Source organism: Camelus ferus, chromosome 18 (genome assembly GCF_009834535.1).
Source record: "Camelus ferus isolate YT-003-E chromosome 18, BCGSAC_Cfer_1.0, whole genome shotgun sequence".
NCBI lineage: Eukaryota > Metazoa > Chordata > Mammalia > Artiodactyla > Camelidae > Camelus > Camelus ferus.
In genome coordinates this window covers 15,874,477-16,160,726 of record NC_045713.1, presented here as the reverse complement: position 1 = coordinate 16,160,726, position 286,250 = coordinate 15,874,477, and the positions used below count along the sequence as shown (strand labels likewise).

The following is a 286,250-nucleotide window of genomic DNA, read 5'->3' as shown; positions in this document are numbered from 1 at the left end:
CTACCCCTGAGCTACACCCTGCCCCCTCAATTAACTTTATAATGAAACTGAGAACAAATATTTGGTTAAATGTGTATTAGGAAGGGCAGTATAGGTGATCAAAAAAGCTCAGTACTCTGTAAGGGGTGGTGGATAGACTTATTACCTAATTTCAGTCATGCTGTCTGAATATTGCAAGTATAATAAGAAAAAGACAAGAATCTTACCAATAGGAGTTCATTCCCGTGGACCAAACAGTATGAATCTTCTCCTGTTGGTACACCTTTGTCCTCTGAACAGAGGAACCATGCCTTGGAACTGATTTATTGGATTATCAGTGTTAAAAAGTTCTCATATTTTTCGGATTTGTATTTATAGTCTTGAGAGGAAGAGTGATGCTCTAATTGTTTGCCTTTTCTTTGGCATTTTTAGCACATGCATCTTAATCCATTCAGGCCACTATAAGGGAATACCAGAGTCTGAAAGCTTATGAACAATGTTTATTTCTCACAGTTCTGGAGGCTGGGAAGTCCAAGACCAAGACACTGGCAGATTTGCTGTCTAGTAAGAGGCTTTTTCCTGGTTCTTAGATAGCCGTTATGTGTCTGAGTCCTCACACAGCTGAAAGGGCAAAGGAGCTTTCTAGGGTCTCTTTTATAAGGGCACTAATACCATTTATGGGCTCTCCCCTCATGACCTAATCACTTCCCAAAGACCCACCTCCAAATACCATCACATTGGGGTTAGGTTCCAAATACACATTTTGGGAGGATACAAACCTTCAGTCTATAGCAATATGTAAATTGATTTTAATCAAAGCACATTTCTTCTCTGATATGTGGCTATCACATTTTTCTGAAGACAGGTAGTAAAAACATTCAGAGGAATTTAGGTCTAGGACAAAAGGGGAGTGGAGAGGAGAAACAGTCTCAAAGAAGAAAGGAAGTTCTGGTTGTTGGTGAAGACTCAGACAGAAACCAGAGTCCTTCATTCATATTAATTTATAGAGTTAACATTTATGAGACATTTATTTAGCCTCACAATGTGCCAGGCATGAGTCTTGATGAGGAGACAGAGATGAAGGGCTTGGTCCTGCCCTCAGAGAGCTCAGAACTTGGTGTGGTGAGAAGTTGAATGAAATGTGACAAGTGATTAAACAGAAGTCACGTCAGAGCATCACAGATACAGAGAAGCAGCATCTAATGTGACGCTGGGGATGGACTGCATGGCGGGGTGGGAGGCAAAAAGAGCCATCCAAGAGAAGATGTTGGTACTTGACCGGTGTTTTTAAAAATTATAGTTTTGAAGCAGGAGGGTATATCTCTGTGGTAGAGTGCATGCTTAGCATGCAGGAGGTCCTGGATTCAATCCCCAGTACCCCTCTGTTAAAAATAAATAAATAAATAAACCTAATTACCCCCCCCAAAAGATTAAATGTTAAAAAAAATTGTTTTATGAAATGTTTCAAACATTGAAAAGTACAGAAAATACTGACACCCATATGACTGTTAGCCAGATTGAACAGATGGTAATATGGGTATCATATATTTTCTATACTGTTCAATGTTTAAAATGTTTCATAAAACAGGAGTTGGATCCTGCAGCCTGGCAAACTCTTTTGCAATTAGATGCTGTAAATGTTTTGGGGGCGACAGCTGATGCATAAGCTCTAAATCTCAGTAAATCTTTTGGATTTGTAATCTGGCCACCACTCTAGTCCCCGGTAGGACAGGTATTTGCGGTCTTATTTTCTACATTAGGATCCAGAGGCACAGAGGGAATAAGTTCATAGGAATAAATGCTGTAAGAACATAATGATTTTAGTCAGTTACAATGCTGTGTCAGTTTCTGGTGTACGGCATCATGTTTCACACATACGTACACATACTTGTATTCCTTTTCAGATTCTTTTCCATTTTAGGTTACTGCAAGATATTGACTATGCTCCCTTGTGCTTATACAGTAGGCCTGTGCTGTTTACTTATTTTATATATAATTTTTACTTTCTTAATGTGGCTACTAGAAAATTTTAAATTACGCAGGAGACCCACTTTATATTTCTATTGGGAAGTACTGGCTGAGAAAAAATAAGTCTATTTCCAGAACTAGAAAGAAAAAGATAACTGAATAAAATTATGGTTCTCTTAGGAGGAAGTCTTTTTTTGTTGTTGAAATTTTATATATATGTAGAAATTTGAAAATTTATATATATAAAGTAGATATTTAGCAGAGAGGATGGATGAAGGACAAACAATGTGGGGCTATACATTCAGAAAACTATTTATGTAAAATGTGCTGTGCTAAGTGTTTCGGGAGAAAGAAATTGCTGACCGAGTAGGGAGATAAGATATGTAGGCATGTGAGTGGTGCAGATAATAGAGGCCTTAGCATTTCGGACTTTGGAGAGTTTCTGTCTGCTGTGACAGTGGAATGCCAGTTTGATCTGGGCCTTGAAGGTAGATGGAGATTCAAAAACAGGGGAGTCGTCTGGGGAGACTTGCCTTGGGGGCATTCTAGGTGGAGGGAAAGCGCAGAGAAAACGCTGAGGCAGGAAAGGACCAACAGGAATTTCAGCTCAGCCGAAGCTGAGGGTTAGAGAGAGAGACTGGGTCACACTGCTGAAGGCCTCGCCCTGTCCGGGTGAATCCTCGTCAGCAGCTCTATTCTAGGATGGCTGACGGGAACATTTGTCCAAGAGGTATGGCAGTAGCAGAACACATCTTTGCTAAGGCATCTTTAGCGAAGGAGCTTAACTAAGCCAATTCACAAGTTTCCTACTGCTGTCAAAGGTCGGGTCAGCAGACCTCAGGTGCTTGGGTGCGTGGACACGGGCAGTAGACTGCCTGGGTTTTAATCCCATCTGTGCAATTTATTAGAGGTGAGATTTTGCACAATTTACTTAACCTGTCTTTGTCTCAGTTTCCCTATGTATAAAATGGGAATGATAACAATAAACAGTATGTGCTGTGAGTTTGTTTAAAAAACAACTGGCGGGGAGGGTGTAGCTCAGTGATAGAGCGCATGCTTAGCATGCAGGAGGTCCTGGGTTCAATACCCAATCTTACCATCAAAAATAAATAAATAAACCTAATTACTTACTCCTCTCAAAAAGTTTAAATAATTCAAAAGACAATTGGTTGGCTATTGCTGACTACACATAGGTAGGTAACTAGGATGCTACTGCTAGAAAATAAATATTACTTTCAAAATTTGTATATATGTAAATAATAATTATATGTATATAAAGATATTGCATTGAGACCCCTCTGGGAAGAAATACCATTGTCAGGTTAGTCTGACACAATGAGGCTAGTTCCACATCCCCTCCTACACTTGCCAACCCTGCTTCACTTGCCAACCCTGCTTTGCTGATGTCCACAGAAATTCTTGCAGCGTTTACAAATAAATCTCCAAGTATTTAACAAAAGCAGTGCAAACGATACTAACTAGGTCTAAGAGCTGTTAATGAAATGGGATATTTTTTGAAAATGCAGCACCGAATTGGGCTTTCTTTTCTTTTCAAACTGCACCTCCACCTGCTCCCTTCCCTCTTTCCTTTTCACTGGAGCGTTAGGAGTAAAGAGCGTTTTCTGAATTTAGGTAAATTGCTCAAATCCCCCAAGGTGACCCTAGTATTTCGGTTGTCTGGGTGACTCATTAACAGTATTCCTTTCCCTCTCAAAGGTCAGTTGTCTCACCCGCAGGGACAGCAGAGACACCCGCATGTACCTGTGAATCGGGGATTGGGGGTCCCGGTGTACGAGGATTAGGTGTTCTGGGAGGCTGGGAGGGAGATCTGGGGGAGCAGCGTATGAGTTGGGGTGGCACCCTGGGTTTTGGGGCCGGGCAGGAAGCTGTCCGGGGCGGGCTCAGGGTGCGGGCTAGCTGGGGTGGGACGCGGGGGCGACGCCTCCCTCCCTGGGGCACGACCCCTCCAGAACCTCGCCAGGTCCCGGGGAGGGGACGGAGGAGCCGGGACGCAGCAAGCAGGAGCCGCGCGGACAGCGGAGCGGCCCGGAAGTGGGGGTGGGGTGCGGGGGTGGGGTGCGGGGGTGGGGCGGTACTGTGGGCCTTCTCCCCGACCCCGAAGCCATGCGGACGAGGTGAACCCGGGTGGGAACAAATTCCACTGATTACTGAATCTTGGCTTCAGCCGCCGGGTTCCTCAAGAGTCTGCACCCGGGACAAGAGGGGCAAGTTCGTACTGCGAGGTCTGGGCCCTGGTGGCTTTTCAGGATGGTTTTCCGTGAGTGAAGAAACACTGACAGGGTCCTGCCACCCCTGGGGCGAGGCGGGGGGTCGTTCTGGGCTCCCTGGGGCCTGTGGCCGTGGTGACCCGGGCCTCAGGGAATGAGGTTCCCCGGCTCCTGTGGGTTTTACAAAACATCATCATTATATAGTAATCGTAAAAGCTACTTGTGCATCTCAGCCTAAAAAACAAGAAAAGAGGGTTAAGAAATAGTCACTTTATAATTAAAAAAAATTTTTAGCTTCCCTGGTGCCCAGAGCGGCGGGCGGGTGTAGACCTTCCATTGTCCCGGCGGCCGGGTGGCTCCTTCTAAATTCTCCTTTGTGTTTCCTCTCCCGGAGCGCGCGGAGACGCTTGCTCTAATAGTCATCTTCTTTCCTCAGACAAAAGAAATCTCGCCTGTTTTGAGTTCTGACTCACGAGTCAGCTCAAACATGAGTCAGACTCCGGTTTCCTGAGAGCTGGAATTATCCGCTCCGCCCACCCTGATGGGAAGGGCCCGCCGTGCCTGATTCGCCACCAAGCGGCTCAAATCTGCAGAATTTCTTTGCTCTTCAGGGCGAACGAGGCGCGGCTGTGAGTGGGTTTTAGCTGAGAGAGACTGCAGAGTGTTCCACGCTCCTTGAGAGGAGTGTGAGTGTGGATGTATGTACGTGCACGTGTGTGTAATCGCTTTAATAACCAGGTCTTTAAAAATATAAAATCCAAAGGGCGCGCGGCGGGGTGGGGGTGTGGGTGGGAAGGGACAGACTGAGATTTCAAAATTTGTAGATACTGACAGGCATATGCAGAATAGATGAACAAGATTATACTGTATAGCACAGGGAAATATATACAAGATCTTGTGGTAGCTCACAGCGAAAATAAATGTGACAATGAATATATGTATGTTCATGTAGAACTGAAAAATTGTGCTCTACACTGGAATTTGACACATTGTAAAATGACTATAACTCAATAAAAAATGTTAAAAAATAAAAATTAAAAATATATAAAATCCTTTGGTGAGAAGAAGACATATAAATGGCCAATAGGCACACGTGAAAATGCTCAGTATCACCAATTATCAGAGAAATGCAAAGCAAAACTACAATGAGGTATCACCTCACACCAGTCAGAATGGCCACCATTCAAAAGTCCACAAAAGATAAACGCTGGAGAGGCTGTGGAGAAAAGGGAACCCTCCTACACTGCTGGTGGGAATGCAGGTTGGTGCAGCCACTGTGGGAAATAGTATGGAGATTTCTCAAAAGACTAAAAACAGAGTTACCGTATGACCCAGCAATCACACTTCTGGGCATATATCAGGCGGGAACTCTAATTGGAAAAGATACATGCACCCCAGTGTTCATAGCAGTACTGTTTACAGCAGTCAAGACATGGAAACAGCCTAAATGCCCATCGACAGATGATTGGAAAAAGAAGTTGTAATCTATATATATGATGGAACACTACTCAGACATTAAAAAAAAAAAAAAAAAGCTATTTGAAGCAATATAGATGGCCCTGGAGATTGTCTTACCAAGTGAAGTAAGCCAGAAAGAGAAAGACAAATACCATATGCCATCACTCATATGTGGAATCTTAAAAAAAAAACACACATAAATGAACATATCTACAAAACAGAAACAGACTGACAGACATAGAAGACAAACTTATGGTTACTGGGGGGGGGGGTAGGCGGGTGGGAAGGGATAAATTGGGAGTTCAAGATTTGCAGATACAAACTACTATATATAAAATAGATAAACAACAAGTTTCTACTGTAGGTACAGGGAACTATATTCAATACCTTATAGTAACCTATAATGAAAAGAATATGAAAAGGAATATATGTATGTGTATGTATGACTGAAATATTATACTGTACACCAGAAACTAATAACAACATTGTAAACTGACTACATTTCAATTAAAAATAAACTCCTTTGGTGGGAATGATGGACATTATCCTGGGATAAGGCGATGAAGAAAGTAGCAGAACTGAACTCGGTGTCTGCTTTTTGGCAGATAAATGTGGGTCATTCCACATGGCCTGTGGGTTGATACGAACATCAACAAGGCCACTTTGGAGGCCACAGAAGCCACTTTGTGCCCAGACTGGGGTGTGAAGTTGAAGGTGGTGACCCTGGGGCCCGGGGCGGGGGTAGGGGGAGGAGGGCAGGGGGGGAGGCGGCACTTAGCTGAGAGCTCCAGTGCCAGAGACAGCCCCCTACCCCGCCCCGGTTTGGTGTTGGAAAGACAGGGGACCAGCCAGTTCTGGGGCAGACGCTGAGTTTTTGTATTTTTTTAAATGTGTTTTTTCTTGATTTAAAAAAATAATGTTTTATTTTTGAGAATTTAAAATAAGTAAAAACACCCAAAGGAGAAAAAATTACCTATTATCCCACTATCTTGAAATAGTCACTGTCAACATTTTGGTGTATGTGTTCAGGGTTTTTTTCTATACTTATTTTATTTAATTAAAATTTTTTTGTGGTTTTATTTTGGGGGTAATTAGGTTTATTTTATTTATTTGTTTATTTATTTTAATGGAGCTACTGGGGATTGAATCCAGGACCTCTTGCATGCTAAGCATGCGCTCTACCACTGAGCTACACCCACCCCCCCATGCATATTTTGTTTAAGCAAAAGTGGAATCTCTGTATTCAAGAGAATTGAACACTGATGCCCACACAAAAAACACCTGCACATGAATGTTCATAGCACCATTATTCCTAACTGCCAAAAAGTGGAAACAGTTCACATATGTCCATCAGCTGATGAGTGGATGAGCAAAAAGCAGTCTATCGTTTAATGGAATATTATTTGGGAATTAAAAGAATGAAGTACCAGTACATGCTGCAACATGGATAAACTTTGAAAAGCTTATGCTACTAAAGAAGCCAGACACACAGACAGCATATTATTTGATTCCATTTATGTGAATTGTCCAGAATAGGCACATCTACAGATAAGGGAAGTAAGTTACTGGTGGACTGTGGCTGGGGGTGACGGAGAGTGACTACAATGTCCACGGGGTTTCTTTTTGGGATGATGAAATGTTCTGGAGTTAAATATGTGATAGCTGCACAACCCTGTGAATATACCAAAAATGACTGAATTGCAAGATGGATTTTTGGTTATGTGAATTATATCTGTGTCAATAAAGATGTCATTAAAAAAACCAAACAAATGTAATCATAGTATACCTAGTCATATATTATGAACACTTCCTAATAGCCTAATCACTACTCTTCAGTAACATTTTTATTTTTTATTTGTGTGTGTGTTGGGGGGAGGTAATTTGATTGATTGATTGATTGATTTTTATTAATTTTTTAATGGCAGTACTGGGGATTGAACCCAGGACCTCCTGCATGCTAAGCAGTTGCTCTACCACTGAGCTATACCCACCCCCCATTTTTATTTTAAAATATCAAAGTGATGCACATTCATTGCAAGAAAAAATTAAATAATGCAGAAGAGTGAAAATTAGAAAGTGAAGTATTCCTCCCCTGGCCCAGCTTCAACACCTTGGGAGTACCTGCTTAAAAACTACTCTTCTGGTAATGTTTTATAATAAAGTTCCAAGCTTTCACGACAAATTTCAAAATAAAACAAAAGCAAAAGTGGAAAAAAAAAAAAAAACTACTCTTCTGGTCACAGAATCTCATGTTCAGTGCAAACCCACTGCCTTGTTTTAGTTTTAACTTCCCCTCCCCCGCAGCTGTTTTCGTTCTCCTCCCCTGCGTTGCCCCTCACTGTTTCGTGTTCCTTACATATGCAGGTATCCCTGGAAAAGGTCACGTTCTGTATGGGCTTTTAATTTTCAGAAGTGGTATTGTGCTACAAGTCTTCTTTTGACTCAGTGCTTTCTGAGGTTTCTGCATCTTCCAGGGTGATAAATAAATAAATTTATTTATTTAATTATTTTATTAATTTTGTTTGTGGGTTTTTTTGTTGGTTGTTTGTTTAGTGAGAGGTGATTAGGTTTATTTAAGTTAATTAGTTATTTTAATGGAAGTCTCGGGAATTGAAGCCAGGACCTCGTGCATACTAAATGTGCCCTCTACCACTGTGCTGTGTACTCCCCGCCTTCCCTGGGTAATGTTATTCTGTAGTAAAATCCACCACATTTAACTTACATATTTCCCTGTTAACGGACCCCTGACTCACCTCCAGCTCCCTCACAATAAACAGTGTAGTCTACGTGCTCCCTTAAGACTTGAGGACAAATACCCAAGAGTGGGGCAGTACACCAGGGTCAAAGGATGTGCTCTTATTTAATTTAGATGCAACCATTTGGCTTTCTGAGATGGATACTCCAGTTAATATTCCCATCTTCTGGTTTGGACAAGAACTTTCATCTTCCCACATTCTTTGCCAACACTTGGTAGCATGAAACTTTCTAATTTTTATTAACTTGATGGGGCGAAAGTACTATCTCATTTTAGTTTCTGTTTGCATTTCTTTTTGTTTCCGGAATTACTAGGGACTTTGATCATCTCTTTGTCTTCTGTTGGATGAACTGCCTATTCCTTGTTTGCTCATTTACCTATTGGGTTTTCTGACTTTTCCTTGTTGATCTGCAGGAACTCTTTGAATATTCTAGATATTAACCTCTTATACTGGCAAGATGTTCCAATCTCTTCTAGTCAGTCACTCATTAAATTTGTTTGGTATGTTTTATTGAACAGAAGTACTTAATTAAAAAAAATTTTTTTATTTAAGTGTAGTTGATTTACAATGTTAGTTTCAGGTGTACAGCAGAGTGATTCAGTTGTACATATATATATATATATATATTTTTTTCTTTTCAGATTCTTTTCCACTATATGTTATTATAAGAAATTGAATATAGTTCCCTATGCTGTATGGTAGGTCCCCATTGTTTATGTTATATATAGTAACGTGTGTCTGTTAATCCCCAATCCCTAATTTATCTCTCCCCACCGTTTCCCCTTTGGTAACCATAGTTTGTTTTCTATGTCCGTAACAGAAGTACTTAATTTAATTCAGTGTGGTGAAATCCATTTAATTTCCCCCCTACTCCTAGGCACTATTCACTTTCTAATTTTACATTACAATTATTAACAGATCTTTTCCCACGTATGTATCAACAGACACACAATTTGTTGAACAAAAACAGGATAAAACAATGTATATTGTTAGGTAACTCTTTTCTCGTCCTCCAGCAAAGTATTTTTAGGCTAGATTACTGTAGGTAGACTTGCTGGTTCAATGAATATATTTAATTTTGATTTACTGCCAAATTACTCTCCAAAAATGTTGTGATGATTTGTATTCTCATCAACAGTGTTCAAACAGGATTTGTCATTGTAGTTGTTATGGAAATTCACCCCCTGATTGTGGGCTGACAGTGTTTCCAGTGGTGGTGCTTCTGCTGGTCCTTCAAGTCCTCAGTCTCTGATAGTGACTCCACCGTGAGGGCAGCAGGGGGTGGTGGTCCAGGTACCACCTGCCACGGTTTTCATGCAGGAGCCACAGATTCTCGGAGCCTGCCTGTTCATCCCGGTTTTGCACAGAATCAGGTGGCCTTGGCGTACAGGCTGATTTCAGTTTTCTTCACCACCTTCCCTCGGGAGGCACCACGTGATATGGTCCCATATGGGGTCCAAGCCCAGAAAGGAACCAACCATGACTTTTTTGGTTTTTTGTTAGTGGAGGGACTGAGGGTTGAACCAAGGACCTCATGTGTGCTAAGCATGTGCTCTACCCCTGAGCTATACCCTCCCCCACAAACATGATTTTTTAACGGAGACAGCCTAGTTAGGGCTAAAGATATTCTGCTCTGATGTCAGGGAGACTTGGTTTGAATCGTGTCTCTGTCTCTTGGCTGTGTGACTTTCTCAGTTTCCTCATCTGTGAAACGGTACCTCTGAGGGGTAGGGCTGTGGGCAGAATGAAATGTGCATTAAGTGCCCTCATCCACTCCCTGGCACTGACCCTCCTCTCTGGAAAGTGTATAGACATTGTTATTTAGAACATTATGACACTGATGCCACTGCATCTGGTTCTGACCATGTCTTCACTGTTTCCTCCTCTGCTTTAGTTCTTGTCAGCTGACAGTCCCAGGGAGACCTGCCTCCATCCATTGCCCCTTCTTCCTCTTCTTTCCAGCCTCCCCAGACCTGCCGCGAAGGATAGGGACTCGCAAGACCAGATACTGTGCGTCCCCCTCCAGCCTAAACCCCGTGGGGGAAACCAGCCTGTTGGGTTAAAAAGCGAGGGCAGAAAGGAGGACCAGGGTGTGAGGAGGCACCCCCGCACCCCCTTGGCAGTGACTGTCGCCTCTGTTCCTGCATCAGCAAAGACGAGGGAGGAGGACCAGTGATGGTTAGAGCCTGCCTGCCACCTCTGAGGGGAGCCTGTCAGAGGTCAGCCATGAGGACCACGTCGGAGGGGAGGCAACCAGAATCCAGGGAAGCCTCCAGGACAGATTTTCCCCTGAGTTGTGAACTTTCACTTCCCAGTGGGAACTGAAGTTCTCCCCCGCTTCCCATCCCATGATTTTAAACAAGATTCATGGGTTAAGAATGGAACATCAACGGCTCTCCAAGAGAAAGCTCAGTTTTCAGGGACAGCACAGAGTGAGAGGGTTGGTCTCCTGCCCCACACCGCAGTGTCCTGAGTGGCTGACAGTTTCAAACTGGCACATTAGTAGAAATAATGAGTTAATTTTTTTTCACAGAAGCAACTGAATAGTACTGGCACGTTTAGGTGCATAGAGAGCATGAAAAAGATCCACAGTCCTACAGAATAACCACAGGCTCACTAAGTATTCCCTAACATCACACATGGAGCTAAGATAGCCGTACGACAAATTCCCAACTCAAGGTAATAGTCTGAACTGTGGGCTATTTGGGTGAAGTTGGCCCTGGGAGGTCAAAGTTGCTGGTGGGGTCCCTGCGTGGGCCAAGGACCTCTCCACTAACAAAGCGTGTATCTGACCCCAGCTTTACACAGGGCTTGCTCCCTGCATATTCAGGGCTATTTGTGAGTGTTACGTGAGTTAATCTATGTGACGGTGGCATACCTGTGCCATGATCTAAGCACGCCCCTCTGAAGTTGATGAAAATAAGAAGAGAACCCTGCAAACACACTGGCATAAACTTCTGCTACTAGTGGCAGAACAACTCAAACACGACGGGCATCCGAAGGGCCTTTGGTGTGAAAAAAAAAGAGGTGCTTTATAATAGATATGGTATGGGTAATTTATACAATATACACCCTTGAATTTCCTCTGACAGCATCCCAATACTTCACACAAAAGTTTTTTTTCTTTTTTTATTGAAGTATAGTCAGTTTACAATGTGTCAGTTTCTGGTGTACAGCATCATGTTTCAGTCATACGTGTACATACATATATTCCTTTTCACATTCTTTTTCATTATAGGTTACTACAAGATATTGAATATAGTTCCCTGTGCTGCACGGTAGAAACTTGTTGTTTATCTATTTTATATATAGTAGTTAGTATCTGCAAATCTCGAACTCCCAGTTTATCCCTTCCCAACCCTTTTCTCACCCTGGTAACTGTAAGTTTGTTTTCTACGTCAAACCAAACAGTTCTGGAGCATTAAAAAGACCGGAGTGTATATCCTATCCTGATGACTTTCAATCCCAACCAAGCTTCCGCGGGCAGCTCAGGTTTCAGCCTGGGGAGTGAGTGTGAAGTTGTGAAATGCTCAAAACCAGGGGCTGTTCTGTGGCCAGACGGGTCAGTGTACACATTTGATCCCGAGAGGAAGTGACTGTCGGAAATGCTAGCAGATCTCAGCTTTTCTGCCTAAAAGAGCAGTTCAGGAAAAGACTTACTGCGGTACTTAGGACGGAAGGGGGATCGGCCAGCCGTCAGGGCAGGAAGGCTGTGGGGGCGGGGGTGGAACGGGACGCTGAAACGCGCTTCCAGCTCAGCTGGGCGATAATGGCTTCTCACTCGCAGGCTCAGGACTGCCAGTGACGTGGAAGCTGTAAGTTTCCTCCTCCTCCGGCATCAAGATAAAGTGAAAGTAAACAGGCGCTTGGAAAATTACTAGTGTTCTTCCTCCTCTAGGAAGGTGGAGAAGGGTGGCAGAAAAGCGGGTGACATTTCCTTTGTTTTCAGCACAGCCTGGATCACGGCCTCATAGCAGAGATCCTGGAAGGTGGTGCCTGCGTTACCCTCTTAAAGCACAAACTTTTGTAACTGGCTTTTCTGCTCGTGGTTGCTCTGAAAGGCAGAAGCCTCTGAAAAAGCTCTGTGCACCACCACCATTTACATTTCTGTGAGAAAGAGAATCTATTCTTTACCTAAATTAGACATTCACGCGTGTCTGAGAGGAAGAGGAGCCGGGCCTTTCCTCCAGTGCTCTACCTGCTCTCAAAGTAAATGCCCCATCAGCACAAGGGATTTTTAGGACAAAGGAATTATTCTGTATGATACTATAGTGGTGGCTACATGTCATTATGCATTTGTCCAAACCCAAAGAATGTACATTAAGAGTAAAACCAAATGTAAACTATGGAATTTGGTTGATAATAATGTGCCCATGTTGATTCATCGATTGTACCAAATATGCCACACTGATGAGGGATGTGGAGGGTAGGGGAGTACATATGTGTGAATGGGGAGGGCTATGTGGGAACTCTGTATTTTCTACTCAGTTCTCCTATAAACCTAAAACTGCTCTTAAAAAAAAAAGTCTATTAAAAAAAAGTAAATGCTCCATCAATAGCTTTATGTTGGGGGAATTTTATTTTGAACAATGATAAACTGCCCTCGGAGAGATTAGATTATTTCCTTCACTGTAGGGCCTATGTTCAGACACCTCTATTTCTGATATTTTTGAATATGAAACAAAGGGTGGAGTAAGGAGAAGATGATTATGGTTAATACAGACTGCTGACTTCAGTGTTTGTCCTGGTTTCTTTTGTAACTCTGGCTCTCAAGGTCACTTGGCAGCTCAGTTCCCTGGACTTGATTGTTGGGTGGATAATGACGTCTTAAACAGAGAGTTGCAAAGCCTGGATCCTGTGAAGGAAAAGTTTGTTTGTTTCTTTAAACGGAGGTACTGGGGATTGAACCCAGGACCTCACGTATGCTAAGCATGCTCTGTACTACTGAGCTATATACCCTCTCCCCAAGCAAAAGATTTGATAAATCAGAATGTAAGCCCCATGAGAAAAGGGGTTTGCTTTTTCCCCTGCTGTATCCCAGGTGCAGAGAACCAAGCCTGGCCCGTGATGAACGCTGGGTAAATATTTTTTGCCTAACTTCGAGAAGTCCTTTGCTAATATTGAACTAGGCTATTCTCAAACACTTTCAAAACCATTTACCAATAACTGCCGCTTATAACTTACTTTGAGGTTAGCATGTCATTCTTTTTTTTAATTTTTGTTTTTTGGTGGGGGTGGTAACTAGGTTTGTTTATTTATTTATTTTTAGAGGAGGTACTGGGGAGTGAACCCAGGACCTCGCGCAAGCTAAGCATGTGCTCTGCCACTGAGCTATACCCTCCCCTCCATTATTTACTTCTTTTTTGAGAAGAAATACCCTATTGAAAAAAACAATATAGGAGATAATGCAAATTATAGCTCATTTAACAAAGAGTTGTTTACTAAATATCTATTAAGCAACTAAAATGTTGAGACATTGCATGTATTGTTATGAGGGGGACCATGCCGAGATTAATCAAACAGGATGCCTGTGGTGAATCTGATGGGGAGACAGAAGCAGACACCAGTCCTGTATATCCTACAGAGAGGGCCGGGTAGGAGCCAGGGGCTCAGGGAGCCTGCCTGAGCCCTTCGGGTGGTGGTGGTGGTGGGGCCTCCAGGAGGGGAAGGATCACGCCAGACACACGTCCGTATCCTTACTGCCCAGCAAAGAGTAGATGTTCATATTTGTTGAATGATTGAATAATCTCTTCCTCATAACTGAGCCCGAGTTCTCCAGCTTCAAACAGAGAAAAACCTCACAATTAATAAATCACACAGTGTTTCTGTGGATCAGAGGAAGAGCCCATGTCCAGGGCAGGGAGAGTGGAAGAGATCAAGGGTCTTGGACAAGATGGGGACAAAACACAACCTCGGGGGACCAAGGGATGGAGTTAGCAAAGGTAGGCTGGGGGAGGGGAAGCGGGGAGGGGCTGGAAATGGGGAGCAGGGCTGGGGGGAATCGGAGGGGCAAGTACCCGGATATAGCTGCACCAGGGTGTGGGAGATGAGGCTGGAGCAGGTGGGGCCCAGGCGGGGAGGGCCGGCTGCTGAGTAGTGGGTTTCCCAGGGGGCTCACGGTGGACACATCCCGAGTAGGGAGATGGGATGTACTGGGACCAGGAACCCAGCACAGTAGAGAGTCGGATAGAAGAGGGCCAGACTGAAGGCAGTGAGAACACTTAACTGTTCTGTTCCAGGTGGAAACAAAAGCCCTGAAGGTGGAATTTAGGGGATGGGCAGAAGGAAAATTTTTTTTTTTAATTTCCAGAGGCTTTAAAAAACTGGAGTGGAAAAGACAGGTAATTAATCATACACAGGGTTGAGGGTGGGTGGGAGCCCAGGGAGGAGGAAGAATAAAATAGACTCCCAGTCAGAGCCTAGGTGGGGGATGGGGGGGTAGTGGAATGAAACTCTTAGCAGGAGGTGGCAAGAACCACTGGTTTTACCGCGGGTGGATTTAAACAGGGCTCAGGTGCGGTGAAGACACCTTGCTGGGGATGTCCAGGGGGCAGTGGGAAACCTGGTGGTGATTACACAGAAGCTTAAGGAAAAGATTTTGGGATTTCTTTGGGGGGGTAATTAGGTTTATTTATTTACTTATTTAACAGAGGTACTGGGGATTGAACCCAGGACCTCGTGCGTGCTAAGCGCACACTATACCGAGCTACACCCTCCCCCACACCCCATTTTGTTTTTTTAGTTTTTCTTAGGCTGGGTTACGCTGCCACATTTGGTAAGGTGAATGAATTCTCCTTCCCACCCCTGCTTGCCTGTTTTCTCTCCAGAGGGAACACTGTTTCCCGGCTTCTCAGGTGCCATTCTAGAGATATTCTGTATACATGCGCGTTTTTATGCCCCCCGAAGAATTGTGTATTTTTGTTCATGAAAGGCTATAGAAGGCTCGTGCGTATTTGCGACTTAAGAGAGATAACAGGAAGAGAGAAAGCGCTTCGGGAAGCAAACTGAAGAGGACTTTCTGAAGCGGGGTGCAGAGGAGGTGGAGAGAGGATAACCGGAGATGCAGGTGTGTGCTGTTAGCAGGAAGCGGGAGAGGTTTCTGATGCCGCATCACTCACACGGCCCACGTCTCCCAGCCGGGAGTGGCGGAGGCGCGCGTAGGTTGGCGGTTTGGGGAGGATGGCAGGAACGGTGTGAAACAGCCACCCTGGACACGAGAAGACATCACAGAAATGTCAGATCCAAAAATCGATCCAAAAAGGTTTATTGTGATGATTTATAAAAGAAATATCACCATAGCAACGTAAAGCTATTTACAGATTTAAAAATAAATTTATAGAAATGTATACACATCATGTTACATTAAATAGCTTTAGTTAACCTGTTACAGGTAGTGTTGAACAAACAATGAAACATAAATCAAGTTCTAAATCACATAAATGCCCACAAAAGTGTGCTCAAAACCACTGGAATACGGACGGTCCAGGAAAAAAAACCGGACAAAAAGATGATTACACCACTGGTTACAGGCGACGTGGAAGTCAACATCACTTTAATCCTGAACAACAATCAGACACTTACATGTAAGACAGAAGAAACTGTGTTTTGTTTTTTTTTTTAAACTTATTCTGGTGTAGCTCGTAGAACACAGGACTTGAGAACGTAGCCTCTGATCTACGTGACAGCCAGTCTGATCAAGGGCGACGTTATTTCTGGCTAACTGGGTATCACCCTGTCTCTACAGGTTACACGCCAGGCGACAACCAGTGTGCTGGGAAGGGGAAGCGTGAGGGCGCGCGGAGGCTGTGGCTGTGGACCGAGCTGCTCCCGGCCGGCCCGGGGCCTCGTCCACCCTGACAGCCCCCGGGGGAGAACACCATCCAAAGCCGTGGCGTCAGCCCCGGCCCTGGACGCGGCCCTGCGGCCCCGGAGGGCGTGCCGCTCTCTGCGCAGTCGCCGGGCCGAGCGAACCCGTGGCTGGCAGCTCTGTGGAGATGCTCAAATGACAGGGGTCGCTGACGACCAGTAATTTTTGTGAGGAATGTGAACAAAAGTGGGTGTTTGCCAAGACCTGAGAATTATTATCTAGTTTCATTAAGCAAAGGAATAGAGGGTCCATTTCAGCTCATCCCTTTAAGTATAGTCCTTAAAAATAAACAGGACTGCCTGACTTCAGGTGGCCTGACCCGCAGCCAGGTATGTGACCCTAAAGTGCAAGTTCCAGCCAACATGTTATTAATAATTAAAAATTGCTAATTTTACTAATCTGACAACTAGTGACATTTCATGATTACAGCCTTAAAAATTTAATACAGTACAATTTTTTCTTTGTATATAGATTGCTTACACATTAAAATATCAAAGGCACTTTTAGGTTACATGATGAACAAAAATACATGAAAGGAGACAGGATTATTTATTGGTTCCTTCGGTTTTGTGTCCACGGTGATCACTGACAGCCCAGGTCTGTACTTCACCTTTGGCAAACAGTGTGAAGAAAATGGCACCAAATACATTAATAGCAGCAGCGATGCAGAAAACTGTTTGCCATTCTCTGATAGTGTTCTGCAGAGAAGCAAGGAAAAAAAAAAAAAAAACGCCAATGAAAAACGATTTAGCTTGTAATCTGCTTTATAAGAAAGGTGGTGTCACAAGACTGTTACACAAGGGCAGCATTCTTCATAAAGGCCTCATGCTGAAAACAACCCGAATGTCCCGCAGCCATGAGACTGCGGCATATCTGTTCAGTGGAATACTACACAGCAGTTAAGAAGGAGCTACGCCAACACAGACAGAGCTCACAGACAACATGTGAAGCCAAAGAAGCCAGACACGAATGAGAACACACCAGACAGTTGATATAAAGCCCTTTTCAGACAAAACTAATCTACAGTGTTAGAGATCAGGGCAGTGGTTGTTCCTGGTTGAGGGTGAGTGAGAAAGGAAGGGGCACCTGGGGGCTTTACAAGGGACATAACATTGTTTTTCAACTAGGAGCTGGTTACATGGATGTATTAACTTAGTGAAAATTTGCCCACTATGTACTCAGAATTTGTGCATTTAAAAAATGTGTGATTGGTGGAATCTAGAAAAATAAAGACACAAATGAATTTATTTACAAAACAGAGACAGACTCATGGACACAGAGAACAAATTTATGGTTATCCAGGAGGAAACAGGGTGGAAGGGATAAATTGGGAGCTCAGGATTTGCAGATACTAACTACTATATATAAAATAGATAAGCAACAAGGTCCTACTGTATAGCATGGTGAACTATATTCAATATCTTGTAATAACCTATACTGAAAAGGAATATGGAAACAAATACATGTATGAATATGCATGAATGAAACACTATGCTGTACACCAGGAATTGATGCAACATTATAAACTGAATATATTTCAATTTAAAAAAAGAAAAAAAAATGCATGTCTGGGTGGCAGGTGTATAGCTCAGTGGTAGAGTCTGTGCTTAGCATGCAGGAGATCCTGAATTCAATCCTCAGTACCTCCACTGAAAACTAAAAAAATAACTAAACCTAATTACCTACACTCCCTCAAAAAATTAAACAGTTGCTTAGTAAACATTAAAAAAAAGGAAAGAAAAACATTTTTTTAAATGCATGTTATACTTCAATAAAAGTTTACTAAAAATAAAGCACTGGCATGTCCTTGAACTGTGTTACCAGGAAAGTATTAGTATTGTGCCCGTATATCATCCCCCAGGTTCTTGGAGTGGGAGGGGTCAGGGGCAGATCAAGGAAGGATGAGTTAAGAAGGACTCTGAAGTTCAAGCCTGGGGCCTGGCCAGAAAGACCGGCAGGGCTCCTGAATGGCACACAGCACAGGTGCGGCTGGGACTGGCAGCAGGAGACCCACCAGACACGGCGTGCGATCCACTGGCATAAAAGTTATCAGGCAGTATCGAAAGCTCTGGGTCACGTGACTAACATTAACAACCTTAAAAAAATTAAAAAAAATTTTTTTTTCTTTTTGGGAGGTAATTAGGTTGGTTGATTGATTGATTGACTGAATGCAGGTACTGGGGATTGAACCCAGGACCCTGTTTATGCTAAGCAGGCCCTCTACCACCTGAGCTATATACCCTTCCCACCCACATTTTTTTTTTTAATTAAAAAAATTTTTTTTTACTGTTTCAGCATAATCAGAGTGCTAGACTTGCAGTGCTTAACAAAAGGAAAAAAACCCAGCAGTAGAACTGGTAATAAGGAAGAAAAAAAAGATAGGCACCTGGAAGCTGGCGTGCGGTCATTTATTTAGGAAAAAGGAAAAACGTGGATGAGAAAGGCGCACTCTGTGGTTAATTATACTTAGCTGAGATGAAGGTATTTTGGTGAAAAAAAAAAAATCTTAGAAATCCATCTTAAACTTTAGGGGCATTTAGATACGTCAACAATGTGTCCCCATCCGGCAGGAGGAATCCGTGGGGAATTACATCATGCACCAGACAGACAGGATCTCAAACAAGGCTGCCCTGTGTGAGGCACAGGGCGAATAAGACCTCGGTGTTATTTGGAGGCAACGGGTGACTTAAAATCAATCAGTTGTACCAGAGATGGCACAGAGCTCCTGGTTTGCATTTTAACAGAAATTCCACCAGTTTTTAGAGAACGCTGTTTTGTTGGTAACAGAGTTGAACCTCAGACACACTTTGCTTTTTATTTCACTCTCTCATTCCACAAAGTTTCTGAGGCCGTGCAGTGAACTTTGTCAATAGTTAACAATTGTAAAGGCAAGCGTGTTTTTGCTTTAAAAAACAAGCGGCCTTTTAATTATTATTATTTTTTAAAACTTTAGTGGGGAGAGTATAACTCAAGTGGCAGAGCATATGCTTAGCACACACAAGGTCCTGGGTTCAGTCCCCAGTTCCTCCTCTAAAAATAAATAAAATAAGTAAACCTAACTACCCTCCCCTAAAAAATAATAAAAATAAAATAAATTTAAAACCTTAAAACTTTGTATTTTCCCCTTTTTCTTGAATTTTTTTGTTTTTAATGGAGGCACTGGGGATTGAACCTAGGACCGTGTGCATGCTAAGCACACGCTCCACCACTGAGCTGTACCCCACCCCCTCCAGTAATGGCCTTTTTAATAACGTATCTGGAATCCAATTGCTCGCACTGGACAAACGTTCAGGGCTTCAGTTCAGGAGTCCGCCCCTTCCCAGAAGTGCAGTCCCCCATGACAGCATGCTGACTTGGCTTCGGGTCACAAAGCTCCACGAGGACAAGGCTAACATTCGTGACGTGACCGCACCTGGGCCGCAGGGTTTTAGAAGAAAGCTTTCCCTGCCCCCTTGCATGAGGCGAGAGCAAGTCCTAATGCGGGGGTCCTGATTCAGCTGAGCGAGGAATCAGGCATGGGGGGCGCCACCAGCAGCGAGCTCACGCCCCTCGGAAGTCAGTGTATTTGGTAACAAGGAAGTTCGTAAGCCTGCCCTGCCGTGCTGAGGATTAGACAGTGCTAGTTTCATCACAGAACAAACAAAACAGAGAGAAAATCAAGTCTCTTTTGGAAGTTTGACAATGCATTTCACCAGTCTTTCAGATCTTCTTACACAGGAGAAAGCTGGCGCTGCGAAGGGCCTTTGAGGCCACTGAACTTCATTTCTTTTTCTTGCTATTTTTTTTGTGTGTGGGGGGTAATTAAGTTTGTTAATTTATTTACTTATTTTAATGGAGGCACTGGGGATTGAACCCAGGACCTTGTGCGTGCTAGGCATGAGCTCTACCACAGAGCTATACATACCCTCCCTCCTAGAACTCGATTTCTTACATAATAACTCAGTCTCTGCTTGGAGACCTGGCCCCAGCTGCCTCCCAAGGTCAGGCGACCAGCCCCGGGTCCCGCGTCTCTGGGGCCTCTTCCCAGCACTGGCCCTTCCCGCACCCCCAGCTCAGTCCTCCCGGCCCCTGCCACGCAAACCGGCTGTTCCCTCCTCTGTGCCCACAGCACACTGCACACTTTTTTCCTGCAGCTTTTTGTCACACTACACTTTTTACTACCTGTAATCTCTAAACGGCGAGTTTCTCAAAGGTAGGACCCTGTCATTTCACCCCCGAATCCTCAGAACCTGTCAGGTTGATAAGCACTGGAGAAATACCAGTTGAATGCATGTTGGACTATTTCAGGGCTCACTAACTCGTCAGGCAGCCCATTCCACACACTGACAGCTCTAAGCAGAAAACTCGCTGGCTGTCTCCTTGAAACTTCTCTGCATCTGTCTTTGTGGAGCTGCTGAGAAAAAGTCATCATCTTTCAACTACATGAAGACACCCAAATGTCTCCCCAAGTCTTCTCCTGGAAACATTCTCCATTACTCCAACTGGTCCTATTTTTGTTGTCGTTGTTTGTTTGTTTTGTATTTTTGGTGGGGAGGCAGAGTTATTTATTCATTCATTCATTTAAATGGAGGTGCTGGGGATTGAACCCAGGACCTCATGCATGCTAATAAGCAAGCGCTCTACCACTGAGCTATACCCTCCCCACCACTGACTGGTCCTATTCACTCACACATGATTTCCTGGTACCTTCCTGGAACTGCTTCTTGAATAATTCTATATCACCAACTTATATTCCCAATTGGTATTCATTCAAACCAAAGATACAAGTTATTTATTTGGTACAATATTACAACGTTTAAGAACTTGTGTGGTTTCAGCTACAAGGTCTTGTTGTTCTGTCTACAATCCAAAGGGGTGGGAAGGCATAGCTCAGTGGCAGACTGCCTGCTTAGCATGCATGAGGTCCTCGGTTCCATCCCCAGTACTTCCACTAAGAAATAAATAAAATAAACCTAATTACTTCTCCCCTAAAAAAACACAACAAACAGACAAATAAAAGACAAAATAAAATCCATAGAATGTTCCTTGAAAATATACTTTCCTACCCTGTAAGGTATGGAGATTTTTGGTGCTATAAAGAATTGCATAAGAATAAACATTCAGAATTTTACTCTTAATGGAAAAATTTTACCCTCAACTTTGACACAGCTGAGCAGCCTCAAAGGAACTGGTTTTTCAGTTAATAGGCAAACCGTCCACTTACCTCAGGGGTCAGACTTCTGGCGATGATGGGCCCGACCATCCCAGGGACGGTGGCAAATGTGTTTGTGATGCCCAGGAGGACACCAGCGTACCTGCAGATACATTTCACAGACGCTTGTTACTGTCACACATTCAAATAGCTCTGTCAGTAGACAGCTACGCTGCTGCCAGGCTGGATTCCTGTGAGATTTTATGTCTAAATGAAGTATTTCACTGAAATGGGACTAAACATTTAGCTGCTGAAAAACCCGCATTTCAGTGGTTCTGCCATCAAGGGAGGGCATAGCTCAAATGGTACAGCGTGTGCTTAACATGCACGAGGTCGTGGGTTCAATCCCCAGTACCTCCTCTGTAAATAAATAGATAAACCTAGTTACCGCCCTCCCCCCAAAAAGAAATGTCTCTTCAATAGCTCTAACACCATAGAGAGGAGCACCGCCCTGGAGGTGACCCCTTTTACAGTGAGATACGATTCTCATGCATGACTGTATCGAGATAGGAAGCCTGATGTGTCTTAAACTTTTTTTAAGTTAAAAAAAGAACTTATTTCTTGATTACAAAATTTATGTCACTGTTAATTTTTTTTAATTACAAAGAAAATAAAATTACTTACAACTCCTCTACACAGATGCTCAACAGTGACATTTTGGTTAAGTATCCTACTTTTTTTCCTGTGTATATTTGTGATAATAATATATTATAGAAATGAGATCATACTGATAACACAATCTCACAACTTACTCATTCAACTTATTACATATCTTTTTGTACCGAAATCCTTGCACACTGTCCCAGAAATAGGTTGGGTTTATAGTGTGTGTGTGTGACAAAAACCCATTTTTAATAAGCTCAGAAAAAAGTTCTGACATTTTAAGGGTAAATCTTGGGGGAGTAGATTTTTTTTTTTTGCATTCTTTTTTATTGAAGTATAGTCAGTTTACAACTGACTATGTAGTTGTGTCAATTTCTGGTGTAGAGCCTAATGTTTCAGTCATATATATGGGATATTCTTATTTATGTGTAGATGCAAGCCTTTAAAGAATGAACTGCCTGTTTTGGGAAATGCAAATTATCTGTTGATTCCTCCAGTGTGGACTGAGGAAGGAAGGCTACCATAGCCAAGATCTTAGATACTACCCTAAAAAGAATGAAATGCCCATCATTTTCTATAAAGAAATCATACTGGACAAAGGAGGCAAGACTATAATGACAGAGAAAAGACAGTCTCGTCAGTAAGTGGTTGGAGGAAAACCGGACAGCCACATGTAAAAAGATGGAATTAGAACATTCTTTAACACCATATACAAAAATAAACTTGGGGGGAGGTACAGCTCAGTGGTAGAGCACGTGCTTAGCATGCACGAGGTCCTGGGTTCAATCTCAGTACCTCCATAAAGTAAATAAATAATAAAGAAAGAAACTTAATTACCCACCCCCAACAACAACAACAACAAAAAACTCAAAATGGATTAAAGATCTAAACGTAAGACTGATACTCTAAAACTCCTAGAAGAAAATATAGGCAGGACACTCTTTAACATAAATCGTAGCAATATTTTTTTGGATCTGTCTCCTAGAGTAATGGAAATAAAAGCAAAAATGAACAAATATTACCTAATTAAACTTAAAAGCTTTTGCACAGCTAAGGATACCACAACAAGACAAAAAGACAACCTACGGAATGGGAAAAAGTACTTGCAAATGATGTGACTGACAAGGGACTAATTTCCAAAACATACACATAGATTTTACAGCTCAATATCAAAAACCAAACAGCCCAATTGAAAAATGGGCAGAAGACCTAAACAGACATTTCCCCAAAGAAGACATACAAATGGCCAATAGGCACATGAAAAAATGCTTAATATCGCTAATTATCAGAGAAATGCAAATCAAAACTACAATGAGGTATCACCTCATGCCAGTCAGAATGGCCATCATTCAAAAGTCCACAAACGATAAATGCTGGAGAGGCTGTGGAGAAAAGGGAACCTTCCTACACTGTTGGTAAGAATGTAAATTGGTGCAGCCACTGTAGAAAATAGTATGGAGGTTCCTTAAAAAACTAAAAGTAGAGTTACCATATGGTTCAGTAACACCACTCCTGGGCAGATATCTGGAAAAGACAAAAACTCTAATTCAAAAAGATACATGCACCCCAGTGTTCATAGGAGCATTATTTACAATAGCCAAGACATGGAAGCAACCTAAATGTCCATCAACAGATGACTGGATAAAGAAGATGTGGTATATTTATACAATGGAATACTACTCAGCCATAAAAAGAGTAAAATAATGCCATTTGCAGCAACATGGATGGACCTAGAGATTATCATATTGAGTGAAGTTAAGTCAGACAGAGAAAGTCAAATATCATATGATATCACTTATATGTGGAATCTTAAAAAATGACACAAATGAACTTATTTACAGAACAGACTCGCATAGAAAACGAACTTATCAAAGGGGAGAGAGGGGAGAGATAAATTAAGAATTTGGGATTAACAAATACATACTACTATATATAAAATAGATAAACAACAAAGACCTATTGTATAGTTATTAGAATAACCTATAATGGAAAAGAATCTAAAAAGAATATAAATATATATGTATGTATAACTGAATCTTACTCTGCTGTACACCAAAAACTAACACTGTAAGTTAACTAAACTTCGATTAAAAATTTTTTTAAAAAAAGAAGTCATATTGGACTGATAATCAGGAGACGTAAAGGTTACTGACCTAGCTTCACCCTCAACCACCTGTGTGGCCTTGGGTAAGTCAGTGATAGTTTATTATTTCCCCTGTCATTCATGGGTTCATGGATGTATACACGGAACATGTCTGGTGGTCCCAGCTAAGCTTCCCCAAACCCCACCAAAAAGGTTTACTGAGTGTAGCCTATATATGGAAATGCACACCAATCCTAAGTGTATAGCTTGATGAATTTTGACAAGGCGAACACAACCATGTCATTAGCACTCAATAAGACACGGAATGTACTGGTATAAACATTTTAAAGGACATTTTACACACGGTGGTGCTGCCTTGCAGACTGTATGAACTGTGATTTGAATTCTCACGATTTTGTCGGGCACCCCCCAGCCCGTCCTCAGACATTTCCAGGGTGGTCTCATGCTGGCCCCAGGAAGACTGCAGACCTCTGCCGAGACGGGCCCTGGCCCTGGCCCTGGCCCCCGCCCAGCCTTGCTCCTCGCTGCTGCACGACACGCTGCCTTGGACCCAGACAGCTGCTGCTCACCTTCACTTGGGACTATCCCCACGGCCCCAAATCCACACTCCTTCCAACCAAATCACCCGCCTGGCGCCGCCTTCCTCCGCCCAGTTCGCCCACATTGAGCTCTGTCTTCCCAGCATTTGTATCGTCCTCAAAGCCAGCATTTCGTGTTTTAAGAGGTAATCGTTCTCTAACTCAAGTTTACTGATTCTGACTCCGGGGTCTCCCTGCAAACTCACGTTTTATTCCCCCTTTTTACTGCCAGGAGCCAGTGAAACATATATTCTCCTTCAACCCACACTGACCAGAGAAGTGGCCAGTGACCCGCAGCTGTCAGGCCCCTTGCGCGGCCTGGGGGGCTCTGGCTGCACTGGCTGCTGGGGCTGGTTCCCCCAGGAGACGGGCACTGGCTCAAAGGATCACATAGTGTGTAACCTTTTGGGTGACTTACTAGGGTCGCTGAATTATTCTAAGTCATTGTATCAACGTGTGGGCATCAGCTGAAGCAGCTGCAGTTTTGTCCCGTAGATGGTCCTATATTCGGGATTTTGTAGACTGTGTCCCTGAGGCCTCATGTGAAAGAGTCCGAATGTCCCCTCCGTTTCCTATACACTGGTGTATCTACTTGCCATCCGAGGGGGCTCGTGAGATTTAGGTTTGATATTTTTATCAAGGAAACTTAAAGGTGGTGATGAAGTTAAAAATTAGGTAGCCAATAGTGGTAGAGCACGTGCTTAGCACGCATGAGGTCCTGGGTTCAGTCCCCAGTACCACCATTTAAAAACAAAAAAGCTTAATTACCTTCCTACCAAAATTTTTTTTAAAAATTAGCTAGCTGAGTTAATTTATTAAGTTATTTTATTAATATTATGATTAATTATAGTATATATCATTTATTGTATCACATTAACACTAATATGATTATATTATATACCATTTATTATATATTTATATTAATTAATATGGCTAATTAATATTATACTATTAATATTATGAGGCATTTATTATTTTTTGTAAAAGTCATCTAGGCATATAGAAAGTCCAATTAGAGTTTTTCATTTTTTTAATGAGATCATCAGTGTTATTATAAAATAAAATTGCAGTCAACATTACAGAAGCTTGATGTTTACCAGCCCATACAGTCTTACCGTGGGATACTGCTATTTCAATCAGGGTTTGGGATACTCGATACCTTGGTTGCAAACGACTGATCTGAAATTCCTCTCCCCACTTCAGACATGGGAAAGTGCCGGCTCCGGACTGAACCGTGTCTTCCCCAAGTCCATACTCCCAGTGTGGCTGCATCCAGAGGGCTTTGAGGAGGCAATTTAGGTTAAATGAGGTCACAAAGGTAGGGCCCAACCCAACAGGATTAGTGGCTCATAAGAAGAGAGATGGCTCACTTGCTCTATCTCTGTGAGCACGTGTGGAGGAGAGGACACATGAGGACACAAGGAGGAGGTGGCCGTCTGCAAACCAGGATGCGAGCACTCATCAGAAACTGACCCTGCTGCCACCCTGAACCTTGGACTTCTAGCTTCCAGAAATGTCAGAAAATCAGCTTCTGTTTTTCAAGCTACTCAGCCACATGGTATTTTGCATGGCAGCCTGAGCTGACTAACAGTGCCAAAATTAAAAAAAAAAACCCAAAAACCTATGGAACTGAATTGTTATCTATAAACATCCCAAATTTTCACGTTGAAAACTCGTGAATACAGGGTACATTAACAACACCATGTGGCCCAGATCCTTCTGGCTTATGCCCTCTAGGGAGTGGATCTTAAATTAACCGAGCTTGGCAGAACCTGTCCTTTTTTTTTTTTAAACCATTAACACCTTGGCAGTGGGAGGAACGGACTGCAACGCTGCCAGGCCTTTTCAGGGATAGATATTAAGTGCAGATGAATGCTGTGAGATTCCACATGTCAGCACTGAGAAGCTCATTCAAGTATTTATATTACGCTTGGCCAGAGAGGGCCATGAAAGATTGATGAGTCCTGGAAAAGAAAGACATTGTACAGACTCAGTCTGGATTCTGTGCTGTGGGAGTCCTAGGACTCTGTGGGACTGATGCGGAAAGTCCATCCAAATCCCATGAATCTGGGCAACAAAACTACCCACAGAAAATATTTAATCTACAGAAGAAAAGGCTTAGAAAATACCAGGTAGACATATATTTATATATTATTAGGAATATTATTGAAAAACTTTACGTCAGGCATGGATTCTAAGTATTTTCTATACATTACCCCACTTCAATAGTAAAATGAACCCCAAAAGGTAGGGATTACTATCTTAATCTATAAGTAAGAAAGAAAAACTATACAATGTTACCCGGTTGGCCTGACAGCAAATCAGTACTTAATATTAGAATGTTATCATCTATAATGCGGCCTTACTGGAAATGCAGTCATCACTGAATTCAACCTGTAGGAAAGAGCGATTTTCCCAAGGTTAATTTTTTATCAGAAGCCCTAGTGGTGACTGCTTGAAGGTCTGTGGTCCTCGGTATTCTGGTTCTAACCAGTAGACTGTTATCCACGGCATGGGCACAGTATGGTCACGAGATATGTAACCCCATGGTGAGCCACGACACAGGGACCTAGAAACAACCAGTATGCTTTGAACCAAGACATTCTAGTTGGAAAATAAAAAAACTGAAAGCTCATCTGAAGGGTTGAATCAAAATACAAGGGAGAGAAACAATTCTGACTTTGAGGAGGTGACCTTACATTTCTACTGCTATGTGATTTTTTAAAAGTTAACATATGTTGTTCACAGCCATAAATGTGGGGCCTCGGTCAGCTGAGAGCAGGTAGGCATGGTACATCACCTGTTCATGACCGCATTCTCCTAATTTCTTTTTTTTTTAATGGAAGTATTGGGGATTGAACCCAGGACCTCGTGCATGCTAAGCACATGCTCTACCACTGAGCTATACGGCCACCCCCACCCATTTGCCTATCTTCTGCAACTACCTGCTATTCCCATTTATATTACTAAACTGTTTAGCTTCACACCGTATCTAGATAAATGTCTGTTTTGACTTACAAAACTCACAGTTGTCAGGGGGAGGACCAGGGTCTTTAAGGCGTAGAGTTCAAGCATCCAGCTGAGGCTGGAAGCCTAGTTCCAGAGTCTCGACTGCAGGCTGCCCAGTCCACGCTTCAGGACGAGAGGTCCCCACACTCCGAGCCAGCAGATGCTTACCCAGATGCCAGCAGGGACCAGGCTTCTTTCATGTCTGTGTATTCAGCGTGTGGTACAGCGTGTTTAACGACCAGACCTGTTAATCGGCATGCTCCGACACGGAGATTCAGTAACTACAAATCCAGGTAGTTGTAGATTCATCCTTCCCCACCCTGTCCAAAAGGACACCATGAGAGACCTTGCTGAAATCCTGATCATAACAAATACACTGTGTGTACGAGGCTGAAAATGATGTTGAGAAATTGAGACTGCTTTGCTCTTTAGGGTCTTTGCGCCCCAATGGCGGCTCCTCAGTGATCAGTACTTTCTCTTCTAAGAGCTCACTGATCATCCCTTTAGTATTTCACTTGGATTGGTTCGTGACCCCGTCACAGTCCCTGACTCACAGTTTTCCAGAAAATAATAATAAAGTTTATTGCATTATGTGCAAATGCACTTGCTTCGTTATGACCTAAGTGTTCTGTGTGTGTGTGTGTGTGAGTGTGTGTATGCTTGCTCTATTTAATCCTCACAACAATTTTATAAGGTAGGTACCAGGGATATTTGTTTTTTTCTTCTCTAGCGTCCACTTCCATCTTCTTTTGACAACAGCTCCCAATTTCTCTTTCATGATAGTTTTCCTTCATTGTCAGCTTAAGAGAGCAGAGTGGGCCAGATGCCAGGGCTCTGAGCAATCTCGAACTCCGTTTCAGCTCCATGAACCGCAGCGGGTGGCTTCCCGCCTTCCTTCTGGCGGGGTGGTGCTGAGCAGATTTTATGCTCCGGATCAGTTTTCACTCCCACGTTGATGTACATCGTTTTAGAATTAAGTCACATTAACTGAGGCAAGCAGAGTACGTATCTGTTCTCAGCAAAGAGCTCTTTCCCCTGAGTTCTCAAAATAACTGTGAGTGCCTCTTTGATGACAAGGGTTTAAGATCTTTAAGTAAGTCGTTGAGGGGCACCCAGGTCTTTCTTCCCAGACCACGGAGCTGGAGGACCAGGGTTCAAGTCTTCCACTTGCCACTTGCTAGCTCTGACTCTGCAAGTCACACAACTCCCGAGTGTCTTTATCTTCCAAATGAGTTCTTTTTTTAATTAAAAAAAATTTAAAGGTCTATTTATTTAATGGAGGTACTGGGGATTGAACCGAGGACCCCGCGCGTGCTAAGGATGCGCTCTACCACTAAGCTATACCTTTCCTCCTCCAAATGAGTTCTTTGTGTTTGTGAATTCACGTCTTGTGTGGATGTTCCCAATGGCTCCTCAGCCTCCACTCCAGGGAGGTTTAGGGGCACTGGCTCCCTCACCTCTAACACTGGGGGTGGGTGCTGATTGTGCTAAAGTCAAATGGTACCCCCTTGGCCAGGGGGGTTGCTACAGGGGTGGATATGTGAGTTGTCAGCCTAGTTCCAAAATGAAGCCCAGGACATATTCCCATGATGGGGAGAGGAAAGACCCTTTTCTTTCTTCCTTGATGTAAATGAAGGAGCAGGTGATCCCCGTCATTACATCAGTCATTTCACTATGGTTTTACCAGCAGACCCGGCCTCAGGATAACACTGGTCTCATGAAGGCAGAGTAGAGAATGGGGAAGAAATGGGGCTTTGGTGATCTCAGTAGACAGCTGGGTGTCACCTCCTGCCTGAAGCCTCCAGCCTCTGCACTCTGCACTAACAGACTATCTGTTTAGCCAGCTTCAATAAGGATTTCTATTCCTTCAGCTAAAAGTGTCCAAGAGAGAAGACAGCATAAGCCTCTTTTATGCCAAAGTCTCAATTCCTGTTAGCTCTTTGACTCAATCTTAAATTGGTTAAAATCTCAAGCCTGTATCAGCATATTTTCAGGCCGACACCTGGGCCGCTGAACGCCACTCAAAGAAGTAACAGCTCTGTAGACCAGCGAGAGTACACAATTGCTCTCTGACATCTGCTGGCTGTCCTGATGCCCGGAATCCCTTCGAGGAGTTCTTCGTGACTGCTTTTTTCTCAGGAGCTATGTCAAACCTTTATCATTCTCAAGTTTTTTACTCTCTGTTTTTTTTCTCCCTTAGTCTCAGTGATGAATCTGACCCCCATGTCACAGGGAAACCAAGGACTGACAGTTAAGATTTTTCAGTCGTTTATCTATAGTCACCTAATGCTTCAAAAGGTAGGAGCTTCAGAAAACAGAGATCTGTCATCTCACAGTTTCTGTAGGCTGGGAAGGTGGGAGTGGTGTGGCTGGGTGGTCCTGCTTCGGGGCCTCTCAGGTTGCTGTCAGGCTGGGGCTGCCATCATCTGAAGGCATGACTGGGGCTGGGCCTTGTCCTGGGTGCTGAGTGTCCACCCCACACGGCAGCTGGTGCCCCCTCCGTGTGACTCATCTGAGGGATGAGAGCAGGGAGGACCCTGTGTTGCCCCCAGTCAGGCACCATCACTTCCGCCACATTCTACTCCTTGGAAACAGGTCACTGGATCCCGCTCGTGCACAAGGGGTGGGGGGCAGGCTCCCCCGTTCGGAGGGAAGGGCGCTGAAGGATCTGTGGTCCTACTTTAAAACCACAATTCTCAGTTCTCATCTCACTTGAAAGCTTTTCACCAGTGGAACCGCCTGACCTCTCGCATCCTCTTCTCAGCTGCAAGCCCGCCCTTCCCTCGGGCCCTGGGTCTCGTCTCATTCCTTCCTGCCTTCTCCCAATCTGTCATTTTTTCCTTCTTTCACTTTTAATCTCTCACCCTTTATTGGCTTCCTCATCTCACATTATTAACACACTTGGGTCTCTTTTTTTTTGATTTAAAAACGTCATTTATTCATAAATATGTCTTTGTCAGGTGTGACTTTCCAGCCTGCCGTGGCCATACTTGCCCATGTCGATCAGGCTCTGCACACTTAGGTCTCTTATCTTAAAAAAAAAAAATCCTCCATCAATATGCATCCACCTTTAGGTTTTTTCCCTTCCCTTTATGGTTAATAGTTTTTTTTTAATTTATTTTTTATTTTTGTTGTTTTTTTTGGAGGGGTAGGAAATCAGACTTATTAATTATTATTATTTTAATGGAGGTCCTGAGGATTGAACCCAAGACCTTGTGCACGCTAAGCACTCGCTCGACCACTGAGCTATGCCCTCCCCCCTCATCCTGCTGTTTCTAACAAGCAGCACTCCTGATGACTCTGGTGTGGGGGGTAAGGGATTGCGCTCTGAAGCCACGGCTGGAAGCCATCTTCACTTCCTCATCTCTCCATTCCCTCCTTGAGCAGCTGCCGCCTGACTGGCCTCTCCATGGGAGCATCTTCCCCGAGCTCTTTGGTGACCTTCTCCATCTGGTGGTCCGACCCAGGCAACACTTTCATTCTTCTCTGACTTGACTTCTCTGGGGCATCTGATGCTGCTGACCGAGCCCTCGCTCCAGGGGTGGCAATCTCCACGCATTTTCCTTAACTGTCTCCGGTTGCTCCTCAGTTCTCTTTGCATCTGTGGTCTTGTCAGTTTGCGGAGTAGTTTTACCCAATTCCAGGGCTGCATCTCCTACTCATACGTTGGCCACCCCTACGTCTGTGTCTCTTGTCCAGATCTCACTCTTGAACTGAAGACTGGATGGCCTCAGCTTCCTAGCGCGTTCTCGACTTTCCAGGTGGCTCCTTTGTGGTCTCCCCTTCTGGTTATTTCATGTCTTTCTAGCCTCCACGTTTGCCAACATCCAGTCTTGGAACCACCGGCCTTGTCATTTTACCCTGTCTCCCCAGGAAACCTCCTCTTCAAAGCCTCTGAAGCTGGATGACTAGTCCCTAATTTTCATTTCCAGTCAAACCGACTTTCCAAGTTCTAGATCCAAATGTCAAACTGCCTACAACTACACTACTTTCTAGATGTTTTCACGAATTTCTAAAATTTGATGTGTGAAATTTTTTATCTTCCCCCTTCTTCCTCCAGACACCCCAATTTCAGTGGTGGCACAACTCTCCGCCAAGCTGCCCAAACAAAATGCGTGCAAATCATTATCCTTGACACCTTCCTCACTCTTTGGGTCTAATCTAGTGTCAGGTCCCATCTACAGTACTTACAAAAATCTCAAATCTGCCTACTTCTTTACATCTCCCGACCCCGCTCCAAACCATCATCGCCTCCTATCTGGGTTACTGCAACAGCCTCCTAATTAGTTCCCTCTATGTGTATCCTTTTTTGGGGGGTGGGGATGGGGAATTAGGTTTATTTATTTTAATTTTTTTTTTAAAGGGAGGCACTGGAGATTGAACCCAGGACCTCGTGCATGCTAAGCACACGCTCTACCACTAAGCTGTACCCTCCCCCCCGACTTGCATTCTTGTCCACACAAGAGTGACCTCAAAATACAGAGAACGTCACTTCCTACTTGCTTTGGGTACAACAGAAAATGCTTACCATAGGCTCCTGCTAGACTGTGTTACTCCCCAGCGCTCTCCCCTCTGCATCGCAGCCACAGACGACCTTCTCTCAGTTACACGAAATTCACTGTTACGGACTGAATGTTTGTGTGCTTCCAAAATTCTCATGTCAAAGCCCTAACCCTCAATGTGACTGTACTGGGAGACAGGGTCTTTAGGAAGTGCAAAGGTTGGAGGAGATCCTAAGGATGGGCCCTGACCCGCCATGGTTGGTGCCCTTATTAAGAGGAGGAAGAAGCACCACAGCCCTGCCTCTCTGCTCACATGCTTGTACGCACACCCAGCGAGGGTTGCACGAACACACAGCAAGAAGACAGCCCTTCTGCAAACCAGGAAGAGAGTCCTTGCCAGAAACCAACCAAGCAGGCACCTTGATCTTGGGCTTCTCGCCTCTAGGGCTGTGAGAAGATACGTTTCTGTCGTGTGAGCCAAGTCTGTGGTATCGTGTCATGGCAGCCCAGGCAGCCCGGGACATGCCCCGATTCCTTCCTCCTCTAGCGTAAATTCTTCCTGGAGTACTACTTCTTTCTTGTGTAATTTCTTCTTACTCATTCTTCAGGCTTTAGCTTAAATATCACTTCCTCAGAGAGACTTTCCCTTGTTCCCTGATCTGCACTGTTGTCCCCTATTATAGTCTCTCCTTTTTTCTTCAAAAAGTTGGGTCTCTTTGTGTGATTCTGTCCTCGAATGCACTGGGGTCAGTGTGAGCCCCGAGGATGGTGAGATGGAACCCCTATTCTCGCTGGGTGGACAGACATGAGTTATAATGTGCTGTATGTAATGTTTCCGAGGGAACATTGGGGGCAGAGGTGATGATGGTTAAAAGTTTAAATTAAAAAAAGAACGTCATGCTTTAATGATCGTGCAAACTGAAACTGTGTTTAAGACTTTAAAGTCATTCCTAAAAAATTTTTTTAAATTGAAAAAAAAATAATAAAGTCATTCCCAGAGTCATCAAATTCAGAGACAGAAAGTAGGGTGGTGGGGGCTGGGGGCTGGGGGCCGGGGGCTGGGGACGGGGAGTGAGTGTTGAAGGGGGACAGAGCTTCAGTTTGGGAAGATGAGAAAGTTCTGGAGCTGAATGGGGGTGATGGCTGCACAACAACGTGAATGTACTTAATGCCACCGACCTGCACACCTACACATGGTTAACGTGGTACATTTCACGTGCTGGGTGCTCCACCACGATGAAAGGAGGTGATTTAGTCAGTCAGAACCAATCTTTATGTCAGTACTCACGAGGGTGCGATGTCCAGGTGGTTGATGCTGAATCCGGAGGAGCAAAAGCCTCCCAGGGTTGTCGATATGGTCAGGAACGCGACGGCCAAGGAATAGTCACAGCCTATAAATCCAGCGGCTACCAGGAATACCGCGGGGCCAATCATCCCTGGAGTTACCAAGTTATTAAAAAAAAAAAAAAAAGAAGCCCCGGCATTAATATCTGCTTGTACTACTTTATTTAATACAGTACAAATCTGAGAGATTTGATATTACTGCCACCTACCGGAGGAACACTGTACTGCCTAGAAGATGCAATTTAAATCACGTTTCATGAAACAAAACTTGCTGGAAAACATGCAGGATTAAAGCAATTATCATAAAAGTAAAAGGAAAATCTCATTATACAATGTTATTAAGTCTATATAGGTGACTGGGACTCAGCTAAAGTTCTACAATGTTGAAGAAAGAGCAAGAGGATGACAGGAAAATACAGTTCTGGAGAGAAGTAAAGGTTGACACAGAATGTGTGATTCAAAATTCACATAATCCAAGAAGAGAAACCAAAGACAGAACTATTGTCGCATAAAGTGAGGAAAACACTCCAGCTGGGTTTTGACACCTGAAGACGATTCGTGTACTTTACTACAGGCAGTGGAGCATAAAATACAACACAGGAAAGGACTCGGTGAGCGCGGGCTGCCGGTTCTCCTCTGTGATGAGGGAAATGTATTTGCATAGACGGCAACAGAGGAACTCGTTTTAACATTTCAATCACGTTTAAATAGCCACACACGGCTTAGTGGCTGCAGTACTGGATAGGGCAGGTCCACAGAAAGCCGAAAAAGAGAAAACCGAATGAAATCCAAAGGGATTTATTTCACTTGCAGACGTGGAAAAATTTCTTTTGCGGGTCAAGGACAGGAAGCAGGGGGCAGAACAGCACATTCTAGGGGACGGTGCTCAGAAGGAGTCTGCAGAATTACACCAAACGGGGCCCTTTCACAATGCGATGACTGAAACACAGCTGCCAGCAACTTAGAGGGTCCCTATTTACTTGAATAACTGTCCTCAATAGTTTTAAAATTTACTTTTCTGAAATCAGAGTCTGAAACACACGACTGTTAAGGCTCCTTGGAGTTCTTTGATTGATAGCTCCCCACTTGATATAACGATGTTAGTATATAATTTTGATTCAAATTTAAAATGTATTCACTTAGAAAAGGGATGGAGACTTCAAAATCTTATTTTCATTGCAAACTTAGAGCTGAAAACAAAGTGATCTATAAAATTCTGGGGAAGACACTCAGCAAAGCAAGCCATTTGTTATAGTTACAAGAGTATGGGAGAGATAATAGGATATTATCAATCTTTTTTTGTTTTTTGGGGTTTTATTTTGGTGGGGGAAGAAATTCAGTTTATTTATTATTGTTATTACATATTTTTAATGGAGATACCAAATATTATGTAAATCTCAATCCTCAAAAATGCATCGTTCGAAAAGAACCAGATGTATGTACAGAAATGCTCTACATGCATTAAAACATACTGTTTCAATATGGGAACCAAAAAATGACTAATATTATCATTTTAATTTTGCCTTGCATTGTAAACACAGTATATCATTGTAAACCAAAGCAAAACCGTATTCCCCTTCACCTACCTATAAGGGTAAAAAGTCTCCGAACACACAGAGTTGAAAAATTCCACTTTGCCCGTAAGTTGTCGGCGGCTTGGCCAGACAGGATCATACATAACCAACAGCCGAAATAAGGGACTGCAGATAAAACCCCATTCTGGAAGGAATAAGATGATTCAAGGTTAACTAAGGAGGGGGGAAACACCAAACAACACACACACACACACACACACACACACACGTTTGAAAGCAAAAGAAATATACAGCAAAATTCTGCTTTTATGTAACTATAGTCAATAAGTCAGGTTTTTAGAAGGATGATGGGATTCAGTTCAACGTGGTCCCAGAGAGCCTGTCTCAGAGGGAACCAGAGCTGTGCTCAAGCGAATCCTGAATGTTACTTTGGGACCTGGGCTGTGGCTTCAGTGAGAGAAGACATCTTCCTATCAGCCTATGGATTCTCCCCATTGAGCAGTTTTCACTGATATATTTACAAAAATTTTTTTATTATAAAATAAAAGCCAGATACTGAAAGCCACACAAGTCAAGTGTAGAACTTTATGAACTATTCTAAGGTGAGCACCATGGAGGTCAGGTGCCCGGGACACTAGCTCATGCTTGAGCAGAGGACCGAGGTGGCCAGGTGACAGGTGGCCAGGTGACAGGGGGAGGTGAGGTGACAGGGAGAGCTCTACTTTTTCTCTTTTCCTGTGAGTTACCACCTAAACAAAATGAAAACGCTAGGAGATAGGAAACAGAATTAATCATGGAAATGTGTTACCGGCTTTGTAGGAAATGATTTGACAGCTTTTTAGGAAATCACAAATTCTATAAAATGAAGAAAATATACACAGAAAAAAGAGAAATGCTTTCTATTCATAGCTTTCCTCCACACAAACCTGAAGTGCCAAGACCAAGCGGCCCAGATCTGATAAAAACAAATGATTTTATAGTCTGAGAGAGATGGTGTGCCTGCTAGAGGTTTACAAATACAAAAAAAGGTAGAAGGACATTTTACCAGTGGTATTCAAATCTGGTAATAATTCGACCTAAGCATCACGGATGGTACAGAGCAGCAAAATTTGTCAATATTTTAAATGTTCTCCTTCTGTGGCTGAAGATTTTTGTTTCCCTCTGGTATTAAGCTGAGTAATGTCCCTTTTAAATTTTATTCCACTTCTAATTCTGCATAGTGAGGTCACATCTATCATAATTTGTGGCAAAATCCTAGACACGAATCAACTGCAGCAGACAGGGAAGCGAATTTTCTGATCTTGGCCTCGTTCCCTGGTCGGGTAAGCACGGTAATCCATCAGAGGTACTGAATTTTTCCACTTAGAGTTCTAATGGTTAAAAACTCTGCCAACAACCTGAAACTACTAAAATCTTCAACATTTATACATCCGTGGGCAGCTTCCACAGTTGTTAAGCATTCTGTTCATGGTTATGGTTCATCGTCTTCATTTATTCAAAAAAGTCATTCAAAAATGTAAATATCCAAAACAGGATAACAGATACCACTGAGCTGTAAGAAATAGGGACAGTAGGGAAATAACTAGGAAAAAAGAAACGTGAACAGTACCTTGTAGCAACCTATAATGAAAAAGAATCTGAAAAGGAATATATGTACGGATATGTATTATGCTGTACACCAGAAACTGACACAACGTTGTAAACTAATAAAAAAGAATGCAAAAAAAAAAAAAGTGAAGGTAACCAATGAAACTAAGCTTATATAAAAAAGCAAGACTGTAACAAAGGATCAAGAGCTCTAAAACTTTTAATTAATGAGATTACAATTTTAAATACAGTGCTTCTCAAAGCAAACTTTATTTTGAACAAAGGTCATTTCTTGAATGTAATATATTGATTTTCAAGAAAAAAAATCCATTAAAAAAGAAGCTGCTATACAAGAAGATTATTTTCAAACTCTATTCACATTTCTTTTAATTTTGATTCAGAAAGAAAATGCCTTTTTGTGTATGAAAATGCAAGATAAAAGATTTTAGTTTAGGGGGGAGGGTATAGCTCAGTGATAGAGTGTTTGCTTAGCATGCATGAGGTCTTGGGTTCAATCCCCAGTATCTCTACTTAATAAATACATACATGAACCTAATTACCTCCTCCCAACTCTGCAAGAAAAGAAAAAAAAAAGCTTCATATTTAACTTTTTAAAAAATTTTTGCATTCTTTTTTATTGAAGTATAGTCCATTTACAATGTTGTGTCAATTTCTGGTGTACAGCATAGTGATTCAGTCATACATATATGTATTCTTTTTCAAATTCTTTTCCATTATAGGTTATTATAAGATATTGAATATAGTTCCCTGTGCTATACAGTAGGAACTTGTTTATCTATTTTATATGTAATAGTATCTGCAAATCTCGAACTCCCAATTTATCCCTTCCCACCCACTTCTCCCCCTTGGTAACCATAAGTTTGTTTTCTATATCTGAGTCTTTCATGTTTGACTTTTTGAGGGAACTGCCAACTATTTTCCACAGTGGCTGCACCATTTTTCGTTCCCAACAGCAATATATGAGAGTTCCATTTCTTCTACATCCTCACCTACACCTGGTTTTTTTTCTTTTTTTCTTTTTTTACGAGGGGGAGGTAATTGGGTTCATTTAGTTATATTTAGAGGAGGTACTGGGTATTGAACCCAGGACCTCGTGCATGCTAAGCATGCACTCTTAACGCTTGAGCTATACCCTCCCTCCCCCTTTTTTTATTCTAACAGATGTGAAGTGGTATCTCATTATGGTTCTGACTCACATTTCCCTGATGAGTAATGATGTTGAGCATCTTTACATGGGCTTTTGATCATTTGAGTATCTTCAGATGTCTATTCAAATCCTTTGCCCATTTAAAATATTGGGTTATTTATCTTTTCATTATTGAGTTGTATAAATTCTTTCTATATTCTGAATACGAGACCCTTATCAAACACAGGATTTGCAAATACTTTCTCCCATTCAGTAGGTTTTCAGTCTTGATAGTGTTTCTTGAGGCACAGAAGTTTTCCATTTCGATGAGGTCCAATCTATTTTTTTCTTTGGTCCCTGGTGCCTTTGGTGTCACATGTAAGAAACTGTTGCCTAGTCCAGGGTCCCAAAGATGTACAGCTTCTAAGAGTTTTTATCATTTTAGCTCTTACATTTAGGTCTTGATTTATCCTTCAGTTTGAAAGCAAAAACACTACCGGTTTTTCTTACAAACTCTGCCGCTTTCTCTTTAAAGCTTTTCTTCCATCTCTTTAAAGACAAAATCCATCAACAGAGATAACAGGAACTGTCTCAGTTGGATGAGTTCAAAAGGAACTGGCAGGTTCAGGAAGGCCCTTCGTACCCAGTTTTACAAGCACAGCTCTGCCAACGCCTGGATCACGCTGCAGAGCAACCTCTGATCAAGCACGTTGCGCCTCCCTCTCGGCCGCCAGCAGAATCCCGCTGCCGTCCCTTTAGGAAGGGACTAGGGTGCCACCTGCATTTATCATCTGAGATCCTGACCAGTGACTGGGGATGGGCAAGACCTTTATGGTTAAAGGTGTTACCAGCCAAGACACCCCGAATCAAGACTTGACACACACTGAGGAAAAGAACGAGCCAGGCCCAAAAGAGCAGATTTAGAGATACTAGAATTTAGTGTATCAGAACAGAACGGAGGTTGCAAAGTAACCGAGTTTCACACAGATAAAAAACAAATTCTGTGTAGTTTTGGTGAGAAGAAGATGCTTAATTTTCCTTACCTCTTGAATATTGAACCTTAGGACCTCCTTCATGTAAGTAGGCAATAATGTCAATAAAGTATAAAAAGTCCAGTTGTAAGAAAAATGTGCAACCACAATAGCCCACAGTGGCAGTGACTTTAGCACGGGGATCCACGGCACTGACTTCTGAGACGAGAGCTGGAAAAAAAAAAGGTGTAATTAAGATAAGCTCCAGCCATGTTGATGCTGTGTTCAAATCTGTACCTTATCAGCTGAAATTCCACCTAGAACACATTACCAACCTTGATGAGTAAATGACAGTTTTAAACAACTCTTTTGAAATATTAAACAGCAAGAGAGAGTCCATGGGGGAGCGTATACTCTAGTGGTAGAGTGCCCGCCTAGCATGCACAAGGTCCTGGGTTCAATCCCCAGCACCTCCACTAAAAAAAAAAATGAAAACTTAATTACCTCCTCCTCCAAAATAAAAAATAAAATAGAGAGTCCATGATTCAGATGAGAAGAAAAAACAGACATGACATCTCAGAGCTATCATGTCAAACAAAATATGCCTTCTGAAGGTCAGAGGACACTGCAGTGTTAATTTCTCCACCTCAAAAAATAGAGAACAGTTTAATAATCAAGTTCAGAGGCTGACATAAGAGGGCAAAGGAAAGAGACGGGAAGTCCTATTAGGATTCATCCTTCACTCTCCAATCTTTATTCAACTACAATGACTTACAGGAACTGTGGAACAGCAGGGTCTTTCTGCCGGCACCCAGAGTGTCTCCAAGGCAGGGTGTCGGCACCCCAGGGGTGTGCAAGAGAATCCACAGTGGTGTGGAAAGGCGGAACAGAGCTTCTGGCTATACTTGCTTTTATTCATTTTTTAAAAAAATTTTTTACTGAAGTGTAGTTGACTTAGAATGTTAGTTTCAGGAGTTACAGCAAAGTGATTCAGTTATACATATACATACAGATAAATATTTTCTTTTCAGATTCTTTTCCATTATATGTTATGACAAGAAATTGGATATACAGTTCCCAGTGCTGTACAGTAGGTTACACTCACTTTAATTTTAAAAAAAGAAATTAAGCTGAATCAGTATTTCACACACAGGTCAGCCCTGGAGTGTGCACAGTCACGAACTGTAGGATCTCCCCGACTCCAGGGGGCTAGTGGCACCTCACCTGCTGGCCTGCCCTCAGTGCAGGGCGACAGCATATTCCACTTCACATCTGCCTGCCAGGATGAATGTATGGGTTTGATTAGCCAGTTGGGTTTTTTTTTTTAATTAAAAAAATGTTTGGGGTGGAGGAGGTAATTAGGCTTGCTTGCTTATTTATTTATTTATTTACTTCTATTCAGATTTTTTAATGGAGGTACTGGGGATTGAACCCAGGACCTCGGGCATGCTCAGCATGCACTCTTACCACCTGAGCTATCCTCTCCCCCTTATCATTACTCATTTTTAAGTGATAAAAGGTTTTTCCCAGTAAAATTCAAAACTTCTATGTACTCTGTTTATTTCATCTTATTCACCTTCCAAAAAGTCTATTTTTATATAAGCTTTAGGATGTACACAGGTACAGTAGTACATGTGGATAACCACAGTAAATCTGCACATATTCGGACGGGCACCCCTCTTCCCTTCCTCCCGCACAGCCCCAGGCCGTGCTGACGCAGGATTAAGGAAAACTGGAGCCCGCCGGTCTGGGCATCAGACCCATGCGTCTCCTACACACTGAGGCTCTGCGGTGTCTTCCTCAAAAGCTGGAGCATCTATGTTTCTCCCTCCAGGGTTCACCGTTATTTCAAAAAGGGGAAGAACCAGCATTCACCTCCTTGTCGCCTTTTTTCCAGGGACTTTTGATCTGACTTGGTAGTGAAGGAGCAGGAGACTAATGAAACGGCTCCCCTGATGCTAAGCTGTCTGCTGATGCATTCTGGTCTAAAACTCTAGCAGCTGTTTTCTTCTTTTCTCTGACAAACCTCCATTTCCTCTTTGCTTGTTCAGCCGCTTTTGTGCTCAACAGCCCCCAACCTTTCCATCACGCTCTCCACTCCCTATACGTTCTTTGCCCAGAACAGCTCATCCTTTAACCCAGAAGCTATGCTCCAGGAAGGTGCTCACCGGCTGACAGCCTCAGAGAATGAACAGACCCTCCGGAGTTTCTCTGTGACACCAGGTGGATTCATCAAGATTAAGAAGAATACAGCACCCCCACCCCCAGAAAATGCCCTGATTGTCGTGACCTTTCTGTTCTGTCCAGTTTTTCTATAAAACCTCAGGACCCCAATGCCAAGATGGAGTCACAGTCTCTAAGGTATTATTAGCCTGTGTGACTCCCCTTTGCCTGGCAAAGCAATAAAGCTGTTCTTTTCTGATTCTCCCAAAACTCTGCCTCTGAGCCTCAATTTGGCCACTGGGGTACAGAGGCTGGTTTTTCGACAACAGTAGCTATGCCCCTAGGTTCTCCACTATCTATCAAAGAGGCAGGGGGTGCGGGGGGAGAGAAGGAGGGGCAACATATATTCTTCTACAGCAGTGGTGGCCTCACTCTACCCTGGACCAAGAGAAACAAAGCCACAGCCATAGTTTGGTGCAGCCACTATAGAACACAGTGTGGAGATTCCTCAAAAAACTAAAAACAGAATTACCATATGACCCAGCCATCCCACTCCCGGGCATATAACCAGAGGGAACTCTAATTCGAAAAGATACATGCAACTCAATGTTCACAGCAGCACTATTTACAATAACCAAGACATGGAAGCAGCCTAAATGTCCATCCACAGATGACTGCATAAGGAAGTTGTGGTATATTTATACAATGGAATACTACTCAGCCATAAAAAAGAATGAAATAATGCCATTTGCAGTAACATAGATGGACCTAGAGATTATCATATTAAGTGAAGTAAGTCAGACAGAGAAAGACAAATACTGAATAACTTATATGTGGAATCAAAAAGAGCTGAACTCAGGCTAAGAGAGTAGAACAGAACGATGGTTGCCAGGGGCTGGAGGGTGGGGAACAAACTCCCAGCTATAAGATGAATAAGTTATAGGGATCTACTGTACAGCACAGTGACTGTACTTAACAATACTCTATTACTTACTTGAATGCTGCTAAGAGAGTAGACAGTAAATGTTCTCACACACACAAAAAATGGTAACTATGTGAGGGGACGGAGGTGCTAAGTAACCCTACTGTGGTCATCATTTTGTAATATGTGAGTGTATCAAATCATCACCATTGTACACCTTAAACTTACACAGTGTAATGTATCAGTTATATCTCAGTAAAGCTGGGGGTGGGTGTTGGAAAGAACAGCCTGACAGTCAGCAGGTTCTCTAGCTATTTATCGAGTATGCGGCCCACGGAGTCAGAGGATTGGAAGGAAGAACATGATATGTACATGTTAGTGTTCACTTGTAAACTGGGCACAAAGCAACAGTTCTCTTTTCTCCTAATGAGGATTGTGAGATCAATTTATAGTATTGCCACATTATAAGTTATATTTTATTTTATTTTTTAAAATGTCAGTTCAACTGTTATTTTATTTTATTTTTTGTGGGGAGGTAATTAAGTTTGCTTGTTTGTTTCTTTGTTTGTTTCTTTCTTTTTTAACAGAGGTACTGGGGATGGAACCCAGGACCTCGTGCATGCTAGGCATGGGCTCAACCACTGAGCGATACCCTCCCCCATAAGTTATATTTTAGGGAGGAAAGTCTTCATTTGTAAAAACATTCACGTTAAAGATGAATTTTCAAATATTACTAGGAGAAACTATCCAATTATCTGGCAGACATTAAAAAAAATCCTTCCAGGTTTTAAGGTAGCACTGTCTAACAGAACCTTCTAACAGATGACGGAAATGTTCTGCATTCCCCAATTAAGCAATATGACTAGTGTGACCAAGGAACTGAATTTTTAATTAAATTAGTTACAATTAAAATTTATGGGCACAAGGGCTAGTGGCTACCATAAAGGACAACAAACGTTTACGGTAAGACCTTAATAAAGAACAAACTAGCTTTTTCTGATGTTCTAGAAACAGAAGTTACCCTCTTGCTATTGTTTCTAAAACATTATGTCTGAGGTGACTTGTCAATCAAGCAATTTCCACCCTCTCTATGAATTCATTATACCTATATGTTGGCAAAACACACTATAAAAGTTCTTATCCGAGCCCTATATTCTTCTAAAATGCACTGCTGATAAACGAAAATACACTGGGAAGGAACTTTTTTAATTGCTCAGATATTCTTTGCCCAGCTAACATTTTGAAAGCAAATTTTCTTTAGATATCTGAACAAGGCAATTTTTGAAGGAACAATGAATGAGGTCTTGAATCTTATATGGAGGATGAATCATTAAATTAGTAATAATAGCTCAACCAGCTTTTTTTTTTTTCATACAAGTTGAAGCAGAAAAGGATAAAACAAAAATTTATTTCTTGTCAATTGTGCAAAATCTTCTAGACTATATGAAGGCTAGTCTTGAATGAAGGTCATTTCAACAAATATTTGAGTTATCTTCCATGTATAAATTCACAAAAAAAGACTCCCTGTCAAATGTAAGCAACAGGAATTTGGATAATGGACAGATATGGGGACACACTAAGCTACCTTTCTACAGAATCTGGATACACTGAAAGATTTCATAATTTCATAAAAATAATGGTAAAAATGAAGTAATGGAAGAAGCAAGCTACTGACCATCAATGTTGAGAAAAATGTGAGAAAACATATTAAATTTTTTCTTAAATTGAAGTATGGTTGACTTGCAATATTATATTAGTTTAGGTGTACAATATAGTAACTCAGTATTTTTACAGATTATGCAAAATTATTATAAAATACTGACTATATTTCCCCTGTGCTCTACACAACCTACATCCTTGTAATTTATTTAGTTTACATCTAGCACTTTGTACCTCTTAATCCCCTTCACCTGTTTTCCCCACCTCCACCCCTTCTCTACTGGTAACTACTAGTTTGTTCTCTGTATCTCTGAATCTGTTTCTATTTTAATAGTGGTTTGTTTGTTTTATTTTTTAGAGTCCACATATAGATACAGTATTTGTCTTTCTCTGACTTATTTCACTAAGCACAATACCCTACAAATCCATCCATGTTGTCACAAATGACAAAATTTCATTCTTTTTTATGGGTGCGTAGTATTCCAGGTACATCAAATTCTTTTTATTTGTTCCTTGGGGGAAAAGGTGGGTGATCTATTTGGTTAACATCACAGAGAACAATGAGATCTCCAAGTAGCTTTCTTTATTATATTCATCAGTGATTTCTCCTAAGCTTTGGCCAGTCTTTGGCAATGACCAAGGGATGCCATATTTCTTAAAGTTCAACAGCATGTAGAGACATTGGTAGCCAAATGTAAAAACTGAAATGTGGGGGGAGGGTATAGCTCAGTGGTAGATCGCATGCCTAGCATGTACAAGATCCTGGGTTCAATCTCCGGTACCTCCGTTAAAAATAAATATATGAACAAATAAATAAACCTAATCCCCCCCCCGCAAAAACCCCCACTTCAATGTGTATAAGTAAATGTTTAATTACTGCCTGGTTTACTATATATGAAAATTAATACTATCAATTATAATAACTTAATGGGCAAGAAAAGTTTTACATGAAGTATTTTTTGTTCCTAAACCAATACAGTGACTCTGAAGCCATTAAAATGCTAAAGAAAAGACTATATACATTTAAATTTTTCCTCATGTTCTTATGGTCTTCTGTTAATCCCCACAAAAAGCAAGCATTTTGTTTCCATGGCTTGAGAATTTACTATATTAAATTAGGACAGACTTTTATTTCTGACTTGCCATTGTGCTCAATTAAGTGAAATACATTTTGCTTCAGTAAGCATAAATTTTTTTCTAAAGATCTACTCTAGAGGAGCAAACGGGTGTACATCATATTATTATATACCAGTAAATGTGCTGTCATTCTTGTTAAATCATGCTCATTTAACATACAGATAAAAATACACTAGTTTTCTAAAAACAAACATTTAATTATTTATTTTATATTTATTTTGTATTTATTATTTATTTATTTTAAAAAAACTTTTGGGGAAGGGGAGATAATTAGGTTTATTTACTTATTATTAGGTTTTGGTTTTTTTTAAATGGATATACTGGGGACTGAACCCAGGACCTCATGCATGCTAAGCACACACTCTACCATTGAGCTATACCCACCCCACTAAAAACTAACATTTAGAATGCAGCTATGATTCCTTTTTAAACAGCACTTTTTATTTTCTACTAATTAAGAAGAAAGACAAGGAAGACTCACTTGATAATCATTACTCTAGAAGGTTTAAAATGACTTAGAAAAGTAATTTTCCATATATTTAATCTAGAAAGTATTAGAATCTCTCAGACAAAACAAACCAATACTTTGTACATTTATTTAATTTGCCTGCTCTACTTTGCCTAAAGTATGCATAACATAAATATCTATTTTAAAATTGGTATCTTAATTCTGAAGAAAAAAAGATTCTGAAATTATTTTTAAAATGTGCCAAAGTCCATACCTGATTTTTCAATGATGAAAGAATGTACTCCTGTTCATAGGGGGAGATTGTCTTGTGAGTTTCTGGTGTATCAGTAACTAACCAGATCCATAAAATAAACCAAATGATTCCAACAATACCTTAAAATAGAAAAGTAACAGTTAAATACAATTCGAATACACCAACAGCAATTTTTACACCTTGGAAAAATAATGTAATTATAAACTCATTGTAATTGGTTTCAGATTAGTTTTCTTTTCTTTTTTTTAGCTTAGTTTTCAAGTTCCTCTCATAATTCAATGAAATAGTTACTATATGTACTATTTTCTAAAAATTTTGAAGAGAACAAGCTTTTTAAAAATTGCAGTAGACTTGACATACATTATATCAGTTTCAGGTATACAACATGATTCTGCATTTATACACACTGCAAAATGCTCACTACAATATGTCAAGTACCACCTGTCAGTGTTCAAAATTACAAAATCTGTTTTTGTAATGAGAACTTTAATGATTTGCTCTCTTGGCAACCTTCAAGTATGCACTACGGTATTATTAACTATAGTCACCTGCTGTACCTTACATTGTTACAGAGAAGAACAAATTTTACTCCATGCTAGATTTGTTCCTTTAGCTCTAACCCTCTGCTCTGTTTCCAGTGCCTAGTCATGCTGGTTCTGCACCTTTGGTAAAACAATGTTGCCTAGAGCCTGAAATAGATGATTCTCATGAAATAGATAGCTCATTCTCAAGGCTCTGACCTTGAAGGGTATAACACTTTTCCATTCATATAGACATAAAAAATTGCACAGCAGAAAATATCATGTGTCTCACTGGAGGTTTATAGAACATCCTGACCTGACCCAAGTGGACAGCTGCAAGAACAAAGGATTCAGACATCAAGAAGTTTTGCAACAATCAACACACCCACCCTCCCCTTTTTAGTATAAGAGCCTTGAATTGATTTGGGGAAGACGGTTCTCCAGGACATTAGTCCCCCATCTTCTCTGTCTGCTTTCTGAATAAAGTCGTTATTCCTTGCCCCAATACCTTGTCTCCCAATTTACTGGCCTGTTGTGTGGCAAGCAGAGTGAGTTTAGACTTGGTAACAACATCCCAGGACTTATTTTATAATTGGAAGTTTGCACCTGAAGAGGTACAACTCTGCCTATCAGGGCCTACCAGACAAATCTTCTTAAAAAAAAAACAAATTTCTACAATCTATTATTTCCACAGGTCTTTGCTTTTGTTTGTTGATTTGTTTTTTGTTTTTTTGACTGCAGACACATTCCCTGCATAAATGTTTATGTGGTAATCTAACTTAATTAAATATGTGTATCATCCTGCTGTTGAGACTGAGAAATAAAAGCCCTGGGACTAAAACAAACACAAAAGATTGAAATTTCCAAGTGAGAGTATCCTACTTTGCTTGAGAAATATCTTCAAAATACACATCTTTATAATAAACATAGTAATCTCTGATAGCAAGCATGGCATTAAGTCCTGGATTCAGCAGCAGCTCCTACTGAACAAACACTCCAATGTTAACATCAGGTCACAACTCAGCTAGATCATTTTATCCACATAAACTTGAAAAATAGGTTATCCGTATGTGTTTGAGAGCTCTGTGGTTTAGGAGATGGTGACTGCAGTGAATTGGAGTACATGTTTTTAACCAATTTTAGAACACAATTACATTTTGGATCTGTTGCATTATGTCGTAGGTTATACATTTCTGAATAAACTTACCAAAAAAGTAGAAGACGTACGTCCAATTCATATAGAAGCAGATTATACCAGAAAGAGGAAGAGAAACTACTGTCCCAAGCTGTGCTCCTGGAACAAGGACAAAGAGTTTGTAAACTCTGGGGAGAAATGAACAAAGATGGGGCGAGTCGACTGCCTGTAGACGATGGTAACAGACAAGGGGGAAAGAAGGAGCAGGTTAAATCCTACAGGAGCTGAATGAGCCACAAATGTCAACGAACACCCCGCTCTCTTAGGGGATCATTTACTGGAAAACCCACAATAAGTAAAACACATACATTGATGTGTAGTCTCATTAGTTACAACTATGTAGCTACTGATGAATTAGAAGGTGTCCATCAATAGAAGATCTATTACAACATGAGCTAGTCAATGCCACATTACCAGCACATGGGTTAGAAAGCCAGGTGTTTGGGAACAGGCTCAAAGAGGGTCTCTAAACATAACGTGGTTGCAGCATTCCCCGATGAAAATAAGAATGAAGCTAATCTGCCCCCAATATATTATAGACAATTGTTTCAGATAAATAAATAATAAAATACGTTTTTTAATATTATCTTTTTTTAAAATTAATGGAGGTACTGGGGATTGAACCCGGGACCTTGTGCATACTAAGCACACACTCTACCACCGAGCTGTACCTCCCCCTCAATAAATAATAAAATGCATTTTAATCACCAAATATAAGACATCTTAGTTAAAGCACAGTGGGAGCTAAAATAATCAGACATTGTTTCTGCTCTCAAGTTTTAGTCTTATATAGGAGATAAATACAAATAAATAGTTATTACATGTTAGAAAGTGTTGGATGTCACAGAGCAATGTTCAAGTTCAAATACAGGGCAGATGACCTCTGACCTCCAGAGGTCAGGAAAAGATGCAGGAGCAGCTGGAGACTTTGCAAAGACAAAACAAGGAGGTAAGAAAGAAAACAGAGGCAGGTGCGATGGGGAGCAAAGTGATGGATGGAGGGAAACAGAAAGTGGGTCTGGGAACTTCAAGTATGTGAAGGAAAGAAACAGAAGATAAAGGCTGGGAAGGCTTGAAGTTATTGAAGATCTGCTCAGTGCCAGGCACTCTGTCCAGCGACCAGGAGGCTGAAACGGAGTGGTCAAGATGGGAAAAGATCCCGACCCCCAGTCTGAGCTTAGACTTTACTCAGTAGGCAAAGGGGAACCACGGGTAACTCCTGCTCTTGAACATCTTGTAAGATTTTTTACGTCCATCTCCACACACCTGCAAGAATCATCTTAAAATGTACATGGGAACATGTCTCTCTCTTGATTGAAAACCTCTGGTGTCTTCCCACCGTATTTTTGGAAAAAAAAGAAAAGACTCTACATCCCTCCCTGTGGCCTGTCAGCCCTGGTCCTTGTCTATTTCTCTAACCCTGAGCCCTTGTGATTTCCTGCCTGAGAGCCCTTGGTCGTGCCATTCTTTTTTTTTTTTTTCAAAGAGCTTAATGTTTTATTTATTTGTTGTATTATTTAATTATTTTATTGGGGGGGTAATTAGGTTTATTCATTTTTAGAGGAGGCACTGGGGATTGAACCCAGGACCTCATGCATGCTAAGCATTTGCTCTACCACTTGAGCTATACCCTCCCCTGGACATTCCATTTTGACTGGCTCTTCTTGCTCTTCGCATGACTGGTTCCTCCTCAGCCTTCAGATTTTAGCTTAAAAAGCCACAACAGAGAGGCCTTTCTCAACCACCGTATTTAAAAGAAGTCAAGTCAAAAAGTTTTCATTCAGTGTGTGAGCTGGTAAAGTTATAATTCATATATAAATGCTTGAGCTCACACCTATAGATTAAAATGATAGTGAGTAAAAGCACAGAACAAGTGTCTGATGGGAGGGGCTGGGAGTCAGGATATGCTCATTAGATGATCAAATCAGAAGTCACCAGAGCACATGCTTAGCATGCACGAGGTCCTGGGTTCAATCCCCAGGGCCTCCTTCAAAACTAAATAAATATATAAACCTAATTACCTCCCCCTCAAAAAAGACCTAAATAAAATCACTCTTCAAAAAAAAGTCACAATTTCAGCACAAAGGTGTTCAATTTTTCAGCTACTGTCCTTTTTCGTTTGTTGTGTTTGTTTTGGTTGTTGTTAAAACATTCTCTATACCAACATCTGAAAGGGCAGCACGTTTTGAAACAAATGATGGCAGATGGGAAACTGACAGTCAGTGAAGCCACACTGCTTTATGTTGTTGAGCCAAAGAGCGAAATTACTGATAAATTGATACCCCTGAAACTTTCTTTTCCCCTCAAAGGAAGTACCTGATGTTGTGTGACTCCAGCGCTGCACCTTTCCCCTGAGGGCTGATGTGTAGAAAACAAATTGTAGCAAAAATCTGTAAAAGAATAGTTATCTCACCTGCGTATGAAATGCTGAGAAGCTTGCTTCTCTCGAGGGGGGGTGCCCAGGATGACCACATGGAGTGCATGGCTGGGAATGTGACACCCTGGGGAGGGGAGAGAAACTTCTGATCACACACAAGCAGTTTTGTTAATGCTTCAAATTCACCTGAGTATTCTGCGGTCAGAGAAAATTCTGCGTTAAGACTCAAACTCGAATCAGGTTTCATGGAGAGAGCTGGTCTCTATGGTGCTGAGTGAAAATACCTCATAATGAAGTTCTTTCCAGACCTGAACACAGACTTGTGGGTTCTGTCACCTGGTTTGAGGACTGCAAGGTACAGGCTACAATAAATCTAAAGAACGTGCTGAATGATGACACAAGGGATCCCTCTCAAGGCTAATTTTGCTACTGTATTAGTGAATGAAATGGGAATGCCGCCAATAACTAACTTTTAAAAACACTCAGCTCATACTGTGGGACATTGGAAGAATATCCCAGCTGACCTTGATCAACAGGAAAAAGTGGCCTGTCCAAAAACCGATGAATTCAATTGGAGTGTTTATGGATTTTTTTATTCTTTTCTGGTGATGATCAGCCTAGTAAATGCCAATTAAGGGAGGGGTAAGATACAGGCAGGGGACGAAGGTAGAAACTACTAGGTATAAAATAAATAGGCTATAAGGACATACTGCACATTATGAGGAATACAGCCAATATTTGATAGTAAGTATAAACGGAGTATAACCTTTGAAAACTGTGGATCACCACGTCGTACACCTGAAATATAATACTGTATGTCAACTACACTTCAATTAAACAACATGTCAGTGGCTGATGTGGAGGGGCCACAGAACAGTGGAGGCAGGGAGGCCCGCAGAGACCGTGGGAGAGCAGGATGCGGGGGTGGAGAGGGAACCTACTCCTTCAATAGCTTCTGGTCGAGTCAAAGCAGCGGAGTCACAGGTCCCCTTGGGGCCACTCACTAGCTGTGCAGCCTCAGAAAGATTAGGTAACCTTCTAGGACTGCAGTTTCTTTATCTGTAAAACAGATACTTCACTGAGGTAAGGAAAAGAGGAACCTGGTAATAGGGATGAGTTTATTTTGTAGTCAAGATGGGTTTATTAGGACATCTCTATTTGATAAGGACACAATAAGAACATTCGGATGAGTGATCAAAGCTTAGACTTAAATAGCACCTGGCAATTTCCAAAGTTTTCTAGTAACTGTCATCACGTCTAAGCTGTGACTGAGGATGGCGCAGGTTTATATATTATGTTTATGCTACTTTCTATATTATGTTTATGCTACATGTTATATATACTGTATTTGTATAACCCTTGTACATATTATATTACAACCTAGATTCAGTGGAGTTATTATTCAAACTCTGATTGTATGACTCCAGTCAGTGTTTTTCCAACAAAGCAGGATACAGTGCTACCTAAAATAACCTTCATGCTATACACCAAACCCAGAGCCACTGTCTTGCTTGAGTTAAAGAAATGTTGAAAGAGAGCAAAATAAAGCTATGCTTTGGTTTCAAGGGTAGAAGTTCAAAGTTAGAAATGAAAAGCGACCCTTACTTAAAGATGGAGATATATATGATGAAATGCAAAGAGAAGCAGAAAGGAAAAGAAAAATAAGGACTAAAATTTTTACAATTAAAAAATTTTAAATGGTGGAGGTTTTAGGAGGAGAAGAAAAAACAGAGATAAAAGTTAATAATAACAATATTAAAAGCAGCAGGAAGGCCAGAAGAATCTTGAACTAAAAGAAGATAGTTACAGGGGGAGGGTACAGCTTAAGTGGTAGACAGTGTGCTTAGCATGCACGAGATCCTGGGTTCAATCCCCGGTACCTTCTCTAAAGAGAAGTAATTAAATAAATAAACCTAATAACCAACCCCCCAAAAAAAAACTAAAAAAAAAAAGTTACATAAAATGATAGATTATTTGTCTCTAAGTTAGAGGACCAGAAAAAAGGACAAATGATAAAGAAAAAGTTCTACGAGCAACAACAAATTTAAAAGTTAGGGGGAGGGTATAGCTCAAGTGGTAGAGTGGACACTTATCATGCATGAAGGCCTGGGTTCAATCCCCAGTACCTCCTCTAAAAATAAATAAATAAACCTCATTACCTCCCCCGACAAAAATATATAAAAGTCTTCTGTACTCCCCCCCAAAAAAAGTTAAACAAGAGAATTTGACAATCTATTGTGGACCACGAGTTTCAGACCTGTCCACTCAGTGACTGAGCTGGGGTAAACGGAGGCAAAAGTTCAAGAGACAGGATGGTCTATCTTCATGGTTTTAACAGTGGTTTATTTTCTTAACTCCTAAAGAAAGAGTGGGTAAGGAGCTATGACGTGTCCCCTCGAAAATGGCTTCTCTAGTCTTCCAGTAAAGCTTCTGATTTCGGGGTGCTTCTGCACGAGACCTCACTGACCACATACAAAATCTACTCAGGTTGTTTTACAGTTGATCATTCTTCTAATTAAAAAAAAACTCCTGGTTACCTTCCAGTGGCATTTTTGGGTTCACACTTATACCAAGGAAGACCTTTAAGAAGACAAGAAACTGATGTAGGGTAAGAAGAAAAACAGATGAGAATAAAAATTACCTCTCCAAGTCCCTCCAGCGCCCTGAGGGCGACGAGGGCTCCAACTCCGAGATCGGCAGCGAGGGGGGTGAACAGGGTGAAGACGGCAGTGCCCAGGATCCCGAATCCCAGCAGCAGCTTCCCCCCGACTCTGCTGGCCATGTATCCTCCGGGAATCTGTGTGATTATGTAGCCATAAAAGAAAGACCCGAGAATCCATCCTTGAGTTTCTGCATCCCACTGGTACCTTTTACCCTATGAAGAGTAGGAGGAAAAATAAACCTTTAAAGACCTTGACCGACTGACTCCTTTCTCTCACTAGCATGTAGTACAGATAAATGTTGTTCTGAACCACTTTCAGACTGAAGAATGCCCAGGCTTTCACGGCAGGTGGGTCGCCGTGATACAGACGTGCAGCTTCTAGAAGCGGATGGGAAATCACTGAAAGTCACAGTTTCAGGAGGGCTTGCTGTTTCATGAAACTAGACTAGGGGGTGAGTTGTTGATGTTTCATAACCTGGGCTTTGGAGCCAGGCCTGGGTTCAGGCTCAGGTCTATTACTTCCTGGATTTATGATCTGGGGAGATTACATGGAAAGGGCCCATAAATAAGGCCTTTGGGTATGGTAGAGCTCAGTGGTGGAGCGTGTGCTTAGCACACACGAGGTCTGGGGCTCAATCCCCAGTACCTCTAGTTAAAAACAAACAAACAAATAAACCTAATTACCTCTCCCACCAAAAAATAACTAAAATAAAAAATAAAGTGTGACACACACTAAGTGTTCACTCAGTGTTGGCTACTCGTGTGCATACATGTAGATAATTAATAGCTCTCCATGTCAGACCAAGCACTTGAACAGGGATATCGAGCGACACAAAAGAGCAAGAATTTAGGGGGAGGGCATAGCTCAGTGGTAGAGTACGGGCTTAGCATGCACGAGGTCCTGGGTTCAATCCAGCACCTCCATTAAAAAAACTGAATAAGTAAATAAACCTAATTACCTCCCCCCCAAATAAAAAACAATTTTTTTAAATGAGAAAGAATTTAAACCAAGCCATGTGAGTGGGAAACGTCCTTTAGTGAGTAGCGACACACATCAGGGTAATAATCTGGTGACTGAGTATGTGACATCTTTTGCACATGCAGCCGTGTAACCTAGACAACATCTAGCCAACGTGTCAGGAACCGCTCAGGATTTCATTTTACTGTCGACACAGGGCAGATGGAGATACGCAGTAGCTGGATCATCAGAAGCGCTTACTGAAAGCAAAGATACAAAGCAAACCCCTAGTTATCTGTGTCTAGGCTAGCAGTCTGGAGATTCTCTGCAGAATTTCAGGGCTGCGTGAAGACTCCAGCAGCTACGGGTTTAGGTGGCGCCAGTGGGTGATGTGTACTCAAATACACAGTCAGCAACACTCTCCAAGTCCCGTGTCAGGGTTTCCGCTAAGTCCTAATTCTGTATGTGTGCTTGTTTGGGCAGAAGCCCTCCTTTCTGTTTGAACGCTCGTGTCTATAAATGGGAGAGGGGACTCACCCTGGCTCCTCTGTGAGCACTGAAGATGGATGAAAATATACTCAAAAGAGGACGCCAGCCCTTCCCCCTCCGTATTGTCTCCCCACGTGATGAGCAAAATAAAGTGCGTAAAACTCAGTTCTGAACAAATGATGAACATGCACGTATCAATTCCCCTATAACAGGAAGCAGGTAGAATTTTGGAAAAGAAATTGACCTGTTCTTACGTTCCTGCAGCTGAGATGATCTAAATTCTCTGCAATAGAAACATTGCAAGTAGTCCAGCTATTAAATAATGGGCCCATGAAAACTATTTAGCAACATCTAAAACAATCCAATTTTCTAGGATGGCAGACAGGTTTTCCCCAAATTCTCTTCTAGGAGAGTACGTTTATGGAGGAAACTGAAAAACTGCTTTTTAAACAGATCAAGGCACAGCAGCAGCTCCTATTATAAGACTGGTAAAACACCAAAGGAAGTGACTCAGAGTTTACTTGAAGAAAGCATTTGTGGGTGGGGAGGGTATAGCTCAGTGGTAAGAGGGTGTGCCTAGCATGCGTGAGGTCCTGGGTTCAATCCCCAGTATCTCCATTAAAAACAGAATTTTTAAAAAATAGATAAACCTAATTACCTCTCCCCAGCTCCCCCCAAATAAGGGTGTTCATGGTCTCTGCAAGATGAATAAATTCCATATTTTTCCTTGGAAGTATTTCAGGATTAAGAGCGTTTGCTTGGAAAAGAGCACTTACCGTTTGGTTGTGAAGAACTTTTATGGGAGCAGAATGCTCTGCACACTCGCTGGAAGTTCTGTTATCTGCTGCCGTTGAGTTTGAATCTACCATGTCCACTAACGCCACACTCAGATTCACCCGCAATGCATAGAGAACGAAGAACCCACAAAAGGCCAAAAACGCAAGGTTGTAACGAGCAGAGCAGCACACTGGAGCTGGAACGAAGATGGTGGGGGGACTCGTGTTACAAGAGTGGCTCCGATATCCTCTAACATCTATACATAAAACTGGCCTCTAGTATATAATATATATACTGCCCACATCACCGAAAGGTCACTTCTTAGGAGCACACAAGTTAATAAATCCTGACTATTGTTTCTGAGAATATGCTCAGATAAAGCATATCTAAAACCATTTATCAAAGAGAATTTGTTCCTGGTATCCGCAGTTTGGATAAATATTTAACACAGGAGAGCCTGAACTCTAAGATGAGTTTCTGGAAACGTGGAGAAGCAACAGTTTTATCGACTTGGCTCAGAAAAATCTCCACACCAAGAGTCAAAACCAAACCCCCAATCTCTGTCAGCTGGCAAGTATGAGAAAAACAGGTAAGAGGGTTTAATGGCATCGTGACTTCTGGAAAGCTCTCTCCAACAGAGCCAAAGAGTGCTTGCGTGCGCAGAGCACCATGTCCATCACTGATCGTGGGTGAGCAGCCACCGTCCCAGCACCAGAGACAACCGCCACGGCTCGGGCGCGAAACGCCTGCTGACCAGCGTCTTACCTTGAACAGTGTCCTCAGAGGCAGGGTCTGAATCAGAAGCCATGATTAGTACCTAAGGCTCTCCTAAGCTACATGGATCTAAGGATCCGGAACTCAATTTGCGGAAACTGTGACAGTTGCAGCGCCTGTGACAGTTGCTGAGTTGATGGTGCTTAAAGGGCCCACAGTGAGCAGGGCAGTGAAGGAATGTACAACAAGGATCAAAAATAAAAAAAATAGAAAAGGGAGGCAGAGTAGGCTGGAGGAGCCAATGAAAGGAGAGCATGTGAGAGGGGGTGTTTGACCTCATTTCTTTTCTAGTCTAATTATAAGTGGATGCACAGATTTTCTCAGTTTTTCTTCTTTCACTGACTTGCAGAACTGGAGAGGGAATGAGAAGCTGACTTAAGCATGAGTGATCCCTTATTGACAATAAGGAAGTGGCTAAGCCAGGGTTGTACACTTTAAGTTTGGTCAACACTTGAGTGTGTGATGAATTTCTGTTGAAAGGTATGAATGTTTATTTCATTTGCTAATGTCAAGTTAAATACATATATTTGAATATATGTGAGCTTTTGTTTGGCAATGACATATTAGCATTGCGTGAGTGCGTGAGTGCGTGTGTGCGTGTGTGTGTGTGTGTGTGTGTGTTTTTCCCCTAGTCCTGGTGTTTGCCTTGACCTAATGTCACACAAGAATACTTTTGTTTTTGCTTTTTTTGGCGGTGGGGGGGCGGGCAGATAATTAGGTTTATTTTCATTTTTTTTTAATGCAGGTACTGGGGATTGAACCCAGGACCTCGAGCATGCTAAACATGCACTAATTTTGTATTTTATTTGTTTCCAGCCTTCTTTAAGAATATATTTTTTTTAAAACACAATTTAAAAAATACTTTAGTTATTCAGTTTGTGGGCTTGTGTCGGGGGTTGTTTGGGGAGGATAATTAGGTTTATTTATTTAGTTATTTTGATGGAGGGACTGGGGATTGAACCCAGGACCTTGTGCATGCTAGGCATGTCCTCTGTCACTGAGCTATACCCTTCCCCCAACTTATTATTTCTTATTGGAGGTACTGGGGATTGAACCCAGGACATGCTAAGTGTGAATGCTAAGTGTGTGCTCTACAACTGAACTATACGTGGTAAGCGTTAAGAATACATTTTTCAGGGTACAAAGGTCTTGGTACTGATTCGGACTGCCTGATGCAGACAGAAGCACTGCTGACTACAGCACAACAGTCTTTCCAAGCACATTCATACACTGTGATCCAACTCACTTTTCTATAAGCACTTACACACTTAACAGCTGTCAATTTTTCCTCTGTGCAAGATTTACACCTATTAACAGAGGACTTTTTCTTTGACGTTCCTGGTTCCCTTTTCAGGGGTATGGCTGGTATCAGAACCAGGGCGCCACTGCCACAGTTAGGTCCAGACCTGTGGGAACCGTGTTTCTAAGCATTCACACTGCCTCTGCTACCTGAATCCAGACACATTTGCTCTGCTGCAAACAAACGGGCAGCCGTCTAGTTAAGGACAGTCTGCAAACTGCAAAGGCGTGGTTTGTTTGTTTTTTAAATTGAAGTACAGTTTACAGTGCTGTGTCAATTTCTGGTGTACAGCATAATGTTTCAATCACATATATACATATATATTTTCATTCTCATATTCTTTTTCATTATAGATTACTACAAGATACTGAATAAAATTCCCTAAGGCATGTTTTCTAGGGGAGCACGTTTTCTTTACCATTGCTCTGGGCTGGACAAGAACATACACACAAGTCTGGATGGAAGACTCATAATCTTTTCAATTTTGGGCAATTAAAATGTGTTTCCCTTGAGTCATTTGGAGCAGGAAAAAAATCCAGATTTAATTACCATCTGCTTTGCCAAGGTACTGTTTTACAAAGTTCATGATCTGCTTCAGCAGAGGAGTGACAAGATGTGATTTATGGTTTAAAGAGCTTCTCTAGTTGCCATGTGGCTATCACAAAGTGGGAGAAGTGTGAACCATGTTGGGGGATGTGGACACAGGGAGACCACTTAAGGGACTAGTGTGACTTTCCAGGTAAGAGATGAAGGTGGCTTAAAATAGAGTGGGGCAGGAGGGCATAGCTCAAGTGGTAGAGTGCATGCCTAGCATGCGTGAGGTCCTGGGTTCAACTCCCAGTGCCTCCTCTAAAAGTACATAAATGAATATATCTAATTACATGCCTCCTCTAAAAGTAAATAAATAAGTGAATAAATCTAATTACCTGTCTCTTCCAAAAAACAAAAAAAAGAAAGAAACATAAAACAAAGCGAAGCATGGGCAATGGAGAGAACTGGATGCACTTGGGATAAATTTACAGGCAGAATTGACAACTTCATTTTCTGTTGCTCTGAGCTGTAATGTTGTTACTCTGTTCTATTCTTATTTGAGTTACCTTAATTTCCTGTATTATCACTTTCTCTCCACGTGATAACTGATTTGGACTCTGATGTACATCATCGTGAGAATCAGATGTGGGGCTAGAAGCTTGGGAAGTCAAAGAAAGGTAAGGAAAATAATTTCAGAGTACTAGTGTTGTTACTTGAAAACCTGAGCTAGAAGTTATGGGTCAGGTAACTGTAACTTATGGGGGCACAATCAATAATCCAAAAACAGTGGGGAGGGTATAGCTCAGTGGTAGAACTCATGCCTAGCATGCAAGAGGTCTTGGGTTCAATCCCCAGTGCCTCCATTAAAAATAAATAAATAAGCCTAATTACTCCCACTCCAAAAAAAGACAATAAAAAGCCAACACAGATGTCACAAATTATATAACTATGGAGTTTTAAGAAATATTTTTAAAATAGCTATTAGCTGTATAAAAATTGTTGATTACAAATCCGTCAGAAAAATTTCATGTCAAGAAAGGGTGGCTGTATACTTCAATTAAAAAAAACCCCAAAACTATACGTCAATTGAAAAAAAAAAAGAAATTGACATATTGCAACTGACTATACTTCAATTTAAAAAAAAGGGTGGCCAAAAAGCAAAATGTGTCCTTGAACTTGGCTCATATTTGAAACTGGTCCAAGAAGAGCATGCTTGTGTGACGAGGAGAGAACAGCCACTGGGCACCCACCACACCGAAATCGAGTTCAAAGCAAAACCAGGCTTGCATAAGGAACAGAGCGCCCATCACAACAAACTCCAGGAATACGGAGTGGGCGTAGCTGAAGGAACACAGGCTAATGATTTAGATCGAAGCTGACCCAGGAATGCATCTCAGTTCTGATTTCCACGGGTGTGTGGCTATGAGGACGCCACCTAATGGCTTTCGTCATCAGGGGTCTCAGCTCCAAAAGGAGGGTCATGTGAGGCTCGGATAAGGTACTGAAGGGCCGTGTTGCAGGCAGTCAGTAAAAGTGAGTTCCTGGGCTGTCCACCCTGGAGAAAGTTACACTGTGAGTTAAGTGCTACAAGATATGTGGCGTGTAACGCGGGACCAAAGAGCCACCTGAATGTGCTGGGTGTGGTGTCGGGGTCAGGGAGGGCCTCTGGGAGAAAGAACAGTGCTCTTCGCCAATAGGCGGGAAGCCACCAGGCAGGTTAGAGGCAGGACGGCGGTGCAACCGGAGTGGCGGCAGGGACAGGTGTGTGGGAATGAGATAGGGGAGCACAGAAGGAGCAGGACACGCCCGAGGACCAGACGTCGCTGGACTGTGGCTCCGCAGTAACTCTGAGTGGGACAGTGGGGGCTGTGCTTAGTAACAGAACACAAGAGCTGACGTCTATTGGGCCCTTACTGTGTACTCAGTATCACCTCAGGTGTTTCCTTGCACAGGTGACAAGGATTAACTGAGCGGGAACGTGTAAAATGCTCAGAACAGTGCTTAGCACATCTTATGTCTTCAATAACTGTGGGCTACTGTTGTTATTGCTGCTTTTCCTGGATATTAGGAATCGAGGTAATTTGTTAGGGAATCGAGTTTATTTCTCTGAGTGAGAAATCAGGATTTAAAAGAAGAAATAAGACGCCGTTGAAAAGAGTAGGGATGTGAAGTTCCCAGAGAAATATACAGGACTGCTGAGGGGGTAGACGCCCACCCCGAACTGGTGGGAGCGACCTGCCCTTGTGCGTGACCTTGAAGCACTACTCACCTGTACTCAGAGGCCAGCTCTGGGACAGCAGAGGGTTGGCGATGAGATGGATGTGGTGACAGAGCAGAGGGCAGGGGAGTTTATAGAGTTTTGGTAAGAAAATAAAGTGTTAGACTGTGATTCTGACCCAAGAAGCAAGTAAAATGGAGAGCGCTAATGGTTTAGGAAAATGTACACTAGAATACAAAATCTCAGTGAGGGTAGGAGCTTTCGCCCCATGTTGCTCACTGCGGTACACTTTCAGTGCCTACAAAATGTCTGGGAGAGTGGACATACAAATATTTGGGGGTTGAGGGACGAAATTAAACTTACAAGCTTTTGCACAGCAAAGCAAACTGTATATAAACTAAACAAAAAGACAACCTATGGAATAGGAGGAAATATTTGCAACTGACAAGAGCTTAATTTCCAGAATATACAAAGAGCTCATACAACTTAATAACAGAGAAACAAACAGCCCAATCCAAAAATGGGCAGAACACCTAAACAAGCAATTCTTCAATGAGGACTACAAGTGGCCAAGAAGCACATGAAAAGATGCTCAGTATCACTAATTATCAGAGAAATGCAAATCAAAACTACAGTAAGGTTATCACCTCACACCAGTCAGAATGGCCATCATTAAAAAGTTCACAAACGATAAATGCTAGAGAGGGTGTGGAGAAAAGGGAACCCTCCTATGCTGTTGGTAGGAATATAATTTGGTGCAGCCACTATGGAAAACAGTATGGAGATTTCTTAAAAACTGAAAATAGACTTACTCTATAATCCAGCAATCCCACTCCTGGGCATATATCCAGAGGGAATTCTAATTCAAAAAGATACATGCACCTCAATGTTCATAGCAGCACTGTTTACAATAGCCAAGACATGGAAACAACCTAAATGTCCACTGACAGATGACTGGGTAAAGAAGTCGTGGTCTATATATACAATGGAATACTATTCAGCCATAAAAAAGAATGAAATAATGCCATTTGCAGCAACATGGATGAAACTGGAAATTGTCATACTAAGTGAAGTAAGCCAGAAAGAGAAAGAAAAATACCATATGATATCACTTATATGTGGAATTAAAATTTAAAAAGGACACAAATGAACTTACTCACAAAACAGAAACAGACTTACAGACATAGAAAACAAACTTACGGTTACCAGGGGGGTAGGTGGGTGGGAAGGGATAAATTGGGAGTTCAAGATTTGCAGATACTAACTACTATATATAAAATAGATAAACAACAAGTTTCTACTGTAGAGAACAAGGAACTATATGCAATATCTTGTAGTAACCTGTAATGAAAAAGAACATGAATAGAAATAAATGTATGTATACGTATGACTGAAACATTATGCTGTACACCAGAAATTGAAACAACATTGTAAACTGACCATACTTCAATTAAAAAAAAAACAGAACAAAACAAATATTTGGGGGGGTTAAAGGCAGAGAGGTGTTTTCTTGATGGAAGTACACAATTCTACCTAGGAAATACTCTTGACAACAGACAAAACAGACAGGTCTTCTCTCTACTTCTGTGTATGTGTTAACTCTTCCATAAAGAAGTGAGGGGTCGGTGGGTGGAAGGTCCAGATGAAACAAGCGCGTGGTCCAAGTGGAGCAGTTACACAGGTGAGGCAGGAGGGGTCCTAGTAGTGGTTAAAGCAGCCACAGGGAGGACAAGGTCCAAAAGGTGACTGAGGAGGGGAGGAAGTCACTAGACAGGCAGGAGTCTGAGAACAGGGGTAGGGTTGTGGGGGGAGACGTGGTGCTGGATGAGAAGTCGCTCAGATAAGGCAGGAGTTAGTGTAGCAGATGTTGGTGTGGCAGGTGGTAAAGCCTGTGATGAAGAAAGCAGAGTGCCGGGAAGCAGGTGGAGGAGGAAAGCCAGGAGGGAAAGTGGTCCAGCCTGATGGCGCTCAGAGCAGGGAGGGCTGACTGTCCAGAAGCATCAATGGGGAGGAAGGAGGAGTCGATCCCACCAACTATGACAAGGCAGAACACCACCGCCCTGAGACAGCAGTGAGGGGCAGTCAGCCTTCGCTCAGGACAGCGAGGTGCCCGGAGTGAGGGAAGGCTGGAGAAAACTGGAGGATGTCCGGCCTTTCTTCACTGGGGAAGCGCCTGGCCATGGAAAGGCATGGGCCTGGCTGAGCAGTGAGGGGCTCAGTCGCAGGTGCAAAGTCCACGGTCAGGGGCATTGAACTGTAAGGGTGGTGACTTTCTCTACAGGAGGGTGGGCAACGGACTAGTGAACCCCCTGGCCAGGGGATGTGCATTTTAAAAAATTTCCTGTATGTATACGTATACCTGAATCACTTTGCTGGAAAACAATACGGCCAAAAAAAAAAGATTTCCTATCCAAAATGGATAAAATACATTTTGCTTTTTTATTTTAAAAGGGTAATATTTACCTGGCCTTGCCCTGCCTTATGAGTAATTAATTCCCAATAAACCTGAACGTATTCCTAGCTCCCAAATTAATCCCCATTTACGAGAGTAACACCAAATTCCATTACAACAGGCTCAGTCACTTGAAAATTAACACTGATGATCACAACACGACCCAAGGTGGTAGCTGTCTACCAGCACTCCAGACCTCACAAATGAGACCATATTTACACATAAATTCTATCTGTGAGTCACAGAGCTGGGTAACTGAACCTTGAATGTAACCATCTCCCTGCCCTCAAAAGAATAGTAGAGGCAAAAAACAAAAAACAGTGAAAGAAAGCATAGGATGGAGTTTCATAAGCTAGAAAGTCACAAGTTCCAATGGCGTGTGACAGGAAGAATGGGCCTTTATTTTGTGATGCCAGGTTCTCTGAGGAAAGCCGGGTCCAAAGTCTCCATCAATGACAAGGAGGAAGACAGGAACACTCACTATGTGCCAAGCCCCAGCCCAAGCACTTTCACAGTAACCCATGAAGCAGGTGCAGTATTCTCCCTGACTCACAGGGTAGGTTAGGCTAGCTAATTGCTAAACCTCATGCAGTGAGTTAGTGGAACTAGGGTTGGCAACTAGGCAGCCCGTCTCCAGATTCATGCTCTGCCTTTAATTTTAATCTAATCTAATTTAATTTTTTTAATGTTCTGCCTTTAAACATGAAAAAATGTCTTAGGAGCCCCAAAGCTGCTTTCTCCTAATGTGAAGGAGCACATTTTTGGTACTTTGAAATTCCATCCACACCTCATTCATACAAAACTAATAAACCTTCCCTGGGTGGGAGGTGTAAGGAGCGAAGAGTTTTTGTTTGTTTTGTTTGTTTTGTTTCTGTTTGGTTTTTATTGGGAGTGAAGAGTTTTTATGTGTGGGAAGGAAGCTTTAATCTTTGCCCAATCCCCTCCCTTCCTCTTCCCTAAATCAGGCAGAAAAATCTATAACTTCCTGTGGTTTATCAGCACTGAGCCACTCTTCCCCCATCACAATGGTGGGCATCTCTTAAATCCACCTGGCAAAGTAAAGCAAATGCTTCAGAGGCTAACCAGTGTCCCATGATTGAGAATTTTGTCACATTCCATCCATCTGAGAGGTATTCATTCTTAACACCACAGAAACTTGGTTGTGGTCTATATATATACAACGGAATACTACTCAGCCATAGAAAAGAATAAAATAATGCCATTTGCAGCAACATGGATGTGGATGGACCTGGAATTAGCTCTCCCATTGGTGGGAATGTAGTTTGGTGCAGCCATTATGGAAAACAGTATGGAGATTCCTCAAAAAAACTAAAAATAGACACCCTATGATCCAGCAATCCCATTCCTGGGCATATATCTGGAGAAAACTCTAATTCAAAAGCTACATGTTCACAGCAGCACTGTTTACAATAGCCAAGACATGGAAACCTAAATGTCCACTGACAGATGACTGGATAAAGAAGTTGTGGTCTATATATATAGCCATAAAAGAGAATAAAATAATGCCATTTGCAGCAACATGGATGGACAGGGAGATTTCTGTACTAAGTGAAGTGAGTCATACAGAGAAAAAAAATACCATATGATATCACTTATATGTGGAATATTTTTTTAAAAAAGCATACAAATGAATTTATTTATAAAACAGAAACAGACTCACAGACATAGAAGACAAACTTACGGTTACCAAAGGGGTTAAGAGTGTGGGAAGGGATAAATTGGGAGTTTGAGATTTACAAATACACGTTACTATATATAAAATAGTTAAACAACAAGTTTCTTCTGTATAGCACAGGGAGCTATATTCAGTCTCTTGTAGTAACCTATAATGAGGAAGAATATGAAAAGGAATATATAGATGTACATGTATGACTGAAACATGATGCTGTGCACCAGAAATTGACACAGTATTGTAACTGACTAGACTTTAATTTAAATAAATGAATGAATGAATGAATGAATGAATGAATAAATGAATAAATAAAAATCAGCTCTCTTATAAGTAGCACTACGCACAATGTAAAGCAACGTCCTCTTATTCCTGATGGAGCGGGGAACTTTCAAATTTGTGAAGAATTCAGCAAAAGTGAAGAAGCATTTTGTAAATGGGAATTTCTCAAATGGAATGCAGACATGGCAGCGCTGTGACCAGGAAGGAGGATGTGGCTAAAATCCAAAAGAATGCTGGCTGGGTCTTAATGTGGCTACAGCAATCTTTGGGAACTTAACCTCTTTGGCTCTAAGTTGTTTACACATAAAATGATGCCCACCGGATGGCAGTTAGTCTCTAAGGCCTTTTAACTGCTGTAAAATTTTATGACTGACATTTTATCAGCTTTTCTCTACTAAAAAACAAAACTATACACACAGGCATGGCTAAGGTACAGCTAATTTCATATGGGTTTGTTTCAGAAACAAACATAAAAGATAAATAAAACATATACAAACACTCGGAAAGAGAAGTTTTAAGGTCTGGTAAAGATTTACTCCTTCAGGAACCAAAACTTGAAAAAACTAATTCTGGATAGAAAGTGTTTTGTTTTGTTTATTTTAACACTCACACTTTCTGAAATGTGCTAAATAAACGTACAGAATTTAAATTAAAAATATAACTAAGGGTCATCTTGTTTATCCTATTAGATGTACATGGTAGATATTATCACTGAGAGCAAATGAGTTAACCCCTGGTGCCTCTTATAAATAAAGCTGTTATAACCCATCTTTTGTCTTTTCCATCTCTTTTCTCAGTGCTCCTCTCTTGTTCCCCTGCCCACAGGACCCTAGACACAGAGCTTAATTTACAATATTGTTGAGGGGAAGGGAGTAGGAAGGGATACATTGGGAGTTGGAGATTTGCAGATTCTAACACTATATATAAAATAGATAAACAAGTTTCCTCTGTATAGCACAGGGAACTATATTCAGTATCTTGTAGTAACCTACAATGAAAAAGAATATGAAAAGGAATATATGTATGTATATGTATGACTGAAACATTACGCTGTACACCAGAAATTGACACAGCATTGTAAACTGTACTTCAATAAAAAAGAGAAAATACTGTTCACTAATGGAATACCCTATAACTATAGGTTCCTCGTCTCTAAAATCTTATCATATTTCAAATAGCAAAAAAAAAAAATGTGTTGCTGCCATCTTTACTTCACTTCTGCTCACCAGTGGGTATACAAAGAGCAAAACTAAGAAGGGAAATGGTTACAATGAAGACAGCCACTTCAAATCACAGGGAATAGAGCTAAGATCTATACACTCAACCCATGAATCAGGCAGGGACTGTTTTAAAAAGGAATGAGTTAATTTTTTTTTTCAGTCTGCTTTACTGAAGTATATTGTACCTGCAATAAAATGCACTTATTTCAAGTGTACAGTTCAGTGAATCTTTACAAATGTATACATCTGTGCACCCTAATCAAGATGCAGAACTTTCTCATCACCCCAAAAAGTAGCCAGTGCCCCTCTGTAGTCAATTCCTTCCTGCCTGTAGCTTCCAGGCAACCACTGATCCGCTTCCTGTTACTACAGGTAAGTTTTACTCGTTCAGGACTTCATTCTGATGGAATCATACAGCAATACGGTGGTTTCTTTTGCTCAGCCTGTATCTGAGATTCACCCATGTTGTTATGTGTACCAGCAGTTTCTTTTTTGTTTATTCGTTTTGTGGGTGGTTTTTGGGGGGTGGGGATTAGGTTTATGTATATATGTATGTATGTATGTATTTTAATGGAGGTACTGGTGGTTGAACCCAAGACTGTCCTGCTTGCTAAGCATGTGCTCTACCACTGAGCTATACCCTCCACCCCCAGCAGTTTCTTTTTATCACTGAGTATGTGTAGATACACTACAATTTGTTTATCCATTCACCTGCTGATGAACTGATGGATAAGTTGTTTCCAGTTCATTTTTTTTACTATTATGAATAAAGCTGCCATAAACATTGTGGTATTATGGTAATATATGTTTACCTATAACGTAAATTGCCAGTTTTCCAAAGAAGTTGTACCATTTCACACTCTCATGAGCAAAATATGAGAGTTCTAGTTACTCCATATGTTTGCCAACATTTGGCATCTTCAGCCTTTTAAATTTTAGCCATTCTAGTAAGTTTGTAATGGCTCACTGCAGTTTTAATCTGCACTTTTCTGACAACTAATGATGTTTAACATTTAAGCTAAAATTTGATTATATTTATATATTTTTCCCTAATTGCAACAGAATATAGTAATCTCTAGTCTTTCTTATGGTACTTGTTTCTGTATTTCTACACTAGGTTACTTTACAGAAGACGGCTATGAACTCTAACACACATGTCACAGGAAAAGGTCAGTTTATGGAACTAAATCTGACTTCCAGATAAAACGTCACCATGGTACAGTGTTTACAGTGAGATCCACAAAAATAAGCTCCCAGCTGCCAGATGGAGCTATAATGTTGCCACCTGTACTGCCACCATCTAGTAATGTTAAAAAACAAATTTAAAAGATAACAACAGGACTATACTGGTTTTGGTCAGGAAAAGTCAAATTTCTAATTCAACTCTGTTTCTCATGTACACATCTTTGAAACTATAGAATGCATGCAAAGTGACTTATTCTTTGGTTTTAATTTCTTTTTAAAAAGTTCCATCACAAAAGGATCAGACAGCAATATTTTAATTTCCCCAAATTCTGGGAAGATGCGTTGTAAGTACCTCCTTTTCTATTTGTTGCAAGACTTTGGGCAAATTACCTTAGACAGCTACAGAGATCCCATCTTGAGGATAACCAAACTATTTCCTAACTTTAATTGTAGACTGCTACGACGTAATCGTAGACAGCTATTCTACGACGGAAAAAAAATGTGTGCAGTACTTTTAATATCTCATTGCACAATTTCAAGGTATTCGCTGGGTTATCCAATAATTTCCCTCCGCATACTCACAAACCTTAACCTCAGACCGCTTCTGTCTCCCTTCCACGCCCAGGGAGCTGGCGACCAGGTCACATGCTGGAGGACGAGCAGCTGTGACAGCAACCGGGCAGCGACAGGGAGGGAAGGACTATGGCTCCGCCCGGCCCTCTACCCTTCAGCCGCAGGTTTCCCCCCCGGTCGGCCCTTCCACAGGGTCTCCCGCTCCATACTACCGAAAACCGCCGGGGGCCCAGGGCTGGCAGCGCCCAGCAGCTCCCCGCCTGGGCCCGCGGGCTGCATCTGCCGGGCCCCGTGGCTGCACCTGCTGGGCCTCGGGGGCTACACCTGCCGGAGTCCCCGGGGCTGCACCTGCCGAGGTCCCGTCCGAGCGTCCACCCGGCCACGCCAGGCCTCACGGTCCCGCCCGCCCCCTGGACCCCAGAGCGGCTTCTTGGCACCCAAGCAGGCGCGGCTGAGGGGACCCTGAGTGGGCTTCCAGTCCTCGAGTCCCTTCGCACCTAAGCAGCTCTGCCCACCCCTACCCTGCGACCGCCACCCGCCCGAAAGCCCCCGTTCGCGCCGCTGCTCACCGGCTTCCGCCCGCGGAGCGCGCTGCAGGAGAGGCGTGCGGTCTGAGCCCTCCTCGCCGTCGGTCGGGGCCAGGTCTGCAACCGGGGACTTCATGGTGTCCCCGAGGAGCCGCGGGACCGACCCACCAAAAAGAGACCTCCGGCCCGACAGCCGAAGCCCCCGGGCCGAGCAGGCCGGGCGGAGCAGGGCCGCTGGCACCGCCCCGCGGCCACGTAGCGTCACGCGGCCCCGCCCAGGGACGGCTGCTCAGACTCCGCCCCGCCGGCTCCGCCCCTGTAGGCCCCGCCCCTCCGACTCCGACTCCGCCCCCGCCGCCATCTTGGGCTCGGGCGTCTCCGCGAAGGGTTAGAGGGGACGGTGGAGGTCAAGGGTCCCGGCTCCCGCGGCGCGTAGAGCGCCTACGTAGCTGGCCCGCTGGTTCGAAGCCTTGCCTGGTCGCCGGTGAACTTGACAACCGTGTTCCCTCCCTTGCGCTCCCTTGTAAAGCTCAGAGGCTGCCCCTCTGGGAGCGGGGGTGACCGGGAACCTTGAGACGCGCGGCGGGGGCTTCCATCGCGTCTAAGTAAGGGGAGGGCGTGGATCGAACTTGGAATGGATGGTGTTCCTAGGCGCTCAGTTACTGTAGTAAATTGCCGTGTGTATTAGCAACCCTGGCCCGGTCTACCCGTGACAGCATCTTGTCCCTAGAGTAGCTTTTTTTTTTTTTAACTTTAGTCTTTTGAGGAGGAAAAACAGCCGATAGGAGCATATTGCTGAGTCCTATGAAACTGCCGGTTTTGTAGGGCAGAGTAACCCAATATCAGCATTTTCATGTGGTTTCCCCCTGTGGAATCGTGTGATGTACGTGTTTCTTCTCCACAGGTCTAGTTTGGGCAGGCTCTCCAGCATTTGCTGACCCTGAGGTGGAGGACGGGGAAGATGGCTCCCTGCCTTGCGGGGTGGGGTGAGCAGATCTCTAAGGATCACAGACTAGATAGGTAGATTTTCTGCGTCGTAAAGGCCTGGAGATGAAATGGTAGGTGCCCCTGTGGGCTCACTGTAACTGGGAGGACTCTCAAGTCATCAGTTCGATCTTGGTGAGGGTCACCTTGTCCAACGGGGAGGGTGGCGGTATCTGAAGGCATCGCTAACCTTCAGACCGGTGAATACTAGGAAGGTTATTGGTTAAAGCTAGAACGAATCAAGCCTTGTTTCTGAGTTACTGAAATTATCATGCAGATTTTAGACTCTTAGAGGAGGATTCTGGCCGTTCAGGAGTCTTGAAGTTTCCACTTAAACTTGAATGCTGGAAATCACCAGGCAGTTCCTTTTAAAGTGCAGATTCAGCTTTTTCAGGTGTGGTGTGACAGTTAATTAAAAAAAATTTTTTAATCACCATATGGTTTTTATTTTTAATTTGTTAATAAGGTAAATTACATTGATTTTTTTAAAATTGAGTATAGTTGATTTACAATATATTAGTTTCAGGTATACAACATAGTGTTTAAAAATTTTTATAGATTATACTCCATTTAAAGTTGTTATAATGTACTGCCTATATTCCCTGTGTTGTACAATATACCTTGTGGCTTATTTTATACATAGTTTGTACCTCTTAACCCCCTGGCCCTCTCTTGCCCCTCCCCCCCCGTTTTATTCTAGTCATTTGTTTTTTTCTTTAGATTCCACGTATAAGTGATTAACGCAGTATTTGTGATAGTTACGTGTCAATTTGGAGGATGTTTTTGGATGAGGTTAACATTTCAATTGGTGAACTCTGGGTAGAGCAGACTGCCCTCTGTAGTGTGGGTAGACCTTGTTCAGTTAATCCAGGGTCTGAATAGAACTGAGATCTACCCTCTGAGCAAGGGAGAGTTCTCTAGCGGACTGCCTTCAGACTTCATTTCCACCATGGGTCTCTCTAGGCTGCCCACCCATACTGCAGATTTGGACTTGTCAGCCTTCATAATTGTATAATTGTATGAATTGCAATTCTTTTTTGGACGAGGGAGGCAATTAGATTTATTTACTTACTTTTTTTTTTTTTAAATGAAGGTACTGGGGATTGAACCCAGGATCTCATGCATGCTAAACATGCCCTCTACCACTGTACTATATCCTCCCCACTGCAGTTCCTTTTAATAATTGTTCTTACACATACACACTTGCCACCTATTGGTTCTGTTTCTCTGTTTCTCTGGTGGACCCTGACTAGTACACCTGGGTTGGGCCTGAGATTCTGTATTGTTAAGAAGCTCAGAGGTAAACACACTGAATAGAAAGGCTAGAGAGGACTTGAACCTGGGAATAAAGATCCCGACCTACTTGAAAGATTTCAAACCACAGGGGGTCCTTTTTAAAAACAAAAACCAGAAAAATAAACAAAACACACTTTTTATTTTAAAAGTTTTAAGTTTACAGAAAAGTTGTAGAGATAGTCCAGAGAATTTTCCCATACCCTTCGCCTTCTTTGACCCATTAAGAACTTAACATTAGTATAGTACATTGGTCACAGCTAATTAGCTAATATTGATAGATTTTTTTTTTTTAATTGACGTATAGTCAGTTTACAATGTTGTGTCAGTTTCTGGTGTACAGCACATTGCTTCAGTCATACATGAATATATATATTCATTTTCACTGGGAGCTACTACAAGATATTGACTATATTTCCCTGTGCTATACAGTATCAACTTGTTTATCTATTTTACATATACCAGTCAGTATCTGCAAATCTTGAACTCCCAAAGATTATCATTAACTGATTAACACCTTTTTGTGGGGGCAGGTAATTAAGTTTAATTATTTATTTATTTTTTAATGGTGGTATTGGGGATTGAACCCAGGACCCTGTGCATTCTATCACTGAGCTGTACTCTCCTGCCCTGAAGTTCATACTTTATATTCAGTTTTCTTCAGTTTTTACCTAACGTCCTAGGATTCCATCCGGGATGTCACATTATGTTTAAGTCATTGTGTCTCCTGGGGCTTCTCTGGCCTGTGGTCATGTTTGTCAGGTTTTTCCTCCTGGAAAGTTGCTCATTTTCCCCCTCCCTTTCCATTCTTTCCATTCTTTTCTCTCTGGAAGGAAGTCATTATGTGCAGACTCTACTTAAGGGTTAGGACCTTATGCTCCATCTCTTTGAGGAGCAGAATTATTTATTTTACAGTTTCATATTTTTATTTATTTTGGGGGGAGGGGAAGGTAATTAAGTTATTTATTTATTTGTTTTGAGTGGAGGTATTGGGGATGGAACCCAGGACGCTGTGTATGCTAGGCATTCACTCTACCACTGAGCTATACCCTCCCCGTGCAGAATTGTTTGTATCTGCATCATTCTTTATATGGGAAATGTGTCTGTTCGCCCCTATTCATTTATTCATTCAATCATTTATTTATATTAGTATGGACTCATGGCTATTTATTTTATACTTTGGGTTATAACCTAACACATTTGTTTTATTGCTCAAATTGTTCCACCTTTGGTTATTGGGAGCTCTTCAGTTGGCTTCTCTTTTTTTCCTCCCCCAAGCCTTTTTTTTATAGGGGAGGCAGGTAATTAGGCTTATTTATTTATTTTAAATGGAGGTACTGGGGATTGAACCCAGGACCTCATGCTTACACATGCTTTAACCACTGAACTATACCCTCCCCCGATTCCTGTGTCCCTTTCATATGCCCCATTGTGTTTTGTTTTGTTTTTTTTTTCGATTTAAGTATAGTCAGTTTACAACGTTGTGTCCATTTCTGGGTACAGCATGATGTTACAGTCATACATGTACACACATATATTCATTTTCATATTCTTTTTCATTATAGGTTACTACAAGAGAGTGAATATAGTTCCCTGCGCTATACAGCAGAAACTTGTTGTTTATCTATTTTATATTTAGTAGTCAGTCTGTTGTGTTTTCCGAGCACTGCCGTACTTCCTGGTGTTGCAAGACGCCCCGGCTTATCCTGTACCATCTCTGCGCCTGCATTTGTCCAAGGTAAATGAAATTAGAAACCAAGATGTGTGCTGGGTGTGCTTCTTGTTGCTATGTTGTCATTGATTCTAGGCCCAGAGGAGGTACTTTTGGGTTTTTTTGTTTGTTTTATAATCTTCCTAAGCAGATTTTTTTTTTAATGAAGATCTTGTTTTTATTTGGGGGAGGGGCGGGAGATAATTAGGTTTGTTTGTTTGTTTGTTTGTTTGTTTATTTAATGGCGGTACTGGGGATGGAACCCAGGACCTCCTGCATGCTAAGCACGTGCTCTACCACTGAGCTATATACCCTTCCCCTTGGGATTTTTTTTTATTTAAGTGTAAGATAACACTTTATTCTTCCTTCTGTCTGGCATTTAATTCCTCATGGCTCACGACCATAAAGTATTGTTGTTGATGTTATTTATGTTTTGGTTGGTAGTTCCTTCCTTTAGCGACTCTAAACCAGTGCTGTTCAGTAGAAATATAAGGCAAGCCACATGTGCAATTTTAAATTTTCTAATAGCCACATTTAACATTTAAAAAACAAAAAAGATGGAATTGATTTTATAGTATACATTATTTAACCCAGTATATCAAAAATTTTACCAATTCAACATCTAATCAATATAAAACTCTTAATGAGATCTGTTACATTCTTTTTCTTTGAAATCTGGTGTGTATTTTACACTTACAGCACATCTTCATTAAGACCAGCCACATTTTTTCATTACATATATATGCTGCATCTTCTTTATCCTTTTGTCTATTTATGTGCACTTAGGATACTTCCATGTCTTGACATTTATTAAGAATGTTGCTGTTAATAGCGGGGGTGTATGTATCTTTTTGAATTGATTCTTATTTTGTGGTTGGCTTTTTTCCTTTGATAACTATATAAGTTTAAAAAGCTAAAGCTCTAAACGTTCTTAGAACAATGAACAATACATATATGTAAATTTTAAAAATGTGCAGTATATTGTGTATATGTATTTACATGCAATATGTTGTATATGTGAGTCAAATTATAACAATTCTACCTAATAAAACTGAAAACTGAAAAAAATATATATATAGTTAAATTAAAGGTGCTACATACATACTATGGAAGGAGGTAGGTCCATTCATATTCACATGAAAGGATATCCATGATAGTTTGATAAGTTTAAAAAAATTAATTCTCCAATTATAGAGCATAGTGCCAATTTTAGAAAATAAATAATGATTTAAACTACAAAAAAAAAAAGTCACATTTTGAGTGTTTAATAACCACATGTGCCTTGGGCTACCATTTTGGACAGCAGAGTGGTAAACCATGTGAGAGGTTGTTTCCACCCCCAATCCTGTCTTTGGATAGGAAAAGAATGTCTCCTGAGCAGAGTATCTACTTCAAAAGACTAGGTGTTTTCTTCCTCTGAAAAATGAAGATTAATAATAGAAACAACTTTTTTTTTAAACAACTCATTGAGTTGTTGTGAGAAGTAAATAAGATAATGCATGTTAGTCGTGGTACATGATGGATAGTAAGTCTCAATATTGGTTCTCTGTTATCGTTTTGTTAAGTTTGTTTCGGAAAATGAGCTTACCCATCTTAGGAAGTCCCTTCTGATTTTCATTCTACTTCTTTTAAAATACAGGTGACGTTCGATCTGGAATCATGTAGTTAGTAGTCGGCTGTGCAGCTGTTTCAGTTCCCTTTTGTGACTGTTGGTGTCCTAGGAACAGGTACTAAGTCTCATTTATCTTTGTGAGCTGAGAATTTCCTGACCTTGGTTCTTTCACCATGCTTGTCATGTTGGCCTTGGTGAGGCTACCAGGTGAGAATTTCAAATAGGCAGGAATATCTAGGGAGTAACAAACTGAATGGAGAGATAAATATTGGAACTACTAAATTGACTAATAATAAAATTGGTAAAGGAATTTTTGGATGAAGAATGTGGCCTCATAAAATCATTCTTTCTTTATCCCAGCTTTTCCTCTAAAATAAATAAGTAAAATCACAAATTATAATGATTATTGAGATATAATACATATTGAGATATTTTATTTGATGTTTTAATTAATTTATTTATTAACTTTTGGCCAAACTTGACAGATAATCATCTGAGAGTTGATTTCTTTGGATTTATTTCAAAATTCTTTGTCATTTTCTGGTTTTGAATCTCTAGGGTTTAGTAACTATTTTCTTTAAATTGTATCACATTATTATATGTGAAGTAACCTTTCACCATTTGGAATTCTCATAGAATTCTGTCAGTTAAATTCCACTGATCTTTTTTTTCCTCAAAGTATCTTTGTAATTTATGCAGAGTATTAGTCAAAATATTTGCTGAGATTTTTGCAAAAGAGAAACACTAAATCTTTAAGTACTACGCAGATCAGCCTAACTAAAGCAATGACCTAATGTAATTATTTGAGGAGGAACATTATAATATTTTTAAAAGATAGGATTGGTAAGAATATTTCCAATAAATCTAAGGTTTCTCTTTAATGTATTTTTCTTGCAATACTTCTTTTCATGCATCACAATTCCTGATTTCAAACTGTATTACAAAGCTATAGTAATGAAAACAGTATGGTACTGGCATAAACATAGAGACGTAGACCAATGGAACAGAATTGGGAGCCCAGAAATAAACCCACACTTATATAAGGTCAACTAATATTTGACAAGGGTGCCAATAATACTCAGTATGGCAATGATAGCCTCTTCAGTAACTGGTGTTGGGAAAACTCGATAACCACATGCCAGAGAATGAAATTGGACTCTATTTTACATTATTGACAAAAATTATCTCAGAATGCATTAAAGACTTAAATGTGAGACCTGAAACTTTAAAATCCTTTAGAAGAAAACTCCTTGACATTGGTCATGGAAGTGATTTTTTGGGATATGACACCAAAGCACAGACAACAAAATAAAAAATAAATAAATGGAGTTACATCAAATTAAAGAGCTTCTGCATAGCCAAAAAAAAAAAAAAAATCAGCAAAATGAAAAGGCAGCCTACAGAATGGGAGAAAATATTTGCAAACCATCTCTCTTATAAGGAATTAATATCCAAAATGTAAGGGACTCATACAGCTCAATAGCACAAAAATAAACAATCTGATTAAAAAATGGATGAAGGACTTGAATAGACCTCTTTTCCAAAGAAGACATATAAATGGGCAAACAGGTGCATGAGAAGAGATGCTCAACATCACTAATCATCAGGGAAATGCAAATCAAAACCAGAATGAGATACCTCCTCACACCTGTTAGAAAGGCTATCATCAAAAAGACAAGTGATAACAAGTGTTGGGGAGGATGTGGAGAAAAGGGAACCCTTGTGCACTGTTGGTGGGAATGCAAATTGTTACAGCCACTATGGAAAACTTTATGGCGTTTCCTCAAAAAATTAGAAATAGAACTACCATACGATCCAGCAACCCCACTTCTGGGCGTATATCTGAAGGGAATGGAACCGGTTCTCAAAGAGATCTGCACCTCCAGGTTCACTGCAGCTCTGTCCACAATAGCCGAGACGTGGAAGCAACCTCAGTGTCTGTCAACAGTTGAGTGGATAAAGAAAATGTGATGGAAAATGATTCAGTATTAAAAAGGAAAGTCTTGTGTCTTGGGACAATATATATGGACCTTGAGGACATTATGCTAAGTGAGATAGGTCAGAGAGAGAAAGACAAATACTGTATGTTCTCACTTATATGCAAAGTCTAAAAAAGCTGAACTCAGAAATAGATTAGAATGATGATTGCCAAGGGCTGGGAGTGGGGTGAGGGGAACAAGAAAGATGTAGTCAGATGGTACAAACTCCCAGTTATAAGATAAATAAGTTCTGGGGATATAGTGTACAGCATGGTGACTATAATTAACAATGTTCTGTTATACATTTGAAAGTTAAGAGAGTCAATCTTAAATGTTATCACTACGCACACAGACATGCAATTATGTGAGGGGATGGAGGTGTTAACTCACCTTATTATGGAATCATTTCACAATATATACATGTGTTAAATCATCACATTGTACACCTTAAACTGACATGTTATATGTCAGTATCTCAATAAATCTGGAAAAAAATTTTCTTCTTTTCTCCGTTAAAGTATCATATACATGTTCCTTATGTTGGTTTTTTTTTTAAGTATTTTTTTAAATTGAAGTATAGTGTTTACAATGCTATGTCACTTTCTGGTGTACAGCATCGTGTTTCAGTCATACATACACATATGTATATTCGTTTGGCATATGCTCTCGAGTGAGCGCCCTCCTACTTTGGAAAACTACTTGTCTAGAGGGTAAAATCCAATTCTTTGGTACAGAACACAAGACCCTTAAAAACTGGCCCCAGTTTCATTGCCGTCCACCACTTCCTGCACCTGCTCTGTGCTTTAGACATTGGACCGCACACTGTGTTTTCCTTGTCTGCTTCTTTTATGCATGGTGAGTTCTTATCTGTCCTTAGACTAAAATGTCACCTTTCTGTAAAGGGCTCTTGGCAACCTCCACATTTTTCGTGAGCTCAAGTATTCTGTACACACCTTTATTACAGCGCACTGTGTTGCAGTTCCCTAAGACGGTTTACCGTGTGTGAGTCATTCCTTGAGAACAGCAGCCTTGGCTTATCTTCCATTCCAGCCCTAAGCAGACGGAACAGCTTATGAAACATTTATAGAGCCTCATGTTTTGTGGGAGGGCCTCTCCTGGTTGCATGGGAGTATAATAGATGGAGAAATATGATTTCTGCCTCCAAGGAGTTTATAAGTAACATGTACCTTTTTGGGGGCAGGTGGGAATTAGGTTTGTTTATTTGTTTGTTTGTTTATTTTTGCTGGAGATACGGGGGATCGATCCCAGGACCTTGTGCATGCTAAGCACACACTCTACCACTGAGTTATACCCTCTCCCCCAGTAACATGTACCCTGAAGGAAATAGTTCTTAACTACTGTCCAAGGGAAGTATAAATATTTCTCTAATGATAATGAAAGAGGTCATATTTCTTTAATTTATGTTTTCTAGAGAGCCAGTGGTATATGATTACTATATTCCAAAGGAAGAGCGACAGTATTTTTAGGAAGGAATTTTAAAAATGTATGATCTGGACATATTTTCGCACATCCTTTTTCCTTCAGGTAGCTGTACTGTCCTCAGACAGTAATCAAAATGTAAACAAAATAAGGTAGGTGATTGTCAAGTTCTGTCATGTCTGTGTGACAGTGTATACTCAACGATCTTCATAGCAGAATTTAAATTTCCTCAGTGCTTCACAACGTAACAATTGGGTAATATTGTAATATACTCACAGACACTGTGGGCATTTTAATAACCATTTTAAAGAGGGAAACTTATTTACAGCAATTAAATGAAGTGATTTGTCCAAGATCAATGAGAGCTGCTATTAGAATTCAGATTTATTGCCGTTTCTAGAATTCAAACCCTAGGATGGTGCTTCTTCATGATTCCCTTATTTTCTACACTTCTTATGTTACCTTTGCATCCTGAAACTTTTTAGTACAATTTTGCTTAGTCTTTGAAGTCATTTCCATAATAAGTATATAATGTGTGAAGTTCATTGCTGATTACAATTATATGGCATTTACTTTGTCAATTTCCTTTCATTTGTTTGCTATAGGGAAGCTGAAAAAAAAACCCAGCCACTTAAAAAAAAACACATAATTAATTTTGCCTCTGTGAAAAGCCTGGAAAACACTGATACATAAAATTTAAATACACTGAAAAATTTAGAAGTTTTATCTTTTCAACTTCAGGGAATTTAAAAGAAACCCTTTTCTGCTAAAGTGGTGAAATATCAGTGGAGCAGATAGCAAATCAGCTGGGAAAATCACACAAGAATCACAAGAAACAGAATGACCTTCAGAAATAAGCTGAAAGTGCATGCAAAGCAACTCAAAATTGAATGACTCAAGCAGATTAGAAGATTAAGGTTCAAACCTGTTCTAACTAGCACATGAAGCCGCGGTGCTGTGGAGTCAGCCCGTCCTGATGGTCTGAATTCTCTCCACATATACATTCATGTTTTCTGACTAATGGACCATATACTGGATTAGAAACAAATTGTTGTTGCTTTATAAGAGAAGAGATAATCTTCGATCAGTGGAATGTGGATATTAGAAAGTGTAGCATCATGATAACCTGCCAATAACACACCAAAACCTTGTTTTTCTGATAGATGGATTCCTGAAGTGTCATATAAACTCAACCACACTGAAATTTTATTTTTCAAATGTGTGGCACTTTTTGTTTTTTTTAGGGGTTATGTAATTAGGTTTGTTTATTTATTTACTTTTAGAGGAGGTATTGGGGATTGAACCCAGGACCTTATGTATGCTAAGCACGTGCTCTACCACTGAGCTATACCCTCCCCCTTCAACCATATTTAAGATGACACATCATGACAGTTTGCAGTTTTTTTTAAGAGAAGCTATGATTAATCCTTTTGTAGAGCGATAGCTGAATTTTCACTTTTGAGGTATTCTTTTAATAGGGCACATTTATATTTGTTTTCTCTACCAGTAATTTAAGTAAAAACAAAAATGAAGTTGTGTTCAGCTTATCTTTCTAACTGAGCTCCTCGGGAATAAAAATTGCAATCTTACAAATTATTAGTTATAATACTAGTAAATCAGAACAGTAAAATTCAATCCTTTCTATTTTTTATTGAAATATAGTCAATTTACAATGTTGTGTTAGTCTCTGGTGTACAGCATAGTGATTCATTTATATATATATATATATATATATATTCCTTTTTATATTCTTTTTCATTATAGGCCATTGCTAGGTATTGAATATAGTTCCCTGCTATACAGTAGGACCTTGTTGTTTAATCTATTATATGTATGGTAGCTAGTATCTAAAAATCCCAGGGGGGAGGGTATAGCTCAGTGGTAGAACACATGCTTAGGATGCACAAGGTGCTGAGTTCAATTTCCAGTACCTGCTCTAAAAATAAAGGAATAAATAAACCTAATCACCCCCCCAAAAAAAACCCCAAATCCCAATTTTTCCCTCCCCACCCCCTTTCCCCACTGGTAACCATAAGTTTGTTTTCTACATCTGTGAGTCTGTTTCTAGTTTATAAATAAGTTCATTTGTGTCTTTTTTTTTTGATTCCACATATAAGCAATATATGGTATGTTTCTCTTTCTGACTTACTTCACTTAGACTGACAATCTCCAGGTCCATCCATGTTGCTGCAAATGGAATTATTTCATTCCTTTTTTATGGCTGAGTTGTATTCCATTGTGTAAATATACTACAACTTTTCTCCACGCCCTCTCTAGCATTTATTGTTTGTGGATTTTTTGATGATGGTCATTCTGACTGGTGTGAGGTGATACCTCACTGTAGTTTTGATTTGCATTTCTCTGATAATTAGCAATATTGAGCATCTTTTTATGTGCCTCTTGGCCATTTGTATGTCTTCACTGGAGAAATGTTTGTTTAGGTCTTCTGCCCATTTTTCATTGGGTGTTTGGTTTTTGTTATTGAGTTGTATGAGCTGTTTATATATTCTGGAAATTAAGCCCTTGTAAGTCAAATGCAAATATTTTCTCCCATTCTGTAGGTTGCCTTTTCATTTTATTTATGGTTTCCTTTGTGGTGCAAAAGCTTATAAGTTTAATTAGGTCCCATCTGTTTATTTCTGCTTTTGTTTCTATTGCCTTGGTAGAATGCCCTAGGAGAATATTGCTATGATTTATATCAGAGAATGTTTTGCCTATGTTCTATTCTATTAGATTTATGGTGTCCTGTTTTATTTAGCCTTTAAGCCATTTTGAGTTTACTTTTGTGTATAGTATGAGGGAGTGTTCTAATTTCATTGACTTATATGCAGCTGTCCAGTGGGAATACACCACCTGTTGAAGAGACTGCCTTTTTTCCATTGTATATTCTTGCCTCCTTTGTCAAAGATTAATTGACCATAGGTGTGTGGGTTTATTCTGGGCTCTCTGTTCTCTTCCATTGATACATATGTCTATTTTTGTGCTGATGCCATGCTGTTTTGATTACTGTAGCTTTGTAGTATTGTCTGAAGTATGGAAGGGTTATTCCTTGAACTTCATTCTTTTTCTTCAGCATTGCTTTGGCAGTTCTGGGTCTTTTGTGATTCTGTATAAAATTTATGATTATTTGTTCTAGTTCTGTGGAAAATGTCCTGGGTAAAGATTGCTTTAGATAGTATGGCCATTTTAACAATATTAATTTTCCAATGCAAGAGCATGGGCTATCTTTCCATTTCTTTAAATCATCTTTAGTTTCCTTAATCAATGTTTTATAGTTCTCTGCATAAAAGTCTCTCACCTCCTTGGTCAGGTTTATTCCTAAGTTTTTTTTTTTATGTGATTTTAACTTTTTTAACTTTCCTTTTCTGATATTTCATTGTTAGTGTAAAGAAATGCAGCATTTCCATATGTTAATCTTTATCCTGCAAGGTTGCTGTATTTATCAGCTCTAATAGTTTTTGTGTGGAGTCTTTAGGGTTTTCTCTATATACTATCATGTTATTTATATAAAGTGACAATTTTACCTCTTCCCGTCCAGTTTGGATCCCTTTTATTTCTTTTTCTTGTTCACATGCTGTGGCCAGGACTTCCAATACTATGTTGAATAGAAGTGAGAGTGGGCATCCTTTCCTTGTTCCAGATTTTAGTAGGAAGGCTAAATTTTCATCATTGACTATTATGTTGGCTGTGAGTTTGTCATAAATAGCTTTTATTACATTAAGATATTTCTCTCTATACCCACTTCGGTAAGATTTTTTATCATAAGTGGGTGTTGAATTTTTTCAGATGCTTTTTCTGCATCTGTTGAGATGATCATGTCATTTTTATCCTTCAGTCGTTTCTATTTTAAGAAATCCCATCAGAACTGGTTACATCAGTTGGTGAGTTGATTCCAGTGTCCATCAATAGACCCTTTTTTGTTTGTCTGCAAACAACAGCTAAAGCAAAACAAAAACGCAGACTAGAGAATGTAATTGACTAACACCTCCAACTGCAGATAAAGACCAACAGCAAGATACATAATTCATAATGCTAAGCAGTGACATCCTTACATATAAAGGAAAGCACTCAAATAGGTCACAGTTTTAACCTTCAAGATGTGTCTGTAAGATAATGAGGTTGTGTGAAGGAGTGAAGAATTGGCTCTTACCAGAGCTTTAGGAAGAAAGTTCCAAAAGCATTCTGAGGGATAGAGAATTGGAGAAAAGGTATTTAATCTGTTAAAACTTGCATTCTCTTTTACATTACTTTGTGCTTATTTGGGGAAAAAAAATCCCAATAGCCTATTGCTCTGTTGTCACATTATTGTCTTTTCCTGTAGCCAGGCGGACAGCTTGGCCATGGTGACGTCAGCACACACTTCTCATGGAGAAGAGCATCAGTGAATTGACAAGGAGAACATTGTCTTTTATGGGGACTACAGGGTGGGGCCTCTGGGAGGACTTTTACTGGAGGGAGAAGAGATGATCAGATTAAGACCAGAAACTAAGGTTATTAACTTTCTAAAATAGCTGTGCCAACAGTGCTTGCCTGCTGTAACTCATGTGGTAAAACCCACCCGTCACCACTTCAGTCCAATGTCATCTACTCTGGGCTCAGTGCCTGTGTGCTGGGCACCGTGGGAAGCTCTTACACGTGCTATTTGATTCTGAAAGCATCTCCAGGTCTAGGTATCATTATTCTCATCTTATAGCTCAGGAAACCTGAACTCAGAGAGGGTGACCACAAAGATTAGATGTGTCTGTCTCCCATCTGGCCCGACCCTGGTTAGCTTTTGCAGGTTGGTGTGGTGTTGAGAGAACGAGCGTTGGTCTCACTCCAAATCCCGTGTTCTCTGGATGCTGCCTTCCAGTAGATCACCTGTGTAGTTCCTCATTCACAGGTGCTAAAATTTTCTTGGCTTAGGTGTTGGTCTGTCATCTGAACCCACCACCATTATGGGAAGGGTCTGAGGATGAGGGTTGACTGGGGTTAGAGAGTGCAGAGGGCCAGGTTCTGTCAAGTCCAAGGGGCTGGCACAGCGTTGGAAACGGGAACCCAAGAGGGTTAGAAGGCAGGCAGACACAGGATGCCAAAACCAAGTAAATGAGGATCCGGGGAGCATACAGCTCAATGGTAGAGCTTGTGCTTAGCATGCACGATGTCCTGGGCTCAATCCCCACTACCTCCATGACACAAAGAAACAAACCCAATATCTCCCCGAAAAATTATAAAATAAAAATTATTAAAAGACAAAGAAACACGAGTTTATGAAGACACGTTGTCTTAAAATGCACCAAATGGCTCAGGAAGGATAGTTTTGGAAGCAAAACCCAGTCTCCATCCATCCTGGTGGGCTGTCCAGAAGTGGGGCAGGTTCGGATCGGGGCCAAGTGCCCGCCTGCTGGCCTCAGACAGGAGGGGAGAAGGGGGATGGGGGACTGGGCGGGATGTGGGTTTTAGTTTCTCACTTAAAGTTTTTTGGAAGACTCCAGTTTTCTCTGGGTTGATAGGAAGAGGGGCTTGTTTTGTCCACAGGCAGGTTGAGGGGCGGGAGGTCCTGGTGGTGGGATAAAGTGCTGATGGCTGGGCTGCTCCAGGAGGGGAGGCTGCGATGCTAAGGCAGCGATACAAGCAGGTCTCTGACTTCCACACTGGTCCCTCCTGCTGGCAAGTGGCTTCTTCCAGGCTGCTGGGGGGACGGGGTGGGTGGGGGTAACTTTCTTCCCTAAGCCAGCCCAGTCTGTCCTCTGCCAGGCCCCTGCTGCTCCTCTGTCTTTACCACACCTCCAAGAGGAGGGCACCCTTCCAGACGGGCCCTGCGGGGGAGGCCCATGGGCCAGTGCACAGATACACTGCCTGGTCTTGGGTCTGCATGGCTGGACCAGAGGCAGATGTGTGTTCATGCTGTGACTCCCGCTGTGCCCCTACACAGTCATTGCTGGTCAGTCATGGTCAGAATCCTCACCAGGTCCCTAGGCAGCAGAGACACATGCCCCAGAGGCTCATGAGGAGTGTCTGGGAACTGGTGGATGCTTAGGAGATCTTCCTTTCCAGTCGAGGCCGCAGTACCAAGGTCACGCACTGAGTGTGTGCTGGAACTGGGATTGTCTGTGAACAGAACTTGCTGGACTTTGGAGTGTCATTGTCCCAGGTGACTTGTGTCAGGTGTCCAGGGAATGATGGTGGATGCTGGGGGAGGTGGGTGATGGAAGTATGGCTTCCATGACCCTGTCCTGGACCCTTGGGGGAGTGGTCCTGCAAGTCTGCCGCCCTGGCGGAGAACCTCCAGAGAGCCCAGAGGGAGATGCCGAAGAAGGGAAATGTCCCGTGAGGGTCAGAGGACTCGAGGGTCAGAGGAGAGGGGGCTCTCCTCGCCAGGCAGAGGTTTCAAAGTCAAGAGAGGACAGGACTTTCTCCTCCAGTTCTGCCTCCTATTGCCAAGTGGCCTGAAATCCTCTTTTGTGATGACCAGGAGAGGGGCCTGGAAGAGTCAGGTGCAGGATGGATGTTGGAAGGAGCCAAAGATCAATTACCCTGAGATTTGCCAAAGTGCAGGTCTTGGGAGATTAGGAGGCTCCTGGTGCTCTTGGAGGGTGCAGGGAGGGAAAGGGAGGGGAGGCTAACAAGGGTTCTCGGTTGTTTGGTGTGGAAACCTTAGGGGTGGGCCAGGAGGCAGAGGGTGAAGACTTGTTAGGAAGTCCTCACTCTGCAAGGAAGCCTGAGAGCAAGGGCTCCTCCCACCCCGCCCTGATGGCACAGAGTGTCAATCCACATTGACCTCCTGATGCTGGACAGTGTGATGGAGGATGATCTGGAAGTGAGTGAGCCTCGTGGCTGATCAGGGGGGACCAGGATTGAGGCCTGGGAAAAGAGATACCTGGTCCTGAGCCTTGAGCTGTCAAAACATGGCAAACCTTGTCTCATGAAAGCCTCATCGCTACTCCTGTGAGCTGGGATGTCATGCCCATTTGATTTTTCTTTAATTTATTTTTTCACAATTTAAAATGTATTTCTTACTTTGAATAGTCAGAAAAAGATGAAAGCCACTGGAATGTTCTATTTTTCTATTGTTTTGTTTTGTTCCTTTTATTTGTTTCTTTTTTTAATTGAAGTATAGTCAGTTTATAATGCTGTGTCAATATCTCATGTACAGCATAATGTTTCAGTCATACATATACATATATGTATCCTTTCCATAGTCTTTCTCATTATAGGTTACTATAAGATACTGAATATAGTTCCCTGTGCTATACAGAAGAAACTTGTTGGTTATCTATTTTATACGTAGTAGTTAGTATCTGCCAATCTCCAACTCCCAATTTATCCCTCCCCACACCCTTTCCCTCCCTGGTAACATAAGGTTTTTTTTTGTATGTATGTGAGTCTGTTTCTGTTTTTTAAATAAGTTCGTTTGTGTCTTTTTTTTAAGGTTCCAGATATGTGATATCATATGGTATTTTTCTTTCTCCTGCTGGCTTACTTCACTTAGAATGATGATCTCCAGGTCCATCCATGTTGCTGCAAGTGGCATTGTTTTATTCTTTTTTATGGTGAGTAGTTTGCCACTGTATAAATATACCAAAACTTCTGTCATGCCCATTTTAGAGATAAGTGAATGGAGGCTCCACACAAGACACTGCTCCCAGTTCCCTAGGCTGGTGAAGTAGCCAAGCAGCCTTACTGAAAAGCTGCTGTGAGGTTTTGTCTGAGCTGGACTCAGCCTCTCCCTCAGGTGGTACCTGTGGAACGAGAGTGAAATGAGGTTCCTCCAAGTTAACTGACACATCAGTAATGGCGCAGACCCTTCCTGCCTGAGTCCTCAGCCTCCCTGTGCATCAGCGAAAAGGGTTGTGTTACAAGATCCCTGAGCTTCAGCCCCTCTGTCCCTGTTTCTCTGGGCTGAGACCTTGGTTTAGGTTCAAGTCCTGATTTCTGTGCATGCCCGCCCCCTAGTGGAACCTTGTGGCAGTGCAGCTTGAGAAGAGCTGGGGATAGCGGGCTAGCAAAAACCAGAGGGCTCTTTCTGAAGGACTCTGGCTGTCTGCCTTCCGAGGGAGTGAGATCAACCACCCGGAAGAGGAAGAGGTGAGCAGCTGTGACTCTGCCTGTGGCGGAGGGTCGGGGAGTGGAAACCAGATGACACTGGGCAGAACACTCCTTGGCTCCACCTCCTGCATCTTCTATTTGTTGGGAGAGTTTGACAACGGAGAAGTGGGAGACCATTTCAGCTGGTGGGTGGGGAAAGGGGATGGCATCAGGGAAGCATTTCTGCAGGAGGGACTATTTATTCACATCTCTGAGAACAGGAAGGGCCTGGATGGACTGGAGGCAAAAAAGGTTCTTGTGTGTGCAAGGACGGAGGACCAGTCCCCGGCCCCACTCCTCACCCCCTACAAGGTCCTACATTGTCCCCAGCCCAGGCCCTGTCTGCATCCTCCCTTCCTTCTGGTTCCAGGAACACAGGATGATGACAGAGACCATGCTGCTCCAGGTGGCTGCAGATAATTATAGCCTAGAGCCTGAGGAGAAATTTGGGGTCTGGTTCCAGGACAGGGGTGAGCTTAGCAAGAATGAGAAGTGAGGTAGGACAGGAGATGGGAAAAGACAGGGCTGGACTCTCCCTGCCGGCCAGTCCAGAGAGCCTGCATCCAGCACTATTTACAACAGCTAAGACACTGAAGCAACCTAAGTGTCCATTGACAGATGACTGGATAAAGAAGATGTGGTATATACATAAAATAAAATATTATTACTCAGCCATAAAAAAGAATGAAATATTGCAGCAACATGGATGGACCTGGAGATTGTCACACTAAGTGAAGAAAGCCAGACAGAGAAAGACAAATATCGTATGATGTGGCTTATATGAGAATCTTAAAAAAAATTATAAAAATGAACTTATTTACAAACCAGAAATAGACTCATGGACATAGAAAACAAACTATGATTACCAATGGGGAAAGGGGGCATGGGGGATTAATTAGGAGTCTGGGATTAGCAGATACACACTACTATATATAAAATAGATAAACAACAAGGCCCTACTGTGTATCACAGGGAACTATATTCAATAACTTGTAATGACCTATAATAAAAAAGAATATGAAAAGGAATATATATGTATAACCGAATCACTTTGCTGTACACCTTAAATGAACACAACACTGTAAATCAACTACACATCAATTAAAAAAAGTAACTTTATGAAGGTATGATTCACATACAGCAATCTGAGTTTGTTTTAAATACTTTTAGTGTCAACATAATGAGTGTCTACAAATGTTCTTTAACAGCTCATGCTGTAAATTTGAAGGGATTCTGTGAATTTTTTTTAAATAGACTTATTTCTTTTAGAGCAGTTTCAGTTTCACAGCAGAATTGAGCAGAAAATACCAAGAATTCTCACATAGCCCTCCCCACCCACACATACATACTCCCCTACCCTCAACCTCCCTCATCAGTGTGGCATATTTGGTACAATCGATGAACCAACATGGGCACATTATTATCCAACCAAAGTCCACAGTTTACACTAGGGTTCACTCTTGATGTTGTACATTCTATAGGTTTTGACAAATGCATAATGACATGTAGCCACCACTATAGTATCATACAGAATAACTTCATTGCCCTGGAAATCACTTGTGCTCCATCTGTTTATTCCTCCCTCCCTCCCTTTCCCCAAACCCCTGGAAACCACGATCTTTTTATTGTTTCTGTAGCTGTGCCTTTTCCAGAATGTCATTTGGTTGGAATTGTACAGTTTGCAGCCTTTTCAGACTGGCTTCTTTCATTTAGTAATACATCTTTTAAGTTTCTTCCATGTCTTTCATGGCTTGATAGATCTTTTTAAATTTTTTTACTGAACATATATTTTAAAATTTACATATATGTACTGTTCATTGTTTCTAAGAATTATAGCGCTTTAGCTTTTTTAACTTACATAGTTGTCAAAGGAATAAAGCCAACCACAAAATAAGACTTGACTCAAAAAGATACATACACCCTGCTATTAACAGCATCATTATTTATAATTGCCAAGATATGGAAGCATCCTAAGTGCGCATCAATAGTTGAATAGATAATGAAGATGCAGCATATATATATACATACACACACACACACACGCATACACACACACACATATATATATGTGTAATGGAATACAACTCACCCATAAAAAAGAAGGATATTTTGCCATTTGCATCCCTTCATTCACTTTTTTTTTTTCACTTCAAAACCCAGAATTTTACAACTGGCAGAGACATTTCCATTATATCAAAAACAACAAAATACCTAGAAATAAACTTAACCAAGGAAGTTACCTATACTCCCAAAACCGAAATGACACAAAGAAATGGAAAGATTTCTTGTGCTCTTGGATTGGAAGAATCAACACTATCAAAATGGCCACACTACCCAAAAGCAATCCACAGATCCAACGCAACCCCCATCAAAGTATTCCCGACATTCCTCACAGAACTAGAACAAACAATTCCAGAATTTACAAGGAACTACAAAAGACCCTGAATAGCCAAAGCAATTTTTTGTAGGTCTCTTTTTTTTTTTCCTCTTTCTTCTTTTTGTTCTCTTTTCTTATGGTTTGATGACTAGAGAAGTTCCTTTAACATTTGTTGTAAAGCAGGTTTGGTGGTGCTGAATTCTTTTAGTTTTTGTTTATCTGTGAAGCTTTTGATTTCTCCATCAAGTCTGAACGAGAGCCTTGCTGGATAGAGTATTCTTGGTTGTAAGTTTCCCCCTTGCATCACTTTAAATATATCATGCCACTCCCTTCTGGCTTGTAGAGTTTCTGCTGAAAAGTCAGCTGATAACCTTATGGGAGTTCCCTTGTATGTTATTTGTTGTTTTTCTCTTGCTAATTTTAATATTTCTCCTTATCCTTAATTGTAGTCAATTTGATGACTGTGTGCCTTGGTGTTCTTCTCTTTGGGTTGATCCTGTGTGGAACTCTCTGCACTGCCTGGACCCGGCTGACTGTTTTCTTTCCCAAGTTGGGGAAGTGTTTGGTTATTATTTCTCCAAAAACTTTCTCAGGTTCTTTCTCTTTCTGGGACCCCTATAATGTGAATATTAGTGCATTTCATGTTGTCCCAGAGTTCTCTTAAACTATCCTCATTTCTTGTCATTTTTTTTTTCTTTTTTCTGTTCTGAAGTAGTGATTTCCACTAATCTGTCTTGTAGCTCACTGATCCGTTCTTCTGCCTCATTTAGCCTATTCTCGGTTCCTTCTAGTGTATTGTTCATTTCAGTGATTTTATTCTTCAACTCTGTTTGGGTATTCTTTATATTTTCCAACTCTTTGCTAAAAACGTTGCTCTGTGCATCTGCACTCCTCTTGAGGTCTCCGAACATCTTCACCATCATTACTTTAAACTCTTTCTCAGATAAATGGCCTATCTCCTCATCACTTATTTCTTCTTCTCGGATTTTATCTTGTGCCTTGGCCTGGGAGATATTCCTTTGCCACCTCATATCCTCTATCTTTCTATGTGTTTGTGGATTCCTTCCACAGGCTTTGGGATTATTTTCTTATTTCCAGTATCTTCCCCTAGTGGATGGAGCTGGACTAGAGGCTTATGCAGGTTTCCTGGCAGGAGGAGTTGATGCCTGCCTACTGTTGGGTGAAGCTTGGTTCTGGACCTCTGGTGGGCAGGGCTGTGTCTAGAGGCGGTTGGTGGCTCAGGAAGTCTGCTGTTGGGTGTGGCTGTGTTCCCACCCTGTATGTTGTTTGGCCTGAGGCTTCCCTACAGGCTGTTGGGTGGGGCTAGGTCTTGGTGCTGATGATCCAATCAAGATGTCAGCCTCCAGGAAAGCTCATGTAGATTAACACTCCCGGAATGTCTGTGGCCACCAGCTTTTATGTTCCCTGGGTGAGCCACAGCCGTCCCCCATGTCCCCAGGAGACCCTCCAAATCCAGCAGGCAGGTCTGGCCCAGGTTCCTCTGAACTCACTGCCTCTGCCCTTGGACCTGGTGCACGTGAGTTTCTGTGTACACTTCCCAAGAGAATGAAGTCTCTGTTTCCCCCAGTCCTGTAGGGCTCCTGGCGCCAAGCCCTCCTGGCCTTCAAAACCAGATATCTTGGGGTCTCCTCTTCCCAATGCGGGACCCTGGGCTCAGAGCTCTCACTCCTGCAGGAGGGCCTCTGGGATTTAGCTATTCTTCAGCTTGTGGGTCACCTACCTGAGGGGGTATGGGGCCCAATTATATCACGTGAACGCCCCCTTACCATCCCGCTGTGGTTCCCTTTTTATGTTTCCAGTTGCAGAAGATTTTTTTTGCTAGGTTCCAGTCTTTTATCGATGGTTGTTTAGTGTTCAGTTGTGGTTTTGTTGTAGTCGCGAGGAGAGGCGAGCTCGTGGTCCTTCCACTCTGCCATCTTGACAGGAAATCGGGATTCTGTGGATGTTTGTCACCTTTTACATTTCCCGATTCTGACTCCAAGACTTTTTCACAATCCTGGAAAGCACTGCTCTAGTTCCGTGATCTTAGTTCCAAGTGAGTGGGATTGTTATAAGCCACTATAATGGGAATCACTGATCCGCTCCTGTAAAAGAGACACTTATGGGCAACAAGAAGATGGGAGGAAAACATGAGACAGAGGAAATTCAGCTAAAGTAAGTAAAACAGTTATAGCTTGTGTTATGGACAGAATTATGTCCCCCAAAATTCATCTGTTGAAGTCAGAATGTAACTATTCTTGGAGATCATCTTTAAACTGATGATTAAGTTAAAATAAGGTCATGAGACCATTCCCTAATCCTGTGACTGGTGTCCTTTTAAGAAGAGGAGATTGGAACACAGACGTGCACAGAGGAAAGGTCACTTGAAGACATGGAGAGAAGATGGCCAACCATAGGCCAAGGAGAGAGGGCTTAGAAGAAACCAACCCTGCTGAGATATATATTATTGAGATGCAATTGTCACATAACACTGTTAGTTTTAGGTGTCCAGCATAATGGCTGGATATGTGTACATACTGTGAAATGATCACCGCAGTAAGTTTAGTTAACACCCGTCACCACCCATAGTTACAAATTATTTTTCTTGTGATGCAAATGTTTAAGATCTATTCTAAGCAACTTTCAAACACACGATACAGTGTTGGCTACCGTCACCTTGCTGTACATTACACCCCCAGGACTTGTTTATCTTACAGCTGGAAGTTTGTACCTTTTGACCGTCTTCACCCATTTCACCCACTCCCCTCAATACCCCACCCCTGGCAACCACCAACTTGGTCTCTGTTTCTGTGAGTTTGGTTTATTTTTTACATTCCACATATAAGTGAGATCGTGGGTATTCCCCTTTGTCTGTTTGACTTATTTCACTTAACATAATACCCTCAAGGTCCATCCATGTTGGCACAAATGGCAAGGTTTCCTTCTTTTTTGTGGCTGAATAATATTTCATTTTAAGCACATATATACCACATTTTCTTTATTCCATCATGTTGATGGACACATAGGTTGTTTCCATATCTTGGTTATTGTAAATAATGCTGCAGTGTTCCAACCCAAGGGCACGAGATATCTTTCCATTTCTTTGTGTCATCTTCAATTTCCTTCATCAAGGTTTTACAGTTTTCAGAGTATAGGTAACCTCCTTGGTTAAGTTTATTTCTAGGTATTTTGTTGTCTGTGATGCAGTGGAAATGTTTATGCCAGTTATAAAATTCTGGTTTTTGAAGTAAAAAAAAAAAAAGTGAATGAAGAGCCGCAAATGACAAAATATCCTTCTTTCTATGGGTGAGTTGTATTCCATTACATATATATGCTGCATCTTCTTTATCCATTCACCTATGGATGTGCACTTAGGATGCTTCCATATCTTGGCAATTATAAATAATGTTGCTGTTAATAGCGGGGTGTGTGTATTTTTTTAATTAATTCTTATTTTGTGTTGGGCTTTATTCCTTTGATAACTATGTAATTTTAAAAAGCTAAAGCTCTAAATCAATAAAAAATGTTAAAAAAAAAAGCTGAAGCTCTAAACATTCTTAGAAGCAATAAACAGTACATATATGTAAATTTAAAAATATGTGCAGTGTATTGTGTATATGTATTTACATGCAATAGATTGTATATGTGCAGTCAGATTGTAACAATTCTATCTAATAAAACTGAAAACTGAAAAAAAATAATTCGGCAATGAACATGGGGGTGCAGTTGTCTTTGACATAGAGATTTCATTTCCTTTTTAAAAAAATGTATCTTTAATTTTTGGGGGGGCAGTAGGAAGGTAGTTAGGTTTATTTATTTATTTATTTTTAGAGGAGATACTGGGGATTGAACCCAGGATCTTGTGTATGCTAAGCGTGAGCTCTACCACTTGAGCTATGTGCTTCCCCACCTTTTTAAATTGTTTTGTTGGGGGGAAGTAATTAGGTTTGCTTATATATTTATTTATTTAAATAGTGGTGCTGGGGAATTGAACCCAGGACCTCATGCATGCTAGGTATGCACTCTACCACTGAGCTATGCCCTCCCTCCTCCATTTCCTCTAGGTATTTTCCCAGGAGTGGAATTGCTGGGTCATACTATAGCTCTATTTTTAATTTTTGGAGGACCCTCCGTACTGTTTTCCACAGTGGCAGCACCAGTTCACATTCCTGCCAACAGTGCACAAGTTTCCCTTTTCTCCACACCCTCGCCACTTATCATCTCTTGTATTTTGATGACAGCCATCCTGGCAGGTGTGAGGTGACATCTCACTGCAGTTTTCATTTGCATTTCCCTGGTGATGAGTGATGTTGAGCATCTTTTCATGTGCCTATTGGCCATCTGTGTGTCTTCTTTGGAAAAATGTCTATTCAGTTCCTCTGCCCATTTTTTAATGCAGATTGCTTTTCTTTTTTCTTTTTCTTTTCTTTTTTCTTTTCTAATTTTTTTTTTTTTTTAGCTGTTGAGTTGTAGGAGTTCTTTATATGTTTTGGGTGTTAACCCCTTATCAGACGTATGACCTGAAAGTGCTTTGTCCCCTTCTGTTTTTTGTCCTGACCTCTGCTTTATGGGTGCCGGGGATCCAGGCGCTCAGGAGCCTCTCCTTCTCACACGTGTTTCCAATAGTGGGTGCAGCTGTGTTCCGATAAAACTGTGCATGGCCGTGGATCACTAACCCCTCTTCTAGGAGTGGGCTCTGAGGAGTGGAGTGGTAGGCGGGCATGATTCCCCTGAAGTCATCAGTTGGATGGTCACGTGCTCTGGAATTCGCCTCTCCCAGCCGGGAAGTGATGGTGCAATTTGTGAAGGGAGGATTTGCAGCTAAACACTGAGCAGGTGCTCTTATGCCTTGTTGAAAGGACCTGGAGACCAGGTTGTGTGAAACAGGGAATCCCGCAGGTCACAAAATTTCAGTTCAGACTTCTGGGATGCTGAGACCTCCACCAAGCCACTGTCACCGAGGAGGGAAAAGGCCTCAGGCAGGAGGGAGGACCTGCTGGATTGCACTTGCCCTGCTTGTCAAGGATCAGCTCTGGTGACGTGTGGCACATGGGGTTTGCTTGGGGACACATAAGAGGAGTAAGAGGAGAGGTTCTTCTGGGAAGACTGGCTTTTTCCTCTGGTTGAGGGCCTACTGTGTGCCAAGCACAGCAGTCCTCTGAATCAGGGTTCAAAAGCCTGGCACAGAGAGGTCGGGGAATGTTTCGGGGTCGCACAACTGGTAGGGGCAGCACTGGGGTCTGATGCAGACCTGACACCCAGCCCACACTCTATCCTTTCCCAGGAGCCGCATGATCCCATGTCTCAGCATCGCCCCAGGAGGCCTGGATATCGGCCCTCATGGGACCATCTGTACTGGTCTCCTTGTCTTCTCCTCTCCCCTTTTCTGGATGAGGGGGATACCTCGGCGGGGCCGGGCTTATCCCAATTCTCATCCCAACTCAGGGTCCAGCATGGGATGGACTCGGCCCTCTGCCCCTCCCGGGCATCCTCATTCCCCACATCTCTGTTGACTGATCACTATCTTCCAGAGGCCTCTCTGTGCCTCCACCCTGCCCACCCGACACCCTGACCCCAGGGTTTTTCCTGCACCCTCTGGTTCTTGGCCCCACATCTTCTCCATGTTGGGTGGAAATGAGGTGATGGACATGCCGTGCCTCCTGGACAGTTTAGTGGAGCCTGATATCCCTGTCCAGCCCATGGCCCTGAGAGCCCAAGGTGGGGAGAGGATTTGTCTCCATTTATGCATTAATTTGCTTGGAGATTCTTAACACCTATTTTCCTGGGTGGTTACAAGGGACAGAGAGACGAGGTGAACGCAGGAGAGCTGGGCAGAAAGGGGACATCAGCAGAGCATGAGGAGGGAGCCGGAGCTGGTCTGATAACCCCTCTCCACCTTGGTTTTCTCATCTTTAAAGTGGGGATAGACTCTTGTGAGGTGAGCGGCAGCCTGATCCGTGGCCACTGTCCTGTGTGGTTAGAAGTAGGAGGTCACTGGCTTCTCATGGAAATCTGTGTGGCAGGGGCCAGTGTTACCACCCCTTTCCGCAGGTGACAAAACTGAGGCTCTGAGAGGTGAGCCCAGGACATCGGGCTCCAGTGTCCGGGCTTGTGGTCAGTGTCTGCTCTGGGTGTCCTCTCCCTCCCTTCACCCTCCACTGGGACCCAGGCCGCTGCCTCATCTTAGTGTTTGTTTGTGGGGAGCTAGGTAGGGGGTGCTGGGGGCCCATTTCTCTGAGCACTGCTTTCCCAGGAGGCTCAAGGGGCTGCATTGTATTCACTGCTGGACACCCAGGCCCAGGGCCAGGCTGGCCACACTGCAAGGCCTGAGTCGATGTTTGTTGAGTGAATACCTGAACATCCACATGTTTGTGCATCATGCCCACTGTTTCCTCATCTCCACAGCACACCTGGTTGCATGGCTGACACCTCCTGTCATCAGGCCCTTGCCAGGGACCATCAGGGGGACCAGAGCTGCTCAGCTGGGGATAGGGAGCCTCAGGGAGCCTGTGGCCGCTCCAAGGCTCTCCTGGGCTGTCCCAGGCCAATCCACAGGGAGGCCCAGCTAGCTTCCAGGAATAGCAATGAGGTCCCTGTCCCTGGGGGTATGCAAGTAGGTGTTGAGGGGTGTTTCCTGAGAGCGACTCTGCATCTGCTGGGGCCCTGGGGGTCAGGCTAATTTCAACATCCATTCCAGGCCTGCACCCCTGCTGGCAGCATAGAGCTGGTTATAAAGGACACGGGCCATAGGGCCAGAGTTATAGCAGGTTCCCTTCTCCCTCTCTGTGTCTCAGTGTCCTGTCTGTAATAGAGAACTAGTAATGGGGCCCCAGGAGGGCTTACTAAGAGCTCTTCTCATCACCAGGCCCATCATTACCAAGGAAGCAGGGAAAGAGGCCTGCCGCAGGGACAGGGTCGCGTCCCCCCTACTCCCCGCATCTTCTGAGCCATTGTGCATTCTGTTCAACCAAGCACACCTGTCCGCTGTCCCCACTAGATCACATCGTGGTGCTGCTTCAAGAGGCCGCCCCAGTCACTGGCCCTCCTCCCCCATCAGATGTGTCCTCCCTTCTCCTTGAAGCCCTTGACATCACTGCCTGCTCATCTGATTGAATTGGTCTCTAGCGGTCAGATGCCCAGGCTTGCCATAGTCCCTCAAGCTCCCAACCTAGGACCAAGCACACAGCAGGAGCTCAATACAGGTTTATAGCTCCAGGGAAGGCACACTTGCTCTCCTTCACAGGGATGCATCCCTGGTGGAGGTAATTCCAGACCTTCAGCACGCAGAGCAAACCTAGGCTGGTGCATAGAGGGCTGACTCAATGCTGGGGCGGGGCGGGGGAGGGGTGCGCGGGAACATGTGGGTGGGGCTTTGAAGCTCCAGCTGCCACGGATCCGTTGAAGGAAAGGGCAGCCCCGGAAGTGCCCTGACCCCTCCATAGCCTGACCAAGTATGAGGGCTGGTTCCTGGGGAATGAAGTCGTCCCTTGTTCATCCATGAGGAGGCACCATGTAGGGACATGGGCACCAGGGCTGTGCAGTGACAGAGCATCCAGCCTGGACCCTGCCTCGGGGTGGCCACCCAGCTCACCCTTGGTCTTAAACCAAGGGCCTTGAACTAGGTCCCAGGGGCAAATCTAGATTTTTTAAATTAATTCTAACATTAAAAAACTGGAAGATTTCGGACAAAAACCCAGGCTTCTGGCTTTCTTTGTTTGTTTGTATTGATATGAAGTGAGGAGTTCTGGTCTCCTGGGTGACATTCCCCCGGGACCAAGCCCTTCTGGGGCTGGGTGGGAGCCCTTTTGGATGGAGCTTGTTTCCCCAGCTCGCCATGGATCCGCCCACTCCCTGAGTGTCCCCTGGGCCCAGGCTCTCTGGGGACATCTAAGTCTGCAATCCTCCCTCAGAGTAGAACCTGAGAAGCTTTTCCTACAAGGGCCCCTGTCGGGAGAAACAGGGATGGAAGAGCCAGAAACTGATGGACAACAGCCCCCACCAAGCCCCTCCCTCACAGTCAGGCCATTTTGGAACACAAAGGGCCTCATTCCTGGAGGAGGGCATTCCTGAGACCCACATGCATCTCATGGTTTGGGGCTGGGGACGTGATGGGGGACCCTTCACTCAGCACATGTATCTGGGTGACATTCTGGCCATCTGACACATCAAAGGCCCCTACAAGGGGACCCTTCCATGAAGACCTCTGAGAATTGGACCTGAGTGGGGTCAAGGAGGCTGGAAGGAGTAGGGACATGTCTTATCAGGGATGCCATCTCTGGTCCCCTCCAAGTGTCAAGATCTTGGGGAGCTCCAGCTTCTGAACCCAATCTGTTCCTCTGCTTACATAGGCCTGGGGTGCTTCTGCCGAAAGTGTCTAGAAACACTGCATGTTCTGGTGAACGGGTGAAGATCTGTAGGCTGCAGGGTACTGCAGAGAAAATAGCTGGGGTGGTAAGGAAACTCTTACTCGATGAAGCAGTGGGAGGCTCAAGGATTATTCCATAACATGGAATCCACAGTTAGATGGCTTTCCAGAGGCCACAGGGACTGGGCCGTGGACGTACGTGGCTCCCTGGGACCCTGTGGCCTTGGGGTAAAATCACCCATTGTAAGGCCCATTTGCTCCCATAGCTTTGATTCTTAATGAGTGTAAATGTCAAGTTTGTAACAACTAGAAGGCCAAAGAATTGCAGGGCCACAGTCTGCGTGTGGTTGTTGTAACCAGGGCCACACTGAACACATGGAGGGTAATTACCTCTCTTGGCAGGTTAAGAGGCTCTGAGGGGGAGGCCCTTTTGACAACCACATGGATATAGAGAATTGAAGCGTCCCAAGGGGATGCTACACTGCCCAGGTGGCTGTTCAGTTGCCCAGCAGCACAGTCATCTCAGTAATTGGTCAGGGGGGCTTAACAGGGTCCACACTGACCTGAGATGGAGGAACACAGATGCCTGTCTGAGTGGTCAGGGGTCAAGGGATATCCTGTCAAAGGCCTGACTGTTAACTGCTGCCTACTTGGATGGGACAAAGGATGCAGCCAGTGCCAGGAAGGACCTTCAAGAAGCCTTCAAAAAGGCAGCACCTGGGGACTGGCAAGTGGCTGCACCCAGTCCTGTACAAATTCACACGTGTCTACTGAGTGCCTGTGTGTGTCAGGGCTATGCTGGACCAGGGGCTGCCCAGAGAGCATACAACCAACTTCACTTTTGCCAGGGGGGATGGCAGAGGGAAACTCTGACCTCTGAGGCCCTAACAACCCTTGGCTGAAGTTGCGTTGGACTTTAAACAGTCAGAGACCAGGGTGGACACTTCATTCATCTTCTATCAGAGTCCAGGACTAGAGGCCAAAAATCTAATGATCCAACTCAACCCCACACTCATATGTGACCCTGGGAGCCTCCTGTCCATCCTAGAGGCCTCAGAGATGAAGAGGGAAGAGGGGGAAGAGGGCCAGTTATGTTTAAATCTACCCTAACCCTAAGGCCTAATACTTAACTCTGAAGCCCTAATGCGTCTTGCCTTCATCTTTGCCCTTGCCCTAACCCCTGACCCCCACACCAATCCTGACCCATTACCCTGAATGCGAGTATGACCCTTTAACTCTAACCCTCTAACCCTGATGTGACTCTTGTCGACTTAAAAATGCATAACCTAAAAGTTGAGAGTTATTTTATTCTGCAGACTTTATTCTGAGGACCAGAACCTAAGAGGCAGCCTCTCAGATTGCTCTGAGGGACTGCTCCAAAGAGGGAGGGGAGGAGCCAGGATATATAGGAGTTTTGCCACAAAGACCAGGTAGTCAGAACATCAAAAGATTACTGTTAACTAAAAACAAAAACAAAGGCAGATATCTCAAGTTAAGGAATTTAGCACTTTTTTATTTACGGGACGGTGCAAACATCTGGGCTTATTGAAATCATTCTTTGGATACGCACCTAGCTGTCTAGGGCCAGTATCCTGTTCTTTCCCACCCAGAGTTCCCTCGGGGGCACTACTTGGGTGGCTGCAGAGGCCAGGCTGCCTGCTTGTTTCCATCCTAAGATCTCTCTGCTCACTGTCAAGGGTGGTGGTAGCGGCTGATGACTTGATGGCCACAGTATCCTTTGTTTACTGATATGGCTGGCAGTATTATTCATTCACACTCTGATGCCTAACCCCTGACAACCTTTCACCGTGACCTCTAACCCTAACGCTATACCCTGACCTTGACACTCTTAATTCTAACCCCTAACCCTCTAACTCTGATCCTGTGACCCCGACCCTGACCCAGATGTTGACCTTTACCCTTGACCCTTCCAGAAGATGTGATTTCAATAAAGACAGAGGAACAATCACAGATTATATATGCGTGGATCCCAAGGTTTTAACGTGCAGAGAGAATTCCTTGGTCCAAGCTAAGAGCCGGGTGCAACGGAAAGAACCGAGAGTTGGCGGAGAGGGCCGAGAGGGCCCGAGGGTGGCCTACGTAGGGCACCGTAGTGACGAAGGGAGCCGAGTTGTGACGGAAATGGCCGACAACAGGGCTGACAATGGACGGAAAAAGCCGATGTTGGGCGGGGAGGGCGGCGGATTGAGGGAAAGAACGGTGGGCTTAGGGGAAAGGCTGAGGGGCCCGGTGGAGCGAGAAGGACTGAGAGGGAAACGGGGGACGGTGGGCGAGCGGGGAGCGCCAGGGGCGGCAGGTGGGGACGGGGTAGCGTGACGGAGAGGGGGAGGAGGAGGGTGAAAGGGGGGCGTCACGTCGGGGCGGGGCTCCGATGCAGAGGAGGGGGCGGGGCGACCAGGCCGGGGTCCGCTCCCTGGAGTCCGAGGGCCGGAGGCGCTGACCGCCGGAGGAGCCGGGGCAGTTGCGGAGCTGCTGCCGCGCCAGGCGCGTTAAGCCCCCGGGCAGGGGTCTTTCCGACCCCGCAGGCCGGAAGCTCAGGACCCCCGTCAGTTCTCCGACGCCGTCGGGAGGGAGGGAGCCCGGGGCCCGGGGCCCGGGGCCCGGGGCCCTCAGAGGCTCGAGACCCCGCATGGTGCGGGCGAGCTCACAGGCCCGGCCTGGGGAGGTGTGGAGACCCGTCGGGACCCTCCCCGACCTGCGCTAACGTCCCGCTCCGCCGGCCTCGGGACCACAGCGCCAGCTGCCCTATCCCAGTGCGGAGAAGTGACTTATGTTTTCTTTGCTTTCCTTGCGGGGATGCAGGAATCTTCCAGAATGCGTTTGTTTGGAGACTCATGGATTCTGTCCCTCAGTTTCCTGCCGTCCTTTGCTTCTGCAACGTGCTTCTCCACACGGTGGTTCTGAATGGGCCTTGGAGAAGGGGGGTGTGCGCCTTTCCTGTGTGGGGCCAGACGACTGGGGTTCCAGTCTGGGTGATATCTGTGCACTTCTTAGCTGTTTGACAGGCCTCACAACAATCAAAAGGGAGTATAAGTGACCCTTGAACAGCAGGGTTTGAACTGCATGGGTCCATTTATACGTGGGCTTTTGTCAATAAATATATTGGAAATATTTTGAATATTTCTGACAATTTGAGAAACCACACAGACAAACGCAGTAGCCTAAAAATGTCCCAGAAAGTTCGGGAAAAAGCTAGATACGCCATGAAGGCATAAAATATATGTGGATGTGAGTTTATTTTGTCATTTACTACCATCAATTCAAGGGCTAACAGACAGGTTAAGAGAGGATGACTTGATGGAGACGAGTGCCAGATGTTGAGGAAGTCGCAGAAGAAACAGCGCCAGGAAACAGATTGACATCAGACCATCCTACAGAAGCATTCTGAGTTTTCAAAGATTGCTTTTGACGGCTTTTGCAACATGGCTCCTTCAATGATACGGGCACTGAAACTAAAATGAACGGTGGAGGGATTATGGTATACAAACATTTTTAGAGAAATGAATAAAGCAGAAAACTCATACAGAAACGACGATGTGTTTTCATAAAGTTACACCAGGTGTGCCGGCCTCTCTTGCCCCCCCCTCCACATCCTCCACCTCCGCCCCCCAAGACAGCAAGAGCCACGCCTCCTCCTCCTCAGCTGACTCAGTGTGAAAACCTGAGGATGAAGACCTTTATGATGATCCACCTCCACTTAGTAAACAGTAAGTAATCATGCCATACAGTTAGTAAACTTACCTGTTGTGAATGTGTGTGTGTGTGTGTGCTCGTGTGAAAATCTATCAATTTTGTGGCAATAACTGGGTAGACATTTTAGTTATCATCATCATCCTTAGGTGTTCATCATGTGGAACATGTGCAGGACTTGAAGTGGATAGAGCCTGTCCATAGGGGCAAGGTGAGTGATGCTTAATATAAAAGTAATGTGATTTCCATCCGGTTTTATAACTTTGCTTTCAAAGAATTACATTACCATACAGTCTTTAAGTCTCGTAATTGGAGAAACTGCTTATCAGCCTATCATCACAGAGAAGTGATTTTTTTAATGTAACAATGTTTCCAGTAGTGTATGATGAATATGACTGTAATATGACATGCCATAAACATTTTATAATGATGTATTTATTAGTGTACCATGAAGCAATCATAGCAATGAAGCTAGGCCACCATAAAGAATCATATTGCTGCTGCTTTGTTATGAATGCATGAATTCTTTTTTTTTGCTTTTTAAAAAAATTTTATTTATTTATTTAAATTTTATTGAGATATAGTCAGTTTACAATGCTGTGTCAATTTCTGGTGTACAAGCACCATGCTTCAGTCATACATTAATATACATCTATTCATTTTCATATTCTTTTTCGCCCTGAGCTACTACAAGATATTGAATATATTTTCCTGTGCTATACAGCATAAACTTGTTTATCTATTTTATATATAATGCATGAATTCTGATACCTGTAGACACATATGCATTCTTTCACATCATCTTTTCACTTTTGATGTCTAGTGTTAGTAATACATGTAACATCTACAGTGTTTGTATCACAAGAGACAATATTGACGTACTGACAGACAATTCATCCTGTAAACAGATAAATGTAAACTTACACTATCAATAAATGCACTACAGTACTGTAAATGTTCTTTTCCTTATGATCTTATTAATTTTCTTCTCTCGCTCACTTTTGATAAAAATAGAGTATATAATACATATAACATACAAAATATTTGTTAATTGACTGCTTATATTATCAGTAAGGCTTCCAGGCCACAGTAGGCTATTAGGAGTTGAGTTTTTTGTGGAGACCAAAGTTATGTGTGATTTTCACCTGCGTGGTGTGTGTGATTGGCGGGGTCAATGCCACGAACCCCCGTGTTGTTCAAGGGTCAGCGGTGTTGTTTTCACCTCTTGTGGGTAATTATCTAGCGCAGGGAGAGGAGAAGTATCCACCAGCTTATTTTGTCCCATCAAATGCTTCTGTTTAAACTGCCTCAGCCCACCACTCTCCCTGGGATGTCTCAGGAGCTCAGAGCGCAAAGCACAACAACACAGCCCCGCGCTGGGTCCCCAGGCCCTGGAAGCGTAGCCCACCAAGCAGACCTCCCTGTGGATTCCCTGGGCTGAAGCTCTGAGAGTCATGGAATACACGGAATAGGAGGAGAAAAAGGCTGGCTCTTTTCACAGAAGTAACTCAGGAGAGCTGAAAACTAAAGCTCCAGACTGAAAACATTCTATGATGCTTTACTCACAGGTCTTTCCTGCCTCTGCCACAGACCAACCCCTCTTCCTGCCCTCACACGTACACTCCTTCCAAACACTTGATGATTCTGTCTGTTCACTTGGGGCTCTTCCCATTTTTGACCTAAAAAAATAAAACAGCCTGTTATTTTACCACAAAGTGGGTTCATTCAGGAGCAACAAAGAATTGCAGTTTGGGACAATCAGGCTACAGCAGAAGCTCCAAGCAAATCCAATGAACAAAGGAGAGGAACGTTATTTCATACAGAAAGAGAGTGAAGGGTGCTGTTTTGGGGTCTGATGGAGGGGAGCCCTGAGTAAACAGTGGGGATGGCTTCCCATTAGCTCAGTGGCCGGGGTGGTCAGTGTCCTGCGGGAGGCGCAGGGAACATATTTCCTGGTGAGGCCTGGGATTGAGGGTTCTCTCCCGTTGATGATTCTTGCTGGGGTTTGTAATGGACAGTCCTTCCTGTTACTGACTTTGAGTGGCACTGCCCAAGAGCCCTCCTTCCGGCCTCCCCACTCTACCTTAGATGAGGTTTCCCTCAGTAACTTTCATGCCATTCAGGGTGGTGTATGTCCCCTTCTCTAATCTGAACCACATTGAGAACAGCCCCGTCAGCCTGCCTGTCTCAGAACACAGAATTTCTTTCCTGGAGTGTTGTCTACACTCCAGACGGCAGCCTAGTGCCCCAGAGAATCGGTTGGGAAGGATACAGGAGCTGTGTCCAAAGAGGAAGGAGAGGTGGAAGGCCCCATCGCTGACACCACCAGGACTCAGGTCTCCTGGAAACACCCTTCTTGGGGTGGGAACTGGGGCCACACAACTTTTTGAACTTGAACCATTTCTCAAAATTCAGGAGGATCTGGAAGTTCTGGACTCCTGTCAACATCTCGCTCTCTAATGTGAAATGTAGAATCCCCTCCTGTCACCTCCCCAGGATGCTTTTCCGTCTCCATTATCTGTTTCTGGTTGGTGCGCTGCAGTCAAATTTAGGCTAAGGATGGGCCTCTGCCTGGTTCTTAGGGGGTTCTGAACTATATGTGAGTTTTACATGTATGAGTGACCTGTGATCTGTGTGAGAATTTACACACAGGATTATCTGTGGTCTGAACATGTAGATACACACTTCCGTTGGAATGAACATGAGGCACCCCTGGGTGAGTCTGAGGTTCAGCCACGATAGCGGCCCCTTCATCCTGCCTGGGCCTGAAGGCTCTGAGTGCTGCATTCTCTCCCCGGCTGGGTCTGGTCGCAGCAGTATACCCATGGACCACCTTGACTCTCAGTGTTGTCAGGTGGGCAGAAACCACTCCGCTTCTGAGAAGTCGTTGTAATCAGTATCTTAGAAGCTGGTAACTTAGGGAGAGCCGACACTGAGCTTTCAAAAAGGCCTGTTCCTGTTCTCAGTAGGTCACGTATGTTGACTCATTTTTAAAACTCAGAATGAACCAGTAAGAGGGGTCCTGTTAGGGCAGGTAGAAAGTGGGGGCAGTGGGTTGATACATATGTGTGTGTGTGTCTCTGTCTCTGTGTGGGGGTGATTCCTGCCCCCTGCACAGTACTATTCTGAGGTTCAGAGTGGACAGTAGATAGGTTTATGTACACACACATATATGTTAAGTCTCTATTCCCTGCTAAGTTACCCAAGAAGTCACACCAACCTGTGGCAAAATCTAGATGCAGACCAAGGCATCCAGGTTCAAATATCTACCCACTGAGCCTCTGTCCTTTTGATCTCAGGTCACCCCAGGGACTCCCGACTCCCTGCACCTGTTTAGACTCCCATCCAGCACACAGACACCCTCCTGGCTCATTTGTTGAGTCATTCTGTACAGGCCGTGAGGAGGACCTAAGGCCCAGGAAAGAAGCCCACTGGGCTGTCCTGGGGCCATAGGAGGCTTCAGGTTTGTGGAGGCTCTGCTTACCTGCACCTGTGAGATCCTGTGCCCACCCCACCTCCTGTTTCCATGGGTCTAAGCTGTCGCTGGAGGGCTAGAAACCCTCCCAGAGACCAGCTGCAGGCTAGGAACTGTTTCAGTTCTGGGATCAGCAACAGGGTTCCCACCACTCACTCTGCCTGACACGTAGCCCCTTTGGTTTAGTCTCATCTGTAGGACAAGGGATGCAGGGAGCTGACAAGGATGCTGCAGCATTCTGAGGTAAAGGTGGATCAGGTGCCCCAACCTCTCCCCTGTGTTCTCCCCTCAAAGACAGTGAAGTGCGGGTTCTAGGCGTCAGCCCTGGTGCACAAAGTCACCTGACTGGGTGCTGTAGTGACCATCAGCCCCCATTTCCCCACTGCACATGCTGTTGTGAAGCAGGACCTGCCTGTGGTGTGCTTGGCTGCCAGAGCGCACTCCACCCAGAATCTGCTGTCGTAATGGACTGACAGATTCTCACTGCCTCTACTGTGCAGGACTGTCCTGTCCTGGGCTTCCAGTGGGGCCGCCTTCTGCTGGGAGCCCAGGATGCTGGAATCACGCTACTTCTTGTCTGTCCTTGCAGGAGACTGGGCTGCACTACAAGAGGCTCCTGGCCTACCCTTGGATCCTGACCATCACGTGACCAGAGAAATTGGTAACATTTTTGTCTTGCATGTTGAAATGTTTCATGACAGAAAGATTTCGTTCAGTTTCCTGATGTGGGTGAAGTGCAGAATCCGATGTTGATTGATTCTCCAAGCAGTGTAAGCCTTAGTCCCTGCACGGGGGTGAGTTTCCTGCCCTAAGATGAGGGACCCATGCATGTGACCTGTGCCTCTTGGGAGAGCAGCCCTAAGCTAGTTTAAACTGACCAAGTTCTGTCTCCATGGTAGATTTAGGTTCCTCTGTATTCTGTCTACACTGAGTACATTTAGACCTGACCATGTTATGCAAACACTAGGACATGTAGACCTGACTAAGACTCAGGCCAGTCCTGGGAACTTTAGGAGGCACATGGAGACCTGGATAAAGACCTGGTCTCAGTAATGGGATCTTCAGGGAGGCCATGGAGACCTGGCTACATAACCGGCCTCAGTACTGGGGAGCTTCAGAGGGGACGTGGGGACCTGGTTAGACACCCAGCCTGGCCTCAGTCCTGGGAGCTTTAGTGCGGATGTGGGCTCCAGGGTAGAGGCCTGGCATCTGTCCTGAGAACTTCAGGTGGGACATGGAAACCTGTGTAGAGAAGTAGCCTGCTGTCATCCCACAACGGTGCCCCCTGAGCTCTCTCAGGGTTACACAGGATACTGGCCCTAGATAGCTGGGTGCATGTCAAAAAAATGATTTCAATAAACCCAGATCTTAGCACCTTCCCATACATAGAAAAGCACTCAATTCCTTGGTATCTAGTTTTCTTTATTAACAGCAATCTTTTGATGTTCCAACTACCTGGTATTTATTGCAAAAACTCCTGTACATCCTGTTTCCTCCCCTCTTCTTCAGGGCAGTCCCGCAGAGCAAGCTTAGAGGCCACATCCTGGGCTAGGTCCTCAGAAACGTCCACTGAATAAAACATAACTCCCAACCTTTAGGTTGTGTATGTTTTTGTTGCCATTGATTAAGTTCTTGTCCCACTGTAGAAAGAATGCAGAGACAAGGAGGGACCCTGGCTGGAGGAAGGGGGGATGTTTAAACTCTTGACTCTGCAGGTCCCCATCCAGGGAGGAAGATGAACTAGTTGAGCCTTGGAAGGTGTCTAAGCCTGTTTCAGCTGGGTTGCATTTGCGGACGCCTGCTGAGGTCCAGCTACTAGCAAGAACGGAGCTTAAGTAAAGTGAGGGTTTATTCAGGGATGGATAGGACACTCTAAGGGGAGAGCGGGCAGGCCCAGGTGAGCAGCTGCGCTGAGTTTCTTTGGCAAGCTGGTTACATGGGGTGTAAAAATGAATGGGCGGAATATTCACTGGGGAGGGAAACGTTTGGGGTCTTTGTCCCTGATTTTCATCCCAGCTCCACCTTCCTGAGGGGAGGAGGGATTTTTGTCCATATTTAGTCTCAATCGGAAGTGTCTTGGCCTCGGTGCATGACGGGTACTTCTAATCTGCAAGGCTAATTTTATTGAAATGAGGGCATAATGAGCAAAAGCCTACATTCAGACACTAGAGATTCCTTTCCCCACCTTTCTTTGTCGGCCTCCAGGGCACTTGTCGCCCCCAATTGTGTGATTTCTTATCAGTGCCAAGGTACCTGCTTTTTCTGTCTGCCTAGGGTCCCTGTTCTTTTCATGCTGTGTGGGTTCCTGCATTTGGCCCCTTGCCCCTCTCCTGCCATTTGCCCAATTCCTGCTATTTGGCCTGCGTCCCCCTTTCTCTGCTCGTATCTAGCTATCTGCCTGCCCTAACACTAGGACACTGCAGGAGAAGGAACCCTGGCTGGAGGAAGGAGGGATGTTTAAAATCTTGGCTCTGCAGGTCGCCATCCAGGGAGGAAGACTGAGCCTTGGATTGCACCTGCAGATGCCTGCTGAGGTCTGGCTAATAGCAAGAATCTGAAACTCTACAACCAACGAGCACCATTGCCTAGTGATTTGCAGGCAGTCGGTGGTGCTCATTAGTTGAAGAAGCATCGCCCTAAACTCTGCCTTTACCTTCACATGGTGTCCTCTTTGTGTGCATCTGTCTCCAGTTTTTTAAATTGTTACCGAATCCAAGCTCCAAGTTGTACTGCTCGCCAGTAAATCGAGAGATGAGTTGCTGTGAAAAAATACATTTATTCTGAAAGGTCTTTTAGTGAGAGGTTTAAAGGGCCTTTGTGAGGGGCTGAGGAGGGGAGGGTTGGACGGAGGTCGTGATGAAGGGGGTACCCTCATTGCTCCTCTGGGATCTGGGTGGACGTCTTGCCGCCGGTGGTGCCTTCTGCCACCTGGGCATGCTGGTCTTCTTGGGCAGCAGTTCGGGCTGGATGTTGGGCAGGACGCCTCCCTGGGGGATGGCCACGTCTCCCAGCAGTTTGCTGAGCTCTTCATCGCCGTGGATGTCTAGCTGCAGGTGCCGGGGGTTTATCCGCGTCTTCTTCTTGTCCCGGGCCGTGTTCCCCGCCAGCTCCAACATCTCAGCATTGAGGTACTCGAGCACCGCAGCCATGTAGATGGGAGCATCTGTGCCCATGTGCTCGGTGCAGCGGCCCCTGTGTAAGTGCGGGTGCACGCGGCCCACCGGGAACTGCAGGCCGGCGCGCAGGGAGCGTGACTTGGGCTTGGTGCTGATCTGGTTGCTGGTCGTGGCGGAGGTGTTGTGTGTGGCCTTGTGGCTAGTCTTATTACGGGCCTTGTGCCCCGTCTTGCCAGAGCCCATCATGCTATGCGGGAGAGGAGCTATGAGGAGAAGGCCTCCCAGGGCCCGGGGACAGCCCACCAGCAGAATAGAGCTGCTGCCCTGAGTGCCCCGGGCTGTCCTCATGAGCCCCCAGGGCACACCCCCACGCCCTCCTGATTGGCTCTTCTCTCCCATACCCACTTCTGGGTGGCTGCGTTAACCCTTTGGTTCACACCTCGGCAGAGGGAATCCGCCCACCAATTGGTTGAATTTGAAAATCCCCCCCCCCCCCGCCCCCGGGAAAGAGATGAGGAGCAGAATGGAGACAGCCAAGCACTCCCAGGTGTAGACAGTCCCTGTGTCTCTCCACAGGGAGATTTGGAGCTCCCCAAACCCAAAACCTGGAGACAGAACTGCAGCCCTGTGGCAGATAAACATCAACAGAGTAAATGAAGGCTGCTTGGAGGCACATCCTCCCCACCTGGGGCACATTCTCTGGCCTGAGGCGGGGGCTTGGGCTGCCTGGGCACAGAGCAGACCCCAGCCAATAGCAGGGGCCAGCCTCAGTGAGAAGTGAGGGCCAGGGGCTGAGAGGTGGGCCAGGGAGTTCCCAAAGGGAAAAGTGGGAGATTCCTGCCTCTTTCTTGACTGAAGGGGTAACAAAGGCAGCTTCAAAAATCACTCCCTTCGGGTTTCCCTTTTTCTCAGTCCTCTCCATGCCCAGGAGAGCACAGAATTATCTTTCCAAAGAGGTACCAGCTGAGAACCCCAAATTCTGGGGAACCCCGTGCCTAGGAGGCAGGGGCCTCCCCTCCATCAGTAGTGTCCCCACACTGGAGTCCTATCTGGAATTGGGGGTGTTGCTGCCTGTCCTGGGGTGGGCAGGTCAGCTCTGGGAGGCAGCTCCTCCCACACCCTCGCAGGAGTGGGTGTTTCGCATCCAATCAGGGCCCAGAGTGTCTTAGGACCTGCCTAAGGGAGAGGGGCTGGAGCTCCTGCTCTAGAGTCCATGCTCTCCCGAAAAGTCTTTGAAAGGCTGTTTGGTAGGGTTCTCATCAAGGGGAGAGGGCAGAGTTCCTACAGGGTGGGTGCAGTTGTGCTGCTCAGGCTCCAGACGTCAGTGCCAGGTGCACACAGCCCAGGGAGCTGCTGTGTTGGGAGCAACCCTTTCCTACTAGGAACTCCGGGGCCAGGCCTCTGCACAGGGCACCCTGTGAGTGAGTGAAGCTAGACTCAGCAGCACGAAGGGGAAAAAAGGGTTAGACTTTTACTACCCAGATTCTATTTTTATTTTCCGGGCTTGTTCCTGGCCGTTGCTGGGACGTGCTGACACTTCCTCTGCCCTGTGGGCACGTCAGTCTGGCAGTGGTGCTCAGACGTGTCAGCCTGGAACAGCAACAGAACAAGTGTCACAGAACCAGTGGATCCTGTAGATGCAGTCCGGCTCTTCCCGGGTGTGTGGGGCCCTAACTGTGGAGTTGGGGGCCTTCTTGTAGCCCAGGGGCTTCAGCCTAGACTTTTAATAGGAACTCCAAGGAGAGGCCCCGACAAGCCTGGTGTTCAGCCACTGTCTGACTCCGGCCCAGATACTGCTCGGTGAACTCTTTTCACTGTGTTTCTGTGGGCTTGCATTTCAGTGCTGGGCCTTGCTGTTGTGTGACCCTGGGCAGTTGCAGGAGGGAAAACGCCTAGCTTGTCCTGGAGCCAAGGAATTTGCGCCCCGCCTGTGACAGGGTGGGGAATACCGCCTCCTACAGGGAGAGACTCCGGTGGTTTTCTTGAGAGGCTGGTAGTAGGGAAGACCGGAGACTCGGGGCTCCTGGGCTGTCCTTGCTCACTTACCTTAAAGAGGGGGTATTTGGGTCTTGCCTCGCAGGCCTGCAGGCTATTTCTGGCTTGCCCTGATGGCCAGAGTCTGATACCTTTAAGTCAGACTTGTCCTTGATACTCAAGAATGGTCAAGCAAGTTGTTTCAGAAAAGTACTTATGTCTCCTTCCCTCCAGAATGGGGATATTAATATCAGTGTTGCAGGGCTGTATGAGTTTTTGGTGCAATGATGCATACAGAATTCTTAGTGCATGCCTGGCACATGCTAAGAGCTCAATAAATGGTAGTTTTTGAAGTTACCTTCTGAAACCAGTACCCCAGTGATATGTAGGGAGTTCCCTAAGAGTTTAGACCATGCAGAACTGTCTTCTACCTCTTCCCTGGGACTTTGAAGGAGGAGGAACTCTGGCTGGGGGAAGGGGGAGGGTTGTCTGCAAAATCTTGGCTCTGCAGTTCCCCATCAAGGGAGGAAGATTTACAGGCTGAGCCTTAGAAGGTGTTTAAGCCTATTTCAGCTGGGTTGCATTTGCAGATGCCTGCAGAGGTCTAGCTGATAGAAAGTTTCTAGCTGAAACTCTTTTTAGATGGAAGAGGGTTCTATTAGTTTGCTAGAGCTGCTGCACCAAATTACCATAGACAAAGTGGCCTTAACAACAGACATTTCTTCTTTTTACTTCTGGAAGGTACAAGCCCGAGATCAAGGTGTTTGTAAAGTTGGTTCTTTCTGAGGGCTATGAGGAAAAATCTGTTTCATGCCTCTCCCCTAGCTTCTGATGATCTGCAGGCAATGTTTGGTGTTTCCTGGCTTGAAGAATCATTGCACTGGGGTGGGAGAGGGTATAGCTCAGTGGTAGAGCACGTGACTAGCATGCACAAGGCCCTGGGTTCAATCCATTAAAAATAAATAAATAAAAGCCTAATTACCTCCCCCAACTAAAAAAAAAAAAAAAAAAGCATCTCACTTATCTCTTGTCTTTACCTCCCATGTGTTCTTGTGTGCATCTGTCTCTAACTTAAAAAAAAAAGACACCAGTCTTATTGGATCAGGGGCTTACTCTACTCCAGTATGACCTCATCCTAACTCAACTAATTACGCCTGCAAAGTCCCTATATCCAGAAGTTACATTCTGAGGTACTGGGAGTCAGGGCATATGAATCGGGGGGAACACAAGTGTACTTTAGCAGGACAGCTCCTTAACTATTGACACTTCCCCTGCCAGGTCTTCAAGGACCTACCTACCTACTGTATGCAAGTACCTTGATGGGAGAAGGATGGCTACAAGTGTTTGGATTTAATAATTCTTCAAAGCCCTACCCCAGGGAGACAGCATAGCATAGCGGTTTAGAGCTCAGGCTCCGAGCAGGAGTGTCTAGGTTTGAGTCTGGCCGCCACCAGTTACTAACCGTGTGATCTTGGGCAAGTAACTTCATCTCTGTGCTTCAGTTTCTTTATCTGCAAGATAAGGATACTACTACATAACATAAGGCTGCTGAGAAGCTAAAGCAAATTAATTCATAGGAAGAACTTGAATCATTGTCTAGGAAACACCTGATGATGTGAGCAATTCATATTGTTAAAAACAACTTCTAAATCTAAAATGCTGTCATGGAGGGAACCTTCAAATGGTCCATAATCAAGGACTGAATAGGTGGGACGCAGCTTATAGGAGCTCATAGGATGTAGGATGTCCAGGAATGGAAAGGTCTTTCCAGACTGTCTACTCGAGTCTTCTCATTTGGCAGATGAGGAGAGCAGAACAACTTGCCTTTCTGACCCACATCGTGTACCAGCTGCACTTGGACTTGGCTCTGTGCGCAGGTGAAAGGAGCTCTGTCAGTGTCATCAGTCTCATGAGTGGTGTAGACGGCATGTGGTATGGACTGTCCGGTTTTCCCAGTGCTGTTTATAGAGGGGACCGTTCTTTCCCATTTGGGTGCTCTTGACCTCTTTGTCCTACATTAACTCGCCCCATCCATGTGGGTGAATTTCTGGGCTCTCTGTTCCTCTGGTCTATGTGCCTGTTTTGGCCCCAATTCCACACTCTTTGGGTGACTGTATCTTCGTCATGTAGTGTGACACCAGGAAGCCGGATGCCTCCGGCCTGTTCTCTTTTCTCAGGGTCGCTTTGGCTATGCAGGATCCCTTGCATTTTGGTTCCACACAAAAATTAGGATGATCTGCTCTCTTTCTGTGCAGAATCTATTGCAGGCTTGGTAGGAAATGCATTCGCTGTTTACATTGCTTTGGGTAGAGTGGACATTTTAACAATAATTCTTCCATTTCATGAGAATGAGATACCTTGTTTGGAGATTCTAGCAGGGGAGCACAGCTGCTCGTATACCCTTGACTGAGAAGAATGGTCCTCCTCTATCGGGGATGGTTGTCCTCTTCGACCTAGCACACAGCTTTGGGAGAGACACACATGGAGCAGTGAGGGAGGAAGGGGACACCCACCTAGCCAGCCAGATCAGCAGAATCAACTCTGGCGATCAATGGGATGACAGATGTTGCAGCCAGATCACCCTCACATCCAAGAATGAGATATTTTGTACCCTTTATTTCTGTCTTTTCCAATTTCTTCATCAATGTCTTTAAGTTTTCAGTGTGTAAGTCTTTCACACCTTTGCTTCTGTTGATTCCTAGTTATTTTGTTTTTTTGCATGCAATCCTATAAAGGTGGTTTTCTTTCTTTTCTTGACAGTTCATTATTAGTGTTTATAAATGCGATTGATTCTGTGTATTGACTGTGTAACTTGCCTGAATTCATTTACTATTTCTTGTAGCTTTCTGGTGAAAAGATATGGAAAATTGGAATTCAGAAACCCCACACTTTTTGCCACATCCAGGTCATCCACAATAGGGAAGACAGTGGCTCCTCATGTGGACTTTCTACAGTGCCTCTAAACGACTTTTGGAGGATGGGTGAACTGAATCTGGGAAAGGCTTGGCCTCTAATTGGAAATTTGATGTTTCCTCTGTGTTTCTGGCGTGATATTGGCATAGAGTTCTGAAAAGTAATTTACTTTCCAGGCATTTCAAGCCTACCGACTACTTTTACCTACATAAAAATAAGTCTTGCATCTTGCTTAAATATATCAGTCAGAATTCTTTCAATAATGATTCCAGTTAAAATGTAGCAATCCTCGCATGAATTGAATGGAAAGTCCTAAGCTATATGCAAATGCAGAAAGGGTGAAACGGTGTCAGCCCCTTTGGGTGATTGTAAACCGTTACTGATGCAGTTAAATGATTGACGAAGGACCGCAATGATCATCAGTCTTTTCAGTTTGTATGTTTATTACTGCATCCACGCCGGCACCTCTCACAATATAATTTCTGCTTCTCATAACTTTTCCACTAGTTAATAGAAACCTAGGTATATACTATTCAGAATAGCTTTATGAAGCCCAAGCTATTTATCCACCCTGTCACCTGGGTGAGCCTCAGATTCAGTACACATCCTGTCAGAGCGCTACAGGCAGGCGCACAGACAGTGCCGTACGAAGTGACACTGGCAGTTTTCTCTTCTCAGGCCTGCTGACAGATGTGTCATGTGCACTCTCAGTGGGGATTATCGCACAGGAACACCTATGGCTGATTTTTCCATCTTGACCCTTACCCATAATTTGATTTCCCTCTACACTAGCAAAAGCCAGTGGAGCCTCATTTGATTTAACAGAAGGGGAATCAAAACTTGTATTTGGCTTGAAGTTAGAAAACTGAAGCAGGCCCATTTTTCCTGTTCTTTCTAGCAGAATATATCAATATCGTTGTAATTAATATTTTCACAATGATTCCATTTTTAGAAGCATTTTAAAAGCTCTCATGCCAGAATTATAAACAGATAATTGCAGAGTTTACTGATTACAGAACAGGTCCTCCCGATTAGTATGAGTCACCACCAAGTCCTTTGTTTTTGAGGCTGATGCAAGGAGTATTCCGGTAATTTTGTTGTTATAATTATTTGAATTTAGGGCCAAGTATAGTGGGATATATAACCCCAGTTTAAATCTTTGCTGTAGTATAGCCAGAAATATTAATGTCACTTTTATAGGTTATTTTATTTTAGCTAGGTTTTTTTCAGATTCGTTATGACATTCTTTTGGGCTATTCTTTACGTGCTTTCTGCTGGATTTCTATTAATATGGGTTCATTTCTTGATCATAGTAGCTGGCTCAAAATTTACCAACCGTAATATGTTAATAAAGCTTACTAAAACAGTCTTTCATGGCTTAATTTTTATCACTGCCATTTCAAATGGAGACATAGTTAAGTGTGTGCTTCTCAGTGTGCCATATGGGTTGCGCCTTTTAATCTTTAATAGTTTAGAGGGTATTCTCAGTGGGATGAGATAGTTGCATTTATAATTTTATTAGAAATTAAAAGAAAGCTTGGGGACACACGTATGTATTTCAGAAATTAATAAAGTCATCTAGGCACATTCAGCACTTTGCTTAAATTATTAGGTTACATCAACAATTTTAGAAGTATTTTATACATATGGGACTCACGTATTTTAGTGGTGTATTGGTGTTCTCTGTAGTAAATAGTATTGTGTTCCAAGTAGTATTAAACTATTATTTTTTAAGACTTAAAATGTACTTTAGTTTTTAAATTTTGTTAGACCTAAAGGGGTGCACTAGGGGACTGTCTTTCTATGTAAAACTTACGTATCTAAGCAGTTGGTTTGTAACATTAGTCAGGTGGTTGGTAATTATCCTGACTTTGCGTTGATGAAGGGCAGTCTGTTTGTTAGATGAGTAATGTGAATCCTGTATAGTTATGTGCTTTGCCTTGTTTAGGGAGTTTGGCAGGGCAATGATGGCTTATGTATTGTGATATTTAGTGGGAAGTTGTAGGTTTGATTAAGCAGACTATGTACCTGATACGCATGTGTACGTAACTGTAATGGTTCTAAGTCCTGTGAGCATTGACTCAGTAACATTATGGTTGGTGGTGTTGGTAAATAGTGTTCAGTTTAAGCTGAGCTACAAGTTGCTTGATTGTGTTAAGACCTCTGAAGGCCATAGCTGAGTCATAGCAGCCCCCCAAATTAAAAAATACCAGAATATATTAATATGTGAGCATGAGGTGATTAATCATGAGTCCATCAAGACGTCTTATTGATATTAGAAGTAGTACTGATGCAGTATTTTCTGTTAGAAATATTTGTTTGGTGCTTCTGTAGCTCTTAGGTTAAATTTTTTTGTTAGAATGAAGATAATAGTAACCAGTATGAGCTTGTTACTACCATGATGATTTCTGAGAGAATGGTCAGTAGAATGATAGTAAAAACAAAAGTGTTTACTGGTACAGAAAGATTATACAACAACATTTTGGGGGCATGGGCCTGATAGCTTATTTAGTGGACCTTACTATTGAGTAGATGGTGTAATGTGGTGTAGCATGAAGAATTTTAAATTCTTAAGAGTAGTTTCAGTTTTTATAATTCAAGGAATAAGAGTATTTAAACATCTCTTACCCACCCTGTCAAGGTGACTCTGTTGTGATGATGGTCAGTGAAACTTGTCATTTTTGTAGAGCTAATGCTACTGGTAAATAATTTTCACAAGAGATGTCTAAGTTGATCCTATCAAAATTGTGGGCAGGATATTCAAAATCATAGAAAGGAGATTGTTAGGAGGAGTGTTTTAATGGTGAAATTGGCTGATTATAATTCTGGCATGTATATGTTGTTAAATTCTCCTAAAAATGGGATGGTTGTGAAGATATTCATTATAATGATATTGACATACTTTGCTAGGAAGAACAGGGCAAATGGGCCTGCAGTGTTTTCTTCCTCAAGGCCAAAGACAAGTTTTGATTCTCCTTCTGTTAAATCAAATGGGGGCTCCAATAGTTTCTGCTGGCATAGAGAGAAATCAAATTATGGGTAGGCGTCAAGATAGGAAAATTTGCCAGAGGTGTTCTTGTGTAATGATTCTCGCTGAAAGTGTACAGGATCCACTTATTTGTAGGACTGAGAAGAGAAAAATTTTAGTGTTGCTTCATACGAGGTGGTCTGTGCTTCTGCCCATAGAGCTCTGATTAGTGCATATTTGGATCGGAAACTCATCCACATCGGTGGGTAGTATAAACAGCTTTGGCTTGATAACAGCTATTATAAATAGTACACCTAGATTTCTATTTCTTCTAGGATATGAGAAGCGAAATTCATATTGTGATAGCCAGGGTGGAGGCTAAAACTGATGCAATAAAAAATAAATAAATTGGTTAGATTGATGACCACAGTGGTTCTTTAATCAGTAGTTTGACTGAATCCACAGTGGGCTGTAATCACCCATGGGGGTGGGCAGTTTTCCGCCCTTTCCGGATTTGTGTGTAGCCTAGGACTTCAATTCATGGGAAGCATGCTGCATTGAATAAAATTGGAATCATCAGTGAAAAAATTTTGATTGTAAACGTTTACGTCAAGAAGAGGGCTTGAACCTCTATGGATAAAGCTTAAGTTTTCCTCAGTTACCAGGCTCTGCCACCCTAACAAACCCTGGGGAACATACAGTAGAGGATATATGAAGTAATTGAATTGCAGTGTCCATTTGAAGTCGTTTTGTAAAATAGACCTCATTTCTCCTGTCCTTTCTTTCTGGGAGAAATGTATACTGGGTGGAAACTGACTGGGGTTACTCCATTCTGAACTTAGACAACACAGAAATTTAATCATTGGACAAACCATTCGTTGCAGTTAGAGCAGGACTGACATGTACTGATCCAGCACCAATGTCATGAACCCTACTGTTGACAGGAATTCCAGAGTAGGATTGTGCTGTTGTTTCTAAAGTAAGCTCCTCCTCTGATCAATATTTCCAATCAGTAAGTGATAAAGCATTCTGAATAGCTGGTCTAAATTTTAATCATTCTGTGTTTGTTTTATTCTTGAGGTCACCCCAATCAAAACTGTTAATCTTTCTTTTTAGAATAACATTTCTTTTCTCTTTTTTTTTAATTTTAATTTTTTGTTTTTGTTTATTTGTTTGCGGGGGAGGTTATTAGGTTTTTTTTTTGTTTTGTTTTCGTTTTTTTTTAATGGAGGTGCTGGGGATTGAACCCAGGACCTTATGCATGCTAGGCATGCACTCTACCACTGAGCTATACCCTCCCCCCAATTGTTAATCTTTTAAATGCTATATTACCCCTTTAATTTTGGTTATCCTGTACTTTTTGGATTAATTAAATCTCCATAGGTCCTTCTTTTCTTGGATTATCTGCACCTCTTCACGGGAGGGTCAATTTCACTGATTAAAAGAGATAGTAAAACCCTTGTATGGCCATTTATACAAGTCCTTAGTTAGAGGGAAAAAAAATGACTCTGCTGCCTTTCCACAGTCAGGATACCGTGACCGTTGAACAAATGTCCCTGACCAGGCAGTGCCTTTAATACTAGAAGAGCTGGAGGGTCTATATATATATATGTATTTTTTACTTTTTATTTTTTTAAATAAACAGTAAGGATTTGTGATTGCCAAGTTCCTTTTGCATTTTAAAACCTCTTTTTAAATGCTCGCCTGTCTTGGGTGAACAATTGCTTTAATAAATAATTAGATATTTGCTTCAGGTTTATTTTCCTGTTAACTAGCAGTGGGTTATCTGTTGCAATATATGCTTATGCAAGGAGAAATATTTCCTGTTACCCACAAGAACAGTTTTGCTTATATTAAATCACACATTAGTCCAGTATTAAATTAGGAGTTTCTTTACTGACTATTGGTATTGAGATGAATGTGTTCTTGACCTTGAACACTTTCTTAACTGATGGCTGCTTTTAAGCCAACAATGGTGATGTTTCCTGCTTATTCTCTAGGAAAAGCGTATCCTGAACAAAAAACTATACCTTTTTAGAAGAACATTTAAAATTACTTGAAAAGATATGTTTTGTAAGTAACATTTTAAGTTGAATTGAAATCTGTTTTTGGACAACCATGTGTTCCTGGCTTCTGAGGAGGGTCACGTTTACTCGTAATCTTCTCATTATTCTGCCATATTGATGAGTTTGTTCTTGTAAACTTTACTTGAGAAGCTGCTCTGGTTTCAGGATAATTATCTTAATTCCTCTACATTACTTGTCTAGTTAAATCTTATGCAAAATTTTAAAGGATTAAGCTTTGCTCTTTGGTGCTTTTAATGTTTCTTTCATCTTTCCCTCATGGTACTGTCTCTATATCATTTAAATTTCAACTTTCTCTACTTAAGATGTTGAATGAAAGTTTTTGTTTAATTGAAGTAAGTTGATTTAGTGTGTTGTGTTAGGTTTTGGTGTACAGCAGAGTGATTCCATATAGATCTATCTACCTACCTATATCCTTTTTCAGATCCCTTTCATTAGAGTTTATGATGTCATTGAATATAGTTCCCTGTGCTAGACAGTACATCCTTGTTTTCATCAATTTTATATATAGTTTGTATCTGCTAATTCCAACTCCCAAATTATCCCTCCCACCTTTCCCCTTTAGTGGCCATGAGCTTGTTCTCCATTTCTCTGGGTCATCTTCTGTTCTGTAAATAAGTTCACTTGTACTCTTCGTTAGATCCCGCATAGTAGTGATATCACATATGGTATGTCTTTGTCTTAGTTACTTTAGTGTTAGTCTTCAGGCCCATCCATGTTGCTGCAAATGGGATTATTTCATTCTTGTTGTAAGGCTGAGTAATATTCCATTGCATACAGAGACCCAAACCATTTTATCCAGTTATCTCTTGATGGACATTTAGGCTGCTTTCATGTCTTAGCTCTTGCATGCAGGACTGCTGTGAACATTAGGGTACATGTATCATTTTTAAATTAGACTGTTCTCCAGATATATGCTCAGGAGTGGGATTGCTAGGCAAAATAGTAACTTCATAGTAACTGCACCAATTTACATTCCCACCCGCAGTGTAGGAGTGTTCCCTTTTCTCCACACCCTCTCCAGCTTTTCTCGTTCCTAAAATTTTGATGCAGGCATTAGATGTGTTTGTTTTTTTAATTGAAGTACAGTCAGTTACAATGGTCCGTTTCTGGTAGATATTGAATGAGTGGTTTATTTAATTTACTTATGAAAGTTGAATTTGGTGGGAAGTTTGGGTTAGACTTAGTTCACAGTGTTCATGCGGTATGAAATCTGAGTGAAACTTGGAGCTTTTGGGTAAGCTACACTTTGATTCATCCAAGCACAGTTTCCAGGATGGTTACTTTATTAAGACTTATTTCCTCCTGTATGCTTGCAATGTATTGATAGGTTGCAAAGTTGTCAGTATTTAAAGAGTGTGGCAGGCGGTGTGTGCTTCACGGCCTGATTCAATTAAGCCTTCGATTCTTAATTTACCACTAAATTCCTCTTTGGTTTTTTATTTCATAAAAATTTCATAGAAATTACTTTATGTTCTAGAGTTAGAAAATGTAGCTCATTTCTTCCCATGTGACAGGTAGCACCTGACCTGAGGTTTTCATGTTTGATGATGACGGTCACTAGTGCTCTGTAGCAGGATTTTCTGAGGATGTTGGTGTATTGGGCTTGTGATGTTTATCAGAGTTTATCGGTTATAGAGCAGGCTCCTCCAGAGAAGTGTGAATCACTGCCACGATTTTTGACTTTTAGGCTGTTGCTTGCAGTATTCTGGTGAAATAATTTCATTCTTATGATTATTTGAATTTAGGCCTAAGCATAGTGGGAAATGTAATCCCAGTTTGGACCCTCACTATAGTGTAATCAGAAATATTAATGTGAGGGGAGGGTATAGCTTAGTGGTAGAGTGAGTGCCTAGCATGCACAAGGTCCTGGGTTCAATCCCCAGCACCTCCACTAGAAAAAAAAAAAAAAGATTCCCCAAACAAACAAAAAATTAAAACAAACCAAAAAAAGAAATATTAATGTCACTTTCAGAGCATGTTTTCTTTAGCTATGGCTTTTTTCAGCTTAGCCAGGACTGTATTTTGGGCTATTCTTTAACATGCTTTTTGTTAGATTTCTATTAATATGAATCAATCTATGATCACAGTGGCTATTTCAGAATTTACGAATCGTAATATGTTAATATAACTTAGTCAGACTTCCCTTCACGGCTCAGTTTTTATCACTGCCATTTCGCATGGGGACATAGTTAAGCTGTTGTGTGCTACTTTTTTGGTGTGCTTACTTTAGTTTGCTCCTTGCAATCTTTTATTACTTTTTTTTTTAATTAATAGCCTTAATTTTTTTAGAGAAGTTTCAGGTTCATAGTAGAATTGAGCAGAAAATAGAGTTCACACATAGCCCTCCCCATGCACACATGTATACTCCCCTACCCTCAACCTCCCTCATCAGTGTGGCATATTTGGTACAATAGATGAACCAGCATGGCACATTATTATCAACCAAAGTCCGTAGTTTACACTAGGGTTCACTCTTGATGTTGTGCGTTCTATGGGTTTTGACAAATGCATAATGACATGTAGCCACCACTATAATATCATACAGAATAATTTCATTGCCCTGGAAATCGCTTGTGCTCCATCTGTTTATTCCTCCCTCCCTCCCTCTCCCCAAACCCCTGGAAACCACGATCTTTTTATTGTTTCTGTAGCTGTGCCTTTTCCAGAATGTCATTTGGTTGGAATCATATGGTTTGTAGCCTTTTCAGACTGGCTTCTTTCATTTACTAATATGTCTTTTAAGTTTCTTCCATGTCTTTCGTGGCTTGATAGATCTTTTCTTTTTCTTTTTCTTTTTTTTTTAACTGCACGTACATTTTAAAATTTACATATATGTACTGTTCATTGTTTCTAAGAATGTTTAGAGCTGTAGCTTTTTAAAGTTACAGTTATCAAAGGAATAAAGCCAACCACAAAATAAGAATTAATTCAAAAGATACATACACCCTGCCATTGACAGCAACATTATTTATAATTGCCAAGATCAGTCTTTCATTATTGAGAGGGCATTCCCAATGAGATGCAGATACTTGCATGTGTAAGTTTATTGGAATCTAATAGAAAGGCTGGGTCCACACCTATGTCTTTATGAAATTAGTAAACACATCTAGGCATTCTCAGTGCTTTACTTAATTTATTAAGTTACATGAAAAATGTGAGTAGGATTTTGTATGTGTAAGACATGTATTCAAGTGACATATTGGTATTCAGTGTTGCAGTGTGGGTTAGGTTACAGTTAGTATTGAACCTTTTTGGAGAGATTGTTAAAATGCAGTATATTTTTTATTTTGGTAGACGTAAGTGGCTGAATTAGCAGAATATTTTTCTGTGTAATACTTACATATATAAGTAATTGATTGGTATCATCAGTCAGCTAGTTTGTAATCATCCTGAGTTTGTGTTGCTTAAATAACGGCAGTCTGTGTATTAGATGAGTTAGTTGAGTCTTATGTAGTTACACGGTTTGCCTTGTTTGGGAGTTTAAACAGGGCAATAATGGCTTATGAACTATGAGATTTAGTGGGAGGTAGGAGGTATTGTTTAAAAAAGCTACATACCTCCAGTCAAGATGGCAGAGTGGTAGGACTGCGAGCTCACCTCTCCTCCTGACTACAGCAAAACCACAACTGACTGCTAAACAACTGTCAAAAAAAAAAGACTGTGCACCTAACAAAAAAGATCCTCTTCAACTTGGAACATAAAGAGGGAACACAGCATGATGGTAGGAGGGGCGTGCTCGCGATAGAATTTGGCGCCAGACCTCCCAGGGTGGAAGACCTACAATCTGAAGAATAATTAAGTCACAGACGCCCTCCCCCAGGAGTGACAGTTCTAAGCCCCATGTCAGGCTCCCCAGCCCGGGATTCTAGCATTGAGAGGAGGAGGAGACCCCAGGACATCTGGTTTTGAAGGCCAGGAGGGCTTGGCTCCAGGAGCCCTACAGGACTGGGGGAAACAGACTTCAATCTCTTGATAAGTGTACACAGAATCTCACGAGCGCCAGATCCAAGGGCAGAGGCAGTGAGTTCATAGGAACCTGGGCCAGACCTGCCTGCTGGATTTGGAGGGTCTCCTGGGGAGGTAAGGGATGCCTGTGGCTCACTCAAGGGCCATAAAAGCTGGTGGCGGACATTCTGGGAATGTTAATCTACATGAGTTTACCCGGAGGCTGACATCTTGATTGGATCATCAGCACCAAGACCTAGCCCCACCCAACAGCCTGTAGGGAAGCCTCAGGCCAAACAACATACAGGGTGGGAACACAGCCACACCCAACAGCAGACTTCCTGAGCCACCAACCGCCTCTAGACACAGCCCTGCCCACCAGAGGTCCAGAACCAAGCTTCACCCAACAGTAGGCAGGCATCAACTCCTCCTGCCAGGAAACCTGCATAAGCCTCTAGTCCAGCTCCATCCACTAGGGGAAGATACTGGAAATAAGAAAATAATCCCAAAGCCTGTGGAAGGAATCCACAAACACATAGAAAGATAGAGGATATGAGGTGGCAAAGGAATATCTCCCAGGCCAAGGCACAAGATAAAATCCGAGAAGAAGAAATAAGTGATGAGGAGATAGGCCATTTATCTGAGAAAGAGTTTAAAGTAATGATGGTGAAGATGTTCGGAGACCTCAAGAGGAGTGCAGATGCACAGAGCAACGTTTTTAGCAAAGAGGTGGAAAATATAAAGAATACCCAAACAGAGTTGAAGAATAAAATCACTGAAATGAACAATACACTAGAAGGAACCGAGAATAGGCTAAATGAGGCAGAAGAACGGATCAGTGAGCTACAAGACAGATTAGTGGAAATCACTACTTCAGAACAGAAAAAAGAAAAAAATGACAAGAAATGAGGATAGTTTAAGAGAACTCTGGGACAACATGAAATGCACTAATATTCATATTATAGGGGTCCCAGAAAAAGAAAGAACCTGAGAAAGTTTTTGGAGAAATAATAACCAAACACTTCCCCAACTTGGGAAAGAAAACAGTCAGCCGAGTCCAGGAAGCACAGAGTTCCACACAGGATCAACCCAAAGAGAAGAACACCAAGGCACACAGTCATCAAATTGACAACAATTAAGGATAAGGAGAAATATTAAAATTAGCAAGAGAAAAACAACAAAGAACATACAAAGGAGCTCCCATAAGGTTATTAGCTGATTTTTTAGCAGAAACTACAGGCCAGAAAGGAGTGGCATGATATATTTAAAGTGATGCAAGGGGGAAACTTACAACCAAGAATTCTCTATCCAGCAAGGCTGTCGTTCAGACTTGATGGAGAAATCAAAAGCTTCACAGATAAACAAAAACTAAAAGAATTCAGCACCACCAAACCTGCTTTACAACAAATGTTAAAGGAACTTCTATAGTCATCAAACCACAAGAAAAGAGAACAAAAAGAAGAAAGAAAAAGAAAAAAGATTGCTTTTGCAGTTCGGGGTCTCTTATGGTTCCATATAAATTTTGGAATTGTTTGTTCTAGTTCTGTGAAAAATGACCTGAGTATTTTGACAGGGGTTGTGTTGGATCTGTGGATTGCTTTTGGGTAGTGTGGCCATTTTGATAATGTTGATTCTTCCAACCCAAGAGCACAAGATATCTTTCCATTTCTTTGTATCATCTTCAATTTCCTTCATCAGTGTTTTACAGTTTTCAAAGTCTAGGTAACCTCCTTGGTTAAGCTTATTTCTAGGTATTTTATTCTATTTGATGCAATGGAAATGTTTATCCCAGTTATAAAATTCTGGGTTTTGAAGTGAAAAAAAAAGTGAATGAAGGGCTGCAAATGGCAAAATACCATTCTTTCTTATGGGTGATTTGTATTCCATTACATATATATGCTGCGTCTTCTTTATCCATTCATCTATTGATGTTCTATTTAGGATGCTTCCATATCTTGGCAATTATTAATAGCAGAGTGTATGTATCTTTGTGAATTAATTATTATTTTGTGGTTGGCTTTATTCCTTTGATAATTACGTAAGTTTAAAAAGCTAAAGCTCTAAAAGTTCTTAGAAGCAATGAACAGCACCTACATGTAAATTCTTTAAATATGTGCAGTATATTGTGTATACGTATTCACATGCAATCCATTGTATGTGTGCAATCAGACTATAACAATTGTAGCTTATAAAACTGAAAAATAAAAAAAGATGGGAAAATTATTTATAGGCATTCTTGTGTAATAATTCCTATTGAAATTGTACATGATCCGTTTATCAGGAGGACTGAGAAGAGAAAAATTTCTCTTCATAAGAGTGTTACTTCATAAGTGCTACTTCATAAGAGATGGTCTGTGCTCTGATTAGTGCGTACTTGGATCTGAAGCTCATCCCCATCAGTGGATGGAATAAATAGCTTAGGCTTGATATAGCTACAATAAACAGTAGGTTTCTTGTGTTGTTTGTTTGCTGGGGGGGGGAGATAATTAGGTTTCTTCATTGATTTCTGCTTGGAGGAGGTACCAGGGGTTGAACCTGGGACCTCTTGGGTGCTGAGCATGTGCTCTGCCACTTAAACTATACCCTTTCCCCATAAACAGTAGGTTTCTTTAACTAGCGGAAAAGGGATGAGAAGGGAAATTTATATTGCAAAGGCCAGGGTGGAGGCTAGAAATGACACAATAGTAAATATATAAATTGATAAGAGTGATGATCAACATAGTGGCTCATTCATCAATCATCTGACTGCATCAGCAATGGGTTGTAGTCACCCATAGGGGCTGAGTGTTCCCATCTTTCCAGATTTGTATATAGCCCAGAATTTGACTTTGATTTCATGCGAGGAATGGTATATTGAGTAAAATTGGCATCATTAGTGAAAGAATTCTGATGGTAAACATTTTAGCAAAGAAGAGGGCTTGAACTTCTGGAGATAAAGCTTTGAGATTTACTCAACTTCCGGGCTCTACCACCTTAACAAACACTGCTCTGCAGTAGAGCATGTATAAATCCATTGAATTGTGATGATACTGTCAGGCTGAAGTCGTTTTGCACAGTTGACCTTGTTTCTCTTGTCCTTTGATACCGGGAGAAATGTATAATTGAAAGAAACTGACTCCAGCCTGAGCTCAGACAACACAGAGCTTCAATCATTGAAGAAACCAGTAATCGTAGTTACATGACTCGAGTGGACGGATCCAACATCAAGGTCATAAACCCTATTGTCAATATGAACTCCAGAACAGTGCTGTTGTCCCTAGAGTAACCTGCTCCACTGATCAGTATTTTGGATCAGTAAATGATAAAGCATTCTGAATAGTTTGTCTAAATTTTAACCACTCGGTGTTTTTTTTATTCTATGAGGTTACCCGGGCTAAAATTGTTAATCTTTTAAAAGCTGTATTATCCCTTAACATTTGGTTATCATTTATTTTTTGATTAATTAAAACTCCATGAGGTCTTCTTGTTTTTTTATCCCTGACACCTCCAGGGAGTTTTAATTTCACTAATTAAAACAGATAGTCAAATTGTCATGGGCATTCATACGAGTCCTTATTTAAAGAAGAGATGACAATGCTACCTTTCCGCAGGCAGGATCCAGAGACAGTTTAGCGGATGTCCCTGGGCAGGCAGTGCCTTTAATAACAGAAGTCCTGGAGGTCCTTTTTCTTTTTCTATAGACAGTCAGGGTTTGTGATTGTTGAGTTCCTTTTACATTTTAAAATGTTTCCTTAACCCTAAAGAAGCAGTTCTCAAAAAAGACATACAAATGGCCAAGAGGCACAAGAAAAAATACTCAATATCACTAATTATCAGAGAAACGCAAATCAAAACTACAATGAGATATCACCTCACACCAGTCAGAATGGCCATCATTAAAAAGTGTACAAATGACAAATGCTGGAGAGGCTGTGGAGAAAAGGGAACCCTCCTACAATGTTGGTGGGAATGTAGTTTAATGCAGCAATTTTGGAAATCAGTATGGAGACTCCTCAAAAAATTAAAACTAGACTTACCATATGATCCAGCAATTTCAATCCTAAGCATACATCTGGAGGGAAATCTAATTTGAAAAGACACGTGCACCCCAGTGTTCACAGCAGCACTATTTATGATAGCCAAGACATGGAAGCAACCTAAATGTCCATTGACAGATCACTGGATAAAGAAGTTGTGGTCTATATATACACAGTTGCACAGTTTACCTTACAATACAATACAATACAATACAATATGGCTGAATACTACTCAGCCATAAAAAGAATAAAATAATGCCATTGGCAGCAACATGGTTGGACCTGGAGATCATCGTCTAAGTGAAGTAATCCAGAAAGAGGAAGAAAAATACCGTATGATGTCACTCATAAGAGGAATCTAAAAAGGAAAGAAAGAAAGAAAAGAAAAAAGAGGACACTAATGAACTCATCTACAAAACAGAAACAGGCTCGCATACATAGTAAACAATCTTATAGTTACTGGGGGAAAGGGGGCGGGAAAGGAGAAATTTAGGAGTTTGAGATTTGCAAATGTTAACTACTATATATAAAAATAGATTAAAAAACAAATTTCTTCTGTATAGCACAGGGAACTATATTCAATATATTGTAATATCTTTAAGGAAAAAGAATATGAAAATGAATATTTGTATATAAATATATGCATGACTAGGACATTATGCTGTACACCAGAAATGGACACATTGTAACTGACTATACTTCAATTTTAAAAATGTAAAAAAATTTTTTAAAAGATTGTCCTTTTGTGTGGGAAATTTACATTTGAAAGGTTGTCTCCCTCTCCATACTAGGAATGGAAGGATGACTAAATCTCAAAAAACTCTTATCAGAGAAGAAAGCTAAGACTTAAATCTGCACAACACCCTACCCATTCCTTTGTTTTGTTTTTAGATGAAGATGTTATGTAAGGCACCAGGTTGGGCCATTTCAGGGCGTTAACTCAGTTTTTCTGGATATCTCCCTTGCATATAGGAGGTACATATGTTGTTAAACGTCTGACTGTTTTCTCCAGTTCACCTGCCTTTCATTACAGAGGGTATCCCAAAGGACAAAGAAGGGTAGAGGGAAATTTATTTTTTCTCCCATACATATGCAATGGAGTAGTATTCAGAAATGTAGCATAATTGCCCCATCAGCCCATGCAAAAAACATGGATGAAACTTATATGTATATTGCTAATGAAAGAATCCATTCTGAGGAGGCTACATACTATAGAACCCCATTTATGACATTCTGGAATAGGTGAAACAGAGATGGTAAACAGGTCATGGGTGGGGTTTGAAATATTCCATATGATACTTTAGTGATGATTACCTGCAACTATGATTTTGTCTAAACCCATAGATTTTTACAGCCCAACAAATACATTATAATATATTCTAATTTAGTTGCATTACAGAACTTTTAAAAAACTGATTCAGAAATGTATGAATAAAACTCAGGGTTTGTGGTGGGACAAAATGTTCTGCCCTCAGTAAATCTGGAAATAAATTGAATCTGTAGACTAAATGCAAAAGTGGACTGTACTGAAACAGTGGACTCTATTTGATAAAGTTCTTGCCCTGGTGGTTAGGAGCTAAGAATGCTGAAACCGCTATATCTGTAATCTTGGTCTGTTAAAGAGACTTCACTTGGGATCCAAAAGAAGCTTATATGTTCACCTGCTTTATGATGGGTTTTTGTATTCTGTAAACAGACGCAGTTTTAATTTTCAGTTCTCACAAGGGTGCCCTTTCTGATTTTCCACAAGACTCTGGAGAGGAATTCCAATTCACTATTGAGTCACAGTAGTTAAGGCCAGCTTTTTGGCTTTTTCTTTTTCTTTCTTTCTTTTTTTTTTTTTTTTTTGAAATCAGGAGTGACTCTGAAAGTCTTATACACCAACCACGATGTTTGCTGTGGCTTTGTATGCTGCTTCCTTCCACACTGAACTAGACCAGGGTCACACAGAGCTCTGGGACTTGAGCTGGACCATTGTGGTTTTGGCCCTCCCTCCCCTGTCCTGGACATAATTTGGTATGGTATCTGTGTATCTTCTTTGGTCAGGTGTCTATTCAGACCTTTCCCTGTTTGGGATGGGTCTTTTTGTGTTAGAGTTCTTTGTATAGTTTGAGACAAAACCTTTCTGGGATATGTGTTTGGAAATATTTTTGCTCCTAGTTTGTACTTGTCTTTTGATTTTCTGAGTAAGGTCTTTCACAGAGTAGAAATATTAAACTTAATGAAGTCCACGATATTCCTTGTTTTTCTTTGTGGGTGGCCTTTTTGTATCGTGTGTTGAAATTTAAAGCTTTGGTTCTACTTGACCAAAACCGAGGTTATGTTGATTTTCTTCTATGTTTCCTTCTGTACTTTTATATAATTTTGCATGTAAAATTTGTCTCTAAAATTTTTTGAGCAAATTTGATGTAAGACAAAGTTTGCTTTTTCATTCATTGCATTACATACAATCTCCAATGAATGGTTTCTTAACTCTTTTGGAGAAGTTATGGGATAGTTGGCTTTATTTCAGTATGAATTTCCAAAGTGTAATGGACTCAGCAGGTGTGCCAGCAGGGAGCATGGTCCCCAATGAAGTGTGACCAAGGCTTGACCTGCAATTCTCCAACTGGCCACAGGGGGACGCTGTGCTGCCTCTGACCCACATCGCTTGTGGGTTCCACCTGGGATCTAACCCTGCCTGCAGCTGAAAGCGGTTTCTTCTCACTCACCGCCTGGGCTTGGGCTTGGGCAACCCAGAATCTCAGCATCTCAGCTGAACGGAGCTCAGTCTTCTTAGGATGGGCGGAGTTTCAGCTTCAGGAAAGCTCCGCTCTGTGACCGTGCTGTCAGGAATCTGTTTTCCTAGGACCCTCTTGCGGATGCCCTGCTGGGAGGAACAGGTGAGGAGGAGGCTGGAAAATGAGGAGAAGCGTACTGTGTGTGGCTGACTGCTGAGGGGTGGCGGTCTGTTTTCTGAAAAGGTCTTTACCAGAGTAGAAATATTTAATTTGATAAAGTCCTCGACATTCCTTGTTTTCTTTCTTCATTGCATTTTTGTGTTATGTGTTGAAACTCAAAGATCAGGTTCTACATGAACAAATGGAAGGTTATGTTGATTTTCTTCTATGTTTCCTTCTGTACTTTTGCATATAGCATTTGTAGCTTCCTTTGTAGTGTGACATCAGGAAGCCAGAGGCCTCCAGCCTGGTCTCCTTCCTCAGGGTAGCTGTGTCTAACCTCAGGGGAACCTCTGTGGTTTGGTTCCACACAAAACTTAATATGATTGGCTGTCTTTCTGTGAAGAATTCATTGTAGATTTGGTATGGTTTGCATTCTGTATATTTTGGGCAGAATGGACATTTTAACAATTTGTAGTTCTTCCGTTCCATGAGAAAATGATCTCTGACCCTTTGTTTGTGCCTTTTTCAATTACTTGATCAATGTCTTCAAGTTTTCAGTGTGCAAGTCTTTCACATTCTTTTTTATATTGATTCCTAGGTATTTTGTCCCTTTAGATAAATTGTAGATAGGATTATATTCTTTATTTTTGATGACTCATTATTAGTATTTAGAAATACAGTTGACTTCTCTGTATTGATTGTGTAATTTACTGAATTCATTTATTTTTTCTGCTACTTTTTTGGTGGGATGATGTGGAAAATTGGAATTCAAAACATACCACTCTTCCTTCCACACGCAGGTCATCCACAACACGGAAGGCAGTGGTTCCACATATGATCTCTCCACAGAGCCTCTAAATTTTGTGTGGAGCTTGGACGAACTGGTTCTTGGTGAGCCTTGGCCTCTATATGGAATTCTGCTTTTCTGGCATGGTATTGACGTAGTGTTTTGTTGGCGTTTTTAATTTTTTTTAATTTTTATTTATTTATTTTATTTTTAATTTTTGGGGGGTAATCAGTTATGTACTTATTTGTTTATTTACTTTGATGGAGGTGCAGGGGATTGAACCCAGGACCTCCTCATGCTAAGCGTGTGCTCTGCCACTGCGCTGTACCCTCCCCCCTTGACATAGTGTTTTGAAAAGGAATTTACGGTCCAGTCACTTCAAACATACAGACAACTTTACCTACATAAAAACAAGTCTTGTATCTTGATGAAATATATTCCTGAATAGAAATGTTGATGTTATTGGAAATGAATTGTTTTCATAAATTCTTTTACAGGTTATTTATTGCATATGTATACAAATAAGGTAGATTTTCCTGAATGGGTATTCTGTCCTATATCTTTGCCACATTTGTTGACTACCTCACATAATTTTTTTGTGTAATTACTTAAGGTTTCACATGTAAGGGGATATTTTCTATGTTCTGTAAACAGAGTTTTAATTTTTTGGTTCGCACATGGGTGCCTCTTATGTCTTCCCTCAAGACTCTGGGTGGGAATTCCAGTCCACTACTGAGTCCCAGTAGTCAAGACCAGCTTTCTGGATTTTTCTTTTTTTGAAATCAGGAGTGACTCTGAAAGTCTTGTACACCGACCACGATGTTTGCTGTGGCTTTGTATGATGCTGTTTTCCATGTTGAACTAGACTAGGGTCACACAGAGCTCCTGGACTGGAGCTGGACCGTTGTGTTTCTGGCCCCTCCCTTTCCCATCCTGAGCATAATTTGCTACGGTATCTGTGTATCTTCTTTGGCCAGGTGTCCATTCAGGTCTTTCCTTTTTTGAATGGGTATATTTGTGTTAGAGTTCTTTGTGTATTTTGAGAAAAAAAACCTTTCTGAGACATGTGTTTGCAAATATTTTACTCCTAGTTTGTACTTGTCTTTTGATTTTCTGAATAAGGTCTTTCACAGAGTAGAAATATTTAACTTGATTAAGTCCACAATATTCCTATTTTCCTTTGTGGATTGCCTTTTTATGTTTGTGTGTGGAAACTCAAAGGTCAGGTTCGACACAACCAAACCTGAGGTTATATTGATTTTCTTTTATGTTTCCTTCTATACTTTATATAATTTTGCATGTAAAATTTGTCAAAATTTTTCAGTGAATTTGATGTAAGACAAAGTTTGCGTCTTCATTCTTTGCATTCCATATGCTCTCCCGTAAATGGTTCCTTAAATATTTCGGAGGAGTTATGAAATAGTTGGCTATATTTCAGCTTGAATTTCCAAAGATGAATGGACTCAGCAGGTGTGCTTAGCAAGGAGCAGAGTCTCCAGTGAAGTTTGAGCAAGCTTGACCTGCACTTTTCCAACTGACCACAAGGGGACGCTGAGCCCGCCTCTCTGTCCCATATCACGTGTGGGTTCCACCTGGGATCTAACCCTGCTTGCAGCTAAAAGCAGTTATGTGTCCCCACCCACCGCCTGGGCTTGGGCTTTGGCAACCCAGAGTCTCAGCATCGCAGCTGAACGGAGCTCAGTCTCCTTAGGATTGGCGGGCATTCAGCTCTAGGAAAGCACCGGGCTGTGTCTGTGCTGACAGGAGCTCACTTTTCTTAGGACCCACTCAACTGAACAAGTAAAGAGAAGGCTGGAAAATGAGGAGAAGCTCACTGTGTGTGACTGACTGCTGGTGATGGCGGGGGGGGGGGGCTTTTTTTCTGAATAAGGCCTCCCACAGAGTAGAAATATTTAATTTGATAAATTCCACGATACTTTTTGTTTTCTTTGCAGACTGCCTTTTTGTGTTGTGTGTTGAAATTCAAAGTTCAGGTTCTACATGACCAAACCCGACTTCATGTTGATTTTCTTGTTTCCTTCTGCGCTTTTATATAGTTTTGCATGTAACATCTGTAGCTTCCTAATGCAGTGTGACATCTGGAAACCAGATGCCTCCAGCCTGGCCTCCCTCCTCAGGATGGCTGTGTCTGTACAGGACCCTTTGGGGTTTGGTTCCACACAAAACTCGGGATGTTTTGCTCCCTTTCTGTGAAGAATCGCTGCAGGTTTGGTAAGGATTGAGCTCGCTGTGCTCAGTGCTTTAAGTAGAATGGACATTTTAACAATTGTATTTCTTTCATTCCATGAGAACGTGATCTCTGACCCTTTGTGTCTTTTTCAGTTACTTCATCAATGTCTTCAAGTTTGAAGTGTGCAAGTCCTTCACATCCTTGCTGAAATTGATTTCTAGGTGTTTTGTTCCTTTGGATGTAATTGTAGATAAGGTTGTTTTCTTTCTAATTTTTTTTTTGACGGTTCATTATTAGTGTTTAGAAATGCCATTGATTTCTGTGTATTGATTGTGTAACTTTGCTGAATTCATTTATTGCTTCTTGCACTTTTTTCAGTGGGATGATGTGGAAAATTGGAATTCAAAAACAGACCACTCTTCCTTCCTCACCCAGGTCATCCGCAACACGGAAGACAGTGACGCCTCAGATAATCTCTCCACAGGGCCTCGAAACTTCGTGTGGAACTTGGGTGAACTCGATCTGGGTGGGGCTCGGCCTCTGTATGGAAGGCTGGTGTTTTTCCTGCGTTTCCAGGGGTTGCCACGAAGGGGAATTATCAGGGGGGGATGGGAGCCTGGGGATGTTTTGCTCTACCTGAGGTTCGCCAAGGAAACTCCCGTGTTCCTCCTGGGCGTTAGTGCAGGGCTATAGTGAGCATTCACACTTTGGGCTGCGGTTACAGCATGAAAGGCTTTGAGATGGCATAAAATAGCCACGGAGCAGGATGTTTATGGCCGGAAGGATGGGAGGGGGCAGTCTACCCCAAGCTCTCTGGCTCCTGAGCCCCCCTTGGCGGGTGCGTGTTGGATTGCAGGTTCCCGGGCGCCTCTCGGAGAGCCTGGGAGTGTGCTTATTTAACAAGCTCCCCAAGTGGTTCTTCTAAGTGGACACGCCTGGCAGGGCTGGCTGGCAGAGCTCAGGTCACTCCCAGCGCTTGGGGGTCCCAGAATCTTGAGTAAACACCGGCCCTGGGAGGGAGGAGGTGCGCTCAGAAGTGGGGGAGGTCTGCTCATAAGAGCTGCTCCCAGATGTGCTCGTGCTCCCACTCCCATTACTCTCTCCCACCCAGGCAGAATCTTCCTGGCCACCCCTACACAGGTCTCCTTTGCCGCAGAAGGTGACAGCTTGGGGGAGCTGGAGCGGGTATGGGAAATGCAGGGAGAGGGGTCCAAGAAAAGCCAAGAGGAGCAAAGGAGAGACCCTGAGACTGCGGGGAGGCTTCAGGTCTCCCGGCTACAGTCAGCGCTGCCCCTCCCACAACTGGGGAGGACACTACTGGTTGGGGGAAGGGGTGCGACAGCTGCAGGGGTAGAGAGCTCAAAGTGGAAAATGGGGCCGGGAGGGGAGGGGGAGCCTAACTCCCTCCTCCTCCAGCCAAGGAAAGAGAATTAGTAACAGCACCACCTGCCAGGTGCTTCTGACCAACACTGTCCTACTACCAATCGTTCCTGCCATTTATTGAGCCCTTACTTGGCACAGGCTGTACCAGGCACAGGTCTAAGGCTTTACAAACATTCACACATTTAATCCTCGAAAATAACCCCTGTAGTGATGAAAATGTTTTGGCACTCCTGTGAATGCACTAAATGCCACTTAATTGTACACATTAAAATGGTTAATTTTGTGTTATCTGACTACACCTAAATTAAAGCAAAACAAAAAAACCTTTTAAGGTCAAAACTCTGTTAATCCTCATTTTAAAGACAAAGAAACTAAGGCACAGAGAGGTTGGGTAACTTGCCCTAGGTTACACAGCTACTAAGGAAATCCAACCCAGGACTTCTTCCCCTAGGGCTGCAGCTGGAGTACCAGGAAGATGTGATTTCCCAGCCTGAGCTGCAAAACTATCCAAGCAGGCATCCTGGCTCGGGACTGAGGTACCAAAAAAATGGGCTGATTCCATGGGAACACTAGGGGCACAAAGTCAGTCTCAGGGGCAGGACCTTCAGCCTCTATCTGCTGCTTCCTACATGCCCTGCAGGAATGACTGAGCCACAGCTGCCTTTTGGTAAGTGGGTTTGGAAGACTCCAGAAACCACCCCACATCTTTGAATATCTCCCCTGCAGATGGACCACTGCCACAGGAAATTCAGCCATTAGAAATGCATTTATTTGAGTAAAACACTGGGCCCAATCCAAGCACAGATGCCCCTGGAAGGCAGCCTGCAGGGAAATGTCCTTAGTTGGAAAGCTCAGTGTGACACTGTTGAGATGAGGAGGGGGATGGGAGTGAGAAGGTCCAGGGGTCTAGACCCTGGTGGGGGTACAAGTGGCCCTTGATCTGGGCCCTAGAGTGCATTAAGGCCCTGGGAAGGTGCTGAAGCTAGAGAGAGTGGGGCATTTTTTATTGTGATAAAATACACATCACATAAAAGTTACCAGTTTTAACCACTTTTAAGTGTACAATTCAGTAGCTTTTAATATATTCACAAAGTTGTACATCCATCACCACTGCCTAATTCCAGAACATTTTCATCACCCGGAAAGAAAACTAGTACCCATCAAGCAGTCACTTCTTCCTCCCTCCCCCTGCCCCGGCAACCCTCAGTCTGCTTTCTGCACCACATCTCATTTGTCCCAGGGCCTGCTTCTAATCGTGCTCCTTCTTCCTCCTCCTAAGAGCAGAGCTCAGAGACCTCCTAGATTTGGGAACCTTAAGGGCCAACAGGGTCATTGGCAAGGTGGCCATGTACAGGTGAGCATGCTGTAGCCTGCACAACTCTATGCAGTGGTCCTGGTCGTTGGGCAGCTTGGATGGAGGCTGAGTCAGGGGGAGCCTGACTGAGAAAGCCCCACCCTCCTCAGCCCACAGCCCACTCCCAAGTCCAGTCACTTACACACACACACGCACACACGCACACACACACACACACACACACACACACACACACACTTTGTGATTCCACTAGACACTGTACATGCAGTCAGGGCTCAAAGGTGAGTTAAAGCCTCTAAGCCCCAGCAGCTCTCAGCAAGGAGGGGAGGGAGCCGGAGCAAAGGTAGGATGCCCGGGGAAGGGGCTGGGTGGCCGAGTGGTGAGTGGTGGGTGCTGGAGTCAGGTCAGCCTGCATGTGAGTTCTGGCCCTGCCACCTTCCAGTGTCCCTGCAGTGTATGTGGCTGTAGCGTCTCCTCCTTTAAAATGGGGATAATGTGGAAATTCTAAAGCCCTAAACAAGATTCATCGTGGTTGAACCTTGAAGATATTCTGAGCGAAGGAAGCCAGACACAAAAGGACGAATGTTGTGATATCCCACTCATACGCAGTAGCTAGAGTCATCAAGTTCACAGAGACAAAAGTGGAAAGGTGGCTGCCGGTGGTGGGGGGAGTTAATGTTTAATGGGTGCAGAGCTTCAGTTTTGGAAGAGGAGAAAGTTGTGGAGATGGATGGTGGTGATGGTTGCACAACAGTTTGAGTATATGTAATGCCACTGAACTGTGCTCTGAAAAAGGGTTAAAATGGTAAATTTTATGTTATGTATATTTGACCATAATAATAAAAAAATCACATTGGAAAAGTAAAACCAAAATAGTGGTAAATAGTGCCAGCTTGGAGAGAGGGACCCTCTCCCATGGGACTCTGCTGAGAGGGTGGCATTGAGATGGTGCAGAGTAGGAAAATGATAACTGTTTATTTATTGAAACGTAATTCTCACATTTACAGTGGTTTTCAGCCTACTTGCAGAATCATGCAATCATCACTGTTAGCAGATGGAGGGACCCCTAAATTAGGAAGCCCACCAAAGTGTAGGTGCTCGCTGCCAGCTGTGAAAGAATTTGCACAGCAGAGACAGAGGGACAAGGTGAACAGCCAGTTTATTGCTCAGAAGGAGAAATGGAAGGCAGGTGCTCGAACAAGGAGAAGGGGAGAAAAAGCACTCGAGTGGGGAGCCGTCTGCCAAGATGGCCAGTAGAGACGTCTCTGGCCCCGATCGGGCCAGGCGGACTTTTATGAGAGGCTCCCACCATCGTGCCCTCGTTCTGGGTGTGATGGAGCCAGTCAGTCCTTGTTCCGAGTTTTTCAGTCCTTGTATGGACTTTTCTGGGTGTTGTCATGGCAATGGTCAACTGTCATGACACTGGTGGGTGTGTCGTTTAGCGTGCTAATACATTGCGATGAGCGTGTAATGAGGCTGAAGGTCCACTGGAAGGCAGATCCTCCACCCTTTTGGACCCTGTTGGTCCTAACCAGTACTTTCTTCTCTGCAGCTGCCTCCTGGGACTTCGATAAGAGGAAAAGGTCTCTAGTCGAGGGAGGTGCAGGGGTATGATCCTGGGGGCAACAGCTTTGGTAACAATAAGGAAAGTTGCTTTTAACCAGAATGCCTGCAATCTGGTAGACCCAGCATCCCCCCCAAAAAAAATCTCCAAAGATTCTGTTCAGCTCTGGAAGTTCTAAAGGGAAGTGGAGGAGTAATCTCAGACTCCTTGCCATCCCCTAATGCCTGCAGGCTTGTCCTAACCAACTGCTCTTCCAGGACTTAGGGAAGCCTGGATGACTTCAGCTTTTCTATAAACAAGAAGATCCTGTTCCCTTTCATCACCACCATCAGTTTTAGAACATTCATCACCCTCAAAAGAAATCCTGTAACTTCAGCAGTCACTCCCCATTTCCCCCAACCCACTGGCAACCACTAATCGACTCTCCATCTCTATAGATTTACCTATTCTGGATGTTTCCTATAAATGAAGTCATACACTATGTGGCCTTTTGTGACAGGCTTCTTTCATTGCGCATCATGTATTCAAGCGTGTTCACGTGGTAGCAGGCGTCAGAGCTCTGCTCCTTTTTATGACTGAACTGTTTTCACTTATGACACTTCTGACACCAAATGTGTCCTAGGATTCAACTCAGTTCTGACACTAACTCTCCGGAGTTCGTGCACACCCCACAAACACAGGGCCAGGGAGTACGGTGTAAGGATCTTCCCCCCGCCCAGGGCAGCAGCATCTCATTGGCCTTTGGGGGACCACCAGCATGCTGCCCTACCCTTTGGTAACTAAAGTGGGAAGGTGTCCAGGGTGGACATGCTGGGTAGGCTCCCAGGGGCCGGGGCGAGGAAAGGGCAGAGCAGGAAAGGAGACACCCACTCCCCAGCTCCTTACTCTCCCACCTCCGCCCATGACCTTCCTAGGTCCCAAAGTCACCTTAATGGCTTCGGACGAGGTCCCCTGTGGGGCAGTAAGAAGAGACCCTCGTGTGTGAATTTCCCACTACTGCTTAACAGCTTAGCATACACTTAGTGGCTTAAAAAAAAAAACAAATTTATTATCTTTCATTTCTGAAGGTCAGAACCTGAGGTCTGTCTCGCTGGGTTGCAGTCAAGGTTTCAGCAGAGTTAGCTGCTTCTGGAGGCTCCAAAGGGAGAATCCATTTCCTTGCCTTTTCCAGCTTCCGGATCCTGTGTTCCTTGGCTTGTGGCCCTTTCCTCCATCCTTAAACTGCATCGCTCCATCTCTGCCTCAATGGGGCATCCCATGGCCTTCTGGTGCATCCCTGTCTCCAGTCTCCCTCTGCCTTTCTCTTATTAAGGACCCCTGTCGTTGGATATAGGGCCCACCCTAAATCCAGGATGACCTCATCTTGAGATCTTTCTCTTAATTATATCTTATAGACTCCTTTTCCAAATAAGTTCACATTCCCAGGTTTCAGGGAGTTAGTTCTTGGACTTGTCTTCTTTGGGGGGCCACCATCAGCTCACTGCGGGGCCCAGCTTGCAACTGCACCCTGGGTTGGTTTGCCTCCCCTGGTGTACCCTTCCCATCCCCCATCCCTGTGCCCTGAGGTCACTTCCAAAGGCAAAGACCCTGCACCCAAGCTCTGCATTCAGGGGCACCTGGGCCATGATAGCTATGGCCTCCAACTCCTCTGGGTTGAAGGCAGGACGTGTCACTATTGCCTTTCAGCAGATCAGTTGTAATGTCAGCCCCCCATGTGAGTCCGAATAGTACCGGGGAGTAGGGACGGGCAGAGGGAGAGTCAGGGCTGCGATGCAGTGGTCAGAGGTCCAGGAGGGATGAAGGAGGCTGGACCACGGTGCTGCAGCCGGGACTCCGACATCCAGAGGTCACCTCGGGTCCTGACTCTGCCCACCAAGCTGGGGTCAGACCATGGAGTCTGGCAGGTTGAGTTGGGGGCAGCCACAGGCACCAAAAGCTAAGCTTGGCCTCTTCAACAGACCCCCAGGGACCCCCCCCCCAGTTCAGTCCCTGAGGCCCTGGCTGCCCAGCCAGCACCATCCCCAAGCTTCCCCTGCCTTGGGGAGAGGCCAGGGTTCTAGGTCATCCACTTCTCCATTCCTGGGCCCAGGCTGACTCTCTGGAGCTACCCAGTGTGCTAGCCACCAGCCACATATGGCTGTTTAAATTAATTAAATGGATCTGAACATGTCATCTATTTGTGTAAATAATAAATATAGTCTGAACAGCGAAATGAAACAACCCACATCACAAGCCACATTTCAAGCGTTCAGTGGCTATGTGTGGCTCGTGCCTCCTTTGAAATACGGACCATTTCTATCATTGCAGGAAGTTCTGTGGGACAGGGCTGTTCCGAGTCATCCTTGGACCAGCAGAGGCTGGGCCCTGTCTTGGGAACAGTATGAGCTGGGAGGGAGTGGAGCAGGGACCCCAGGGCCAGGAGGCGGGGGTGTTTGTCCAGAGCTGACTGGCGTTGACTCATCAGTTCCAAGGCCCAGACCCGGGTGAGGGATTAAGCCAGAGCCGGTGACCGGAGGTTGGCCTGGGAGGGCAGCCTGCCGTGGCTTGGCCTCCTGGGTCCAGGGCAGGAATGTTTGACCTCAGCAGAGAGAGTGGACAAAGGGCCCAGGCAGGCCCAGACCCGGCTAGACCGGCAGAAGGGCAAACTGGCCAAATTAGGGGCAGCTCTACTTTAAACCACAAATGGCAAGAATACAGCACCGACTGCTTCTCTTACTACACCCTGGGCTTTCCTCGCTGTGAGGCCTGCGCACTCCTCGCCTTCCTGACCCCAGTCCACCTTTCCAGAGCAAGGCCGTTTCGTCGTTCATCAGCCGCTGCCCCACTGATGGGCATTTAGGTCATTTCATTTCTTTATATGTGGTCGTCCGCTTGCTTTTCTATCACTTTCCCTTCCCAGACTGGGGGCTGCAGGCCGTATCTGGCTAGCTGCTGTGTCCACAGGGTGGGGCATACAGTAGGTGCTCCATAAATGGATGGTGAATGTGTGGGAGGCACTGTGGGGGCAAGAGGTCATGATCCTCCCCTTGGGGCCAGGGGAGCCTGATTCTCGTGGAAATATCAGTGACTCTTGGGAGGGAAGGAGGATGATGAAGGAACCCGGGGTCCCTGCCAGTGAGGATCTCCCCCTTCTTCCTTGCCAGGACTCCAGCCACTCTCAGTCCCACTGGGGTCTGGCCACTTTCCTCACAGTGTCCCCAGTCCCCCCTCTCCGTGACTTTGTCTGCCTGGGGTGCTCTGTCCTTGGGGTCATAGGAGCCATGCCACCACCCACACAGGAACTTCACCCCAGTCCTCTGCCACCAGCTCTCTGAGGGCAGGAACCTGTATCCATTGTGCTCACCTTGTATCCTGTTTGCCTAGAACAGAACTTGTCACATAGTAGATGCTCAATAAGTATTGGATGAATGAGCAAACGATTCCCTTCTCTTCCACCATGGTTCTGACTCAGGACCTGCTAGGCCATGGCTGGTCCTCCTCTGGGGACCTCCCCTGGGACCACCACGGTGCCTTGACCCTCTTGTTCATTCATTGATTCTCTCAACATGACCCTGGGCACCTACTCTGTGCCATCCACTGGTGGTGGAGCTGGGGACAAGCGTGCTGGCTCAGAGCACAGAGTTTAAATCCTGAGGCCCCTCCTGACCCCCTTGAGCAGGTGCTGAATGTCTTGGAGCTTCTGCTTCCACATCTGAAAAATGGGAAGAAGGGGGCAAGTTTGTTGTCTTTGTTCTGGTTATGATTTCACCATTGGGCGCTTATGTCAAAACTCATCAGATGGTAGACTTTAAATATGTGCACTTTGTTGTATTTCTGTCACCCTTCAGTGAGGCTAGAAGACACAGTGCCGACTCCCGAGGCCAAGCACTTAGCCCAGGGCCTGGCGTATAGTAAACATGCAACAAAAGTAGTTATTTTCTATTATTATTATGTATCTTACTTCACTGAATCCTTTTAAGACCCTAAGCAGCTGGAGTGTCCCCATTTTGCAGGTGGAGAGACTGAGGTTCAGAGAATTGAAGACATTCCTCCAGGGTCACATAGCTAGGAAATGGGGGAGCTGGGATTTGACATCTTAGCTCACTGGCTCTTACCCACTTTACAAATGGAGAATTTGAGGTTCAGAGAGGTTAAGCCACCTGCCTAAGATCACACAGCTGGATGCATGGCAGAGCCAGGATTCCAATCCGGGTTGGCTTCAAGCTAAAATGTGATTTGATTCTGCATTCTGTCCCCGTGGCCTGTCTTGTCCCTCACTCAGGCCCCCAGGCTCAGGAGGGAATGGGGTCCTGACCTCCTGACCTGGGCCATCCCCAGGGGCTGTCACACACTGGTCCCAGAAATGTAGCCCCACCGGTCTGGGCAGCACTGTGAGCCCTGGCAAGCGGGGCAGGGCGGGAGGAAGTCGGCTTGGTCAAGGGGCGGGGAGTTTTGGGGTTGGGTTGAGCAGCCTGTCCTGCGGGGATCCCAGGCCTGGCAGAGCCTGTCTGGCCCCAGGGCCCCACCCAGATCCTCTCTCTGCCCTGACAGTGTGACCTCCTCACTGGGTGGCCCTCAGTGCCTGATCTGAGAGGCACAGGGACAGGCTTGAAAAGAGGTGTCCAGAGACGTGGAGTAGGCTGTGCTGGAAAGCCATCCAGGGTTCAAGATGAGGCCCAGATCTGCAAGATGGGGTGATGGGGCAGTAGGGCTGGGCCACAGTGGATGCCAGTCTGTGGGTGAGGCCAGGTCCCAGGGGCCTCCTGCTGAGCAGAAGGTTAACCCCTCTGTGACTCGGTCCTGGGGCAAGGCCAGGGTGGCCAGGGCACTGGGTGCTCAGAGCAGCCGCTATTCAACCACTGGTCAGGAACTGTTTCAATATTTTGACAGCAGACAGCTGGACAGGTGCACACCTGCATCCAGAGAGGCTGGCAGGAGGGTTATTCCAGCAGTAGCTCCCTGGGGGGTGGGCAGCGGGCTGGGGCTGCCTGGCAGGCAGTAGGGTGGTGGCCAGGATGGGGCAGCCAGCCAGGGGCCCCGGGCGGGTGGGGCCCTGAGGCACATTCTCAGGGGATGAGTCAGGGATAGGCAGAGTGGGTGACTCACCATGGACCCTCTCCTGTCCTTGCTACCAGGGCCCAGCCTCTCCTCTGGCCCCAGGGAGGCTGTGGGGAGCTCACTAGGCCCCCAGCCCAGGGCTGAGTGTGAGTCAGCCCATCTGGGCTGGAGGGCCAGCATGATTTTCCATCCCTTGCATTGTTCTGCAAGAAAAGTAAATACATGTTACAAAACATGGGGTGAAACCGGGCCAGCCCCCTCCTTTCCCCTCAGAGAGTGGGGAGTAGAAGGGCCTCCGTGCCAGGTGCTCTGCACACATCACAGAGCCCTAGCTCTTCCCCATTTTACAGATGGGGAAACCAAGATTCAGAGAGGCTAAGCCAGCTACCCAAGGCCACACAGCTGAATGTGGCAGAGCCACGATTCAAACCTAGGTTGACCTCAAGCTACAGCCTGTGGGTTCTTCCCAGGCAGATAGATGTAGACCAGGGCCTAAGCTTTTCTGCATCTCTTTCTGTTCCAGCTGTGTTTCTCAGGATGGCCCAGAAACCCACATGCTTCAGCATCCCAGGGGGTATGTGTTTGTTAACATGCAGATTCCAGGGCCCTACACAGACTCACTCAACCATAATCTCAGAGGAGGGACCCTGGAATCTGCTCCCCAGGTTGGGGTGAGGTGGTACAGCTGGAGATGGGAGATGGCTACTGTCCACAGGAGGCTGAGCTGGGCCTCCGCCCTGGGAGGAGAAGGCTCTGCAGTAAGGATCAGGCTGCTGGCCTGCACACCCCTCTTTCTGGGGCTGGGGGAATGCCGCCCTTCTTGTTTCAGACTGGTTCACAGAAACACCCAAGCCAGTGAGGGCATGGGTGAGGGCCTCTCCAGCTGCTGGGTAAACAATGACAGCAAACAGGGAGGATGTAGGTGACCCTTTGGAAGGTGCTGGCCTTCTGGGAGCTGGCAGCCAGGCCCAGCTGCTGAGAGGGGACAGGGTTCAGGGGCCAAGTGTGGCCTGGTTGCCAGGGAACTGGATGGCCCAGCAGGTACCATCTCCGAGGGGTTAACCATCAAGTAAACCCCAGGAAAGCAAATACCCCAGCCCACGTCACAAGCAGGGCGGATGAGTCACTTGGCATAAGAGGGCTCCGCAGAACCAAACAAATCCCATCTGCCCAGAGGAGGATGCGTGGGGCCAGAACACAGCTCCCACCCCATCCGGCCTGCCCACAGAGTGTCGTGCACACGTGTATGCACACGTGTGTGCACACACACACACACATGCACAGCCACACCAACTCAGAAGCCAGATTTTAGAGAATGGAGGCAGGAGGGCTGGTGAAGCACAACTTCAGTTCCTCCCTAAATCTGCTAATTCTTCCCACGCCTGGGCCAGGCTCAGCTGTGTCAGCAGGACTCCCCGCTGCCCGAGAGCGCACAGGAGGGTGGAGCCCTGGAGTGGGTTGCGGGGGCTGGTCTGAGAGCCCGGGGCTGGAGCGGGCTAATCCAGGAACCAGCCTCAGTGCCCTTCCCTGGAACATGAGATAAGACAGCCTCCTCCCAGGTGGGGAGGGCTGGCTCGCTTCACCTGCTGGGGGTCCTCAGGGAGAGTCAATCAGCTGAGGCATGTTGGGCACATGCCATGCTACCTGGCATGGGGCCAGCCCTCAATAAATGAGAAATAGCAGTAATATCACCAGTGTCACAGCTGGTACTCAGCAGCTGCGCTATAAGCCTGCTAACCTGGAGGTCCCTAGTTTGGCTCTCTCCCCAAGCCAGACTTTGGGGAGGTGTGGAGAAGGTAGACTAGGAAATTGGAGAAGTCCAGAGTTCTGACACAGTATGGAGTTCCTGTACTTGCTTGTAACCCTCAGCTCCACAGGCATCGAGCCTCCAGCTACAGGTGTAACCCCCTCCCTTTTGTGGAGCTCTCACTAAGTGGTGGTTGTGTGTGTGTGGGGGGGCGGCGAATGCTGTTATGCTCATTTCACAGATGAGGAAAACTGAGGCTCAGAGAGGCAAAATGACATGCCCACAAGCTGTTCATACAGCTGAAAAGGACTGAGCAAGGACTCCATCCCAGGTCCCCCAGGGTGCTCCCCCTCCTCCCCATCTTTGGAGCCCTGATAAGGCTCTACTTCCCAGACTAATCCCAGTAGGCTTTGTAGTTGTTGGATCTTCGTCTCTGCTCTTAGACTATCAGCAACTTGAAGGTAGAGCAGCTTCCTTGTTCAGCATGGGTTCTATTTTACCCATGTCATAGCTTCCATAATCCTTAACAACCAGTATCTTTCAGTCCAGTAAGAAAGTCCGACAAAGAAGGAGGTTAGTTCCATAGAAAATGGTGGTGCTGACAGAGGGGCACGAAGTGGGGAGGGGCCACAGGAGGGGGCAGCAGGGAAGGCTCTGGTAAGAGGGAAAGCCAGGCTTGGGTCATTTTGAAACAAGTTTTTAAAAAGTAACTGGAAGGCAGTGGCTATAGCCCAGTGGTAGAGTGTATGCTTAGCATGCTCAAGGTCCTATGTTCAATCCTCGGTACTTGTGTTTAAAAAATAATAATAAAGCATGAAAAAACTCTTAAAAAAAAGTAACTGGAAAAAGCCATCAAAAAAGCAATCCAAGAACATATAAAAAAAGTCCAAAGGAAAAATTTAAAAGTACAATAAAATCCAAACACTGTAAAAGAGTGTACAATGAAAATTCAGATTTCTCTCCTGAGGGGACTCATGGCTAACAGTTTCTTGTGGATCCTTCCAGAAGTTTTCTGTGCGTATACACGCACATGCTTCCTGCTTCTCCCTTGCACTCTGCTTCTGGTGCGTGACGCTGCCTTCCACATCTTGCTCTTTTCCAGCTGCATGGTCTTCCTGGTGTAGATGTGCCCTGAGTTATTTAACCACCTGAACCCAGTCCCAGCAGCCATCAGGTTGTTTGCAGGGCCACCTCCCCGGCAACAGTGCTGCCATGGCCATCTCCTAAGGTAGGTTTAGCCTCCAAGGGAAAGGTAATAGGGAGAAAGTAAGGAAAGTGTTTCCACTCAGAGTTGTGCCATAAAGCGGGGGTGGACAAGGTTCCCTCCCAAGCCCTTTTCTGTGACCCACTTGGGGTGCAGGAAGGGGTCCTGGGTGAGCAAGCTCTGTGCTGAGTTCAGGCTTCTGCAGACCCCAGGTGCCACCCCCCAACCTGCATTCTGAAGCTTTGGCTCCTCCCTGACACCTGCTCCCCATGTTGGCCAGCTGGACTTGCAGTCTCCAGGTGGCCGCCAGGCCCCATACTAACCTCGGACTTGGGAAGGGAAGTCACTTCAGGATGGAGGGAATTGCTCAAGCCCTCAGCTGCCTCGTGGGGACCTCCCCACCCGCCCGGGCAGGGTGCCTGAGAGAGGAGCTGGGCAGAACCAGGTTCAGAGGGGAAAGAGGGGTTAGGTTTGGCTGGAAGGTCTGCTCAGGGCTCCCCACCTGAGCAGCCAGGAGGGTGGGCTGTAGGCAGGGTCTCTAACTCTTGGCTTCTCACAGAGAGGCTAGAGACCACCACTAGGACTTGTGGAAAGTTCAGATTTCTGGGACCCTTCCTACACTCCCCAGTCAGGAGCTAAGGATTGGCAGGGGGAGGGGGTTGGTGTGGGGGGGGGCAGTCAGAGCCCTGGAATCTGCATTTTACAAACTCCCCTGGGGAGCCTGATGCACAGCCCACCCACAGATGCCCTCTTAAAATAAGGTTTTCCTAGAGTCTCTGTAACCGTTTTAACACTGAAATCCTTTGGTGGCAGGGACAACAGATGGCCTAAAGGACACTGTTTTCAGATGCTCTGGGGTCTGGGGTGGGAAAAGCCTATAGGAATCCACTCCCCCACCAACCTCCTTATTTTATAAATTTACAAAACAGCTGGGGAAGGGACTGGCCTGAGGACTCTGGATGCCCAGTGAGGGACCTTGCCTCCCTCCTCCGCAGACCTCATCACTCCCCATCTGAGCCCTAATAGCCCTTTCAGCTTAACTTATCTCTGATGCCTTCTGACATCTTCCCTGGGGACTGTGTGCTCCCCCTTCCCAGCCGTGCTCAGAACCCCCAGTGCCCTCCAGAGTGGTGCTGAAGTCTCCCGGTTGTCAGGACACTACTCGGGCTCACCACCAGACTCTATTTACTCTCTCCAACTGCAGCCTTTCCTGCAGGCGCTCTGAGCCACGGTCTAACCTGGCCTCCTGCTGGCAGAGTCTAACTTGGCACATTCCACACGTGCTAAGTGCTTTGTGTGATTATTTGCAGGAATCTCCTCAATACCCTATGGGATGGGGCCTGTTGTTATCATTGACAAATAAGGAAACTGAGGCTGGGAGCTGCAAGAAGCCTTACCAAGGAGTCAGCTGACCGTTGTGGCAGCAGGATTTGAACTCAGGCAGGCGCGCTCCAGAGCCCCCTTTTTTCAATTGCCCTCGACGGATGCTACCAGCTGGGTGTAATTCACTAGCTATCCGGAGCACAGAGACCCGTCCGATCTCTGCCACACCTGCCTGGGGGTGGTCAGCCGAAGAGAGGGGAGCCCTGATGCCCAAGAGGGGCAGCGGGGAGCCAGGTGACAGCCCTCAGCCAGGAGGCGCGCCAGGCCAGGGGTTGGGGGTGAGGAGGGTGCTGGGCGTGCTTGGGAAAGCGGCCAGAGCGCCCCCGCCCGCCAGCCCAGCCTCTCGAGTGTCCGGTGTCCCCACCCGTAACCCCAGCCGGGCGCCCCACTCACTCCACGCGGCCAAGGGCGCTCGCCAGACGCGCCTGGAAGCCCCGCCCACCCGGAGCCCCCCCTCCGGGAAGGTAAGCGCCACCTTCTCGGGAGCGGCCCAGAGAGCCAGTGGCTTGCGGGCGCCCCGCCCCCCGCGGGTAGAGACGGGGAGCCGCTGCCGCGCCGCACTAGGGGCTCCCGCGCCGCCGCCCGCTCACCTGCGCCCGCTGCCCGCCCCTCGGTGCGCGCTGGGCCCGCCGCTGCCCTGTACCCAGCTCGGCGCCGCGACCTGGCGCCCCGCCCGCCCACCGCGAGCGCCACCATGAACTCGCTCTTCAGGAAGAGAAACAAAGGCAAATACAGCCCCACGGTTCGGACCCGCAGGTGAGGAGGCGCCCGCACGTCGCGCGCTGAGGGACGCACTGGGCCGGGAAGCATCGTTCAGGGTGTAGGGGAGCAGCCGGCCGCGAGGGCTGCGAGGAGGCCCAAGAAGCACTGCCCTGGGGGTCCCAGAGGGCGAGAAACCCAGCCAGGAGTGTGCGATGCGCGGGAATGCGAGACCCAAGGGCCACTCTTGAGCTGGCAAGCACCGCCAAGGTAGGGAAAAAGTTGGTGGCGCCCAAGGAGAAACACGCTGTTTGGCGCGGGAGAGTTTTAGGAGTCCAGAGAGCACGGGCTTGGGCGCTTACAGGACGGGGAATTGAGCTGGAGGTACAGAGGACCTCTGTGATCTGGGGTCGCCCTTGCACCGGGGGTCTTCCTGGGCCGGAAGGCACCGCCGGGTGGAGAGGGGTGTGTCCGGAGGGCACTACACCCAAGGCAGGGGTGAAGGCAGGGGTGAGGGCGGGGGAAGCGCAAGGGACCGAGGAAGCATCGTCTAGGGGTGCACTCGGGCAGTGAAACTGAGCTGTGGCGGGGGAAGAGGGAGGCGTTCACCAGCGCTTCTTGGACAGCGCTGGTGCCCCTGGCGTCCAGGAGGCGAGAGATGGGGGGCGCGTTGTGGGGGCGGGGGGAGGGGCGTGCCACCTGCAGCAGCACTTCCCGGCACCTGCCATACTGCGCTCCAGAGCCTGGTCCAGAGGAACCGGTGGGTGTGGAGTCGGGTTCGAGGAAGCCCGGCTGAGGCACCCCCCAGTCCACCCTCCATCTGGGGTCGGCGCTGCGGCTGGGCGGCGTCGGTGCCGCCTTCTCCCTGCTTGATTTCTCAGGGGCGTGGCTCCCCATCCACCTCCAGCCCTGAAACTGGCGGTGTCTCTGAGCCGCGGGTTCCCAGGGCTGCCTGGGAAGGGAATGACATGTCTTGATATGTTTGCATTGAGATGGCAGCCCACGTCCGTTTTGATAAGCCTAATGTATTCACTTAATAATAGGGTTAGAGGAGCCCCGTGGAGATGCTGAGATAGAGGGAGGGGACAGGACTTCAGACCCTACCTTGTCTCCGCCCCAAGGACAATGGAGTAGAGGCTTCTGGCTGGGAGGGAGCCTTTACCAAGCCATTCCCGACAAGGGGCTTCAGGCAGGTGGGGAATTCAGCAATTGCACAGCCTACCTGCCTGGGAGTATCCACTCCAAGGTGCCCTCACCTGAGACCCTGCCCCCTTCCCTGGAAGCAGTTCCTTGCTCCCTCCCAGGCCCCAGGTGAAGGTGAGAAGACTGGCCAGGGCTCCCACCCTGCTCCTGTGGTCTAGCCCAGGCAGACCAGTCCGACAGGTGTAGGCGGCCTGGGCACTGGCATGGGGAGTGTGGGCCCTCCATTCCTTTGAGTTCCAGCCCTTTCAGGAACTCCCCTGTCCTGTGATCCGCCCCCCGCCCTCCCCTTCTCTCCTTTGCACTGTTTCGAGCTCAGAGGCATTTCTTTCCGTCCCCTCCCAAGATTCTCCCCCCTCACCCCAGCCTCCCTGGTCTTTCACAACCCCAGGGATTGGGCAGGGCCCTGCATGCTGTTCCTCTGTGGCTGGGTCCAGCTGGCTCCCATACCCAGCTGGGGTCCCGTCCAGTCCCGAGCTGTTCTCTCAGATATTGCACAACCGAATGTTCTGTGCCAGCCATGGGGGACTGTTCTGTTCTCCCCCCACCTGGACCTGGGCCCTTCACACATGCACACACCCACACACCGGGAGATGGTCCAGCCTCGCCCTGCTCCCTGCCTTCTCCATCCCTCTAACCGCCCTTCCTCTAGCTCTCCATCTGTCCAGTCCCTCAAGGCCTGGACTTGGACCTAACAAAAGGTTATGATGAATCAAGCCAAGCTAGGAGGGTCTTGGCCTTCCCAGCAGAGGATAAGAAGGAAGGAATTTCCCATCCTTTACAGTTTCGGGGACCCACAGTGACAAGGACACAAGTCTTGCCCCTCTCGATACTCCTGGCCCATGGCGGCCACCCTCTGCCCCTGACTGAATGACTGATCTGGATGATCCCAGATCTCTTAAAGGTGTCTTTCTCCAGGAAACCTTCCTGATTCTCTCCCCAGGATGGGATGAGAGACTCTTCCTTTGCCCCCTGGTGGCCTTGCACAGTCACAGCCCTGGGTAGGTGCCAGATGCTTCCCTGCGTGGTCTTGGCCAGCCCAGCATAGCCCTCTGCCCCTTCCCCTTGATGGGTACAGGTTCATGGACCAGACAGGGGTGGCCGATAACCTCTAACCCAGTTTTCTCAACAAGACTCTCTTGAGTGTTACCAGTGCCTAGCCCTGTGCTTACAAGTCTAGGATGTGGTTGCTGGTCACCCTCAGTTTTCTGGGGGCCTCCTCCTCTGTCTGGAGGAGGGCAGGGTTGCCACTGAGAGTGAGCACTGAGGTGGGTAGGAGCTCCTCTCCTCTGGTCCCAGCTTTGCTATGTCTGCTGTGGGCAGATCATGGAATCTCTCTGAGCCCGTTTTCTCATTTGCAAAGCAGGAATGGTGCTAATATCTTCTGTGTGGGGTGGCTGGGAGGAGCCAATGTAACAACGGAGAGAATGCCCCTACCACATAGGAGGTGCCCACACAGGGTCAGCATCCCCCCACCGCTCCCCAGCGAAGGGGAGCTAGGAGCCAGGACTTGTGACCTTCACACCCAGGCAGTCCCGATTTGGACTGTACAAGTAAACAGAAATGGGCGAGTGGAGAGCCCCCCTTGGAGAATACCACCCCTCCCTGTTTGCCAGCAGCTGAAACTGGGTGTGAACCTGCTGCTCCCCTCGCCCTGCTTCCTAGTGACAGGCGTGGAAGCTGGTGTTCACACCTGAGCTAATGGCAGGGTCAGGCCCATTGCTGCAGGTCCCCGAGGGTAGTGTCCAGCTCAGCGGGGAGAGTCTTGAGGGGCCTTGGTCCTAGCAGCCTGCTCATGGCTGAGAGTACAGCCCCAGCCAGCCCCCGCTTCCCAGCTGTGTGACCTGGGGAGCTGCTTGGCTTCTCTGAGCCTCTGTTTTCTCACCTGTAGAATGGGCATAAGAATAGTACTTCCCGGGTAATATTGTTAGCATGAGGATTAAATGAAATAATTCAGGGAAAGGGTTGAGAATTATAGGAAGCGTCACTCCACGGCAGCTACGATGAGTATAACTATCGAATAAATGTGAATAGGCGCCTCCTGTGTGTCTGGGATTGAGCTGGATGCCGTGATGGACAGGCGGTGCACTGCACAACTCCAGGGGTGCCATTCCTGGGGGGTGGGGGTGGACGTGGGGGAGACACTGACAGTCTCCCTGCACTTGGTGGAATTATGCTTAATTATGAGTATTGTTACAGGCTGTCGTTGTGGTGGTGCGAGCCCGGCAAGGGTAGTGGCAAGGGGACGTAGAGCTGGACAGACGAGGTCTCCAGCCTGATGGCTCTGGTGCTCCTTGTCTGAAGTGAGGGCTGTCAGGGTTAGGGTGGAGACCTGGGAGGTCAGGGAGGACTTCCTGAGGAGGTGTTTGACCTGGCATGGGGAGAGTGAAGTGGTTAGAGCCATCTCTGAAGTTAGATTGAATTCTGCCTGCATTTGATTTTGGCAAAGAAGTTTGGCCTAGCTGTGAACCTCAGCTTCACCATCTGTAAAATGGGACTAATTTTGCCCCTCCACCCAGACCTGGGTCCCAGTAAGCACCCAGCAGCCTGGCCTCACTTCCCAACCTCACCCGGGCAAAGTGCTGCAAGAATGGCCCAGTCCCAGTGAGGGGACCCTGTGGGGGAGGCAGGGCCCAAGGCTTTGAGGGCTGGTGAAAGGGGCACATGTCCTCCTGGAAGCCGCCTGGGGTACCCTGGGTGGTTAAGAGCTTAGAGTTTGATGTCATCCAGGTGTGAGGTCAAGCCCCAGCTCTGCCTCCTGAACTGTGTGACCTTAGGCAGGTCATGTCACACCTCTGAGCCAGTTTCCTCACCTGTGAAATGGGAGTGATGCGGCAACCCCCAGCTGGTGAGGTCACTAGGGAATGCAGGCAGTGGGCCCAGCTGCAGACCAGGCTCACAGTGAGTGCCCAGAAAGTCATAGCAGCCAATACTGGTAACCACACCCTGCTGTTAAGGGCAAGGAGGATGCTAAGACCAGAGCAGTCCAGGCAGCTGGTCTCCCTCCAGCTGTGGCGGCTGTGGCCCAAGTGGGACAGGACATTCATGCACCCCGGCATTCATGTGGGCCCCCTCTTTCAGAAGACACATGGAGAGACACACATGCACACATTGCTCAGTGACAGCTGGAAAGCTTGAACAATTTGGGGGAGGGCCCTGCGAGCAAAGCCCATCTCCCATCATGTGGGTGACTAGGACCAGCATGACCCACTCAGCCATTTCTCAACACCTATTGTGTGCCTTGCACAGCCATGGATGTTAGAGCATCTTGTTCTGATCCCGTGCCTGCCAGGCTGGTGGTGGTGTCCCGTTTCACAGAGGGTAACAGTGAGGCCAGGAGTAAAGGCAATCACCTTGGGCTCACAGCTCACCAGTAGCCGATGCTGGGGACCTAGGGGCTCTTGCGGAGGGAAACTAGGTCTCCCCACTTGTACCTGGGGCTGGTGGCAGCTGTCTCTGGGGACTTCCCCAGACCAGATGGTGGAGTCCTTGGGGTTGGTATCCCTGACTCCGCCCAGCAACCCTCTCCGCCTCTTCTCTCTGGTTTTGCCCTCACTCTCCCAGTCCTCTTGGCAGAGGGAGTGAGACCTGGTAAATTAGATTCAGAACAGAACGGAGCTGAACCTATAACAATGGCTGCCATGGTGGCATTTCAGGCATTGTCAGGGACAGGAAGTTTGAGGGGAGAGGCTTAGCTCGATTCAAACCATTTAGGTGACACTCTAAGGAGGGTGAGAGACATCAGAAGGGCCCTGGGGGCTGGGGGAGAAGCTGCCTTGGAGAGCATTTCTTTCCCAGGCTCCTCATCAAGGGGTGAGGCCAGGATTCCGAGCTCCTCTCAGCCTCAGGCAGGGCTGTGCAGGGTGGTGCCAGCACTACCTGTCACTCTGCCGGCTGCCTGCCCTGGCCTGTCTCAGGAGAGAGAAGACAGAAATGGCCCATGGTCTTTGTTCTCTCTGCATTTGGTGGGTCTAATGTCTTCCAGCCTTCTGAGCCTGGGGAGGGAGACCCCTGATGCCCCTTCCTGCCTCCAGGCAGGCGAGCGCAGCCCTTTCCTCCACGTCTCCCTGCCTCCAGAGCTAGCAGCCTGGCTGGGCCACCAGGCTGTCCTGTCTGAGCACTTGCAGTAGCCTGTTCACAGTTCCTGCTTCCGCTCCATCACCCCAGTCCCTTCTCCCCATAGCAGCCAGGGAGCTCTTTGTAAGATGTAGATCTGGTCCTGTCTCCTGCTGCTTAATCCAGTCCCAGGCTGCCCTTTGCTCTCAGGTCCTGGGAGCAGCCACCTCGCACAACTTGAATGCTTTCCCCTCACTCTCTCCTTTCCATACTGTTTCCAGCCCCTTGGCCTTTACTCATGCTGTTCCTTCTGCCTACAGTGCTCTTCCCGCCCCTCTTCACTCATGTCTCTTCCTCAGTTGGTGTCTGTCCCTCGTGAAGGACTCCCTAACTTCTCTGCTGGGACAGATCCACCTCCTCCATTGTCTCATCCATCTCCCTTGTCACTTTTATCTCAGTGCCATTTGACTCTGCGTGGTGGCCCACCTGATGGGGATGAAGGTATGTCTCCCCCAGAGACTGGCTGGAGTGGCCCATGTGCTGAATGAGTGAGTGAATTAATGAATGAATGAGGGTGAGCCATGGAGGACCGCTAACATTCTCCCCCTCCCCCACGAAACATGTCACGGGAGCACACGCTGGTGCAGACACACACACCCCCACCAAGAAGTGGGGTGGGTGGGTGGGGCTTCTATCTAGTGGAAAGGTATTCGAGTATTCGAGGACCTGAGCCGAGAGCCTACCACCCCCTGCCACCATCCCCCATCTTCTGTGTGCTCGGTACACAGGCGGCAACAATGCGGGAGATAAGTGCTGAGATAGTGGAGGCAATGGGGCTTCTGGAGGAGGGGGTGGGTGAAGAGGGAGCACCGAGGGGCTCGAGATGGGCGAGGTGGGCGTCCCCAAGCACAAGCCTGCAAAGGCATCATGTTGCGTGAACAAAGCAGACTGACAAAGGACACAGAGAGCACATTTGTGTGCATTTAAGAAGCATTCATACAAAGGAATTCCATATAGTGTTTCTGGATGCAGACACGGATGTGTACTGAAAGTTTAAAACAGGCTTAGGAAGAAACCAGCAGTTCCAAAATTACCCTACCCTGGGGAGGGGCTCAAGGGATAATGAAGGGTAACACTTGTATTTTTTTTTTTAACAAAATCTGAAGCACATTCGGCCATATGGGAACATCATCTAAGTCCAGGTGGTACAATGTTTTCGGTACTTTCCTGCATGTTTGAGCTAGGTCAAGAGTTTTCAAGTTTTTTACGGTGAGGGGCAGGGATGGACGGGGGAGCTGGCAGCGGGAACAGCATGGAGGGAAGCCCACAGTCCTGCATGTGAGTCCAGTCAGTAGGGACAGAAGGGGTCTGAGGGAGGAAGAGGAGCTGGCCTCAGGAGAGGAAGGTGCCCAAGGCCTGGGGACAAGGATGTGGGGCCAGCAGGAGGGCTCTGGATGGGGAGGCACACGGAGTCTCAGAAGAGGGGCAGGGGGCAACAGGCGGGGAACGGGGAAAGTTGTGAACACTTGGGAGGCTCTGAGGTTGGGTCCCAGTTCTTAACAACCGTCCTACATTGTGACTGCGTTGTCTTTCTTAGATAATACTACCCTGTAAGCCCCTCCTCACCTCGTCTCTCTGTTCTGGTGAGGCTCGGAGTCTGAGTCTCAGCTGCTCTGAGTGGGGAGCAGGGGAGCAGGCTGGTGGGGTGTCCCAGCTGGATGCCCAGCCCATCCTTCCCTGGGCAGAGGATTTGTCAGGTCTCGTTTATCGTAAGGTAAACACAAACTGCAGACCGGGCTGCTCGCTGGCCAGTAGCTCCACCCCACCCACTGCCCGCCGCCCGCTGCCCCTGGGAGGCTGCGCGGCTGCAGGAAAACAGTCACGTGCAGAATTCTTTGCTGCCCCAGCAGCCTGGGCTCAGATTTCAAACTCATGGCTTTTAGGGTTTTACTTCTCTGTCCTGGGCGTGGGGACTTTTTGGTTCTAGTTGAAGTTTGAGGAAGGATGCTGAGTTGGTGCCACCAAGAGCAGAGAGGACTCCAGCCCTGCTGTCCCGGATAAGGAGCTCGACTCTTCCCAATTATAAACTGAGCAACCAAACCCCCGTGTTACTGATGGAAGCTGAGGCCACGGACAGGGATGGAGGGCTTGGTGGGTAGAGTAGAAAGAGCCTGGGTGTGGGAGTTGTGGACCTGCCTCCCAGCTGTGACTCTTGTCAGCTGTGCTGCGGCCACGTTTCTGCCCCTCTTTGGAATTCATGAAGGCAGGGATCTTGCAGGCTTGCAGGTGGCCAATCCCACACCCCCAGATCGGGGCCTGGCACATGGTAGGGGCTCAGTAAGCAGTGGTGGGAGGTCCATTTTGATCTGCAAATTAGAGGCACATAGGATTGTGGAGAGGATTGGAGATGATGTGTGTAAAGCATCAGGCACATAGTAGTTGCTTCATAAATGGAGGCCAGTGCTCCTGGTCCACTGGTCTTGAACCCAGAATGTTGTCCTAATAACCGGGGGTGTCGAGATTGGTTTGAGCCCCACTTAAACCTTGCAAAAATCTTCAAGACATGCCTTGGCGTTCCCTGAGGTGGCTTGAACTTCTGTGAGTGTCAGTAATGGAAGCCCAAAAGCACATGCCTGACTCAAGTCCCCCAAGGCAGGGTGGCCTTCCCTGGGCGGAAATGGTGTAGACCATAAAACAGAGCCTTAGTTTCTACACCAGCAGCCCTCTCAGTTTAGGATCTACTTCCCCAGGATTAGCAGCTGGGCGTGGAGGAGTTTACTGTCTAATTACCAGGGAAGTTCCCAGCAGGGAGCCTCTCAGCCAGTTTACCAGTCAGTCTGGGTGCTTCCTGGGTACTGCTTCCTATAAGACTTCCTTCCTGCAGGGACCTGAAGACTCTTCCTCAATCTGTTCCCCTAACCCTGTACCACAAGACTGTGGTTCCTTTCCTTGTTCCCAGCCTTGCCTGCACATTAGAACATCTCAGCTTTAAAAGTGATGTCCAGTTCCTATTGCAGACCAAGTCAGAACCTTGGGGCAGGTCCAGACTTCAGTCTTCTGATGTGCAGCCAGGGATGTGAATCCCTTGTTTACACTGATTGCCCTGCTCTGTTTCATCCGAGTTACGTGCACTTTGCTTTTCCTTTCCAGCAGCAGTCACCTGGTGTGTCACACTCTATTCCTTTATTCTCAACTTTCCTGTGTTGTTTTGGTTTTGGTACATGCCTTATAAAATGGCATAGAGCTGGTTTTTGTTTTGCTTTTGTGGTCTCACCTGAGAGTCATCTTTTAGCAGGCGAGTTTAACTCGTTTACATTTATTGTAATGACTGATGTGTTTGGACCAACTCCTGCCACATTATTTTGTACTTTCTACTTATTATGCTTTCTCTTTGTTTCCTTTTTTCTCTTTTGCTGCATTATCTTGGACTAAGCTATATTTTCACAATTAAGTTAGGATACAAGACTTGAATGGGGCAGACTGGATGAAAACACTGTGACGCAGGTGATCTGGATCTTTGTAGTCATTGGGGTGCTTTTCTTAATCCTGCCTATTAAGCCATAAACCTTTGGACAATAAGGACTTACTCATCTTTTGGGGGGACTCTTCCATACCCCTTAGTAGCAGCCCTTGCCCAGGCTTGGGGCTCAATAAATAGGTGTTGAATTGAGCAGACATTTTGAAGCACGTTGACAACTCCCGTCTCCAGGGACGTGGTAATGGAGAAGGGCTTGTCCCCAGGCCCTGTAAGATGGGCAGAGAGATGACAAGGAGTTGGGGGTGGAGGGGGAAATTTATTCAGCAATTATTGAATATCTAGAAATATTGAAGATCTGGAGAACTGGCAGAGGTGGCAGCAGTCACCAGCACAGACACTTACTAACCTTCTGGCCCCAGGCAAGTCTCCCTCCTCCCCAGGCTCAGTTTCTTTATCTTCACAGGAAGCAGTAATAACACCAACCTTGATGATGGCCTGTTTAAGATCAAAGCGGAAGGTGTGTCAGGCATGGCCCAGGGAGGGGCTCCCTCCTGCCAGTTCCTTCCCCTCAATGGCCTGGTCAGAGGGACAGGCTAGGAGGCCCTCATGGTGGCATCTTAGGAGAATGACTCACCCTCAGTTTCCACCACAAATTGTTACCCAACCACTGGGATTAATTGTACTGATGAAGATGCCAACAAGATGTAAATCACTGTGCCTCCCCTGGGTGGTGAACACCTTGCCACTCTGTCCTGTCTCCTGATGTCTCCCTGTCACTTTGTGGAATAGTATTGGCAGCCGCCTTGTTCTGAGGAAGTGGCTCTGGCACCTTTTCAAATCTTGACATGACCACTTCCCAATGCGTGACCTTGGGTAGGTTTCTTAACCCCTTTGAGCCTCAGTTATCTTCATCTGGAAAATGGGGAGACAGGAATCAGTACTTGTTTATGCGCTGTAAAGTGTCTGCTCAACTCAACACCTACTTATTGAGCCCCAAGCCTGTGCAAGGACTGGAATTAAGGCCTCCAAAGAAGGCACCCAAAAAGATGAGTAAGTCCTTATTCTCCAAAAGTTTATAGCATAATAGGCAGGATTAAGAAAAGTACCCCGATGACTCAGGCTGCCTTTCTCCCAGGGCTGCGAGGTTTCAGTGGATGATGCAGGAAAGGGCTGAGGGGGCGACGGGCACCTAGGGGTCCTCTCAGGGTGATTTGTTCATATTCGGGTATCACTTCCTGCACGTACTGTGTGTGCCTTTGTGTCAGGGACAGGACAGGTGTCTGGGAGTGACAGCCTTTGCTTTTTCAGCCCAGTCCAGAAGGTGGGGGCTGGGGGCCACCTAGCACCCAGGATGAGCCTCCCCAGGCTTGGAGGTCCCCAGGGAGCTGCTTAGGCCCTGGCTGGCCGTGGAGGCAGGCAGGGCCCACAAGAGGATGACCATGGCCGGCAGAAGGCCAGGCCCCTCCCGGGCTCCAGGAGGGGCGAGGCTGCCTGCTGGTTCCAGGGCAGAGGTGTGGGCTCCTGTGCATTCCAGGCATTCCAAGGCTGATCCTTCTGCTCTCCTGCTCGCACCCTTAGAAACCGAACTAACCCCAAAAGGGAGGAAGTGTAGACGTGATCAAGGGCCAGAACATGACGATTGACTCAGGCCTGGAAGGTGAGGTGGCCCTGGCCAGGGAGGAAGGGCCATCCCCATCAGACACACCTTGTCCCTGCCAGTTCCCATCTCTACACACAGAAAGAGAGCAGGTTGGGCTGTGACCGACGGGGGACAGGACAGGTCGGGGCAGGCAGCGACAGCTGGGGTGGGGCTTATGGTAGGTCTGGGGCCCTTTGTGGTCAGGAAAGAGGCCTTTCTCCCAGGCAGGAGGGAGGGATGGCTGGAGCCAGTACCCCTGGCTCTGCCCCATGGCCACGGGCAAGGATGGTGCAGCTCCAGGGGCAGGGGGAAAGGGTGTGGGGCTGTGGTCTGCATGCCCTGGCACTGCACACCCAGGTACCATGCTCTGTCAGGCACAGGTGGGAGCCCTGGATTGTTTTCAAGTCAGGCAGCCAGAGACCCATAGATGAGACCCAGCCTGGCTGGTGTCTGGCCAGCCTGTGTGGGTCTGGTGGGAGAGTGGTAGGCAGGAAAGGAAATGACCATTTATTAAGTGTCCCTAGGTACTGGGCACTGAACAAGGCAGGTAGATACCCCAGGCATCCATCAGCTTCATCACAGTGGGCTGCAGTCCCTGTGGACTTGGAGCAGAGCAGTCCAGAGGCCCCAGAATCACCCAGAACCATGCCGCCCTATTTGTCCATCACTAGCCACATGAGATGTGCTTAGAACGAACTGAGATGTCCTGTGAGTGTAAACCATGTGCCAGGCTTTGAAGAACTTGGCTGCATCATTGAAAGATCTCTGACAAATGTCCAGAAGCTGGCTGGGGGCAGTGAGAACTGGGGTGCAGGGAGATGGTTGGGGGTGGCTGTTGCATTGGTCCAAGTGAGAGGTGGTGACCTTGATCAAGGTGAAGACCTTAAGGCCAGAGGGTAGAGGGAAGCACAGGGCTCTGTTCCCCGGTGGAACCAGGGAAGGGTAGAGGTGGGGATCTGGGGTGGTTTTCGAGGCTCTGCAGTGAACAACCAGGTGGATGGGCCCTCCCTCCCCTCCCCCTCTGTGGTTTCTCTGCTGCAGACAGCAGAGAGTTCTCAGAGCAGCAACCCCCATGGTAGAAACACCTTGAACCCCTCAAATCCCCAATCCTAGTGACCTGATCCTTAGCCCAAACCCAGGCCTGGGATCCGGGTCCTCCCTGCAGCCTCGTCACTCGTACCCAGGCACGGCCTCTCCCTGCAGGAGTTGGAAGAGACATTTCCAAATACTGAGGCTGCTTGTGAATTCCCCACTCCCGGGTGAGGTGACATCTGCAAGGTGGAAGCAGCGTGTGTCTGGGCTTGCACGAGGATCAGTGTGGATGGTATGGGCAGCCTGGAGTCCTTTTTTAGCTTCCTGGTGCCCGTGGGTTCTGACATGCGGCTATGGCTTCTGGCCTTCATCAGTTCCTTAAAAGGAGTCCAAATCCCTGGATGGTGACTCCAGGTGGAAAGAGAGAGACTGGCCTCCCCTGGAGCAGCACTTTGTGTCTGCTTTCTCAATTAACCGCGCCCCAGCCCTGTGGGGTGCTGATGGCCATGACCCCCAGTGACACAAGGGGAACCTGAGGCTCAGAAAGGCTCAATCATTGACAGCTTAATAAGGACTGATTCAGGCTGTGCATCCGGGCTGCCTGCCTTTGGTCTGGATACTTAACCCCTGGTTATGCTGCAACACAGCTACACCATGGGAAAGGGCAAGGGACTCCACACACAAAACCAAAGCAAGAAGAGGTGACTAGCAGCGGGTGGGGTGAGGGTCCCCCGAGACGCCTGTATGCTCCTTCTTTACCATGTGGAGCATCCTCGGAGTCTGGGTGACCAGGGAGCAATGTCTGTCCCTGCCTCTCTGGTCACTGACCAGACCACGGGCTGTCCTGGGCCAGCCCCTTGCGCCCGACATCACAGCACTGGGTTCCAGTCCCAGATCCCCACTTTGTAGCTGACCTCCTGGGCTGTGAGTGGCCACCTGCAAGGCAGGTCGGGCTGTGAGTTGAGTTTCTAACTCCTGGTGACCCAGTGAGGGTACCTGATGCCACTTGAGGCTCCCGAGCCATCTCCTCAAAGTTCCAACACTCAGAGTACATCCTGAGACACAAAGAGATGTCTGTTCCAGGCTGATGCCTGTGGGCTCAGACCCAGAAAGCCATTGTTTGTCCCTGTGTGTCCTCAAACCCAGCCTGGGGCTCCGAGGTGGCCCCAGGCAGCCCCTCGGCCAGACTGCACCCCCTTTTCCCTTCTTGTACCAGGCTTAGTAAACAGGGGCCCTTTTTGTGCCTCGGGTGGGACCTGGGTCCTCCTGGACCTTCCTGGACCCTCGCCAGGCTCCAGCTTCCTCAGGCCTGGAAAAGAAAACAAGGGTGGATTCTCAAGAGAAATAGCCCTAGTCTTCTGGGTGTGACTCTACCCAACTTGTGAAACCCATTCGCGTCCCGTGACCACAGCCTGGGCTGGGGTGAGAGGGCCATTTCTGGGGATGAATCCTGGGTCCCCGTCAGCTTTTACCAGGTGGGCTCTCGGGCCACAGCTCCCCACCACCCCACCTGTCCACAGGTGGGCATCCTGGACACCCCATCATCACCAAGAAGCATCCACTCCTACAGGGGTTTACTGGGAATCCTGAAAATCTAGATGGAACCTTTAAAAAAAAAAACACTAAACTATGAACTTTATTCTGTCTCCTCAGTCCCCGCAATGTCCTTTTTCTGTTCAGGATGCCAGGTTGTCTTCTGTCCCCTGTCATGTCTCCCTTGTCTCTTCCTGCCTGCCAGTTCCTCAGTCTTGTCTTTTGTGACCTGGACACTTGGTGAAGTCTGGTTAAGTGTTTTGTACAACACCCCTCAGCTTGGGTTTGTCTGCTGGCTTCCAGCCAGGCGGTGGAGGTTGTGTGATACTGGGAGGGTTTTGCAGGAGGGACGTGTCCTCCATGCAGGATTCCACTGCATGGATGTGCCTCCTCCCTGGAAGTGTTCACCTTGCTGCCCTTGGCACTGTGAAGTTACTGTTTTTTAGAAGGAACCTATTTTACAAGACCAGGCGCCGCTGGCAAGCAGGGGTCCGCAGGAGAGAAAGGCGGTCCAAAGCGGAACCCCATGCACAGACCAGGAAGCAACATAAGGGGTCAGCTTTGTTGTGAATGGCAAGCCCTGTGGGGAGTAAAAGCGCAGTGAACATATGTTTTGTGAATGAATGGTCATTGTCACCATTTATGGGGCCCCTACAGTGTGCTAGGTGATTAGAATGAATATTTGTTGGGGGAGGGTATAGCTCAGAGTGGTAGAGCACATGCTTAGCATGCAGGAGGTCCTAGGTTCAATCCCCAGTATCTCCTCTAAAAATAAATAAATAAACCTAATTACCACCCCCCCCAAAACACTTATTAAAAAAAAGAATGAATATTTGTGGAGTGTGTCTGGAGTGCCGTGCACTGTTTTAGGCACTGGTGAAACCAGGGCCACCCCACTCGTGAAGTTACATGATGTCTAATCTGCTTTTGGGTCCCCAGAGGCTGCTCTGAACCTCCAACTCAGTCCTCGAGTCCCAGACTGGTCTTTGAAACCTGATTCTAGTGTTTCTGGAACTGACTCTGACCCTTCCCTGCCCACTTCGCTTACCTACATAAGATGCATCTTGCCCATTTGACAGATGATAAAACTGAGGCCCAGAAATATAAATTAGTTCCTCCAAGGTTACACCAATGGTTGGTGCAGTCAGGATTTGAACCCTGTCTGGCTCCAGACACCAGCTGTCCCCTGTGTGACCTTGGCTGGGTGCCTTTGCTTCCAAGGGCCTCATTCTGCTCATCTGTGTAATGAGCAGGTGGGGCTGCATGACGTTGGAGGCACCTTCCAGTGCCCTCGGCCACTGCCCTCAGCACCTGTGTCCGTGTTAAACTCCTAAGTGGAGGGAAACTGGGTGTGTCTCCCAGCCTGTCACTCTGATCTGCCTCCCTGGTCCCTTCCCTTCTCTTGGGTGGTGGTGGGGGGCACCTCGGCTTCCCTGACTCAGCCAGGAGACTTTCATCTTTGTGGCTGGGACAGAACTGAGAAGAGGTTGATAGGGAAGGGCTGTATCTGGGCCTCCATCTGTTGGGCTGGCGGTCCCCAGGTGCCTCTTCTGGCTGCCTTGGTGTGGCTCACTAGCAAGATGAGAAGCCGGGTGAAAAGCTGGACCAGCCCAGCCAGTTCCCGGCCCTCTTGGGATCTGTGCCCCCTCCCTGCTGGTGCCCGACCTGCCCGCATTCCTGTGCTCCTGGCACAGGGCTCTGCAGCTCTCACGGGGACACAGGTCCGCTCCCGTGGCCAGCTGGACGGCGGCGGGGAATGCAGGACCCTTTGGGGCCTCTCATTCAGGACTCCAAACCCAAAAGGCAGAAGTGCTCCAAAAGGCAGAAGTGCTGAGACTGTGCTCCAGAGGCCTGGATTGGAATCCCAGCTCCACCCCGCTTTCTGGCAGTGGGACCAGGGCCAAGTTATCTAGTTGCTCCGTGCCTCTGTTTCCCCATCTGTAAAGTGGGAAAACAGTGCTACTTCAAGGGGTGTTAGGATTAAATGAGCTAATCTCTCTGTGATTTGCTTGGCACCAGCCGGGCACATGGTCAACCCTCTGTTGCGTGTTAACCAGCATCTTCCAGGCAGCTGGGCATAACCTGGAGCTGTTCCAGCCTCCACGGAAAACAGGATAAAAGGCGGGACCCATTCAAGGGGGTGGGGGTAGAAGGGAAGCCCTATAACTTTTAAATGACACTTGCCAATGTTTTTGGTAACAGCTTTGAGATATAACTCACATACCATAGAATTCACTCATTTAAAGTGTACAATTCAGTGGTTTTTAGTATAGTCACTGAATTATCAACCATCACTATAATCAATTTTAGAGTATTTCATCGCCTTAGAAAGAAACCCACACCCTTTAGCACTCACTCCCCACCTAATCCCCAACCCTACCCCAGCCCCCGGCCACCATGAATCTACTTTTTGCTTCTATGAATTTGCTATTCTAGGCATTTCATGTAAGTGGAATCATTCCATATGTGACCTTTTGTGTCTGGCTTCTTTCACTTAGCATCGTGGTTTCAGGGTTTCCCCATACTGTAGTGTGTATCAGCACTGCATTCATTTTTGGCAGAATTGTATCCCATTCTGTGCATGGTCCACATTGTATCTATTCATTAGTTGACCATGTTGTTTCCACTTTCTGTCTCTTGTAAGTAGCGCTGCTGTGAACATTTGTGTACAAGTCTTTGTGTGGACCTGTGTTTTCATCTCTCTTGGGCAGATGTCAGGTAGAATTGCTGGGTCGTGGGCACCTTGATGTGTAACTTTTTGAGAAACTTTAAGATTGTTTTCCAAAGCGGCTGTACCGTTTTACAGTCCGGCCAGCAGTGTGTGTGGGTTCTGATTTCTCCACATCCTTGCCAACAATTGTTACTGTGTATTTGATTATTGCCATCCTAGTGGGTGAGCAATGGTATCCCATTGGGGTTTGGGGCATGTGGCCTTTAAGTGAATCTGTTGAGCACCTGTGGTGGGGTGGCAGCCCAGCAGGACTGTCACATGGGGTTGTTAACCAGCCTGTTCTCTGGGGCCTGCCTGGGTTAGAATTCTGGCTCTGACATTTAACTACTGTGTGACTTTGGGAAAGTTACTGAACCTCTCTGGTCCTCGATGTTCACATCAGTAAAGTGGAGATAATTATATGATTACCCACTTGGCCACCACCTACCTGAGGTTGTAATGAAGATTAAGAAGTGAGCAGGGAGCTTGGCTGTAGAAAGTAAATGTGAGCTCATACTACTGTGGTGATGGTGGTGGTTGCTATACGTTGGCTCACGTAATTTTCTCTGCACCTCTGTGAGTAGCTAGCTGTAACCCAGTGTTTGATCATGTGGCCTCTAGAGCAAGACTGTCTGAGGAGACGATCCTGGCTCCCATTCATAAGCTGTGTGACCCTGGGCAGGTGCCTTGACATCTCTGAGCCTTGGTTGCCTCATCTCTAAAAGGGCAGACAAACCTTCCCCAGGGGTTAGTGTGAGGATGCTGTCAAGGTAGTGCCCATGAACGTGTCTGCTGTCTGGTGAGGTGTGTTCAGTAAGTGTCAAATTACCATGATGACTCAGCTGTCACCCCCAGGTGACAGGTGGAGAGACTGAGGCGTCTTAAGGGTGAGGTGCTTGCCTGGGATGGTCCAAGCAGTAAGTGGCCTAACAGGACTTGGAACCCACGCTTGTCTGACCACAAGCTCCCACTGAGCTGTCCTTTGTTCTCCAGCAGGACTGCCAGGTCCCTGGGGCTGGCTGTCCCCTCACCCCGGGTCCCTTCTGGTGCTGGGCTTCAGCTGGAATAATGGGCAGGCCAGGGAGGAGTCCAGAAGTCACTTTCCTTGAACCTGCCCCACCCAGCCAGTGAGGGGGCTGGTTTGGGAGCTGGCCTTGCCCTGAGGTGGGGCCGGGCTGAGCCCCAAGGGAACAAAGTCCCCCACCTGACCCACCCTGCAGGTTCCCAGTCGTGGCCCAAACCGTCATGGGTTAAATATTTGGGTTGAGACTCACCACGTCTGACTGGTGAGGCCAGGCTGAGGGTGAGTGGCTGGGGTAGGGCTGAGGGGCAGAAGTGCTCACAGTCCCCATGGGGTCTGCCCAGCCAGGGTTGTGGGTGATGGGGGTCGGCCCATGACCTGGCAGCCTTCCCCCTTCTCACCCAGATCCTCCATCAACAGTCTCCTTTTCTGAGCTTTCCTGGACACTCCACTAAATACCAGCTTTCTCCACTGCAGGACTTCTCAGAGCCTTTACTGGCTCATGAATGTATTGAGGGGTTGGGTTTTCCTAACCACCTTGACTGACAAAGCCTTCATTTCAGGAGTAATTTACAGGACTGGGGTTCCTGGGACCCCACTTTGAGAAAGACTCCCTCTTTGGTTGACTTTGCAGAGGGTGTGGCCCGGGTCTTGTTCCCTAAGACTCCCCTCCTTCCCACGTCCCCTCCCCCAGTTCCTGTGTGTCCAGGCCTGGCACATGGCAGATGCTCAGCCAAGTTTTGGGACATGGTTGGACAGACTCATAGCTTCTGTTTGCTGGCCTGTTTCTGCACCCCTCTCCAACTCCCCCAACACCAGTATACCTGCAATGTTGGCCCTGAAACCCTGGAGGGTTCAATTATAAAATTTATAGCAGGAATAATACAGCTTCTTGGGTCATGCTCTGGAGATCCAGATTCAGAGGGTCTGGGTTAGGGTTTGGGAACCTGAATGTTTCACGTCACAATAGGTAGGTCCCAGGCCTTGATTTGAGGAGTTCCACTCTGAAGAGCTGGTGGCCTCTTCTGCTTAAGGGTCAAGAGCCCTGCCCTGGCCCACCCAAGGGACATGCATAGGACCTGCCTCTTCTGTGGCCTCTCCTCATTGGAGCCTTCTGCCCACAAACCCCAGACTCCTCTTCATCCTTCAGAACCCAGGCACCACCACCTCCTCCAGGAAGCCTTCGTTGACCACCCTTATCCTCACCCAGTCAGTCAGGATGCTCCCCTGGTCATGCCTACCTCAGTCTCATGACTATTTCTGTAAATGCTGTTTTCCTCCCAGTCTGGGGATGAACTCTCAGAGGGCAAGGCTGTGTCTGTGTGCAGTACTGGGCCTGGCACACAGTAAGTGCTTGCGTGTGGGTGGAATGATACTTCTGGGTGCTTAGCTGCTCAGGACCCACTGTGGAATCAGGTATAAAAGGATCTTTGATGGAGACTGGGGTTACTGACTGCTAATCTTGACCATCGCTGGCTGGCTATGTGACATTGGCCAAGTTGCTTTCCCTCTCTGGTCTTTGTGTCTTCCTTTGTTTAAAAAAAAAAGAACAGTCAGAGTTGGACAATGATCAGTAAGTCTCCTTAAACAACTCTAATCATGAACTTTTGTGAGATTTACCAGGTGCCTGGCTCTGTGCCTGCATAACCTCACTCCCATTCCCAACCCCCTACTGGGAAAGGTGCAGTTATTCTGTCTGACAGAGGGAAGCTGAGGCACAGAGAGGGACAGCAGCTTGGCCAAGTCTCACAGCCAGAACCCACATCTGGTTCCAGAGCCAAGGTCTTCACTCCCACAGTAGCATTTGCCAGAGTGGTCTGTGATGTGATTTCTATGGGTAGGGAGGAGCGATGCTGACAGATATGACCGGAGAGAACACGGAAAGACCAAGTGAGAAAGCTGTTCTGATTTCAGGTCTCTCTCAGAGAGGTCTTAGCACCCAGGAGGTCTTAGCTTGGTGTTAGCTCCACTCTAAGTTGGCTGCAGTACGTGCCAAGCTCTGCTTTTAAGCAGGAGAGGGCAGGGCTCTGGCTCAACATGTGCAGATGGCCGAGTGTCCAGCTAGAACTTAATGCTGCCATTTTATTTCCATGGAATTTATATTGACAATTACCTCCACTGATGGCAAGGGCTTCTGGATTTCTGTTTGCAAAGGGGAGAGCAAGTTCCCCTTTTTAGTAAATTAATTAAATATAAAGAGTAGTAGACTGAAAGAAAAGTATCAGATATTTCATAACAATGGTGTTTGCATAAAACCTTGTACCTGAATGCTCATAGCAGCCTGATTCATAATGGCCCAAAGGTGGAAACAACCCAGCTGTCCGTCAGTGGATAACTGGATAAAGAAAATGTGGAATATCCACACCATGGAATATTACACAGCCGTAAAGAGGAATGAAGCACTGAGACTCGCTACAACATGGATGACCGTCAAAAACATTATGTTAAGTGAAAGAAGTTAGACACAAAAGGCCTCGTATTATATGATTCCGTTTCCATGAAACGTCCAGAACAGGCAAATCCATAGAGACAGAAAGCAGATTCCTGGTTATAGGGGCTGCTGGGAGGGGAAATGGGGAGTGAGTGCTAAAGGGTACATACGAGGTTTCTTCCTGAGGTTAAGAAAATATTCTGGAGTTACATAGTGAGGATGGTTATACAACCTTGTGAATATGCTAAACACCATTGAATTATACACTTTAAAAGAGTGAGTTTGGGGGAGTGTGTAGAGCTCAGTGACAGAGCGTGTGCTTAGCATGTGCAAGGTCCTGGGTTCAATCCCCAGTGCCTCCATTAGAAAAAAATTCTAAAAGAAAAAAAGGGTGAATTTTATGATATGTGAGTTACATCTTATTAAGTGAGCTCTGCCAACATAGCAAAATAGAAGCATTAGGGTGATGGCCAGAGTAGGGGCTGATTTCCCTACCACGTGCTGCATCGTTTCTGGGAATTTAGTTACATCACCTGGAGGGAAGCCAAGCTCCATCCGAGGCTCCCCGGGCAGCTCCTGCTCCGAGCTGGGGCTGCAGACAGCCTGGGAGGCTGGCCCCCCCTGCCCTCCAGGCCCTCGGCTCACCTCCCCTCTTCTGCCAGCAGCATCTCTAACAAGGAGTTGTCAGAGCTGATCGAGCAGCTGCAGAAGAATGCCGACCAGGTGGAGAGGAACATTGTGGACACAGAAGGCCAAGATGCAGAGCGTGAGTGCCCCCACCTCCCACCCCGGTGCTCCCTGTGCTGCCAGCCCCACTCAGGACCCCCTCTGGATCTCTCCTGGGTGTGATTCTGCCCCAGGGGACCTGTGGTCACATCTGGAGACGTTTTTAGCCATCACAGTGCAGTAGAGGAGCATCCCATGGTGGAGGCCAGGGAGGCTGCTACACACCCTCCAGTGCACAGAATGGCCCCACACACGGAATGACCTGGCCCCAAATGTCAGAGGTAGAGGTAGAGACGCACTGAAGAGAGGAGCCTCATGATTGCCGTTAACACCAGCTCCTCCACCCCGGGCACTAAGCTCCTGCAGTTTATGGGCCCATCTGGAGGAGAGCCAGTCTCAGGAACCAGGCCCTGGTTAGGATCCCAGCTTTGCCACCGACTGTGTGACCTTGAGCAAGTCACCACACCTTTCTGTGCCGGTGATTCCCTCTGAAAGGGTAAGAGTGATCGTCCCTATCTCCTGGGCAGCCGTAAAGATTGGATGAGATTTTGCAGATGCAGCACAGGACTCAATATTATCAGCATCCTTACTTCTTTTTTTTAACATTTTTTATTGATTTATAATCATTTTATAATGTTGTGTCAAATTCCAGCATCCTAACTCCTCATACCACTGCCACTGCTTGGATGTGGGCTGGGCACAACACTTTCCTCTCTCTGTGCCTCAGTTTCCCCTCCTGTAAAATGGGGATGACAACCGCTCTGAGCCCGTAGGTTCCCTGGGGACTCTGCTCCATGCACGACAATGGAGCTGAGCTCACACCTGCATGGTGCTAAGATGACCACCTCCTCTTTAAACCCTCCACCAGCCAGTGCAGTTGAGTTTTTACCTTTTTTGTAGCTGGAGAAACTGAGGTTTAGAGAGGTCCAGGGTGACCATGTCAGGGATAGAGCTGGTCCTCAAGCCATCCCAGAGGTAGGGGTACTAGATTTAGGAAATAAGAATACAGGATATCCAGTTAAATTTGAGTTTCAGAACACAAATACTTTTTTTTTTTTGGTCTAAGTATGTCCCGTGTACTATTTGGGTTATACTTATATTACAGTATTATCTGTTGTTTACCTGAAATTTGAATTTGACTGGGCGGTCTGTATTTCATCTGCATTCCTACCTGGGGTGACAGAGAAGCAGGTCCAGAGGAGTCAGGTGCTGAGGGTGGACAGGTCACAAGGGAGATCAAGATCCAGCTGAACCCAGTGATGTCCCGGGGTCCCAGCCATGGCTGCCCCTCCTCTGACCACCCAGGTCCACCCACCCGAGGGCCAGTCCACAGACAGCCCGGAGGCTGGAGGGATGGGGGTGGGTTGCGGATGGCACAGCTGGGGGGGAGGTCAGAAGTGGGGGTGTGGGGAGGGGAAAGGCAAGAGGGGACCCTGCTCCCTGCAAGGGCCCCCTCCCCTGCCCCCACTTCCCACCTTTCTTTCCAGCTTCAGTGGCATCTTTCCCTCCCCCTCCGCCAGCTCCTCTGGTGATTTTCTATGTCCCCTCTCATGGCTTCAGTGGTGGCGTGTGCTTTCCTAAATGAAAACAGCTTTTCACTGTGGTGGGGTGTGTCCTAATAAAAGTAATATGTGTTCCTTACAAACATTTCGGGACCAAAAAACAAGTATAAAGAAGCAAATTAAGATCGAGTATTAATTCCACCATCAGAACTATCATCACTGAACATTCGGTGCATTTCTGACCTTTTCTCGTGTGTGTGTGTGTGTGTGTGTGTGTGTGTGTGTGTGCGCACGCACGCGCACGCCTGTGAATAGGGTTCAGCCCTCTCGTTTTATTTGCTTAGAGTAGTGACTCAAAGTAACAAAGATGTCTTTGGGAGATAATTTTGAACTGTTTTTTTTTTCTAATTCACATCAACAAAACTTGACAAAAGAAACCACGCTTTGAAGCCTGCATGGGCTAATCTTTCTGTCTTTTCTCTTCCTTCCTTCCTTCCTTTTTTCAGAAGAAAACATCATTATTAATTTTATTACCCAAAAGTTCTCTTGAATTTTCCTATTTTTTTTAAACTGAAGTGAGATTCACATAACATGAACTTAGGTAGGTCCTGGGTTCAATCCCCAGTATCTCCATTAAATAAGCAAACAAACAAACCTTATTACCTCCCCCTGCAAGAAAAAAGTACAAAGCTTCTCTATACAAGGTCTATGGAAAGCATCCAGATTTTAAGAGTTCACCCCTGTGAGTTTTTGCATCAGTGGGTACCCATGGAACCACAACTTGGGTGAAGACAGAGGACATTTCCAATCCGTATTCCCCAGAGCTACCACTGTGCTGACCACCGTCCCCGTTGGTCCGTCTGGGCTGGACTCCGGAACACCTACACGCCCCTCTCGGCTGCTTGTTCTCTCGTCTCGGCTGGAGAGCGCTCGCTCTCCCACACAGCACCTGCACCTGCATGGGTCAGGAGATGATTAATTTACTCCCTCCTTTTGCACAATTAATCTTTGACACCATAACTGCCCAGCAGAGCTTCAGATCAGCCAGTGCTGATGGAGCCGATAAAATTCCACCCAAGCCGAGAACCATGACATTTTGTTGTACTTTTTTTCCCTGGCCAGACTCACCCGGAGTGGGGTAATGGTCCAGCACAGGTGGCCTGCAGACACATGGGCCTCGCCTCCAAGCCCCTCAGGGTGCTAGGCCCCCTCCCCGCCCAGCCCTCCCGGAGGGAGCCCAGGAAGGTCGGACTGGATGCCTTCTCTTCCCCTGAGAGACGGTACCAGGCACCGCATACCTCCGTTCACTTTTTTTCTTTCGCTACTTCTTCCTCCTTTCTTCCTTTCTCTGTTTTAACAGCTTTATTGAGGCATGTTCTACGGATCAGGAAAAAACCCCTCAAGTGCGCAGCGCAGCATTTTTACTACCTTCACGAGTGGCACAGCCGTGTCCATGTCGGTTTCGGAACATTTTCGTTCCCTCGCAGGATCTCCTGTGGCCATTTACCGCAGATTCCCCCCCGACCCCCGCCAAGCCCCTGGCAACCACCCATCCGCCTTCTGTCTGTGGACTGGCTCCCATAAATGAATCCCACATGGCATGGCCTTCCCGTCCGGCTCCTCTCACTTGCGTGGTTTCGAGGCTCATCCCTGACGGAGCCAGTCTGTGCTCCCTTCTTCTCACTGCCGAGGGAGAGTCCTCAGGTCACCTGAAAGCCTCTTCAAAGCAGGAGTTTCTCTTATTCCCATTGCAGAGATGGGGATTCTGAGACCCAGCGAGGGCAGGGGACTGGCCTCACTAGGCCCCCCGTGTGACCTCCGGTCTGTGCTCAGTCCAGTCTCTGACTTGTGCCCCCTGGGCCCGGGGTCCCGGCACAGTGCCCGGCCGCACTCCCTGAATGTGGACTAAGTGAATTAATAGGCTGTCTCCACTGCCAACTCACCACTCTTCCCTAAATAAGCAGAAACCCTGGACTCATCAGCGACTTATCAACGGTACCTTGCGGACACCCCCCACTTTGTTCATTCTCGCCATTTCTGTTGGCGACACCCCAGCCTGGCCCACCCTCAGCTTTCACCAGGGCCCTGTCACAACCACTGAGTGTCGTCCCAGCTCTACTCTCTTGCCAGCAGAGCTCCTAGAGGAATCTCCTCTAAGGATAGGTGGGGCCTTGTCTCTGCCCTCCAGCCATTCTTTGCTCTGGCCCTGCTCCGCTTTCTCTCCCACTTCCTCCCCCAACACTTCTAGCCTCAATCACTGGCCTCAGTCTCAGCTGTCCTTTCATGCCACAGGGCCTTTGCACAGGCTATTCCCTCTGCCTAGAACACTCTTCCCTTTCTTCTTTTATTCTTGGCCTCAGAGGGTGATGAGCCCTGGTGCTAAAGCCAGTCCCCCTCATTCCCCCTCTGCTGTGTCTCCTTGTAAACACCAGCTTGTATGAACTTGCAGTCACCCTTATGAGGTTTATCTGTCAACCTGCCTTTCTGTGGGGTCCCCACTGGGCTAGGGGGCAGGGCCATGTCTCTCTGTCCATAAGGAGGCCCTTAAGGAGAGGCTGGGCCTGGCCAAGGGAGCCCCTCTCTGACCCCTATCCTCCTGCCCCTCCCATCCCAGCAGTGCCCGCTGAGTCCCTGCTTACTGTCCCCCTCCCCTTTGTGACTCTCACAGGACCTGGCCCGGCTGCAGGAGGGCCAGCAGCCGGAGCACCGGGATGTGGCCCTGCAGAAGGTGTCAGACTCGGAGAAGCTGCTGTATGTGCTGGAGGCGGACGCGGCCATCGCCAAGCACATGAAGCACCCCCAGGGGGACATGATCGCCGAAGAGTAGGTCCAGAGGGAGCTGCGCAGGGCCGGGGCAGCAGGGCTGCAGCCACTCAGCAATCAGAAACCGAGTCAGGGAGAGGGCTGACTGAATTCCAGCACCTACTAAACACTTCCCATCATCCTCACGACAACCCATTCTGCAGTCCAGGAAACTGAGGCTCAGAGCCCTGGTGTCCACTGTTCTGGTCAGAGTGCGGCCGCCACAGCCCCTGCCTGCCGCGCTGCCTAACCTCCTGGCCTGTGAACATGCTGCCCCCTGGCCTGCTGCCCACCTGGCTCCCCAAGCTTGTGGCTCTCGCCTCAGCTCAGGTGTGCAGAAACCGCTGTCCCTGACACAGCCCACAGCACCCAATGGTCCTTCTGGACGGTGGGCTCAGAGAGCAACAGATATGCCTGTTTCTTCTGGAACCTTCTATGGTTCTGGGCACAGAGTAGGCCCTCAGGAAACATTGATAGGGAAGGCAGGATGAAGGAAAGTGGACAGGAGCAAGGTGGGAGTGACTGCCTGGAACCCAAGGCCACTGTGAACCTGTCCTTCCAGACCACCGAGCAGAAAGCTGAGGCCGGGGGTTGGGGTGGGAGGCCCCTCCTTGGGTTGTAGGCAGTGCCCACATCAACCAGCCCCGCTAACCAGGGTGGCTGCTCTCCTCACTCAGCATCCGTCAGCTGAGGGAACGTGTGACCAACCTCCGTGTGAAACACAAGCAGATCTACAACCTGGCAGTGAAGGAGGTGGACCCACAGGTCAACTGGGAGGCGCTGGTGGAGGAAAAGCTGGTACAGCCCAGGTTCATCTGGGAGGGGGCTGCATGTGGGCCGGGAGACCCTCACCATTTAACAGGTGCCACAGTCCTGCTGGGGAGGGAGTCGTGTTCCCAGTGTTTACCAATGTTTGTGTCGATAAGATGAGCAAGACTCAGAAAGGTGCGGCAGCTAGCCCAGGGTCACACAGCAGAAGTGGTGGCAACTGGGAGCCTCCCGGGATCATTGAGGTCCTAGCAGGCTGGAGGGAGCGGCCAGATTTCTGGCTGGCTGCTGCCCTTCCTGTGCCTTCGCTAGCCTGTCTCCACCATGGAGAAGCCTGGCTACTAGTGTGACCCTAAGCAAGTGACTCCCCTGGCTGGTTTCTGTTTCCCCAACTGTGAAATGGAAACGGCAACTGTGAGAGCCTCTGAGGTGGCTGTGGGATAAAACAAGATGAGATGTGGCAGGAGAGGTGACAGCCTGTCCTCGAGTCCCTCCAGGGCCACTCCGCTCACTCCTCGGCCGGTGCTGTGAGGTGGGAAGCCAAGGCTCACGGGGGACGGGGTACCAGTGGGCTGTGAGTCCTGAGCCCCCGGCCCACCCTGTGCGCGTGTGGTCTCTCCACGCGCCACGCCAGGACAAGCTGAGCAGCCAGGGCTTTGGGACGGACCTGCCGCTGGTGGACCACCAGGTGGAGCAGCACAACATCTTCCACAATGAGGTCAAGGCCATTGGGCCCCACCTGGCCAAGGATGGAGGCAAGGTGTGTGCATGGCAGGTGGAGGGGATCCCTGGGAGGAGGGCCTTCCACCTGCGGCCCCTGCCCTAACCCATGCCCCCCACTCCACCCTCAGGAGCAGAACAGCGAACTCCAGGCCAAGTACCAGAAGCTGCTGGTGAGACGCCCCTGGGAATGGGATGGGGGGATGGGGAGCCCGGCAGTGGGGACAGGAAGCATGTGCTGTAAACATTTCAAACAGCACGGAGGGAGGAGGGTGGGTCTAGCTCAGTGGTAGAGTGCCTACTAGGTATGCAGGAAGCCCTGGGTTCAATCCCCAGCACCTCCATTAAAATAACTAACTAAATAAATCTAATTACCTCCCCCCAGAAAACAAAAATAAGCAAACAAACAGGACGGAGGGAGGTGAAGTGGGAAGAGGTGGTACCCCGAGCCCCTGCCTGAGAGGGGTCCCCGATTGCCCTGTGCTCATGGAAAACCCCAAAAGACCCAAAGGACACAGCTCATCCTATAGTTTGCTTCCTAATTCTTTATTGAGCACCTACTGTGTGTCGAGTATGATGCATGTGCTTAACAGGCAAAAGTTTTCTGTTTCCCTTTTCAAAACCTTCCAAGAAGATCTTCTTTTTAAAACTGCACAAAGGATGCACAGATGCCTCCTTGTGGGCCTTGCAGACACCTCAGCCATGAGAGTCGGGTGCCAACGGTAGGATTGTGAGGAGGCTCTGCAGCCAGGCTGCCTCCACTCCTTTGGTGGGGAGACCTTGCACGCAAGCTCCTCATCTGCAAAATGGAGTTAGTTCGAATCCCTGGCTCATAGGAGTGCTTTGAAGACTGCAGGAGTTAGTACTGGAGAAGTCCCAGCACAGTCCTGGCACGTGGATGCCCATGTATGTGTTAGCTGCTGTTCTCATTTGCAGAGTGAAACACAGACAGCCCTCCTCCCACCTCTCCCTGCCTGGCTTCTTCTCAGATGTAAAGCAGTAGTTTGCTACCGTCCTCCCAGCCGGCTGTGCAATGACATGTTAAAGACAGAAGTGGAGGCATAGCTGCTGGCATTTATGGAACACCAGGCTTGGGCCCTGTGAGATTAGTGCTGTCATTAGCCCCCTTTTGCAGATGGGTAAACTGAGGCTCCACAAAAATGTTTCAGTTCTGTGAGGGTTTTGTCTGTGCTGCTCACTGCTGTATTTGCAGTGCCTGGAGCCACGCCCAGCACTTAGTAGGTGCTCAGTAAATGTTTGCTGAGTGAATGGAGGGGTTCCGGGCAGTCAGCCGACTTATCCAGGGGAGTCCAGCTGAGCAGGAGGCTGCAGCCCTGTCCTCGCCCCATCCGCAGGCGGCGTCCCAGGCGCGGCAGGAGCACCTGAGCTCGCTGCAGGACTACATGCAGCGCTGCACCAACGAGCTGTACTGGCTGGACCAGCAGGCCCGGGGCCGCATGCAGTACGACTGGAGCGACCACAACCTCGACTACCCCAGCCGCCGGCGGCAGTACGAGGTAGGCGCTGGGCTCTGCGGGCCCAGGCGGGGGTGCCGGTGGGAAGCCTGAGGCTGCCAGGCTGGGCTCTGAGCCTCTCCACCACCCCAACCCTGCAGAATTTCATCAACCGGAACCTGGAGGCCAAAGAAGAGAGAATCAACAAGCTGCACAGCGAGGGTGACCAGCTGCTTGCAGCCGAGCATCCCGGGAGGAACTCCATTGAGGTGTGTGAGCCTGGGAGGGGCTGCCTCCTTCAGGCTGGCCTCAGGGTAGCCTCTGCTGTGGGCCGCTTGCACCTGGGCAGCCCCCCACCAAGGTGGGGGGTCCTTCATTCTGTGTCTGTTTGTCCGTCTTTCCATCTTGCCGTCTCCTCTTGCTGTGCCTCCTCTCATTACCTTGATCTTTTGCCATGTCCTGCCCTCGGCCCCTAGACTTCTGAAGCCCATGCGGTGCCCATATTAGTTTGCTATTGTTGCTGTAACAAGTGACCACAAACATGGTGGCTTTAAACAACAAGAAGTTATTCTCTCTTGGTTTTGGAGGCCAGAAGTTGGAAACCAAGGTGTTGGCAGGCTTGCTTCCTCCGAAGGCTCCAGGGGAGAATCCTTCCTTGTCCTTTCTTTGCTTCTTGCTGGCAAGCCTTGGCGTTCCCTGGTTTGGAGCTGCATCATTCCTATATCTGCCTGTGTTTTCACGTGATCTTCTCACCTGGGTGTCATCTCTTCTTCGAAGAATATCAAACATTGGATTTAGGGTCCACCCTAAATCCAGGATGATTTCCTCTAGAGATCCTTAACCAACTACATCGGCAAAGACTCTATGTCCAAATAAAGTCTGTGTTCTGGTGGCCATGAATTTGGGGAGTGCCTTTGTGAGAATTTTTTTAAAGCACCACTTTGGGCAGACACAGCCCCTACTTATCCCTTGTGCAGTGCACAACCTGAGCACCCGTACACAGCAGCACTTCTTGGCTCCTCAGCACGTTCTCCTCTCTCCTCCTCCCACTCGTGGGCAGGAGCTGACTGTCTCTGTGGTGGCCACACCCAGGCAGAAGCCAGCTGCCCCTCTCCTCTACCCTTTTTTGGTCTGGAATCCTGCCATCTCTCCCCTGGTGTCTCAGGTACCTGGCCAGCAGCAATCTGCCCCCTTTCTCCTGTCAGGCTCACATGGAGGCAGTGCACGCAGACTGGAAGGAGTATCTGAACCTGCTTATCTGTGAGGAGAGCCACCTGAAGTATATGGAAGACTACCACCAGGTAACTGTTAGTCCAGAGCGCCACTTGTGGGAGCACTCAGTGTCTATTTGGCTCATTTGTGGCCTTGGTGCCACTTCCTCCAGGAGCCTTGCAGGGCTGCATCCCCAGGCCTTGCAGTGTCTATGTTTCAAGTAGTGTGCATGGGCACCCCAAGCTTGCCGAGCCCTTGTCCGCCTTCCCTAGGGGCTGGAGCTAGAGAGTCTGACTCACCAGGATAGCACAGGCCCAGGAATAGGTGTGTGGGGTTTTAATTTTGGTAAAATATATATATAATTTACCATTTTATCCATTTTTAAGTGTTCAATCCAGTGGCATTCATTACATTCACAGTGTTGTGCAACCATCACCACTGTCTTTCCAAAACTTTTTCATCACCCCAAATAGAAACACTGTATCCACTAAACAATGGCTCCTCATTCCAACCCCTGGTAACCTCTAACATACTGGGGATTTGAACCCAGGAGCTCTACCCTCCCTTCTGCTTTCTGTTTCTTCGGATTTGCCTCTTCTAGATATTTCATAGATGTGCAGTCACATGGTACGTGGCCTTTTGTGTCTGGCTCTTTCACTGAACCTGATGTTTTTGAGGTTCATCGTTTTGTAGCATGAACCAAAACTTCATTCCTTTTCTTGGCTGAATAATATTCCATCATGCACATGGACCATACTGTTTATCCCTTCCCCTGTTGATGGATACCGTGTTGTTTCCACCAGAATGTATGTTTTTAACAAGAGGTCCGCACATTAGTCTTACGAGTATGTCGTGTGGGGGCACCTGAACTCAGATGACACTAATGGAACTAACTCCTGTTTGGGTGTCTCAGCCCCACTGGGGAGCTGGCTTAAAGCCATAGCCAGGCATCCTAGTGGTTTCCTGTCCGTAATAAGGCCACCTGGTCTCCCCTAGTTCCACAAAGACGTGAAGGACGCCCAGGAGCTGCTGCGCAAGGTGGACTCGGACCTGAACCAGAAGTACAGCCCTGACTTCAAAGACCGATACCAGATTGAATTGCTGCTGCGGGAGCTGGATGTGAGTGGTGCCCAGGCAGGGCCCTGCCCAGCTCCCTACCTGCCGACCGGGCACTGCCTCCTGCCCCAGGAAGGTCTCACCTAGGCGCTCTTCTCCGCATTCAGGACCAAGAGAAGGCTCTGGACAAGTATGAGCATGTGGTGCGGGGCCTGCAGAAGCGAGGGCAGCAGGTGGTGCCCCTCAAGTACCGCCGGGAGACGCCACTGCAACCCATCCCCGTGGAGGCCCTCTGTGACTTTGAGGGTGACCAGGTGAGCCACTGCCCAGACGCCCCAGGTGCCCCAGGCAGGCTGAGCCCAGGTCTGCCTCTTCTCATGTCACTGAAAGGCTTTAGGGGTGGCATGGCTATATGTAGGGACTTGAATGTTTTCAGGAACCTGTGTTCATCTCTGTCATTGGGGTCACTCTCTGCCAACCCCCCGCACCACCCCAACTGCGACCCTGGCCTGTTCTGCCAGTTTAGCAGCCCCAGTCATTCCAGCAGAACTCCCAGTGGAGGTTCTCACTGGCCCACTCTGAGTCACATGTCCATCCCAAGAAGTCAGGGAAGGAAGGGATAAGAGCACACGGGACTGCAGGGTGTGGGGGTGCACCCAAAGGGAAATCCAGGCAGGTGCTGGGCCGGCAGCCCCAACACATGTTCCCTTGGTGTTGCCCCATCTTGGGAAGGGTCTAGGAGACAGGCTAAGACTCCCCAGGTCTCAGAGTGAGAGGCAGGGATGAGACTGTACTGGGCCCCTGGCCACTGACCGGGGCAGGTTTCTCTGTGCGTTCTGACTGGCCTGTCCCCTTGCCAGGGCCTGATCTCTCGGGGCTACAGCTACACCCTGCAGAGGAACAACGGGGACAGCTGGGAGCTCACGGACAGCGCAGGGAACAAGCTGACTGCCCCAGCCGTCTGCTTCATGATCCCCCCCACTGACCCCGAGGCCCTGGCTCTGGCCGACAGGTACAGTGTTGGCTGGCCCCACTACCTTGACCCCCCATCTCAGCCTCAGGGTGCCACTAACACCCCACAGCTGCAGATCCCATTGGCCAGGCTGATGTGTGGTGTGTAAGCACAGTTCAGAGAGTAGTTCCTCTGCCAGTGCCTCTGGGCCTTTGCACATGCTGCTCCCTCTACCCGGACACCTACCCACTGCCTTACAGGCTCAGGCCTCTTGGCTTGAAGACCCAGCCCAGGTGTCACCTCTCCTTTGAAGCCTTCCCTGACTGCACCCTCATCCCCCACGCTGGCTCCAGGGAAAGGGCTGCTGGCTCCAGGGAAAGGGGTGCTGCCTCTTGGCTCTCAAGCACCTTCTCCCACCTCTTGTGCTGCTCTCATTAGGGTGCTTTGTGTCTGTGTCAGTCTCACTGGGCAGACGCTCTTTAGGATTTACTATTTCCAGGGCCTTGTTCAGTACCTGGTGCAAAGCAAGTATCCAAGAACTCTTTCTGAATGAGTGATTCAAGGAATTCCTTCATTTATTTATTCAGCAAATATGTGTTGAGCATCTTCTCTGTACTCCCTCAGAGGTAACATCTTGGTGGAGAAAACAAAGGAGTAAACAAGATAATTTTAGATAGTAAGATTTGCTATGAAGTGGAGAGAGAGACACACAGAAAGGAAGGAGGGAAGGGAGGGTCCACTGAACCCAGGAGCAAGGACAGACCAGGGTTTGAGTAAACCCTTCCCATGTGTCATTTTCACTTTCCGACACATTTTGATGAGCCGCCTGACTCCCTGGGGCTGTCTGTCCAGCCACCCTGGGCCCTGCAGCCGTGGGTGGTGGGGGCATGGGCTGCCCCGGGTCCCCAGCCCGTTTTTGCTGTCACAGCCTGGGCAGCCAGTACCAGAGCCTGCGGCAGAAGGCGGCCGGGAGCAGAAGCGCACTCCAGCAGCGGCATGAGGTGCTGAAGGCAGAGAGCCTTGGAGGTGGGTGCCCGGCCCACTGCCCAAGGCTTTGGGGAGGGGCCAGGCCCAGGGTCTGTGCTGCAGATGGGATGGCAGGGGTTGGGGAGGCCGAGCTGGCCTCAGTGGCCCCTTCCCTGGCCTCACGCCCCACCACTGCCACCTGATTGTGATTTCCCTCTGGCAGATGCCTCCGACCTCCAGGGGCGGCAGCTGCTGGCTGCTTTGGACAAGGTGGCCAGCGACCTGGACCGGCAGGAGAAGGCCATCACGGGGCTCCTGCGGCCACCGCTGGAGCAGGGCCGGGCCGTGCAGGACAGTGCCGAGCGGGCCAAGCACCTCAAGGTACTGCCGGGCTGGGGGCACGGGCTGGCCCACTGGCTCTCAGGGGCCCCTGCTTGACAGGGACCACCTACCGCATGTATCAGGTAGGCCAAGTCATAGGGTAAGGGGGCTGTTTTAGGCCGAGGATTAAGGAGGTGCCTGAGGCCTGGCACCCCCCACAGACACATCCCCAGGGGAAAGGGCTGGTGGAGCTGAGGCCGCCTCTGCCCAGCTTGTCGCCGTGGGCTCGTGGCAGTGCTGACAACAGCAGTGAGTGCGCCCGAGGACCTCAGCACCAATCCAAGAGGCCACGGTGCAGGGCGGCTCACAGGCTCTGGAGCTGCAGAGCCGTCTCACTGGCCACTTGACCGTAGACACACTGTTTAAGCCCAGTCCTCAGTTTCTTCAGTGAAATAGGCTGGTCCCCACTCGCGGGGCGTCAGGATGGGGTGAGTTGAGGCACATGATGCCATCTACTGCTCACCTGTTTCAAGTTTCCTGAGTCCTCCATATCCTCTGTGGTGAGCACGACCGTTCCTGGTTTACAGAAGAGGAACGGGGCTTGGAGGAAGTGCCATGGCCTTGATGGGGCCACATCAGGGCCATTAGGGGCCAAGTCAGGGCCCAGAGGACACCTGGTACAGGGGTGGGGGCGTGACTGGGCCCCATGTCCCCTCCTAAGCTGCTTGGAGTCCTACCTACTTCATAAGGTCACCCCCAGAGATGAAAAAATCATCCATGTAAAGTAGTGGGAGCAGTAAATGCTTGATGATTCCCTATTAGTTTTCATGGCTCATAAGTCACCACCCCCTACATCAGAATTCCCTGGGATGCTCATTACAAATGCAGGCTCCTGGCTGGCTCCCCTGAGCCCTAGTTAGGCTCCCTGGGGAGGAGGTCCCTGGGGGGAGGCAGGCTGACGGCTGTGTTCAATGCGAGGGGCTCTGATCCCCACAGAACATCACCAACGAGCTGCTGCGGATCGAGCCCGAGAAGGCACGCAGCACAGCCGAGGGCGAGGCGTTCGTGCGGGCCCTCCCGGACGGCGGCAGCGCGGCCCTGCTGAGGACGCGGGTGGAGGACACACACCGCAGATATGAGCACCTGGTGCAGCTGCTGGACGCGGCCCAGGAAAAGTGGGTGCAGCGGGCAGCAGGGAGGCCTGGTGGGTCCAGGGCCAGGTCCCCCCCCAACTGCTGACCTGTGTCCTCAGGGTCGACATTGCCAACCGTCTGGAGAAGAGCCTGCAGCAGGGCCGGGAGGTGCTGGCCATGTACGAGAACCAGCTGGCCCAGGACGACACGGTGCCCGAGAGTGGCCGTGCCCTGGACAGCAAAAGGCAGGAGCTGGCGGTAGGTCTGGGGATCCTGGGCCTTGGGAGCTTTCTCTGAGCTGGGCATGGGCCCCGGACACCCCTAACCCCCACCTCTGGACAGTTGAGAGGCCCGAGGCCCAGGGCAGCAAGTCCCTCCAGGTTTGGAGTCCCAGCTGTGCCGGGGTTTGGGTGGCCTGTGGAAATCAGGTGCTAGTTTCTTCAAGTCAAATATCCACATAATCCCTCCAGACTCCCAGTATCTCTGGGTGAGCAGATCTGGCCACCGGGGCCCGCACGCCCACGGGGCAGGTCAGCCGGGTGGAGGAGCCTCTGCCCCAGCCCAGCAGGTGCTGTCTTCACAGCTGCCACTGGGCCCGCTCCAGGCACCGGAGTCTGTGAGCCTGAGGGAGGCCCCTTATTCACGCCCCATCTCACAAAACCCCGCCACGTGCTGAGAGCCTCACCTCAGAGCCCAGGAAGTGGGCTCCGAAAACAGAGCCTTCGCCGAGGCCACTCTGGGCCCGGGCCAGGTGTCACAGGCACATGCTGCCCGCCGCAGGGTTTTAGAAGTTAGATTCCACATATGAGTGATATGATAGGGTATTTTTCTTTCTCTTTCTGGCTTCCTTCACTTAGAATGATGAACAAAACAGAAACAGACTTGCAGATGTAGTAAACAATCGTATGGTCACCAGGGAAGGGATAAATTTGGGAGTTTGAGATTTACAAATGTTAGCCACTATATATAAAAATAGATTTTTAAAAAGAGTTTCTGCTGTATAGCACAGGGAACTATATTCAATATCTTGTAATAACCTTCAAAGAAAAAAATATGAAAACGAATATATGTATGTACCTGCATGACTGGGACACTGCTGTACAGCAGAAATGGACACATTGTCACTGATGGTACTTCAATTAAAAGAAAAAAAAGTTTTTCTGGGGTATTGTTTATCACAATGAAATGGAAATTGCAGAGATGACCGTAGGTTCGAGGAGAAACTCAGGGGCAAAGCCCCTGTGCCTGCTCAGTCTTCCCACCCTCTCAGAGCTGGCAGCCCCAAGCGCCCTGAGGGGCCACGCATCCGGGGGAGGGGGTGGTCACGCGTCCTGGTCCCTGGAGCTCTGGCCACAGCACCCGCCGTCTGCCTCTCTGCCCCGGCAGGCCATGGCCTCCGAGCTGCAGACCCAGAAGGCCCTCCTCGGGGAGGTGGAGCAGAACCTGCAGGCGGCCAAGCAGTGCTCCAGCTCGCTGGCCAGCCGCTTCCAGGAGCACTGCCCGGACCTGGAGCGCCAGGAGGCCGAGGTGCACAAGCTGGGCCAGCGCTTTAACAACCTCTGCCAGCAGGTTGAGCTCAGGTGAGGGCGCCGCGGTGGGGGCGGTGGCCTTGGCTCAGCTGGTCTGCCTTAAAGCACCAGAGTGGGACCTGTGCAAACACTACCAAAGGCTGTGTTTTCTAAATAATTTCCCCTTTTCGAAAAAAGCAATACATGTACAAAGTATGAAACTCAGGTGATAGTGACCAGCCCCCCAACCAAGACAGGCACTGTTCCCAGTCCCTGTGTCTCTCTCCAAAAAGGTTCTGTATAAGCGAATGACAACATGCCACGTTTTGCTGTATTTTCCCTGTCGTTTATTTTGCCGGCCTCATGAGACACTAACTGTTCCCTCCTACCCTTCTGTTTCCTGGGAGGGTTTCCGTAGACTTGATATTGCTTCCTTAAATCTTTGTAGAATTCACCTTCTGGGACTGCAGTTTGTTTGTTTGTTTGTTTTTTGTGAGGAGGTTTGTAACTACCAATTCAACCTCTGTAAGAGATATTGGACTATTTGAGTCATCTCATTCTTGAGTCAACTTCAGAAATCTGTGTCTTTCAAGGGCACATCGTCCTCATCAAATAGTTGAGTTTAATTGGCATAAAATTGTTCGTAATGTTCTCTTACGCTTTAACGTCCGCAGAAGCTGAGGGGAGGTCCTCTCCCTCATTCCTGACGTTATGTCTTCTTTTGTTGTATTTGTTTATTCTTTTCTCCCCTGATCATTCTGTCTGAGGTTTATCGATTTATTGACTGTTTCAAAGAACCAGCTCTGGTGTCAGTGACCTCCCTCCTGTCTCCCTGTTTGCTGTTCTGGTGACATCTGCTCAGTGTCATTCCCTACTCTTGCTTAGTTTTAGTTTCTCTTTGCTCGTCTTCTTCTTCCTAAAGGTAGAATCCTAGATTGTTGGTTTGAGAGCTTCCTTTTTGCTAGCCTAAGCACTTAGGTTATTTCCCACTAAGCACTGCTTCACTAAGATACAAATGTGATGGTTTTATTTTTGGTGAGTTCAGATTTCCTCGCCTCCCTTGTGATGTCTCCTTGGCCCTGTGGGTTATTTAGGTTCTAGAACACACAGTGGGCAGCCCCGCGAGTCAGCACATGTGGCCCTCCCTGCCCTTACAGCGGCCGTGCAGTGTTCCAACTCCACAGTCCATCATTTACCTAACTACTCCGTTTCCAGTGACTGGTTAGGCTATTTCTAGTTAAATTACATTTGGTTTCCTGACCCATCCCTCCCCGCTGTTAAAAAATGAGCACAGGTGATTTCTTCAAAAAAGGATGGCGAGCAGCTTTCAGCGAGGCGTCCACTCCCCCATGCCGAGGCCTGACCGGCTTTGTCCCCGCAGGGCCCGGAGCCTGCAGAGTGCCCAGGCTGCCCACGGTGACTTCCGCAGCAGCCGCGACCGCCTGCTCCAGTTCCTGTCCCGCATCCCCAGCTACGAGCCCCAGGAGACAGACAGCCTCGGCCAGATGGAGACCAAGCTCAACAACCAGAAGGTAAGACGGCTGCTTCCACGTTTGTGGGTGGTGGCTGGGGCCGGGCAGCGGTCTGGCAGGGCTGCGTCCTCGCTGGCAGGCTCCCAGCACCTGAGTCTCTGAGAGCAAGGACAGTGTCTCCCTCACCTCTCCCGCCTCTGTGTCCAGCACAGAGTGGACATTCCACACTGGCTAAATCAGCAAAAGCTACAGAAACACAAGAGGAGCCCTCATGGGGAAAAACTCCATTTCCAAAGCCCCACGTCTTGGCTCCCCACAAGGCAGCAGGGCCCTGGGGGGAAAGACGAGGAACAGGAAACCCAATAGCCTAGGCTCAGATCCCGCTGCCACCCCTACCGCCCGTGTGCCCAGGGGCCAGTCTCTGAGCCTCGCTTTCCTCATTTATAAACTGGAGCTAAGGTGGTGCTTACCTCACAGGATTAAGTGGGATAATCTAAGATACTGGAATGGTGCGTGACATTTCAAAGCACTCAATAAACATTAGTTTCCTGGCAGAGATAATTATCCTTCTTGGCCCTTCTTCTCAGGGCCTTAGAATTGCCTTTCGTAACAGACAAATGCTACAAAAGTGTCAGCAAGGAAGCCATTCATTATACCTTGTGCTACAGAAGAGTAATTTCAGACTTCAAGGAATCCAGCTACTCTATCAAGGTTTTTTTTGGGGGGTTAAGTTTTTTATTTTTAACGTCTGTGTTGTCTTACAGAACCTGCTAGATGAAATAGCAAGAAGGGAACAGGAAGTCCAGCAAGTCCATGCCCACTCGCAGCAGTACCAGCAGGCCGTCAAGGTGAGAGCTGCACGGCAGGGCCTCCTCCCCCAGCCCAGCCCCCTCAGGCGCGGCTGGCGGCCCCCAAACTGGGAAAGTGAAGGCACTAGGCATCGAGTACCATGAAAGGGCTTTCTACTGTTTGAATGAAGCAGTAACTGGGGGCATTTATCCTAAAGGAAAAAAGACAAAAGAAGAAGAGTGTGGGATAAACAAAGGCATAGTAAAACAGCATTATTTACACTAGCAAAACAGACAAACTAGAACGAACTTAAATTCCGACAGCAGAGGAACAGCTAGCTAAATTATCATCCAAGCACTTGATGGATGGTAAAGTCCCCAAACTGATGCACAGGAGGGCTAGGAGGGGGCAACGTGAGAAAAGGCTTACCGTACAGAATTAATAGAAGAAAGCAGAATGTCACATTCTCTAGGCCAGGGAAGGCCTGGAGGGAGCACTTTTTGGGGATGGAGGGAGACTGCACCTACTTTTTCTTGTCTCACATGTTGTTTGGGGACGTAGCTCTGTCGTGTTGATGTAGCGATGGTTCTCAAAACTTCCTGGCAGTCAGAACAGGGTGCCGCTGAGTGGGAGACCTTTGCAGTCAGCTGGAAAGGGTGTAAAAACATTTTGGTCTCAACAGCTCTTGTGTGCCCTCTGTCATGTCTCTCTCACCCAGGACTACGAGTTAGAAGCAGAGAAACTAAGGTCCCTTATCGACTTAGAGAATGGAAGGAGCAGCCACGTGAGCAAGAGGGCCAGGCTCCAATCCCCTGCCACCAAAGTGAGGGAAGAGGTGAGCTCCACGCACCAGGCCTTCTTGGAGCGCCCCGCTCCAGAGCTCAGCATGCAGGCCTCAGAGGCAATACACAATAGGGAAACGGGGCCAAGAGCCCTACTGGATGCGAAGAGGTCCGATAAGAGAGGCTAATGAACTTATTCTGGGGCAGTGACACGGATGTGCCTCGAAAGAGCATGCTGGGGTTATCTGTGCCAGAGCCCCAGACGGGAGGCTCCCCTTTCCCCTGTGAAGCACGCAGGGACGCACGGAGGGCCGACGTTACCAGTTCCTTCTGTACATGAGCGCATTAAGGCTCAGACAGAGACCTGCTCAAGGTCACTGGGGATTCAAACTTCTGACTCTAAATCCAGTTTTTGATCTAGTAGGTGAGGCCGCAGTAGAACTCCAGGTAGGAAGGGGCAAGAACCATACCCTCTGTCCTCAAATGCCAGACTTTCCAAACACCATCCAGCTGACTTCCCGCACAGCCTGCTGACTCCTGGCTGCTCTCCTGCAGGAAGCGGCACTTGCCGCCAAGTTCACTGAAGTTAATGCCATCAGCAGACAGAGGCTGCAGAATCTGGAGTTTGCGCTGAATCTCCTGAGACAGGTAATGGATCTTAGGAAGGAATACTACTCAAACGTGTTCCAACAGGTGGGAAGTAACTCATTCTGCCTCAAACAGCCTGTGAAGCAGGGGGCGTGTGCCCTGCTAACAGGGCTGGGCAGCCCTGGGTGCCCACGCTCCTACTGACATGAGTCTCACCCACGTGTCCCGTCCTACAAGAATTTGCCGAGTACCTAGTAAAAGGTAACTTATTTTTAAAAGTCTGTAACATTTATGACAGCACCCTAATAGTAAGAAACTGGAAGCAACTCCGTGTTCATCAGCAGTGGGTGCCTACCTAGGCCAGGGTCCGTCCACACGATGGAAAAGGATGGAGCCGCCACACGACAGGGCGGCACCCTCTGCACCGCCACGGATTCTCCTAAGTGCAAGGACCAGGGTGCAGAGCAGGGACCACTGTTAGTGCAGAAAAAATAAATGTATTGCCTGTAAAAATATGTGTCTCACAGATGACAGGTGTCCTGTAGGAACAGGACCAGGGGTGACAGACGGCCTTTGTTTCACACTCTTCTGTGGTTTTAAAATATTTCCCCAAATGCAGTTAAACGAGTTGTTCACTGGAGCCTCAGACTCCAGTGAACCTGGCACTGAGGGAGCCCCTTGAGGGTCTCAGGACAACCATTCCAACCTGTCCGCAGGTGGCCAGGTGGGAGCAGGCCGCGCGAGTCCAGCTAACCATGCACTGTCTTCCCCTTCCCAGCAGCCGGAGGCAGGTGTGAGCCGCGAGGCCCTGCCCGGGAGCAAGCAGGGCTCGGGAGCGGAGGAGACGTGGAAGATTCAGAAGGAGCTGGATGAGGAGACCGAGCGGAGACAGCAGCTGGAGAACGAGGTCGAGAGCGCCCGGGAGGAGATCCGGGCTCTGCAGAACCAGAGCCCCCAGGAAGCGGTGGTGAGGAAGGAGGTGCTCAAGAGGGTGCCAGACCCCGCTCTGGAGGAGAGCTTCCAGCAGACGCAGCGGACCCTGGCGGAGGAGCAGCACAAGAACCGGCTGCTGCAGGAGGAGCTGGAGGCACTGCAGCTGCGGCTGCGCGGCCTGGAGCAGGAGGCCAGGGACGGCGGGCAGGAATACGTGGTCAAGGAGGTTCTGCGCATTGCGCCGGACCGAGCCCAGGCCGACGAGGTCCTGAGGCTGAGGGAGGAGCTGGAGGAGCTGCGGCGGCAGAAGGGCACCCGGGAGGCTGAGGCCCTCCTCCTGCAGCAGCGCATCGCGGCCGTGGCCGAGGAGAAGAACCGGGCGCAGGAGAAGGTCACGGAGAAGGAGGTGGTGAAGCTGCAGAACGACCCCCAGCTGGAGGCGGAGTACCAGCAGCTGCAGGAGGCCCAGCAGCGGGAGAACCAGCTCAGGGAGAAGCAGGAGGAGGAGCTGAGCTTCCTCCAGGACAAGCTGAAGAGGCTGGAGAAGGAGCGGGCCATGGCCGAGGGCAAGATCACCGTCAAGGAGGTGCTCAAGGTGGAAAAGGACGTGGCAACTGAGAGGGAGGTGGGCGACCTCCAACGCCAGTACGAGGATGAGGCCGCCAAGATTCGCGCCAACCAGAGGGAGAAGACGGAGCTGCTCCGAAAGATCTGGGCATTGGAGGAGGAAAACGCCAAAGTGGTCGTGCAGGAGAAAGTGCGGGAGATCATCCGGCCAGACCCCAAGGTGGAGAGCGAGGTGGCCAACCTCCGCCTGGAGCTGGTCGAGCAGGAACGCAAGTACCGGAGGGCCGAGGAGCAGCTGAAGAGCTACCAGAGCGAGCTGGAGGCGCTCCGGAGGCGGGGCCCCCAGGTGGAAGTCAAGGAGGTGACCAAGGAAGTCATCAAGTACAAGACTGACCCCGAGATGGAGAAAGAGCTTCAGAGACTCAGGGAGGAGATTGTCGACAAGACCAGGCTCATCGAGAGGTGCGACCTGGAGATCTACCAGCTGAAGCAAGAGATCCAGTCCCTGAAAGACACCAAACCGCAGGTGCAGACCAAGGAGGTGGTCCAGGAGATCGTGCAGTTCCAGGAAGACCCCCAAACCAAAGAGGAGGTGGAGTCTTTGAGGGCCCGGCTGTCAGAGGAACAGAAGAAGCAAGTGGACCTGAAGAGGGAGAGGGCGTCCCAAGAGGAGAAAATCAAACAGAAGGAGGAGGAGCTTTCCCAGGTGAAGGAGAAGGTGGTCCAACAGGAGGTTGTCAGGTACGAGGAGGAGCCAGGCCTGCGGGCTGACGTGAGCGCCTTCACCGAGAGCATCGATGCCGAGCTGCGGCAGATTGACAGCCTCCGCGGGGAGCTGCGGCGGCTACAGCGCCGGCGCGCCGAGCTGGAGCAGCAGCTGCAGGAGCTGGAGCGCGAGCGGCAGGCGCGCAGGGAGGCCGAGCTGGAGGTGCAGCGCCTGAAGCAGCGGCTGGCCCAGCTGGAGGAGGAGGGCGGGGAGGCCCGGGAGAAGGTGACCCTCAAGCAGAAGGTGGTGCTGCAGCAGGACCCCCAGCAGGCCCGGGAGCACGCCCTGCTGTCCCTGCAGCTGGAGGAGGAGCGGCACCGGCGGCAGGTCCTGGAGAGCGAGCTGGAGACCCTGAGGAGGAAGCTGGAGCAGCTGGAGAAGATGGAGGTCAAGGAGAAGGTGGTCTTCTCCGAGAGCGTCCAGGTGGAGAGAGGGGACACCGAGCAGGAGATCCAGAAGCTCAGGAGCAGCCTGGAGGAGGAGAGCCGGAGCAAGCGGGAGCTGGACGCAGAGGTGAGCCGGCTGGAGGCGAAGCTGTCGGAGCTGGAGTTCTCCAACTCCAAGTCGTCCAAGGAACTGGACTTCCTCAGGGAAGAAAACCACAAACTGCAGCTGGAGCGGCAGAGCCTGCAGCTGGAGACCCACAGGCTGCAGTCGGAAATCGAGATGGCGGCGGTGGAGACTCGGGACCTGTGGAGTGTGACGGGGTCGGCGGTGGACCCCGGGGCGCAGCTCGACTCCAGGCTGTGGTCCCTGGAGCGGGAGCTGGACGACCTCAGGAGGCTCTCCAGAGACAAAGACCTGGAGATCGACGAGCTGCAGAGGCGCCTGGGCTCCGTGGCCGTCAAGCGGGAGCAGAGGGAGAACCACCTGCGGCGCTCCATTGTGGTCATCGACCCCGACTCGGGCCGCGAGCTGTCCCCGGGGGAGGCCCACCGGGCTGGCCTCATCGACTGGAACATGTTTGTGAAACTCAGGAGCCAGGAGTGCGACTGGGAGGAAATCTCGGTCAAGGGTCCCACCGGGGAGTCCTCTGTGATCCACGACAGGAAGTCTGGCAAGAAGTTCTCCATCGAAGAGGCCCTGCAGAATGGAAGGCTGAGCCCTGCCCAGTACGACCGCTACGTCAACAAGGACATGTCCATCCAGGAGCTGGCCGTCCTGGTGTCTGGACAGAAGTAGGCACGGCCCTGCCCTCAGCTTCCTGGAAGCAGACGCCGGCTCTCTCCTGCCCAGCAACCTCCTTGGTGTCTCCTCTCCCTGGCCCCATGCAGAGCCCAGCACATCCCCCCCTCCCCAGCTGTCAAGCTGCTCAGAGCACAGCTCACACGGGCCAAACCATCATCTGACCCAGTGAGTGACCTGCATCCTCCTCTGATGATTCAAACCCGTGGTGCCCCTCTCTTTTCTCCCTTTTCCCACACACTCCCATCAGCAGACTCTGTGACACCTGGAAGCGACTGAAAACTGCAAAAGCACAAGACAACAGGGGCAGACAGGCCCGCCCCATGCAGCACTGGCCTTCGCGCCCAGCGGGGGAAACTTGAGGGCAGACAGGCCTCCCCTCCACAACTTTCCCTTCAGCAGTGCTGGCCCCCAGGGCTGCCAACCTGCGTGCATGCCCCTCTGGGATGCTAGCTGCGCTGACTTTTCCATCCGAGGCCTCCAGGTGAGACAGATCTTGGCTCTACAGCGTGTGGACCTGGTGCTCGGGTGAAGCCTAACCATCAAGCCAGACTGTCCCAAGAAAACGCGCCATCAGAAGTCTGTCCGTGGTTCTGAAATTACTCTCCTAGTGGGCAGTGTTGTTGTTAGTCTTAGCTTCGGTGCCTAAGTCCTGCTTACTATCTCACTGGCGTTTGGTAGACTCCACACTTGATTTTTCATCAAATGAATTTTGGGCTCTCTATATCTCATGTATTATGTAAGAAAATGGCAAGCAATAGGGAACTATTTATAGGGCGAAAATAAACACCTGGTGGCTTGATTCTAATTTCATGTTGTGTTTCTGCCTCTTTTGCATGTGAGGCTTATTCCCCAAACCCCTCCTGGCTTTCAGCCAAAATGGATGCACCCCACATACCAGCTCCTAAGGGAGGAAGAACTGCCTGCAAATATGGTAAAAAGGAATGAATGAGAGACGATGTTTTGGAAATCTTGAAACAATTTATTGAGTTGCTTTATACAAGATTAACAATTTCCACACCGCCCCCAACACCAACATAGTCGCTGCACAAAAGCCACAGCCCTCTCACATCCAAGAAATGCCCCGGCAAGGAAAGCCCTGCAGCGCCGTGGCCGCGAGCCCGCTCCGCCCGCGGACCTGCCTTGCCATGGCTTTTTAAGTCATTCACTCTTTCGTTACCACAAATAAAGCATCAACAAGGAAAAGAAACCTCATAAACTCCCCATCAAAGAAACGTTTCCCTGAGGCAAGAGGCATCACTAGATTCCTAAGGAGGAGGGTGTCCTGCTCCAGCGGCACGCTCAGTGGCACCCGGGAGGAGGGGCACGGCAGGGGAGGGCGCGGGGGCTCCCACGGCTCAGCCTGCACGGACGGCCTCTGCACGGCTCTGAGCTCAGCGATACAAATCTCTTCTTTGGCTCTTTTGCTACTACCTAAGACTATTCTGTAAACAAACTGGAAACCCAAGTTGCAAAAAATATATGTAATAAAGGGATAAGGAATCCACTTAGCCCAATGTGAACACGTGTTGGTTCTTATGTAAAAAAGAAGTTAGAGCAGAGGCCTGGCCGACTAGCTGGCAGAGGTCTTGCTCCCCTGGAAACTGGGCAACCCCTAGGTCAATCGTGAGTTACTGAGCGCTGTACCCTGGGAGTCAGGAACCAAAAGAGCTGCCTGTGTCTCCACACAGGCGTACATTCTGACGAGGCTGTTTACTCTCAACATACTTGAAATCACTCAGCTGCAGCAGTCAGTTCAGACTTCACAGGACAAGCAAGTGCCCTAAAAATCCTAGTGAAGCAGCCACTGGCTGAGTGAGAACAGTGTGACGACTTGAGCTCTGGGTCACTGTCCTAGTCTGTCTCTGACGTCCTCTCAAGCTCATCAGCACGTCACCCTTAAGTCAATGCACAGCCCTGCTGCCTGGAAAGCCAGGACCTCAAGGCCTGTTTCTACACAGCAGACGCTTCACAGAGGCCTGTTCCTGCAGCTCCGCCTGAGAATGGTTTCTAAATAAACTGGAATGTCTACCTGTGACTTGGAACCCCTCGCATCCTCAGCCCTCGAAGAGATGAAGAAGGGCCTTGAGGCTCTGCAGTCTGCCTGCATGAACTGTGGAGAAACCAATGGGGCCCTGGCTGAACTGGGACCTGGGATTTGGGGCCCAGATGACCTTCAAGTCAGGATGGCACAGATTATGATGTGCAACCATAAAAAACCCAATTAAATAAAACTGGCTATGTCTTAAGTACAGCCATATCTTTAAAAAAGGTCTTCATCTGAGATCCACTCAGAGCTGAATGGATGTGTGTCTGATTCTGCTCCACCATAAAGGCACTGGAATTATGTCTTCCTAGGAACAACATGACGTGCGAAGAATAGTCCCATTCTATCCAATGCATTTAATGGTAAGGATGAAAACTGAGCCAAAAATAAGTGTCTTCTAAAAACCCTACCACAGTTGTTGAATCTACAAAGGCCTTTTCTCTAAAAGAGCTTCACGGTCACGTTCAGTGGAGAGACTGGCCCCCACAGTGCAGGGGTCGGGTGTTCGGAGTGCTCTTCAGAGAACAAGGAAAGTCTCCCAGCTGCGGCGTTGGCCAGCTTGGTCCTGTTGGGCACACAGCCTGAGGGTGGAGGGGCACCACGACCATCCAGGGACCCCACGGCAGCCAGAAGGAGCCCCTGACCAGTAGGGCACCATGAGGTACTCTGACCGAATGCGAGGGGTCGGGCCGATCTGAAGCACAGGTGCACCCCCGCCCTGCCTGGCACTAGAGCTCCGAACACGACCTAGCGTGCCCCCAGGCTAGCGCTGCCCCCACAACGATTGTCCGCAGCAGAGCCACGAGGCCCGGAGCACCAGGCCGCTCAGGGCCTCCAGAGAAGCACGGGGCTGCTCCCCACACTGAAGGCACATCACGTGTGCCCAGAGACGCTGCACTCAGCGCTCACGCCCTCTCCGGGAGACAACCAACGGCAGAAGGAGCATAGTCATTATCCAGCTTCCGAGACCTCCTTGTTCAGCTTCTAGCCTCTCCTCCGAAAGTCACAACTTCCGGGGTACACTGGGCCCTTTCCCATGAAGCTGAGAAGCATCTGGAAAAGAGTAGACAAAAACCGAACACAAGTCTTTCAGGAGCTGTGACTCCCCGGAGGCAGCAGTAACCAAACCTCAAGGAGATGACTTCTTAAATAGCAGGAGCCCCTGAACACTGAGTGTTCTAAGGCTCCAATGCCGCCCGGCTACCTGAGCTCGCTGCTCCTGCGTACCTGTGTGTGCGGCCACCGCAGGGGTGACCACTGGCGGGGTACCCCGGTCACAGGGCCACAGCTCTGCTGCGCACCGACCCGTGGCGGGCAGACTCGGTGGGGACGCCTGAGGAGCACGCTGAGCGCCCACGCCAACAGAAGACCCTCAGGTCCTCTAAGCACTAGCTCAGAAGCACAGGCATTCTTAGTCCACACAGGAAAGAAGGCGAAGCAGACACCAGTCACAGCTGGGTGGAGCAGACAGCTTTTCTTTACATCCAGGTACTCCTGCAACGTGAGGAACGTCGCAGGGAGAGACGTTCAAATAGCCCATTTCAGCACGGATGCTTCTCTGACGGCTTTTTAATACTCACAGGAAAACCAGGAAGGAAATGCTACATGAAAATGCTTTTCCCTTTTCTGGTAAAGATGCCACAGACCAGTGGTCATGTTTCCAAATGGCTCTTTGATAATCTTCTGTTTGAAAGAGTGTCCCCAAAAGGAAACAGAAGCGGGGCAATCTCTTTCAAAAGCCACAGCTCCTGCCTGAATGGCGAGAGCTGTGACCACCAGCTTGTGGAGTCATCCCCTGTACCTGACGCTTCTCCAGAGGAAAAGGGAGTGATTGCTGATCCTGGCTCAGCCTCCCAGTTTCTTTCTCTGAAGAAGCAACAATTCTGCCTTGGGGATTTATGATCCATTCTTGCACCCAGATGGCCTCTGGCGTTCACTACAAACACATGAGCCTCAGGACACGGGGCCAAAGCTCTCGGTGCGGCACACCCAGCTGGGCAGCTGCCCACGGTCCCAGGCCACCAGGGCTACCCCAGACTCAGCTTCCCGAAGACTGGCTCTCCCCTGACCAGTACAGCCCCCGCTCGTTTCTGGAGCAGGTTGAGAGAAGTAAGAAGAGCACCGGGCTAAACCTAGATCCCTTGAGGGCGCACAGCAGCACTGCCTTAAGCGGGCCTAGGAGCCAAGAAGCCTCGCTCCCAGGACAGAGTGAGGCAAACTGCTCACCACACAGGTGCCGGCCCAGGGCATCTGAACCCTCTTCTCACAGCTGTAAACCCAGGGCTTGCAGAGGGCCCTTTCTGGAGCCACTGTTCTATGGGGAGGAGAGGCAAGGGAAGAAAGGGAAAGCTGCCTCAGTCCAGTCACGTCCCACATCTCTGCGTTCATGTCTGGACTGAACTGAAAGCATCTCCTCTCGTGGATACACGCTGACGTCAGAGGTAAGGGTCCCTCCTGAAGCCACTGTCACCTGTCGCTGCTACGTGGACTTTCCCTTTCACTTTAACTAAGCTGAGAGAGTCTGCTGTTAGCTGGCACCACCTGGAAGGGGAAGCCGTGAGAACTGAAAGGCCTGCAGTGCCCCAGCGAGCCCTCGGGCAATCAGCACCATGACCCTTCTAGTCCTGCTAACTGAAGAGGAAAGGCTGAGCTAAGGGGTGGGAAGTCCTTAGCCTTGCACACAGGCCACCACGACATCCTCTGTGATCACACTGGGTAGGGCGGGCCTGGAAAACGTCAAAAGCTGTAGGAGCCTGTGTCATTCTGAGTACCCACAGAGCCAGAGCCTCAGAGGACAAACCAAGACAACACGGTGATAACAAGGTGCAGACATCGAAATCCTTGGCAGCAGACAAGGCCTCTGCCGGGGGAGGGGCATGGCCCATCGTGCGTGTGGCACCGACCACCTGGGAATTACCTGGCAGGCTCTGCGGGATGTGAGTGGACACGGCGGGGTGTGGGACAGGCGCTGCGCGGGGCGGGCTGGAGTGCAAGCCAGCCAGGAGACCTGAGAGAAAACAGAGGAGGGAGAGAAGGACAAAGCGCACACACTGAGGACGAGGAGGAGAGCAGCCTGGGCGCTGAGCCCCAGACGACCTACTGGACCAGTTCTGGGTGGAAACTCCAAAGGGGCTCAGTACAGTCCCCGGGAAGGCTGCCCATGGTCACACACCAGACAGATACAGGAACCCAGCACGTGACAACAGGACTCGTGGGTCACACACAGACACTGGGGCACGTGGCGTACCTCCAGCGTGAGGGAGGAAGGAGACACACTTACTGTGGCTGAGGCCGTGGTGGAACGTCCCGGGTGCAGGGCCTGTGACGATGGCATCCTTGGAGACCCCTGACTTGGCAGGGGAGTCGGCGCTAAAGGAGAATACATGGAGGGGAAGCTGGGAGATAATCCCCAGGGGGTTCGAGTTCAAGGTCCCAGGGCAGCTTTGGGCTGCCTGCCTTGTAGGACGAAGACAGCAGATTTAAGGGTGAGGAGCTGGTCAGCAGCACAGCCCCACTCGTTCCTTTCTGGGGAAGAAGCACACACAGGGGTCAGAACTGCAGCCCTGCCCACAGCTCACTCACAGACCAAACTGACGGGGGGTGGGACGGGTCAGGGAACACACCCATGGGTACATCAGCTGCCCCTTCTGAAGGCATCCCCTCCACTGCAGCCCCAGAGGAGGGCAGGCTCTGTAAATTGGCACAGAACAGCTCCCAGCACAGAGTTCATTTTAAAAAGCAGGTATTCAAAACCAGACAAGACACTATCTAGACAAAAAAAAGAAAGAAAACTGCAGCCCAGTTTCTTTGATGAATATAGATGCAAAATTTCTCAACAAAGTATCAGCAAACAGAATTCAACACATTAAAAAAAGTTCATACACTACAATCAAGTGGGGTTCATCCCAGGGACACAAGGATGGTTCAGCACATGCAAATCAGTCAAAACGATACACCACATCCACAAAAGGAAGGACAAGAACCATATGACATCTCAATAGACGCAGAAAAAGCTTTTGACAAAATTCAATATCCATTCATGATTAAAAAAAAAAAAAAACTCTTACAAAGTGGGCACAGAGGGAACATACCTCAACATAATAAAAGCTGTTTATGACAAACCGACAGCCAACATAATACTCAATGGTGTCAAGTTGAAAGCCTTCCCACTAAAATCTGCAACAGGACAGCGATGCCCACTCTCACCACTGCTATTCAACATAGTACTGCAAGTCTTGGCCACAGCAATCAAACAAGAAAAAGAACTAAAAGGGATCCAAATAGAAGGGAAGAGGTAAAACTGTCACTACATGCAGAATGACATGACACTATATACAGAAAGCCCCAGACTCCATACAAAAACTACTAAAGCTGATAAACAAATTCAGCAGGGTAGCAGGATGCAAGATTAACATACAGAAATCTGTTGCATTTCTTTACACTAACAGTGAAATATCAAAAAAGGAAAGTCAAAAAAAAATCCCTTTTAAAAATTGTATCAAAAAAAAAAATACTTAGGAATAAACCTGATCAAGGAGGTGAAAGACTTATAGGCTGAGAGCTATAAAACACTGATAAAGGAAATTAAACATGACTTAAAGAAATGGAAAAATATCCCATGCTCTTGGATAGGAAGAATCAATGTTGTCAGAGTGGCCGTACCACCCACAGCAATCTACAGATTTAATACAATCCCTATCAAATTATCCAGGACATTTTTCACAGAACTAGAACAAATAATACTAAAAAAAATTTTTTTTTCAAATGGAGGTGTTAAGGATTGGACCCAGGACCTCAGGCATGCTAAGCATGCCCTCTACCACTGAGCTATACCCAGTACCCAATCCTGAAATTTACATGGAATCACCAAAGATCCAGAATTGCCAAAGCAATACGGAAGAAAAAGAACGAAACCGGAGGCATAACCCTCACAAACTTCAAAAAATACTACAGAATGATAGTAATCAAAACAGTGGGGTATTGGCACAAAAACAGACACATGGATCAATGGAACAGAATGGAGAGCCCAGAAATAAACCCACACACCTATGGTCAATTAATCTTCGACAAAGGAGGCAAGAATATACAATGAAGAAAGACAGTCTCTTCATCAAGTTGTGCTGGGAAAGCTGGACGGCTGTATGTACATCAATGAAATTACAACACTCCCTCCCACCGTACACAAAAATAAACTCAAAATAGCTTAAAGACTTAAACATAAGACAGCACACCATAAACCTCCTAGAAGAGAACATGGGAAAAACATTCTCTGATACAAATACTAGCAAACAAACCAAAGCAACAGAAATAAAAGCAAAAATAAACAAATGGGACCTAATTAAACTTATAAGCTTTTGCACAGCAAAGGAAACTATAAATGAAATGAAAAGACAACCTACGGACTGGGAGAAAATATTTTCAAATGATTCAACTGATAAGGACTTAACTTCCAGAACATACAAACAGCTCATATAACTCAACACAAAAAATAAACAATCCAATCAAAAAATGGGTAGAAGATCTAGACATTTCTCCAGTGAAGACCTACAGATGGCTAATAGGCACATGAAAAGATGTTCAATAGTGCTAATTATTAGAGAAATGCAAATCAAAACTACAATGAGGTATCACCTCACATTGGTCAGAATTGGCATCGTTAAAAAGTCCACAAAGGATAAACACTGGAGGTGTGGAGAAAAGGGAACCCTCCTACACTGTTGGTGGGAATGTAATTTGGTGCAGCCACTATGGCAAACAGTATGGTGACTCCTTAAATAACTAAAAACAAGAGTTACTATATGATCCAGCAATCCTACTCCTGGGCAAATATCCAGAAGAAACTCTAACTCAAAAAGATATATGCACCCAAGTGTTCAAAGCAGCACCATTTACAATAGCCAAGATGTGGAAGCAGCCTAAATGTCCATGAACAGATGACTGGCTAAAGATGTTGTGGTATATATTTATACAATAGAATACTACTCATAAAAAAGAATGAAATACTGCCATTTGTAGCAACAAGGATGGACCTAGAGATTATCATCTGAAGTCAGAAGGAGAAAGACAAATACCATGTATCACTGATACGAGGAATCTAAAAAAATGATAGAAATGAACTTATTTACAAAACAGAAACAGACTCACAGACATAGAAAACAAACTTGTGGTTACCAAAGCAGAAGGGGGTGGGGAGGGATAAATTAGGAGTCTGGGATTGGCAGATACAAACTGCTATATATAAAATAAACAACAAGTTCCTACTGTATAGCAGATGGAACTATATTCAATATCTTGTAATAACCTATAATGAAAAAAATTAAGACTATATATATATATATATATATATATATATAAACTGAATCACTATGCTCTACACCAGAAACACAACATTGTAAATCAACTATACTTCAATTAAAATAAATAAAAAAAAAATGAAAAGCAGGTATTGAATGTGCCTCCTTTGTGCAAGAAAGGGAAGAGTATCATATACAGACACCCACAAATACAGGTAATATGTGAATGTATGCACTAATATACATAAAACATACACATACATTTGTATGTATTAATCTTTGTTTTAAGAAAGAAATAGGGAAAAAACCTGGAAACTAAGGAATGCAGTTACAGGGGCTGCAGGAGCAGGGCAGAGACAAATGAACCCTTGCTGAACATACCTTTCTATAGCTTTGTCCTTTGCAACCACATAGTTGTCTTATATGTTGGAAAAATAGAGGAAAAAAATCTCTCATTTCCCCAACTGCATCCAAACTTCTTTTAATTACCCACAGGCAAGTGAGGCAAGCCTCACTAACCACTGGACTCTGTCAAATCACCTGTGTCTGACCTGCAGAGTCTTTCCAAACCCAATCAAAACAACCACTCTTAGAAGGTACTGATCTTCCTGGGGCAGGAACATCTCCACAGAACTAATGGTCGGAGACACAGTGTTAATCTCACTTAGTTGCTTGGAGAGATGGACAGGTAGGAGGCTATGGAAGGAAAGCTTCCTGGCTCTTTCTACATCACCCACACCCACAGCCTCCCTGCAAACACGGTGCTGACTAGTCCTTTCCCTCCGCTCGTCCTAAGGAGACGTTTGGGGCTCTCCTGGGATTCCTGCCACCAGAACAGTAAAGACTTGAAAACAGGAAGCCCAGTTCTCCTCCCGATTTCCAAGCTCTGTTCCTGACCGCCAGTGTCAGACCTCACTCTCTGACCAGGGCAAGGCAAGCAGCCCTGCCTGTCCTCAGGGCCCCTAGGAGCTGGGCTGCGTGGTACTCACTGGCAAGGAGGTAGACGATGTCACGCTGCTAACTGCACTGGGCTTCAGGGAGGAGGTCAGTAACTTTGCCACTCCCTGGGTCCCACCGCTAGAATCTCCATTTGGACCACCGGGAGGGGCCACCAGGGTCAGCTTCTGGGAAGCAGGCGTTTTTTTCACTCCAGAGCCTGGGGCAGGTCGGCTGGTGGGCTGCCCTGTGGAGGAAGGCTGCACACCAGGGAGCAGGTTCCCGGATGTAGAGCTCTGGACCGGTGTTCCTCCGGAGGAAGAGCTGCCAGAGGAAACCCCATGTTTGGACAGAGAGCCAGCAAAGGGACTGTTTTTGTAAGACGGCCCTGAAGAGCTGGCTGGGTGCTGTTTTGCTGGATGGCTCAGCGCAGCGGAGGACGAAGCTGGCGTCTTGTGAGAACTGCTGCTGGAGGCTGGCGTTCCTCCTGAGCAGGCCGGTGTGGAGGGATGGAAGCTCTGGCCTTTGGTAGCTGTCTTGACAAGCTGGAGGAGGGACCGGTGACACTGAGGAGAGGCAGGCTTTGGGCCCTGGAGCTTACCGACAAATGGCGTTGTGGGGGTGAAGCTCTTCTGCTGAGTGCCTGCATGAAAGACTTTGACCTGGGAGCCAGGCACGGGAGCTACTGCCTGGGCTGCGTGAGACGTCCGTGGCAAACCGTGGTGCTTGGCTTTGGATGGGTGCACTTCTGACAGGCCTTTGCTAAGGGGACCCTGACAGGACAGCTCTTTGTAGCCAGAACTCTCTGGTTTTTTCTCCTGAGAGGACTGCCCCAGTGCCAGAGCCTGTTCAGCCAGAAAATTGAGGGGTGACTGCAAGGAGCTAGAGGGTGGTGGGGCAGAAGGGCTGGGCTTCGGAAAGTTCCTTTTTTGTTCCGTACATAAAACACCTGCAACTTTCTCTGCAGGCACTTTCGAGGGTGCAGGCAGTGTGAACTCAGAGCTCCCGCTGGCTCTGCTATTCAGTGCAGCCAGTTCCTTGGACACAGCCTCCAACGACGAGGCTGAATTACGGATCAAGTCTCCATCCAACGAGTCCTCCAGGTTGATAGGAGCAGGATTAGCAAGGCTGCCAGACGCCTGGGACGAGAGCTCCCTGTTCGCAGCTCCAGTACTCAGGCCTCCTCCCAGGTGTTCTGAAGGCAAAGCAAGGGGGCTGCCAATCTGGCCTGATGGGACGGAAACCTTTTTATCAGGCTTAGTAGATGGTTCCTAAAGGAAAGCAGAAAGGCTGTTTAGAAACGTCCAAAGATGCCAACACTGGCCCTGCTGTGAGAACACAAGCGTGAGAATACAAGACAAAGAAGCAGGCCTTCCTGTGCAATCACAGAGCAAGGTAGGAAGAGAGCAGGTGCCAGGCCTGCGTGGATCTGGACCACCTTCTGCACAGGGCTGGGGCTGGGGCTGGGCTGACCCAAGCACGCACACGTACACCAATGGGGAAACTCTTCGTGCTGCTTCTGAAAAAGTACAAAACTCGAAAAAGGAGACGCTCCCCTTACTGGCCCTCACACTAGCTCAGTGCTCCTAGCTGCAAGCACAAAGTGCTGTGTGGCACAGGGACTGCCTTAGTTTCCTTCCCCTCCTTGGTCTTCCCAGCACTCGTCCCCTCAGGGGGCTCAGAAGCGGGGCCTGCCCCATCACTCTCGCTGCCCAAGCAACGCTGCAGGAGTTCAGCATACACTAAGGAAAAACTGATCTGCGTGGTCATTCCCTCAGACTGTTCAGGTATGCTAGAGGGCACTACAAAGCCTCAGGAACAGGCAAAAATTTAGTGAAACAGCAATTTTTCCTGCACGGAGAGATCTCTGCAACATCGAAGTCATTTCAGTCTCTAGTTTCCAAGCATCGCACACACCCCCATGTCTGCCAGGTCTACTCGACAAAGCCTCCCATCCTGCCCAGGGCAGCTCCAGCTTAACCTGCACTTGGCTAGCAGGGTGCTCTTCCATAAGAGATTATGAGAATTCACAGTGCAACGCCTTCACATCTGCAAGGGCTCACTGCTCCTCAGAGGGCTGTCAGGGAGACCTCACTTAGTCCCACAACAGCCCCAGGAACTGGCCAGATGGGTGCTGTTTCCTAGAACTGAGGCTGGAGGGCCCTAGTGGCCCAGCTCAGGTCTCTCCTTCCAACCCAAGGGCCCTCCTATGGGCCAGGATGCCTCTTGGTACAACCTCAAGAGTGCCATCCTGAAGATCTGTGCCCCAGACCAGGAAAGCTCAGTGAGCTTCCAGGAGCATGGCTGCAGAGAGATAAGAACAGATGGCACATGACCTGGGCAGGCTGACTCACCTTCACCTTCATTTTGGAAGAGACCATGACTTTCTTCTTGGCCCTGTTCAAAGGAATGAACACAGGAAAAGTTTAGAGGAGATTCATGAAGGAGATAAAACCCCACAGTCCTGACAAGTGAAAACGCTGAGACACTCACAGGATTGATGTCACGTGCCCGTGGCCTCGTCTGCTCTCCTTAAACAGAGTCCTGGAACAAACAGAACACTAGGAGGTTTGCACAAGTCCCCTGAAAGCAGACTGCCCCCAGAACCTTCCTACCTCCCTAGCAGTGAGTGCCTGTCACTCACTAAATGTCGGCAGGCTAGTGAGAGGGCCCAGAGTAGCTGCAGGGGGCCCCTGAAAGCCAAGGACCTAGGATTCACCAAAAACGCCATGGCTTTGCCCCCAAACCTCTTGTGATGATTATTTTTTCCCCTAAAGGCAGGTATACTTTCCTTATTGCCTATTCTCATCATCTCCAAGAGTAAAATGTGAAGTGACCCATGGCATATCTTTTCCCCGAGAAACTCAACAGAAGTTTCTTTATGCCCTTCCCTATGTACCTTCAGGAGTCCAGTCTATAAGGTGAGAAGAGCAATTCTATTTAAAGGGACACAGAGACAAGAAAAGGCTCCAAGACTTGTCCAACCCACAGAAGAACCAGGCCCAACCAAGAGCACTAGCCCCAAGAGCAAGATCCTGGGAACATGGCCAAGTAGGAAGCACTAGGAATGGTCTCCCAACCTGGGCAACAACTACCCCGGCAGAAGCTGTCTACTGGAACTATTCTGGAATTCTGTTCAAGTCTGTTTAAGGCTTGTAACTTCTAGGGGATGACCTAGATGGGTAAATGGTGGTTAATTTCAGTCAGTTTCAGCTCTCAGCACAGCAGCAGCTGCCCTTCCCCCACCGGGTGTTCCTGGAGAGCTTGCAGGAAGGAGGGTGAGCAAAAAGGACCCCGTCCTCCAAAGATGAGGGGTTGGTGCTCTGAAGACTGATCGCTGCTTCTGGTCACAGGTGCAGAGAGGCCACCACCATGGTTGCTGCCCCTCCCCAACTGCTGCAGCACCTGCCCCACTAGCTGAAGTGACCAGCCAGGGGATTTAAAGGACTGGGACCCCTTTTTAACCCTCTTCTTCTTCTTTTTTTTTTTTTTTTCCACTTTTCCCTTCAGGAGTCAGACATTAAAGACTAAAACATCAAAAAAAAAAAAAAAAGGCAAAAACTGCACACATGGGGAAAATTAGAAAGTGACTGTGTATGCCCAAGCAGAAGCTCAGAAGAGACCTAAGAATAACACATTACGATCACCCCTCAGGCTGAGTGATCCAGAGACAGCCTGCAACATCAAAAACATACAAAAACAATGTAAAAAAAGCAGCAAACCCCAGGGAAGGGAGAGAATCCGATTTCCAGAGTTACCACGTTAGTAGATTCAAATGTGCAGTGTTCAATAAAAAAAATCACAATGCACACGGAGAAACAGTAAATTATGGCCCATTCAAAGGGAAAAAAACCACATCAGCAGAAACTGTCCCTGAAAAAGACCAAACAGCAGACACACTACACAAAAACAATTGTTTTAAAGATGCTCAAAGAACTGCAGGAAGATGTAGAGAAAGTTAAGAAAATAATGTGTGAACGAAATGGAAATATGAATAAAGAGACAGGAAACCTAAAAGGAAATTCTGGAGCTGAAAAGTATAATAACTGAAGTGAAAACTTCACTAGAGGGCTTCAAAGGCAGACTTTAGCAGGCAGAAAAAAGAAACAGTGAACTTGAAACAGAACAATGAAAATCATCAAGTCTGAGGAACAGAAAGAAAAGACTGAAGAAAAGTGAACAGTCTAAGGGACCTGTGGGATACCACCAAGCAGACACCCCCCCCCCTCACATAGCGTGGACGTCTCAGAAGGATGAGAGAAAGAAAGGGGTCCAGAGAAGAGTGGAAGAAATAGTGGCTGAACACTTCTGAAATGTGAAAACAAGTGATACAAATGTGAATACATGAATACGAACAATCCAAGAAGCTCAATGAACTCCCAATAAGATGAACTCAGAGACCCACACCAAAACACATTACAATCAAACTTTCAGAAGCCGGAGCCAAAGAGAAAATATTGAAAGTATCGAGAGAGAATTGAATCACCACATACAAGGGATCCCAATAAAATGATCAGCACATTTCTCATTAGAAACTTTGGGGAGGCGGGTGGGAAGGGATAAACTGGGAATTCAAGATTTGCAGACACTGATTGGTATATATAAAATAGATAAACAAGTTTATGATGTATAGAACAGGGAAATATATTCACTATCTTGTAGTAGCTTATAGTGAAAAAGTATGAAAATGAATATATGTATATTCATGTATGACTGAAGAATTGTGCTGTACACCAGATTTTGACACAACATTGTAAACTGACTACACCTCAATTAAAAAAAAAAACTTAAAAAAAAAAAGAAAAGAAACTTTGGAGGCCAGAAGACAGTGGACTGATACACTCCAAGTACTTAAGAAAAAAAAAATACTGTCAAGCAAGAATCCTGTATCTGACAAAACTGACCTTCAAGAGTTAGGGAGAAGGGAGAAAAAAAAAAAGAGTGAGGGAGAAATTAAGTCATTCTCGGATAAATAAAAGCTGAAGGAGTTCATGATCTAAAAACCTACGGTGTAAGAAATGCTCCAGGATCCTGTGGGTGAGATGAAAGGCCACAGGCAAAGCCGTCTGCACAAAGATCTCAAAAATGTTAGCACGTGGCCATTATAAAAGCTAGTGCCATTGTAACACTGGTTTATAACCACACTTTTTGTCTTCTACATGATTTAAGAAACTAATACATTTAAAGAAAAAAATTAGTTTAAAGCTAATGTTTGGTTTGTGACTCCTAATCTTGTTTTCTACGTAATTTAAGAGGCATTTAAAAAAATTATTAGTTTATGTTTTGGGGACACAATGTATAAAAATGGAGTTTTGTGACAGCAATGGACAGCTGTCAGGGAGCAGAATTCCTGTATGTTAATGAACTTACAGAAGTAAGTCCCTCCTTATCAGTCATGACTTTGAATGTAAACGATTCAACACTGTAATCAACTACATGGTGTCTACAAGATCCAAAGACAAGAACAGATTGAAAGTAAAAGGATGGAAAAGATACTCCGTGCAAATAGTTATCAAGAGAGCAGAGGCAGCTATATTAATATCAGACAAAACAGACTTTAAATCAAGGAAAGTTTCCAGGAGATAAAGAAGGTTCAATACAGCAAGAAGATACAACAATTATAAACATGCATGCATTTGACAGACCATTAAAATATATGAAGCAAAAACTGATGGAACTGAAGGAAGAAATAAACAGTTCTACAATAAAAGCTGGAGACTTCAATACCCTTCACAAAAATGGATAGAACAACCAGACAGAAGACAAATAGAGGACTTAACACAATAAACCAATGAATCTACTAGACAGGTATAAAACATTCTATCCAACAACAGAAAATACATTCTTCTCAAGTGCACATAGGACATTTCCCAGGATAGACCACATGTAAGGCCATAAACGAACTCACCATAGATTTCAAAAGACATACAGTATACAAAGCATCTTCTCTGACCACAATGGGATGAATTCAGAAATGAATAACAAAAGGAAAACTAACAAAATCGTGGGGAAATAACAAATGGCAGATTTACTAGACAAAAACAACTTTTAACAACACACTTTTAAACAATCAATGGATCAAAGAAGAAATCACAAGGGAAATTAGAAAACACTTAAAAGATGAATGAAAATGAAAACACAACATACCAAAACCTATGGGACACAGTGAAAAGTAGTGCTAAGGGGGGAAATTTATAGCTATTAATGCTTACATTAAGAAACAAGACTTGCAATAACCAATAATGGAAAAGAATCTGAAAAGGAATATGTATCTATATATACATATTACTGAATCACTTTATTACACACCTGAACCTAATACAACATTGTAAATCAACTATACTTCAGTAAAAAGTTGTTTGTTCTGGGGGAAAGAAAGTTGTTATTAATAAGGTGCATTTTAAAACAAGCAAACAAAAAGAGACAAGAAAGGTATCAAATCAACAATCTAACTTTACAACTTAAGGAACCAAAAAAGAAGAACTAACCCTAAAGCTAGTAGAATCAGGGGTATAATAAAGGTTAGAGCAGAGATGAACAAAACAGAGGATAAACATGGTTACAGGTCTGTTCAAGTTTTCTGTTTCTTTGTGATTTAGACTGTAAGTGTTTTGTTTCTAGGAATTTGCCCATTTCATCTAAGTTGAAAGACACTATCCATAGAGTAAAAAGGTAACCCAGAGAACAGGAGAAAATATTTGGAAATTATGTATCTGGTAAGGGATTAATATCCAGAATATACAGTGAACTCCTAAAACTCAACAACAAAAAACAAGCAAATTGATTCAAAAATGGGTAAAGGACTTGAATATACATTTCAGCAAAGAAGATACACAGATGGCCAGAAAGTACGTGAAAAGATGCTCAACATCTTTAGTGAAGTGCAAATCAAAACTACAGCGAGACACCACCTCATACCCACTAGGGAACCAAAACACAAAATCAAGTGTTGGTGAGGACGTGGAGAAACTGGAAGCCTGTGTACTGCTGGTGGGAATATAAAAAGGTAACAGCCACTGTGAAAAACATTATGGTGGCTCCTCAAAAAATTCAACATAGTATTACCATATGGTCAATACTTCCAGGTCTGGGTATATCAGGTGAAAGAACTAAAAGCAGGGTCTTGAAGAGATATCTGTACGCCCATGTTCAAAACAGCATTACTCACAACAGCTTAAACGGGGAAGCAACACAAGTATCTTCAACTGATGAAATGGTAAGCAAGATGGTGTATATACATACAATGGAGTATCAGTCAGCCTTAAAAAGCTACAGCATGGCTGAACCTTGAAGACATTATGCTAAGTGACTTAAGTAAGCCAGTCACAAAAAGACAAATGCTTTGTATGGTTCCACTTACATGAGGTACTTAGAGCAGTCAAAGTCAGAGACAAAGTAGAATGGTGTCTGTGGTAGAGAGGGAAGTGTGGAGTCACTGTTTAATGGGTACAGAGTTACAGTTTTATAAGATGAAAAGAGTTCTGGAGATGTACGGTAGTGATGGTTGCACAACAATGTGAACGCGTTTACCACCACCGAACCGTACACTTCAAGACACTAAATTTTATGTTAAGTGTATTTCACCACCCCCACACACAAATTTTTCTTTTAAACAACACTAGCTCCAGGTAACTTCCTCTGTGTACTGCAGACGTAGTCTGTTCCTGGGAAGCTACATAACAAAAAATAGCCTGTGAGGGAAAAAAAAGCCTGGCACTTAACTCCAAGAAGTAGTCAGCCCTGCTACTTGCAAATAAGACTTCTGTTTGGAACATTATAATGTTCCCAACGTGGATCTGTCTCTCAGCTTCCGGTAGGAGCCCTTACCTCAGAGGAGGAAAGGGCAGACTAAGGTGGGACGAGCATGCAGCCAATCTGAACTGAAGCAGGACAGAAAAATGACAGACGAAAGAAACCCCACAGATAACTGCCCTCTTCTGGGGAAGATAGAGAAGCACCTGTCCCCCCTCCCCGGCCCGGTTACTCAGGAGAGATCAGTGTTGAGGCCACTAGACAGTGACTCTGAGGGAAGGGCTCTGTTGGACTGGCACAGAAGCAGCACCCAAATGTCTCTTTGCCGCAAGAACATTCCACCGTGGGCCCTCACCTGGCCTGCATCCAGCCTTTGGGCCAGAGAGGTTTGACCTCAGCATCCAGAAACGCCTTCACATAGTCCTCCCAGGACTGGGCCTTGCTCCTCTCCAGGTCATAGCTCTCCAGCTTGATCTTCACCACCTGACAGAGCAGCTCCCTGAGGAGTGGGCAGAAGTCAGAAACTGCAAACTATGCCGAAAGTTTCTTCAAGGTTTCAATCCTGTGCTTTCAGCAGCCCTGACTGAAGTAAATGACTCTAACCTTCATTAGAAATACTCAGACCTTGGCCCCACACGCCCTCCCCTGAGGCAAGCTCCCAGTTTGGGCACACCTGATTTCATCGTTCCACTGGAACTTCTTCCGGGGCCCCATTATCCTCCTGCCCCCCTTTTCTTCATCTTCTTCCTCATCAGAACAAACCCGTTCTCTCTGCTCCTTGTCTTTCTCCTCTTCCAGCATCCTAGGGGGTGGACAGAATAAGTAGGACCCTTAGGTCACCACAGAGCTGCTTCCTCCTGCCCCCAACTCCTGCCCCTCCCCATTCCGGCCTCAGGACTTCTAAGAAAAGGAGGTGAGAATGCTGAAGGGAGCCATGGGACACACTTACTTAGCGACCTTGGCTTGGGTATGTGCCTGGCATTCATCCTGGTACTTGGCCATCTGCTCTGGCATCGCCCTGCCAATGGCTTCCTTAAGCTTCTGGAGAGGCTCCTTCAGACGCCCCCCCTATGCAGAAAGCAGGACATATCACAAGTCTGGTTTATGCATCACATTTTTTGTTTTTGTTTCAAGCTTGTTTTTTTTTTTAATTTATACATTTATTTTACAACACCATATTTTTAAAACTGAACTATAGTTGATGTACAATATTATACGTTACAGGAATACAATATAGTGATTCACAAATTTTTAAAGGTTATACTCTATTTATAGTTATTATCAAATATTGGCTATATTCCCCATATTATACAGTACATCCTTGTAGCTTATTTTTTTAAAACATATTTTTACTGAAGTATAGTCAGTTTACAATGTTGTGTCAATTTCTGGTGTACAGCACAGTATTTCAGTCATACATGAACATACATATATTTGTGTTCATATTCTTTTTCACCGTAAGTTACTACAAAATATTGAATATGGTTCCCTTTGCCATACAGTATAAACTTGTTGTTTATCTATTTTATATATATTAGTTAGTATCTGCATATCTCGAACTCCCAATTCATCCCTTCCCACTCCTCCTTGGAGCTTTGTTTCTTTAAGCCTTTTTTTCTGTTTTTAATGGAGGTACTGGGGATCGAACCCAGGACCTCATGCATGCTGAGGATGCGCCCCACCACTGAGCTATGCCCCCACTCCTTGTAGCTGATTTTATACCTGATAGTTTGTACCTCTTAACTTCCACCTCCATCTTGTCCCTCCCTCTCCCCTCCTCACTGGTAACTAATTCCTTCTCTATGTCTGAGTCTGCTTCTTTTCTGTTATATTCACTAGTTTGTTGTATTTTTTTAGATTCCACATGTAAGTGATATCTTACAGTATTTGTCTTTCTCTGTCTGATTTATTTCACTTAGCACAATGCCCTCCAAGTCCATCCATGCTGTACAGCAGAAACTAACACATTTAAAATCAACTTACTTCAATTAAAAAGCAAACATAGAATCAACCAACCCATTTAAAATATGGGCAGAAGAACAGAGCAGACATTTTTCCGAAAGAGGAAATGCAGATGGCCAACAGGAACATGAAAAGCTGCTCAAAATCACTAATAGCAGGGAAATGCAAATCAAAATCACGAGACACCATTTCACACCTGTCAGAATAGCCATCATCAAAAAAAGAGCCAATAACAAATGTTTGGGATGATGTGGAGAAAAGGGAACCCTTTACACTGCCGGTGGGAATGTAAATTGGTGCAGCCATTACGGAAAACAATATGGAGGTTTCTCAAAAATCTAAAAACAGAACCACCATATGGCCCAGCAATTCCACTCCTGGGCAGATATCTGAGAAAAACAAAAATGTTAATTCAAAAAGATACACACACCCTGCTATTAACAGCAGCATTATTTATAACTGCCAGGACTTGGAAGCATCCTAAGTTACACATCTCTTCTTAGACTGAAGACACATGACAGGAATCATTGCAGGAGGCAGTGCAGCAGCACAGGTGGCACCTGCCCAAAGCCAGGGGCTCCACTGCAAAGTCACCCACCTGTTCACAGAGGTGCAGTTTTCGCGCGCGTTTGACCAGGGTGTCCTTGCTGCACGGCAGGAAGGAAGCAAGGTAGGCGTACACCCCGGAACGAATCTGGCTGCTCAGCTCCCGGGTCTGTGCCTCTATGCTGAAGAACAGAGCAGAGTTATTGCAGCTCCTCTCGTCATCAGGGCGCCCCACCACGGAGGGGAAAGCCGGCAGCCAAGAGCAGGCCAAACCTTCTCTCGCTGGTCACACAGCGTAACTGAGCGGCCAATCAACAGACCTCCAGCAGTGACCAAACTCAATGAACTTGGCTAAAGTGGATCAAGACTCTGAGGTCAAAGGCAAGACCAAGTCAAAAGTAGCCAAGAAAACAGAGCCCGAGAAAACAAGCTCTGAAGCCCCGAGTTTCATAAACAAAGAAAACGTAAAAACTTTTTAAACTGGAAAGTAATCAAGTTACTTGGAACCAACAGGAAATACTTTCTAGCAGTTTCCTTTTTCCTAGTTCCCAGTTCTACCCGTGTTTAGGTGGTCAGTGAGATCCCCATGCCTCCTGCGTCCCCCTCTCCACGAGCAGAGCACTGTGTGTCACCAGTCCCCCGAGCTCTCTGCACTTGGCATGCTCCAGCAGACGCTGTGGACACAACCTCTCTCTCATCTGCGCCAACTCTCAGGGGCTCTCTACAGCCCAGGCTTCCTGACCCAAGTGTCCAATCCCCATCCTGGCCAGGCAAAGATCTTTGCTAGAATATTCCCTAGCCTCGACAAGTACATGTGCAAAATCCTCAGCTGTTGAGCAGTAAGTTTCCTCTGCTACATGACACAACCCGGAGAGAAGCTGGCAAAGTTGGAGGGCCAGATACAAAGGATCTGGTTTGGGTTTATATGTGTGGGTTTTCCTTTTTCCTTTTTTTCCTTTTTTCTGCTTTTTAATCCAATTCATACAATGTGGTATCTCAGAGGTTTGGGTGTTTGGGAGAAGTGCTGTAGGATGATGACCTCTGGCCTTGGGAGCAAAACTGTGAACAAGAAGAGAAGGACCAGGTATGCAGAGGAGAGCCCCAGGAGGGCAGGGCCCTTGCTTGCACCAAGCTGTCTCTTACTTTCCTCAGAGATGGGCAAGCAACACCTCTCTCCTCTCATTTCATGCTTACACTTCCCACGGAGTCCTCCTCCCCCGTGCCATGACCATTATACGTACAGCGTTCTAATAACGTCTGCTGCCTAAGATCAGTAAGGTCTGTCGTGTCCTGGAGACAAACATTTGGTGTCCTCTGCCCCCAGCCTTTTTTAAAAGAATAAAACAATAAAAACCAATTTTTTAAATCTCATCAGCGTTTTCTAATCTCACAGTAGTTCAAGCGTACTCCCACTTTCCCCTGGCCTGCTGAACCCAGCATGTTAACAGCAGATACAAAGAAACAAAAGATACTCACTCTAAGAGGACGCCATTAACATCCTGGGTGAAGAACTTCTGTCTGCTCTCCCCCTCAGCAGCTCTGGCAGCCTGGTTCACAGCAGACAGTAACATCTGTTAGTGCGCTTCCCCACGGCCCGCACACTCACCCACAGGCACAAAAGCCGTCAGAACACCTGCTGATAAAATCTCATCACGCCCTTCCTCCCCTACTCAGCCCTAGCACAGATTAAGTTCACCTAATAACTACCTGATCCTGAAATGGTATACCCAGCTCTCTTCATATGCTGCTGAAGCATCTACGGACGGTCCCTTCTTCCCAGGACTTGAAACAGCAGTCACATAAAAGAAAATCAGAGTCAAGGCAATCATGAAGCAACTGGTCCAGCCAGCTAGCTAACTCCTGTGCCCAGCACTCACTTCATCATATAAACTGTCGTGAGTTGGAATTTCTATGTATCTACAGTACAAAACAACCAAGAACGTTAACAAACTTGTAAGATTTGAAGGCCTTTATCCATCAAAATAACAACAACAACAAGTAATATGCTGCTTTAGCATTTAAGGACTGTAATTCTTTTTAAATTCATAATCTACTTACAGTATATTACAAATTCTACTACTCAGACTACTGGAATAACTAACGTATCTGACTACCTGTTAGCACAAGATAGAGCAGGTTATACTATGCAGTGTTTTGTTTCCCACGAGTACACAGTTAACACCCGGGATCGCAAGGTTGGCAACCTCTACAGCAACCACCGTAGGCACGATGCACAAGGGAGGAACGCAAACTGCAAAAGTCTGAACCAGTGGTTCTCTCTTTGGCTGCACACTGGAAGCACCTGGCAGCTTTCCCCCACGTTAGACCCATCACATCAGAATCTCTGGGGATTACTATTTTCTTTAAAGAGGCCCAAGTGTCAGTACTCTTTAAAAGTGAAACCTAATGCTGCACACCAGAAATTGACCCAACACAGTAAACTGGCTATACTTCAATTAAAAAAAAAAAAAAGTAACTCTGGTAACGGGCATGCAGAGGATCGAGAACCACTGATCTAAACCTAAGAGTTGCTGGACCAAAGGCTTTAGGCAAAATAAAATTTCAGGCTTGATACATAATAATGATGGCAAACAAAGACATTAAGGTGACTGAAACAAAATGATTAACCCTGATCAACTCGCTGAAGCAGCAGACACTGACAGCCACCCCACGCCTTCCTCTCACCCCATGTGCCTTCCTCTCATGGCATCCTCTGGGTCCTCCGCTGACCTCTGACTCCATCCTGTCTCCTCCACTAGCTCCTCAGCTGCAGGTGGACTGTAAGGTTCTATCTAGAACCCTCTTCACATAAAAGCATCTCCCCCTCAGCCTCAAAATAACACAAATGCATGTAGGTCTCTCAAATCTAAACCTCTACCCTACACCCTTTTTTCTAAGCTCTGGATCAGAACTTCCAATTACTTCTACGAATGAATGACTGACCCTCTAGTTTGCAAACTCAACTTGCCCAAAACCAAAGCCACTAGCTTCTGCTCTTCCTCCTGTGTTCCTACTTCTCGTAACAGTACTCCTTCCCTCTTAAATCCTTCCACTCTTTTTTAAGCCCTTCAGCAGCTCTTCCCAAGCAGAGAATCAACCCAAACTCCTCTACCTGGCATTTAGGGTCCTCTAGGTCCTGGCCCCAGCCATCCACTCCAGCCCGCATCTCCCACATAACCAGGGGTCCCTGTTATCCACCAATTCGCCCATAGTCAGCTCTGTGCCCTGGCTTCTACAGGCCATCTTTCCCAGGAGGCTGGCCAAGCCTGTTGCCTCCAATTTGATTCTCATTCCTCCCTGAGTCTGACTGTCCACCTGGCTACCCAGCAGGCCACCCAAACATCACAGAGCTTATTTCATCCTGCTCTGTCCCACAGTCAGGTGTGGTCCATTTGTACAAGCTCATGAAGAACAAGAAGTGAATGTTACCCATCAATACATTCCCCACCACTGCCTACTAACAAATGTCAGCTGAATGGATAAATGAACAGATACCACTGAAAAAATGAAAACTAGAGGAGGAAAAGCTTAGTACCAAACAAAACCTGCAGAGGACATGCAAAACTCAAATTCCTGCAGATCCCTCAGCTAGAGGCAAACACAGAGGCCTGAGATGACAGGGGGTGAAATGGACAGATGGAAAGGGAACAAAGAAAGGGCGTCACTGTAACCCCTTCACCTGCCACTTCCTACACTGTCAGAGGATATGGAATTCCACCGGGGCACCCTTAATGTATGGGGATTATGATTTTTGTTGTGATGAGAAAACAAAACTGAGTCATTCTTTCACTTGAGCTTACACACTGCTAGTTATAAGATGCAGAAGCACCTCCATGTTAATTAAATCTAATTAATACGTATTTCAAATTCCTGTCAGACCTGTCAACAGCTTAGGTTTCCAATCAAATTTTATCTTTAGGTATCAGCCATTTCAGAAGCTTTCTAGCTATATAATTTTTTAAAGTTTGCTTTTTCTTGATGCCTTTTGAAATGTGTGTGTATGTGTGCGTTTTTTTTTTTTTTTTCCTGATGCCTATTGAATCATGCAGACCACTATCTCTGAGGACCTGGTTTCATAATGAAAATAATTAGTCAAGTGCTGCATTTTTAAATAAATCTAATTAAAGGATATATTTTTGATAGTCTTTCAGAAAGAAGTGAGATCTCTCAACCCTAAAGAGACGCACCTTTGCCCAAAGAGTTACATGAATCAATCAATCCTAAATTAACCAGGATATGACATTAAACCAAACCATGCTGACCATATCATGCTGATTTACAACAGTCCCAGTAGCCTTCTGATGAGCTGTTGCATTCATCATAAGCAGCCACGTGTCACAACCTTACACTGTACCTGTTTTTGCCTAAATAGAATGAAATCTGGCATGACTTTCTTTTTTAAAAAGACCAAACAAGTTGGGGTTTTTTTCTACCTTATTCTCCTTGGATCCATGTCTCCCTGGTTTTGCAATACAGGGTTCTAACTGTAAAGGAGGGTAAGCAGTGAGCAGGTAGAGGGGTGGGTGACGCTGGATGTTTCTTTTCTGTCTTTAGTATCATTTCCATTTTATGTCTGACTAAAGAGGAGCAAAACAGGCCTGGGTCATCTGTACGGAGCAGGCTGAGTAGCTGCCACAACAACAGTAACCTGAAGGGGTGACACACCTGAGCTTTCCAACAACCGAGACAAAAGGTACAAAAGACACAATCAACACACATTAAAAGATAAAGAGGGAAAGGCCATCAAATCAAAGCACCGGGTTGCCTGGGGCCCATAAAAATGTGCACCACGAGGGAGCAAGAAGTGGAAGAGGAGCTTAACCTGAGAAGAGAACAGTACACACTGCTGGGGCACCCAAGGTTGCTCTCTCAGAGCACCTCTTTAATGTATGGAAGTTTTCAAATATATTTTTAAGTTTTAAGTATCACATCTAGTTAGAAGATAAATCTAATTTTTGCTTCCCACAGCAAAACTCTTTCCCTGAGAGATCAATACACATCAGATCAGAATCCGCTTAAGGACTGTGGCGGACTGCAAACAGGACCACAGACTCCTCCCCTCCCAGCACGTGCATTCCTGCACGGAGAGGTGGCCTCTAGTTCCCCAGCCCTCAAATCTGGTTTGCACTGGGGACTCATTTATCAATACAAAGTGGCAGAAGCGAGTGGTACACACTACTTCCAAGGCTAGATCATGAGGGCCTTACAGCTTCCACCTTCGCCCTCTTGAAATGCTGCCCTGAGACCGTCATGCTCTGAAAAGGCCCAGGATGAAAGACAGGAGGAGAGAGAGGCCCTCCCATCCTGGTGGTCCCAGTGCCCAGCCATCTTGCCAGCTGAATGCAGCCCCAAGAGAGAGCCCAAGCAGGACCAGAAAACAAACTGCCTGGCCAACCCACAGAGTCAGGATAAACGAGGTGCTGTTTGAAGCCACCAAGTTGAGGGGGCGGGGAGGCGCAGTTTAGACAGCAGTAAAAACTGATACATGTATCATCTAGGGCCAAGACTTAAAATCTAAACTATTACAAAAATAAAGGAAATAAGACAGAAAAACAGAAAGGGAAGAGGAGTGAAAAAGTGAGAAACACATAAACACTGCTAATGTTATAGTTATATACATCAAGTTTAATTTAAATATTAAAAATGCAATGAAATGTCCAGTTCAAGATCTAGGACAGGGATTCTTATTGAGGATCCAAACATCCACGCATGGCTTTTGAAATCATACGCAATTTTGTGTACACAGGCATTTCTTTCCCTGGGAGGATTATCTTTCCCAGCAGATTCTCAATAGGGCAGGGTCTGCCCTAGAGCCCTCGTGCACACTATGCGGGAGGCTCCAAGTGCCCCAAGTGCAGGGCCCTGGTGGGAACGGAGCAGCTGGGGATCCTTTGGAGTGTCATTAAGTAAATTTCTAAAATAAGCCTTCTTTTTCATGCAACCATTAAAAGTAATGAGGGCTTTACAATAATATTTATTAAGTGAAAAAAGCAGGAAACAATTATTCACAACTATAATTACAACTGCATAAAAACACATACACAGAGGCTAAAAATGAATATGTAAAGTGAAAATAGTTTTCTGATTGGCGGGGTGATAGGTAATACCCATTTGCCACCCCATTTCTCGAGTTTCTTCATGCTGTTACAGGAGAAGGGCCAGGTGATGACTATCAATTTCACACTTGAACATTACTTTCAAGCCAAAACAGCAATGTCTCCTGGTCACCACCTCCTCACCAGGCCTCAAGTCTACCTTACCTGTGGGATCCTGAACCCTGTCCCCATCATGCCCAAGAGACAGCTGAGACTCAGCAATCGCTGAGGAAGGACAGCTTGCTCAGTGTCCCTAAAAGGACTCCAGAAAGTGGAGATTTTCTGGACTCGCCACCCTATGCCCTTTCACATTAAGCAACTTTGTTTCCACTAGATTTGTCCATCTCTCTCAAGACAAAGAAATGAGTCTAAGTTATCAAACTAGAACACAACCTTTGGTGGGAATAGGGACACATCCAAGAATTGTTTTTGTCTTTTCTCTAAAAAAACGGATGGCTCCTGCCACACATACCTCACTTAGCTCACTCAACAAGGCTTTCAGAAGCTACAAAACAATCTGATTACAAACGGAGCAGTGAGAAGAACAAGGAGTAATGTTTTTCAACATAAATTCTGAGAGCAAGTACAGGACAGTATGCTCAAATGTGCCAAGTTCAGATTAAACTACTTCCCCCTTAGTGTCCTGTTCAGATACACTCTGAATCCTGACAGGGCATAATTCATTTAAATTGTCACATCCAAATAGAAGGCTGTGCACGTTCTCCGAGGATGGACTAGAGATCTGAGTTAAGACGTCTCATTTAACTCGTGCTGTATTCACATATTTTGGGGAAGTGAGAAAATCACTTGTAGTAGTGGTTAACATTTTGCCCTGCACTAAAACAAAAGAGATACTATATGCAACAGTGACTCTGAAACACTATGAGAATCACTGGTTTAAAACTTGAGCTACAGGGTATACATGCCCCCCCAGAGCTGTGTCACAAGTCATGGTGTCTAAGGTAAAATGTTATTTTAACTAAAAGGTAAATGTCATCATAATGAATGACCTGTGCTTGGTTCAGAGTCAGTATCTGTGTATTACTGAATTGACAGCCCCCAGAGGAGGGGAACACAGGAGCAATGTCTGCTATATTCTGAAGGCTGTCATTGTTTTTAATGGGGCATGGACAGCATTTATGGTTCAGCTCCCTTTTATTTATCACAATTTAGTATTCCTATAATCACTACCTGACACTGGTTGGTGATGTGCAAATCCAGGGAGCAACTAAACCCAGCGACAATTAAGTATATGCCCCGTATCTATCTAACATATGCCTGCAAACTTTTATGAATTTTCAAAACCTTCAAAAGATTACTGAAAAGATGGATCTCTGCCTCAGCTGCCTGCTGCCAACATTGAGTGTCCATCTATTACACAAAAGGAAATATACTCTGACAGGCAGAGAGTGGAAAGAGAAAATCTCTCCAGAAGAAAGTAAGCTTTCCAGGACTGAAGGATCCATGAAAGGCCTAGAAATGATGCCTGACAGGCAGAGCTTACCCTGTTGCCTCACTAGGGATGAGAATAGAGCTTGGGAGAGCTGACACTGGAGCTGCCCACTCACTAAGGGGTGCTCTGGGCTGTGAGCTTCGAGTGGTTCAGGACCAACATCGATCGGCCCAAACCATTTCCAGGAGAGCCCGGCCACTCTGTCACCATACCTGAGCCAGCTCCTTAACGCGCTTCTCCAGGGGCGCAGGCAGGCCTTCGGGAAGGGAAGAGGGCTGCCTGAATTCCTGGTCCAGTCCCACCCCAAGGGAATCGCTTTCATCATCCATATCACGGAAAGGGCTTCCTTCTGGAGATTCACTGAGCAGCTGCTCCAAGTCCAAGTCAGTCAGTGAGTCCATGGCAGTGGCCGCCTGGAGCAAGTCGTTGTCAGAAGTGGAGCCAAAGAGCGAGAGCAAGGGGTCAGAGGTGCCCTCCAGTTCCCGCAGGCCCTGAGCTTCCGCTGCTGAGACCGCTACAGGCTTGTGCTCTTCGTCCCTCTTTCTCTGAGCCTCTTTCTCCTTCTGAAATTTCTTCAGCATCTCTTTAACACTCAAGGCCCCAGAATACTTCTTTTTCTTCTTCTCCTTACTGGCATTGAGGGCTGTGAAGCTGTAAGTAAAGGAGAAACTGGTTACTAAGGCTGCAGTACCCCTGAAAAGGGAAATGCACAGAGGGACTTCAGCCCTGCTCCCAACGCAATGGTCTGGGAACCTCAGTCACAAGTCCACCCTGTTACTCCTCCTCCCTCTTCTTGGCATGTGGAGCTCCTTCTTGCTGAGACCAAAGCTTGAGATTTAATACAGGTTAGCAAAACAGCGTTACAAAACGCTACATATCCGATGGGTTTTTAAAAACCACAGCCAGGCTGAAATAAAAGCGGGGGCAAGAAAGACATTTCAAGGGAGAAAGCGGAGCAGAAGAGAGCGGCAGCAGCTTGAAGGGCAGCTGGGCTGAGACTGAGTGGGGCAGCAGAAGCAGGACCAGAGAAGACACAGGGGAGCACAGAGGAGAACTGGGGCAGAGGAGGGGTGCCCAAGAGAACAAGAAACATCAACAATCACAGTGACAGAAATAGCTGCCAGCACTAACAGTGGGACAGAGAGGACTCAGATGTCTGACACAGAGACGTGAGACTACTGGCTGCCCACGTGGCACTGTGGGAGGTGTGAGGGGGACGGAAGGCCAGGCCCTGCTGCCTCTTCTGAAGCTGTGAGGAGGAGGGCGAGTCAGCTCCCAGGTGTCCTGCCCTAACAGTTCAGATTTCATCCTAGCAAAGAAGCTGCTGCCTCTCACCCGGCTTTGGAAAACTTGGACTTTTTCGATTTCTTCTCCTTGTCATAAGTGTCATCTTTTTTCTTCTTCTTTATCTTCTCACCACCTTCCTTCAACTTCCGCTTCTGAGAATTAAAGACAAGGCACAGTTACACGGCTCCCTAACTCTGGGAGCAAGTGCACTACACAGCACTGGCCTTGCTCCGCCCAGGGTACATCCTGAGAGCTGTCTTACTTCCTTCAGGAACAAAAGCTTTCAGATCGGGCCTTGGACCACAGACCTGCAGGTCAGTGCAGCATCCCCACTGACAGTGGCTCCTGGGAACACCTGGGCCTCAGGCGACAGAGGCTGAAGCCTGAACTGTTTCTGGTTTAAAACGAGCTGTATGAGGGCCTACCTTGAGTTTAAACACACCGGCAGTGGCAGATAGATTTCAAAATAAACTTATCTTAACTTGTTTTCGTTGGGGTGACAGCCCTGGGAACTGAAGTCCTCTACATGTCTGCAGAAAAGGCTAGTGCAAACTCCCCTCACTCCACACCCTTCACTACCCTCGTCCCCGCCCTGGGACCAACTCAAGAAACAAATCCCTGCCGAGCCTGCTGGGACACAAGTGTGGATATAATGACTGAGACCTCCAGGTTCACGGCACCTCGCCACGGCACACGCATGAGAACGGAACTGCCAACCTCGGCACGGCTCATGCCTTTCTGCCAATTTCCTGAGCCATCCTAAATCAGCACGTATCTGGCAAGTCCCCTACAGGTCTTATAAGGTCACAAAATAAAGAACTTCTGAAATCCCAAAGCGAGCAACATTCTAACCTTTGGAGATTTTTTCTTCTTTTCTTTTATGAAGTCATCCTCAGATTCTGATGCTTGTCTAAACTGCAGGGTTCCTGAATTAATGTAAAATCCTCCATACTTTGTAGTCAAAGAAGCAGGAACAAGCTCATCATACTGAAGGGGGGAAAACAAACCGTCAGCTCCAGGGTCTGGCACTACCATCCAAAGGTGCAGAGCTCATCTTGACAGAGCAGCCGTGACTATGTCTCTCTGTCACATTTCAGACGGCATGCTCAGATATGCTTCTGGTCTATCACTAATGTCCGAGTTAGAAGGTGTTTTGGACAAATCTGATCACCATTTTCAGAGTGGGAGCCAAGGCCCAGATCAAGGTGTCACTTCCTCTCCCGTCAGTGAGGCTGCTTCCTCGAGCTAAGGGCAGGTCCACTCTGACTCCACCCCCAGCCTCCGGGCACTGTCGGCCGGCGGGCGCAGTGGTTCCCACTGGGCATCTTCACGAACTACTTACCGCCTCAGAGTTATCGATGAAGGAATCGGACTCATCATAACCATAACCCATATCAATCAAGTCTTGTATTCGGTCTTTTCTACGTTTCTTTCCACCCTAAAATTGAAAATAGATCATATGCTTCTTTTTTCTTGTAATTATGGTAAGACTACCAAGCATGAGCTCTAGGTATTGCTACCATAGTTACCCTTTTAACAAATTTCTAAGTCTAAGGACACAGGCTTCTTTTAATACACAGAATTAATTGTTGCCTTGAACTCCATCAGCTAGTGACGGAAGGGTGTAAAGCCCTGGAACAAGCTCATACTCCACCCCCTCCCAAAACCTCCTTCCTTGAAGACCTTTTAAAATCGAACAGACCTGTAAATAGTGAGAATAAAGTGGCCTAAGACAGAAGAAATAACTAAATGGCTTCATATGCTCTGTATTAAAACATTTATTCTCAGAATAAATTCTAAGGGTAAAAGCCCTTCTCATTTATTTATCCACTTAGCTCCACACACGAGCTGCTCCTGCATGGGTTTTTGTACCTTAATGTATTTGTTTAATAATTACATTCTGTTCTCTCCAAGCTCTACACTTGTTTCCACATCAGTGTTGATAAACCACTAAAGGAATATGGAAACGTCTGTAAATCTCCCCCACTCAACAAGGTTAAGTTCTGTTGTCCAAGAGAGCAATCTTACATATTTTTCTTCAAATTTCCGGGCAAGGGCCTCCACTTTATGCCTTTCCTTTTCTTCATCATTGAAAGGATCTGAGAAATCTTTCTTCTGTAAAGAGACCATTCCCACAAAAATAATAGTCACAAAAGAATTCCCATAATGCTATTCACAGTACCTTCACTGACTACTCAACACCTATAAACTGCATAATAAAAACTGTTTTTCAAAAAAAGACAAAGTAGAAATATGCTACCTTTCCATCAGTGTTTACCTTACTTGTTTAAGAAAGTAAAATTTCCATCCATGAGATTCAACAGAACGTGATTAAAGCCCACCATCGCCCACTGTCGTGCCAGGTCCTGCAGGGCCCCAGACAGGGCAAAGGGCCTTCAGTCAGGAACGTTCAACCCACGTAGACTGTGTTCCGTTATAACTCGTTTCCTCTGTAATCTTAAAAATTATCTTACGCATTTAAAAACACTATTCTAAGAAGGGGTCCATAGGCTTCACCAGATTTCCAAAGCAGTCAATGGCTCAAAAAGATTAAGAACCCACAGAAGTAGTGTAAGTTCTTGAGAATACTCTGCCTTATTGGTTAGAACAGTGGTATGAACTTGCACCTCTCTCAGTGCTACCAAAAGTCACACCCAAGTTCATAGCATTGCCTTTCCTTAGAAGGTAAACAGAAGGAGCAATAGAAGGATCAATAATCTCTTCCCTCTCACTCTAAATACTCACTCCAGATACTTTCAAGCAGTTTTCCAAAGTTTATTGATACTCTATAAACCGACTCTTGCATTTTTATGGAGTAAATTTTCCAGAGTTGGATCTTAAGCTTCTTTGGCATGGAATCTTAATTTTAACAAAAGACTCCTGTATCAAACACACTTAAGACTTTGGAGTAGTCTAAAAAATATTGGATGTTTGTTTGAAAACAAAATTCTCTTATCCCACACTTCCATCTCTGCCTACTGAAATCTCACTCAACCATAAAGGATCAGTGAAATGCTTTAGGGTATACATGTAGAATGGAATGCTATACAATGTACATACTATAAATGGTCTTTAAAACAGCTCGTCTGTATATTCTAATTTCTCTACAATGATCGCATATAATCTAAGTGGTTCAAATAATTTTAGGAAATCCCACCAATCTGGAATAGCACTGGATTTAATGTGCATTCCTTAATGCTCTGTGAACAGTAGTCATCCACTACTTCTTGAGTGTATGAGGATCCACTTCTGTCTCAACACAGCATCAAGAACGTGAGCTCTCTCTGTCTAAGCCCTCCAGGACCCACATTTCTACCAGACTTAAACAATTACCACGCTGTAACTCCTGTTACCTGTGTTGTATAATTCTCCTAAAACATCTACAAGATCGCAGAGTTCCTTTGAGGCTGGCACAGCAGCTTCACCACCTTTATACAGTCCTCAGCACAGAGCCTTCACATTGTGAGAAAGACATGCTTAATGAGTTAATACGTGAATGTGTCAGATTACATTGTGCTTTGAACACTGCAGAGTAGACATGATGAGCCAGGAGTTCTGAACCTGAAAGCCAGGAGTGAATCCCCTGAAACTGGATCCAAAGTATTCTGTGTAGGCCCCATGCATTTTTCTGAAATCAAGGAGGGCATCTGAACCCCACAACTGGTGAAATCAGAGCACTGGGGTTCTAATTTCAATTAATCTACTGATTTGGTTTGAGCCCATAAATAAGCACTTTAACCCATCTCTGCTACTTCCTCTTCCTCTCAAGAAAGAAGATACTATTCCTACTTTGGAAAAGCATTTGTGAGTGGATCTGAGATGTCTTTTTCTCACCCCGCCCATTGGCCATCATACAACAGACTGACCCTTGGCACAGACTCATTTGGCTTCCATTCTGCCAATCAGATCTTTATCAAGGAAACACATTTTTATCTGAGTAAAGAAAAGTGTATAATCCTTCTAACCAAAGGCACTCACCCCACACAGCACACTCATGGATTAGACTGAAGGAGCACTGGCCACTGAGGCAATCTGCCGGAAACTGCACCTGCATGAGCTCATCGACCCTCAGACATGCTGTAAGCCAAGTACTCGTCTAATCCCACTGCACTAAGAGCCACTCTACAGGTAAAAATGCTGCAGGCGCAGGCCCTTACTAACCTTTCCCTCTGAGGCTAGCCTAGTGCATTTATATGAAATACAATAACATGAAAAACTGATCTAAGCTGTTACAAATCAGGGCAGTGGTTACAACTGAGAGCCAAGGTAGTATTTTGGGAGGGCCGGAGGAGGGTTTCTGGTACCCTGGAAAATGCTGTATTTTGTAATCAAGGTGCAGGTTACATGACTGTATGTTGGTGAAAATCCATCAAGTTGTGTATTTATCATATGTGCACTTTTCTTATGTATACAATTCAGTTAAAAAGTTTATAAAAAAATTTTTACAATGTTAATGAGTTGCTGAAACATCAGTAATAACTAAAGCCGGGTGATGGGTACCTGGGGGCTTATTATGCTGTTCTCCCTACTCTATACCAGTTTGAGAAGTTCCACACTAAAAAAAGTAAAACCAATCTGCCAGGAAAATAAATAGATTCAAAGAATCAAACAGATTCTCAAAAGCCCTAAAGGCTACAATTCAATTCTGGTATCAAATAAAAAAAAGTAAAACAAAACCCACAAAAATAGGTTTCTATTCATCCAGATAAAGAAGCTATACAGATTACTGTGTTTAGACGAAATGAGCAGTCGTGTCCTTTCTTGTCTGTCCTTATATTAGGCTGAGTGAGATTCCCTGAGAAGAGCGAAATGCCCAGCATGAAATTCCAGCACCGAAAAGCCAGGGGCTGGGTCACATTTACACGTAACATTTATAGCCTTGGCATTAAAAATTTGTTATTCATATTAATCAGCCATAATTCAAATCACATATTTTCTCTAGCATAAAGCAGGAAAATGGTTCTAAAAAGAATTCTATCCCTTCCTGCCAGAGGCAAAACCCAGCAAACCTTGTGCCTGCTTTGTGCAGAAGGCCAAAGCCTCTCCAGCGTTGCTTCCTTCCACCCTCTGGAAGCCCCATTCGCACGCACTGCCCTGAGTGTTAGATCTGCGGAGTGAGCCTGAGGCCACTGGGACGTACCTTGTCTGTGGGCTGAAGTCCTTTCACCTTCCCTCGTAAGTTCTTCACCAGCTCTGGGTAGAAGAACTCTGGGCAGCGCTTATGATCCGGCTCAAAGAGGGTAAGTGTAATTCGAACGGCTGCTGCAGCCGGTTCGCAGTCCTGATGCTGCTCCGCTCCCCCAACCTCCTCTTTCCGGGATTTCTTCAAAAATGCAGGATTCAGAGAACCTGGGAGAGAGGTGAACTGGACCCTGTGGGGCTCCGACATGGCTACCAACAAGTCTTAGCAGGTGTCACTGCATGGCTTCTGTTAACATTGAAAAGAACAGCCAGGTCAGAGCAAGATGGTAAAAATGACTTTTTTCTGTTCAGTTATACAGATTTAAGTCAAAAAGAATTTCACTGTCAAGAAGAATCATTATTAAATTTATCTTAATTACCATTTACTGATAAATACTATTTATCTTATACATATAAATTTTCATATAGATATAAAAAGCACCCCAAATCCTATCATCCAGAGATAATCACTGTTTAGCATGCTTCTTTCCAGTCTTTTTTCTATGCACATTCACAAGATCCTTGACATTAGAGAACCTATGCTGACAGAGTCTGAAAGAATCCTCAGAATTGCAAAGAATCCTCGAGAATACTGGGGGTTTTTTCTTTTAATTTATCCAACACCTTTTTTTTCTTCTTGCTGAGAATAATCTTTCTTAAAACTTCTTTATTTTCATTACCAGCAGTTTACTTTCATGTAGGGCCATTCTTCACAATGACAAAGTTTTTATCAGTTTACAGAGGTACTGCCTACTCAGGGGGTAAGTAAGACCAGTGTCTCGGGGCTTCCGGGGCTCACTTCCTAACACCAGCCTCTCACCACCCAAACCTGGGCCTCAGCAAAGTGACAAATTATCACACGCCAAAGACCTTCAAAGTTGCTTGGAAATGGTGAAAGTATACTGTGAACTCCAGAATTCCAAGGGTTTACAAAATAGAAATATGTAAATCACACTGTATGTACTGTGCGTGCTTCATATGTTAATTCAGTGTCCTGCCTTTTAAAACTCACATTCTATCACATCAATAAAAATATTATTTATAAACATTCTTCAGTTTACAAAGAATTGTATGTCATTACAGTCTTGTTTATATATGAAAAATGATAGAAGCAACCTGGAGTCCAGCATTAAGGGAATAGTTGAAAAACACAGCTTTTTTTATTGATTTGTAAGGGCTTTTAATATATTACAGATATGTAACATGGATGATAAATATGTAATACCTGTCATACCTCTTTTTTTTCTGCTTTGTTATTTACTGTTTAATTTTACATAGAGTGAGGTATGATGAAAGAAGAAATTTTAACTTTTAATGCAGTTAAAACTAGGCTCTTTTCCCTTATGGCTTCTTCCATTTCTTTTATGCCTAAAATCTCCTCCTCCAACCAAATAATTCTTCGTAGAAGAGTTTACCCATTCTTGTTTTACAGACACATTTTTCACATTGAACTCTTTAACCCAAGTTGAATTTACTATAAGGTGAGAGGTGAGGCTCTAATCTGGTTTCTTCCCAGCATCAAAGTCACCAAATAATCCCTCTTTTCCCTGCTGATTTGGCACAAGTCCTATATACCATAAGGTCTATTTCTGAAATCTATCCCACTATACCCATTCAGTATCTAGACTCCTTAACCAGTACAACGTAATTTTAAAAAATTCTATGATTATATTTTAATAACTTAAAGATTCACCTTTATTCTTTTTCTTTTAAAAGTAATACTAGTAACACTTGGCTGTTCTAGTCTATTTATTATTTCATATCAATTTTAAAATAATTTTGACTAGTTCCCACAAAAATCACACTGTATTTTGATTATAAATGAATCGTAAGTGTGAATTACTTCAGGAAGGTTTACATATGTCCTATATATCCACATACATTATGTGTATTCATATACAAGTAATATTGACTCTTCCTATTACAACCAGAAGATTTGTAATCTCTAAGACTAGGTAGGGGAATAAAATATCTAAAAATGAAGAGTTAATTCTAATTAGGAAGGAAAGCAACTGGCAGCAAAACAGGTTGGTGGTGCAAAAGACCATCATGCACTAATATGTCTAAAGAAATTCTCCTAAAAGAAATTTTCAAGGCCCCCAGACACATTTATGATGCACTGGGTTGTGAAAATAAATGCCAGCTGAAAGGTGAAGGCATTCATAAAAGAACGCGAAGTCTCACTATAAGAAGAGAATCTACAAGTTAACCAACCGATGGGATGCAGGAAGGTCATCTTAGAAGTGGGCAATAGGTTCCTGCCCTGTTCAGGCAGTAATTTTAAAATGTAACCTTATCTTGACCCAAATTTTAGATAGTGTAACTTCAATCCACCTAGATGGTAAAAATGCTTCTCTTGGTTGTGTGAGTGACTTTGTAGGCCTGAGAAATTATAGAAATAAAGGCTAGAAAACAAGTAAATCAAACCTATAGCATATTAACACTTAGATTTTGAATTAAGTTTTATAGTCATCATGATAATTGCGGTTGACTGGTACTAAGTCATTTGAAACATTTGAGAGAATCAGACATATTAGTGAATATTACTTACAATGCTTAAGGAAATATAACTAAATTTGAAAGTGTGCTTTTAAAAGACCTAACATTTACATATTTATCAGACTTAACAAGAGTTAAGTTCATGGAAAGATTTTACTTTTAAGTTTACAAGTTCACTGTTTTAGAATTTTGAAGTATCTGAGAGAACAAGCATATAAACTTTAAATGCAGGTTAAAATATTTAAGGGAATTAAATTTCATAAAAAGAGTTCATCGTTTAGGGGAATTTAATCTGTTAAACTGATGCCTTAATTGAAATTCTGTCAAAAATCAAGTATATTAATTTTTATGTAAACATTCTTAGATTTATAAATAAAACAAGGTTTGTCAATAAAGCTAAAAAAGCTTTAAAAAGCTAAACATTTAAATACTCAATTTTAATGAGCTGAACATTATTCTAAATAAAAGCACAGTATTCTACAAACAAAAGCATCCTACGTAAAAAACTTAAACCGATGTTATCCAAGAAATACTAGCCTCCTGTTGTATGTCAGATTATTCCCAGGAGTGGTATTTGTTTGTTGTCATGCACCCTCCTTATCATATTTTCAAACTGGTGAAATGTAGGAACACTAACAATTTTATATGCTGATTTTGTAATTAGTCTCTTCAATAAACTCTTATTTTAATAGTTTTCTCTTACCTTTTTCAAAATAGTCTGTCTTATTGTCCACAGAAATGAGAATTTTGCCCCTTCCTTATGAAAAATTATGTTTTATTTTTGTTTCATATCCTATTGCATTGGCTAGAACTACCAAAATAATAATTAGACAATATATTCTTTGCCATGTTCCTGACTAACGGGAATGTCCCCAGGTCCAGTGTGATGTTGATTTAAGATTCATATATTTTATGAAACCCTTAAAATACCTTTCAATTTCTCAAAAATAAAGAGTTTTTAAGTTAGGACAGTATGTTGAATTTTATTACTTCCTGGAAACTTAAATATGCTTTAAATGATCAGTTCATCTTCAAAACAACACAAAACAGTAGATGACAGTTTCTTAAACTAGCTAAGTGTACTTTGGGGAAACTGAACTCCAAAGAAAAATCAGGCTGCGGACAAGCCAGGTCGCTAAAAACACGCTTACAACAAGTCTCCAAATAACAAAACGCCTATGGGAGATGCGTGTGCACCTGCTACCTTTTCAAGCAGGCGATGACTCAAGAGCCCGGTTCTAAGTCAAGTCAATAATTGACTTAAGACTCTTTGTCTACAACTGGGACCTTCACACTTTCTCATTTTCTACCTGAGATACTTACGTTTAGGGAGACGCTGTGCTGAACTACTGTTCACAGTTCCCCATTCAATGGTTTTAGTTCTAACGTACTGAAACTATGCCCGGCATCTGCCTTCCTGTTGTAACAGTCTGCTCCCAACTTCCCTAAAAGTGTCAAACTACAACAAGGCTTACGCGAAGAGCCCGGTCCCGACTAAGACACGAACCTTTGTCCCCGGCGCGACGCAGGCTATGGTCCCGCGGGCCGCACTCGTTCCCCCGTGGCCGTCCTCATGCCGGCCCGGGAGCCCGGGCTGCGGCGCTGCTAGCAGCCGGCCCCCGAGCCATGCCTCCCGGCGGGCGGCCGACCCACCCCGCGGCCCATGGCCGGGTCCCCGCGCGCCCGGGGAAGCCTCGCCGGCCGTGCCGCCGCGCTGACCCAGGAGGAAGTGGAGAGACGCCGGCTCCACGTCCGCCGGGCAACTCGGGACCTCGGAGCGAGCAGCACTTCACCCCGGGAGAACTTGCGGGGCGGACGCAGGCTCAGAGCCGCTCCCCGGATGCCGACCGTTAGAAAGCGCGCTCCGAAGGACCTGTTCGCCCCCCGGGCGCGGCCACGCACAGCCCGCCGAACGCGGGGCCCCGGGCGCGGGCGGAGGCTGGCTTCCAGGCCGCGCCGAGGTCCGTCAGGGCAGCTGCCGGCGCGGCGACGCCGTCAGCCCCGGGGCCCGCGCGGCACTAACCGCCGTAACCGAAGCGCCGAGAGGGAGGGGGCTGGAGACCAGGGTCCGGGGGCGGGGCGGGCCGCAGGACCGACTTCTTCGCTCACTCGGCCCGCCGCACCATCACCGCCGCCTCAGACCGCGGCGCATTCGTTGTCGCGAGCCGGAGGGAGGGGGAAGGAGCCGGGAGTCTCAGGTCCCCGGCGCGCGGAGACCGCGGCGCCCAGGTCACGTGCCGCTCGGTCAGCCAATGAGCCCGGGCGGGCGCAGTGACGTCAGGGCGACGGCGTGGCTGGTTTCGGCCGGCCCCCGTCACGTGGCCGGGCGCACTCCAATGGGCGGCGCCGCGGCGACCTGATGTTCCCGGCGGCCCGTGCGTCGGCGGTGGTTGGGTGGTAAGATGGCGACTGTGAGTCTGCGGCTCGGCGATTTGGTGTGGTGAGTCCGGGCGGCCGGGGCCGAACGAGGTGCGCCGAAGAGCTGCCTCCCTGGGCGTAGGGTTCGCGGCCCGCCCCGGGGCTGCCTTTCTATGCGCTCCAGGTCGCAGATAGAGGGTGAGACGAGGTGCCGGCGCTGGAAACGACGCCGGGCGGAAGGGGCAGCCTGGCCCCGGGGGACTGAGGCCGAGGGTGGCCGCGGCGGGCCCGGCTCTGAGTCCCGAGGCCGCCCGGGGAGGGCTGCGCTCCGGACTCGGACGCCAGCGGCCACTGTGAGAGCAGTGCCCCGCGCCGCGCGGCTCCCGCGGACGCCCGGTCCTCGCCTCGGGGTCTCACTGGGGCTCCCGGGAAAGCATGAGAGCCTGGGAGCCCGCGGGACCATCTCGTCCGGGCAAGCCCATCGAAACCCGCGTTGCAGTGGAAGCGACCTGTGCGGGCGGCTTGTTTGGGGCTGTCGAAACCGGACTGTTGGCGCTGCCCTGTGAAGAAATGGAGGGGGGACTTCTCCTTTACTACTGAAGGCTGAGCAGTGACCAGTGCCTCCTTGGTGCCTCTCGTGGTCTGTTTCTGTGTCCCAGACAACCGCCCGAACGAAGACTGACTGTCGTCGCCTCCCTGGAGCTGCGTAGCTCATTTCTCGACCCAGAGGAAAGGCTTCCATTAGCATTTGTCAAAGCCGGGCTGGTGAATTAAACCAGACTTTGTAAGGGGAAGTCTGTGTTTACAGAGCAGACTGCCCCCCACCCCCGTCTTGTCACGAGGACGCTCTGGACAAACGACTCTTCATGGTTTTTTCTTTTTCTGTATTCCTTGTCACCAGAAGAATGCACATACCTTACGCACATAAGTCTACAATTTTGCTTTTTATTTCTGAAGGGTTTCAGCCTCTTGGGTCCAGCTGTGGAAGCCACATTAAGAACTGCTGGTTGCCAGCTTTTGTTCTGGCACCTGAGGGTGCAAGTGGAGATTTAGGAAAATAAATTGCATGTTGAGTGGGTTGAAGGAGATGGACTGGCTTTTCCAGGGCAAATGCTGACTGTTTGTGTTTTCTCTAGGGGGAAACTCGGCCGGTATCCTCCTTGGCCGGGAAAGGTGAGTGTCTTGCACTAAGGGAAGACATCTGAAGTTGGGTTTGAGGAGGCAGAGCGTGTTAAGATGCAATCCTCTCAATTTTTAGCATTGAGTTAAACTGGGCCTTTTCAGATAACACTCAGAATGTTTTTTCTCTCATATCAGTTTATTTAGAAAATGCAATATAAACCAGGTCATTTAATCTGCAGTAAATTATTTCTCGAATCAGAAATGGCTTGTGGTACTCTTTTGACCCTTAAAATCCATTCTAACGTGAATTTAGCTTTGCATCTAAATCTAATGGAAGAGAAGAAAATACATTTTCCAGGAAGAAAGAAATCTAAATGTAGGTTAGTGAAAAGTCAAAGTATTTTTGTCCCAACTAAGTTTAAATCTTCTTTCCATTTTACCATATGTGCTGCTCCAGTACATCTTTGCAGAAGTTGGCATTCCACATTTTGCATGAGGCAATCCCTCATAGCTTTCCAAATGTTCTGTTTTTATATTCTTGCTAGGAGCCCAGGAAATGCCTTTAGGCTGTCTCTTTGCATTATGGCATTTTCAGTGCCTCAGTTGTTATTCTTTGTCACTGTTACCTGTTTCGACTCTTCCTGCCCAGGAATATTTTTAAGAGTGTCCTCTACATTTCTTTAGTGATGACAGGGCCATGTTGCAGGGGATAATGAAGTTGGTTTTAGTTTTAACTTTTTAAAATATGGTCATTCTTGTAAAAGGAATATTGTTCCCACTAAACACTGTCGTGGATGATAGATGTAGGACTCTTCTAGAATATTAGCATACATGTATTGCATTATCTCAGTGGAAAAGTACCAGATTTGGACATAAACTAGGCCCTGGGTTTGGTTTTCTTTTGTTACTTAAGATACTCTCCTTTTGTTTTATTTCTCTCTTTTTCTTACCAACTTACAGCTATGGGAAAAAACCTTTCTTTCCCTTTTATTCCCTAGATTGTTAACCCACCCAAGGACTTAAAGAAGCCGCGTGGAAAGAAATGCTTCTTTGTAAAGTTTTTTGGAACAGAAGATCAGTGAGTAGTGCTCACCACGAGTTTCACTGTCCCTTTGTTTGGGTGTTGCCCTGGGTGCAACTGCTTTGTGAATATTCTAGGGATCCTGGTTCACTCTTATTGTAGTCTGTAAGAATGGCATGTCATTCTGGCTTCATACCTAAATAAAAGGAGCTATTCTTATCTCCCACAGATTGTCCTGTGCAGCTGTCCTGGGGCCAATAACAGTGCTAGTCAGGTGGGAACTAGGGCTCACCGCCTTCTAAATATGATAATCTCATCGAGGTAGTTTCTCATATCTCTACCCAACTCTACAGGCAGTTCTTTTTAAAAGGGTCAGATTTGGTTCTTTTAATGGTTCTTTATCGTTATGGCTTAGGCATGAATTATAGAGAGAAAGCTAAAATTTCATTCGTCTTAATAAAAGTCATTGTGTAACCTTACTCTTGTAAAGCTAGATGACTTGACCTAACATTGTAACAGTAAAGCTTTTTAACCAGATCCATCCTGGATTGAAATCAGGACTATTAATTTGATATTCTTTGATAGGCCATGTACGAAGTCACAGTGAGGGAAGGAGTGTGAATTTACTTGAGTTTCCAGTGGTGTGTTTAGCTTTCTCATCACTCCAGCAAGTTGATTACCTGGGTCTAGATAGATGGTTTGCTTTCTTAAAGTAGTTGTGTTTCTGTTTATGATTCTTAGGAGAAAATGTAGCTTTGGCTTTGAAAAGTGTCTGTGACTTTTCTGATAAACCTAATACCAATAGTTGAAATACATGTTTCTAGAAAGTGATGTAAAATATTCCATAGGAATATCTCTTACAAACAGTATTCTTCACTGGCAGGTTTACCTGTCAGAGTGCTCATCCTGGCTTAGAGGTGACATGGCATGTCTGCCTTCACCATACACATATACTGATGTACCTAGCCCCAGTTCTCTGTTACATACCAGCTCAGCAGCCTTTTGATGGCTGTATTTCAAGGGAGTCACTGGCCCAGAGCTGTGAGAGCCAGAGACAGTCTGGAAGAGGGAATGTTCTGATAGTGCCATGGATTTCGCAAGACAGGTTGGATGCACAGAACAAGTTCTTGATTGTGCAGCCACACTCCACTTTGCTGGACAGCAGAGGGAACTTCCAGGAGAGCAAATATGGTCCCTGTCTTCCAGGAACTCTGGTGACAAGTATGAACATTTCAAGTGGGATTAGGTGCAGAATAAGCGGTGCGTTTAGTTACTAAAGGGACCTAGAACAAGGAGACATCGGTGGAGAACATCCAGGTTAGAGAGGCCGGTGGGAGAGACAGGGTTTGGATCAAACTCTGGAGGAAAGACAGAAGGTGGATGGCCAGTGGGGAGACTGGAAAGCACTGGGAGTTTAGTTGGATGTGTGGAAGGAGAGAGCCTCCGTGCCTGAGGTAAAGAGCTTGTGCTTGGGGAGAACAGAGCCAACGTGGCTGGCCCAGCTAGGTTACCTAAATGAAGAAGTACACAAGTCTGAAACACCAGTGGGAACTCATAGAAAGTAGGGAATTGATTAGATTGCAGGAGGCCTGAAAGCTTTTGCATTTTTATGATAATTTTTTAAGATGCTGGAAGGTTAGAAGAGTAAACTATGTTCCCTGTATATGAGAAGTACTAGATAGGACACAGAAAATTGGAGCTGAGTGAATCTCAGCACTCAACCAGGCAAACCCGTGAAGCCAGTGAAAAGGATACACTTCCTGGAAGCAAAAGTAACCTGGTGGTGATGGTGTGATGTCTAACTAAAGTTCTTTGGGGAGAGCCATAAGCAAGTGGATCCACAGTAACTGCTAGATATAATGTCTTCAGCCTTTAAATCTCTTTGATAGAGTTCCACATAAAAAGCCGTAAGTTGCCAGGGGACTAACAACATGTTATCTTTTTGTGGCTAAGCAGTTGCCTTAGTGAAAGGCAACAAAGATCTACAGCACTTCTCTAAAGGGAGAAGGATTCTTAGTTATCAGTGTTAAGGCAGGTATAATTTTTTTTTTAAATTGAAGTATAGTCAGTTTACAATGTGTCAGTTTCTGGTGTACAGCATCATGTTTCAGTCATGTATGCATATATCCATACATATATCCGTTTTCATATTCTTTTTCGTTGTAGGTTACTACAAGATATTCAGTATAGTTCCCTGTACAATACAGTAGAAACTGTTGTTTATCTGTTCTATAAGGCATATTTTATTTAGAATCTTTATATTATCTGAAGGTAAACTCTAGATTATTCAGTAGGAGCCAGTTAAATTGGGGAAAGAGCTTTGGATTTGTGACCGGACTAATGTGCATTCAGATAACCAATTTCACCTGCTGTGTAATTTGGGTATTTCACCTTTCTAAGCCTCTGTGTTCTTATCCGCATTTGGGGATAACACTCCCCACGTCATAGTTATGAGGAAGTAGCATCACTTATTCATGGTGTTGATTGGCATAGAGCAGGTGTTCAACCAACATCAGGTCAGGGCATAGATCTGTTACAAAAGGAAAAAATATGATAAGAAGCAGGTGGCTTTAAGAGAGGAAAATGTGAGTGAGAGACAGACAGACAGACAGACAGACAGAGAGAGACAGACAGACAGACAGACAGAGAGAGACAGACCGACCTTGCCCATGGTGGGGTGGGGTTCCCATGGTGGGACTGTTTGAAAAGAAAGTCATCTGAGAGTTGAAAATTCTTAAGGATGTCAGCTAGTTCTGCTCTTTTGACCATAAAGGCTTTGAACACAAAACCAAACATCGTTCGACCCTTTTTTTGTTTGTTTGGTTTGGTTTGGTTTTTATTAATATTTTTTGTTTTCTTATTTTTACATTGTTCCACCTTTCTGTAAAAACGCCACGCCTCATCAGGGGTACTATGTGCTGTCTAGCCTATGCTTCCAGCGAGATCTGATGGAAGCAGTCAGGATCAGAAAAGGGGGGACTGAGTCAGGTGGAAGAGTAGGGCTCTTCAGTGTGAAAAAGCAAAGACGGTCAGAAGTGATGAAATAATAAGTGGCCTTCAGGAGATAAACACTGACTTGTTCATAAGTCCTCAGATGTTTTGACAAGGGGCACTGTGAGCAGAATAAATGTTGTGGGACTGTGTTTAGGACATATACAAGGAGCACTCTATGAGGCACAGTTAAGAGGTGGTTTAGGCAGGAAATGCAAGTAGACTTTTTAGGGATGAAAACTACTTTGTGAAGGGCAAAGCCGAAAGTGGCTACAGAAGAGGCTTGATGGCAGGGAGAGAGGCATGTGCTCCTGGCATGTCCTGTGGTAGAGGCTTCACTGGTCACTGGGCCTTGACCTCAGTGGACATGTTCTGACCCAGTGAGGCTGTTCCTCTGTTCCTGAGGAACATAGGATTCAATCAGGGATGTTCAGTTTCAAAACCAACATGCTACTTATGGAAAAATAAAAGTAGGTGTGATTGTTTTTTTAAGCAAGGACCTTTATTAAAGAGTAAAAAAGCTAGCTCCTTAAGATAAACAGTGATTTCAGTCTTCTAGAAACCTGATTTTTCTCTCTCCTCCTCTTCCAAAACATGTAGCAAATTATGTTGACCTTCCACTGTTAGGAAGAGAGGACCAGGGTGATGTCACCAGGGTGGCAACGTAGTTCATTCCCGACTTGGCTCTTCCTCACAAGAAGAAGAGGACTAGACCTTCCCAGCCAGGCCCCCTGAGGGGAAGGTCTTAGTAAGATGGCTAGGTTTAGCTCTCTGAGCCTGGGTGGCTACATGAAGTTGCCCACAGTCATTTTCTATTTCGTGGAAATACAGAGGTGAAAATAACTTCTGTGTAACTTTGCCAAATCCACCATGCGACCACAACCAAGGATTAAGTCCCAGGCACATGAGGGCCCACCTTGGACAGGTGGCTGCCCATAAGAGTAGACATTGAGCTCAGGGTTTACCAGTTTCATCTGTGGCTGTGGATGGCGAATGGAAGGAGTTCATTTAGTTTGCAGGTGCTCAAAAACCACCAGAAACACCAGTTCAAAGAAAACCGTGAGTAAACAATGGGTAAATCCCACGTAACTGCTGTAGAGTTACTGTAGCAGTCTTCACACCGGATCCTCACAACAGCTCTTTCAGGAAACAGGGTGGTCGTTCTGGTTCTTTTCAACAGATGTAGAAACTGGGAGGCAGGAAACTTAAGAATTTAAGTGATAAGATGTTCAGGGTCCCAGCTGGGGGTACTTGTTACATCAAGCCAAGTACAGAGTTGCACAGGCTGGTCGTGAGGTGTCTGAGTACCAAAGTAACTTCTAGAAAAATCTGTGTCTCATAATTAGAAGCATAGTAGATTGGAACCATCTGAGTGTCCCTTTTTCTTTTCACCTGGCACTTGGTTGACCCATTTTCCCTGCATCCAATACTGTGTAATGGTTGGAGAGTTGAAGCGGAGAGTGAGGGCCACTGCTCCAGCACTTGGACTGAGCCAGCGGTGCCCCTCTGCCAGGGCGGGACAGCAGCTGTCCTAGTTAGCGCTGCAGCCCAGCGCCAGCGGCAGGAGACGCCCTTTGTAACTGTGGCTGTGGGCTCCACGAGCAGGTGTCGTGCACAGGAATCATAGAAACTGGCATGAAAAGCAGTGACCGGCCACGCTGGCGCTGGCAGTACGGCTTGAGAGCTTATCCAGCATTTGGGAATGTTTCCAAGTTTTGGAAACAAAAAGTTTCTAAGTCTGTCTTATTTGCAAGTCTTTGTTGATTTCCGTATTCTAATGATTGCATAAAGTTAACTGAGAAATGCTTAGTTATTTGTTTTGTGACTTTTTTGGTGGTTTTGGTTTTTGATTTGCATTTTTGTTGTGTCTTGATTTCTGAACAGCTTAGACTTGGACCTGTAACACCTCAGTAATCCCCAGCTTCTTTCATTGGTTTAAGGGTGCAGGAGACAAACAAATTACTTACTAGTACTACTCACCAAATCCAGGTGGAGACGCATGTCTCCTGACCCAGTCCTCGTTCTCACCTGTGGGCTTCGCTTGTGTTCTCCCTCCTGTCCAGGTCATTGTGTCTGTGTGAAGTCTAAGTCACATATATAAGGGTGTTTGAGACTGTTCACGTCTATGAATATGACATCTACATGGTCTGACTTTAATTTCAGGGGAAAGCAAGTCAGAGTTATGGAAGTGTTTGAAAACGTGAAGTCTCTAAATTCATTCTGAGTGCATAATCTGAGGGTGGCTTAGTGGGAGTTTTATATTCGCAAATGAGAAGCACTGGTAGGAGATGTGTCAGAATACCCGGGTAGGTTTGCTGCTCTTGGCCGAGTTACAGGTGCAGTTACACCAGCAGCCAGGCAGTAGCCATTCACCTTAGCAAACCTACACAAGGAAGTCATGGGGGACAACTTCTGGGCAGTCAGAGTAGCCCATGTGCAACAGCAGAGGCCTTGATTGTTGATTTGTTGTTTTAAAAACTAATTAATGTTTATGGTTCCCCCTCAATCAAGCTGTAAACCGTTGAAACAGCTCCCTTCATCCTCATCCCTCAGCGACCCATTCCTGGCCCACAGGCATCCAGTTATACTGGCTTCTTGTGGCGTGTCCTTCCAGAGATGCTCTGTGCATAACCAGGAAGTCAGGTGTTCCTCTCCCTCGTCTTTACACAGGTGCTAGTGTACTATACACACTGCTCTGTATCTTGCTGTTTCCCACTTAGCCACATATATTAAGGGACCTTCCATTTCATTTTTTAGAGTGAGCTCACTGATTGCCAGTTAGCTTATTTTCAGTCATTCACTTCTACAGTGTGTAATTTACTTCCTTGTGTATAGAAGCAAAGCCGTGTTCATTAGACATAACTTGACTAAGCCTGATTTTTCTGTCTTCGCAGCCCACGGCAAGTTGGTTGGAAAAAGTACAGCTCTATCTAGGCATTGGGAGCACGTTAAGAGGGAAGTCACAAGTTACAGCTTATATCAAGGAAAGAAACAGAACAGTCACTTTAAAAAGACATACAAACAACAGCAATAACCACAAAAAACCACTACAACCATACAATGTTTAACCCAGAGTTGGGCAATCCAGCCCTCATCCCCGCCCCGCCGCGCCCGAAGGTGCCTGGAAGGTGTCGTTTACTCAGTGATTACTTATTGAGCACCAGTCGCATGCCAGGCCTAGCTGATGGGCCTGAGTGGATGGGGAACGGGACATTATTGAAGCTCCAGCTGAAAAGCATACCATTTGTAAGGATAGAGGGTTTTGCAATATAATCTTAGGAGAAGAAATTATTGAGATGGTCAAAGTGGATTTCAGTTTGTCTTGCTTTCAAGAGGTCATTCTCCTAGGGCTCTGGTGGGCTTGCTGTTTATTTATTGTTTTTCTGATGTGATAGGATGTTTCTCCAACAATAGGTTGATTTCTTAAGTAGATTAACATTTCTTGCATTTATATTCTTGAAGTCCTGTTTATACCATCAGTTCTTTTAGCAAACTGTTTTCACTCTTCAAAGGTGGTCGTAAGAGAAGAAAATTTCATTTTCACATCTGAAATGCCAGTCTTTGGGGTGAATGAGTTTTGACTATTGTTCTCTGGGCAGAAGTTAGTAATCCACTTAAAATCCTTCAGTGAAAAGATAGGCATGGGTTTATTGGTGCTTCATCCACAGATGTCCTCACCTTTCCACTGACTCTGAATCAGGTCAGTGTGAGGGGGTGAGGAAGAGGGAGGCAGGGATCAGGGTTCTTAGTCTCTCGTCCCATCTCAAGGGGCTCCATAAAAACCACCCTGTCTGTTTTGTTCTGGGGTCATGTGCAGGCCTCAGCTTCGGACCTGAAGCTCAGAGACGGAAGAGGCCTCTCCTAAGGGCTGTGGGTCTTTCAGCTTCATCACTGATACTGCGTCACCTCGGAGCTGCCAGTTAATCTGAAAGTTTGACTTATTTTCAGGGCATGTCTGGCATTTTATCTGATTGCTCTTGTGGTTTTTCCTTAGAAATACTGTAAATGCACTTGCTAAATAACCTGGGGTGAGAATTTAATTCCATTTTTCCTCCCTGTAGACTGGACCCATTGGGTCTATTGTGTCAAATTTCAGACTTTAAGATGAGTTGGTCACTAGAAGAACTTGCTTACCTCATATCACTGGAGCTCTGTGCAGTGAGACCAGCATCTGAGTCCCTGTTCGTTGCTTCGTTCTCTCCGGTGCTGTTTACCTAGGGGTAGCATGCCTAGTCCTGGTGTGCAGTCACATTTGCAGACTGATGGTTCCAGAGGTTGTGTTTGTACAGACCCATCGTCACAAACATTAGCACACCAGTTGAACCACAGGTGAATGTTGCTGGGTCTGTAGCACTATTTTCTTATGCACAGAAGTTAGCTCTTTTACTATTATTAGTGAATATTCTCCATCTTTGTCTAAAAGAAGAAACTCTAAGTTAGTGTGATAGCTAATTTCTATGTCCTTGACCTGACCCACTTTTCCTGAAGGTTATGCTGTGAAACCTCTGAGTATTACAGACTAAAACTTGTAAATTAACTGTTACCTTGCCAAGCCAATAAAATTCTCCCCTTTATGCTGGTGTTCTGGAAACTAAATGTCGTTTAGGGAGACCACAGAAGCCAACAGGGGCAGATTTGTGCAGGTTAGTATGGGAGGCTAGATATCCCAGAATTGACAGCTGATGGCTTTTTTTAAATTTTTGTGTGTTATGCATTGATGGTCAGAATTAAAAATTGGAAGAGTGTGTTCCTCTACCTTCAATCACAAGCAGAAGCTTATTTTTAAAAATCTCCTTTAGTGGCTGCTGCCCTTGTTCCAAACCACGTGTCACATGTTCTGTGTGGTTCAGTAGCCATGGATACAGTCATTTATGAACAAATGTAGGCTCCGAGGCCGCAGATGTCTGTTAAGAGCAGCAGGATTTACAGTGCTGTCGCCCTCAGCCCTGGTAGCATCGCAGACTCTCAGTGATGGACAGGATGTCAGTCAGCCTCGGGCTGCAGGCGGGCAGCGATGCTGCTGTGGTTGCTGTGCTTCCAGGTGCCCTGACCGATCCCCAGGGATCCACATGGGGCAGGTGTGCTGTGTGGTAAGAGTGGGAGCGCACCTGCAGGTTCCCTCTGCCCTGAGCAAGTGGAAGGGGGCATGTGGCCCAGCGTGGGAGGCTGGTGGATGAGAGCAGAAATAACCTGCAATGCAGTGATCTTATTGGGACGTTGCTGGTTTTGGTGGTGGTTGTCTTGACTTGTTTCAGGAAAACATACTTTAGGTTCAAGAGTTTAGGGTGGTCAGTAGCATGTTTTGAGAAAAATGGGAGGCCTGTTTCAAAGTTCAGTGAAGCCAAATGGGTGTTTGCATTCTGCGGGGGTGAGGCCTTTGATACTTTTTGGCGCAGGCAGTGTGGACATATCCTCTCTCTGTGTGTTTTCTGCCAGTGCCTGGATCAAAGTGGAACAGCTAAAGCCGTATCATGCGCATAAGGAGGAAATGATAAAGATTAACAAGGGGAAGCGATTCCAGCAAGCTGTGGACGCCGTAGAAGAGTTCCTCAGAAGAGCCAAAGGGAAAGACCAGGTAAGAGACCCCGCGGTTCTCACCTCATGCCGACTCCAGCCCGGTTATTTTTGCGTAGTAACTAATGGATTAAATGTCGCCCGAACCGGAAACTGTTCTTACCAAGTGCCAGTGGAGAGAGAGCTACTTCAGTTCTAAGGTATCAGTGTTTTGCTAATCAACTTGAAACTCCATGCATGTGGCTGACCTTTATGGAATAAATTGTTGCTCTTAGGAAAGTCGCTTGGACCCAGGAGAAGTATCTTAGCTTTTGAGTATGGCACAGGCCCTCTCCCTTTTACAGCATGGAGATCAGGAGCACAGGCTCTGGGACAGACCCACCGCCTGGGTGTAAATCCAGCTTTGGGACTGTGGGCGAGTGATTTGATTTTTTCTTTTTTTTAAAATCTGCTTCCCCAAATGTAAGTGAGGTGACAGCAGCGCCTACTTCCTAGGGTTGTTGTGTGGATAATGCATGTAAAGCACTTCTCACAGGGCGTGGCTCGTGTAAATAGCGGTAGTCACGGTGGCGGCTGTTGTGGTGGTTATCATTATTATTGTTAAACTTTCAGACATCTTCCCACAATTCTGCTGATGACAAGAATCGGCGTAATTCCAGTGAGGAGAGAAGTAGGCCGAGCTCAGGTGATGAGAAGCGCAAGCTTAGCCTGTCTGAAGGGAAGGTGAAGAAGAACGTGGGAGAAGGAAAGAAGCGGGTGTCTTCAGGCTCCTCAGAGAGAGGCTCCAAGTCCCCTCTAAAAAGAGCCCAGGAGCAAAGTCCCCGGAAGCGGGGTCGGCCCCCAAAGGATGAGAAGGTTTGTTTTATCTCTGTAGCTTCTGGGACTAGTGACTTTCCTTTGTATACGGCAGTGCTGAGCTCTGCGATATGCCTCAGCTCACTGAATAGATTCAAGGCCTGTGCCGAGCGCTGCCCTAGAGAATTCTGCAGACCAGGGGAGGGGCACGGCCTGGACACACGGGCATGAAGCAGGAGCGCGAGGCTCGGGCATTCGGCCAGATGGTCAGGGCAGAAGGGTCCTTGTGAGCCAGCATTGCAAGGGCCGGCACTGGAAAGGACTGAGCAAGGAAGGAGGGAAGGCATTCCACAGACAAAGGGCACAGCCCACGTGGGCTTATTGTTGGCGTGCGCAGTCTCTTCCTGGGAGAGGACAGGAGGGAGAGTGGGCAGAGAAAAGTAGGTTGTCACTAGATGGTGAAGAGCCTTGAGGTCTATTTAAGCAGTGTTATACCATCATGGAGCCGATATGGGGCCATGCAGGGATTTGAGCTGGTTGTGGAGGTGGCAGTGTGTGTGCCAAGCTGTGTGTTTGGAGTCATGGAGGGCAGAGAAGAGAGGCTCGAAGCCAATGAGGAGGGTAACCTCAGTGAGCATTCATAAGGAGCTGTCCTTGGGGGGTGGTAGCAGAAATTGAAAGAAACCGTGTGAGAGGCACTTCAGAGGAAGAGTTTATAAGATTTGGTAACTGGTTACATACGGGAGATGAATGAGCAGTTTGTCCCTGGGGAAATGGTGCTACCTTTCTTCCGCACAGATGTGTAAGGAGAGGAGCTGGCATACAGGGTGAGAGGACCAGTTCTGTTTCGGGTGTGATGCATTTGGAGTGATGTCTAGACTGCCAGGGAGACCTCCAGTAACATTGGGATGGAAATGTGGATGTAGGGGTGAGTATTTGGAGAGGATGTTGGATCCATGAGACCCGATGAGCTTTGTCTTTCAGGAAAGCAAGAAGAGAGAAGAGTGAAGGGCGGGAGGTGGCGTTGCAGAGAGAATGCCATAGCTCAGGGTTGGGCAGAGCCAGGAAAGGAAAGGAAAGCAGGAACAACATGCCTCTCACCCTCTTCCTGAAAAGATTTGTGTCTTAGAAGCCAAGGGAAGAAAATTTGAGATGGAAGGGTTAGTCTGTCAAAACACAGGCGAAGGTTGTTAGAGGAGGATCAGAGGGTTAGAAGCCAAGATGGCTGGCACAGACAGTTGGGTGATGAGGCCATGATGAAACGCTAGGCATCAGATCAGGACTTGCAAGTTCAGACACCAGCAAGATCAGGCAGGTGAGGGAAGAGAGTGCTGAAGCTGGAGGTTGAGCTGAGAGCATTAGGGGAGGCAGCGACTGGACATCTGGGGAGGCCGCGCTCCTCCCTCGGGGTTCCAGCCAACTTTTGCGAAATTGTCTGGTTTTTCTCAAGAGAAGCTGGAAGTACGGATTTTTTAAGTGAAGTGGTTTAATTTTAAATGTTAGACGCTAATTCAAATTTTTAAAACACTTTTAGGTCCAAAGGATCACCTCTCTGGACTAGATTCAGCCTGTCAGCTGCCACTGTGCAACCACTGCGTTAGAAAAGGTCCTTCTCGCTGTTAGATGACCTAAGACAGGGTGCAGACGAGAGCAAACGTAGTGGTGGGGACAGCCCGGTCCCTGTGAGCGCAGGGAACCTCCAGCCAAAGGGCAAGAAAGTTTAGAAACTGCCCGGTGCAGTGCAGGAAAGCTTTTCAGGGGATTTGATCTGATTCGATTTGATTGAATTGATCTCCTGGGGACTCACAGGAATCTAGGCTGTCAGGTTTTATACTGTTTTCCCAGTGTGTATTGTCTGGTATCTTAAACCATGGATCCCACCAACTCCTGTGCTTGCCCTGGAGAGAAACCACTTCTTTCTGGATAAAGGGAAGTATAAAGGAGAGGTTAGGGGGAGGGCCTTGAGTTTTGAGTCATGAACCCATGACAATACTGCTGTGTGACCTTGGCCAGCTACCTTTGACTCAGTTTCCTTGTCTGATCATTGCCTCTTAGGTTGTTCTAAGAACTAAATGAGTAACACAAGCAAAGCACGTAAGACAGTGCCTGCAACAATACATGTTGGACGAATGTTGAGCATTTATAGTTTTCGGCAGGAGCCCGTTGTGCAGTGAGTGTGGTGGTTTCAGTGCGCCCCCAGGGGCCACTGCCGGGCTTACCGTTAGAGACTCTTCTCGTAAAGAGTGTGTGTGTTGCTGTGGTAACTGTCATCTGGCTGGTGAGCTCCTCTCTGAAGCAGAGTGCAGTAGCCTGGTTGATAACTGGACAGAGCCCTAGGTGATTGCCTTTCTGGGCTGTAATCCCCTGTCCTGTGAGGATTACCAGACAAGGCTGACCTTGACGGCAAGGGTGTTGATTACATGCGGGAAGGCAAAGGCTGGGTTTGTGTCTAGACTGTGTGGGAGCAGTGCCACTCTGGACATCAATCACCTGGGCAGAACTTCCGTGGCTCTCCTAAAATCCAGATTTGTGCAGAGAGCAAGGACTCAGGAGTCAAGGCATGTGGTTAGTGCTGGATGGAGAGCTGTCTTCTCCCCTTACTCTCATTTTGTTGTTGTGGCCTTAGTCACTAGAGTGGTGACCATTTACATTTAAATTACCTTACATTAAATCTGATTTAAAATCCGGCTTCTCATTCATACTGGCCACACAGCAGGTGCTCCGTAGTGACTTGACTAGTGGCCACTGCGTCAGAACAGACACAGAGCATGTCCATCCTGCCAGAAACTTCTCTGGGGCAGTACTCGCTAGGCCTCTTCGTATTTCTGAGCATCTCTACATGGGCCAGGTGTCTAGAGAGAAAGCTCCAAATCTGCCCTTCTGCCGCAGATTTGGCCTCGTGGCCCTCTCCGCATTTGCTGTCTTCCAGCCTCCGTGGCCCTCCTGACACTAATACTTGGCTGTCTGTTGGAGATCTCAACATGCCCCACTGAGCTCTTGACTCTCCTGCCCAAACAGTTCATTCCTTCTTTCTGGGGAGACATTGGGCTCTTGGCTCCTGACCACCCCAGGTTCTAAGTCTGGTTTTGTCACTTCACAGCTATAAAATATTGGGCAGTTCTTCTTCTTGCACCATGTGGCTTTCTTAGCTTTTTTTTCTCGAGATAACCGTGGATACCTTCTGAAACCAGTACTGGTTTCTTAATGTTCATTATTTGCCAAAAGGAACTTTCTCTGTGACCTGCTGACCACACTACAGACCACAGTTGGGCTTTCTGGTTACCTCCATCCTTGTGAAATTTGGCACAAGAACACATTTGTTGTTTCAGGATCAGAGAAGAGCAAGGCTCACTCTGCTGATTAGGACTTGCCCCGTTTCTCCCGATGGACAGTATCAGGGCTGTGCCTGGGAGACCATGGAGCTGGCTAGGGCTAGTTTGGGGTGGAGTGTGACCAAAGGAAGCAAAACGGTGAGGAGGTGCTCCCCAATTGAGGCAGGAAGACATCTGCCCCTGAGGTGCCACAGCGTGTTGACGATCTGCATTTTTCTCTGTAGGATCTCACCATCCCCGAGTCTAGTACCGTGAAGGGGATGATGGCTGGACCCATGGCCGCATTTAAATGGCAGCCAACCGTGAGCGAGGTAATGAGCTCTCCCGTGGGCCAGGACAAGCCTGCCTCGGAGCTGGTTTCCTGGCCTGACTGTGTGCTTTCCCTTTTCTCCCTTTTCTTGTGTATGGAGTAAAAAGCACAGATCCCACCCTTGGGGTACTCACCATTAAGTTTGATACAATTCACCCCAGACCCTTCAGCGCACCCACTTAACCATCATTCATATAAACACACTCGTGCAGTTTTTACTATTGGGAACAGTGTTGGTTTTCACAAGAGTGGGATCATTCTGCAGATTTTTTTCACTTGATACTTTATAAACACCTTTTCACTGTGTATTCAGCTTTGGTGGTGGCTGCACACTGTCCTATCCTTGGTGTGGATACGCTGTTCCCCTGTGCTACGCATGCTTATGAAAAGCCCTTGAAGGTCCTGCAGTCATTCCCACCTCATCTCTGTCAGTATCAATCCTCAGTAAGTCTAGACACTCAAGGGTCTAACACCAAGCACAAGTGGGCCAAAAACCCGAGAGTGGGGAAGAGTCCTGAGAATTTGGCTTGGTCTACTGGGTCATCTGAAGGAACTGGTGAATGCTGAATTTCAAAAATACTAGTAGGCTTTTAAAATATTTTTACACAGTATTTAGGAGTAATTTATATACCAACCTGGCAGAAACATCCATTCTTTTCCACTTGAAGCTAGTTTTCCTCTAGTTGGACTGGGCGTTGTTTATAAAAGGCTTAGACCAACAATAGGAGATGAGTTTCCAGGCAGTTTGAAGAATGAGCCTAGCTCCCAGAGGTATTTCAGCCAGAGGAGAGGCCAGTTGTCAGGTCGAAGGAAATAACCTTTGGTGGAAGATAACTTGTTTATTTAAGCATTTTTCTGGTTTCAGCCTGTAAAAGATGCAGACCCTCATTTCCATCACTTCCTGCTCAGCCAAACCGAGAAGGTGAGTTGTTCTTTGAGGTTCTTGATCCTTGGTCAGGGGTTGGCCTGAGTGCAGGGTGCTGATCTGTTCAAACCTTACTCTCCTAGTCTGAAAAGTTAGACTCCACCTGTACCGCTGCCCAGAGCAAGACACATAGAGGACCACTCGTGAATCAGCCATTGTTAAGATTAAAAACGAACCCCAAAAAACTTAAAACTCAGTGGCTGTGTGATTGAGACATTGGTGGTTGCCTTGAGATATTTAGGACAGAAACCAAACCTCAAGAGCTGTGGGCCATCCACGAGGCAGCCAGTGCTGCCTGGTGGAGGCAGTTCCCATGAGCCCTGGAGAGGTGTCTGCCAGGTGAGGCTGAGCCCTGGTAGAATCTGCTGATAATCTGTGACTCTGGAGTTGGACAGATCTGGGCTCCAAGCCCGGTTATGCTGACCAGCTCTGTAATTCCAGACTCAAGACTTGAAGAACCTTGCAGAGCTGCATGAGAACTGAATGAGGTGATGCATGTTACCTTCTAATGTGTCACTTGGAGTTGAGTATAATTGGACACCAAATAAGTTTTTGATGTTAACATCCACGTTAGGCCTAACCTTAATAGGGAGATTGTAATGAAGACTGATTAAATGGTCAGTTTAGTAAGTGGTTTTTTCCCTCCCTCTTTAATAGCCAGCTGTCTGTTACCAGGCAATCACAAAGAAGTTGAAAATATGTGAAGAGGTATGTAGGTTCCTTACCTTCCCGTTTTTATTTTCACTGGGGCCTCACACGTCAGGGTGACCTGACGACTTGTGCTTGCTATCCCTAGGAGACTGGGTCCACCTCCATCCAGGCAGCAGACAGCACGGCCGTGAATGGCAGCATCACACCCACAGACAAAAAGTAGGACCTTTGATGAAAAGGCTTCTGTAGCTCTGGTTCTGCTGGGGCTGAGCGGGGTGGGGTGACCTCAGGGGGGCTTGCTAAGAGTATGTCCCAGCCATTGCTGGGACTGAATGAAAAGAGGGGGGGATAGTTGTAATTCTTAGTGATTTGCCTGGGAGTAATTTGACTTGCAGGAGACAGGAGCTGCCCTGTAAATGTATGGTGTAGTTGGCTTCATGCTCACTGTTGAGTCTTCAAGCAGGAGACACTTGAGTCAGTGGTTCTCAGGCTTTGCTGTGCCGCAGAATCGCCTGGAAGTTTCCTCCTTTATAAAGCACCAGTTGCTGGACTCCACTCAACAGGGTTTCTTGGTCAGTAGGTCTGGGGCGAACAAATTCCCAGATACGCTGTTGCTGCTAGTCAGGAGACCACACTTTAAGAACCACTGGTTTGTAGAACTATGATGAAAACCCTGACCTTGGCCCTGGTGGGGACAGGTGCGGGTAAGAGATGAAGAAAGCCAATTGTCCTGCCTTCCCCTCTTCTCCCTGCTGTGGCCTCCCAGGCCTTCCTGTGTACCTGCCTGCTGCCATCTGCCCCACCCAAGCAGGTGGGGGAGCCTCGCCTGTGGTCCCCAGGCCTTAGCTTGCCTCCGCACTCGCCTTTGCCTTGCCTCTGACAGCCAGTTGTGTTGCACAGTCATGTTGATGGAAAGGGTTCTTAAAGAAGGAGCATTCTCCTGAGCAACATAGCTAAGTCTGAATTTCCCATCTGTGTCTTCTGTACAGTTATTTCTCAGGCTAAAAACAGTGTGTCTTTTACTTTATACATAATTTTTTGTGCTGTTGAAATCACTGGTTCTACCAGTTACATTTAGTGAACTTCCTTTGTAGAGTGAGGAAGATAAAGGCATGTATGTGCTAATAAAAGAAAGGTAGGGGGAGGGTATAGCTCAGTGGTAGAGCGTGTGCCCAGCATGCACAAGGTTCTGGGTTCAGTCCCCAGTACCTCCATTAAAAATAAATAAATAAAAACCTAATTATCTCCTCCCCCTGCCAAAACAATTTTTTTTAGTAACAAATAAAATTTAAAAAAAGAGGATGGGTGTCGCTCGTTAAATTAATGAGGATTGTGTTGGTTTAAAAAAAAGTTCAGCTCTGGGCTGAGGACAGAGTCCCAGTGCTTTCTCCCAGGTTTTGTCGCCCATTAGTCAAACCCTGTTTTAACATAAGTGAGACGTCAACTGTGAAGCAAACCAGCGGCACTGTACCCAGTCCACCTGGTCCACGTTGTCCATCTTGCCTCAAGGATACCACAAGGCGCTGTCAGCTGCCATGTTAAAAATGCATCAGCTTCATCCCCAGGTCTGCTGGGCTCCTGGAACACCAAGAAAAGGGAAGAGAATTGGTCTGTCATGATTTAGAATCACAGGGAAAACTTGCACTACCCAGGTAACGATGAATGAACCTGCTTATTTTTAAGCTTTGGCTTAAAACTTAATGGCCAAGGGTGCCATTTGGTGGGGAAGGTGGTAGGTTCCATTGTCAACATTTGATTCAGACGACCTAGAGCCGGCTGGGACAGAAAGTGAGAGTGCGTCTTACAACAGGGATTAAGGGAGCCTCCAAGTGCACGAGCCAGTTTGCAAAGGTGGCTGGGGATGTGACTCCCGGGAGACTGAAAATACTGAAGGAATAACACAGGTCAGAGTGGAGCAGCTGCGGAGGATATTGTTGCTGAGAGAAACCCAAGAACATGATGAACAAGGACACGATGTAATAAATGAAGAAAGAGGCATTGTTTAGCCATGTCACGTGAAAGGAGAGATGAAGAAGTGCAAAAGCCAAGAAAGGCTTGGGCAAGATAAACTCATCTACAGAAGTGTGTAGAAATAGCAGAAGCAGCTCATAGCTCCCAGGTTCTGGAGGCTACAGGAAGGGGCAAGCTGTAGGAGGTGGAGGTAAGCAGATGTACTGTCCACCCAAGAGCATTGGTCACAAGGATCATAACAGGCCTGCAGTGAGAACAGGGAAAGATTGGTTTCAGAGCTCAGTCTGGTTTGAAGATGAGGAGCAAGACCCACCCCTGCTGACAGCAGGAAGGGTGCAAAGGTGGTGTGGGGTGTGGAGGCAGGAAGGGGAGGTGAGTGCTGGGATCCTGGCTCCGCACACTGCTCCCATTTCTTGTCTTGGATCCCGATGTCCTTTAAATGGGCATCTGAAGGCCTAGCGCTCAAGGTGGCTGATCGGGAACCACTGCAGCAGCTGAAGATAATGTAACACTGGTAAACAGTGGTGGAATAACGAGAAGCTGCACCCTGCGTTACCACTGGCTCTGCAGTTGTGGGGTCCGCATACTGTGGAGTGGGGTTCCTGGTGGTCTGCAGTGAGATCCCGGACCCTGGGTTTATGAGGAAGCAGAGCCTGTGTATCACTCAGGCTCTTAGCCTGTCCCTGCCACTTTGAACTGATCAGTCTCTCTTTTTCAGGATAGGATTTTTGGGTCTTGGCCTCATGGGAAGTGGCATCGTCTCCAACTTGCTAAAAATGGGTCACACAGTGACTGTCTGGAACCGGACTGCCGAGAAAGTAAGCATTCAGGGCGGTGCTCGTCGGGTGGGGCGGCTGGAGCCTTGACCCTTGGGGTTGGGGTAACTGAGGACAGGAATCTCCCTGTTGTCTCTGATCAGCATTCTGCTCCAGAGAGTAGAAGCCAAGCTCTTAGCTCAGGCAGGTAGGGATGTAGATAAACCAGTAAAGGATGTTTTAAACATTTAAAAACACCCAGAGATACAGAATAAAATGGAAGTTTCCCCCTCTCTGCTGTTGCCTGAGATATGTAATGGAAAAGAAAACCTGTTAGGTTTCTCCTTGCACATGCAAATGTGTGTGTGTGTGTGTGTGTGTGTGTGTGAGTGTGTGTGTTATGAATTCATTGATAGGGAGTATATATCAATAGGTCTGCTTCGTCCTTGTTAACGGCTGCACCATGTTCTGTCATTTGCGTCGTGTCAGCAGCACTGTGCAGTCGCGCGTCCTGCAGTGATGGAGATGTTCTTTACCTGCACTGGCCTTATGTGGTACCCACTAGCCACGTGTGGCTCTTGAACACTTGATTCATGGCTAGTAAACTAAAGAGTTGAATTTTAAGTTTTATTTCATTTCAATTTAAACAGTCCCCTGTGGCTAGTGGCTACCATATTGGACAGGACAGGTTTAGAAATTCTTAACCTAAGGTGATCCATGGCTTCAAGGGGTCTATGGATGCCCTGAAATGGAATTCCAAGTCTGCAAATGTTCAAATCTTTGTAATGGAGAGAGGCCATGGCTCCCATTAAGTTCTCATCCAAGAAAAGGTGAAGAACTGTAGTCTGAGTACCAGAAACTAAAGAACTGAACTTGCCAGGAACAAAGAAAGAGACCAAGAAAAGACCAGCCTCTTGAGGAACAAGGTGTGGCTGAGCATATATTTGTGAGTGACAGGGTGAGCGTCCCGTGTGTGCAGGGAGGTGACAGCCGAAATGAGGTGTAACTGCTTATGGGAGGTAGCAGAGCTGGTGGGTTTGAATTAACAAAAATGTTCTGAACAAAGTAAGAAATTCACTTTGCTGAAACAGTCCTTTTCAAGAATAAGGAGCTGGTTGGAGAGCTGAGAGGGCCTAGGGGAAGGGGCTTCAGGTGCTGGGCATTGGGTAGGCACTGCAGGGACCTCGGTCAGGAGTGAGATCTTGGAGCAGGATGTTTTGTGATTCGGGGCCAGAGTAACCAGGACGTGTAGGCATGCACAGTTGCAAAACACCGGGAGGATCCAAGGGTTTGCATTATAAGTACATTTCCCGTTGGTAGACATGCCCTTGGTTATTCTGTTTTCTTGATTGAAAAGCCTAATTGTAATAAATATTGCCATTCTTTCTGCATTAATTGACTGGAAGGCAGTAGAGCGAAGCAATTACAAACTTGGGATTTTGGAGTCAGATAGCTCTACTGCTTTACCTTCTTTTTTTCTTTTTCAAAACAAAAAACCAGAAGAAAACAAAATTAAATATTAACATAGATCTTAGCCTAAAACCAATCAAAGTCACTGAAGAAAAGGATGAAGAGTTTTTAATAATACTCCCCACAACAAAAAATAAAAAAATAAAATTGAAAGGTACGTCAACTAGTTTTTTATTTTTTTAGAATTTAAAATTTTTTGTATTTTTAAAAATTTCTTGAAATCTCACTACCCTAACACAATTTTTGTGTATTTTTCTATTTTTTTTTTTTATTGAAGTATCGATTTACAATAGTACATTAGTTTCAGGCGTACAGCATAACGATTCAATATTTTTATTGGTTATACTCCATTTAAAGTTACTATAAAAGAATGACTGTGCTATACAATATATCTTTGTAGCTGATTTATTTTATAATAGTAGTTTGTACCTCTTAATCCCCTACTCCTATCTTGCCCCTCCCCCCTCCTTCTCACTGATTACCACTGATTTGTTCTGTGAGTCTGTTTCTGTTTTGGCATATTCATTTGTTTTATTTTTTAGATTCCACATGTAAATGATAGCATAGAGTATTAGTCTTTCTCTGACTTACTTCACTAAGCATAATAAAACCCTCTGAGTCCATCCATGTTGTTGCAAATGACAGAATTTCATCCTTTTTTGTGGCTAATACTGCATTGTGTGTGTGTGTGTGTGTGTGTGTGTGTGTGAACACCATCTCTTTCTTTAACCATTCGTTTATTGATAGACACTTAGATCACCTCCATATTTTGGCTTTTGTAGTGCTGCTATGAACATTTGGTTTGCGTATATCTTTTCAATTTAGTCTTTTTGTGTTCTTCAGATACATAACCCAGGAGTGAATTTTCTTACTAAACACATAGTTTAATAACACTAAGATTTAAAAATAGCTCACAAAGAGGAAACAGTTCATAAATAAAGAAATTAAAGAGGTTCAGTAATCAGGAGTAATCAAAATATAGTAAGCAAATTTGCAATTATTGAGTGGCTAAATCAAGTAGAACAAAATTTTAATGTATTTTTGGGTACTTATTTTTAAATGAGGTGCCCAGTGCTGGTGATTTGAGACCTTGCCAGTGATCACTGTAATTGACACAATCCCGTTGGAAAGCTTTCTGTCTACATTTTTTAAAATCATTTTTTGGAGCCTGTTTTGTTCTACTTACAGAGACCTAAATTCAAAACATAGAGGAGAAGTATTGTACATAAAGATACTTGTTGGGGTCATTTATGACTAAAAGCGGGCCAGATAATGAACTACAGGGGAGCCATTAGGTAAATTAAGGTATATCTCTTGATGGAATATTCTGCAGCCATCCATTATAAATAATAATTATTAAAGACTACAATATTAATCAATGTAAGTCATATAAAATATTAAAAATTGATACAAAAGAATAGGTCCAAATTATTCTAAATACTTTTTTTAAATGCCTTTAGAAAAAGGAAATACACCAAAATATTAATAATATGTTTTGTTATGGGATGTTCTAGGTGATTTTAGTTTTCAGAAAAGAAAAGTTAGTGCCGTTAGACCCCCTGGAAACATTTCGGTAAGGGATGGCAGCTTCTCAGGCCCAGCCCTGCCTCCCAGCACACAGGGTGCTGGGAGGGTTTTGCCACAGCCAAGACAGCCACAGGGCTAAGGACAAGTACTATCCACATTCTGTTCTTCCTTCAGGAAGCCTTCAGCAGACACTTGTTTTGTGCTTAACTGTGAAGTAGAGCCTTGAACATTGTCCTAGGCATCAAGTATGCAAAAACACAAGATTGCCCTTAAGGGGCCCCCATCCACTTTCCTCACAGTCATACTGCCTGCTGATTTCCCCAGCTCCCAGCCTCAACCTCCTGCTTTGGAAGACCAACCAGGAGGACTGGGCACCGCATCTCTGGCCTGGCTGGTGTGTGTGTTGTGCCCTGCCTGCGGCTCACGTTAGGATCTGTGACTTTTGCAGTGTGATTTGTTCATCCAGGAGGGGGCCCGCCTAGGAAGAACCCCCGCTGAAGTCGTTTCAACTTGTGACATCACCTTTGCCTGTGTGTCGGATCCAAAGGCAGCCAAGGACGTAAGGATCCCCTCCCTCCCCTCAGCGTCTCAGGTTGTGGCCAGAAAAGCTGGCTGGCCTCCTCCCCTTCTCCCCTGCTAACTGAGTGAGTGTCTGCATGTAGGGGGGTTGAATTTCCCATTTGGGGACCATCCCCTATTGTGAAGGGTATTTGCATAAACCGAATGCAGGTGTCCTAATTCAGAACAAAGGATGAAATTGACTAGGGTCCCTGAGGTCTATGCTGAGATGGTTCCTGACTGGCGCATGTATTCTTGTTGAGCTGGAAGTTGTGGGGCTGAGTGTGCCTTTGGTCCATGTGCCAAGTTCCTATGTTTAGCTATCGCTGTATTTGTATGTTTAGAAGCTCAAATGCAGTAGTCATCTTGTTAAACTCATGTCTAGACTAATCCAAGTCAATCCAAAGAAGCCAAAAGAATAAATAAATACTGAGGTCCCATCTTTTAAATGGGAGATTTTTAATGAAGATAAATGGGAACATACCATAAATACTCCTCTTTCCCTTGCTTATTTACACGTTCTTCCCTTTTCAGCCTTAGTATTTAGCTTCTGTTTGAGAAATGAGTTAAAAAAAATCAACAGGACACTGACCTGAGGTCTAAGGGGCTCCTGGGTTTCTGGCTGGGAGCCTGGGCTATTGCTTCTCCCTTGTGTCCCCACAGCTGGTGCTGGGCCCCAGTGGTGTGCTGCAGGGGATCCGCCCTGGGAAGTGCTACGTGGATATGTCGACAGTGGATGCTGACACAGTCACCGAGCTCGCCCAGGTAGCAGCCTCGTTCAGGCTGGCCCTCCAGCTTCCTTTCAGTTGGAGCCCAGGACCCAGGTTGACCACACTCAAGTGTGGGCAATTTGGTTACTCCAGAGCCAAAGCCAGAGAGGAGAGGAGAGCCCAGTAGCCTTGGGACTAACCTATCCTCACTCTTTACCTTCAAAGCTACAGCTAGTCTGAGTGGCTATAAAAGGAGAGATGTTTCCTGGCTGGGACAGGCGTCGGGTCCCTGTAGCTGCCAGCAGGGCTCTTTAGGGTTCAGCACCTTTCTGCAGTTGACAGTAGCAGAGTATTCCGCCCTCCTGAGCTGCTGGGCCCAGGTGAAGGGGCAGTGACTTGTGGCCCATGTGTGTTCTGAGGGTGGCTGAAGTTGAAGAAGGGTAGTGTTTGTAGGAGGTGTGGTCAGCCAAGCCTTTGGCATGGTCATGTTTGGGTATGATCTTGGGTCTTTGTAAGAAACTCCACGTAAACGGGAGCCTGCGAGGACACCCCAGCTTCTCTCTGTTTACTGCATGTGATGCAGGTGTCCTTTGGAGGACAGTCTGCTGACCCCCTCACAGTGTTAGTCCAGCACCTTGGCACAAGTGGCAGCTTTTGGGTCTTGGTGTGGACAGCCAGCTGCACCCACCCCAGTATGCTCCCTGCCCAAGACTCTTGTGAGAGGCAAGGGCTCCAGAAGCTGTGACTTTCCTTTCTAGGTGATTGTATCCAGGGGGGGCCGCTTTCTGGAAGCCCCGGTCTCAGGGAATCAGCAGCTATCTAATGATGGGATGTTGGTGATCTTAGCGGCCGGAGACAGGGGCTTGTATGAGGACTGCAGCAGCTGCTTCCAGGCAATGGGGAAGACCTCCTTCTTCCTAGGTAACATGCGTGCCCACCTGTTGGTCCACTTCAGGCCTGGAGGCTGGGTGGGCTACATCCCCTCTAGACTGCACTGATGACAGCGTCAGTCCCGGACGGCCTCTGCCTGGGGCCCCTGTGGGAAGGTTTCCTTTGACTTGCACAGTCAGTGCCTGGAAGGAGGAAGAGCCAGAAGGGTCAGAGCCAGTTCTGTCAGGGGCAGGTGAACGGGGCCTCCCCTGGGTGTAGAGGTGGGTCCGAGCAGGAGTGAGGGTGGGCAGAAAGTCCCTCTCCACGGGATTCCTAGGAAGTGACCGTGATGCTTTGCCCTGGGCAGGCGAGGTTGGCAATGCAGCCAAGATGATGCTGATCGTGAACATGGTCCAGGGAAGCTTCATGGCCACCATCGCTGAGGGGCTCACCCTGGCCCAAGTGACAGGCCAGTCCCAGCAGACGCTCTTGGACATCCTCAATCAGGGACAGTTGGCCAGCATCTTCCTGGACCAGAAGTGCCAAAGTAAGTTGGCTTTGGCTCTCGCTTTGTGTTGTGTTTTTGATTGGAGCTGGGAAACTGGGACAGGCAGCTGTCACAGAACAGTGTCTTCTTGGGAGGCTCATTGTATGTGACACATGCACGGTCTCCAGTCAGTCCAGACCCCTGGTCAAAGAGGGTCCAGGGAAATGGCAGATGGCATCGCAGAGTACAGGCCGAGAACTTGTCTCTTGGGTGTCCAAGGGGGAAGAAATGGTAGGTGTTGTGCCCTGACAGTACTGTAGGTAGTTTCTTATTTAGGATCCTTTAACTTCTTCTGATAAATGACTTTCCCTCCTCAGATATCCTACAAGGCAATTTTAAGCCTGATTTCTACCTGAAATACATTCAGAAGGATCTCCGTTTAGCCATTGCGCTGGGTGATGCCGTTAACCATCCAACTCCTATGGCAGCTGCAGCCAATGAGGTAACTGCAGGAGGCTGTGGTGCAAGTCCCGGCAGTCCTCCCTTTGTTTTCCTTGTATCCTTGCTTTGGCTTTTCTTGCTCTGCACCTAGTCTCTCAAGGTGGAACCTTAGGTCATTGATTTAGACCTTCTCCAACGTTGTACATTTCCTTCTGAGCCATGCTTACTTCCCTGTGAGTTCTTTGCCCTGTAGATTACTTAAAAGTGTATCAAATATAAATAAAAACCGTGAAGGGTTCTCCTAGGCATCTAATGTTTATTGATTTATAATATATCTCATGGTCAAAACACATTATGTATGGCTTTTAACTCTGCATTGATTCAGACTTGTTTTGTGGTCCAGCAGATGGTCTGTCTTGGTGGGTGTGTCATGTTCACTTAAGAAGACTGCGTGTCCTACAGTTGGGTGCAGTGTTCCGCACACATCGCTTAGGTCGAGATGGTTGGTAGTGTTTTTACAGATCGTCTTTACTGACCTTTGTCTCTGATTCTTCCCATTATGAGAGAGGGCTGTTAAAATCTCCAACTACGATTGTGGGATTATCTGTTTTGCCCTTTAATCCTGTCCATTGCACATAATGTCTTTGAAACTCTTAGCCATTTATGAGTGTTATGTCTTCCTCATGAATTTGCCCTTTTCTTGGTATGAAATGTCCATCTTGATCTTTATTTTGATATCTGTTGTCTGATTTTCATAGCCTTCTCATGCTTACTGTTTCCATGTGGTACATCTTTTTTTAATCCATTTACTTTCAGCCTGTATTTTTAAAGTGTGTTTGTTGTAGACAGTCTACAATTGGGGCTTGTCTGTGAGGTGATTTCCACTTGCCTCTGTCCTGACTCTACAGGATTTGTTGGCTTGGAAACAGACATTTTGGTTATTAATTTATCTGTGGAGCGTGGCGCCTTCTGGCCCTTTGGATGGTAGTGAGTTTAGACTCTCCACTGTTTGGAGCTCAGGATCTTAAGGTTAACTGGTCTGTTGACATTAGTCTTTGTCTTGAAGTCTATTGATATGTGATTGGATTTGGAGCTACTGTTTTTTATCATTTGATTGCCATTTGTCCTCTCTGGCTTTTATTTGTCTATTCCTCCTTTCTTTTGGGATATTTGAATATTTTTTAGAATTTCATTTTATCTATTGGTTTTTGAACAATGTGTTATTTTTCTTTTATCTTTGCTCTAGGGATTGCTGTATTCATCCTTAACTTCACATGCTAGATTGGACCTCTTTACATAAAATGTAGATCCATTTACCCCTCCCTTGTCCTATAAGGCAGAATTTCTCAACCTGGGCACCTTTGACATTTTGTCGTGGGAGCCGTACGTACATTGCAGGATGTTTAGCAGCATCCCTGTCTTCTACCCTCTAGATACTGGTTGCACCCCCTCAGTTGGTAGCAAATGTCCCCAGGCATTACCAAATGCCCTTCGGGGGCGGGTGCAGAATAACCCCAGGTTGAGAACCACTGTTTTAGGGTACAGATGTCCTGTGTGTTACATTTGCTTTTGTTTTAACCCACCAGTGTTGGAATGTCTTGCTTTAAGTCGCCACATGTAATTTAAAGAAATTAAGGGGGAAAAAACTGTATATTTCTCTAATTTACCATTTCCAGTGCTTTTCATTACTTTATGAAGAATTGAATTTCTGTCTGGTATTGTTTCCTTTCAGCTGGAAGAACCTGCTTTAGCATTTCTTGAATGCAGGTCTGCTGGCAATGACTGAGTTTTTTTTAATCCAAAAAGGTCTTTTCTTAGCCTTCATTCTGAGTTGACAGCTTCACCTGAGCTGTAGTAGACATCAATTATGGTAGCTCCAACTGAGCTATGTTTAAAAAAAGAGGGAAATGCAGCTTTTTAATTCTTCTCACACTCTTTCATATTCACCTAGTACTTCTGGGTAGCTGTAATTATAATTCTAGGCTCTGGGGACATGGGGTATAGCCCCTTCTCTTCCTTGTGGAGCTTACATAAATGGAAGGGGCACAAAGTAAGCACAGAAATGTTTAAACAAAAATTGCAGGGGGGAGGGTATAGCTCAGTGGTAGAGCACATGCTTAGCATGCATGAGGTCCTGGGTTCGATCCCCAGTACTTCCATTTAAAATAAATAAACCTAATTACCTTCTCCTGAAAAAAAAATCCAATAAAAATTTTAAAATAAATTAAAAAAAAAGAATTGCAGAAGGTTAGAATTAAAGTAAAAGTAAAAGGAAAGAGATGGCCGGGTGAAGTGGTGCAGCCGCTGCTTTAGGTGGGAGAGGCAGGTAAGGCCTCGGAGCTGATTGGGAAGGAGCCAGCCATGCTGAGAGAAGGGCAGGGAAGCAGCCCAAAGAATAACATGGGAAGCCCTCGGAGTGTCTTCAGCAGGAAGAGACATGATTGATTGTCACTACTAACAATGCTGAGTTTACATCCCTGCCTCTGAACAGTTTACATCCCTCACTCCATTTAATCCTCACAGTAACACCCCTGTAAAATCAAGAAGCGCTGGCAGAGGCACTTTGTCCAAAGTTAGGCGAGTTAGTGGAGGATCCAGGATTCACAGCCAGACAGCCTGAGCTCCAGAACCTACCTACCTAACAACGTCTAGGACTGCCTCCAGGAAGCAGATCTGTGTCTGTGAGTCAGCTCTGTGACTAGACTGAGCCCATGTCATTTTTTTCCAGGTGTACAAAAGAGCCAAGGCACTGGACCAGTCTGACAACGACATGTCTGCCGTGTACCGAGCCTATATACACTAAGCCTGAGCCCCACCCCACCCCACCCCCTAGTCTTCCCTCTGACCTCCTCTTCCTCACACGGGGTTGGGGTCCTGGAACTTACCTCTGGACCAGTCCGCCTGTCTCCATCTCCTTTTATACAGACTTTGAGACTTGCCATCAGCACAGCACACGGCATCACTCCTCCCCTGGAGGTCCTGGAGAGGGGACAGATGTCAGCAGGATTGGCCTGTGGGAAAGCTCTTGAGCTGGGCACTGGCCCTGGACTAGGTGGCTGTGTGTTCACACACACACACACACCCCACACACACCCCACACACCCCACACCCCGGGATAGAAGCTGCCCAGAAACTGCTGCCTGGCTTTTTTTTTCCTTCTTCCAAGTTGTCTTATCTCAGACCCCTTCCAGTTGAAGGCACTAGAATCAGCAGTGAGAACTGGAAGCTTTCCCACTGCTTCCCTCGGAGCGAAGAGGCTGTGGTTCTGTCAACCATGCCCCACTGGATCCCACACAGAGAGAGGCTATGGGCCAAGATGAGCCAGCACAGACTCTAAACAGAGGGTTCCATGGGCCCTCCAACCTCAGGTGACCAGCTGATGAGGACTGTCTGTTTAAGCTACCAGTGTGCAACCAACTCTCCATAAATGCCTTTGTGAGCTGAAAAAAGATTGGCAAAGTCAAGCAAAGACAGGGCTCTGACTTTCCAGGGAGAGCAGCAGCCAGCCCACCTCTAGGTGAGCCTCACAGGAACCCACTCTCGCTGCTGTTCAGCACCTGTCCCAGAAGTCACCGTCACTGTGGAGCCCTGGGCTGGGATCAGACTTCCTCACTTTGGTGTAGGGAGCTCACTCCTCACCAGGCTGTTGTATCTGGATTTGCATTCCAGCCCTTGGGAAAGGGGATCCTGAGGGCCACAAGTGAGGAGTGAAGAGGGAGGGGGAGTGGGGCTCCCTCCTGTTTCCGTTACAGACACTTCACCTGGCTCTGAAGAGCCACTCTGACCCAGGTCCCCTCACATCAGTCCCATCTTCTCCAGCCTGCCCCTGCACAAGTCCCCTGCATGCCCACCTTTCTCCATTCTCCACTCTCCCCCTTTTCTTCCCTTGGAGACAGTATTTCTTTCTGTCTGTTCCTTCTTTGGCCCAGACCCAGCCTGACCAACGATGACCATTTCTTAGGCTCAGCTCTTGAAACAGGAATGAGTGTCTTCACTTCAGCCAGCAGCATGGTCTTCGGTGCTTCCAGGGCCCCAGGGTCTGTCGGGAGGGAAGAGGAGAGCTAGGCCTGACCAAATCTGAGCTAACTGACCCTCAGAGGTGGACCTAAGACATCCTCGAGACCCTAGCATTTCTCCTTGGATGGGGGACCAGAGGGGCTTGGAATGTGGCATAAGAACAAGGAGAAGTCACCTAAAGGATGTCAGTGTTCTCATCCTCTGCATGGGTTGAATTTTCCAAAGTTAACACTGTGCAGAAGGTCAGCATTTATAGTGAATATACAATGTTAATAGAATGAGGTGGCCACGCTGGTGTGGGCCCCTCCCCCTCACAGCTTTGGCCCTTTTCTGCTGATCAGAACCCAGGTTAGGGGATCTCAGAAGACGTGGGGGGAGGGGGCGGGGGAGATGCCAGTGGTTTTTGGCACAGTTGTTAATTTCACTGAGATGTTGGATTCTTTTCTGTCTGAATATAAAGCCTGTTCTCGTCCTAGCCGGACATGGGGGGTGGGGGTGGGGGAAGATGCTGTAATGAAACTGGGTAGTCAATGTTGTCTTAATATTGTTGACAATTCTGTAAAGTTCCTTTCTATGACTATTTCTGTTTAAGCTATTTCACCCTTGTTTTGAAAGCCTTCCCTTTTAAGGAGAAAATGTGACACTTGTGAAAAAGCTTGTATGAAAGCTCTCCACCACTACCCCTTTTTTTTCCTTTAAACCTTTAAGTGACAAATCTTCTAGGTAATTAAGGTTGTGAATTTTTATTTTTGCTTTGTTTATAATGGACATTTGTCTTTCAGAATAGGATTGTGTGATAATGTTTAAATGGCAAAAACAAAACATGATTTTGTGCAATTAACAAAAAGCTACTGCAAGCAAAATAAAACGTTTCTTGGTAACACAACTGTGACCTTGGCAGTGGTTCGCGCCCCGGCTCCACGCGGTCGAGGGAAAAGTAGGGACTGGCGCGGAGCGACAGCTTCATCGGCACAGCGCCAGACTGTCTGGTGGCCCCTCCCGGACCAGCGGAATTAGCGGGCTGGTGGCGAGTCCCGGCGGAAGCAAGCTGCCCCGTCCACCAATCGCCGGACGCGGCGAGAGCAAGCCATCCTGCCGACCAATCGATGAGTGCAAGCGGAGCACGGCGCCCTATAAGAGCAGGAAAGGGGCGGGACGAGCGGCCACAGCGCTCCAGCTTAGAGAGCAGCCTTGGAAGCGGCGCAGGACGCTGCTGCTCCGGCCGGCCGGTGCCGGCGGGTTCCAGGGCGCTCGCGGCGTCGCGGGCTGGGGGTGGGGCGGGCTCCGGCGCAGCCAATCGGCGGCGGGGGGTGGGCCCGGGCTCCGCCTGCGGACCGAGTGGCGAGCGGACGGCGGGCAGGTGACGACCGTCGCTGGGCAGCGAGTGGCGGCGATGGCGACCGTGATGGCAGCGACGACGGCGGAGCGGGCGGTGCTGGTGAGGCCCGTGGGCGGGGCAGGGTGGGGGTCGGCGGGCCGGGACAGCTGACAGCGAGGCTGTCCCCGCAGGAGGAGGAGTTCCGCTGGCTGTTGCACGACGAGGTGCACGCCGTGCTGAGGCAGCTGCAGGACATCCTCAAGGTAACGCGTCTGTCGGGCCTCTGAGGGCCCCCACCCTCCCCATCCTCCCCCAGCGTGGCTCCTGCCCCGGCCTCCCGTGCCTGCCGCCCGAGCGCCGGCTGTGAACGCAATGCGTTGTGTTTAGACCAGGCCCAGCCCTCTGTGGACTTAGAATCTAGCCGGGGGCACCAGCAGATAATTACCCAATTCTACAAGCAGCTTTATGAGCGCGGTGGGCTTGGGTTGAGCCCGGGGTCGGGGAAGGCTTCCTTTGGAACTGTGACATTTAGCCTCAGATCTGAAGGACTCAGCATTTCGACCTCAGCCAAGTACTCCATTTCTCTGGGTCTCCACTTTGCAAAAAGGAGATATCAGTACTAGCCTCAGGGCTGTCGTGAAGATAAGATAGCCCGTCAAGTCACCCAAAATGTCCAGGCAATGCCTGGTAAGGCCAGAATTGTGGGTTGCCATGACTACTGTCATTTCTGACTTTGCTTCCCACATCCAAGCACCTTAACCAAGCTAGGAGGGTATCTCTCGGCTCTATATCCCATGTTGGGCACACAGTAGGCTCCCAGGGAATGTGGAAGGAGCCAAGTATCAGCTCAGGTAGGACCTGAAACTCAGGCTGTGGGGGAGGGGCCCTGGGAGTGGGGCTTCTGGAAGAAGCGCTGGGCTGGTGTGGGTGAACTTTACCCCACTCCTCTCTGTCCCCCAGGAGGCCTCTCTCCGCTTCACTCTGCCAGGTTCAGGCACCGAGGGGCCCACCAAGCAGGAGAACTTCATCCTGGGCAGCTGTGGGTGAGCCCCGGCTGGGTGGAAATGGGAGGATGGGCTCTTTGCGAAGGGAATCACCTGAGATACCCTCTAGGTCAAGTGGCACGGCCAAAGCCCTACCCTGCAGACTGACTTCAGCTCTGATGTCCAGAGGGTGTGCAGTGGGACAGGCTGGACCATCCTGTGACAGCCAGGGGCAGCCTGGTGGGAGGGTTGGTAGTAGGAGGGGGCAGCCGCAGGCCCTGCTCTGACCCACACATATTGCAGCACAGACCAGGTGAAGGGCGTGCTGACTCTACAAGGGGATGCACTGAGCCAGGCGGTGAGTTCCCCGGCCCCTCTCCCCTTCTCATGCTGTCACAGGAGCCTGTGGGGAAGAGCATGGGGGTCCTCCTGCTTATCTCAGCTCTGCCACCAGCTTGCTGCGTGACTCTGGGCAAGATCCTTAATCTCTGTGGGCTTCAGTTTCCTTATTTGTTAAAATGACAATGACCCCCCCTAACTTGCTCATGGGATTTGGTGTGTGGCTTCAGTGAGAGGTGCAGGAAGGGGCAGATGCTCTGCAGACAACCCTACCTGGAGTCTGGGCCCAGGGATTAGGCTGGCCCCAGATCAAAGTGGAATCAGCCAACATCTGAGTTCTGTCTGCACCTGACCCTGTGCCAGATGCCAAGGCATGGAGGAAGTTCCTTCTCCTCCTCGGGTGGGCGGTTTGTCCCTTGGCATGTACAAATGTTCCCTATTTGCGCACAACCACACACCTCCTCCCAGCCAAGGCCACCTTCCCCTTTCTTTTTTCCCTTTCATTTCTTTGTGGTTCCTCTTGGGCCTGGGTTCCTGTTTCCTGACCTCCCTGTTCACCCTTCAGTTGGCCAAAGTGTTGAGACCCTCTGCCCCAGGAAGTGGCTGAGGCCTGAGCTGCGGCGCACACCTGGTTTCTGCGCCTGGCTCAAGGGCTCAGAGTGGCCAAAAGCAGGAGGGCGTCCCTCTGGCCAGCTTATCCCGCTCTTGCCCAGCAGGACGTGAACCTGAAGACGCCCCGTAACAACCAGCTGCTGCACTTCGCCTTCCGGGAGGACAAGCAGTGGAAGCTGCAGCAGGTGACCTGGCCCTTCATTGTCCAGGGCTCAGGCCACAAGGGCAGGCAGGGGCAGACCACTGTGGGGACTGGCAGCCATAGCAAGCCTGGGAGGGTGTTTTTTCCAGCAGGGCAGCTGGGGTGGGCAGTGCCTGATCTCCAAAGCCTAGCCTGTCCTCTGTGTAGGACACCCTGAACAAATCACTCCCTGCTGAGAGCCTCCAGGGGCTTCTCATGGCTCTTGGGGACCAAGTCTATGCTCTCTAGCAGCTCCTATGTGACTGTGCCTGGCCTCTGCCCCCTCCCTCTCACTGGCAACCAGCTTTTTCCACCTCAAGGCCTTTGCTCTGAAGGCAGCACCTCTCCCTGCCGAGGCCCAGCCCTCTGACCACCCATTGGGTGCTGTTTTCAGATCCAGGATGCCAGGAACCACGTGAGCCAAGCCATTTACCTCCTCACCAACCGGGATGAGAGCTACCAGTTCCGGACGGGAGCAGAGGTCCTCAAGGTGAGCTGCCCCGAGGGACAGGAGAGCCAGGTTCCCTGACCAGGCCCCTGGAGAGCTCTGCCCCTACATTCTCAGGTGGAGCTGATGGTTGACCCCTCAGCTCTCAGTGTACCCACATCCATCCAGCCAGTCGAATGGCTCACAGTCCAGACTCCAGAGTCAGACCTCAGATACGATCCCAGGGCCTCCACAATGAGCTGTGCAACCTCAAGTCACTTAGTTAGCCACTCTTTGCCTCAGTAGCCTCACCTGTAAAAGGGGAACAAGCTATAGTGACTACCAATTGTGACAACGCAGGTAAAGTGGCCCCTAGTAAGTGCTCAGTCAACAGTAGCTGCAGGTGTTAGTATGGACAACAGAAAACCTTTGTTATTAACAAAGTAAATTCATATGGTGTGGAGGGACAAGGTGAGCCCAGATGCCCTGGGTTCATTTCTTAGCTCTGCCCCTGACTTGCTGTGTGTCCTCAGGTGATTCACCTTACCCTCTCTGGACCTCTGGGTCCACATATGAACACTTGGAATCAGATGGACTAAGATCCCTCTCAGAACTATGACTGCCTTGTGGGGTGTAAGGTGCAGCCCCTGCACCTCCACCCAGTAATTCTGCCTTTCCTGGGAGCCAGGTGACCCCAGCACCACAGCAACAGCTGGATGAACAGCTGGAAGCAGTGGAAACTAGGGCTCTGAATTTGAGCAAGAGCTTTGCTCCATGGCAGAAGGAAGGGCTGAGTTCCAGATGGCTCCACTGTTCCTAGCTGTGTGACCTTAGCCCTTTGGAGCCTCAGTTTCCTCACCTGTGAAAACGGTGCTGCTGCCCACCTTAAGGGTCCAAATCAGAGTCCCAGTGCTTCCTCCAGGAAGCCTTCCCTGGCTGCTTGCACCCAAGCTGAATTAGATTTTTTTCTTCTAAGTTCCTTCATTGCCTGTACCCCCATCCACAAAGCCCTCATGCCCCTGGGACTAACTTCCGGGATCTTTCCATTCCCCATTGGATCAGCACCCAGGATCCCATGCAGTAGGACCTTCCAAATGGGTGGTCAGCAGTGCAGATGTCCTGCCCCCCACCCCCAGCTAGAGCCCAATTACCTGAATCTTTAACGAGCCTCCTGCTTATTCAGGCCCTGAGACCCCCAGGGAAGAAGCTGGGAGCTGCGGTAACTTTGTCGCTCTCTGATGTGGGGGCTGGGGAGTGGGGAAGAGGTTGGAATCAGGACTAGGCTCCGCTGCCTTCACAGCCACTGTGACAAGTCCCCTTTCCCCAGCTGATGGACGCTGTGATGCTGCAGCTGACTAGAGCCCGAAACCGGCTCACCACCCCAGCCACCCTCACTCTGCCTGAGATCGCTGCCAGCGGCCTCACGGTCAGTGCCTCAGACCAGCCACTGCTCCAGGAGAAGGGGTCCCCACAGAGGGACCCAGCTTGCCCCTGGGAGGGACACGGGTGCCAGAGGGGCCTGGAAGCCCCAAACTGTTGACAGAGTTCTATGTCTGTGCACAGTTTTCTGGGATAGGGTCCTTGGCTTCCATCCTGCATCCCCCAGATATGTCACCCCTGATCTGGGTCAGTGATGCCCAAGCCCAGTGGTGCAGGAAGATACCTGGGGCACCTGGGGAGAGTCTAGAAGCCCCAGTCCATGGGATGGGGGCTGAGATTCCCCCATGTGGTTGTTGGAGGGGTGGTGACTGCCCGGACCTTATCCCACCTGCTTGCCCGCCCCCTGCTGCCTACAGAGGATGTTCGCCCCGGCCCTGCCCTCCGACCTGCTGGTCAACGTCTACATCAACCTCAACAAGCTCTGTCTCACCGTGTATCAGCTGCATGCTCTGCAGCCCAATTCCAGCAAGGTGAGCACCCCGCCCCACCTGCCCGCTCTGTCGCAGCCTGCCCCAGCCCTAGCCTCAGCCCACCCTGCAGGCCCTGCCCCTGCCCCTTCCCCAGCCCCTGCCCCCGCCCCCGCCCCAGCCCACCCTGCAGCCTGGGGCCTGACTTGGTTTGATGCTCTTCTACCTAGAACTTCCGCCCATCTGGAGGCGCAGTGCTCCACAGCCCCGGGGCCATGTTGTAAGTAGGCTGCCTGGGAGGGGTCCCTGGAGCTCCCCCTGCACCTCGGGGGATGGAGTCCGGACTGGCCCAGCCGCCCTCAGGGACCCTCCCATCTTCCCCCAGTGAGTGGGGTACACAGCGTCTGGAGGTGAGTCACGTGCACAAGGTGGAGTGTGTGATCCCGTGGCTCAATGATGCCCTCGTCTTCTTCACCGTCTCCCTGCAGCTGTGCCAGCAGCTCAAGGATAAGGTGGGCACATGGGAGGAGGAGGGGTGTCACTCAGGTTAGGCTAGCCAAACAGCAGGTTGTTTAGCCCATTTGGGGGGGATTCCAAGGGCTCCTGTCACACCTCCAGAGCACCCCCAAATCTTAAGGTCTGTTGTGCTCTCCGCACACCCCAGACATGGTGTTGCTAGGCAACGGTATCATCTCCTGGACATGGCCCTTGGATGACCTTGAACTCTCTCCTGAGTCACAGAAGGTGCAGCAGGGGCCAGACCCCCAGCACCACCCCTCACCATGTCTCCCATCTCCCTCCCCGTCTAGATCTCCGTGTTCTCCAGCTACTGGAGCTACAGGCCTTTCTGAGCAGAGCACCCAACAGCCTGTAACCCTGGGAATGGCCCCTGCCTGAGGATCCCCGTCCTCCTCCAACCCCCTCTCCCCGCCCAGAGTGCCAGCCAGCGCTGCACACTATTTGTTTCCAGCGGGCTGTTTATTTCTCTCTTCACCCTGTCCTGCCTGTCACATCTGCACAGATGGGATTGAACACTGGGCCCACTGGGAGGGACACTACCTTGCTTTTTTGTTTTGGATGGGGGAAGTCAGAAAGGCAGGGCCCCGTTCCAAGACCTGCCCTCCCTACAAGGCCAGAACCTTTGGACTCAGGGTGGGGCCAGGCCCAGAGCTCTCCTTCCTCCCCTCTTAGCTGCCTGCCAAGCTTCCCCAGGATGGCGAGGGTGGTGGCTCTGAGCTGTGAGTTGGGAGGGAAGGAGGACAGGGGCCGCCCCCCGTGAGCTGTCGTGCCCTTGACCATGTCTGCTCTAGAAGGGGCTCTGAGAAATAAAGATCATCCGACATTGCCTGGAGCCTGTCTGTCTGTCTGTCTGTCTGAATGGGGGCCTGGCCAGGGGGTCCCTGATGGCCAGGAGCCGGGCTCAGGATTCAGTGACTGAGCCCCTGGCCTCCCGGTGCAGAGGAGCCCAGTGGGATGGCCACACAGGCAGTTGCTGGGTGGCTCCAGCACATCACCTGAGGCCTCCTGGTGACAGTCATGCCAGCTGCGGGCTGTTGAGGGACCCAAGGGGCATCTAGATGAAGCAGTGAGGGCCTGCACTGCCCACCCCGATGGGAGGGTCGGAACATGCTCCACACTCAGGCTGCAAATGAACAAGGCGTTGTTTCTCCTTCCCGGGGGACCAGAGCAGGGGGCAGGGACTCTGCGCTAAGGTTCCAGGGCCAAGTTATCAAATCCCCGGGAGTTTTTCTGCAAGAGAGGCACAGAGAGGGCGAGTGGCTTCACTCCTCAGTCCGCTCCAACCCCTCTCCACAGTAAGCCCAGCACCCACCCCAGCGCAGGTCCATGCTGCCCTTGGTGCCCGGGGCTCACCTTCTGGGACCTGGGGGAGTGGTGCTGGCAGCAGTCAGGGCAGCAGCAGTGGAAGCAGACGAGCAGCAGCAGGAGCAGCACGATTCCTGGGGGCGGGACGGGTGTCCAGATATGGCCCTCGGCCTGGGAGGCAGACGAGGTGGGAGGGCGAGAGGCTGAGCCACACTCACCGAGAAAGATGAGGAAGATGAGGAACGCAGCGGTGTCCCACTTGGACTGGAACAGCTGGCCACTCCTTAGTTTCCCCAGCACTTGCTGGACTGTAGCATTCAGCTCCTGCTTCAGGTCCTCCGTCGACAAGGCCATCTCAGCAGGAAGGTCCTGGGTGCCACCTGCTCCAGCCCCCCAGAGGGCCATCTCAGAACCCTGGGCTCCTCTGGGGCTGCCACATCCGGCCTCCACAGTCCAGCCCTGGCCCTGCCCGCCCACACCACCTCTCTGGGCCCCAGCCCCTACCCCTGCCCGTCTTCCTTTCCTGACCCCGACCCTGGCCAGGGCAGCCCCCTCCCCTTACCCTTTCCCGGTAGCCCCATCCCCAGACCTGCCTCTGGGCTCCCCCAGCCAGACCGGTCCTGGGTCCTGGGAGCACAGACTACTTCCTGCTTCCGGATCCGCATCACCTGGGGCCTGGGCAGCCAGCCCCTCCCACCCTGCTCCCCCAGGGCCAGCCCGGGGCTGCAGAGCTCGGTGGGGCGGGGCCTGTGTCCCACAGGTGTGCTTCCTGCCTCCTAACAGCAGCAAATGCTGCGGGACCCAGAGAGGCGGCCACCAGCCGGTCTACCTCTTCATTCTGGGCATTTTTTCACTTTTTCTCATAAACCAGGCCAGCAGCCGGGAACACAGTGGGCGCTCAGCCTCTGTTGATTTCACAGATGAAGACAAAAAAAATGGCGGGAGGTGAGAGGGAGGGAGAAGCTGGTTCCATTTCCCAGCCCTTCCCTGGCCAGCGGCCATGTGCCTGGCATCCCACTTGCAGCCTTTTGGGGTCTTCCTCCTCTATTCTAATCCTCACAGTGACCCTTACAAGACAATGGTTTTCGCTACTCAAATGAGCTCTATCCCTGGAACTTGGGGCCTGGGGCTCCCTATGTACCATCTGGAGGCAGCTCTAACTCCTGCCTTACTCTGACCAGGCCCACCAAGGGCCAGGACTGCTGGGCGCTTGGGACTGTGGGTAAACCAGGTGGACATGCCTTCTTGTCCTTGTGGGGCTTATGGTCTAGCAGGGAAAGCTTACTGGCTAATGTTAGGCTCTGTGCCTGTCATCATACAGACACACCTTTCTGTACTGCACTTCACAGTAAAGAAAGTTTTTGACAAATTGTAGCAACCCTGGGTGGAGCAAATCTACTGGGGACATTTTCCAACAGCATTTAGAAACTTTCATTGCTATTATTGTGGCGATCTGTGATCAGTGATCTTTGATGTTACTAACTGTAATCATTTTGGCAATTTTAGCAAAGTATTTTTAATTAAGATCTGTACATTGTTTTTTTTAGACACAGTGCTATTGAACACTTAATAGACTACAGTATAATGTAAACATAACTTTTTTATTGAAGTATAGTCAGTTTACAGTGCTGTGTCCATTTCTAGTGCACAGCATCATGTTTCAGTCATACATATATTCCTATTCATACTCTTTTTCATTATAGGTTACCACAAGATATTGAATATAGTTCCCCGTGCTATACAGTATGAACTCGTTGTTTATCTTATATGTAGTAGCTAGTATATGCAAATCTTGAACTTCCATTTTATCCCTTCCTACCTGCTTTCTCCCTGGTAACCATGAGTTTTGTTTTTTATGTCTGTGAGTCTTTTTAAAGAGTTTTATAAATAAGTTTATTTGTGTCTTTTTTTTTTTTTTTTTTAGATTCCACGTATGAGTGATACCATATGGTATTTTTCTTTCTCTTTCTGGCTTGCTTCACTTAGAATGACAATCTCCAGGTCCATGCACATTGCTGCAAATGGCATTTTATTCTTTTTTATGGCTGAGTAGTATTCCATTGTATAAATATACCACAACTTCTTAAGTGCACTGGGAAACTAAAAAATCTGTGACTTCCTTTATTGTAATATTTGCTTTATGGTGGTGGTCTGGAACTGAACCCGCAGTACTGAAGTATGTTATTACCTACTGTATTCCTCATGGCAATCTTACAGTGGGTATTATTGCTATTCCCATTTTACAGATGTAAAAACTGAGGCCTTGTGAAGTTCAGCAACTAGCTCAAGTCACACATCTAATGTATTCATTTCCTGTTGTTGCTGTAACATACTACCATAAACTTGGTGGCTTAAAACAATGCAGGTTTACTATCTTATAGCTCTGGAGGTCAGAGTCTAAAAAGGGTGGACAGGACTGCGTTCCTCCTGAAGGGTCTAGTGGGGAATCCATTCCTTGCTTTTTCCAGCTTCTAGAAGCCACCCACATTCCTGGGTTCACGCCCCACCCCCATCACTTCAACTTCTGCTCCCATCCTCACATCTCTGACTCTACCCCTTTTGTCTCCCTCTTATAAGGACCCCTGTGATTACACTGGCCCACAGGACAATTTCCCCATCAAAACCTTAATCACATCTCCTAAGTCCCTTTTGCCATGTAAGGTATCATATTCACAGGTTTCAGGAATTCAGATGGGGACATCTTTGGGGACCACAATTATGCCAAGCACACCCAGTGAGCAGAGAAAGCAGAGCTGGGACCCACATGTTCGGATTCCAGAGCCCTTGACCATCATGTCATAAACACTCCTGTGCTGGGATCCCCGCCTTACACCTGATCTCCCCTCCATCCCATTCTGAGACCTCAGATTCCTGTTGCCAAGGGAGGATAGTTTGGAAATGACTGGAGTGTTCTGTTGTGAAAGGGGGTAGGGTTGCATCCACTGTGGAGAATGGTCTGGCATTTCCTTGGAAAGTTACACACAGTTTTGTCATAGGACACAGCCCTTCCGCTGCTAGGTATATACTAAGAGATGAAAACATATTCACACGGAAACTTGTTCAGAAATGTCCACAGCAGTATTTTTTCATAATAGCCAAAAAGCAGCAAGACCCCAAATTGTCCATCACATGATGAATGAATAAACACAATGCTGTCAATCTGTGCAGTGGAATATTATTCAGCCATGAAAAGGAAGGGTTACTGAGAGACATGCTACAAAGTGGATGTACCTTGAAAACATGATGATCCATCAAAGAAGCCAGACACAAAAGGCCACATGTTGTATAATTCCACGTGTATGAAATGTCCAGCAGGGGCAGATCCACAGAGACAGAGAACAGTTATTGTTTCATAGGGGCTGGGGTCACTTAGTGGTGATGGGGTCTCCTTTTGGGGTGATGTGCTTGTCTCAGAACTAGACAGAGGTGATGGTTTTGCAACATTAGGAATGGACTCAATGCCACTGATCTGTTCACCTTAAAATGGCTAGCAGTTAATTTTACGTTATGTGAATTTTACCTCAATGGAGAAAAGAAAACACGGAAAGAGGCTGACAACTGTGGCCCCTGCCCACCCCTTGGCCTGGCTGTGTGGGCAGGAGGCCCATGGACCCCTCCTCTCCCCACTGACCCAAAGTCTTCCTGCCCAGACCCCCGGCTGCCTCGTTTCTTGTTTCTTCTCTTTAAAGAAAATGTGGGCTACTCTGAGTCATTAGAAGACAAAACTACTCGTAGAGCACCCCCCACCCTGAGACCCAAGCAGAGCAATGATGGGGGAAAAGCCACGGCTGGACACGTTTTAGATGCGTCAGACCCCAGACTGGGGTCCTGCTCCCAGCCCTTAACACCCACCAGGGTGGGACCAGGCGCCTGGACCCTGACCCTTCTCCCCTCAGTTTTCTCACCCTTAAAGTGGGTGTGTAAAGAGTACGCCCCCGCCTTGGGTTGTTGTACAGATTGAATGGAATAATCAATGCAAATGCTCCCTTAGCTCAGCGAACGCACTGGAAAACGTGCATCAGATGGCCATGCACCTCACTCAGCCTGTGGGTGGATTCCCTCTGGTCTGGTTGTTTGGGTACCTGCGGGCTCACCGGCCATCCTCACACTGCTCTGATCCCTTTACCCTTGGCTTTCCCCAGTCAGCACGGCCAAGGGCGCCTTGAATGGTCCTGCCTTCTGTAGACATGGTCCTCCTGTCCACAGTCCCGGTGGGTGTCCACTCAGGCTTTCTTCCCCGCAAGTTTCCAGAATCCTACATCACTCCTGTGGGATGCTTCTCCTAGAGAAAATGTTTTCTCGGCAGAGAAGCTTATATCCGTAGGGGACATCCCCAGAGGCAAGAATCCCCTCCTGTGCAAGGTCGGTCCCCGTGTTAGTCACCTGTGCTGCTCGGCCATCCACACAGAACGTTCTCATCTGTGTTGACGATGAGACCACAGCCTCTCCAAGTCCTTCAGGGGCTGTGGCGTCATAGCTTGAGAGAGTTCTCTGGCGGGATGAGCATCATGTTCCAGGTGGGCTCTGTCCCGGGCCCTGCCCAGCCTAACTCCTGGCTTCCAAGCCTTGAAAGTAAAGTGTAAGCCTCTGTCCTCAGATGTGTAGAAGGTAAGGGAGTAGAAGGACACAGGCAGGGAGAGACAGAGGCTGCTGGGCTCAGGGCAATTGAGGTGAATGGACTAGTGAGTCCCGGGGGCAGAGCGGGGGCGGCAAGCCACCGCCTGCTTCTATGAATGGCCTGAGTGGCACAAGCCACTCCCATGCCTCCACCTGCTTTCACACCACAAGGGCAGAGCTGGAGTGTGCAACAGAGATCTTAGGATGGGCAAAACTTAATATGTGTTCTATCGGGCCTTTTACAGAGAACATTGGCCAACGTCTGAGACGCGGATTGCTTAGGGCTTGCAAACTCAGGTGCCAGGAAACAGGTGAGAAAGGACAAGCCAAGTGAGATGGACTTGGTTTAAGAAACATCAGAGAGACATTAGGGGGGGGTGAGGACTATGGCAAACTGGAGAGCACGTAGCCCAACTTAACAGGGCAGCTCGAGTCAGCTGTGGGCTGGGCCGGGACTTGCCAGGGCTTACAGTCTCCACGAAGCAGCAGAAATCTAGGTGTTCCTGTAAACAAGAAAGGAGGCTGTAGAGGGTGAGCACGTGGACTCGGATCCCAGCCCTGCCTCTTCCTTACTGTGTGACCTTGAACCACTCTCCGGACACTCTCTTATCTGTAAACTGGTGGCAGTTACAGCACTTACGTCATAGGGCTGTGATGATTACTACGTTAACATCCTGGGGCTCTTAGAACCGTGTCATGCACAAACAAAACACGGGGTATGTTGGCAATTTAAAACCCTGTGGCACTGGCAACTGACAGACTAAAGAAAACACGTGGATGTTTTGCCTTCCAGCTGTGGGTCACAAGTCTGCTTCCCCGCAGAGTGCTTAAGGGGCATGAACTTGGAAGCCCGAGGGACTGGCTGAAGCCCAGCTCTGCCACTTAGCAGCCAGGTGACCTTGGGCAAGGGAGCCGCCTTGGGGGCCTGGGTTCCTGTCTGTAGAGCTAGGATCATTGTGAGGGTTATAGGGCAGGGACCTGAAAGGGCCTGGAGGAGTGGCTTAGCTGTCGAAGTCCTTGGCCCCCTGCTGCAGAGAAGCTCCCCCAGGACCAGGGTCACAGGAAGAGGGTGGAACTCAGATTCTTCAGTTAACTGTCACCCTCCCCCCGCCCCCACCACACACACCAGGGTCTGCCAGGACAGGGCAGCCCCCAAAGCTCCCACAGGGACCCAGGGCCACCAGGTGCTACACGAGGCTGCTTCTCTCGCTCTCCGTCCCCCACAGGTCCAGCCCCTGGGTTTTGCCAGGCCAGCCACAGTCTGCTGGGGAAGTGTCTGAGCAGGGAGCCTGCCTGGGCCAAGGGTGTGGGAGGGACATATCCCTGGGGCTGGTGCACCTCAGAAAGGGAGTTCAGTCTCCCCTGAGATGCAGCTCCCCCAGACACCCCTCACCAAACCCCATGGGCCGTGGGACTTGGGGAACACATAGATCAGGGGGCATGAAGTATGGGAGTGCCTGTGAGCAGGGCTCAGGAGTCAAGGCTCAGAAACGAGACCTTGGGTGGTCCTCCACTGGAGCCCTAGCAACCCCCTTCTCCCCACCCAACCCTGATGACAGGCATCATTGTTCCTCAGCCCCATGGACCCCCTGAGGCAGCCCCCCTCCCCCTGCTCACCAAGGCCTTCCAGCCCCAGGACACCATCCTGCGAGATGCTTGGTTACGTGGGCATCGAGGCCGTGCTGGACCAACTGAAGATCAAGGCCATGAAGATGGGGTTTGAGTTCAACATCATGGTGGTGGGTGAGTGAGGGCAGGGGCTTTTACGGGAGGACAGACCAGTGGATGCCACCCCGTGGGCCTGGATGTGTCGCCTCTCGGAGCCTCAGTGTCCCCATCTGTAAGGTGGGCCTGACAGTTATACCTCACAGGGGGGCTATAGCTGAAAATCTGGGAAACACTGAGTCACTGAAAGACAAAAACCACCCATGAAGCCCCAACCCGAACAGAGCAATAAAGGAGAGACCATGGCAGGGAGTGGGGAACTCTCAGACTCAGATCCTGGTCCCAGGCCTTAACGCCCACCAGTGTGTGATCTGGGGCACGTCCCCTGACCCCTCTTTGCCTCAGTTTCCTCATCTGACCTGGCACAGTGCCTGGCATCAGGGAGGTTCTCCAAGGGTCGGTTTATCTGGAATCGCATTTTCATATATGCAGAATTAATGTTGTAACTCAAAAACTACACTTCTAAAAAAATGAACTGGATACCATAGAACAGAAAATGTCAGAGTGTGTTGCCCCAGCTAAGAGCATTATTCTAAGGCAGGGCTACCCAGTAGAAAGGTACTAGGAGCCACATCCATAATTTTAAGTTTCCTAGTAGCCTCCTTTTAAAAAAAAGTAAAGAGAAACAGGAAAAATTAATTTTAACTGTCTTTTTTATTTAACTCAACACATTTCTAAATACTGTCATCTTGACATGTAATCCATATAAAACATTATTCATGAGATCCTTTTTGTTCTTTATGTCATACCAAGCCTGCAAAATATGGTTTGTTCTTGTCCACCGATGGCACACCTCAATTCACGTTGGCCAGGTGGCCATATTGCCGCTGGCAATAGCCAGGCAATATCACCTGTATTGGATAGCACAGCCCAAAGGACAGTTTCAGTCAGACACACAGAGGTGTGTCCAGCCATGATGTAGGATGTGTCCTACTGCGGGGCGTGGTCTGCAGAGTTTGAGAAGCCCCCAGGGCAGGGAGAATGGACCATCTACAAGCCCAGGCAGCCTGGGGGAAACTTGCCTAGTAGCTCTGAGCAAAATAAGCCAGATATGAAAGATGTCGAGGATGGGCAGCAACTGCACCCCGCTGATAAAGTCAGGAGAGCGGCTGTCCCTGTCCCTGGAGCTGTGTTAATAGTTACTGAGACGAGGCAGGAGTGGGCTTGGGGTAGCTGTGTGTTGTGTCTCTTGATCTGGCGCTGCACGCACAGGTTGTTTTATATGTAAAAATGCTTTGACCTGCCCATCCACGGATAAATGGATAAACACAGCATGGTCCAACCATTTGGTGGAGTATTATTCAGTCATGAAAAGGAATGAAGTACCAGTCCATGCTACAATGTGGGTGAATCTTGAAAGCATTATGCTGAGAGGGAGGAGCCACAGACAAAAGGACAATATTGCAGGATTCCATTTATATGAAATGTCCAGAAAACAGATGTGTGGTTGCCTGGGGCTGGCAGGAGGGGGCGTGGGGAGGAAGTGCTTAATGAGTATAGAGTTTCTTTTTGGGCTGATGAAAATGTTTTGGAGCTAGATAGAGGTGGTAGTTGCACAACACTGTGAACGTACTCAATGCCACTGAATTGTACACTTTAAGTGGTTAATGTTAATTTTTTATTATATGAATCTTGCTTCAATTAAAAAATGAGGGAGGAGGATAATATCTCAGTGGTAGAGCACATGCTTAGCATGCACGTGGTCGTGGGTTCAATCCTCAGCATCTCCATTAAAAAAAAAGTAGGGGGAGGCGTTGAGCTGGAGACGTATGATAATACGCACTTTTCCGTAAGTGTGTGATACTTAGCAAACAGTTCACTTTCCAGAACAGCTTATTTAAGAGCTTCCAAAACACTGCCTAACCCATTCACCATTGTTGGTGCCATGTGGTTCCTCACAGGGCAGAGCGGGCTTGGCAAGTCCACGATGGTGAACACGCTCTTTAAGTCCAAGATGTGGAAGTCCACCCTGCCAGGCCTGGGGGTGCCCACGCCCAAAACGCTGCAGCTGCAGTCGGTGACCCACGGTGAGTGAGACCCGCCTCCCTCCACCCCACCCACCCAGGCCCAGCCTCTGCCCCTTCACTCTCCCCCCCAGTCATCGAGGAGAAGGGCGTGAAGCTTAAGCTGACCGTGACTGACACACCCGGCTTCGGGGACCAGATCAACAATGACAAATGGTGGGTCCTCAGCAGGGGTGGGGGGTGAGGGAAGACCAAGCCCTGGCTGCCCCTGCCCCTCCGGTCTCTGGGAGCCACCTGGCTGTGGCACCTTTGAGGCTCAGTTTATTTGTCTATGCAATGGGTTTGTGCAACCATCCCTCCCAGATCCAAGGGAGTCAAGTAACTTGAAGGTCTAGCTCACTGCCTGGCACACAGTAAGTGCTCAATAAAGGCTGTGGTGTGGCAGGGGGTTAGAAGCTCACAGTCCAGAGTCAGGACCCCTGGGTAGACTGCTTCCCAGCTGCATCACCTCGGACTGGCCACCAAAGCTCTCTGAGCCTCAGCTTCCTTCTTTGTAACTTGGAACTGATGACACGCCCCTTGCAAAGTTGTTCAAGGCTCTCAATGTAAGACACACACACACACATATATATGCATAATCAGGACTGGCTGCACAACTTGTGGGACCCAGTGCAATGAAAATGGGAGGGCCCTATTTAAAAAGCACTGAGAACTTTAAGACTACGTCCGCAGAGTGTTCAGACCTGCGTGGGCCCTTCTAAGCCCAGACCCTGTGTAATGGCTCCATTCACATTCCCACAAAGCCAGCCCTGCACACAATGCCTCACATAGCACTTACCACGTGCAAGCTCTGTCCTAGACACAGGGATACAGCAACGAACAGAGCCGAAGAACATCCTTGTCTCCACGGAATGTACATTGTAGTGGGGGTGGGGGCAATCGATGAACAAAATTAGTCAGCTGTATGGAGGCTGAACCTGAACTCTACCACCCACACGGTACACTTCTGGGAGTGAAAGTACAGAGCTGTAATGGGCAGGGGTAGGGGTGTGCAATTTTAAGCGGAGTGATCAAGGAAGACCTCACAGAAAAGGTGACATCTGGGCAAAGACTTCCAGGAGAAGAATTAGCTATGTGCACACGCAGGGGAAGAGTGTTCAAGGCATGTGCCTAGAAGGTGGCATGTGCAAAGGCCCTGAGGTGGGGTGGCTGGGGGAACCTGAGTGATAGGGAGAGGAGGAGGGGCAGGCAGGCAGGATCAGTAGTGGGATCCAATAGGGCCTTGAAGGGCAACATAAGGGACTTGAGCTTTTTTTTTTTTTCTGACCACTGGAGGCTGAGCAGAAAGGGGAGGTGATCTGACTCCTGGTTTTAAAAGAATGTTTTTGGCTGCTGTGTTGACAGTAGTCCTGCAGGGAAAGGGACCCAGGGAGAGGAGGCTGGAGACCATTGCAACAGTCAGGCAAGAGTCCCTGGTGGTTTGAACCAGGTTCAGCATTTCTCTCCTTTAATGCTCACTCCTCCCTTACAAAGTAGCTGCTCTTATCGTCCCCATTTTACAGAAGAGGAAGCTGAGGCCTCAGCTGGAGAAGGGCAGGGGCCTCTCTGATGATGCAGAGGAGTTGGTGGAGGGTACTCAGGTAAACAAAGGCCTCAGGTTGTGCAAAACTGAAATTCCTGTATCCTGGGCAAACTGGGCGATTGGTCATCCTAACAGGAGATTCCCCAGAGGACCCGGGGTGGGGGCTTCTGGCAAGGTTCTGAGGTTGGGCATCTCCTGCCCCAGCTGGGACCCAATCCTGGGCTACATCAATGAGCAGTACGAGCGGTACCTGCAGGAGGAGATTCTCATCACCCGCCAGCGCCACATCCCTGACACCCGGGTGCACTGCTGCGTGTACTTCGTGCCACCCACCGGACACTGGTGAGGTGGCTGGGCCCACAGGTGGAGGGCCATCTGCGTGGGGTGGACAGGAGAAGGAGGAGGAGTCCGTGGCATGGGCTGCGAACTGGCATCGCCTCACTCACTCACACACTCGCCACCGTCACTGTCCTGCCTAAGCAGCCTGCGGCCCCTGGACATTGAATTCCTGCAGCGCCTCTGCCAGACTGTGAATGTGGTGCCCGTGATTGCCCGGGCTGACAGCTTGACCATTGAGGAACGAGAGGCCTTCAGGCGCAGGGTGATCTGGGCGCCTGGGGCCAAGCTGGGGGTCGCTGGGGTTGGGGAGCAGGCAAAGTATACAGGGTGGGCTGAGGTTACCCAGGTGCTGTCTGCAGATCCAGCATAACCTGAGGACCCACTGCATCGAGGTGTACCCCCAGAAGTGCTTCGATGAGGACATCAATGACAGGATCCTCAATAGCAAGATCCGGGTAGGAGGCTGTGGGAGGTGGGGAGGCTGGTGGGACCGAGCCTGGGCGATTTGCTTTCCACTCATGCTTTCCATCTGAAGATTCGTCTCTCTTCACAACTTGGGGAAAGTTCATGTATTTCTAGCAGGTGTGAATCTCCATCCATCCACAAACTCAAGAAGTAGGTCATATCAACAACCCCCAGAAAGGGAGAAAGTGTTTGCAAAGGAGATATCTGATAAGGGATTTGTACCCTGAATATATAAAGAACTCTTACAAATCAACAATAAAAGGCAAGTAAGCCAATTTAAAAATGGGCAAAGGCGGGGTTATAGCTCAGTGGTAGAGTGTATGCTTAGCATGCACGAGGTCCTGGTTCAATCCCCAGTACCGCCATTTAAAAAAGGAAAAAGAAAAATAGAAATGATCAATGAGAAAGAAAAAAATTTCATAGAAAAAAATTCATATGGCTATATGGTCAACCTCATTAACAACCAGGAGAATGCAAAATAAAGGGTGTATATGTATAAAAAAATGGGCAAAGGATTTGAATGGACATTTCCCCAAAGATTTTACACACATGGTTAGTAAGAATATGAAAAAGATGTTCGCGGTCATCAGTCATGAGGGAAATGCAAATCAAAGCCGCAATAAGATACCACTCCACGCCCACTAGGGTGGCGATTATCAAAATGACAGACAATGACAAGTGTTAGTAAGGAATTGGACAAACTGGAACTTTCATGCGCTGCTGGTGGGAATGTCAAATGGTGCATCCGCTTTAGAAAACAGTCTGGCAGTTCTTCAAAGGTTAGACACTAGCCTAGTGACCTAGCATTTCCACTCTAATAAGAAATGAAGCCTGTGTTGGGAAGAGGGTGAAGCTCAGTGGTAGAGTGCATGCCTAGCATGCACGAGGTCCTGGGTTCAATCTCCAGTACCTCCATTTAAAAAAAAAACCCTAATTACCTCCCCCCGCAAAAGAGAAGAGACAAGTAAACAATAAATAAATCAAAATTTTAAAAAACATGACTATGTGAATTGTATCTCAATAAAGCTATTTAAAAAAAGAAAACCTATGTCAACATAAAAACTCATATACAAGTGTTCCTAGTAGAATTATTCATAATGGTTAAAAAGTGAAACAGTCCAAATGTCCATTAATTTATAAATAGATGAACAGGGTGCTGGGTATAGCTCAGTGGTAGAGCACATGCTTAGCATGAGCGAGGTCCTGGGTTTAATGTCATACCTCCATTTAAAAAAAAATAGATAAATAAATGTGGTCCATCCATCTGATGGAATAGCCATAAAAAGAAATAAAATTCTGATAGACGCTATAGTGTGGATAAACCTTGAAAATGTAAAAGCCAGACCCAAAAAGCCAAATATTATATGACTCCGTTACATGATGTCCAGAATAGGCAAATGTATTGAGACAGAAAATAGATTCGTGGTTGCCAGGGGCTAGGAGGTTTGGGGGAAACGGGGAGCGAATGCTAAAGTGTAGGGGTTTTCACTTGGGGGCGATGAAAGCGCTCTGCAATTAGATTGTGGTGTTGGTTGCACAATCTTGTGAACATATTAAAAACCACTGAACTGTACCTCTAAATGGGCAAGTTTTATGGTATGTAAATAATATCTCGGTAAAGCTGTTACAAGGAAGAAAGGAAAAAAGAAGGGGAAAGAAAGAAAGAGAGGAAGAGAGGAAGAGAGGAGGCGAGGGAAAATAGTATCTTCATTTTCTCTGAATCAACTGAACTCCAACTGCAAGTCCCCATATTGTTGTCCTTGTGGTACATTCTGTCAGTCTGTCTGGATCCTGCAAAGCACTTGGGTGAGGCATCCACCTCCCCCAGGGACCCTGTTAGCCTACACAGCACTTCTGCTTGGATTAGAAAAAGGCAGTAGCTTCCTTCACAGACGGGGCCTTGCATGGGATTTCAGCCCTACACAGCCTCATAGCCAGATGCCTTTGTGCAGTGCACAAACTGCACATTTGTACTTGGAAGCCCTGCTTCCCAGTTGGCACCAAATTTCTTTTCACATTCCCTCTTTCCACTCCCCGCTGGAGCAATGAACAGCATTTCCTGTGAAAGATTCAAAGAACCTTGACCTCCTGCTTTCTGTCCTGAGGCCGGCAAAGACAGCAGCGTGGCCACAGCTGGAACAGAACTAGGGGGAAATGAAGGAGAATATATTCAAATTAACACTTCAATAAATCATCCAGATGTGTAACATTGATTGAAGGTTGACAACGGGCTGGTATATAATAAGTATGCAACAGATAGTTGTTATTAGCATCAATTTATTCCCCATCACAACCTAATTCTTAGAGACAAAAACAAACCACATGCAGCACTTGGGGGGTTTTGTTTGTTTGCTTGCTTTGTTTTGGCATGGGAGGTAATTAGGTTTTTATTTATTCACTTATTATTTTTTTTAAATGGAGGTACTCGGATTAAACCCAGGACCTCATGCATGCTAAGCACACGCTTTACCACTGAGCTCTACCCTCCCCGCTCAGCACTTGGGAGTTTAATCTCCACTTCCTTTCTGGCCATGAACAAGTAAACAACTGGAATTTCCACAGGGCTTAGCAAACTTTTGTGAAGGGCTAGACGATGGTAAATATTTTAGACTTTGTGGGCTACGAGTCTGTGTTGGAATTATGCAACTCTGCGGTAGTAGCAGGAAAGAGTCAATGAATGGGCGGGACTGAATGAACTTGAATGTTTCGGCCAAGGAGCCATAGGTTGCTAACCACTGGTTTATAAATTCTCTCTCTTAACCCTCATGACAATGGTTGACGGTTTCACAGGTAAGAGATAGGGACAAGAGCAGGATTATATCATTAATACGACTCTGAGTAGTACTGGGTTTCCAAGATTTACTCTACGTACCTCTTAATCTTGCTAAGCCCTTCCCAGAGAGTCGCAAAGCCCTGCGTGGGTTCTGTTGTGACTCCCATTTTACAGATGAGGAAACTGAGGCGCCGATTAGACTTTGTGTCTTCTGACTTTAGATGTCTGTGCTCCTTCTCCCACTTTCTCTCCCCACAAAGGACAGCACCTTTCAAGTTCCTACCTTGGTGTCCTCTCTCTCCACTTCCCCAGTGGGACCAGCCCTCCCTCACATCTTGTCCCCTCCCCACAGGAACGGATCCCCTTTGCTGTGGTCGGGGCCGACCGAGAGCACCTGGTGAATGGGAGATGTGTCCTGGGCCGGAAGACGAAGTGGGGCATCATTGAAGGTCAGTGCAGGGACTCTGGGGAGGGCCCAGGGAGAACGGACTGAAAAGCCGCGCATGCCTTTGGCATCCTTACACCCACCATAGAGCCCCGTGTAGTTAAGCCCAGAGCCAAGAAACAGAGCCCTGGGGTCAATCTCCTTTGTGCAGCTGAGAGGCCCTAGGGAGGTAACCTGACTCTCTGGGCCTCAGTTTCCTTACCGTCAGGTGGGCATCACTGTAACATCAACCTCATAGGGCAGTCAGAGGGGTCAGAGCCACTCCTTTGCACGATGTCCGGCACCCAGAAGGTGCCCTATTTGCTCACCAGAATTGATTGTGGGCCTACCAAGTGCCGGGCACACGATGTGTGGTTCCTGAGGGGTACAGTGAAAGGGGGACCAGCAAGGTTTCTGTGCCCACAGAGCTGATGAGACAAGGACAGGTGGGAAAAGTAGAGTGAAGAAAACGTGCAGGGTAGGAGGGGGAGGTACCCAAGGGAGCAGAGGATGGGCCTGCTGAGGGCCAGGCCAGAAAGTGGAGGAGACACAGCCCCTGGCCTGAGTCCCTGACTTACCGATACAACTGTTAAAGGCAGGAAGTAGCACATATTATATGTGGCATAATAAACATCCTACACTCATTATTAAATGTATAATGATAAATGATCAGTGGGTTCCTTGGTTCAACAACTATTTGTAGAAGCCACCTGTACCAGGGCTGGGGGCGCTGGAATGAATGAAAGAATGGAGAAGGGAAGTGGGCTAACACGGGAGGTGCGGGGAGGGGCGGGGCGGCTGGTAGATGGCAGTGTGCTCGCTGAGGCCAAGGGCAGGGCTGCAGGCAGAGCCGCGCTCAGGGGCTCGGTGGTGTCTTGCAGTGGAGAACATGGCTCATTGTGAGTTCCCCCTCCTGAGAGACTTGCTCATCCGGTGAGCGAATGGGGAGCCCGGGGGGCTACGGGGGGCCCTGGAGGATTCTGTGGTCAATCCAGCCGTCCTGCCGCCCATCTCCCAGCACCCACCTCCAAGACCTGAAGGACATCACCCATAACATCCACTACGAGAACTACCGTGTCTTCAGACTGAACAAAAGCCACGTGCTGCCCCGTGGGCCCGGCTGGGTGAACCTGGCCCCAGGGCCCGGCCCCCAGCCCTGCCAGTCCCCAGGCCACCCCCCGGACCATGAAGGTCTGCCGGTGGACCCAGGACAACTCGGACGATGAATGCTAAGCACTGGAGCACCCTGGGCCCAGGGTCTCCCGGACGCCATGGCACCCCCCAACCCCCCGCACACACCTGTATACTAGAGCGTGTATTAAAGGTGAACATTGCTTTTTGGGAAAAGCTGTGCTTTGAAAACAAAAGGTGTTTTGTAAATGTCTTCTTTGAGCTATTCTCAAATAAAATTGTGTTTCTTTTTAAAGTAACAGTATGAGACCCCAGGCCCTCAGGAGTCGTGAAGACCTGGGAGGGCCTCCCTTGGACAACCAGCCCCTTTCTGCCCCAGAACCAGAGTCAAGTTCCAAATCAGGCTCTGCGGTCCCAGTCCCTACCTCCTGGCACATGGCGTCATAAACACTTAAAACTTTGCCATCTTCCCAAAACTGTGTGCTCCCCCACCCCCCACCCCCTCACTCCTGCCTCCCCCTCTGCCTCAACCCACCCGGCAGACCAGAAGGAGGGAAACCAGCTCCAGCTTTGGAGTCTGGTGAAGCTATGTGAAAATCCCCACCCTGCCACTGACTTTGTGCGATTCAACCTTAGGCAAGTCACTTACTCTTCTGGGCCTCAGTTTCCTCATCTATAAAACGGGGATGGGGTGGGGTGTAGCTCAGTGGTAGAGAGCATGCTTAGCATGCACGAGGTACTGTTTCAAACCCCAGTACACCTCCATTAAAATAAATAAATAAATAAACCTAGTTACCTACCTTCCCACCTGCTGCAAAAAAAAAAAAAGGGAGGTGGGGGTGATACTATGGCTCTCACAGCATTGCTGTGTGGACAAAATTGAGGAATTCACGGAATGTGCCTGCCACCCCTGGAGAAACAGCTCTCAGGGATGAGTAACAAGAGAGCACAGGTCCAGGGTGGAGGCTGTGCCTGCAGGGTGTGTGCCCTCCCCGGGACTCTCTGGAACCCTGGAAAGGAAATGGACTTCACGGAAGCCCATGCGGTACATGCAAGCTCCTGGAGGGCACGAGCAGGTGGGGAGCATTCAGTGAGTGACTGTGGGGTGTACTAGTCAGGGTTCTCCGGAGAAACAGAAGCAGTGGGGCGTGTGTAAGGAGATATATTACAGGAATTGGCTCCTTAGGTGAAGGTGGCGAGAAGTCCTGCTATCTGCCGTCTGTCTACAAGCTGGAGACCCAGGAAAGTTGGTGGTGTAATTCAGGGCAAGTTTAAAGGCGTGAGAATCGGGGGGTGGGGGACAGTGGTGTGAGTCACAGCCTGAGTCAAAACATCCAAGAACTAGGAGCTCTGATGGTCGAGGGCAGAGGGTGGATGTCTCAGCTCAAGCACACAGTAAAGTCACCTTTCCACCACCTCTTTTGTTCTATTCAAGCCCTCAGTGGACCAGACGGTGCTCACTTGCCTTGGGGAGGGGACTCTTTTTGCTTTAGTCTACTGAATCAAATGCTAACCTCTTCCGGAGACACCCTCACAGGCACACCCAGGAATAATGTTTTACCAGCCATCTGGGCATCCTTTAGCCCATGCAAGTAGACACATAAAATTAATCATCACATCAGCTCAAAGTCACCTCTGCCCTGAAACCCTCCTTGACTTCTCTAAGCCTATGTACTCGCTGCCCTCTCTGTGTACACGTCATGTGGTTTTCTGGTTAATCTCCCTATTGTCCAGTGGGACCTCTGTAAGGGCAGGGATACACAAGCTTCATACACGTGACAGGCACTCAGGACCTGGTGATTAAGTGAGTGAATCCTGCAATACCTGCCCCATAGTTATTTACCCACTGAATTTACAAACCTGCTGACTCCAGGTCTGGGGAACTCCCAGGGCCAGTGGGGACCCACACTATCCACAGCACAACATCTCACAGTTGGAGTATTACTGTGGATGAGCTGAACTCATTTCCAAGGTTAAGGTTATGGCCCCATCTACCTTTCAAAATCACATGCCCTTTGGTTCAGCAATTGCATTTCTAGGAATGGATCCCACGAATAGACTAGGATTTCACAGCCTCGGCACTATTGACATCTGGGGCCGGGTCAGCCCTTGTGGTGGGTGGTGGGGGCTGTTCTGTCCTTTGTAAGACAACCAGCAGCATCCCTGGCCTCACCCACTAGGTGCCAGTAGCACCGCCCCTCCTGTTGTGACAATCAAAGATGTCCCCTGTGGGCACAATCTCCCCAGTTGAGAACCACTGACAGTGGTACCTACTGCAGGAAAGAACACCGGTGGGGAATGGAAAGTAAATGCCATGTATTCGTTTCCTACAGCTGCTGTAACAAATTAGCACCAACTAGGAGGCTTCAGCAACACAGATTTTTATCCTCTCATAGCTCTAGAGGTCAGAAGTATGAAATTAATGTCCCTGAGCCAGAATCAAGGTGTCAACAGGCTTGCACTGCCTCTGAAGGCTCTAAGGGAGAATCCATATCCTTGCTCTTACCTGCTTCTAGAGGCCACTGTCATTCCTTGTTTCATGGTCCCTTCCTCAGTCTTGCTTCTGAAAGATCCTTGTGGCTACATTGGGCCCAGGGGGATAACCCAGGATCCCGTCCCCAACTCCAAATCATTAGCTTAATCCTTAATCACATCTGCAGAGTCCCTCTTATCATATAAGGTAAGAACATGTGTTCAGGGTCTGGAGTGGGAACAGGGGATATTTGGGGGCGGTTCTTCAGCCCACAACATCATGAAATATAAGGAACAAGGTCCTTAAAAAGAGTAAGGCAGCTCTGTGTTCATGCTAGGAATAGACTCCCAGGGCCCACCAGGTGCTGCTGCAGAGGCTGGGGGATGAGCAGAGAACAAAACCAATGGGCCGCCCTCAGAAGCTTGAACCTGAGTGGGGCAAGATGACAAAAGACAAAGCAAATACATAACATGTGAGGAGGCTGGATTGTGATGGGTACTCTGGCACCAAGTCAGGCACTGAAGAGGGATAGGACTGTCTGGGGTTGAGGGGGTTGCAATGTTAAGAAGGGGGTCTGGGGGCTCACTAAGAAGAAGATTTTGAATAAAAACATGAAGCAATAAAGGCATATCTGGGGACAGAGCATTCCAGACAGAGGGAAAAGAGGACACTGCAAGTGCAAAGGCCCTGGGGCAGGAGTATGCTGGCAGTATTCAGGGAATAGAAGGCCTGTGTGGCTGAAGCAGCATGAACCAGGAGAGAGAATGGGAGGAAATGAGGACAGAGAGGTAGGGAAGGGCAGACACACAGTTGTTGCATTTGAACTGAACCCAGGACCTCGTGCTTACTAAGCATATGCTGTATCACTGAGCTACTAGCCTGTTAGGTGCTGCATTTGAATTCCTTATCATGACTCTTTGTACAGACAGATTGATTGCCTAAAAGTGTTGATGAGAGGAGAACAAGGAGCAATAGAAGTAGGCAGCACAGGGACAGAAATATCTGGAAGGGCACTGAAGACCCTGGGACCCACGGCTGCTTCCAGGGAGGGCAACGGGATTGGGGGTCAAGAGTGGGAAGGAGACCTAATTCTCACTCTATCTCCTTTTGTGCTGCATGAATGGCTTGTTAGCCAGAAGCATGTATTCCCTATTCAGAAAACATTACTACATTTAAAATATGAGCTGTACACCAGAAACTAACACAACATTGTAAATCAACTAGATTTCAATTAAAAAAAAAATTAGCTCAGTCCCTTCCCTGAAAGGATCTCCTCCCTCTAGGGTCACCTGGAGACACAAATAGAAAGCCACTGGCCTACCTCTCCCTTCCTGGTTCCTGGTCACCCTGCTTTGGCCCTCCCCCAGGCTCCAGTAGCCTCCTCTCACCGTGTTCAGACCCGGACTGCCCCTTTCTGATCACTAGGGCGATCTTTTCTTTTCCTTTTTTTTTTTTTTTTTTTTTTTTCTGGCTGTTGTGGGTGGTAATCCAGGGACAACTGGTCCTGCTCTCCGCTGCTGGCTTTCCTTACAGTCTGGAAGCTCTTGCCTTGCCTACGGGGACTGCAGCCCATACTTGGCACAGAGTCAGGTGTGTACCCAGAAATGGCTGTGCCCAGATTCCTCCTGCATCTCCTGACCCACATCAGCTGGGTGAGGGCAGAGGTCTCAGCTGGCGCATCTTGGGTTTCCCCAGGCCCAGCAGGCGCGATTACAAGTCCAGCTCTGCCCCTTTAAAACTGCTGGACTTTAGACAAGTCATCTGACATCTCGGAATCCACTTCCTCATGCAGAAAACAGGGGAAGCGCTCCAACCTCCTACCTCAGGTCTGTGTGTTCACAGATGCCCAGGTTCTTTGAGGAGCCTTTTTTTTTTTTTTTTTTTCTGATCGTTTTGTTCCTTTTTGTAGGTGTTGAGGGATTTCCTTTGTGTCATACATTAAGCAAGTTCATGTTGTGATGACACAGTCATTGTATTAACTAACAATGGTGGGCAGTTTTTAAATGAGTGAATTCCCACATGCCTGGTACAATAAAACCTTCCCCAGATTTCACGGACAAGAATGTTCTAGCAGCCTTATTTATGGTTGCCCATAACTGGAAACTCCAAATGTCAGATGACAGGAGAGTGGATAAATTGTGGCAGAGTCGCACAACAGGCTGCTCTTTGGCAATCAAAATGAACCTACCACCGCTGATACACACAACAGTATGGATGAATCTCACAGACCTAATGGTGAATGTAGAAGCCAGACAGCAAAGAGAACACATTCTGTGGATGCCTTCCACAGAGCTCAGAACCAGGAAAAAATCCATCGAAGGTGATGGAAATCAGATCTGTGTTTTGGGGCAAGGGCTGGAGGTACTGACTAGGGTGGGGCATGCGGGAGCCTTCTAAAGTATTGATAATAACCTATATCTTGATCTGAGACTACACAGGGGTACAGATTTGTCAGTCTTTGAGCCATACCCTTAAGATTTGTGCACGTTACCATAGCTATGTTATAGCTCAAGTAAAAATCTTAGATGACGAAGAGAAATTTATAAAAATTAAAATAGAGAGGGGAGGGTAATAGCTCAGTGCTAGAGCACCTGCTTAGCATGCGCGAGGTCCTGGGTTCAATTCCCAGAACCTCCATTAAAAAAAAAAACAGATTTAAAGATGACCTCTTTTAAAAAATTAAAATAACTATATATAAAATAAACAACACGGACCTAGTGTTTAGCACAGGGAACTATACTCAATTTCTTGTAATAACATATAATGGAAAAGAATCTGAAAAAATATTATATGTATGTATATGTATGATTGAATCACTTTGCTGTACACCTGAAAGTAACACTGTAAATCAATTACACTTCAATACAAAATTAAAATTAAAATTAAAATTAAAATAGAAACAGTATACAATCAATATTACCTGCTTTAAAATTAGCACTGCATTTATTTTAAATTATTTCTGAAAACATTTGCTAGGTTTCAATGCTTCAAGAATGCAAATTCCCAATAATGGTTATTTTGTTATTATTGCTGCTGTTAAAAAAAAAAGAAAAACCACATTAAGACTTGCAGTTTATGCCCCCTGTACTCCTGCCCAATCACATCTCTCTCCAACCCCTGCCCCACTACGCAGTGGGTAATCATCACCTTGAATTAGGTGTTTATCCAAATCCCAAGTACTTCTTTACATTTCTATTGCATATGCACGTATCCCTCAATTATATGTAGCATTGTTCTGCCTGTTCTTATAATTTATGGAAATGGTTTCATTCTGCCACTTGTTTTTTTGCTTAATACACTCTCTGTGAGATTTCTCCATCCATCATTCTGTTGACTGACATTTAGATTGTTTTTAGGTTTTATCGTTACAAACAACACTGCTCTGTACACAGAGGCAGTCTTTATTACTTACAAAATTAGCATATATTAAGCCTTTATTATGTGTCAGGCATTCTGTTGTCTCTTTAAGTCACAATGGCTCCTAATCCAGATGTTAGTATCCTCATTTTATTAATGAATTATCCTTTTTTCTGTTGTTGTTAGTGGAGGTATGGGGGATTGAATCCAGGACCTCATGCATGCTAAGCACACGCTCTACCACTGAGCTATACTCCACCCCCATGAGTTATTCTTGCCTTCTCTTTTCTTCACCACAACCCAATTAGCCATAGGGCCCTGCTGATTCTGCTTCAGGACTCTGGGTCAGATCCATCCCTCAGTGACTACCGCCATCACTAGTATTACATCAACTCTGGATCCTGGCAGCTTCCAGCTGATCTGACTGATCCCCTCTCTTCTCCCTGAGATCTGTACTCCAGAAAGCTTCCTCTCCTATCACAACCTATCCTGCTCGGACTCCTAAACTCTGCTGGTCTCCCGTTGCCCTTGGGATATAACCCTCAATCTTCACCAGAGCCTCTGAGGCCCTCTTGCATGGTCCCACCTCTCCAGCCTCGTCTCCCACACTTGGCTCCCTGCACCGGGTCACACTGGTCTCCTTTCTGTTTCTCAAATGCACCCTGATCCCTCCGGCCTCAGGACCTTCACACCTGCGGTTCTTTCTGTGTAAAACCCTCTCCCCTAGTTCCCCAGGCTACTCTAAGCTACCTTCACACTCCTTCACTCAACTGTCACTTCCATCCTCAGGGAGTCAGGGTTCCTCTTTCCTACCCCTTTTGTTACCAGCCTGAATTCTTGGCCTCCTTAATCAATAGAAATTGATAAGAGGGAAGAAGACAAATTCAGCCAAGGCTTTACTGGGACTCATGCAGCACAAGGGAGCAAAAACAAGTAATAGGTTCCCTTGCTCACTCCCTGAGGAGGGGGAGAGCTGGTGTCTTAAATGGGGTGAGGGTAGGGGCAGGTCCAGGGGTTGGGCTGGAGGGGGCACGTAGGTGATCTGCCCACCCCCATGGTGGTGCTGTGTGCAGGGATAATGCACAGAATCCTGCTTTTGCTCTGGACACCTCAGAAGTGGCAGTTGGGTTTTTGGCCCTTTTGTATCTTATTGCTTATATCTGGTCCCAACTGTGCATGAACACAGTTATTTTTAGTTCTTTATAATTTCTTTGTATCCTGTTGTTCCCTCTGGTGCAGACATTGCAGCCCAGGGTCCCAGGGTCCCACGGTCCCAGTTCCCAGGTCCCAGCCTGGGCATGCTCTGCAGCAAAGGGCCCAAGTCCCAGGTCCTGGCATGTTTCTCTTCACCAGCATTCACCAAAGAAACGACTAACCAACTATTTGTGCAATTATTTGTCCACTGTATGCCTTGCTTGGTAGAATGTAAGTTCCACGAAAGAAAGCACCTGTTCATCACCATGGTAACCCCAGCCTGGCAGAGCTGACAAACGGGATTGCTCAAAATACGGCTCTACGCAGCATGCCAATCAATGAAGTCAGAACACTCCCTCACTCCATACACAAAAATAAACTCAAAATGGCTTAAAGACTTAAATATAAGAAAAGACACGATAAATCTCCTAGAAGAAAACATAGGCAAAATATTCTCTGACATCAATCTTAGCAAGTTTCTCCTAGGGCAGTCTACCCAGGCAATGGAAATAAGCACAAAAATAAACAAATGGGACCTAATTAAACTCATAAGCTTTTGCACAGCAAAGGAAACCATAAGCAAAACAAACCGACAGCCTACGGAATGGGAGAAAATATTTGCAAATGATGCAACTGGCAAAGGCTTAATTTCCAGAATATATAATCAGCTCATACAACTTAATAATAACCCAATCCAAAAATGGGCAGAAGACCTAAACAAGCAATTCTCCAGTGAAGACACACAAATGGTCAATAGGCACATGAAAAAATGCTCAATATCACTAATTATCAAAGAAAGGCAAATCAAAACTACAATGAGGTATCACCTCACACCATTCAGAATGACCATCATTCAGAAGTCCATGAATGATAAATGCTGGAGAGGTTGTGGAAAAAAGGGAACCCTCCTACACTGCTGGTGGCAATGCAGGTTGGTGCAGCCAGTGTGGAAAACAGTATGGAGATTCCTCAAAAGACTAAAAATAGACTTACCATATGATCCAGCAACCCCACTCCTAGGCATATATCCTGAGGGAACTCTAATGTGAAAAGATACATGCACCCCAGTGTTCATAGCAGCACTATTTACAACAGCCAAGACATGGAAGCAACTTAAATGTCCATTGATAAAGAAGCTATGGTATATTTATACAGTGGAATACTACTCAAAGAGAATAAAATAATGCCTTTTGCAGCAACATGGATGGACCTAGAGATCGTCATTCTAAGTAAAGTAAGCCAGAAAGAGAAAGAAAAATACCATATGAGATCACTCATATGTGGAATCCCCCCCTCAAAAAGAGGACACTATGAACCCATCTACAAAACAGAAACAGATTTGCAGACTTAGTAAACAATCTTATGGTTAACCAGGAAAGGGGGTGGGAAGGGATAAATTTGGTAGCTTGAGATTTACAAATGTTAGTCTCTATATATAAAAATAGTTTTAAAAAAATTTCTTCCGTATAGCACAGGGAATTCTGTTCAATATCTTGTAATAACCTTTAATAAAAAAATGTGAAAATGAATATATGTATGTATATGCATGACTGAGACTGACACATTGTAATTGATTGTACTTCAATTTAAAAAAAGCAAGTAGTATAGTAAAATGTTTATTACAAAATCTAGGTACTATGTGTATAGTTGTTCAGCGTAAAAATACTTCCACTTTCCTGCATGTCTCAAAATGTTGATAATAAAAGCATAGTTAAATAGAAAAAAATATGGCTCTATGACTGAAGCATTATGCTGTACACCAGAAGTTTACACAACATTCTAAACTGACTATACATCAATAAATATATATATGTATGTATATACAAAAAATATATATATGGCTTTAAAAAATATATGTATGAATGGATGAAAGGGTTTTGAATGAGTTAATGTCCCCTATTCACAGATGTGGAGACCGAGGCTGAGAGTATGTAAGGAACTGTCCAGTGGCCTCCGCAAGGACAAGGTCGCGCCCACTCCAGTCTAAGCCCTTTCTCAGGCCCTGGCAGTGCTGCGTCCCAAGGAGACCCTCCAGGAGGCACTGCACTGCCTTGCCCCTGGGAGTCTCAGGCGCAGTGCGGGGCACTACGGGAAGTGTAGTCTGGCCTGCTTCCCCAGTCCGGCGCCCTTGAGTTCCACTTCCAGCAGGCACCTTCCTCGTGTGAGACAGCTGCAGTGGATCTGGGCTCCATCTTGGTCACCTCCCCCGTGGGACCTAGGTCAGCGTTCACAATAACTTGCATGTGCATGATGTAAGAAGTAAATATACTCATGCGCTGATATTATAAGGATGGGGTAACTACGTACAATACGCGTGCGAGGGCATTATATAAGGACCAGTGTACACCTGAGGTGCACACAACCCCTTGTACTACAATAAAGTGCTGTTTTGCTCCATGTCAACTCCTTGCACATTATGTTGGCTCCTCACGCATTCCTTCAGTTGGGCAGCTCACCTCTTTGGATCCCTCTCCAGCCTCCTGCGGCTGACACTTGGCGTAGTAGTTGGCAGGATCAGGTGAGTGCCCCTTCTGCTCTCCCTTCCTCTGACGGGGAAGCTCAGATGGAAACACTGTGGCCCCCTACCTCTTTACGGTACCCAGTAGCGGCCTATTTGCTGGCATGGGCCCCACCTGAAGACTGGGACACAGTGGTGCCCCCAGCTAGAGTTGTTGGAAAACAACGTCCCACAGGCCCACTGGGAGGCAGCAGGGAGGGTAGCCTGGATGTTTTCAACTGCTTTACGCCACGCCAGCCGAGAAAATAGAGAGTTACAGGTGCAAGTGGAGCAGTTACAGCGCAAGGAGGAGGAACTTGAGCAGAGACTCAGTATAACGGAAAAATGCCTGCATGGCTCCAGTTCCAATGCCTCTTCGGGAGTGGTGAGCACGGCCCCCCTTGTTCTGCTGCGTGTACAACCCGTGGTGCTGCAGCAGGTGGAACTGGAGGGAACTGGAGGGGAGTGCCTGCAGGGCCACGGCAGGCAACTCAACAAGCCACCTATACGTCTTATTCGTCGATGGAACTGTGGGACCTAGCAAAGCAGTGTGAACAGCGTATGGGTGAGTCAGTCCCTGCATGGCTACTGCGCCTTTGGGATGATAGGGCTGACCAGATTGAGCTATCTCCAAAGGAGATGGGCCCGCTGGCCAGCATAACAACTGTGCCCTTGTTGCGACAACGGCTGCAAAACATTTCCCAGTCTAGTGCTGATGCCGGCAACCATACATTGATAAACTGGTTGGTGGCTGCTGCACACACTGTATGGGACAGTGCAGGGGATTTACCTGAACACATGAGCAAATGGACCACGTATTTGGATTTAGTGCAAGTTGTCCGAGAAATGGGCATGCGCCAAGTTATGTTTGCTTTGCAATTCCACAGTCCAAATGAAGAAGTTCTTACAGCCTGGATGAAAGACTTGATTTTGGCTAACGGCCCAGCGGGAACATTTGGGATCATGGCAGCATTACTAGCGCCGTATGTAGACCACCCCATACATGAGGCAACTGAGGCTCTCGCTTGTCTAGGGGACATAAAGGTGCGCCAAAAGGGAGTACATGCTGCCAGGACTAAAGGTGAGTCCATGGCCTCCTCCCGTGCAATGACTAAAAATGGGAAGCCCACTCAAGGGGAAAAAAAGAGGAATGCTCCAATTCCGGGAGGGCCCCAGAAGGTAAGTCGCCGACAAATATGGTGCAACTTGCTGGCGGCTGGCTTGGACCATGCAAAATTGGACGGCCAACCATTGGAGGTCCTGATGGCCCTGTGGAAAAAATTATGGCCTGAGCAACAATACACCCTGTTGCCAGCCTTCCTACAGGCCCAAGAGGTGGCCCTTACTGATTTCCTCCCTGACTAGGGTTGAGGCTGAGGCGTTCGGAACGTGGGGAACCCAAGCAACCGGAGGCCACACGTTGAACTGACCATCCACTGGTCTCCCACGAACAAGTAGCGGATATTGGCATTAGTAGATACAGGAGCCTACATTACATTATTGTATGGAAATCCAGATTGCTTTAGGGGACCATGATACAGAGGGATACGGAGGCAAGCAAGTGTGAGCCAGATGAGTGACTCTGACTTTAGGTATTAGCCGCTTGCCCTCCGC

General features: G+C 46.6%; 7 protein-coding genes, 2 long non-coding RNA genes, 1 other non-coding gene and 1 pseudogene across 22 annotated transcripts; 6 read left to right on the top strand and 5 right to left on the bottom strand.

Moving 5' to 3' along the window:
• Positions 1–15,636: 15,636 nt before the first annotated feature.
• On the bottom strand, positions 15,637–67,421 carry SLC17A5 (solute carrier family 17 member 5). Of its 3 annotated transcripts, XM_032460309.1 has the most exons (11): positions 67,204–67,421; positions 54,409–54,605; positions 52,165–52,398; positions 49,560–49,647; positions 47,159–47,245; positions 45,431–45,549; positions 38,900–39,058; positions 35,174–35,306; positions 33,532–33,679; positions 21,460–21,550; positions 15,637–16,954 (listed from the first exon to the last, which is right to left on the bottom strand). In XM_032460309.1, the coding sequence occupies exons 1-11, from the start codon at positions 67,295–67,297 to the stop codon at positions 16,802–16,804; spliced, it is 1,503 nt and encodes a 500-aa protein (XP_032316200.1). In that variant the 5' UTR covers positions 67,298–67,421; the 3' UTR covers positions 15,637–16,801. The 3 variants fall into 3 exon arrangements, with proteins under 3 accessions (XP_032316200.1, XP_032316201.1, XP_032316202.1); XM_032460310.1 differs by lacking the exon at positions 21,460–21,550; XM_032460311.1 differs by lacking the exons at positions 15,637–16,954; positions 21,460–21,550 and adding an exon at positions 25,684–28,061.
• TRNAN-AUU lies at positions 20,822–20,896 on the bottom strand. Its single transcript has one exon. It is a non-coding gene; the product is annotated as a tRNA-Asn (tRNA).
• A 114-nt stretch (positions 67,422–67,535) lies between the features above and the next one.
• LOC116657543 lies at positions 67,536–73,059 on the top strand. The gene is made up of 3 exons (XR_004312663.1): positions 67,536–67,766; positions 71,004–71,176; positions 72,789–73,059. It is a non-coding gene; the product is annotated as an uncharacterized LOC116657543 (long non-coding RNA).
• Positions 73,060–97,864: 24,805 nt separating this feature from the next.
• On the top strand, positions 97,865–185,496 carry PPL (periplakin). The gene is given in 25 exon segments (XM_032460300.1): positions 97,865–98,717; positions 102,765–102,836; positions 130,889–130,973; positions 163,149–163,236; positions 163,238–163,252; positions 167,383–167,537; positions 168,194–168,314; positions 168,919–169,044; positions 169,136–169,177; positions 170,360–170,521; positions 170,620–170,727; positions 171,664–171,759; positions 172,667–172,789; positions 172,894–173,040; positions 173,587–173,738; positions 174,607–174,704; positions 174,868–175,025; positions 175,962–176,140; positions 176,218–176,356; positions 177,485–177,678; positions 178,988–179,138; positions 179,843–179,926; positions 180,586–180,702; positions 181,205–181,297; positions 182,016–185,496. Coding segments are annotated over 25 exon segments (5,415 nt in total). The 5' UTR covers positions 97,865–98,677; the 3' UTR covers positions 184,686–185,496.
• LOC102524368 lies at positions 105,047–105,960 on the bottom strand (annotated as a pseudogene).
• On the top strand, positions 135,642–154,608 carry LOC116657544. Its single transcript, XR_004312664.1, has 3 exons — positions 135,642–135,651; positions 141,597–141,603; positions 151,689–154,608. It is a non-coding gene; the product is annotated as an uncharacterized LOC116657544 (long non-coding RNA).
• Positions 185,497–185,649: 153 nt separating the features above from the next.
• UBN1 (ubinuclein 1) lies at positions 185,650–222,965 on the bottom strand. Its single transcript, XM_014551805.2, is given in 19 exon segments — positions 185,650–187,788; positions 189,653–189,742; positions 190,016–190,172; positions 190,174–190,260; positions 194,018–195,235; positions 196,319–196,361; positions 196,458–196,508; positions 202,072–202,215; positions 202,390–202,518; positions 202,666–202,784; positions 204,277–204,406; positions 205,701–205,771; positions 211,985–212,423; positions 213,108–213,211; positions 213,912–214,046; positions 214,402–214,497; positions 215,088–215,174; positions 218,200–218,487; positions 222,247–222,965. Coding segments are annotated over 18 exon segments (3,399 nt in total). The 5' UTR covers positions 218,449–218,487; positions 222,247–222,965; the 3' UTR covers positions 185,650–187,738.
• Positions 222,966–223,058: 93 nt separating this feature from the next.
• Positions 223,059–253,450, top strand: GLYR1 (glyoxylate reductase 1 homolog). Of its 7 annotated transcripts, none has more exons than XM_032460304.1 (16): positions 223,059–223,179; positions 224,234–224,270; positions 225,218–225,297; positions 233,668–233,806; positions 234,358–234,600; positions 238,097–238,183; positions 239,048–239,104; positions 239,765–239,815; positions 239,904–239,977; positions 242,448–242,547; positions 245,948–246,040; positions 246,706–246,804; positions 247,508–247,670; positions 247,987–248,166; positions 248,484–248,608; positions 251,276–253,450. In XM_032460304.1, the coding sequence occupies exons 1-16, from the start codon at positions 223,142–223,144 to the stop codon at positions 251,348–251,350; spliced, it is 1,641 nt and encodes a 546-aa protein (XP_032316195.1). In that variant the 5' UTR covers positions 223,059–223,141; the 3' UTR covers positions 251,351–253,450. The 7 variants fall into 7 exon arrangements, with proteins under 7 accessions (XP_032316195.1, XP_032316194.1, XP_032316193.1 ...); XM_032460303.1 differs by having other exon boundaries at positions 246,703–246,804; XM_032460302.1 differs by having other exon boundaries at positions 245,930–246,040.
• A 374-nt stretch (positions 253,451–253,824) lies between these two features.
• Positions 253,825–259,622, top strand: ROGDI (rogdi atypical leucine zipper). Of its 3 annotated transcripts, XM_032460312.1 has the most exons (11): positions 253,837–254,002; positions 254,074–254,145; positions 254,843–254,925; positions 255,169–255,223; positions 255,921–256,001; positions 256,392–256,487; positions 257,752–257,850; positions 258,221–258,334; positions 258,502–258,551; positions 258,657–258,783; positions 259,081–259,622. In XM_032460312.1, the coding sequence occupies exons 1-11, from the start codon at positions 253,958–253,960 to the stop codon at positions 259,120–259,122; spliced, it is 864 nt and encodes a 287-aa protein (XP_032316203.1). In that variant the 5' UTR covers positions 253,837–253,957; the 3' UTR covers positions 259,123–259,622. The 3 variants fall into 3 exon arrangements, with proteins under 3 accessions (XP_032316205.1, XP_032316204.1, XP_032316203.1); XM_032460314.1 differs by lacking the exon at positions 257,752–257,850 and having other exon boundaries at positions 253,825–254,002; XM_032460313.1 differs by lacking the exon at positions 255,921–256,001 and having other exon boundaries at positions 253,830–254,002.
• Positions 259,231–260,775, bottom strand: SMIM22 (small integral membrane protein 22). Of its 3 annotated transcripts, none has more exons than XM_032460315.1 (4): positions 260,685–260,775; positions 260,314–260,475; positions 260,144–260,229; positions 259,231–260,020 (listed from the first exon to the last, which is right to left on the bottom strand). In XM_032460315.1, exons 1-4 carry the CDS (start codon positions 260,758–260,760, stop codon positions 259,979–259,981), a joined length of 366 nt encoding a protein of 121 aa, XP_032316206.1. In that variant the 5' UTR covers positions 260,761–260,775; the 3' UTR covers positions 259,231–259,978. The 3 variants fall into 3 exon arrangements, with proteins under 3 accessions (XP_032316206.1, XP_032316208.1, XP_032316207.1); XM_032460317.1 differs by having other exon boundaries at positions 260,689–260,766; XM_032460316.1 differs by having other exon boundaries at positions 260,658–260,726.
• Positions 260,776–266,292: 5,517 nt separating this feature from the next.
• On the top strand, positions 266,293–275,329 carry SEPTIN12 (septin 12). The gene is given in 10 exon segments (XM_014551795.2): positions 266,293–266,455; positions 268,339–268,464; positions 268,536–268,617; positions 270,188–270,325; positions 270,467–270,584; positions 270,682–270,777; positions 273,913–274,009; positions 274,866–274,917; positions 275,003–275,122; positions 275,124–275,329. Coding segments are annotated over 10 exon segments (1,086 nt in total). The 3' UTR covers positions 275,218–275,329.
• The last annotated feature ends 10,921 nt before the right edge of the window (positions 275,330–286,250 follow it).

Bases quoted from the DNA above. Each gene is read 5' to 3' on its own strand.
- SLC17A5 (XM_032460309.1), bottom strand. From the start codon at position 67,297: ATGAAGTCCCCGGTTGCAGACCTGGCCCCGACCGACGGCGAGGAGGGC. The intron at 49,648-52,164 runs GTAATTTTTATT...TCCCCTCCCCAG, and splicing joins CGCTGGAGGGACTTGGAGAG to GGTGTCACATTCCCAGCCAT. The intron at 16,955-21,459 runs GTAAGTGGACGG...GCTTCTCTGCAG, and splicing joins CCAGAAGTCTGACCCCTGAG to AACACTATCAGAGAATGGCA.
- GLYR1 (XM_032460301.1), top strand. From the start codon at position 223,142: ATGGCGACTGTGAGTCTGCGGCTCGGCGATTTGGTGTG. The intron at 242,548-245,929 runs GTAAGCATTCAG...TGACTTTTGCAG, and splicing joins GGAACCGGACTGCCGAGAAA to TGTGATTTGTTCATCCAGGA. The intron at 246,805-247,507 runs GTAGCAGCCTCG...TTTCCTTTCTAG, and splicing joins CAGTCACCGAGCTCGCCCAG to GTGATTGTATCCAGGGGGGG.
- ROGDI (XM_032460312.1), top strand. From the start codon at position 253,958: ATGGCGACCGTGATGGCAGCGACGACGGCGGAGCGGGCGGTGCTG. The intron at 254,003-254,073 runs GTGAGGCCCGTG...CTGTCCCCGCAG, and splicing joins CGGCGGAGCGGGCGGTGCTG to GAGGAGGAGTTCCGCTGGCT. The intron at 257,851-258,220 runs GTCAGTGCCTCA...TGCTGCCTACAG, and splicing joins TCGCTGCCAGCGGCCTCACG to AGGATGTTCGCCCCGGCCCT.
- SMIM22 (XM_032460315.1), bottom strand. From the start codon at position 260,760: ATGCGGATCCGGAAGCAGGAAGTAGTCTGTGCTCCCAGGACCCAGGAC. The intron at 260,476-260,684 runs GTCTGGGGATGG...GGGCTGGAGCAG, and splicing joins CTGGGGGAGCCCAGAGGCAG to GTGGCACCCAGGACCTTCCT. The intron at 260,230-260,313 runs GTGAGTGTGGCT...TCCCGCCCCCAG, and splicing joins CATCTTCCTCATCTTTCTCG to GAATCGTGCTGCTCCTGCTG.